A 263,166-nucleotide genomic window follows, 5' to 3' on the forward strand; every position below is an offset into this window, starting at 1 on the left:
AAAGAGCCAGGGATTACTTACACAAATTCAATTTGACTTTGCACTTAAAGAGAAATAAAGATAATGCAATTTTTGGAGAATCTAAAAAATAGTCTGAAATGTACTGTTTTTTTTTAATACAACAGGTCTTTCTTCGGCCTCTTGTGAAACTTTCCATTGGTGGACGAAAAAATTTGAAAAGTGGCCAAACTATGTCTAAAATTGATTAATATTAACTTTTTGGTAACACACTTTACAATAAGGTTTAATATTAATTACATTAATTATCATGAACTAACGATAACCAATACTTATACAGCATTTATTAATCTTAGTTAATGTTAATTTCTACATTTACAAATACATTATTAAAATCAAAAGTTGTATTTGTAAACATTAGTTAATGCACTGTGAACTGATATGAACAGACAATGAACAATTGTATTTTTTACTAACTAATGTTAACAAATGAGACCTTTTTTTGTAAAGTGTTACCAACTTATTTATACAACTGTTATAAAAGCAATTTCAAAAATAACACCAGTCATGATATTTCTTACATATGTGAAACTAGATGATAAAAGGAAGAAAGCAAGAGCGAAAGTAAGAAAAAAAGCCAAATATTTAAAATAAATAAATAAATAAATAAACACTCACTTTTTTAGCAAGAGTGGTAAAGTCTTGTTGTGCAAATCGGATCACATCACCAACTTTGAATATTGGACAATACATGTTACTCTCAAAGTCAAAGTTGCATTGCTTTATATAGGAACTATTGATGTTGGGCAAAAAGTTTCCCCTGAAAGGAAAAGAGAAATATTTGATGAAAATCATCATTTATAGAAAAGCAGATCTAATTATGAAACAATGAGGGTCATTTTTTAAAGGATGAATGATATGAATGATACGATTTTTCATTGTTTGTGTTTGATTGACATTACTTTGTGAAGTTAAAACGTGGGAAGCGAATGCTGTTCTTGATAAAGATGGTAAAGTTCTGCACCTCCATCATGGGGTCTCTGAATAAGAAAAAAAGTCCATCAGTCCTTTTATTCAACATTCACACATCTATTCATTTGTTCATTTAAAAGTGGACTCACGGTTGAATTTCATCAATCTCTGCAGGACACCATCCTTTGATCTCACAGGTTTTGTGGGTAGTATTGAAGTTCACACATCGTCCTGTCAGCAACCCTTCGAGACACAACTAATGGATCAGAACATAACATATAGACTGTACAATTTGTTATAATGTTAGTAGGTTTAATAGGTTTTTCCTCGAACATTTCAGGATAACAAAACAATCCACAATGTCCCTCTGCAGTCAATAATTTTATCCCTTAAAATTCATATTTGATAATCACAATGATATGACAAAAATCTTACAAAGAACATTTTTTTACCATTGCTAGATGGTTTTGACATCTGCCTCTTACAAGTACCGTCATTGTCACATTTGAATTTCATCTCACTCTGAAGAGTTACATAGACAAACACGTGAACACACACACAGAAAAGAATCAATTTAATTTGTGTACATTAATCTTGACAGATTTCAATACTTCGAGAAACACACTAATTTAAAGCAGTGTCCTCACTCACCTCTGGACAGTTTCCTTGAACTTGGTTCTCTGTCGTGATGAGCTTTGTGATGATGCAGAAAACTGACGCCCCCTGATGGACACATACACACACGTGTACACACAGACATTTACTTGTGTAAAAAAGACATTATAAACTGCTATTGTTTTTATTTATAATTACTATAAACTATCTCACACCCTGAATGAGGTGTTTTTTTATTTATTTAAAATAGTATAAAGTATTTACAGTATTTATTAGGGATGTGACGATATCAAAATCTCACGATACGATAATACCTCGATATCCTCAATATTTATTGCGATATTTATAAAAAAAAAAAAAAAAGACAAATGAAGACTCGGAAAAAAGTGCCATGAGTGTTAAACAATGATTGAATATTACAATGATGTACAAATTAACCATGTCATATCCTGTCCTCTTTTCTTTATCCTCTAATCATAAATGCTGCTTAGAAGTATGAGGTATAGTATGAGATTAGTTAAATCACCAAAAACTAATTGCACCAGCTGGACCTTGACAAAGGTAACATCTATTATTTTTTCTAACACTCTCAAGAGTTGTATTTGTTAACATTAGTTAATGCACTCTGAAGTAACATGAACAAACTAGGAACAGCTGTATTTTTATGAACTAACATTAACAAAGATTAACAAAGACAGTAACAAATATATTCTCTCTCTGCATTGATATCTGACGTATATGAGTAGCGCGAGCCGCGAGGGCTTTTCAGTGCATTCATTGTTATAATATTTATGAGGTGAGATGTGTTTATTAAAGGATACGCTCCTCGCAATTCGCACCCATAACACCAGAACCGTTTTCGGAAAGAAAAAAAAAAAACTACACTTTTTGCCTGGAAGACATATCGTTTCATACAGTCATGTGACCACGATAATATCGAGACAATTTTGCTATCGCGATACCACGATATTGATAATATCGTTACATCCCTAGTATTTATGAATGTATTTTCCAAATAAAAAGCATCCCCAGCTAACAAGAAACATTCTTAGAACTTTGTCTAACTTTCTGCCAAGGTTCTCTCAAAGTTATGAGCAAGCATTCTTTCAGTAGTTAATGTTAAACGGTTAGTTCACCCAAAAATGAAAATTATGTCATTAATTACTCACCCTCGTATCGTTCCACACCCATAAGACCTTCATTCATCTTCAGAACACAAATTAAGATATTTTTCTTAAAATCCAATGGCTCAGTGAGGCCTGCATTGCCAGCAAGACATTTAACAATTTCAATACCCAGAAAGCTACTAAAGACATATTTAAAACAGTTCATGTGACTACAGTGGTTCAAACTTAATGTTATTAAGCGACGAGAATACTTTTTGTGCACCAAAAAATCCTCCAAAATAACGACTTTATTCACCAATATCTAGTGATGGGCGATTTCAAAACACTGCTTCATGAAGCTTTGAAGCTTTACGAATCTTTTGTGTCGAATCAGAGATTTGGAGCGTGTATCAAACTGTTTGTTTTTTTGGCGCATAAAAAGTATTCTCGTCGCTTCATAACATTAAGTTTGAACCACTGTAGTCACATGAACTGATTTAAATATGTCTTTAGTAGCTTTCTGGGCATTGAAAGTGTTAAAGGTGCTAAAGAGGTTCTTTTTGTCGACTGAGTTTTTGAAATGAGCGCATGGGTAAGAACAACCCCCCTCCTTCACAGCTCATTTAGAGGGAACGCCTCCCAAAACTCATGCACGAGAGTGTTTAACACCGGCATTCGCTGTGTTATTAAGCCGGGCACACATTTAACGACTAGCTAAAACATTCTGACTATGCTCAACACACAGTGATTGTTTCCTGCACCTGAAGCATATTTATATACTTTCACATGGAATTTGAACACCGACTGTAATTGCAGACTGAACGCAACTGGCTCTGACTGGACGCGTTTGAGCGCAATCAGTCATAAGTATCAATTTACATTCATAATAGGCCTTACAATCGTTAGGTGTGTGCGCGACTTAAAGCTGTGGATTCGTTATGTCGGACTCACCGCAGGTAACTCATAATCTGCAGTTGTTACTCCTGTCTCCTGACAAAAACATTGCATGCAGCGCCTGTGGAGTGTGGAAAGTTACTGGAGAGCGCAGCCACGCGTCTGTCACATGGATCGTCATGGCAGTGATTGACAAGCCAGAGGGCCAATGTTGGCTGATGTTTTTAAGGCCCTACCTCGTGCACAGATGATGTATATTAATATTATTCCTTTCAGTGCACCTAATAAATAGTCTTTTATCAGTTAGTAAAGACAGTTTCAAGTAATATTGCAAAAATGTATAAAACAAAACATCTTCTTTAGCACCTTTAATTGTCTTGCTGGCAAAGCAGGCCTCACTGAGCCTTTTTTTAAATTTTTAACTTTTTTTTTTTTTTTAAATTTGTGTTCTGAAGATGAACAAAGGTCTTACGGGTGTGGAATGACATGAGGGTGAGTAATTAATGACAGAATTTTTATTTTTGGGTGAACTAACCCTGTAAGAGAATGTCCATTCAGTGTTATCTTTTCGGGGTAGTACACCCTAAAACGAAAATTAAGTCATCATTTACTCACCCTGGTGTTGTTCTAATGCAGTATGCACTTCTTTCTTTTTCAGACCACAAAAGGAAATTAAAAAAAAAAATGACCCACTCGGGCTCGTCCATATAATGGCAGTGAATAGCGACCAGGATCAAGCTTTTAAAAAAAGAAGCAAATGTATCACAGAATGGTCCCATGTGTAATGTGTCATATATTGCAAGTGTTCTGGAGGTATACAACAACATGACATGACGTGACGTGTGGCCAAGTATAGTGACCATTACGCCTCAACTGCCCCAGTTGGTGAAAAACAAACCAAAATGTAATGACATGGCCATTGGTTCATGAAACTCTATTAGTGCTGCAGTTCACTTTGACTCGGCAAGAAAAAAAGGCACAAGTTGTGAGAAATCAAAACTAATCAAGACCAAACCTTATCGTATACCCCGAGAACACTTGGAATACACGACACATTTTCACATTTCTGTTATGTTTGGACTTTTAGGGTGTACTCACACTAGGCACGGTTGCCTTGAACCGAGCCCGAGCGCGAGTGTTGGGTTGTCCGGTCTCATCTATGAAAAGTCAATGCAACTCTGAGTTTACCTGTCTACTCTGTTTGGATGTTATTTAAGGTGCCCTAGATTCAAAAATTGAATTTACCTTGTCATAGTTAAATAACAAGAGTTCAGTACATGGAAAAGACATACAGTGAGTCTCAAACTCCATTGTTTCCTCCTACTTATATAAATCTCATTTGTTTAAAAGACCTCAGAAGAACAGGCGAATCTCAACATAACACCGACTGTTACGTAACAGTAATTAGCCGTTAGCCACGAAGCACAGCCTCAAACTCATTCAGGATCATGTAAACATCCAAATAAACACTGTACTTACGCGATTAGACATGCTGCATGACGAACACTTTGTAAAGATCCATTTTGAGGGTTATATTAGCTGTTTGAACTTTTTTTATGTTGTTTAAGGCAAGCGCAAGCTCCGTGGGCGGGGAGCATCAGCATTTAAAGGGCCACACACCCTGAATCGGCTCATTTATAATGATGCCCCAAAATAGGCAGTTAAAAAAATTAATTAAAAAAAATCTATGGGGTATTTTGAGTTGAAACTTCACAGACACATTCAGGGGACACCTTAGACTTATATTACATCTTGTAAAAAAAAGTTCTAGGGCACCTTTAAAGACCATTTTGAATCTTCATTTTCCTCGCTGTGTGTTCTACCACACACGTTGTGTTATACGGTACCACTCTGTGATACTTTTGCATCTTTTTTAAAGCTTAATGCTGGTCAAGAGGTGCAAGGATGATGTCAAAACCTGGAAGACAAATTTGACACTGGTTCCCTCAAGATTTTCCTATGGGGTCTTATTATGTTTTTTTTTTTCAATTCATGAGTAAAATGAAGCCTGCATAATAAACATAACTTAATGATACTTTTGCCATTTTGTTCTACAATGTAAACTGAAAAACACCTATTAAAAACACAAGTTTTGAAGCAGTTATGTTTATTTTTTAAATAAGTAACAGTTTGGGGTGTGAGTGCATGCAGTTTACGTAGTAGAACAAAACGTCAAAGTATCGTCAAGTTATGTATTTTTCCACAGGAATTTTTTTACTCATAAACTGTAAAATCCAATAATAAAACTCCATGGGAAAATCTTAAGGGAACCTTGGTCTTTAGTAATTTTGTCTGAAGGGACTTTTATTTTAATTTCTTGTTTTGTGGTCTGAAAAAGAAAGAAGAGCATATGGCATTAGAACAGGTTGGGTTAGTAAATGATGATTTAATTTTCATTTTAGGGTAAACTATCCTTTTAATAATGTTCTCAAAACATAAGCACAAAAACATTATACATCATTCATGGAACTTTTTTTTTTAAACATTTTAGTTGGACATTGTATATTGTTTTTAAAATCTTAGTACTTGTTTTAGAATGTTCAGAAAACATTCAATAATGTTCGAACATTCACATAAAAAAGAAAAATGTTTTTAAAATGTTTTTGAAATGTTTGAACACTCAGAGAACATTCAGAAATAACGTTTTTATAGCTTAAAAGGAACATTATCAAAACGATCTTAGAACATATTTTTGTTAGCTGGGTCCTCACATGTCCCTAAAGCAGCGTTTCTCAAAGTGTGGGGCGCGCCCCACTGGTGGGGAACAGAGACATAGCAAGTGGGGCGCGACAAACATGAGGAAATTTAGTCATTTTTGTGCCCATCTCTATTAACCTTTTGAGTGGTACGTCCCCACATATAGGAATGTTTTTTTTTTAATTTATTTATAAAATTTTTCAAAGTATTAACAGAAAGCTTCATACAATTAAAGTTACTTTATTCCCCCCTCTTCTCCATAACTCTTTCCGCCAAAATAATAAAAATAAATTACAACATTAATAAAAATAACGATAAAAAAAAAATAAATTAAATGAATTTTTTTTAAAAAATGTATAAAAATAAATTACAAAATAAACTTTGAATAGCATGTACTTTAACAAAGGAACAATATTATTGTAAGAAAAGATAAATTACAAATAATAAATAAATAAAAGTACATAGTAATACTCATAAGGCAATGACAGCGCAACTACTTTGAATATTAGGATTTTTGGCATAAATGTGCGAATTACATACAAATGATTGTAAGTAAAAAAATGGCACAGAATAGTGACTAAAATATTATGTTCATTCTGATCTTATTCATCGCGTCTCACACTGCAGCGTCGCGATAACTAGTAGAGGGTTGACACCCTGTGGTGAAAGAATCACGCTTATGTTGGATTAAAACTTAAAGGGAAAGTTCACCCAAAAATGAAAATTTGATGTTTATCTGCTTACCCCCAGAGCATCCAAGATGTAGGTGACTTTGTTTCTTCAGTACAACACAAATGATTATTTTTAACTCCAACCGTTGCCGTCTGTTAGTGGTATAATGCAAGTCAGCGGGAACTTGGACTATAAGAGTAAATAAAACACGACAGACAAATCCAAATTAAACCCTGCGGCTCGTGACGACACATTGATGTCCTTAGACACGAAACGATCGGTTTGTGCGAGAAACCGAACAGTATTTATATCATTTTTTACATTGAAGTATTTGCGCGAGACATCACTGCCGTTGTCAGAGCGCGATCAGACCTCACGAATCGAGTGCTGAATGCAGTTGGACATAGTGGTGTATTAGAGGTAAAAAATGATATAAATACTGTTCGGTTTCTTGCACAAACCGATCGTTTCATGTCTTAAGACATCACTGTGTCGTCACAAGCCGCAGGGTTTAATTTGGACTTGTCTGTGCATGTTTATGTGACTCTTATAGATGGTGTTACCGTTTCAATGCATTATTTGACTGACGGTTGGAGTTAAAAATCATCAATTGTGTTCTACTGAAGAAACAAAGTCACCTACATCTTGGATGCGCTGGGGGTAAGCAGATAAACATCAAATTTTCATTTTTGGGTGAACTATCCCTTTAACGTTCCGTTGAGTTTGGAAAGGTCAGTACATGGTAATCATCAGAATATCTCTTCTCCTGTCTCTGTATATGTCTGGAATTTAAAATCATTCCAAAGACTCTGATTTTAAGAGGGGTTTAGTTAGCTATGTGATAACTGTGCATTGAAAACATATATAACCGGAAACAACTGAGCCGTAACATTTCAAACCGGATGTGCGTCACGAGGCTCAGTGCAAATAGTCCATTCAACTGAATTATTATTTTTACATATTTTTGAACAAAGTCTTTTCACACAAAGTGATAACATAATTGCACGTTTATTTTCTCTATTTGAAAGTTTTTAATGCTGTTATTTGAAGTAATATTTTTAAAAATGTGATGTTAATAAACAACATTTTAGCCTAGTTTATTACCATTTTGTTGGGGCAATTGGGGACAGGTGGGGCTCGGAACCCTTCCTACCGCCAAAGTGGGGAATGGCAGAAAAAGTTTGAGAAACACTGCCCTAAAGGGAGATTTTGTTAGATTTAATTTTGGTGACAATTTTGACATCAAACTATATGTTACGTACACACACATAGATTAACATATACACACACTTGCAATAAAAATCGGTCACAAAAGTATATATATTCTTTTAAATATTCTAAAACTTGAGATCTACTTGAGTAGGTGTGACATAATCGGCAACATCCATGATCCGGTTGTTATATTCTCCAAAACCTTTCACTTTAGTCATCACTGATGACTCGATAGCTGTGTCTCGCACTTGATATGCTTTCTCATACAAAAACACCCAGCTGAGGGAGGTGGGGGGAGGGTGGAAAGAGAGAGAGAGAGAGAAAACACAAAATACAGAGCAATTAATAGGCTTCTTTTTTACTTTCTTTAATGTAAAATGCTCACAAATATTACAAAATGCTACATGTAAAAAAGATTTTCATGCACTTATTTACTGAGAACTCTCATAAATAAGTACTTCGTACTTTACATAAAATTTGTCACCACAAAGACTAAACAACAAGTCTTGAATAACAAAGTTTCTTTGTTATCACTTTACAATAAGGTCCCATTATTTCTTTTTTTTTTTTTTTTTACTTTTTTTTTTTTTTTTTTAATATATATGTATTTTTTTTTCTCCAAAAACAAACAGTCTTTGTTAACAATACAAACACAGGGATTGAACAAACGAAACCAAAGACACAGCTGAAGCTGATGGGCATAGAAACAAACAATGACATAATCCGTAGCCAAAGAAAATTTCCCATATAAAACTTGTATACTTAAATGTTTATCTATTTTTTTTTTATAAATGAATGGGTTAAACTGTTTCAAAAACCAAAGCCATTGGGGAAAAAAAAAGTATGATGACTGTTGCTTTTTTCCTAAATATCTTTTTTAAAATTATTCTGCTATAAAACAAAATCTGATAAGGTCCCATTATTTCATGTTAGTTAATGCATTAACTAACATTAACTAACAATAAGCAGTACGTTTGTTACAGTCTTTATTAATCTTTATCAATCTTAGTTAATAATAATACAACTGTTCATATTTAGTAAAAAACGATGAGTCAAAACACTCACCCAATGAAGTATGTTATGATGAGGAGCTGGACGACACGGTTGATGATGCCAATGGTCCAGCTCTTCACCACCACGGACTTGGTCGTCTCATAGGTAAAGAAATTTGTTATACAGTTCCACATTTTTCCAGAACACACTGGATTCACAAAAATTACACTCCGAGCGTATCAACGGATTTGCAAGAATGTTTACTTAAGAATAAGTTAATGCTGGTGATGAATCTGTCCAAATGCTTTATCCTGTGTTTTGTCAGTAAAAGTCAAAAAATCTCTTCAGTAATCTTCCTTATTTGTTTCCCTGATTAGAAGTCTCCACATCTTGAGATGCTTTCACAGAAGACCCCCTCTCTTCCTCCCAGTCCCTCCCTCTCTCCTCCCTCTTTTCTTATTCTCTAATCCTCCTTCAGTAATTCTGTCCATTCTCCAGATATAAAATTTACATTTGACACTCTTAGCAGATGCTCTCTTACCAAGCAAATTATAAAAATGCACAAATCATATTACTGGCAAAGTTAAGGCTTAGTCCCAAAGAAGCATACATACAGTGTCCATAACAAAACAACAGAATCAGACACAGGGTGCTAGCAGTGCAGTTATAGGCTAGATGTTATGTGTGTGAGACGTCTAGAATAGTTGAATCTTGATGACTGGCACGCACATTATATCATGACCACCAAGACAACGCCATAAATGTAAAGAGCTTTTTCACACAGAAAGCCTCATAGGTGTGGCATTAAAGATTTAAACTAGATTACATCTATGCGATATTTCTCATGAGCTGATGGACTGTATATAGTCATTTGCAATATCAGTTAGTTATCTAAAGCCGCATGTTCCGATAAGATTAACTGCATGTTTTTTACATTTATGCATTTGACAGACATTTTTACGCTTGGAGCCCAGAATGCATAGGGCCTATACCTTTTAATTTTTAGTTTAGCAACAACAAAGTCATGGGTTTGATTGCAGGGAATAAATAGCCTTATAAACTAGACTATAACTTGAATTTGCTGTAAATTATTTGGATAAACGTGCCTGCCAAATCAATAAATGTAATTTAAATATAATTAGAATCTTTGACGAGACACATCCCTGCTTCGGTAGTTTTAGTGACAGCGCCATGCAATAGTAAAAAGCTTTTTCACACAGGAAGCCTCATTAAGTGTGGGGCTCATTAGTTAAAGATTACATCTATGCGATATTTTCTAATGAGGTGATCGACTGTATATAGCCATTTGCAATATCAGTTAGTTATCTAAAGCCGCATGTTCCGATAAGATTAACTGCATGCTTTTAACATTTATGCATTTGACCAATTTTTTTTAATGCTTGGAAGCCCAGAATCTCTAAATTTGTTTGTGAAAAAATTAATTTAAATAATATTTCTTATATTGGTATTTTTTTACTAATATTATATAAATGTTTTTTATTAATATTTTCTCTTTTACAATTCAAAACTTTGAGGTCAGTAAGATTTTTTCTTTCTTTTTTAAAGAAGTCTCTTATGCTCACATAGGTTGCATTCCTATTTCATCAAAGTAACAACAAAAACAGCAATGACAATTAATAATATTTATTTAAAAAAAAAAAAAAAAATGTTATTTTAAAATGTAATTTATTCAGAATTTTTACTCCAGTGTCACATGATCTTTCAGAACTTATTAATATCAGTGTTGAAAACAGATGTGCTGCTTAATATTTTTTGTAAACTATGATAAATTTTTTTTCCAGAAAACTTTGATGAATAGAAAGTTCAAAAGAACAGCATTTACAGCATAAAAGAACAGCATATAACATCATAAAAGTCACTTCAATTTAATATGCCTTTGCTGAATAAAAGTATTAATTTCTTTCCAAACAAACAAACAAAAATAAAATCTTTAAATGGTATTGTATTTCATAATTAAAAGACAGCAGACAGATATATCGACTTCGATGGAAAATTTTAAAACATGCCAACAAGCTGAAATTTCTATTTCTATTTTATATATCATTTCTTATAAGAAGATCAAAGACCTTCTAACACTGAAACATCGAGCTTTTCTTTTACAAAGGACTGGACGAGAGTACCAGACTATCATCTATCATTAACTCTGATGATTTCAATTATGCAAATGGAAAAACAGTAAGGCAATTTAGAATGGATCCCACAACCAGCACTAACACATACACACACTTCAACCACAACTGAGAGGCAACATTTCTTGACATGGCCAAGAGTGGAACCATTAACCTGTGGTTTTCTCTCTCTCTCTATAAGTTCAATACATCTGGGACTTGCTTCCCCACAAAAACAGACACAATGCAGGAGTAACGCATGACAGAGGACCAAATCAAATGAGAGGCCACAGAGTGAGGCTACGCTCAAGCACTGCTGGAGTATATGAAGATGTCTATCAGTCAAGGATAATGTTAAGTGTTAGATGTCTCTAGCTGATTTGATTGTCTTGAAACAGGATCTCAAGATGAAGGGAGGGTACAGAGTGAAAAGGGGGAAGAGAGAAAGAGACTGAGGAAATGGATGGGACTCAATACAAATTGGTGAACAAAGTCATCAATGCGCCAAATGCAATAATGAGCAAAGTGGTTTGAGAGCCGTGATGAGAGAGACAAAACCACAGAAACGTAACAGATATGAATAGGGGGAGTGATGCAAAAAAGCAGACTAAAGGAAAATGATCGCACCAGGAAAGAGGAGGGGAGATATAGGAATTTACGTTACATGCATATACCAGAAACAAGATCAAATTAATTGGATAAGTAACACAAAAGAAAGAAGTAGAGCCTGAAGAAATGTTTTATAGAATATTTCTCACATATGAACAGCATAGACATTAAAGGGTTAGTTCACACAAAGTACTTACTCTCATGTCGTCCCAAACCCGTAAGACCTTTGTTCAGCTTCGGAACACAAATTAAGGTAACATAGGCAGCAACGTCATTGCACCTTTTGAGGTCCAGAAAGCTAATAAAGACATTGTTAAAATAGTCAATGTCGTTCAAACTTAATGTTATGAAGTAACGAGAATACTTTTTGTGCACAAAAACAAAACAAAATTAACGACTTTATTTGACAATTTGAACTGCTGTCATACGCAGTTAGTGAACGCAGTGCAGGCGAACGACATGAGGGTGAGTACTTAATGACAGAAATTTAATTTTGGGGTAAACTAACCCTTTAAATAGGTGGTCCCCCAATACAGGATCGTCCTCAAAATTTTGGCTAACTTTGTCAAAGTTCTCTCTAAGTTATGAACAAATGCTCAAAGTAATGTTTGTTCAAAGATATCAGCTCTTTAATAGGGCTCTCAAAATAGTAGGACAAAAATGTTATTTAGCCTACAGCTACATTAATGTATTGTTGTTTTATTGTTGTTTATCTGAAACGTTTCAGTTTTTTTTCGAATGTTACTCCTTTCAGAATATTCAGAGAACATTAAAAATCAATGTTCCAAAAATGTCTACAGAATGATAAATTGGAATGTTTCCTGAACGATTGCATAACCAAGAAAAACGTTAATAAAACATTTTTTAAAACGGTACATTTAGAAAACATTCAGAAATATGTTCATAACATAATAACATTAGCAAAGCATTCTTATGATATATTTTTTGTCGGTGGGCCTGGGAATCTACATTCTAAGGAAAAGGCTAATAATGGTAATATATATATATATATATATATATATATATATTTAGCTCAGGTTTAGCAGCACCAAAATCATGGGTTTGATTCCCAGGGAACACAAAAACCCCACTTATAAACGGAATTGCGCTACAAGTTATTTGGATTTAAACGTGTCTGCCAAATCAGTATATATATGTAACGTTAATATAAACAGAATCCTTGACGAGACGCATCCCTAACGTTACTTCTTTAGTTTTAGTGTTTTCATGTTTTGACACGGATTCGGAAAGTGTCTTTACCTGCTGTCGAGTCGTTCTCAAGCCGTGCGTAGGTGTGTTTTTACTGTATTTTCATATTCACTTTGTTCAGCGTTTTATTTTTGTTTTGTGCTGTTACCAGTGAGAAACCGCTCTAAACGATTCACTGTGCGAGTGAGTACTCAGAGCTTTTGACCAATTCATGGAAAGAACCGACTCAAGTGATTCATTCAAGAATCAGGATCCAGTTAGAAGTAGTCTGAACAAACAGCAGTTAGCCAAGATATAATAATAATAGTCTTACTTTTCGTTCTCAAAGAAGATAAAACTCAAGTTTTTATTCAACTTATTAAAAAAAAGTTATACAACTCTTTATTTTTAATAAAAAATTAGATGTGTAGCTTTTAATAGCTATTAATTAAACCAATGAAACAGGCCCCAGACAGCACTTGATTATAGATACATTCTAAACAACAGAAAATATGATACATGTGTCATATTTGTAGAAACTTTGTGAGAAAATTTTTTGAAAAAAAGCAATGTTTTAATGGGGGTCTTGGCTTGTGTCCCAAGTAAAATTGGCTTGGAAAATTTGTGCCTAGTACAAAAAGATGGTGCCCTTGGTTTGCCTAATGGGTTAACGGACTATTAATCAATGTGTTGTAACATCACAAAACATACATGTGAACATGATAATGTGGTGATGTTGGTATTCACATAGTAATTCTTAAGCTTTACAACTGAAAGTGAAAGGACGATACACTTTCCAGAATGTTTTATATCCATTAGCAGGCTGTCAGTTGTTGGGCTTGTTGGCTTTTACTACTCTTAAATTCTTTTAATGCCTCAATGCTTCAAGCGCATTATCTTAAAAACCACACAATATTTCCGCTTACATTCCAGAATATTGATGAGCATGCAGGTGAATGAGAAAATGGTTGTTTTCATGATATATGTCATAATATGATTACTTTTAATTATTCAAAATAATTCTTAAGAACAATAAAACATTTTTAAAATGTATTATTTAATGCATCAACAAACATGTACAATTAGTAATGTGTGCGCAAAACAACATTTCATAATACTGTATAAAATAAACATCGAGCTCGGATGGAAATCAAAGTTTAAGGTGAATACAAATGTAAAAAAATTATTGTTTTGTGTTTCATAACTGTCATTCAATGCGAATACACAGAGCAAGCTCAATAGATGTGTCAAAGATGCAGTTTCGATTCTGTTTAGAAAGCAGCACTGTAAAGTATCTCTGTACAAACAGATAAACATAGTGATCTGAACAAGTACAGGACGACATTAAATGAATACACACTGATTTAGAGGAATAGTTTAGCCTCATGTTGTTCCAAACCTGTATGAATTACTGTTTCTGATTTATGAAAAACATTTAAACCTATTTGAGAACTGGATCAGCCCATAAAAAGATCCATCTCAAAAGAATGTTTTGTTCACAAATCACATTCCTTCTTTTCTTCTGAATTGAGCCAAATGTCATGTCAGTGAACAATAATTTCGTTGTTCCTCACACAAAACTACTGTGTAACTCGGCAAAACTTGGAATATAATGTTCTAGTTGTATGTGCTAATTTTATTAGACATTTATGGTGCCTTTGCATCATTGAAAGCTTCAGTCCTCATTCAGAAAGAAAAAGTCATACAGGATTGAAATGACATACTGTAAGGGTCAGTAAATAATGACAGAATTTTCATTTTTTGGTGAGCTATTCCATTAAAAGTCAACACTACCAAAGGTATAAACACAAGTGTTTATGAGTGTATGTACTATCAGGATTTCATCAGGTCATGTACACTGAAATGATGAAAGTTATAAGAAAGGGTTTTCTTTCACTCCTCCCTGTTTATGTCTCTCATTAGTGTCTTTCAGTCTGAGCCCGACTCAGAGCTTGGCGGTGTGCTGACCACTTCCTCTTCATCATCAGACCCCTGTATAAAAAGTAGCAGGAATAGAGAATGACAGGGAGACAATGAATACAGTGAATACATTTTTCCCAAATACCCACTGAGTATACCTACCAAAAAAAGGAAAATAAAATCTATACAATTATCAATTCAAAAAAGGACGCATAAACCAAGCACAGCATAAATCAGAATACAGATGGGCCCAAATTTATAATTTATAATAGCAGAGTGCATCAAAGCTATCATCAAAAGCAAAAAAAAAATCAATGTCACAGATAAGAAGTCACAACAAATTGCACAATTGGACACAGACACACAGATATATGTGTCATATTAAGACTATAAAACCAGATTTAATGATTAAATTGTTATGGTTATGCTTAGTTTCTTGTGTTTTAGGTTGGTAGTATTTTATATTTCGAATGCATGTAAATTAAATACTGCCCATCCCTGTTAATGTATGCCTGTACTATTTTAGAAACATTCAAATGTACTTTTATTTATTTAGCTTTCAGTCTCTCTTTGTTTTTCACTTATAATTGGCACATTTGTGGCTGTAATGAAGTGCACGGCGAAAGAAATATCCACAAAAACAGTCTTTAATCAAAATCCAACTAGGAAACACTCAATCAAAAGGAGTAAAGATATACAACCACATAAACAAAAACATAAAGGAACAGAATGAAAGTCAGAGCTTAAATACATCATCTGAAAAGAGGAATGTATGAGGGGCTAGTTAACAACCAAGGAAACTAACTAGGAACTCAGGCAGGTAAAACAGGAACAGAACACAGAAAACAAAACCTGAACTGAACATACACGATACAATGAGGTTGTTTATGTGTGTGTTCAACAATTTTGTCAAAAGATCAACCACATTAACATGAACTATGATAAACATCTAAATAACATGAAGCCATTCACTGACTTATAAACTGGCATATGATTTGCCAATAAGTTAGTATAATTAAAGATATTGGATTAACTGAAGTCATGCTAAGGCCTGGTTTCACAGACATTGCAATTAGGATTAGGCTTTAATTCAATTAGGGCATTTAAGTATCTTATAAACGTGCCTAAAACAAAACATTACTGGTGTACATCCTGAGACAAAACAATGGCACTGACATATTTTAAGACGTGTCAGTGCAAGTTGCCTTCAGTTAAAACAGTTTAAACATGCTTTTTAGTCTAGGACTAGGCTTAAGCCTTGTCTGTGAAAACAGGGGTAAGAGATTTTGAAAGAAGACTAATTTATTTATACTGTCATTTGTGAACAAAACATTATCATTTAAATGGCCTGCTTAGTGTTTCAAAAGACACACCTATATTTCTATGTTTACATGTATATATCGTCAATAATGTTCATGACAAAAGATATTTGCTTTTTTCCTTCTGTCATCAGAATTGTCAATGTTGGTTGCTTAATGTCTGTGATGTGGCAAAGGGGTGGAACTGGTTATGCAAAATAAAGAAAAAGGTTTGACTCGCAATACCTCACACACACACACACACACACACACACACACACACACACACACACACACACACACACACACACACACACACACACACACACACACACACACACACACACACACACACACACACACCCTGAACGGTTGTCATGGCATGCAAGTTCTTAACAATGCCTCTGAAATTCTAGTAACAGCAGAAATATGGTGCAACGCCGTAAACAACGATGGTAAAGTACCAGTGCAACATTATTAGCTTGATATGTTTAATTGGTCTTTTCTGTTTTAATCTGTGTATTGAATTGTGAAGGCATAAAATAATTTGAGTTATAATCTGTACTGTAGAAAATGTACTGTATAGTTAACAATGATTCAATGTGCGAAAATACGAAATCTTTTCAGAAGTGATGGTTTGGTGCTTTTATTGGAACTGTTGTAACTCTAATTGTTGCACGTTATCAGGAATAACAAATACAAATGCATCGCTGTGTGTATTAATGACAAGAAACCTTTATTTATCTGAATGCGACATTACAAAGACATGCCAAAAGACATGTCAAAACATGTTTTCTCTTTTTAGTCAATGGAAATCAAATGGTGGATGCAGATCTCTTCGTTCATGTATCGTATTCATCATTTTGCCAATCCTGTTCCTGTGTTACTACATTCTCGGCAAAGAAATCTCAGAAACCTGGATGTCAACTGTTGGACTATTTCTTCCAGACCCTTTTACCAATAAGTCATATTATGTGGCTTACCCACACAAGTATAGTTTTATTATGAATGAGCCAGAGAAGTGCCAGAAAGAAAAAGCTTTTGTGGTATTGATGATACCAGTAGCTCCAAGCAATACGGCTGCTCGGGAAGCCGTCCGTTCAACGTGGGGTACAGAGAGGATAGTGGGGGACAAGAGAGTGATTGCATTATTTCTGTTAGGTCTGCCCATTTCACAAGACAATAGAAAGCTTCAAGAAGATTTGTTGCAGGAAAGCGAGAAGTATCATGACCTTTTACAAAGTGATTTCTGGGACAGTTACTACAATCTCACCATTAAGACAATTGTAATGCTAGAATGGTTGTCTACTTATTGTCAGAATGCAACCTACGCAATGAAGGTAGACTCGGATGTGTTTCTCAATGTGAAAAACTTAGTGAATATGCTTCTGTCGGCACCAAAGCAGAACTATATGACTGGATGTGTGTCCAGGACTGCACTGGTAACGAGAAACCCCCGTTCTAAGTGGTATCTTCCAAAAAGTGTTTATTCCTCATTTCTATATCCACCCTATGCGTTGGGCTTTGGATATGTGTTCTCTTTAGACCTGGCTAGAAAACTTGTTGAAGCAGCCCAACTTGTCAAACCGGTTTACATAGAGGATGTGTTTTTAGGTCTTTGCATGAAGCATTTAGGAACCGCTCTGACGGACCCACCCGAAAAAGGCCTATTCAATATCTTCCCTGTCAAATACAACCTCTGTCGCTATTCAAAACTCATTGTCACAACGACACAAAGCTTGAAAGACCAAGTTGAGTTTTGGAGGGATTTACAGACACCTGGTCCATATTGCTAACATCAAAAAGCTGATTTTTTTTTTATTTTACAGTATTTTTTTGTTACTGTGCTGTTAACTATGTATTTGTGTATAATAACTGTTAATGGTTAATATAATCAGTTTTTATTAAAATACATTTTTCAATATTTTGGCATAAACAATGGCTCATCAGTCAACTTATTTCAGAATCAAGGGCCAGGTCAGGTCATGCAAAATAAATAAATAATAATTAAAAAAATCAATATATACTGTATGCAAAGAAGAGGCCATAGATAGGCTAAGACATTTGTTAAAATATATTGCTATGGTTTTGAAAAGAGAGTAATGGAATTTATAAAGCTCCCCCTGTAGTGAAAATCAAGGTTTTAATGTTTTTTATACGTCTAATGTGCTTTAAGACAAACCATGTGCAAATTCATCAGTCAACACCATTGCTGAGTATTTACTCCTTAAATGTATAGTTCACCCAAAAATGAAAATTTGATGTTTATCTGCTTACCCCCAGGGCATTCAAGATGTAGGTGACTTTGTTTCTTCAGTAGAACACAAATGATGATTTTTAACTGCAACCGCTGCCGTCTGTCAGTCAAATAATGGGAGTGAATGGGAACTTCTACTATAAGAGTAATAAAAACACGCACAGACAAATACAAATTAAACCCTGTGGCTCATGACGACACATTGATGTCTTAAGACACGAAACGATTGGTTTGTGCGAGAAACCGAACAGTATTTATATACTTTTTTACCTCTAATGCACCACTATGTCCAACTGCGTTCAGCACTCGCTTAGTGAGGTCTGATCGTGCTCTGACAACGGCAGTGATGTCTCGCGCATATACTTCAATGAGTGCTAGACATTACTTCAGTTGTCAGACCGCGATCAGACCTCACTAAGCAAGTGCTGAACGCAGTTGGACATAGTGGTGCAATAGAGGTAAAAAATTATATAAATACTGTTCGTTTCTCGCACAAACCAATCGTTTCGTGTCTAAGGACATCAATGTGTCGTCACGAGCCACAGGGTTTAATTTGGATTTGTCTAAGCAAGTTTTATTTACTCTTATAGTAGAAGTTCCCATTCACTCCCATTATTAGACTGACAGACGGCAGCGGTTGCAGTTAAAAATCATCATTTGTGTTCTACTGAAGAAACAAAGTCACCTACATCTTGGATGCCCTGGGGGTAAGCAGATAAACATCAAATTTTCATTTTTGGGTGAACTATCCCTTTAAAACTGCAGTGAACCAAAGACAGTCTCAAAAACGCGGTTTGAAATCACTGGTGTTTCTGACGTCACAAACTACCTTGTAGCCAATCACGTCAACGTGTGATCATCAAAGAGTGGATCTCTGAGCTGGTGCGAGTGAGTGGAGGCGGGGCTAATTAGCATATTCATAGAACCACATATACTAAATGAGGCAAGGGTGTAGAGTTACATTCAAGCTATTTTAAAGCATGAAGATTGGTGATCAAAGATGAGTTTTAAGGGATAAAATTATTGACTACAGGGGGACTTTAAAGGTAATAATGGCTCTGTTCTTGAAGCAGATAAACATACAGTTTTCATCACAAATCACTGTACCACCCATGGTACAAATACTATTGAAAAGAGACATTTGCGCCGTTGTCTTAATTCACCCGCATGAGGGGAAGTGGTTTAGTTTCTCCATCAGTTCAATTTAACATTTTTTGACATCTGAGTGAGTCATAAGGGGATGATCAAACAAAGCGTTTTTGCTTTTAAAAAATATTATATGACCGCAGAGCCGCAGCACTGATGAATGGAAAAGAAGGCAGGGTCTCGAGCGCAACATGCCGAAAAAGCTGCGAGATGTGGCGCAACGGTCAAAGATGTCCATCTAGTGCATATTTAAAAGCAGCAGAGCTTACTGTAAACAGCACGGAGTCATCACGTCATCTCCATAAGAATGTTATGATTGGCCCAAAGCACAATCACAGCGGTAATTTACAGCAGTTATTTAATTTACTGATAATGTTACAACTTCCCAGAAAGCAGTTTATGCGACACCTTTACAGATAAGCAGAGTTGGGGTACTCAAACTCGGACTTGGAATTGTCACGGACTCGGATGCATTTGTACTCGGACTCCAGCGTTTGGGACTCTAAAAATGTTCCTGAGTCCAACCGAGTCCAAGGATTCAGTGTACTCGGGACAATAAAAAAACCCATAAAAGTCAGTAATTTGCATGTGTTTATAAGTCATGCCTGTTTATACAATCAATTCGATAGTTGCAAGCTGTCTAAGATGGATGACCACGAGGAGAGGACAGTGTTCAAACAGGTATAATATTTTTTAACCAATTAACTCTACCAATTTTCATGTTTAGTTTAGATTTCTCAACATTGAGAATTGTACTATTGTACTAACATTATTTCCGTTTAGACCACCGACAGGAGCCACTAGCAAGGGTGGAGCCCAGAAGCCACCCCCTCACTCCACCCCTGGCGTGCATGAAGATTTCAGCTTGCGCTTATGGTCAGTTCTGCGCATGAGAGACCTGTCAGGACTCGCATTCAGTGAAGAGCAGTGAATGTTTCTCTTGTTTTCTTTTGTTGTTTTATTAACAATAAATCAAAGACAGCAGTAGGATGAGCTCATAGCATGAAAGCTTGTAGTGGCTTGTTAAAAACAGTCTGTAATGTTATGTCTCCTCTTTTATACAACAAAAACAAAGACTGACTATGGTCAAGATTTTGTTTTTTAACTAAATTTTAGACTCGTCTTTTTTCACCAAGATGTTAATATAGTCACAGTTATTGTTTAATGCAGTTGGTGTTGTGTTGTCTCGTCTTGGTCATGGAAAAAAAAAAATCACTGTGCTTGACAGCTGGTATGAGGAGTTTTTGCTGATATGTTGTGTTTGGTTTTCGCCAAATGTGGCATTGTGCATTATAGCCAAACATCTACACTTTGGTATCGTCTACTCTGTCTGTGCAAAGGACTTTGTTCTCTAAGATCTCTGCTGATGTCTTTCCTTCTTTCCTTCGTCTTTCCCACTTGCTGATGATCAGTTAATCAAGGGCATTTGATTAGCAGTGCCTGACTGCTACTCACCCTCTTAATTCCTAAGGAAACAGTAAGGGTGTACTTAGATTGTCACACATGGCTTCTCCATTTGGCCTAGTTTTTGTTAAATAAACCATCACTTAGTGTAATATGTACTGTGTTACAAATTAAAAAAAGTGTTTGAATTTAGTATTTTTTTCCCACATAATTACATTGTTTAGAGCATAAGGAAAAAATTTTAAAATAACATTTTTGAAAATTTTTATTTTATTCATATTTTATACTAGGCTCTCTGTAGTGGACACCAGGAGAAAGTTGTTTAAAAAATAAAATGACATTAAATTACATATATAGGCAAAAACAATGGATTTTTTTAATTTACCAATCAATTTTTAGGTTTCAGGATTTTTTTCTACTAAATTTTGTTTAAAGATGATTCTCAACTATGTTATTAAAGATAGAACAGAATGAATCGATATACCATTTTACTTTATGTAATATGAGGGTAAAATGGCCATACATGGATTTTCCCATTCAATAAAATACATCTATACACTGTATCTAATTTGCATATTAATGTGTTCTTGGAGCAACATGTAATGAAAAAAGAAGTGTAATAATGGGAGTAAAAAATTGGCAACATTTTCATAATAATATCTAATAATTAATAGGAATACTGATATATTATTTATTTCGCTATTCACTTGTTGTGTCTCTCATAATGCCTGATAAACATGATTTATGTCCCGGTGTCCTCTACAGAGGTCATGTATGAAATCAATGCCCTGTTTCGTAACAGAAAGTCACATTTTGATTTGAAACCCCATAACATTTTCCTGAGATGTTGATTTATAACAAACAATTTGAAAATGAATCTGATTTAAATGATAATTACAAAATATTATCATATTTCCATAAGAGTGTTACATTTAATCACTAAATTAATGTCAGTCAAAAAAAAAAAAAAAAATTAAGAAAATTAGATTTAAACAATAAGACTAAACGTGTTGAGCTATATAAAAACAATATGTTTTCTGTCTATAAATATATCAAAACAGTTGTTCCCTTGTCTATTAAAACGTGTAATATATTAAAAAAAATAATAATAATGTCAGTCATATTTAAAGACCAAGGTGAAGTTGTTGTCATGGTGAAACTTCCAAACATTTGGTATCACTGAAAAGCCTTGAATGAGCTCTTTACAGGACATCCAGACTTAAAACGGTGGCATGCTTGATGTCAGAGAAATACACTAAAATATAATGTCCACTACAGAGGACAAAATTCTATTCCTGGGTCCCAGGAGGATGTAGTTTTAATGTTTTAAAGGTCCCGTTTTTCGTGGTTTTTTGAAGCTTTGATTGTGTTTATAGTGTGCAATATAACATGTGTTCATGTTTCGCGTGTAAAAAAACACAGTATTTTTCACATAATTTACTTATCTGTATACCACTGTTTCCACTGTCATAAAAACGGGCCGATGACTTCCTTGTTCTATGAAGTCCCTCCTTCAGAAATACGTAACGAGTTCTGATTGTGCCAGCGGTTCCTGTGTTGTGATTCGACAGCAGCTTAGCGAACCTTGCCCGGAAAGGTCACGCCTCTTACCATAACGTGGAGATGCACGCGCTCAGTGTTATTGTAAACATGTCTTTAATTTTACCCTATCAATTTGAGCCGGAATCAGACCCGGTGATTGGACTGCGGGATGAAAATAACAGCGTTTCGACGACATGGCGACAAACACACTCTACAAACGCAACTCTTGTGTATTCCTGTGGGCGGAGGTTAGTCAAAAAACTGTTTTAGTGACGTCATTAAAGAAGGAAGTAGAGGGATGTAGTCCAAACTGGCCGTTCGATGTAGGCGACTTCTGTTAAATAAAATATCTCGCTTGGCATTGAACTTTGAGCTTTAAAATTTTACAGATTTTATTTATACTCTAACAACAACATTACACACTAACTAAAGTTTGAAACATGGGATCACGAAGAACGGGACCTTTAATGTAATTTCTGAAAACCCAACTATAAAGTTACCAACCTTCTAAACCAGGGGTCGGCAACCTCTCTCTCATGAAGGGCCATTTTTAAGTTTTTGAGTTAAAACTGTACCCCCCCATATGTATAAATAGTAAAAATGCAATGCATAAACATATTTTAAATATAGCTGCGAGCAGCGATGGCGGGCCCAAGCCCGGTGGCACCGCCACCCCGGTGGCTTCAGGGCAACTGTGCACAGCGGGCAATAGGCACTTAAAACGGTTAAACATCAAAGGACTATGTCAAATTCACTCCACATTTACTGCACTACAAGGTGCCACTATAGAGCCCCTCCTCCCTGCCCATTTTCAAAGGATTACATGTGCCAAGTTTTAACATTATTCTGATGAATTTTGAAGCAAATCAGGTAAAAATAAGAGGGTGATCTCAATGTATGCTGAAAGTGACACATTTTCTGCTTCCAGTTGGTGGCGCTATGACTTTGAATCACAATAGTCACATCCATGTGATCAGCCTTGTACAACGAAGACTAAGCCGAAGTTTCATCAAAATCAATTAATGTATGCAGAAGTTATAACACTTTGTTTCCCTTTTCTTGCCATAAATTCGTTGCCTCGCCACGGCCAAACCGTTTGAGATATCCAAAATCCGTTTGCAATTAAACAACTTCAATGTGTTAGCAACAAGTTAAAAAAAGCTTGGTGTAAATTGGATAAACCCTGTAGGAGTAGTAGTATAAAATTCATAGCCTGTTTTTTCAAAAAATTAACATTCAAACCAAAATAGCTGACTTCCTGTTGGTCGGAGCTAATGAATGTAAATTAGAAAATTGTCCGGCTTGATGAGAACAATATGTGTACCAAGTTTGGTGACTGTAGGAAAAACAAACCCCCCCACTTTTGTCAAAAGGTGGCGCTACTGAGCCCCTCCACCACGCCCATTTCTATGGCTTTGTCCATGTCTACTGGTTGACAATATTGATGTGTGTGTCGAGTTTCATGCAATTTGAAGCATGTTAAGAGCCTCAAAAACACTCAAGAATATTATTACAGTTTGACCTGTTGCCATGGCAACAATATTTCAAATATCAAAAATCCTGTCATAGGTCTACATCTGCTGTGTATTGACATTACACTGATGAAGTTTGAAGCAAATCAGGTAAAAATAAGAGGGTGATCTCAAAACATTTCAAAAAGTGATACACTTCCTGCTGCCAGTTGGTGGCGCTATAACTTTGACTCACAATAGTCACATACATGTGATCAGACTCCTATAACGAACACACTTGTGAAGTTTCATAAAGATCAATATATGTATGCAGACGTTATAACACATTTCCTGTTTCCTTTTTCTCGCCATAAATTCGTTGCCTCGCCACGGACAAACCGTTCGAGATATCAAAAATCCCCTGGCAATTTTTAATCATCAGTGTCTTGACTTCATGCTGACCGAGTTTGGTGGCGATCGGATTAATCGTCTAGGAGGAGTATATCAAATTCCAGAGCATGCGTTTTTCAAACAACCCTTAATAGCTGACTTCCTGTTGGCGTGACGTTTAACTTAGAGCACGAAAGTTGTTTGGCCCGATGAGGTCTATATGTGTACCGAGTTTCAGACTAATACGTGCAAGCGTGTTTAATATATGGACCAAATTTTCAGACCTTTTTCAAGGGGGCGCTGTTGAGCCCCCCTGCCACGCCCGGGTACCAGCTTCTGCCCGGCCCTGTTGGCCGCGGATTCCAATGTGTGTGCCAATTTTCAAGAGTTTTTGAGCATGTTAAGGCCCCCAAAAAGCCCCGGAAGACGGAAAAAAAAAAAAAAAAAAAAAAAAAAAAAAAAAAAAATAAATATAGCTGCGAGCAGCGATGGCGGGCCCAAGCCCGGTGGCACCGCCACCCCGGTGGCTTCAGGGCAACTGTGCACAGCGGGCAATAGGCACTTAAAACGGTTAAACATCAAAGGACTATGTCAAATTCACTCCACATTTACTGCACTACAAGGTGCCACTATAGAGCCCCTCCTCCCTGCCCATTTTCAAAGGATTACATGTGCCAAGTTTTAACATTATTCTGATGAATTTTGAAGCAAATCAGGTAAAAATAAGAGGGTGATCTCAATGTATGCTGAAAGTGACACATTTTCTGCTTCCAGTTGGTGGCGCTATTACTTTGAATCACAATAGTCACATCCATGTGATCAGCCTTGTACAACGAAGACTAAGCCGAAGTTTCATCAAAATCAATTAATGTATGCAGAAGTTATAACACTTTGTTTCCCTTTTCTTGCCATAAATTCGTTGCCTCGCCACGGCCAAACCGTTTGAGATATCCAAAATCCGTTTGCAATTAAACAACTTCAATGTGTTAGCAACAAGTTAAAAAAAGTTTGGTGTAAATTGGATAAACCCTGTAGGAGCAGTAGTATAAAATTCATAGCCTGTTTTTTCAAAAAATTAACATTCAAACCAAAATAGCTGACTTCCTGTTGGTCGGAGCTAATGAATGTAAATTAGAAAATTGTCCGGCTTGATGAGAACAATATGTGTACCGAGTTTGGTGATTGTAGGAAAAACTAACCCCCCACTTTTGTCAAAAGGTGGCGCTACTGAGCCCCTCCACCACGCCCATTTCTATGGCTTTGTCCATGTCTACTGGTTGACAATATTGATGTGTGTGTCGAGTTTCATGCAATTTGAAGCATGTTAAGAGCCTCAAAAACACTCAAGAATATTATTACAGTTTGACCTGTTGCCATGGCAACAATATTTCAAATATCAAAAATCCTGTCATAGGTCTACATCTGCTGTGTATTGACATTACACTGATGAAGTTTGAAGCAAATCAGGTAAAAATAAGAGGGTGATCTCAAAACATTTCAAAAAGTGATACACTTCCTGCTGCCAGTTGGTGGCGCTATAACTTTGACTCACAATAGTCACATCCATGTGATCAGACTCCTATAACGAACACACTCGTGAAGTTTCATAAAGATCAATATATGTATGCAGACGTTATAACACATTTCCTGTTTCCTTTTTCTCGCCATAAATTCGTTGCCTCGCCACGGCCAAACCGTTCGAGATATCAAAAATCCCCTGGCAATTTTTAATCATCAGTGTCTTGACTTCATGCTGACCGAGTTTGGTGGCGATCGGATTAATCGTCTAGGAGGAGTATATCAAATTCCAGAGCATGCGTTTTTCAAACAACCCTTAATAGCTGACTTCCTGTTGGCGTGGTGTTTAACTTAGAGCACGAAAGTTGTTCGGCCCGATGAGGTCTATATGTGTACTGAGTTTCATACTAATACGTGCAAGCGTGTTTAATATATGGACCAAATTTTCAGACTTTTTTCAAGGGGGCGCTGTCGAGCCCCCCTGCCACGCCCGGGTACCAGCCTCTCCGGCGTCCTAATGGCCGCGGATTCCAATGTGTGTGCCAATTTTCAAGAGTTTTTGAGCATGTTAAGGCCCCCAAAAAGCCCCGGAAGACGGAAAAAAAATAAAAAAAAAAAAAAAAAAAAAAATAATAAATATAGCTGCGAGCAGCGATGGCGGGCCCAAGCCCGGTGGCACCGCCACCCCGGTGGCTTCAGGGCAACTGTGCACAGCGGGCAATAGGCATTTAAAACGGTTAAACATCAAAGGACTATGTCAAATTCGCTCCACATTTACTGCACTACAAGGTGCTGCTATAGAGCCCCTCCTCCCTGCCCATTTTCAAAGTATTACATGTGCCAAGTTTTAACATTATTCTGATGAATTTTGAAGCAAATCAGGTAAAAATAAGAGGGTGATCTCAATGTATGCTAAAAGTGACACATTTTCTGCTTCCAGTTGGTGGCGCTATTACTTTGAATCACAATAGTCACATCCATGTGATCAGCCTTGTACAACGAAGACTAAGCCGAAGTTTCATCAAAATCAATTAATGTATGCAGAAGTTATAACACTTTGTTTCCCTTTTCTTGCCATAAATTCGTTGCCTCGCCACGGCCAAACCGTTTGAGATATCCAAAATCCGTTTGCAATTAAACAACTTCAATGTGTTAGCAACAAGTTAAAAAAAGTTTGGTGTAAATTGGATAAACCCTGTAGGAGCAGTAGTATAAAATTCATAGCCTGTTTTTTCAAAAAATTAACATTCAAACCAAAATAGCTGACTTCCTGTTGGTCGGAGCTAATGAATGTAAATTAGAAAATTGTCCGGCTTGATGAGAACAATATGTGTACCGAGTTTGGTGATTGTAGGAAAAACTAACCCCCCCACTTTTGTCAAAAGGTGGCGCTACTGAGCCCCTCCACCACGCCCATTTCTATGGCTTTGTCCATGTCTACTGGTTGACAATATTGATGTGTGTGTCGAGTTTCATGCAATTTGAAGCATGTTAAGAGCCTCAAAAACACTCAAGAATATTATTACAGTTTGACCTGTTGCCATGGCAACAATATTTCAAATATCAAAAATCCTGTCATAGGTCTACATCTGCTGTGTATTGACATTACACTGATGAAGTTTGAAGCAAATCAGGTAAAAATAAGAGGGTGATCTCAAAACATTTCAAAAAGTGATACACTTCCTGCTGCCAGTTGGTGGCGCTATAACTTTGACTCACAATAGTCACATCCATGTGATCAGACTCCTATAACGAACACACTCGTGAAGTTTCATAAAGATCAATATATGTATGCAGACGTTATAACACATTTCCTGTTTCCTTTTTCTCGCCATAAATTCGTTGCCTCGCCACGGCCAAACCGTTCGAGATATCAAAAATCCCCTGGCAATTTTTAATCATCAGTGTCTTGACTTCATGCTGACCGAGTTTGGTGGCGATCGGATTAATCGTCTAGGAGGAGTATATCAAATTCCAGAGCATGCGTTTTTCAAACAACCCTTAATAGCTGACTTCCTGTTGGCGTGGTGTTTAACTTAGAGCACGAAAGTTGTTCGGCCCGATGAGGTCTATATGTGTACTGAGTTTCATACTAATACGTGCAAGCGTGTTTAATATATGGACCAAATTTTCAGACTTTTTTCAAGGGGGCGCTGTCGAGCCCCCTGCCACGCCCGGGTACCAGCCTCTCCGGCGTCCTAATGGCCGCGGATTCCAATGTGTGTGCCAATTTTCAAGAGTTTTTGAGCATGTTAAGGCCCCCAAAAAGCCCCGGAAGACGGAAAAAAAAAAAAAAAAAAAAAAAAAAAAAAATAAATATAGCTGCGAGCAGCGATGGCGGGCCCAAGCCCGGTGGCACCGCCACCCCGGTGGCTTCAGGGCAACTGTGCACAGCGGGCAATAGGCACTTAAAACGGTTAAACATCAAAGGACTATGTCAAATTCACTCCACATTTACTGCACTACAAGGTGCCACTATAGAGCCCCTCCTCCCTGCCCATTTTCAAAGGATTACATGTGCCAAGTTTTAACATTATTCTGATGAATTTTGAAGCAAATCAGGTAAAAATAAGAGGGTGATCTCAATGTATGCTGAAAGTGACACATTTTCTGCTTCCAGTTGGTGGCGCTATTACTTTGAATCACAATAGTCACATCCATGTGATCAGCCTTGTACAACGAAGACTAAGCCGAAGTTTCATCAAAATCAATTAATGTATGCAGAAGTTATAACACTTTGTTTCCCTTTTCTTGCCATAAATTCGTTGCCTCGCCACGGCCAAACCGTTTGAGATATCCAAAATCCGTTTGCAATTAAACAACTTCAATGTGTTAGCAACAAGTTAAAAAAAGTTTGGTGTAAATTGGATAAACCCTGTAGGAGCAGTAGTATAAAATTCATAGCCTGTTTTTTCAAAAAATTAACATTCAAACCAAAATAGCTGACTTCCTGTTGGTCGGAGCTAATGAATGTAAATTAGAAAATTGTCCGGCTTGATGAGAACAATATGTGTACCGAGTTTGGTGATTGTAGGAAAAACTAACCCCCCCACTTTTGTCAAAAGGTGGCGCTACTGAGCCCCTCCACCACGCCCATTTCTATGGCTTTGTCCATGTCTACTGGTTGACAATATTGATGTGTGTGTCGAGTTTCATGCAATTTGAAGCATGTTAAGAGCCTCAAAAACACTCAAGAATATTATTACAGTTTGACCTGTTGCCATGGCAACAATATTTCAAATATCAAAAATCCTGTCATAGGTCTACATCTGCTGTGTATTGACATTACACTGATGAAGTTTGAAGCAAATCAGGTAAAAATAAGAGGGTGATCTCAAAACATTTCAAAAAGTGATACACTTCCTGCTGCCAGTTGGTGGCGCTATAACTTTGACTCACAATAGTCACATCCATGTGATCAGACTCCTATAACGAACACACTCGTGAAGTTTCATAAAGATCAATATATGTATGCAGACGTTATAACACATTTCCTGTTTCCTTTTTCTCGCCATAAATTCGTTGCCTCGCCACGGCCAAACCGTTCGAGATATCAAAAATCCCCTGGCAATTTTTAATCATCAGTGTCTTGACTTCATGCTGACCGAGTTTGGTGGCGATCGGATTAATCGTCTAGGAGGAGTATATCAAATTCCAGAGCATGCGTTTTTCAAACAACCCTTAATAGCTGACTTCCTGTTGGCGTGGTGTTTAACTTAGAGCACGAAAGTTGTTCGGCCCGATGAGGTCTATATGTGTACTGAGTTTCATACTAATACGTGCAAGCGTGTTTAATATATGGACCAAATTTTCAGACTTTTTTCAAGGGGGCGCTGTCGAGCCCCCCTGCCACGCCCGGGTACCAGCCTCTCCGGCGTCCTAATGGCCGCGGATTCCAATGTGTGTGCCAATTTTCAAGAGTTTTTGAGCATGTTAAGGCCCCCAAAAAGCCCCGGAAGACGGAAAAAAAATAAAAAAAAAAAAAAAAAAAAATAATAATAATCCTTAGAAGAACAAGAGGGCCCTGCGCGAATTTTCGCTTGGGCCCTAATAATAATCCTTAGAAGAACAAGAGGGCCCTGCGCGAATTTTCGCTTGGGCCCTAATAATCCTTAGAAGAACAAGAGGGCCCTGCGCGAATTTTCGCTTGGGCCCTAATAATAATCCTTAGAAAAACAAGAGGGCCCTGCGCGAATTTTCGCTTGGGCCCTAAATATAGACACAGAACATAGAAACAGTGCAGAACCTTAAATATTTCTGAAGCAATTTTTCATAAAATTTGTTTTACATTTGTAAAGTTCACATCAAAGAAAGCAAGATATTAGCTTCATTTTATTTATCATCAGCAAATTTCAAGATCAAAGACCTCAATTGGAGAGGGAACGGCATCAGCAGTGATAAGATAATTTATTGTCTGCAGTAGCGCTGTTATATCTGGCTACCGGGAGCCATTATTATAACACGCTCTCACATGTTTAGTTTACCATTTTAGGAGGAGTAAAATTTACATCTGTGGCTTCAACAACCAGATGCAATCTGTCCAGTTTTATCTGGAATGCGAAAAAAATGCCCTCTCTTTTGATCTTTTCACGATTAGATAGCTATCCAGTCAGAGAAAACACATGACCAGGTACGCATGAACTGAATTTCCACATGCATCACGGTCATTTTGATGTGTGTGGAATGTTTAATAGGACTCAATATACTTGATGAATATAACAAGCTATGTTACTATGAGGAATGATTACCTCAAAATGTAGATCTGTATGCAGGTACAAGGTACTTTACCTGAAAGAAATACATAGACCTCTCTCGCTTTTGCTCACGTGTCAGCGATTACCCCTCCAGGCATGCGTGCCATAGGTTGTCAACCCTTGTTCTAAACTATGTACTATGTAAAACACTTGTGCTGTAACTATGTTGCTGAATGAAACTGTTTCCACTGCATAAGCAATTTTGTTAAGTGTGTGTCAGTGGGTTACCTTGCGCTTCCGTCCCTTGCCTTTTTCTGACTCTGATGAGCTCTCTTCACTGGATATGAACTCTCGACTTTTAAAGCTGTCGTTGCCTGTTGCTCGCTCCTTCTCTTTCTCCCTCCCACCACCTGACTTCCTTTTCTTCTTTTCTTCATTCTTCCCTCCTTTCTTTTTCATCTCCCTTCAGGAATGAAATGTGGGAAAAAAGAGTGAGAAATGGCCAATTATTAATGATGATCTAGTAAGATGCAGCACTAGGCTATTTGAATATTTGGAGTACTTTTTTGAGCTGCCTGAAGATCCTCCACCACTCTCCTTGTACTCTCTCATCGCTCGTTCATACTCTTTCTTTGCTTCCTCTGCTTTTCCTTCCCACTCCTGGTGGAAAGAACAAGACACAAGTATCAGTTCAAGTTTAAAGTGTACCAAGACCGTTAGATGGAGAAAACAATCTGAGGCATTAACATTGTGGAAGGTCCAGTGAATATGATAGAGAGTGTACGTCACCTCTTTCTTGTCTTTGCCAATTTGTTTCCACATTTCTCCAGCTTTTTTTGAGATCTCTGTGACAGAGATGCCTGGGTGCTCTGATTTAATGCGGTCTCTGCTAGCGTTCAGCCAGAGCATGTAGGCACTCATTGGTCTCTTGGGGGCACTGCTATCCTTTGCCTTTTTCTACACACAAGATTACACAAAGTAGCACTGAATTTTTAAGTACTTGTACTAAGTAAACAGCTTATAGAAACCCTAACAGTCACTGGCGGTTCACTCTTCTCTCTTTCTCACCTCTTTCTTGCGTGGTTTTCTTTCTTTTACAAATTTTGCTTTCTTGGCTGGTTTCTTCTTGCGGTCTTCATCACTGTCCCCACCCTCAGCGCTGCTTTCACTGGCAGAGGCCTTACTGTCGTACCTGACACATACAAATATGACTTTATTAGGTATCAGATTTTTTTCATTTTCTGAAGAATGTGTAATTGTGCTTGACGCCACAACACTAGGGTGTCATTGATAGAGTGTTCTGTGTTTATAGGTGCTTTTTGCAACTTTGTTAAAGGTGCCCTAGAATCAAAATTTGAATTTACGTCGGCATAGTTAAATAACAAGAGTTCAGTACATGGAAAAGACATACATTGAGTTTCAAACCCCATTGCTTCCTCCTTCTTATGTAAATCTCATTTGACTTCCGGAAAACACGTGGATCTCAACATAACACCGACTGTTACGTAACAGTCGGGATCATTAATATGTATGACCCCAATATTTGCATATATGCCAGCCCATGTTCAAGGCATTAGACAAGGAAAGGCAGTATTAACGTCTGGACCTGTGCACAGACAAGGTAAGCCAGCAAGAACAACAGCGAAAAATGGCAGATGGAGCAATAATAACTGACATGATTCATGATAGCATGATATTTTTAGTGATATTTGTAAATTGTCTTTCTAAATGTTTCATTAGCATGTTGCTAATGTACTGTTAAATGTGGTTAAAGTTACCATCGTTTCTTACTGTATTCACGGAGACGAGCCGTCGCTATTTTCATTTTTAAACACTTGCAGTCTGTATAATGCATAAACACAACTTCATTCTTTATAAATCTCTCCAACAGTGTAGCATTAGCCGTTAGCCACAGAGCATAGCCTCAAACTCATACAGAATCAAACGTAAACATCAAAATAAATACTTTACTCACATAATTCGAAGCATGCATACAGCATGCATGACGAACATCTTGTAAAGATCCATTTGAGGGTTATATTAGCTGTGTGAACTTTGTAAATGCACTGTAATATAGTCGAGAGCTCGTGTAGCAGGGAGCAGGCGAATTAAAGGGGCGGTGCGCTGCCAAAATCAGTGTATAGTTAATGATGCCCCAAAATAGGGAGTTAAAAAAATTAATTAAAAAAAATCTATGGGGTATTTTGAGCTGAAACTTCACAGACATATTCAGGGGACACCTTAGACTTATATTACATCTTGTGAAAAAGCATTCTTGGGCACCTTTAATACTTATGGTTAGGAGTATGTTCAAGTATGAACAATAGTAATAGTGATGTTTTTCTTAGCAAGAACCACTAATTTAAGCTGTCGCAAACAAATCAACACAAAGCCTCTTACTCCTCCGCAATTTCATCATCTTCTTCTCCAGGATTAAAAGATTCATCTGAGAAAAAAAAGGTCAATTCAAATGTTAATTTGTCTCACACAAAATGTATTCTGTTCAGCCAAGCCAGTTGTAATTTATGACACACAAATTTAGTTGCACCTAGGGGTGGGTGATATAAACAAACTTATCACATTATGAGTAATTTTATTTCATGATAACAATATATATATATATATATATATATATATATATATATATATATATATATATATATTGCAATATAGTTATTTTACCTGGAAATAAAGTTGTTAAGTTACCAACATTTTAGATAATATTAACATTTCACAATTCTCTACACCAATTACAATATCACAGCAAAAACCAATTCAAGCCTAACTAGCATAAGTAAAAAAGTCCTCAAGCTTATAGAAAACATGTAAATAGTTATTAATAAAATAAGAACAAATAATCTAATTAAAAGCAATAGGACAAATAAATGCAGTAGTACGAATGTACAAAAAATGCCACATGAGTGTTACCGTGATAGAGATGATAATCCAAAATCTCTACAGGTTGACAAATCATTTTCTATTATGGTGTGCATGTGTCTACCGGTATATCACCCACCCCTAGTTGCTCCAGTTATCTAAACACAAGATCAGAGAGCCGCCACTCACCACTCTCGCCCTCTGAGTCGTCACTGTCATTGGCCTCCTCACGGATCTTGCCCTCTTCTTTCATGCGCTCCAGGTATGCATCATGCTGGTCGTCGTCTGAGTCGCTGTACATGTTGTCATTACCTTTCATACCCTGATTGAGTACAAACCAAAATAATATCAATGCAATATCAACATCATGTCAGTGCAAAGTTAGTACTTGTAACAAAGCGGACACAGGAAAGCCCTCTCCAAGCAAAGATTTTAAACCCATTCATGTTCCCTTCCTCACCGGCCTTTCTCTCTGTCTCTCACACACACACACACACACACACACACACACACACACACACACACACACACACACACACACACATACGTTTCATATAAGCAATCAGTGTTAACTCATTCAAAAGCACACCCTTGAGCAACGCTGTGTTCATCGCACACAGAATTGTCTAGAACACAATGTTTTCTGACCATAAAATTCTATACAGATTTCAGACGAAATACTGTTGCAGTCTTATAATGAAAGTCTGAGTGATCTGAACACAGCGTTCACCTGGTCAAATCATAACCAGTGAGCCTTGCCACCTTTTGGTGGATGAGACATCTGCTTTAAGCCTTCAAAGATAAGAGAGAACGCTTTTGACACTCGGGTTGTGATTGAGACACGCAAACAAATACCATGCAAGCAAGTTATAGGAGCACCGACACCAGACCAAATCGCAGGGCAATACCAACCTTTTTCTACATGAACACAATACAGACATACAGCACAAACACAAAGAGTAGAATAAGTGTCCGTCCACTGTGTGAGGGGTCTATGGACATGTCTATGCAGATGAAAATTATGTGCTGCTTGATAGGACAGAAGAAGGATTGTAGGTGTACCTCTTTAAAGCCTCTGTTCTTGATGCTTAACTTCTTAGCATTGACAAAGTCAAAGAGTTTACCATATTCCTCCCTGAAGAAGAAGGTAGAGACAGATTGAACATATAAAATAAACAGAGGATAAAGACTCTATTAGTGAATTAAGGCCCGTTCACACCAAGAATGAGAACTATATTAGTGTCCACAACAATTTGCAGTAAGCAATTTCTGAGAAACTCTGTTGAAATTTTAAATCAACACCCAAACAAACAATTTTGTGAATATTTGCTAAATGTCTGTTCTGTGTGTGCTGTGTGTGTACACAGCAAAATCTCCAGAGTTAAATCAACTCTGCTCAGAGTACATATGGTCCCTCTCTAAATAGTGTTAAAATAACACTAAAGCAGAGTTAAAGTTAATGAGATAATTAAGCAATTAATTAAGTGATGATTGTGCATTAGTGATGAACACCTGCTGTTAACAAGCAGACTCACTGAAGAAAAGAGAGACACAAGAACTACAACTGACTTCAGTCACAGCCTTATTAATTGCTTAATTATCTTAACTTTAACTCTGCTTAAGTGTTACTTTAACATTATTTAGAGAGGGACCATATGTACTCTGAGCAGAGTTGATTTAACTCTGGGGATTTTACTGTGTGTACATAGTCCTGGCTGTGTAAATAGGAGATAGAAGTGGATCAGACCAATCAGACGGAGCACCACAACACAACTCAACACAACCGATCAGCAGTAGGGGGATTATACGCTCATTATGGGGGATGAGAGAGAGTGAGCAAGTGGGACATTTGTAGAAAGACTGTAGAAAGAGAGATGGCTGAGATATTACCAAGGAAAAAGGCAGAGGAATATAATTGGAAGAAGAAAGGTTATGTTCAGGCAGGAGCTAGGACCCATGTTAATATTGACAAGGCTTTCCAGTGCTGGTGTTAAGTTAGAGAGATTGGGAAGGCTTGAAAATAGACACAGAGGTCACTTTGTTTCTCCTGGATATGTGAGTAACGTTGGTTTTGTGTGTTATGTTTCACAGAACCAAGATATGCTGTTGTTGTAACATTAGCTATAGTAACGGGACAATCTGATGCACCAGCTGTTAGTCACCGCATGTGATGCATAGCATGTTAGTTATTTTGGGGGTGGAGCAATGAGGGGAGGGGTGTCTTTGTTTGGATGTCGATTTCAAATATCAACAGTGTTTCTCAGAAATTGCTTACTGCACCTTTAAATGCTCAAGCTCTTTAAAGTTGGGCGATTCTGATTGGCTGCCAATGTTATATCATTAATCAGCTGGAAATAGTTGCTTTGTGTCATTATCCTTATAGCTATGGTGTGGACTTCCCTATTTATATAAAATTAGATTGAAAATTTAAACTTTATAGTTACAGTTGTCGTTGGTGTAAATGGGTCAGGTTTTGAATGACATGAGGATGAGTAAAAACTCTTTTGTTTCTGCCACATTAATGTGATGTGATCAACTGATGCCTTAATGTATTGACTCAGTCATAATGTGCATCAAACTGAAAATACTGTAATGTGCATTAAGTAGCTTTGTTTTTTCCCTTCAACATCTAATGTAGAAGGGGTCAGGTCACTAAAAGAGAGGTTTTTTTTACACCAGTATAAGACAAAAGCAGAAAGAATAACCACAAAGAGAAAGCATAGACTTTCTATGGCAGATGGGGGTTAAGTGCTCAAGGACATAATGGCAGGAAGTGCCTTAAAGGGATAGTTCACCCAAAAATGAAAATTTGATGTTTATCTGCTTACCCCCAGCGCATCCAAGATGTAGGTGACTTTGTTTCTTCAGTAGAACACAAATGATGATTTTTAACTGCAACCGCTGCCGTCTGTCAGTGGTATAATGCAAGTCAGCGGGAACTTGGACTATAAGAGTAAATAAAACACGACAGACAAATCCAAATTAATCCCTGCGGCTCGTGACGACACATTGATGTCTTAAGACACGAAACGATCGGTTTGTGCGAAAAACCGAACAGTATTTATATAATTTTTTACCTCTAATACACCACTATGTCCAACTGTGTTCATCACTCGACTCGTGAGGTCTGATCGCGCTCTGACAGCGGCAGTGATGTCTAGCGCATATACTTCAATGAGCGCGAGACATCACTGCCGTTGTCAGAGCGCGATCAGACCAAACGAATCGAGTGATGAATGCCGTTGGACATAGTGGTGTATTAGAGGTAAAAAATGATATAAATACTGTTCGGTTTCTCGCACAAACCGATCATTCCTTGACTTAGGACATCAATGTGTCGTCACGAGCTGCAGGGTTTCATTTGGACTTGTCTAAGCAAGTTTTATTTACTCTTATTGTAGAAGTTCCCATCCACTAGCATTATTTGCCTGACAGACAGCAACGGTTGGAGTTAAAAATCATCATTTGTGTTCTACTGAAGAAACAAAGACACCTACATCTTGGATGCTCTGGGGGTAAGCAGATAAACATCAAATTTTCATTTTTGGGCGAACTATCCCTTTAAAGAGGATACTGGACAATGGTCTTTTCATTACTGGTAAGGTCTAGTTCCCACAAAGTTATGCTCCTGACAATTGAACAAGAAAAACATTTGGCTTATGGGTACCTCTCGATGCTGCTGAAGGTGTACTGATTGCCCTGCTTGGTCTCAATCTCGAAATCGAAGGAGCGGGTGGTGGTGGTTCCACGGGCAAAGTTCACGCAGGCGATCTCTTCAAAGCGCAGATGCACCGGAGGCTTGTGTACATAGATAAAACCTCTTTCCAAAGGATACAACAGCCCTGAAGTGGCCTTATATGAACATGTTATACATTGAGCTCCTGAGTGACTACAGGGAAGAAAGGGAGAGATAATGACACTGGAAGTGATCCGGGTATGGAAGTGATCAAATATACAGACCTCACAAAATTTGTAAAGACATTATGTTGTACTATATAATGGCAGATTAGACACTAATGTTCAAAACGGGGTCAGTAAGATTTTTTTTTTTTTGTTTGTTTTTTTAATTCATACTTTTATGCAGCAAGGATGCATTAAATTGACCAAGGGTGACAGCAAAGACATTTTTAATGTTACAAAAGATTTCTATTTTAAAATAGTTTTTGAAAGCTATTTTTTTCATCAGCATGAATGATTTCTTAAGGATTATGTGACACTGAACATTGGCATAATGGCTGCAAAAAAAAATCAGCTTTGCATCACAGAAATAAATTAAGTCTTAAAATGTATTAAAATAGAAATCAGATATATATATTTTTTTAATTTTAATAATATTTCACAATATTGCTGTTTTTAACCGTATTTTGATCAAATTACTGTTTGGTGTATATTTCATTACATTTATGCATTTTCTATACTCTAATGTTTAAAAACATAATATTAAGAAAAAATGTAAAAGAAGCTATATATTGTTTTGTTAGATAAAATAAAATTGTCAACATTTACTGTAGCATTTTTTTGGTATATTATTTATGTATTTTGTATACGTGTTTTACCCTTGGAAATTTCCAGGCACTGTGATCTTCCTGTTGACCAGGGCCTTCATGACTCTGCTGACCATCTCATAAAGAGAGCCAGACATGTTTTTATTAAGTTTTCCTTCAAAACGTCTCTCCACCTCATCCCTGCAGAACACAAGAGAGAAAAATGATACTGCTGGATGGCAACACAGGGTAAGTGGATCAGCAAACGACAGCAGAGTTTTCATTTTTAAGTGAACAATTCCTGTAACTCCAGGTTGCTCCAAGGTTACAGTCCCTGTAATAAGTGTACTGTAAGTTGCCAAGGATAAAGCATCTGCTAAATGAAATAGCGACCTTGATGAAGTGAAACACCTGTTCAGGAATAGTTTTTCAGACATAACACTTAACAAAATACAGCTAAACATAACTGCAAACAGTTAAACAGTTTATTTCTCACACCCATCACAACCTTCACCGGTGTTACTCATTCTGTCTCTCTCGCTCTCACTCACTCGTTCATGTTGAGAGTGAGGCTGATGTCCTCTTCCTTGGAGAACAGAAGAATGAGAAAATGATAGCGGGTCTGACCCTGTTTAATGGGCGGGTCCAGACTGATCTGAAACAGAAGGGAGGTTGCAGCTATTAACAAATAATGACAGACAATCAGACACACAACAAAGAATAGATTAATGGAATAGATAAAGCCCTCTAAAACTAGCCCAATAGATGGATCAGAGATTGTTTAACAAACTATGATGCTCCACTCACCACAAAGAACATCTGCCGCTGGTCTTTGTGAGGCAACAGGAAAAGGCGGAGCACTGTGGTGTATGGGATCTTGTAGTCAAATGTTTTACCATGCAGATGGAGGAATGTTGGATAAATACGGATATCGTACCTACAAAGAGCAAAAAATCATCATATGCTGCTGCTTCACACTTTTTTATTTTAAACGAATAAATTGTCAGGTAAATATCCGGGTGTGAATGTGTATGTACCTGCCCCTAGGTGTGAGGCACTGCAACTCTCTGAAGATACACACAGCATCTCCTGTAGCCTGGATGACATCTGCCTTAGACAGAACGTTCTGAGCAAATGCCTAAAACAACAGAGAGGAGTGCTGCAACCTCATTTTATATTTCAGTTTAAGTGGGGTTTATGTGGGAAATGTAGTACTTTAGGCCAGGGGTTTTGAAACTGGGGTTTGGGGACCCCCAGGGGGCTGCAAGGGAGGGATAGAGAGTCTGTGGAAAAGTTTATAGAAAAACCCATGTAAAATGCAAAAAAACAAAATAAATAAACAATAAAATAATTAAAATAAATAATATTTAAATAAATACATTCTACATTATAAATGATCTAACAATAGTATGAATTTGAATTTTCTCTATACTGCAATCATTATGATCACAACCAACCATCATTGTTTCTGCCCAGATTAATACATAACATTAGCTGCATGATTTATAACATAACATTAGCTAACTGCATGATTTGTATTATCTTAGAATTGTACATTTTTGACATATGGACATTACTCTAAATTGTAATGTAGAAACATGCATGTTTCTGTGAAGCTGCTTTGAAACGATATGTATTGTGAAAAGTGCTGTACAAATAACAAATGTGAATTGAATAGTACTATAGTGTGTAGAAAAAAAAAGGTTTTTCTAATAAAAGAAACAAAATATTTTCCAAATAATATTTTACATATTTATAATATTAATTTTTCACAGTATAAATTGAGTCTTTATACACAAAAATGTATAGCTGCCTTTTAAATTTTAGGATGGGGGTCCCTTGCATTAGGAAGATCATATCTGGGGGTCCATAGCATCTAAAAGATTGAAAACCCCTTCTTTAGGGGCATGTTATGATTGTTGCTTGGTAAACTACGCCATCTGCTGGTCAATGTTAGGTAGGTGTGGACACACACACACAAACACACTCACCTCCACAGGGTCTGAACCCTCGTCTCCTGTGGTGGGTGGGACGTAGAAGCGCACCTCCATGAGGGATACCTCTGTGTCATCATTCTGATGAAACTCCACAGTGACCTCATTCTTTCCCGTAGCACACTGGGATACACTGGAGAGTGGAATCTCAAATGCAGGACTGTCATTCACCTCAAATGAAAGCAATGGCCCTGAAAAGCCACAAAGGGGCAAAAAGTTTAATACCTAGATACGGCAGTGAAAAGACATTTTCAAGCTAAGTGTATTAAAATGTAAAGCTGGAATATGCAATTGGTTTAGTTATTAACAGTTTTCCATTGTTTATATTATTTATTTATTTATTAATTATAGTAGTCAACTGATATAGATTTTCTGATATATGATATCACTGAATTTTATTTAAAGATTGTAAAAAACACATGTAAAACAATTATTGTAATGAAATTTATATATTTTCTTTTACATAATATTTACTAAATTAGAAATAAAACATTTGGAAATTAATCAATATGAAAAATAATCTGTAAAATAAAAATATTTATACTTAGCTAGTGCATGATTCTGTAATCCTATTATATTATTTTTCACAAATAAAGAAATTGTTAAAAAAATAAATAAAAAGGAAGTAAACGCTGTAACCAACAGTTTACTCTGCAATATTAAAGTACAGTGACAGTGAATAGCATAAAGTAGCTAAATGAATATTGCACAGCATATTTTGAAATCAAGGATTTTTAAGTTGGTATATGAGGAAGCATTATATAGTGCCTTCCAATAATATTGGCACCCTTGGTAAATAATAATAAAATAACTTCTTAACCAAAAGTTGCTTTGGAGGGTTTCAAGAAAAATCCTCTGCTCTCATCCAAAAACAAACTCCAGCATATTCAGTTGTCAGACACGACTGGAACTTCAAACGGGACCGGCTTCTATGGTCAGATGAAACTAATGAGTGGAGTGAACTGAAGAGAAGAAGCACCAACATGGAGCTGGGAATCTGAAGGATCTGGAGAGATTCTATATGAAGGAATGGTCTCTGATCTCTTGTCAGGTGTTCTCCAAACTCAGGCATTATAGGAGAACTCTCAGAGCTATTATCTTGGGAAAAGGACATGGCAATAATTGGGTGCCAATAATTGTGGCCAACGTGAACTAAAGAAAAAACATTTATTTCATAATATGATTTTCCCCCCACTTTCAATTGTTTTTCTTCAATGAAAGGTTCGAATATTGTTAATTTTTTTAAATCAAATATCAAAAGGATAAACAATGCAGATTTATTCTCACATTTATTGCTCATATTTACCAAGGGTGCCAATATTAGTGGAGGGAACTGCACTGCAGTATTTGCCTTTCTATTATAACTAAATACTAATAATACTTTAATAACACTATAATATTATGTACCATTTATGTACCAATTATGTACCATTTACTTTCTTTGTTTAACAGTTCTACTAATCTATTAGACAGAACTGTTAAACAAAGAAAGTAAACTAATGAAAGTCCCGCTTCCAACACTTATTGGTCATAAAGGAAAACTTATCAGCCGATGCCGAAAATTAAAAAATATCTGCCTATATATCATATACTACTAATTATTTCTATTATTTATTATACAGCATAAAAAGTCCTTCCTCTAATACTGTACCATTTATCTGACAGACCATAGAAACTTCACTCTTAAAAATTAAAGGTGCCCTAGAACCAGGTTTTACAAGATGTAATATAAGTCTAAGGTGTCCCCTGAATGTGTCTGTGAAGTTTCAGCTCAAAATACCCCATAGATTTTTTTTAATAAATTTTTTTAACTGCCTATTTTGGGGCATCATTAACTATGCACCGATTCAGCGCGCAGCCCCTTTAAATTGTGCTCTCCCTGCCCCCCGAGCTCTCGACTATAATACAGTGCATTTACAAAATTCACACAGCTAATATAACCCTCAAATGGATCTTTACAAGATGTTCGTCATGCATACTGCATGTATGCGTCGGATCATGTGAGTATAGTATTTATTTGGATGTTTACATTTGATTCTGAATGAGTTTGAGGCTGTGCTTCGTGGCTGATGGGCTAAAGCTAACATTACACACTGTTGGAGAGATTTATAAAGATTCAAGTTGTGTTTATGAATTATACAGACTGCAAGTGTTTAATAATGAAAATAGCGATGGCTCTCTTGTCTTCGTGAATACAGTAATAAACGATGGTAACTTTAACCACATTTAACAGTACATTAGCAACATGCTAACGAAACATTTATAAAGACAATTTACAAATATCACTAAAAATATCATGATATCATGGATCATGTCAGTTATTATCGCTCCATCTGACATTTTTCGCTATTGTCCTTGCTTGCTTACCTAGTCTGATGATTCAGCTGTGCACAGATCCACTGGCTGCCCTCGTGTAATGCCTTGAACATGGGCTGGCATATGCAAATATTGGGGTCATACATATTAATGATCCCGACTGTTATGTAACAGTCAGTGTTATGTTGAGATTCGCCTGTTCTTCGGAGGTCTTTTAAACAAATGAGATTTACAAGAAGGAGGAAGCAATGGAGTTTGAGACTCAATGTATGTCATTTCCATGTACTGAACTCTTGTTATTCAACTATGCCAAGGTAAATTCAATTTTTGATTCTAGGGCACCATTAAAAGTTCTCTATTGGTATCCATAAAGAACATTTATCATCCATGGAACTTTATCATGGCACAAAAGGTTCTTTATATTGTTAAAATGTTTTTCAACCTAAGAAAAACATGGTTCTGTTCTCTGAGAGGTTCTTTTGGGAATCACACAATGTTCTTCTATGGCATTGTTGCAAAATCCCCTACTTGGAATCTTTATTTTTAAGAGTGTTGAATTAAGGTCACTATTCAAGATGCTATACTGAACATATCTCAGAAATAGTGTTGCATCAAAACTGCACTGACCATTAAATTTAGCAGTGCCCCAATTCCAGCCCTTCACACTCATATCTTTCTCCATCAGCTCCACTTTGTAGTTGGCTTTGAAGTACTCTGAGATCTTCTCAAGGTCCTGTACATAAAGAGATGGATGCACATTTAAGGCATGGAATGAAAGGATGGGAGGGATCTATTTTGATTGATTGAATTTGGTATCTCTGACTCACAGTGTCTTTGAAGCCATCATATTTGTAGATGTGGCCAGTGCTGGAGCACAGTTTGATGCCGTGACCCAGACAGACTCTCCTCCACTGGGCCTGAGTGAGCTCAGAGACCGAAATGCTGTCCACCTTCCCGGTCTTACTGTTTTTAAACACCACTGTCTGCTTACTGAAGCGCAGACGGCCATCATTCTACAGAGAGAGGTCAGTCAGTCGTTTTTTTTAGAATAACATCTCAGATTGCACACCAGACTGTTGCAGCCTCTACTCACCCAGGTGCCCTTGACCTCCTGATAAATTTCATTGAATTCCAGAGTGTCACTCATGTCAGCCACTCCAGCTTAGACAGAGTGGGCCTGTGACGTTCAAAAGCTGCGACAGCAGGGGTAAAATCATAAATACACATCATACAGTATTCATATACTGTAGCTTCTTTATTTTTTCACTGCATGAAGCATTATGAATTTGGCAACATTTCGAGTGTTATCAAAGAAGGAAAGCTCCTAAATGGCATTGAGCGGCACACTTTTTATTGCAGGTTGATTTGGATGTAAACACTTAGATTTGTGCTGTGAAATAAAACTGCGAATCTAAATATTTTGCAGATGCACTGTAAATTGTCTTCTAACTATAAACAAATAACTAGAGCTAGCAAAGCTACCATATTCGGCATTCATGTGACGGACGACTTATTTTAAATTTACAGTAAATTTCTAACTGTACTAGTTTATTTCCAACAATTTTATTGCACAGAAAACGAAACATGTGAGATATTTGAATCAGTATTACTGTTATTCGGCGAGAGGATCAAGGCCGAGTCCTGTGTGTGCGTAGATGAGCGGAGCGCAGAGCTTCACGTAACGCGTTCGTCATGACGCAGTCACGCTCTGTGCGTGGCCCCGCCCTTCCTATTGAATGTCAGTCTGTTTTGTAAACGATCGAACCACAAAGCGAAAGTTAAAAGGATTTGATAAAGACTACTGTCAACAACATTTGCAAATATTTTATCATCTGTTAACGTTATAGCAGCATTCAGGTATGTCGTGAATTTTCAATATAAGGGGATGCAAATGCAATGTTTCAGATGCTTTATACTCTAAATGGAAGCATTGTTGTTCAGTCAATCGATCGATTAATAGACATCTTCTTTAATGCAGTTTATTTTGAATCGAAAATGGGAATGCTACACAAAAATGTATGTTTATACTTTGTTATAATAGTTTCTTTGTCTAACGCTTGACAGAATCTGACCAAAGATCTGCGCGCTGCTGCAATATTTTTTTTAAATAAAATGTTTAAATCCCGAATGTTGTTTACATTTTACACATAGGCTACTTATTTACTTGTTGAAATTAATTTCATATCATGCCAATTATCTTGCTCAATGAGCACTGTGCTCCCAAACATGAAGAATCATTGACTCACCACCTCATGTTGGAAACCTGAATGACTTCCTTACATTATTAAAATCAAAAGACCTAATCAAAATGACCTAACATGAACGTACAATGAACAGTTGGTGTTTTTTCATTAACTAAACTTAACAAAGATTAATACATACTGTAACAAATGTATTTCTCATTGTTAATGTTAGTTAATATGCAACGTAAATAATGGGACCTTACTGTAAAATGTTACCAGCTATCTTTTCATTTTAGATATGACACCTAAGCGTGGCCTCATCACCGACACCTTTAAGGTTGTAAAGAAGGCAAGGAGAGGGGGCAAGAGAAACAAGTCTCCTTCCCCGCCAAAAGCAGGTGCGACAGTTTGTTTCGGTGTGTATATGTGCATATTTATATGAAAGCAGAAATCTGCAATATGCCACTGTATTTCTAAATTGTGCATATTATTTAAAAGACCATGTAAATGCACCAGTTGTGTAACAGCATTTATTAACATGTTATTACTGATCAGAGCCTGAACCCCCACAACTGAGTGAAAGAGAAAAAGATCTACAAGAACTGAAGAAGTTTGATCTGGACTGTAGGTTCGGACCATGCACAGGTACATCATCAATTTAATTAACGAAAATCTTTGTGCCGGTTCACATAATGCTGTTTATGTCTGAATTTGTCATGTGGCTTCTGAAGCACAATAATATAAAACGCTGAAAACTGTCGGCTTTATCACTTTGAGGTCTTGAATTCTTTTGTCGCAAGCTTTGTCTGTATCTGTATTTGGAAGAGTGTTTTACCCAAATGTGTGTGTAATTGGGTAATAACAAGGTAGGTACTAGCCCTGAACCTACCCCTAATCCTAATCTTAAAGGGTTAGTTCACCCAAAAATGAAATTTCTGTAATTAATTATTCACACTCATGTTGTTCCACACCTGTAAGACCTTTGTTCATCTTCGGAGCACAAATTAAGATATTTTTGATGAAATCGAAGAGATTTTATATTTCCCCCATTGAAAGCAACGTAATTACCATTATTCAAGGTCCAGAAAGGTATTAAAGACATTGTTAAAATAGTCAACGTGACTACAGTGGTTCAACCTTAATGTTATGAAGCGCCTTTTGTGCGCAAAAACAAAAATAACGACTTTATTTAACAATTTCTTCTCTACCCTGTCAGTCTCCGCAGTTGACGTTGTAAACATAGGGCAGCACTTCCGGGTTCTGCATCAGAACACTGGCTCACTATTGGACGATGCTGTTCACGTGAGCACCACGACGCATGTGTGTGATGCTGACACAGTAGCCGGCCAATAATGGGCCGGTGTTCGTATGTAAACGCAGAAGCGCTGCAATGTGTCTTCAACATCAACTGCGTAGGAGAATGACAGCAGAGAGAAGAAATTGTTGAATAAAGTTATTTTTGTTTTGCTTTTGCGCACAAAAAGTATTCTCATTGCTTCATAACATTAAAGGGATAGTTCACCCAAAAATGAAAATTTTATGTTTATCTGCTTACCCCCAGGGCATCCAAGATGTAGGTAACTTTGTTTCTTTAGTAGAACACAAATGATGATTTTTAACTCAAACCGCTGCCGTCTGTCAGTCTTATAATGCGAGTGAATGGGAACTCGATCTATAAGAGTCAATAAACATGCACAGACAAATCCAAATGAAACCCTGCGGCTCGTGACGGCACATTGATGCCCTAAGACACGAAACAATCTGTTTTTGTGAGAAACCGAACGTTTCTGCATGTTTATTGACTCTTATAAATTGTGTTACCATTGACTTGCATTATAAGACTGACAGACGGCAACGGTTGCAGTTAAAAATCATCATTTGTGTTCTACTGAAGAAACAAAGTCACCTACATCTTGGATGCCCTGGGGGTAAGCAGATAAACATCAAATTTTCATTTTTGGGTGAACTATCCCTTCAAGGTTGAACCACTGTAGTCACGTTGACTATTTTAACGATGTCTTTAATACCTTTATGGATGTTGAATGACGGTAATTATGTTGCTTTCTATGGGGGATGTAAAAAACCTCTCGGATTTCATCAAAAATATCTTAATTTGTCTTCCGAAGATGAACGAAGGTCTTACGGGTGTAGAACGACATGAGAGTGAGTAATTAATGACAGAAATTTCATTTTTAGGTGAACTTTAACCCATGTAGTTACCTTATATCACTCAAGTACTTTCTTGGTTAAATACATTGTAAGTACATTAAAAGTGCACATACTGTACTGTAAAATAAAGTGCAACTAAAAAACCCTCTCTGTATGTGTTTGTGTGTGTTAGGGATCAGTCGACTGCAGAGATGGGAGAGGGCAGCGCTGCATGGGTTGAATCCCCCGCAGGAGATTAAAGACATTGTTCTGAAAGAGAACACTGACCCAGAGTACACACAGAGGTATTACTGACATATTCTCTCTCTTCCTTTTACACATACAGATAGTCACAAACCACACAAACCACAGCCTTTATCACTATAACGCTCAGTTTTTCCCTTCTATTTCAGTCTCTGGCGTGACTATCCCCTCTGAAAAACTGACAGAAAAGACAGAGAAGGGGTAGAAAAGAAGAAAATACTTTTGCAGTGTTTGATATGTTCTACTATGTTTGCTTTGCTGTTTATCACACTACATTTTATTAAACATTTTTCTACGCAAATGCTTTTATTGTTGAGTCTCATACATTTATAAAACAGTTATGATTTACAGCGCACCTGCTACATATGCATAAACTTATCAATCCCCTATACCCTTCCTTATATCCTTAATTTTTTTTATATTTAATTAATTAATAGTATATTCTTTATATATTTTTGCATTACATTTAAAAGTATTTTATAAGCTTAAACCAAAAAAGTGAAAGTTAAAATGCCTGTTGATGAAGACTGCTGTCAACATTAACAAATTATTTATCATCTGACAACATTTTAGCAGCTTTCAGGTATGCAGTGGAGATCAAAGATATGTACAGGGATGCATATACTTCACAATTTTGCAGAAGTTTATACTCGAGTTGGAAGCGTTACTTATTGATTGTTTAATTGCCCACCTTTACTGTTGACTTTAAAGGGTTAGTTCACCCAAAAATGAAAGTAATGTCATTAATTACTCACCCTCATGTCGTTCTACACCCGTAAGACCTTCGTTCGTCTTCTGAACACAGATTAAGATATCTTTGATGAAATCTGATGGCTCAGTGAGGCCTCTATTGAGATCAAAGCCATTCAAACTCTCAAGGTCCATAAAGGTACTAAACACATATTTGAAACAGTTTGTGTGAGTTCAGTGGTTCTACCTTAATATCATAAAGCAACAAGAATACTTTTTGTGCACTAAAAAAAAACAAAATAACGACTTTTCAACAATATCTATATGGGCCGATTTCAAAACACTGCTTCAGAGCTTTACGAATCGAATCAGTGGATCGGAGCGCCAAAGTCACGTGATTTCGGCAGTTTAGCCGTTTGATAGGAGATCCGAATCACTGATTCAAAACAAAAGATTCATAAAGCTCAGAAGCTTCATGAAGCAGTGTTTTGAAATCGGCCCATATAGATATTGTTGAAAAGTCGTTATTTAGTTTTTTTGGCGTACAAAAAGTATTCTTGTGACTTTATCTTGTGATATTAAGGTAGAACCACTGTAGTCACATGAACTGTTTTAAATATGTTTTTATTACCTTTATGGACCTTGAGAGTTTGAATGGCTTTGCTCTCAATAGAGGCCTCACTGAAACATCGGATTTCATCAAAAATATCTTAATCTGTGTTCAGAAGATGAACAAAGGTCTTACGGCTGTAGAATGACATGAGGGTGAGTAATAAATGACATTATTTTCATTTTTGGGTGAACTAACCCTTTAATGTAATTTATTTTCAATTGAAAATGGGCATGCTACGCAAATGCATTGTTTACGCTTTATTATAATACATATTCACTTGTTTGTGCAATGCTTGGAAAGCATCTTTTTTGGCTAAAGTTCTCCCTTTGCTATGAGCTGCAATATTTCCTAATTTGATTTCCCTTAAATGGTACACATTAGTGAGCACTCAATAGACAACTGCAATTTAAAGGATTAGTCCACTTTTAAATAAACTTTTGCTGATAATTTACTCACCCCCATGTCATCCAAGATGTTCATGTCTTTCTTTCTTCAGTCGAAAAGAAATTAAGGCTTTTGATGAAAACATTCCAGGATTTTTCTCCATATAGTGGACTTTAATGGCCTCCAAACAGTTGAAGGTCAAAATAACAGTTTCAGTGCAGCTTCCAAGTGCTTCTGCCAAAACCGCATTTCCATATTCTTCAAAAAGAATACGCTTAGTGTCCTACACCTTCCCTATTTTACTTACGGAAAAAATGTATCTGGCACTGTGTTCGTTCCGTAAGTAGAATAGGGAAGGCGTAGGACATACAGCGTAAACTTTTTGAAGAATACGGAAATGCGGTTTTGGCAGAAGCACTTAGAATGTGATCATCCGTTTATATAAAGCATATACATTTACATTTTTTCGGAAATGGCCTATCGTTTTGCTAGATAAGACCCTTATTCCTCGTCTGGTATCGTTTAAAGCCCTTTGAAGCTGCACTGAAACTGTAATTTTGACCTTCAACTGTTTGGAGGCCATTAAAGTCCACTATAAGGAGAAAAATCCTGAAATGTTTTCATCAAAAACCTTAATTTCTTTGAAGAAAGAAAGACATGGACATCTTGGATGACATGGTGGTGAGTAAATTATCAGGAAAAGTTTATTTGAAAGTGGACTAATCCTTTAAAGTCTGCACAGAAATAATTGAGATTAATAACTTTAAGCATTTCTAGCTGTTAAAATGGGTTTTACAGTAAGGCATATGTGGATGTAAAATATATCCATACAGGAATTACAGCAGCTCCTCTTGAGAATGATATTAATTAGGGGCAGATAATTATGGCAACAATTGAAATAGGTCAGATCCCTTTCTATCCTGCATCAGCCTTCATGTTTGACTGGAATTCCCTTCTAATATCTTCAAGTCGATGTGGATTATGAGTTTGAACAAATTTGCAGGTGCGGCATATCGACCTCGCACACTTGTGGCCCCACCAGAGCCTGGGCCCCACTATCCATTAGTGCGTCATGACGCTACAATAAACCTCCCTTTGAGTGACAGATGGTTGCGGGGGAGGGGCTGGGATTATTGACCAGAACGACATTGTCCCGCCTCTTCAGCTAGAGTTGTTTCTCATTGGCTCCCAAATGCGTCACTCAACATTTACGCATTCTGACTGGTTTATGTAATTGTAAATTGAATGACGTATACTGTCGCACGCAACGGTCACTGGTTAAACAGAAGCCACAATGCGGGTGGAAGCCCCGCCCTCCTGCAGCAAGAACGAGAAGGCGGGATTATCAGTGGAGGAATAAAGATGATTTGTCCAGGCCACCGGTCAGGATGATGTTCTGATTGCTCATTGGCTGCAGCGCTGCCCATCGAAGTCTGCGACTGGAAGCACCTACGGTAATAATGTCGCTCAGTGACCTAGTATTAAATAAAGCGACGGTTATAGCTAGGAGGTAGCGAGGATTATAGCATCGGCTTTGCCATTTTAAATACTACCGGCACATTCAGCAAGAATCGACAGCGTCGAAAATCCATTTAAGCAGTCAATCATTCATCGTGCAGTAGATTTTTTTGTATAATTTTCCGGATCATGCTGAAGTCAGAAGGAAAACGCATAGCAGAAAATCATCATTTGCCTTGAGCCGCGCTGCAGTGCCATCACTCTGCCTCTGTCCTGTTGGATTTCATCGGCAGATCGATCTACAAAACCACACCGCATTGGGTTTGAACTGGGATATTCTCTCTTTTGTCGCGGTTAAGTGTAACGGTTTAGTGTAACTGAAGTTAGTGGTTTGCAGAGGACTGAATTACAGTTAAACTGGTGAGTAAGGTGTTGTCGGCATCATGCTGTGTCTGACAATACAGTAGATTGAGGGAATATCGATCACTGAGCCTGCAGGATCAGTCATTTAGACGGAATTTTGTTCAGTCAGCTAAAAGCCAAACTTGACCGAAAGATAAACAATTCACAGCTTTTAATGAGTCGCTGTTATTTACATTTGCATTGACATTTGCTAGGGCATCAAATCAACTACGCAGCTGAAACGTTTAGACTCGGCTATGTGATAAATGATAATGTGTGACATTTTTCTGAAATGTTTTCTTATAGTGTTCTTGAATAAAATTATTTTGAATTGTTTTCTTCAAAAGTCAGCAAAATAACCGAACTTGCAGGTACAGTAACAGGTGCGCCATAGAAATTTTTCTTAAAAGGTGTCCGTGTTACTGTGTAATAATGCTATTAAGTACCGAATAATATTAATTAACAACTTGTACTTACCATAAAGTTGGGATTAGGATTATGTTTAAGGTTAGCTGCTTGTAATTATGCATAATTTACTGTTATTATTATAGTAAGTACGCTGTAAAATAAAGTGTTACCCCGGTTCTTTTTCCATACGTAACCATAGATACACAACACGTGCACACATATTTTAGCTTACGTTTACTTTAGGATACGTTTTTTTATCATATTTTTCTCTCTCTCTGTGTGTGTGTGTGAATATTGAAAGTTCCCTCTAGTACTTGAAAATGAAAGGGATTGTCATTATTTATCTCTCATGTTGGTCCAAACTTGTAGAAGATGTTAGACATTCACTTTCATTGCGTCTTTTGTCCGTACATTGAAAGTGAGAGGTGATTGAGACTGTCTTGCACTTGTGTTTTTCTCATAAGAAAGAAAGTCATACTTGATATTGTAACAACATACATGAGGTTGAGTAAATGATGACAGAAATTTAATTTGATGGGTGCATTAAAGGGTTAGTTCGCCCAAAAATGAAAATTATGTCATTAATGACTCACCCTCATGTCGTTCCACACCCGTAAGACCTCCTTTCATCTTCGGAACACAGTTTAAGATATTTTAGGTTTAGCCCCAGAGCTTTCTGCCCCTCCATTGAAAATGTATGTACGGTAGACTGTCCATGTCCAGAAAGGTAATAAAAACATCATCAAATTAGTCCATGTGACATCAGTGGGTTAGTTAGAATTTTTTGAAGCATCGAAAATACATTTTGGTCCAAAAATAACAAAAACTACGACTTTATTCAGCATTGTATTCTCTTCTGGGTCTGTTGTCAATCCGGATTCACGACTCTGCAGTGACGCTGCTGACGTAAGACGCTGCTGACGTGTTATCTGGTGCGCCCGAGCTTCGTTTACAGTCTGAGGGAGACGCACGCTGTATTCAAGCTATTCTACATTGTTTGTATTATGGTATTGCTATATTTTTTTTAAATGGTGCGTAAGTGTGCATGTCGCGGATGTCCTAATTGCCAAAAACAATGACGTAAAAGTGCATTACCAACGCCGAAAGTTGAAAGGATTCAATGGAATCAGTTCAATGGAATCAATTCAATGGAATCAATTCAATGGAAAGGATTCTGGAAGAGAATACAATGCTGAATAAAGGCGTAGTTTTTGTTATTTTTGGACCAAAATGTATTTTCGATGCTTCAAAAACTTCTAACTAACCCACTGATGTCACATGGACTACTTTGATGATGTTTTTATTACCTTTCTGGACATGGACAGTATAACATACATACATTTTCAATGGAGGGACAGAAAGCTCTCGGACTAAATCTAAAATATCTTAAACTGTGTTCCGAAGATGAACGGAGGTCTTACGGGTGTGGAACGACATGAGGGTGAGTCATTAATGACATACTTTTCATTTTTGGGTGAACTTACCCTTTAAAGATAAATTTTCCTCTTGCAGGGATGGACAATGCCCATACAAAGACGGTTGAGGAGGTGCTGGGATACTTCGGTGTCAATGAGACAACAGGACTGAGCTCTGAGCAATTAAGGAAAAGCAGGGAAAGATGGGGCACCAATGGTACTGCATTACTTGCAAATATAATGCAGTAATACAATAATAAGTAATTTCATGATGACATGTTATTTAACCTTATATCTTTTTTTTTTTCTTCTGCCCATTTTTGTTTTATTTTTCTGTAACCTGTGCCACAGAGTTACCTGCAGAAGAAGGTGAGCTCTTCCCTTGGGTTTGTGTAATTATTAGCAGATCTTTCATCATATTCTTTGTTGCATGGGAGATGCTGGTTGTGTCGTTAATTAGAGTTATTATTGGATTCCCTTGAGGAGGTTGGATGAGGTTTGCACTCTCTTTGTAGCTGAATAGTTCTTGAATGAATGTGTCTTAGAGATGTTGTATGTGTAAATGTTTTCAGTTGTTTACATGTTACACATTTTCTGAGAGTTATTTGACACTTAATGGAAAGTGATCTTGAAACTTTGTGACTGCCTGTCTATATAATCTTTGTTTGTGCATGTGTTTACAGGGAAGTCACTATGGGAACTTGTTCTGGAGCAGTTTGAAGATCTGCTTGTTCGGATACTCCTTCTTGCGGCCTGTATTTCCTTTGTAAGTATAAATCAAAGACCGTGTTTACTCTTATACTGTAATCAAGAGTAGTGCTGGCACAAGACAATAGCACAAGCTTTTCACACAAATATTTTCCAAATACACATGCGTCAATGCTATAAAACTCTAGCCACAGTGACCAATCAAAGAATCCCAAATCTCCATTCATGCGCAAATACGGTTACACTTTAGTTTAGGGTCCAATTCTCATTATCAACCATTATTAACTCATTATTAACTACCTTATTAACTATTAATGTTCAGTTATTAGTTTATTTAGGCAAAAGTTGTTAATAGTTATTTAATAGTGAGAATTGAACCCTAAACTAAATTGTGGCCACAATTACTATGACAAATGTAGTTATTTTGTTAAAAAAGCATTCAAGAAAATACATATTTATAAAATATATACAAAAAAGTGTGTGTGTGTGTGTGTGTGTGTGTATGTATATATATATATATATATATATATATATATATATATATATATATATATATATATATATATATATATTTATACTTTACTATGTACTAACATTTAAATTAATAATTTGATGCAGTGCACTTATTGTGTATATTTTTACATCATATTTATATTTAAAAAAACTGCATGTAATTACAGCTGTAATTATTTTCTGTAATTATACATCTTTAATAACACTTTTGACCCTTCCCTTACCCCTTAACCAACCCTGAACCCACCAAACCTGTCCCTAACTTTACCCGTATCCCACAAATATCCCATTAGTGTTTTGCAATACAACATGAAAATAATAAGTACACTGTACCTAACAATTCTTTTCTTTTCTTTTCTTTTATATCTTTTAACTACTTCCAACTACTTAATAATTAAATAAACCTAATATAAAGTGTGACCCATATTTGTGCTTAAATCCTGCATACAAACATTGTCACACAGAAATCATGATTCATAAATATGTTTGCACCCAATTTAATCTAAAATTTAGAACCAACTCAAAGCTTCATTTAGAATAATTTGGATCTTTATGTGGAAATGTATGTCTATGCAGCTTTTGTGAATCTGGTGGACATTTTGCATGGTTACCTTTTCCACGTTTTCTATGATTAGCTTTTCCACATAAGAAAGTACGCTTGTACACAGCTCTTAATGAATGGAAAATCAAAAGAGTTACATACCAAAGCTTTGACAAACATTTGCACTGACCATATTTTGCATCATTCTCTCTCTTTTCAGACTCTAGCCTGGTTTGAGGAAGGTGAAGGAACCATCACAGCCTTCGTAGAGCCATTTGTCATCCTCCTCATTCTTATTGCCAATGCTATTGTAGGAGTGTGGCAGGTACAGCCTGGGAAATTGTTAAATATGTTTTAAATAAGTTAAAGCTGCAGTCCGCGATTTATTTTTTTTTTGGCCCTCTAGCGGTTAATAAACAGAACTGCACGCGTCTTGCGGAAGATATTTGTAGCCGGAGCTACTTTTCTCAGTGTATGTCTATGGCGAGTCACGCAGTTACTGTGATAGTCTGCGGCGGGTCCTACCAGTCCGGTCTGAAATAGTAAGAATATAAACACTTATTATTATAAGTGTACCATAATGATTCAGGGTGAGACAAAAACACGGTTTGGAAAATGGATTCATGTTGTACATTCTCATTATATAATTTTTGTAAATTTTGAACACAAAAAAAGTTACGGACAGCAGCTTTAATATAATATAACTTAAATTATTTTAAGCCTGTGGATAAGGCAGTCATTCAGTATGTTGTTGTACTAGAAATTACGACTCACTGTGCGTATGTTTCTTTGCGCCGTAGGAGCGTAATGCGGAAAATGCCATCGAAGCCCTAAAACAGTATGAGCCGGAGATGGGGAAAGTGTACAGACAGGACAGAAAGAGTGTACAGAGGGTCAGAGCCAGGGACATTGTGCCTGGAGACATTGTGGAGGTGGCTGGTAAGAATGACAATTAGATTTCTCTTTTTTGTGCCACAACAAAACGCATTTAACGAGAGATTTCTGTAGTTTGTACATCTGTGCACTGATGTATTTAATTTATGTCCCAGTTGCATATTATAATTTGTGTGCAACTAATTAGTTTCTCAGAGGCTGGAGCTGTCAAAAATAAATTGGTGGCAGTGTTTCCGGAAAGAAAAAAAAGAGGTCCACTCTCAAAGGATATGTCTGGAGATAATTTTAGGACATTGCTGAATAGAGATGGCTATGGTCTGATTGTTTGTATAAGCCAATCAAAACTGCCTAAAACAGTCTGCTGCAGATGCAGTAAGGATGTTTCTCAAGAAAATAGCTGACTGTTCCCACAGTTAAGCAAAGTATTGTCAAATACATTTTTGGCATAGTTTGATTCTTTCCAAAAACCATGCAAAGTGATTATCTGAAGTAATGACTCCCGTGAGATTGCCGTCCAAAACATCACCATGTTTAAAATTTGGCAAGACCATGTGGTAAAGTTTGGTTTTTTAAGTTGAAAAATTACTCATCAGATTGTTTAACTTTTTTCATTGATCAAGGGTTCAAATTGTTGTAGCTGTTTATGCTTCCTTTCTGCATTAATGAAACTGATTGAAAGCACTGCCACAAACGTACAGAGTTTGTGTTGATTAAATAAAAAAAATTGTGCTTGGGCTTTAGGCCAGTTATGCAGTGAGCTGTCCTACCATTATAGTTGAAGAGCTGAGACTTACTTTCACTGTTCAAGAAGTTTTACTTGGGAATGCTATTATTTGCAGACTATTTCCCTGAACACATTAAATTGTGTTGCGTTTGGTTTAACTGATGCACCTGTAATTGGGATGTCTTTGGAACTCTGTTGCTTTGAAAACTCACATCAAAGTCCTTCTTGTCTGACCCCATTTATAGCTGATACTTGCTGCTAATTGGCAATCAACCTAATTTGGCTCTCCTTTGCAGCTGCATTTGTAATTATGATTTTGTCACTTCAAAGTAAATTTATTATTAATTTAAATATATGTACATACACATGGACAGCCAAAAGTCTGAGATCACATTGAAAATCTGGGATTCGAAAACATCCATCCATCCATTCTCCAAAGCTCTTATCCTTTGTAGGGTTGCAGAGATTTTAACCAGTTTAAAGGTGCCCTAGATTCAAAAATTGAATTTACCTCAGCATAGTTAAATAACAAGAGTTCAGTACATGGAAATGACATACAGTGAGTCTCAAACTCCATTGTTTCCTCCTTCTTATATAAATCTCATTTGTTTAAACGACCTCCGAAAAACAGGCGAATCTCAACATAACACCGACTGTTACGTAACAGTCGGGGTGTACGCCCCCAATATTTGCATATGCCAGCCCATGTTTAAGGGATTACACAAGCCAGTAACGTCTGGATCTGTGCACAGATGAAGCATCAGACTAGGTAAGCAAGCAAGGACAATAGAGAAAAATGGCAGATGGAGCAATAATAACTGACATGATCCATGATAACATGATATTTTTAGTGATATTTGTAAATTGTCTTTCTAAATGTTTCGTTAGCATGTTGCTAATGTACTGTTAAATGTGGTTAAAGTCACCATCGTTTATTACTGTATTCACGGAGACAAGAGCCGTCGCTATTTTCATTTTTAAACACTTGTAGTCTGTATAATGCATAAACACAACTTCATTCTTTATAAATCTCTCCAACAGTGTAGCATTAGCCGTTAGCCACGGAGCATAGCCTCAAACTCATACAGAATCAAACGTAAACATCAAAATAAATACTTTACTCACATAATTCGAAGCATGCATACAGCATGCATGACGAACATCTTGTAAAGATCCATTTGAGGGTTATATTAGCTGTGTGAACTTTGTAAATGCGCTGTAATATAGTCGAGAGCTCGTTTGGCAGGGAGCGTGAGCATTTAAAGGGGCGGCGTCGAGTGTAAATCAGTGCATAGTTAATGATGCCCCAAAATAGGCAGTTAAAAAAATTTATTTAAAAAAAATCTATGGGGTATTTTGAGCTGAAACTTAACAGACACATTCATGAGACACCTTAGACTTATATTACATCTTGTGAAAAAGCATTCTTGGGCACCTGTAAAATAAAATGTCAATAATCAAATAAGCAAATTTGTGACATTGAAAATGTGAACTCCTTTCAGTTCAGTCACTCACTCGATTGGTTATGCTGATAGTATGATTTGAACTGGGCAAACAAATACTAAATTAAAAAAATAGGAGCATTTTCACTAGGGTTCTAGTCTTCTCTAGACTTTTGATCCCATTTCTGATTTCTGAGAACTTTAATATCAGATTTGACAGAAAGGGTTAAGACCCAGTCTCAGAATTTTTTTGGCCTGCCACTCAAAGTTCTATTCTAAGAATCCCAAAGCTAATGAATAGAAATAAGGTTGAGGTCCTTTTGTGCGTCAATCTGAATCTTTACTGACGTTGGTTTCTAAAGATGGATTGTAAATTATGAGGAGCTAATCAGCAGTATTGTAGTTTAAACCTCAGAGCCCCACACTAGCAAAATCACAGTAATTATTTGAAGCAATTAATACATAATACATTTTTTTTTTAAATTCCCTGCATTTAGAGATAGAAAAATGGCAACACCCCAAGAATATCAGCTTTCCCAAATATGAGACAAAGCTTTTCTGAATATTGCAAATATGCTACCTTTTATACACCAATTTTCTATGTAATTCACACAACAAAGCCCATTAATTATTAGATAAATATTCCAAATATATTTTGATGCAGTGTAATAAAATAATGAAATTGTTATTTTGTGACCTTTTTAAGTATTATTGCAACATTTTCCCCAAAACAAAATATACATAAATATAATAATATTACACTCAGTCGCACCAAAAAAGGAAACATTACTAAAGATAAAAAAGTGAAATCTCAAGGTCTGTCTGTTGCTAAATATAACTAAATATGTTTTAATTCATCATATTGTTTTTATACATTTTCTAAGTATGTTTTGATTACACATTAGTTGCGTTTCTGTAAAATATGTGCATCTTTTATGCTTTTGCTGCATTACACCTATAACAATAATGACAAGATTACCTCTTTTTTCCTTTTTTTTCCACTTCCTTTTCTCCAGTTGGTGATAAAGTCCCAGCAGATATCCGACTGACCTCCATACGCTCTACTACTCTGAGAGTAGACCAGTCCATCCTGACAGGGGAGTCTGTATCTGTAATAAAACACACAGACCCAGTGCCTGACCCCCGTGCCGTCAACCAGGATAAGAAAAACATGCTCTTTTCTGTAAGATTATCTGGAGTGATAATATTTGTCATCTGTCAACCTGTGGCCGTTCTTTATGAATTTCAGGTTTGGTTTTTGTCACCTGACATGATTAGGCATCAGATAAAACGCCGCAAGACGTATATTGTTGTTTGTGTAGTGGATTATGTCCAGCAGTGGCGAGCCTGTGTGTTGAATAAAACATCACTCATATTGTTTGCTCCCACATGGCTATGGACTGAGTCATCACATCACACAGGCTTTGAGCTCTCAGATGGATAATGACCAGAGAGTACCAGCCTCAAAGACTCCACCCCCACACCCACACTCGCACGCTAAAGCCTCCATTACTTTTTTTCCCACTGAGAAAGTCTAATGCAGGGGGTTTTCAACTCTGGCCCTCGAGGTCCACTTTCCTGCAGAGTTTAGTCTCTGGGATTACTAGAAACCTACAGACAGGTGAGTTTAATCAAGGTTGCCACTAAACTCTGTAGGAAAGTGGACCTCGAGGGCCGGAGTTGAGAATGCCTGGTCTAATGGATGTCTGGCCATATAAGGACAGGAACATAAACAGTGACCTGAAGCCTCTAGCAAAAATGAGAAGCAAAGCAATAAATGAAATGACTTTAAATGTCATATATCCAGCCTCCAAAATTACCTTTTTGCCTCAGCTGCCATTGGTGGGTGTGTACCAGCAATACATTTTTCTTGCCCACTATGAAACTGTATTTTTTATATTTAAAATGCAGATTTGTTCCTTCAACAAGGAAAATAATTAACATATTTTTGTATCCTGTATATGCGTATCCATTGTGACATTCATATATGGCATGTGAAATGCCATCTGCTACAAAATTTCTTGGAATATGTTGCCAGTTATGACAGTATAGTTTCAACTCAAGTAAAAGTTGAGGTAAAAAGAGAATTCTCTTCTGTACTGCTTTGATCTGCATTACATCAACTGAAAATTCTCTCATTTATAAATTGCAGTTTATATAATTTATGATGTCACGATTCTTCTAGCTGGCCATTAACTATGTTTTATTCATTTGCCAAAGGCAGTTTGGCACTTGAGGAGTGTTTTATTTTGGGACCTAGTTAAAATATTAAGCTTGTTATACTGTAACTATTGTAGGTGATCTTACTCCACACAGGAATCAATGGAAATATAATCATGTAAACGTTTGTTTATGTAGGGGACGAATATCGCAGCAGGACGAGCGATAGGTGTTGTAGTGGCGACAGGTGTACACACAGAGATCGGGAAGATCAGAGATGAGATGGCGGCCACCGATCCAGAGAGAACCCCTCTGCAGCAGAAACTAGACCAGTTTGGAGAGCAACTCTCTAAGGTAGGACACTGGTTTTTCTGTGCTCTCTCTTTTTATTTGAACTTCATTTGTTTGGTGAGTAACTATATTCCTTGTCTACCCTACTGCATTTGCAAAATGTGCAGTATACAGCAGAGCAATGTGCTTGACATGATTCTCCATTTCTGATCTGATGAATGAACCAGAAGTAGGATATTAAACATGATTTATTATTGAATTTGATTGCCAAACTACATTTTAACACAAAATGTGATTAAAATACAAAATAATTATATTTATTTCTGAAATATGCCACATAATAAGGTCAACAATTTAGCATACATTTATTCTTGTATGTTACGTACAACTTTTTAAAAATAGTTTGGCAGTATTTAAAGGGTTAGTTCACCCAAAAATGAAAATTCTGTCATTTATTACTCACCCTCATGTCGTTCCACACCCGTAAAACCTTCGTTAATCTTCGGAATGCAAATTAAGATATTTTTGTTGAAATCCGATGGCTCCCTGTGGCCTGCATAGCCAGCAATGACATTTCCTCTCTCAAGATCCATAAAGGTACTAAAAACATATTTAAATCAGTTCATGTGAGTTCAGTGGTTCAATATTAATATTATAAAGCGACGAGAATATTTTTGGTGTGCCAAAAAAACAAAATAACAACTTACATAGTGATGGCCGATTTCAAAACACTGCTTCAGGAAGCTTCGGAGCATTATGAATCAGCGTGTCGAATCAGCGGTTCGGAGCGCCAAAGTCATGTGATTTCAGCAGTTTGGCGGTTTGACACGCGATCCGAATCAGGATTTGATACGCTGATTCATAACGCTCTGAAGCTTCCTGAAGCAGTGTTTTGAAATCGGTCATCACTATATAAGTCGTTATTTTGTTTTTTTGGCGCACCAAAAATATTCTTGTTTCTTTATAACATTAATATTGAACCACTGTACTCACATGAACTGATTTAAATATGTTTTTAGCACATTAATGGATTTTGAGAGAGGAAATGTCATTGCTGGCTTTGGAGGCCTCACTAAGCCATCAGATTTCAACAAAAATATCTTAATTTGTGTACCGATGATTAACAAAATGTCTTACGAGTGTGAGGGTGAGTAATAAATGACTTTTTTTTTTTTTTTTTTTTTTTTTTGGGTGAACTAACTTTTAAAGTCATGACATGGATTTTTTTTTTAATTATTTTAATATGTTCCTTGAGGTTCACTTATAATGTTAATAATGTTTTTGGCACAAAAAAAGCAATATATATGTGGAAATATGATTATTTTCAAACTTCATTCTGACCCGCTGTCTGAAATGATCCGTTTTTAAGGGGCGGGTCCTTTAAGGCTTGTCAGTAAACGGCCACTGTTATGATTGGCTAACGTCATTGCATAGGAAACATTGTCAACGCCCACTCGCTAATGCACATGAGTAAGTATTTTGAAAACATTATCCTTATAAAACCGTCATTTACAGATGCATTTAAAGTGTTTGTGATGTAGCTGCCGTCTGCTTCATCTACAAGACAATCTGCAATCAAATGCTCTGAACAAACATATAATCCTCCAAGATGATCCATGACGACAAATAAACCATCCACTTGTTCTTGACGCTGGTAATCTTCTGAAGTCTCTAGAGAAATGAGCAAATGAGTTGTTTAAACACGACACATCAAAGCGAATGTTCCTTTACGCTTCGATTTACTCTTCCTGTTGTCAGCAGACTCAAGTGCGAGAAGTATGTCACAAAGTGAATGAGCATCTGTATACTGTATCCAGTGTAGATAGCAAAAGTGATTATAATGGGTTCTATTAGCTTTTCACGCGACGCTCGCATCCATTGTTGGCAATTGTCAGCCAATAAGTGACTGAACGCCAGTGGGCGGGGCCTATGGTGTGATGATGTAAAACTATTTCTTGATGTCTTGCTCTAGAGGCAGTCATATGAAAATTAATTTGCCCGTGTGACGTCACAAATCACACAAACGAGCCATTTTTGGAGCTTGATTAAATAAATGCTTTGTTTGCAATTAGGAAGACGTTTTAAATTTAAACTAGGACATGTTTTAATGGTACAAAGACCTCTTATATGTCAAAAGATCAAGGTAAATTTGATTTCTCTTGTCATGACCCTTTTAATATATACTGTGTAGCATGTAGAAATAGAAATACCTTGTTCCTTTCAACTGTCCGTCCACTGAACTTTAAACAAAACCCTTCCAACCAATTAAAAAATACCATATTAAAAAACATGTATTATATTTTTGCATAAATTTGCTATTTCCTGTTATACATGAACTCAGCGCACCTTGTGTTTTTGTCAGTCGTACTGCAATGGTAATTTGCCATTTTTATACCTCATTATTGTACCTTATTATTTTTACTATTTCAGTCCTTTTTGCACATTTTTACTATTCATGAATTCAGTGCACCTTTTCCATTATACATAATGTCATTTGCACTATAATTGTCATCTGCCATTTATACCTCATCATTATCACTGTACATTGCACCCTCTCTATTTTTATTCCTAGTAATTTGCATTGAACTGATCTCCTGCCATCTATACCTCATACTATTTGCACTTACACTATTATTGAATAATATATAACTGTTTTATTGGCTGTGCACTTGTACTTTGCCCACCGTCAATAAGTTAATGTTATCTAATCTAATCTAATGTCTAGTATTCCACTACAAAAAATCTTTTGTTATTAATGAATGAACATTAAAATACATTTACAAGAAAATGAAAGCAGGTTAATTTCTGTTTTTTACTGCAGCATTTTATTGACAGACCCTCTCATCTGCTACACAACAGTCAGCATTCACTCTGTAACTTGTCAGCATTATTGAGTTTCAGAGGTTGAGTTTGAAGTAGCTGTTTTGCATGAGTCATTCTTTCTTTCTGTCTCTCTCTGTCTGAAGGTGATCACATTGATCTGTGTGGCGGTGTGGGGCATTAACATCGGTCACTTTAGTGACCCAGTGCACGGAGGCAGCTGGCTGCGTGGAGCTGTGTACTACTTTAAGATCGCCGTGGCTCTGGCTGTAGCCGCCATCCCTGAGGGTGTGCAAATCTAACCTATTTCTTTTTTTTTACAATAGCCAACTATTAATATCTTCTTTGCTCAGGAGCGCTTGTCATCCAACTATATGTTGGGGTCCAGAAGTCTGAGAGCACATTGGAAATGTGGGATTCAAAATTTGAATTTAGAAAAGAACAAAATTTTTAGGATTTTGAAAAAAAAAAAAAAAAAAAAAAGAAAAAATGTAATGTTATGACAAATCATGTATCATGAGCTAAGCTGATCGTAGAGACCATTGATGTCAATGGTCCTATGATTTACTTAGGCTTACGATGATTTTGAGAAACACACCGCTGTTCCTTTCTCTATGAAGCTCCTCCTACCGAAGAGCTTCAAGTGCGCTCTTATTGGTTAGCTGGACCAGTGTGTTGTGATTAGTCAACTGCTTTGAGCATGCGTCCGAAATGTCACACCCTTTACCATAACCGCAAGTTTCAACACACTACTAACGCATCTCAACCTGGCCTCGCCCCCTTCTTTTTTGCGTATGCAGCTTGAGTGCTGCTGTCATCCAAACAAAAGATATGATACCCAGCCAAAAAAAGTCACTGTTTGGATTTAGGCAATTTCTTAATGAGTGTGTAGCTTTTAATTTCTTAACCATGTAGGAAGACACATCATGGCCATATTCCAGAATGACAATGTTAAGATTCATCAGGCTCAAACTGTATAGTACATTTTGCCCCCTCTGTGCTTCTCTCCTCTCCTCTCTCTTTTCTCATAACTTTTGTTTTTGCTCAAAGGTCTTCCTGCCGTCATCACCACGTGCCTGGCACTTGGAACACGCCGCATGGCCCGCAAAAATGCTATAGTCCGTTCCCTCCCATCTGTAGAGACCCTTGGCTGCACCTCTGTCATCTGCTCTGACAAAACAGGCACTCTTACCACCAACCAGATGTCTGTCTGCAGGGTGAGAGAGACTTGTGTCCACTCTGATTCAAACAGATGCATCGTGGGATTGTATTGTTGTATGATTAGCTAGGAGATTTATAACATGGAATGATGTTTGAAAACCACTAATCAAATCTTACTAAGTGTGTGCGTGTGTATGTGTGTGTACGTGTGTGCATGCGTTTTCTCTGCGTGCAGATGTCTATTGTGGACATCGTCGCAGGTGAGAGGTGTTTACTGAACGAGTTTACAATAACTGGATCTACTTACGCCCCTGAAGGAGAAGTGTGAGTTTATTTCACATCTAACTACACTCACATACACACACTTCTCACAGGAATCTCTTCTGAACTAACATGCAGTTTGCTTAAACATTCATGCATCTCCTTCTCTCACTTTACCAATTATTGTCTCCTTAATTCATGCAGTCCTCCTACAATTCCTTCCACTCTCTTCTCTCTGTTTCAGGTATAAGGACGGTGTACCGGTACGCTGCAGTCAGTATGAAGGGCTGGTGGAAATGGCCTCTATCTGTGCCCTGTGTAACGACTCTTCGCTGGATTACAATGAGGTACATATGCACATGCGTACACACTCTTTTTATGTTATCATGAAGCTGTAGAGACTTTATTTTCTCTGTATTTCCTCTATCTCTCTGAAAAACACAGAGTAAAGGGGTATATGAGAAAGTAGGAGAAGCGACTGAGACGGCACTCTGTTGTCTGGTGGAGAAGATGAACGTGTTTGACACAGACCTGAAGGGCCTCGCACCTGCCGAAAGAGCCACTGCCTGCTGTTCAGTGAGTGCTCATATAGTAATATGTTGGCCCACATAAAATCTGCAATGTGTTACAGCAATAGGAAATTGTATATTGCATGTAAAAAAAAATTTAAACAGTATTTTTCTAATTGTATAAATTATGTGTATAGTTTAATATCATTATTATTCTAAATTATGATATATGTAAATGTGTATATATACATTTAGAGCTACACGATTACTCGCTAAAAGACTGTGATCTCGATTCAAACACTCATGCAATCTTATTCCTAAATGACAGTGATTAATGTATTTCTAATCTAAATGAAAATATATTTCTCATTGAATCATTCATTCAAGAGATTCGTTCAAAAACGCTGATTCATCCAGTAATGAAAAAAGTGAAGTCTTTATGAGTGAGTCATTGAATCATTCATTCAAACTGGTTAAAAAAAATCAAATCAATTAAAGATTTTTTAATAGACTGCAGCAATTAATATTAAGAACCTTTAGTAAATTACACGTTATTTTGTTTAGTTGTCTATTCAAAATCGTGGGAGAATCCTGATCTCTGTTTTAAACAAAAAATCGTGATTCTCGATTTATCCAGAATTGTGCAGCTCTAATATGTTTATATTATGTATTTGTATATGTGCATGCATGTATAATTATACTGTTATTCTTATGTTTTTCATTATATGTTATTTGTCAACTGCTCTGGCAGAACTCTCGATTTCTAAAAAAAAAAAAAAACTCAAATTCGCTTTGTTTAAAATATTCTCTTTACTCTAGTGTTATATAGTGTGTAAAAAATGAAAGATTAGCTTTTTTGTATGATATAGAAAAGTTTCTTTTTAAATGTTTGTAAAATTTTACCCCCAAGGAGCTGAAAAACAACACCATATTTCTTTCCCCATCAGCAAAGATAAAAGTAAAAGAAAATGTGCAGATTCTTTGTGGGTCTGTTAAATGGCTTATTGGGTGGCTTTTTGGCTTGCGGGATGTTTTTGTGATCTACTGCTTGTGAAACTTACAGTCACTAAAGGTAGTGAGTTAAAGAAACCATTAAAAATTGTTACATTCTATTTCTCTCTCTCAGGTCATAAAGCAGTTAATGAGGAAAGAGCTGACTCTGGAGTTTTCTCGAGACAGGAAGTCCATGTCTGTTTTCTGCTCTCCAAACAAACTCACTCGCTCTGCTTCAGGTGCCAAGATGTTTGTCAAGGTCTGGCTTTCATCCTTCCTTAAAGCTTTTTCTTTTTTTTCTCATTCTTTTCTTTTTGCATTTTTATTGGAGAGTCACTGAGTCACCATAATAATCTTTGAATAAAATAGACTAATAAAGAACAACTTATTTTAGCAAGAACAGATGTTTTAAAAAGATTATGTAACAAGTTGGCATTACTACATCCAACATTTAAAATGCCATTGTGCCTTTTAAAATGATGTGTTAGCACAAAATTAAGAATGGGAATCTTTAGGAATGTGATTTTGATTCCAGTTCCACTTTACTTGGACATCCATATATATATATATATATATGAAGAGCTCTTTTCCAAAACGTGATAAACACCAAATAAAAAAAAAATGAGTTTGTCATGCCATTTTGCTGTGTACTGAACCTATTCTCTGCTCCATCAATGTTTCATGCCAAATCGCTATATTTCCTTGTTTATAATATACTGCAAGATGCAGTTTCTTTCCAAACCGCTATAAGCGCCGAACCTGTTTTTAGCCTAAATGCGATATGTCCTCACGACCAATCAGAATTCGGCAAGCGTTCGATGCAATCTAACATTGCGGTTCTTTGAAGCGAGGGAGTTTGTTTTTGCTCGGTCTTCAAAATGAGTGCTTTAAACTCTATTAACAGTTTTGATGGTCTGGATGAGCCAGTGAGACCTACACCTGGGGGCCGGAGTCCGGAGCGCCAACTCCGCTCGGTTGCCGAGATAGGGTCGTTTGAATATAAGGGTGTCTCGGCTCACCTCGCCTCGTATGTGTGTGTGCGCAAGTGTGTGACATCGTATCAGGCGATCAACCTGTTCAGTAAACTGTTTAAAACATATAGTTACTCGATCAATACTGAGATTCTAGATGTTTTTATATAAAAAGGCTAAGAAGAGGCGCTCAACTTGCAGCTGCTTTAAGAGGCTCGCCTCGTGTGTGTGTGCAAGTGTGTGACATCGTATCAGGTGATCAAGCTGTTCAGTAAACTGTTTAAAACATATAGTCAACCTTTCAATACTGAGATTCTAGATGTTTTTATATAAAAAGGCTTAAAAAAAGGATGGATTTGTAGCGTTTTGAAACAACAAAAAAAAAACTTTTTATTTATAATCAACAAAATTGTTGTTTCATTTAACAATCATTGTTTAACATGCTCAGACTGAGCCAACAGACCATTTTAACAGGATAAATTGAATATTAACAAAATGTATAGGTCTAGGTAAACTATATATATATATAAAATATGTAAAATTAATTATTTGTTTATATATTATTATCAGTGTTGAAAACAGTTGTGCTGTTTACTATTTTTGTGGAAACCATGATATATATTTTTTCAGGATTCTTTGATGAATAGAAAGTTGAAAAGAACATATTCCCTTCCCATAGTCCCTTCTGAATATTTATTGGTTGTCGATTTTTGAAATTTGTCCAACCATCTACAAATCTACATGCATTTTTCTCTTGTTTCTCTTGATCCTGACCTCACAGGGGGCACCAGAGAGTGTACTGGAGCGTTGCCGCTGGATACGGGTAGGAGGTGGTACACGTGTGCCAATGAGCTCTGACCTAAGAGAGCAGCTCTTAAGCACAGTAAGAGAGTGGGGCTCGGGACGTGATACACTACGCTGCCTCGCCATGGCAACCAGGGATTCACCTCCTGACCCTCGAACCCTGAATTTAGAGAACTCTGCAACCTTTGCAGATTATGAGGTGAGCAAGTTAGAAGAGATGAATGATTTGAAATCATGGGAATAAGTTTGAAATTAATTGACATAAAAGCATTTAAAAATGCATATTTTAGTGCTATAACTAACACTATCCTTTGTGCTTCTCTCAGTCTGACTTGACATTCGTGGGCTGTGTGGGAATGTTAGATCCACCCAGGAAGGAAGTCCTGAGTGCAGTGCGTATGTGCAGACAGGCTGGCATACGGGTCATTATGATCACAGGTGGGTTAAAAACATACATAGAGGTGATTTTAAAGAGATAATGGAAATTCTGTCATCATTTACTCACCCTCATGTTGTTCCAAACCCCCAAGACTTTGGTTAGTCTCCAAAACACAAATTAAGATATTTTATTAAGAAACCTGAGAGGTTTCTGTCCCTCCAAGTCCAAAGGTAACCAAAGCTTAAAGCGATAGTTCACCCAAAAATGAAAATTATCCCATGATTTACTCACCCTCAAGCCATCCTAGGTGTATATGACTTCTTGTATATGTGTACAAGTGGTGGAAATTTTGATTCTTTCAAGAGACACATTCATTTTCAGTTTGTTCACAAAATGATTCATTCAGATTTGTTCACTGATTTGTTCAGTGACCATTTCTTCATATTACATAAATACACCAGCAGGTGGTGAAAAAGAGTGTCTTGTGTGTTATGTCTTAAAGGGATAGTTCACCCAAAAATGAAAATTCTGTCATTTACACACCCTCAAGTTGTTCCAAACATGTATACATTTCTTTCTTCTGCTGAACATAAAGGAAGATATTTTGAAGAATATAGGAAACTGAACAGTTTTGGGGCACCTTTGACTTCCATAGTATTTTTTTTCCTACTATGGAAGTCAGTGGTGCCCCAAAGCAGCCCGGTTACAAACTTTCTTCAGAATATCTTCCTTTATGTTCAGCAGAAGAAATAAGTTCATACAGGTTTGGAACAACTTGAGGGTGTGTAAATGATGACAGAATTTTCATTTTTGGGTGAATTATCCCTTTAATTTGTAATTTAAGTTAACAATTTTTTTATTAAAATGTGTGCCTAATCTAGACCCAACTCATTAAAGAAATAAAATAAGTTTAAATAAGTGGTTTAGATCAGTGGTTCCCAACCTTTTGTCCCTGAAGCCCCCCCTCCATACATATAAGAAACCTTGAGGACCCCCCCCCCAAAAACAAAAACAAAAACATGCAAATTCACTCTCTACCAGAAGGTGGTGCTTATGGAACAGCAGCAATACACTACAAAAAAATGCTTTTCTTACTTTGTATTTAAATATCTAAAAAAAATCTTAAATCAAGATGCTTTTACTAGATAAGTAAAATGACATTAGATATTTTTTCTTGTTTTCTGGGAAAAAAATCTAAATGATATGAGTTTTTACTTAAAACAAGCTAAATTATCTGCCAGTGGGGTAATAAAATAATCTTGTTTCCGTTTGGGACAGTAACAAGAAACAAGATTGTTTGATTATTAAACAAGATTATTACATCCTTTCAGCATTCTGAAAAGTTGAGATGTTTTCATCTCGATGCACCTGGAAAACGCACCGCATGCACGTTGCGACCGCATCGCTTCCATTATGAGCGCGCCTGCCCCGCATCTACATTTGAAATAACTGACTTGCGTGTGGAAAAGACGCGTTATGTGAACGGCCCTAAAAGAAAATGACATCGAAACTTTTGTAAAGTAAATCAGTTCCTTCAGAAATGTATTCATATAAGCCCCCACCCCAATTTAATGTGTAGAATTGTCTTCCGATATTCTGAGCATCGCAACAGTGAGCTTGTTCTGCCCGGTACAGTATTTTCTCTGCTCTTCTCTTTGCGTCCGTCTTCAGCGTGTCCCATCTCTGGCCTCTGTTAACGGCCACACAAATTACATTTTGGGAAATTATTGCAATGCATTTTGTGTGCAAGTCCGGGACAAAAAATGGAACTAGCCGGTTCTGATTGATGGTGGATAGACCGGTGCATCTCTACTACTGGCAACAAAAATAAAGTGGTTTGAACTATGCACACGTTTACACTCTCATTCATTTCATCCATGAATGAGATGTACCATTTCGTTCATGAACTAGATGTACCAGTTTGTTCAATTCATTCACAAATGAGATCTCTCTCTCGTTCAGACTCAAAACAGCGACTCAGTCAGTGATGGGCATATTCGTTCAGTAAATCACACCAATTACACAGCCCGAACTGGAATGCTATTTGCTGACGAGACGCAAATGAGATCTACCAATACCGCAAAGTCCCTTTAAGACAAGTAATTTCACTCGGCGGCCATCTTTGAAATGCCTCTCGGGCATCCTGGGCATCCATGCAGCTCCTATCTCTTTGAATGGGGAAACATCAAATTCTCTAAAGCTGTTTGCCAAGCTTTCGATTAAATTTCATATTTGAAATCACCAATGAAATCTGACAACAACTGTCTCATAATTTTTTTTTCCAAACGCTCGAATCATGACAAAAAAAAAAAAAATAAAAAAAAAATAAAAACTCAAGCTAATGCGCATGCGCAGACCTAAATGCGCGTCTCTTGTGCCTCATTTCGGAGGTGCGCGTCTAACTGTTTCTATAGAAACCAGTGCTTCTAACGGCCGCTGCAGTGACGCGATAACTTTACCAGTCAGCGATTGGCTCTTATTTTGAAGGCGGGACTTATTCCGCCATATTGCGCGTTACACTTTCTCCCATTCAAAACAATACGAGTGACATGTCTTGTGTTATTCTATAGTCTTTGCAATACTGTCACATTTGTTAGTTTTACAGTTCTTAGAGTAGTGCATGACTTGACTCAAACGTAATGAAGTCATTTTATTTAAAAGAAGAAAACTGTTAAAACATAAAACTACGATAATAATAAAAATAAATAGCCTACAAAATGCACACAAAACCAGTGCTTACAGTACTCTGTACAGTAAACATTTAACCATCAGCTTGCGTTATTACACCGTTTTCATAACAATGGTAAAGTGTGAATTTCTTTCTTTGCTGCAAATATGCCAAACTACGCGTGCCGAGCTCTACCTGTTCGCCATCAGTATCGTTCAACAACTGGTTCGTTTCGTTCACGAACGACATGTACCAGTTCGTTCAATTCGTTCACGTACTATTCGTTCAACTCGTTCACGAATGAGATCTCTCTCGTTCAGACTCAAATGCATCTCGATCAGTGAATTTGTTCAGTGAAGGGCGTATTCGTTCACTGAATTCAACAAATCACATGCTCCGTCACATCTCATTCTCGTAGGCTATTGGCTCGAGGTTTAGTCGTTCTTTGACAGAATGACACAGTCCACAGAGCTGTGCATGCGCTCGCTGCTAATAGCGCCACGCTGCTGTGGAGGGAGGAATTTCAGTGAACGAGAAATATGAGAGAACAATTCACCTAAAAGATTTGTTCGAAAAGAACGATTTGTTCATGAATGTAACATCACTAATGTGTACGTCTTTTCTTTCAGACTAGCACAATCGGAGATACTATATTTAAAAAATATTCTGGCTCTTCCAAGCTTTATTATGGTACTGAATAGGGGGCCAGATTTTGAAGCCCAAAAAAATAATAATCCATATGGCTCCAGGGTGTTAATAAAGACCTTCTGAAGTGAAGCGATGGGTTTTTGTAAGAAAAATATCCATTTTTAAAACTTTATAAACTAAAATAACTTGCTACTGGCAGACGACCGTACGCATACTGTGCAAGTCGACTTGCCACAAGAGTAACTTCTGACGCGATGTATGACGTAGGATGTAGGAGTATCGTAAGCTTAGATGCCTCTCGTGGTTCAAACAAATAGGGCTGGGCAACAAACTCAAGCTCCTAAGAAGGATCATCTTCTCTTATATCAAAATCCTATGACATTTATCTTTAAAATTTCTTGTTTTAGCCTTTTAATTTGTGACCAATGTTTTGTTTTGCTCCATCCTTAGTGCTTCTGTGTTCATCAATACGTCATGCGTCAGGTCAGGGGTAACTCTTCCGCCACAAATTTGTTACAAAAACCCGTTGCTTCGCTTTAGAAAGCCTTTATTAACCCCCTGGAGCCGTATGGATTATTTTTATGATGGATGGATCGGATGCATTTTTTTGGGCTTCAAAATCTCACCCACCATTCACTACCATTTTAAAGCTTGGAATTTTTAAATATACCTCTGATTGTGTTCATCTGAAAGAATCATGGGATAATTTTCATTTTTGGGTGAACTATCCCTTTAGAACATCCAAAAAGGACATAAAAGCATGATCAAATTAATCCTAATGCATCAAGCTGTTTAATCAAAGTTATGAAGATATACGATCACTTTATATGATGAACAGATTTAATTTAGGCTTTTGTTCAAACACATACATAGAGCGAATCACATATGGTAAACACGGAAGCCCATGCGTGTCATATACATGCATCACGCTCTAGAACAAACCTCATTGGTTCTCGTGCATGACACACACATGTTTGAGCTTTACCATATGTGATGTGCTCTATGTATGTGCGTCGATCATTGTTTAGATGTAAATAAAAGCCTGAATTAAATCTGTTCATCATTCAAAGTGATCATATCTCCTCACAAGACTTGGAGTAAGCTGCTTGATTCATATGGAATCGTTTCATATGAATGTCTCAAAGTGCAACCTCAGTGACAAATATAAGGCCAAATACAAGACTGTCTGTTATCTAACAGTACCCAGCCACGGTAAGCACAAACAAATATGTATATAACAGAAGTCAATTTGAGGTCTTCTTCCTGTGTTGGTTTGTGTAGGTGACAATAAGGGCACTGCCCTGTCTATCTGTCGTCGAGTGGGCATCATCACTGAGCAGGAGGAAGAGGAGGCTGAAGGTGGGCCGTATGGCAGCGGCCTCACAGGACGTGAGTTTGACGAGCTGCCTCCCCACCTGCAGCGGGAGGCCTGCCGCACCGCCCGCTGTTTCGCCCGCGTCGAGCCGACTCACAAGAGCCGCATTGTAGAATATTTGCAAAGCCTAAACGATATCACAGCTATGGTAGGTTTTCTAGATATGATTGAGTGCAAAAGTGCAAAAAAAAAAAAAAAAAAAATGAATGAACTGTGTTGCTTTGTTTTTTTCTGTCCAGACGGGTGATGGTGTAAATGATGCTCCTGCTTTGAAGAAGGCTGAGATTGGCATTGCTATGGGCTCAGGCACGGCTGTGGCTAAATCTGCTTCAGAGATGATCTTGGCAGACGATAACTTTTCAACCATCGTGGCCGCAGTGGAGGAGGGCCGAGCCATTTACAACAACATGAAACAGTTCATCCGTTACCTCATTTCTTCTAACATCGGAGAGGTGGTCTGGTAAGTACAGACGGAAATACAGACTCGTATATATCACTCTTACTCTTAATATATTTACAGCTAAGTTCTTTTTCATTCTTGACATAGTGATAAAATGAAATTCAAAATACCTTTGTAGCGTTATAATGTCAGCGAACATCCTGAGGGTGCGCAAGCTGCTGAAAGTGGAATTTAGATGAAATATGTAAATATGTGCTGGGTGCTTTCCTCTCAATAACAAAATAAACGCACAACAAAAATGACAGCAGTGAGAAAACGGCAATAAACGAAAGCATTTGTTTATAGTGAATGTCAGACCTGCCAACATGTACGCATTTTGCGTACCAGGTACGCATTTTGACCTCAAAGTACGCTGGTACGATTTGTCATTCTATACTACGCAAAAACCCGGTGACTCCTCTGTGCACGCCTAGTACTCAAATCCAGCAAAAGAGTTCGACCAATCTGAGCGCTGGGTTCATTTCCCTAAATAGCAAGAGGGGATGATTGACAAATGCGTACAGCCTATCAATAAAAAGAGACTGCAAATCGACAGCAATACAAAATCCCGCTCGATCCCTCCTTCCACTCCCGCCGTCTGTGACTGAATTCTCAAGCGAGGACAATACAGCAGTCATGGTACTTCTGACACCTTAAGGTAAACGAGTATAAAATGTACAAGTAATGTTGAACAACAAATCTAAATAAAATCGAAATCGCTGATTATGAAAATGTTGTGATGTGTGACTGACTGACAAGCGCGAGTCTGGAGAAACAGGCGTTTATTTATTTATTCTCAGTGTTGAGAAACATATATAGCCTACATGTGTTGCGTTATTATGTTAATACTAACTAAAGTAACTAATTATGTTACATAGCCTACTTATTTTGTATGAAAACTAGCACATTAGTTACTTATGCATTTAACATGACCGTTGTCTCAATGCTGCGTGAGCCCTCTCTCATAAACACAAACTCGTGCGCGCACAGAGAGGTAAAATGAAAATTGCCGTGTTTGGTTTAAAATTTATTCTTGCTTGTGTTATTTTTTTTTGTCAGAAAAGATTTTTAACTATCCACCTTTGTTTTTAAGATTCGGTAAATGACGGACGCTTTAGTTAACACAACCCCTCGTTATATGACTAACTTCTTGATATTCTTGAATACTCTTATTGGTCCTTTCTATTCATTGTCAACTGTTTTCTATAAATATGTTTGTATTGGCTAACCTTTTATTCAGCGAATGTTTGTCTTGTTTATAATTCAAAGACAGCACGCTACAAATAGAAACCCTTTTTTCTGTGGGATTTAGTATCATATTTTGATATTGGAATAATAAATTAAGTATTTTAAATGAATCACATGTAAACTCCATGTTTACTATTTTCTAAGGGTTTCTTAATTGTAGACTAGTTTTCATTACAAAACCTGTATGAACGACTCAACTGTCAGGTTAGTTGTATGTAAATATAGCCTTCTTGAAATTGCAAACAAAAAATTTTGTCCATATTAAATATATGAATGTGATTTACTTGTGGTTTGTATAAGCACACATTATGCAATGCAAGAATAATCATGAATTAAAAAAATGCTTTTGAGCAGGTGTAGTAACATTTTTAATTGTGTCAAATAAAAAAAAAACTTTAACAGTCAAAATTAGATTAAAGAAGATGGGTTTGTGTGCTTTGTGTATTGTATTATCAAAAATGTAAAAAATTACCCCCCCCCCGTCCAGTCACACTGGTACTCGAAAAAATTTTCCAAGGTTGGCAGGTCTGGAATGTTTGCACAAGCTCTGTAATTTGGCACTCCAAACAAGTCACGTTTTTTTATATAGCACTTTATACAACAGATTGCTTTACAGTATTAAACATGAAAAAAATAGTGTCAGTGTCTCTTTCAATTACAATTACAACCTCATTTTCCACTATAAAGCAGCTCTAGAGTGTGTTCATGTTTTTACTCGCGGACGTCTGACCTCGAGGGAGTGAACAGGAGAAATTAACTGAAGAAGATTTCCACATCAGAGAAGGCAGAGCCTTAAGGCAGGAACACATCAAGCCGATGCTGACGAACTAGTGGCGACGAAAGCAGACTGCGGGGTTGGCTCATGTCGGTAGCGTCTGGGTCCAAAGTTGCCCTGACACACTAAACCAACGTTCGACAGCTGACGGCCAAGTAGCACGTCTGTTCTGCGCCTGCGTAAGATGAAATGCCTTTCCGTACCAGCAGGTGGCAGTAGCTGAACAGCCAATCAGAATGATCAGATGGCCTGATGGATCGACGAGCTACGACGCCGTTTCAACATGTCAAATTGGCCAGAAAAAGGCCAACGAGGACCGACTTCAGCCGACTGTGTGGAACACACACACTGAGAAAACTTAGTCGGCCGACGAACAAAGACTGCCCGACTGCCGACCGTCGGCTTGTTGTGTTCCTGCCTTTAGAGCCACACCTACCTTTTGTATAATCACCACGGACCAATGGTAGTTTGAAGGATTTTACCAGTCGGAGCGAACTATTCTGTAAAGTTCTCTTTGGCACGCTGTTTCAAAATCCTGAAATGAACTCGAAACAAACTTCATTTTTGCCTGATTTTGTTCAAATTGATGTCTCACCAGTTCGTTCTTTGATTTCACTTGAATTATATCAGGGCCTTTAGGTGGTATCCCGAAGGCAGTGAAACAAAAAGCATGTAATAATGTTTTGTGACGGTCTGTCTTGTAGCGATTCAGTTAATCTGTTTCAGTTAAAAGTGATTAGGTTGGGTGTTCACACAGAACGAACTGCAGTGAGCTGAATAAACACAGGGGCCGTTTACACAAGATGCTTTTTGCTGTTAAAAATGTGAGACAGTGCAGCAAAATGGAAATTGCATAATGCATAATGTCTCGAGACGCATTTAAGAAGTACACCATTTTAAAAACTCAAACCTTAAGCACAAGACACTGAAAAAGCTGTGAAATACAGCACAATGGTCAAAGACATCCGTCTAGTGCAAGTTTTTATAGGATAACAATTTAAAAGCAGCACTGGAATGCAAAAACACATTTTATGTGGTTAATTATATAGTCTGCTTAATAACTTTGCACAGTTTACAGTGTGACAGTTTTAATTAAGACAGATAAATGTAAACAAACCTTGACTACTGTAAAAAAAAATTCTTCTTCTGCATACCATGAATAAGAATCATATGGCTGCACATTGTATCTCTCTCTCTCTGTCTCTCAGTATTTTCCTCACAGCTGCTTTGGGAATGCCTGAGGCTCTGATCCCAGTCCAGTTGCTGTGGGTCAATCTGGTGACTGATGGCTTCCCAGCTACTGCTCTTGGCTTCAACCCCCCTGACCTGGACATCATGTCCCGTCCCCCACGCTCCCCTAAAGAACCACTAATTTCTGGTTGGCTCTTCTGCAGATACCTCATCATTGGCTGTGAGTCATTTACACACATCACTTCTTGTTATGGAGATTAAACCTATCATTAGTATATATAAAATAATATTGTTAAAATGAAGGATTGGTCTGGTTAGATCAGATGCTATAATACACAAATGCAGTCAGTATTTTTGCAATTTACTGACACACTTGGTCATAATATATTAACATCCACTAGAGTGCAGGGTTTTCTTTGTGACATTCCTAGTTACAGAGTTGAACATGCTTTTAAAAAATGAACAGTTATAACACACAAGCAGTGCCAATGTGGTATAAATGTGGAATATTTCCATTTTTTACTCATGTGTCTAACATACAGCTTTGTGTTAGGTGTGCAGCAAGGATAAGATTTGGCCTGAGCCATCTGGCCCATTCCAATCCAGACATAATCAGCGATCACACCTATATTTGTGTCATCTTTCACAGTTTGTTTTGTTCAAAACTCTATCCGACTTCAGTATACTAAACCGCATGTTAAGAATTAACAAAAAGACCAACTCAACAACAAATAAAAAGTCAAAATTTGGATATATATCAAATACAGCATGTCAGTTTTTCCTTAAGGAAAACAATCTCTCAAATTAACTATACAGAAAACCTGTCAGTTGGTACATTACTATTGTATTAAAAGTTAATATTAACAACAGAGTCCAAATTCAATGGATTTTTAGACATAATAATCAACATTCAAATTAAAAACATTTAAATTTCACATAAGGCAGTTTTTATATAAACTTTTGAGTGATTTATTAATCTTCTCCAAGATAAATCTTCAAAATGTAATGGTGATTGTTTTAACTTGTTTTAACGACAGATTTGACAGATGAAGCAATTACAGCAATCTGTTACGCCACATTAAAGAGCGTCAAAACAGTATTTATTGTTTGAATTTCATGATAAAACAGAATTTGAAAGCTGAGACTGTGTTTCATATCAAAAGCTTATTGGATGGAAGGTACACTACAAGCAATAGTGAAGTTTTGATCACACATCAACAGAAAACAGCACAGACCAAACGATCGAAATATTGAAATTTAAGGATCGATATTGGTTCATCAGTATGAAGATCAATTTAAAAAAAAATTTAATAGATTTAATCAATATTGTCAACCCAGCCATGGTAAACACTAGTCGAGAGAACTGTCAACAGGCTAAATTACAACAATCTATGCATGACCTTTCACACACTCTCTTGGTAACCATGAATTAAAGTTAAAGAACCAATGAATTGACTCATTGGTAAAGTTGCATTTCAATCCCTTTATCTCTCTCTGTTTTGCAGGTTATGTAGGGGCTGCAACAGTTGGAGCTGCTGCCTGGTGGTTCATGGCAGCTCATGATGGACCAAAGCTCAACTACTACCAACTGGTAATAAAAAATAAAACCCCCAAAACACAATCACACACTGCAGTTTCTCTGAGTACCTCTTTGAAAAGGAGTTCTGAAGACTTGATGTATTAAATATAATTTTTGACCAAGTAAGCCAGTTCTGTAAATACATCTTCTCTTTTTTGTTTTTTTCTATAGTCTCACTATCTGCAGTGCAGTGAAGGTCATGCTGAGTTTGCAGGAGTGCAGTGCTCAGTGTTCGAATCTCCATACCCAATGACTATGGCCCTGTCCGTGCTGGTCACTATAGAGATGTGCAATGCCCTCAACAGGTATGAGATTTTTAAGAAATGCTGTCATTACATAAAACCACCACTGGATGTTTTTATGGGGAGAATAGCACATAGCACATGGTATATTCATGTTAAAGCTACAATCCTAAAATATTCTTTGCATCCTTTTCATTATTCCAACACGAGAAAATTTGTAATCAGTAATAATAGATTACACATTTTTGGTAATGTAATGATTACTCTTGGATTACATTTAGATTACTTTTGTGCAAACTCTAATTTGATGTCACATATATTGTAGGATAATCTTGTACTATTTTACATATACAAAGAAAAATTAAAGCTGCAAGCAGCATTTATGCGGCCAAGCACAAAGAAGGCACAACAAGCCAGCCAACATGGCTGTGAGCATCAGACCATCTGCAACAGTGAGCAATTAAAGACATATTAAGATCATTTTAGGCAAAAGAGCTGAAAATCACCAATACAGTCAAAAATAAAGATTTACTGGTTTATCACTTTCAAGCAATAGGTGGCGCTGCGACCAAATTAATGTGGTATGGTCAAAGTTTGGTGTCAATATGTCTATATAAGTATTGCAGAAATACAGCCTCAAATTCACTTGATTTTGACTTGTATGGCAGACATGAAGTTTGGCTGACAATGGCAAAATTGGCTTCAGAGTTCTCAGCATGACCCATGGAATCTATTAAGACCAGTCTCATTAAAAACGGGCCACATTTACATAAACCTAATAGCGTTTTTACAAAATATCATTACAACTTTTTACCACAAGGTGGCGCTGTCTCGAAACCATTTGAGAACCTTCAGAGGATGGTGCCGATGGCGCATACAGAGTTTTGTAATGGTACACCAATGAATTCATATAATATAGCATTTTATATCATAATACTGTATTGTAGTTAATGGTAATCTCGTGTTTTGTTCAATTATAGCACCACCAAGAGGCACAATCCCACCAATTTTTTTTATGCGTCCTCAGAGTGAGCCCATACATGTCAAATTTGGTGAAAATATCTTGTTTCGTTTCAGAGTTATAGACATTTATATGTATTTTGATTTTTTTTTTTTTTTTTTTTTTTTTTTTGCCACTTCCTATCAAAATTTGGACATTTGGGCATTAGTGTATAGTTAACCAGCTAAGGTTCCGTGTTTCTTACGCTGGTTTCGTCTCGATCGGACTAACAGTTTCGCATAGATATTCGCAATTGTTTTTTAAGCGCTAAATCACCACATCGCACAAACCATAAAGCAAAACCTATCATGTTTGGTATTGTTGCACTCGGCAAGGAGATGACTCCCATGAAAATAAGTCAACCTCATCCAAAGTTAAAAGCATTTAAATAATTTTTTTCTCCACTAGGTGGCGCTGGTCTGAAATTTCTCAGGCTCCTTCAGGGCATCGTGCTGATGATTCAAAACAAGTTTCGTAACGATATGCTAATGCGTTCATATAATACAGCATTTTCATACAAAATTCAAAATGGCCGATATGGAAAAATTGACCACATTTATGATTTTTGGACAAACCTATCAGAAGTTATAAGCAAAAATAGCCATTTTTTGTATCTCCGGACCAGTAGGTGGCACTGCTCTGAAACGCTGCATGTTGCCTCAGGTCATGCTTGTGATGTACCAGGTTTGGTCTGAATATGATAAAGTGTTCTGGAGATATAGCCTCAAGTCTGATTTGGCAAGCTTTTCATTGAATTCATTTGTGCAGTTTTCGAGAATGGATGGTTCTATCCAAAAGCTTTTGATAACTTTTTGTCAGCATGGTCTCAAGATGATTTGGTTCCATTTTCGTGAAAATCAGAGTAACAGCCTAGGAGGAGTTTGAAAAAGTAGTTTTTTTCAGAAAAATCAAAATGGCGGGAAATTTTTTATGATGGAAAATGACGTCATAGGGTGTTATCAAATCGTCTTGAGCCAAGGAATTAGAGGGAAAAAAATTTGTTTCTAGCCCTTATGGTTCAAAAGTTATTAGCTTAAACATGAGTGAAACTTTGGACAGGTGATGGTGCTAGAGGGATTGAGTTAGAGACTCCAAATTTGCTATGGGCTTAGTTGAGACGGTCCTCTATCAGTGTGCCAAATTTCACAAATTTTTTTACCATACGGTTCTATGGGCTGCCAAAGACTCAAGAGCAGAAGAATAAGAAGAAGAAAGAAAAAAAAAAAAGAGTGCCAACGGATACAATAGGCGCCTTCGGTGCTTGGCCCCTAAATATATTCCAAAAAATATATTGTTCACCAACAAGAGCCTCAACAGATTATTTTTAGTGCAATGTAGGGACAGTTAATACTTCAAAATACTAACACTAATGTACCTGTTAGTGTTTGCTGATAGTAACACTGAATAAAACAAAATCACATCTTATGATTTTAAAACATATTTACTTAAAATTAATTTAGAAAACAGCAACATTACAAAAACAAATATTCTTGTTGTTGCTGATTTCTGTGCAGGATTCCACAGCCCTCCCCCTCACCACCGGAAAAACTCAAAGAACAGGTTTATTATGAAAAAAATATAAACATTAAAAAAATGAAAAATTAGGAGAATCAATGAATTGTGAACAACTTACTGCCATTGTGTAAATAATATATAAGCATGTAATCCATAAAAAAGTAACTGTAGTCTTATTACGAGTATTTTAAAAAGTAGTTTATTCTAATTACAAGTATTTTTTTAATCTGATTACGTAATCCAGATTACATGTAATCCGTTACTACCCAGCTCTGTATATACAGTGCACAGCATAAATGAGTACACCCCCTCTAAACAAATACAAATATGTATTTTCTTTATGATCACTAACACAATTCATGGAAAGATGGCAAAACTAAAATGTAGTAAACGTATACATTATAAAAACTGATTAAACTGTCATTAATAGCCATAAAATAAGTAAATTAGCCAATTCTGTTTCAATTAAGGATTGCAGAAATGAGTACACCCTAGATTTAATTCAACAAATGTATAATATTCTAGTACATATGCCCTCCATAATTTTGAATATACTGCTCTGACCCTTCTTGGCACTGAGTGTACAAGTTCATGACAAATTGTCAAATCTGTCCTGTTTAACTCCTGGATGATGAGCTCCTTAAATGCCCCGATCTTTAATGGGAAGTGTTGCTCAACTTGTCTCTACAGAATCCCCCACAGGCGCTCAAGAATATTAAAAGTGAGTGCAATACATGTCCACAGAAGGTTTCTCACCTTGGGAGAATGCATTTCCTCATTGTCATTTTGCAAAAATGCCCAACAATGCAGGGAATGAGGAAAGGGTAGCATCCTCTGTTTCAAATTTGTGTATTAAATTACACAGTGGTGTAGGAATTCATGACAGCATTGATAAAGCACAACTCCCTCACACCTTCAGCACTCATTCATCCCTATGTAAGAGCTTTACTACCACTGAACTTTACTGTGGGAACCAGGTACTTCTTACTGTACTCCTCCTCTAGCAATATCATAACATTTTGGATCCTGTTAGATCCAAAATGATTGGTTTGGTCTCATGAGACCAGAGTATTGATTCCCAGAATCTATATTTTGTATATATGGGCTTTGGAAATGGCTAACTGACTTTATTGTGCTTTGGCTACAGTAGGTAGTCCCAGTGAGAACAACAACCATGCATGTCATTTCTGCAGGCTGCATCTTACTCTGTGAGATAAACAGTCACTCTTTCCATAGCTTTTGCTGGCTCTGAGACTCTCGCTTGGTATTTCTCCTGCTCTTTGTCTAGCAAAAAATTCCCTCATCATTAAATGAAAGCTTAAAATGCAGGCCTGATTATTTCACGGGCCTTGTCACAAGTCCATTGTTTTTGAATTTCTGTGTTACTTTTGCTATATTTTCACACTTAAAACAATGATTTGGTAATCCTCTTGTACCACTGTCCTCTTTTGTGCTAAGAAATAAGTCTCCTGACAGTTCTCTCCCAAGTGGTTCCATTGTTGTCAGCATTAAGTCTGAGAATGATTCAGTGGGCTATAAAACACTTTTAATTGTCAAGAAATTACTTCCCTTTAAATGTTTTGGTTCAGCATACTTACCTGTTGACCAAACATTGCCTTAAAGGATTGGTTCACCCAAAAATTATGTCATTAATGACTCACCCTCATGTCGTTCCAAACCCGTAAGACCTCCATTCATCTTCGGAACACAGTTTAAGATTTAGTCCGAGAGCTTTCTGTCCCTCCATTGAAAGTGTATGTACGGTAGACTGTCCATGTCCAGAAAGGTAATAAAAACATCATCAAATTAGTCCATGTGACATCAGTGGGTTAGTTAGAATTTTTTGAAGCATCGAAAATACATTTTGGTCCAAAAATTAACAAAAACTACGACTTTATTCAGCATTGTATTCTCTTCTGGGTCTGTTGTCAATCCGCGTTCACGACTCCGCAGTGACGCTGCTGACGTAAGACGCTGCTGACGTGTTATCTGGTGCGCCCGAGCTTCGTTTACAGTCTGAGGGAGATGCATGCTGTATTTAAGCTATTCTACATTGTTTGTATTATGGTATTGCCATATTTTTTTAAAATGGTGCGTTTTGGCATTGTTTCGCCAAAAACAACGACGTAAAAGTGCATTACCAACGTCGACAGATGAAAGGATTCAATGGAATCAGTTCAATGGAAAGGATTCCAGAAGAGAAGACAATGCTGAATAAAGTCGTAGTTTTTGGACCAAAATGTATTTTTGATGTTTCAAAAACTTCTAACTAACCCACTGATGTCACATGGACTACTTTGATGATGTTTTTATTACCTTTCTGGACATGGACAGTGCACCGTACATACATTTTAATTGGAGGGACAGAAAGCTCTCGGACTAAATCTAAAATATCTTAAACTGTGTTCCGAAGATGAACGGAGGTCTTACGGGTTTGGAACGACATGAGGGTGAGTCATTAATGACATAATTTTCATTTTTGGGTGAACAAACCCTTTAAACTTACACCAGAAAATGTTTATTTAGTAACTTTTAGGAGGGTGTATTCATTTTTGCTACACAACATTTTATCACCTTGATAAGAAAATCATATTTTCATGAATAATTTTGACATGCTTCTTTGGTAATTGATTAAGCAGACTTGCTGGAACATTATATCTCTAAACAACACTGTGTGTGTGTGTGTGTGTGTGTGTGTGTGTGTGTGTGTGTGTGTGTGTGTGTGTGTGTGTGTGTGTGTGTGTGTGTGTGTGTATATATATATACACACACTACCATTCAAAAGTTTGGGGTCAGTAAGTTTTTTTTTTTTTTTTTTTAAGAAATTAATACTTTTATTCAGCAAGGACACATTAAATTAATCAAACATGACAGTAAAGATATTTATATTGTTACTATATATATATATATATATATATATATATATATATATATATATATATATATATATATATATCATGGTTTCCAAAAAATATAAAGCAGCACAATTGTTTTCAAGATTAATAATAATAAGAAATGTTAGAAAATAGTTCTTTCACAATATTATTGTTTTTACTGTATTTTGATCCAATAAATGCAGCCTTCAAAAACATAAAAAAATCTTACTGACCCCAAACTTTTGAATGGTAGTGTATTTGACACATTATTTTTGTAGCTAAAGCCAGGAATTTTTTTTTCTGAGAACATGGGAGAAACAGGGAACTGAACAGATTAATAAAAAAATAATTTCTTGTTACCAAAACTTTTTTCTCTGTCTGAATTAGTACTAAAGAATCAGTGTAAATATGTATGATATTTTTATATGTGTGTGTCTAATACATAAAACATTAAACTAAATGTCATAAATATAATTTATATTTCTTTCTGAACAGTAATAATACTGAAAATGGCAGATCGTTCTACCTATGTTCGGTATTAAGACAGTTCGACAGGAGAGCATGGACTGCTCTTATTGTCTTTGTGTGTATGTGTGTTTCAGTTTGTCAGAAAATCAGTCTCTACTCAAGATGCCACCATGGTCAAACCCCTGGCTAGTGGGAGCCATTTGTCTCTCCATGGCCCTACATTTCCTCATCTTATATGTGGACCCTCTTCCTGTGAGTAAGAATCTGTGTGCCAGATATTTGAAAAAATGATGCAGGAGTATCTTAGAAAAATGCCTGGGCATAATTAAATAGGAATGTGTGAGTTTAAGAGGTTTGGCTTGTGCATGCCTGTTTGTCGGTAAATTACAAAAAAAGTGGTTGCCTAATGAATCGAGGAAATGATTTCGCTGCTTATTTCACTGATGATGAAAGGCTTCCCTAAGAAATAAGGGATATGATGGATGATAATACAGTAAATCATACCCCCCTCAGATTTTGTGGAATATTTGTGACTTTATCAATAGAATTATGCAATGCTACGGTACTTATGTCATCTTTAAGTATGGAAAATACGGTTTTCTGTCATTTACAATACCGTATAAAAAAGTTTGGGCTTGGTAAGTTTTTTTTTAGTTTTTTTATTTGATCATAAAAACAGTAAAACCGTAATATTAGAATTATTATTACTATTATTACTATTATAACTTTATTCCTGTGATGGTAAAGCTGAATTTTCAGAAGCCATTACTCCAGTCTTCATGATCCTTCAGAAATCAGTCTTATATTCTGATGTCAAGTAAAATTTCTTATATTTTTTTCAGGATTCTTTGATGAATAGAAAGTTAAAAAGAAAAAAAAAAAAAAGCTTTTTTTTGAAATAGAATAAATCTTACTGACCCTGAACATTAGGCTTCTACATGACTTTCTTTCTTTGGTGGGACACAAAAGGTGAAGTTTTTTTGTTGTTGTTTATCTTTTTAATGCCGGGTTCAGACTACACAATATTTTGATCACTGTGTCAGATTTTACAATTTTTACTTTTTTAATGAATCCAATACCCTGCTTCAGTTCTCAATAATGATTTGTTCACTAAATCAAACTGATCTGTTTTCTGAAGTTCAGCTCATACAATAATCTGGTTGTAGTGGTTAACTGTCCACTGAAGTTATGTAACTGTTTATTACTCAAAGCTATTGTTTGGCTTTATTGGCATTTAACAGCATAAAAACAACTTCTCACACATTTAAAATGTTGCCTATTGTGTTCCATGGAAGATAGAAAGTCAGACAGTTTGGAATGACATGAGGATGAGTAAATGATGACAGAACATGTTTTTAATTTTTATGTGAACTGTTCTTGTAAGTTACAGCCGTTTCTGTTACTGTTTATCTCTGTAGGTCATATTTCAGATCAGGCCGTTGTCTTGGCCTCAGTGGGTGACTGTTCTGAAGATGTCTCTGCCTGTTATTTTGATGGATGAAGCCCTGAAGTTCTTGGCCAGAAACTACATTGAGCCTGGCAACGAGTTGCTGCTGGACGAGGACGGAAATGCTACCAGGGGAGTGATTGGCAAACTGCAGCGGGCATTTAGGGGTGTGTCCTGGTCATTTGTGCTCATCTCTGCCCCATTGCTGGTCTGGATCTTCAGCCTGGACTCAGACATAACCAATATTTTCTGGGATTAGAAAGGAGGAGTATGTGTGAAAGTCTATGTGTGTGTGTGTGTGTGTGTGTGTGTATGTCTGAGTCAGAGAGGCAGACAGAAAAGCGGCTGATGTACAGAAGCAGTGTATGCATCTAAAGTAGAACGAATTTTGTGCTCAACCTGATAAACAGTACGAATGAAAAGTTGCGGAGCCACTAAAGGGATATGGTGAAGGAAAAAAATATGATGGGAGGAAAAATTATATGTCAGTTCTTTTGCTTTCTCTCGCAAAATGTTTGCGTTCCCCTGAGAAACTTTGCATTCGTTCGCAAAAGTTTTGCGAGTGAACACAAAGTTCCCCAGGGAACAGAGTTGTCAAAAGTACCAACTTTGGTACCAATCGGTACTGAAATTTTAAAAATGTGATGCTTTGAGTGCTGTGGAGCGGATTCGTAAACACCTCTGATTGGCCATTGTGTCGACACGCTCATCGGATATGTCTGTGATTGGCTACAGTGATCAACGCACGGGAGCGTTTGAAAGCACACGGAAGTGTTTGAATTTGAAAGCATTTTGAAAGCGCGATCAGGAGTGTTTGAAAGCAGGCGTCTATCAGTGGACTGATACCTGCTTTCAAATGCTCCCGTGTGTATCTGTAAGCGCTCGGTGAAGAGCATCATTGATGAATATTTACAGCTTTTTTAGAGTTGATCATTGAAGCCAATCACAGACATATCCAATGAGCGCGTCGACACAATGGCCAATCAGAGGTGTTTACGAATCCGCTCAACGGCGCTCAAAGCGTCACATTTTTAAAATGTCAGTACCGACTAGGTACCGAAGTCGGTACTTTTGACAACACTACATGGGAACGCAAAACATCATTTTTCCATCACCATGTAAAGGAGCTCCGTAAAAGTTAGAGCAGGACCAGGACAATCACAGATAAATGAATGCTGGGAAAAGCTAGGGACAGAGGGAGAAAAATTAAATTCAGTCTTATAAAATGGCAAGTGATGTGCTTATGACCAACTACTTCAGCCTTCCCCATGTGTCACTGGTTTTGCATTGTTCTTTTAGTTTTTTTTTTTTAATTATTTATTTTTTGAAAATGAGTTGAAAATGCACATATGTCTGTATTACTTTAGGCCTGAAATTTTAATACAATTATAATTTTAGTTATTTTTATTTATTTATTTTTTAATTAGTTGCCTTTTAAAGGTTATACTTGTGTCATTTTTGTATTACTAACGACACCAAACGGAAATGTCATATGTTTGCTTAATCAGCCTGACCGGGTGAGACATAACAACATTGGCTCAACTATTAGCATGAATTTAGCAGCGCTATCCCTTTGACTGACCTATCAAAGACAGTGGAAACTTTGTTTGGTGCTGCTATTGCCTTTCCCTAAAGAAATATGGCTAAAACACCCCACAACCATTGCAGTTATCTGTCAAAGGCTCATTTTTCATGATAAATGACATTTTAACCACATTCTGCCACATACATTAAAATATTTGTTGGGCCTTAGCCATTTTTATTAAGTGTTTAGGGATTATTTTTTAAGTCAAAGCAAATTGAAAAAGTAAATATCCCAGGAAGAGATTTCAAAAATGATTTTTATTTTTTTTTAAATGCCAAGTTCCATAAGTTATTTGTTTAACATTACTTCAGCCTCCTGCTTGGGGTAAAATACACTTTTTTAGCAGCATACAATACTCTTATGTTTCTGGTGTTTTATATTTACTACTTGTTTGGTACCATTTTTTTTTTTTATTAAGTCACAATGTCAGTCATCTCTATTTTGGCATGCCATTCATTTTAATTTCCTCAAATTCCCACACTCCAAGGGATGTGACAAAACAAACAAACAAACAAACCTTTAAGTATCTTACCCAGAACATTTCCTTGTCATTTTTGAAGATTTTTTTATTTGGATATACCATGAGTAATTTAAACTGGTCATACAAGTCCCATAGCATACGGTGTCACATTTCATTCCCTTTTTTAGGGGGTTGGGGTTTTGGAACTTTCACGCTCACATTGAATCATTACTTTCAAAATGACAGTGGGGATTTTTACAGATATTTTCATTGTGACTGTTTTGTTTTTTATTCATGCTTGTATGGCAGGGAATGTTGTTTTGACTGCCTTCATCCTTTAATATGACTCTCGTTTCCCATCAGTCTGACCAGCTACTATTCACTGGGGGCAATTTATTGCTTATTAAGACCAAACATCATTATCAGGTGTCCAGTTATCATACTACGCTTATCAGATGGATGCTGAAAACGTTTGGCAATAACATCTGTAATTGATCAGAGCCCAAAAAAGAAAGTTTCAGGATCGGTTGTGGATCAGTTGTTGTTAAGAACAGAGCGATTAAGGTTTCCATTTCCATACTAAGGTGTCAAGTTCTCGGGGGGTTCAAGTTCATAACCTGTTTATTTCACGTCTTTATCCTTTTGGTCTTTGTTTCAATCATCTATCTGAGTCTTATTTTAATGTTTGCTTTTCTCCATTGAAAATCATTCCACAAAAAGGAGCTTTATACAAGAATGAAAATCCTGTTCTTTCTATTTGTCATTTAGATTCTATTTATTTCCTACTTCTTGAAAAAGACATTTTGAATTTTGTAGTATTTTGTTATTCATGCAGTTGATACCATAATTGTCATTTAATCGCTGTTCCATTGACAGGGAAATGGAAACTGCTTCATGAAATGGAAAATAAACTCTTGATTTAAAATTCTTTAGCTGTGTTTGTGTCTTGTAGCATTTTGAAACATTTGATGAAACAGATTGGATAAATACTACTGTACATAATAAAATGTAAAACATGATTATTATTTTTTTCAAAAACTTTTTATTGAAATATATATATATATATATATATAATTTATCACAATAATAACATATTTTCAATTTGTACCAGAGTTAAGGTGCACAAACAATGTGTAAAACATCATATAAAAACATATTAAATGATAAATAAAAATATATAAATATAAAAGTGACAGGATTTTCCCAGTACTCTTTAAGACACTTAAGGACACACATGTTGCATTATTTGAAAACACACCCCCATGACCTGCTTCTCAAAAGTTTTTGTAAAAGTTTTGTCCCACAAAGACAGTTCCAAGGGGCATGAGAGTTCTGATACATTGCACACGTTGCACGTTTTTTCGTCGTCTGAGCATGTGAGCATCTGCAAATACAAAAACACATTGCAACTCATCTTGTGTAATACTTGCATATACACTGCATTTATCTATAACACTTTTCATTACCTTTAAGTTATCAATTAGGCCTTTAATTTCATTCTCGACGTGTTGGATCGCCACCTCACAGTTAGAGTAATCAACAAGTTTCTGTAAAACTGCACACTTTGAGAAAAGAACAAATGCATATATTGTCAGAGACAGTACAGTGGATAAACACTTTAAATGAATCAAACTGTACCGGATAGCTAAAAGAAACAATGTCAGCCACACTAACTTACCTCTTTAAAGTCTTTTTCAGTAGAGATGTCACTGCTTGCACTTGGAGTAGGTGTGAACTAAATATACAAATGGAATTATCATTACATTAAAATGAACTAAAAATAGACCAAAAAAATCAATGGCATGCATACTTACATTTTCTGTGGTGAACATTTCTCTTATCCTGTCAACCTGCCCCCTTATATTTGAGCAGGTGTTTAAACTGTATGGTGCAAAGCTGCCAGACTTCACACACAGCATCATAAGGAAGGCATAAATCATAGAATGCACTGTAAAACAAAACCCATGCATGTTAATCAACAGAAAGCTCATACTCTGAGAAGCAATGATATTCCAAGTAATTCATTCATTTACTCAGTCATATAAAGTCTTACTTGTATCTCCTTGGTGTCAAACACAAATTCTGTGCTGGTAGTGTTTTAGAGTTGGGTACCCTGTCAGAGGTCAACGTCTTGTGCCACGGCTTCTGCAAATGTTCCTGACTCTCCATCTTATATATCTTGAGGTTCTATCCCCTTTCATCACATACTTCCAGGATGGATGTAAAACTTTCGGAGAAAACTCCTGAAGAGTCATCAGTTTTCTCACCAGCCTAGAAAGTGTATGTGAATCTTGTGTGGGTGTATTCTGGGATTGATTGGACATGTCTCAACGTTATTGTTAATTCGTTAGAATTTCTTTTTAACTGATTCCTCCGGTATGCTCACCGCTTGTCACTTCCTCCTGGGAAACTATTGGAAATGATGTAATTCTGCATAGTATTCCAAGAACATTTAACCACTTTAGTTTGTCTACTGCTCAAACAGGTCAGTGGATGACGCCACAAATCTCTGGCACGCAAACTTTTGGATGATTGGTCAACTTAAAATTTGTGTTATTGATTCTTCAATTAAAACTTTTATTTTTTCTTTTCTTTTTGCAGTAGAGCAGGAAATTGGGCTTAATGTTATAGATTCTAAGTTTCTTGACTGGCAGATCTCAGGTGGAAAAAATTTACAACAGGACATTCAGGTTCCTTTCAGATCATTCTTCTGGAACAGCCGTGTTAATAGCACTGTAACCTTTCTGAAAAAGCATGAACATGGCTGTCCTTTAAGAAATGCTTGAAGAAATTCAGGTGCACAGCACAATAGAAATTGTTTTGACATCACTATTTGGTACGGCAATACACTTGTACATTTGTATAATGCACATTATTCAATTTACTATTCATTTAAACATGCATTACACTTCATATTTTGTCTGTTATGATATTCATACATCCATATGGGGATATGGATCATCTCCACCAATATTCAGATTAACGGTCAACAAATATGCTAGTTCTCAATCTTTTTCCACCAGTAAGGTTACAGCCTAGCAAAGTAACATTACTCACTTATTATTACCAACCCCAAGCCTATAATCATTAAAAAATACACTATTTCAACCCTGTCATCAGTTAAGTTTATAAATTATATGTTTTGTATACATATAATATGGAATAATTATGGTAATAGTAACGCTTATTTGTGATGTACTTTGTAATAGCAACACATTATAATTATATATAATTATATTTTATACACTATAATATAATTTTTATATTATGATATTTATCACAAATTAAAATAAATGTAATAAATTAAAAATTAATAAAATAATTTTGTATATTTATATATAATATACATTTTAAATATTTTAGGTTACAATATTGTGCGCCAAAAAAAAACAAAACAATAATATCTAGTGATGGGTGATTTCAAAACACTGCTTCATGAAGCTTTACGAATCTTTTGTTTCGAATCAGTGGTTCAGAGCGTGTATCAAACTGCCAAAGTCATGTGAACCATTGAAATTTTGAAACACTTATGACATAACGAAGCCTCATTTACTGAAATCACGTGATTTTGGCGCTCCGAACCACTGATTCAAAACAAAAGATTCGTAAAGCTTTGAAGCTTCATGAAGCAGTGTTTTGAAATCGCCCATCACTAGATATTGTGGGATAAAGTCATTATTTTGTTTGTCTGGTGATACAAAAAGTATTCTCGTTGCTTTATAATATTAAGGTTGAACCACTGTAAATATGTTTTGTAACTTTTTGGGCATTAAAAAAGGAAATAATCTTGCTGCCAATGCAGGCCTCACTGAGCCATCAGATTTCATCAAAAATATCTTAATTTGTAGTCTGAAGATGAACGAAGGTCTTATTTTTGGGTGAACTAACCCTTTAAAAGGTTGTCAGGCACTTCCTACAGAAACTTTTAGGGGTTCTAATTTTTAATTGTAATTACATTTTCTGAATTAAACAGCTCATGAACATACTTTATCACAAAAAAATGTAAATAACCTATTGTCACGATCACAGTCTGTTCCTGTTCACTCCGGACTCCATTTCCCATAATCCTCCCTGTCAGTCACATGCACTCACTCCACCAATCACCTGTTGCCACATACAGCCATGCACACTCCACACTAATCACCACACCCAGCTGATACTCATTACCAGGACTATAAAGGACTCACACACACACCACTTCACCGCGAAGTCTTGATTACCCAGTGTATCATCTCCGAGCGTTTATATTCCTGTCTGCCTGTCTGTTACCGTTACTGCCTGTTCCTGTTTCTTGACCCGTTGCTGCCTGTCCTGACCCTTGCCTGGTATACCGTTCTGTGTGTGATATCCGCCTGCCTCGATCTACTGCCTGTACCCTGACTACGATTCTGCCTGTTCCTTACTGTTCCTGTTTGTTCCTGTTTTGACCCTGCCTGTACGACCACTCTCACTTGTAAATAAATGCTGCACTTGGATCTCCCGCCTGAGTCTCCATTCGTTACACCTATCAAACATGAAAGCATTATGCAATCATAAGACATTTCCCCTTTTTGGCATAAAATTTTGTCAAGAACCTTATGGGATCCATAAAATCCCATTGAACCTTATTTTCTGAGTGTAAGATATGAAAATGAAAGGCTATTCTATATTATTTATATATTTATACAGTAGTAGTTGCCTATTATACATGGTGAATATACAGATATAAGATAAAACAGTTAAGTTAAAGATGTTAAGGACACAAGTTTATTCACAAATGTAAAGCTGTTGAACAACAAACTTTTTTTTTAATTCTGTATTCTCAAAAATCTCTTCAAATATGACTAAGTTCAGTAGCCTTTGTTTTTCCTGTAAATGATATTAACAATAGCTAGTCACAGGTATACAATGCAGACGTACAGCGCTGCCAGCTGTCACGCAAGTTTAGCGTAAGGCGCCTCTGGCTTTAGTTTCAGTTTCTGCATAATGCTCTCATCTCATGAAATATTACTCCAAGTAACAAGATAGCGCAATTACCTTAGGGCTTGATTTTTTTAAAAACATTCTCAGTTGAACTAGACCAAAGCAGCACAACCCTGCCCAATCAATGATGTCACCAACAGTAAGAAAAAAAAGAAAAGAAAAGGCGCCACAGACCAGGATGCATGGTCCAGACAGACTGTCACCCAGCCAAAACTGAATACATAAAACAAAACTGAATATAAATAATCTGGTATATTTATTTGGTAAATTATGATTTTACAAAAACATACTTTTGTTCATTTTCAGAACACAAATGAAGAAATATGAATAGAGATCAGTGGGAAAAATAATAATCTAGATAAGGTTTGTCCAAGAAGTTGCGGGATGTGTGGCAGCAAACAAACATGCCAAATATTAAAAATAAAAGGATTACAATGTAAAAGATTATTATTGTGTACATAAAGATAAAAATGACTACATGTCATAATGAATAGTCATTGCATGTATCAGAATTACCTATTTGCAGTAGGCCTGATGACGAGAGAAATCGGCTAATTATTTGACCAATCGTGGCAATACACACATGTATTTAAAGGTTGGGGTGCCATCAACGCATCGCTTCTCTTCAGAAAGCCTTTATTAACCCTCCGGAGCCGTATGGAATATGTTTATGATGGATGGATGTAGATGGAGACATTTTCTTCAGCTCATACTCGGTTCTAATAAACTGGGTAAACCCAGCAACTTACCCCCCACAAACTACGCCCCTGTATGCAGGTATATGCCTTATATCCACTAGGAAAGGTCAAGGATTTCCGTATATAAACTTAAAAAAGCGCGAGAACACGGATTTGGTGCTCTTTAATGTAACGCAACAGATCGCAGTGTCTCAGTTAAAGGGGACCTATTATGCCCTATTTAACAAGATGTAAAAATTAGTCTCTGATGTTCCCAGAGTGTGTATGTGAAGTTTTAGCTCAAAATACCCCACAGATAATTTTTTATAGCATGTTAAAATTGCTACTTTTAGTGGTTGAGCAAAAACGAGCCGTTTTAGTGCTGTCCCTTTAAATGCAAATGAGCTGCCTAAGAGGGCGGAGCTTCACGAGCTGATTCTCCGGTGACAGGAATCAGTCGGGACGTGCTATAATGTCAGAAAGTGCGAATATATGCTGCATGCCATGGAGATAGAACAGGTATAGTTTAGTTAAATTACGGTTCTAACTTATATTGCCTTGTTTTTAATCTGCTATATTAGTACAGGGCTGTTGAACAGTTCGAATGATGGCCAAAACTATACAGATGAGTTTTATGACGTTTATTCTACTTCACACAAAAGATGAAGCGTCTGTTTTCACTCTAGAAAATCACTGTAAAAGCTTAAAGGTGCTAAAGAGGATGTTTTGTTTTATAAATTTTTGCAATATTACTTGAAACTGTCTTTACTAACTGATAAAAGACTATTTATTAGGTGCACTGAAAGTAATAATATTAATATACATCATCTGTGCATGAGGTAGGGCCTTAAAAACATCAGCCAATCGTTTACGTGATGATCGCGTAAACGATTGGCCCTCTGGCTTGTCAATCACTGCCGTGATGTTCCTTGTGAGAGACGAGCGCGGCTGCGCGCTCCAGTAACTTTCCACACTACAGGCGCCGCATGCAATGTTTTTGTCCAGAGACAGGAGTAACAACTGCAGATTATGAGTTACCTGCGGTGAGTCCGACATAATGAATCCACTAACACAGTGGTTCTCAACCTTTTTTGGGCCAGCGCCCCCTATCCATTATTCAGGTCCTTTACCGCCCCCAAATACCGACAACCCCCGCCAACACACACGCACGCGCGCACACACACACACACACACACACACACACACACACACACACACACACACACACACACACAAAAGGATAAATGTCTTTATTGAAAGTATGCTGATTATTATTCTGTATTAATAATAACAATATGTATAATTCACATCTGTGTTTTCTTCTTCTTATTATTATTATTATTCTTATTATTATTATTAAATCCGTAACTTTTTTGTATTTAAAATGTAGGCTACCAAATTGAATCAGTGAGTAGCCTACATCATGAATCCATTTTCCAAACCGTGTTTTTGTCTTATCGTGAATCACTACGACACACCTATAATAAGTGTTTATATTGGGACTATTAGACTGGTTTGAGTCGACACCGCTGCGGAGTACAGTACCTGCAGTACCAAGACGCCTGCAGTTTAGTTTATTTACCGCTAGAGCTCCAAAAGTTACGGACTGCAGCTTTCATAATTAAAAAGCATGTCACTGAAAGCCAAATAACAGATTTGATTTGACTGAACAGTGGCAGGAAGCCCTTAATTTGAGCAAGGACATGCTGGAACCGGAACCTCCGAAATCTGATCCGGCACCTCATTTGGGGATCCCCCTCTCATATAACACCAAAAGTGGTCCATGCTGTGTTTTGTGTTTTCCGACACATAAGCAACATATAAAGCAGTGGCTGTCAAACTTTTTTTAAAGAACGACTTTTCTTTTTTTTTTAATTGAAGCGACCAAACCAAGTCAAGCCAAGCATAAGAGTACTAAAATATATAATATACATGTACAGAAGAAGAATAAAAACTTATAAGTAGCTTATAAACAAGCCCAAACAAATTAATTTGAAGCGAGACTGAAAGTAAAAACCGGTCTTCTTAAGCAGCCTCTCTTCGGCACGAATTCAAATGTTTCCATATTAGCAATGTATTTGGATGCTGAACTTTTATTTATTATGTCAAATAGGATTTGTACTTCACTCCCGTTTCAATATCAACGAAAACAATCATCCTCTTCACATGAGCAAAAATGTGTTTGGCAGGACCAGTTTCAGCGGTGGTCACGCTGAACGGCACAGATAGGATACTACGGAGTATGTAAAATGAGCAGTGTAATTTTTTATATGTTTGGCTGACCGTATTTTGTGTTGATAATAAACAGGCTGCGATGTCAAGTTTGCAATGAATATGTTGAGTGCGCACGCGAGGCGCCGGCGCGATCACTTCAACTGTTTCCTTATACCAGCAGAAACAAAAATACTCCGTAATTATAGATATGAATAAGACATTATTCGATACTGCGAAGTTTACTTTTATACACTCACACTAAAAACAGAACATTATGCTTTTGCAAAATAAAGAAAACAGGATGCGCTTTTTGCCATCTCAGTTTCCTTTCCTTGAACTTGTTTGTGGAGCGCCGCGCCTCACAAAAATGAATCAAACTCAGCAGTATATAGGCTAGGCTACTATTGGGCACAGTTTTTTTTCTTTCGCTTTGTTAATCAATTAAGTCAAATATATTTTGTTTATTTATTCATTTCAGACTATGCTTTTTATGAAAATGCCAACCCATTTTTAAGTCTCGTGACACAGGGTTTGAAAACCTGTGATATAAAGAATACATATAAATTATATAATTACATAAATTATAGACATATAAACTTCAATGACGATGTTTTCTGAAACTTAAGCGTGCTTAAGCGGAACTTGTGACTACAGAGAGAGCTATTTGTGTTGTTGGATATCGTTTTATTGAAGTGCTGTGAGGAGACGCAGAAGAACTGATGAAATACTGGTTAAACGCCTATATGCCCATGCACTGGCAGTCTCCACATGAACGCGCTCGCGCACAAAATACGAGTTTAAACATCTGATTTCTATGTCGAGGGCTGTTTGTCAGACTTTGTTGGGCCTAATGCATAATGCCATGGTGTTTTACGCACAAATGGTCACTACACACCATGAGTATGCCAATAAATGGTTTCCATCACCTTAACGCGCATTTGAACTAACGCAAAACTCAAGATAATCTGCGTCTGCCTATTGAATTTCTTTGATAATTCTGACATTATTATGACTATTATATTATGAATGGAAGAATAGGAATGCAAGATTTGTTGTGACACCTTATAAACCGAAAGAATAAGGAATAGCATAAGTCAATTTAATTAAAACATAAAAATGTAAATTAATAAATTATTTTAAAAAGGACAAATGAGTAGACATTTAAAATGGTTGTGCAATACTTGTTTTATGTTAAATGTTTGATTATTCATGTTAAATGTAAAAATGCTAAATAAAATAGAACAATAAATTAATAAATATAGTAGGCCTATATTAAAAATAAATAGACATATGAGACTGTTTATTGACATCTTTAATACATAGTTTAATAAAGCCAGCATTTAAAAACAATTTGACAGTTTTTTTATCCATTTGAAAATATAGTTAAAATATGCTATTATGAACTCGTAGGGGCAACAAATCAACTTCCGACTCTCTCCCATGCCACTCAGAGTATGGCCTGTAATTGGACAGTAAAAACGACCATACGGTCATTTCAGCGCTAATGTGTGCATTAGGTTTTATTACGCATTTAGGAGAGTATTGCAAGAAGCTGCTTACATTAATCTTACTTTCGAAAAAGATAAATAGCCTAAATACAATCATGATTTTTCATGAAAAATTATGTTAGGCTTAAATACCTTGGTATCAGCTTGTTATCATCAATGGTATAATTTATTTGGTTTGTCATGATTAATTTGTGTCCATAATCAGTAAAATAAAAAATAAATAAAAAAAATCTTCTAACAAGAATAAACACATATGAACAATTAGATTAAATTATTATTGTATTATTAGTTATTTTTAACTAGCTAGCCTATCTTGAAATTATCCAAGCAGCGTTTTGCGCTCAGATGTGACGGCGAAATTACCTAAATGTGATTACAGAATTTTAAATTAATTATCCATCAAATTGTCATTTTCTCCTTACAGTCTTGCAAGTTAACAATAATGCCCAGTGTGGTTCAGCGCTGGATTCTAGCCACCACCGGATTTTTTTCAGCGCGAAACACATTTTTGTGCACGTGAATTCTTGTCAGCGCTTGAGCGCTGGTCTATGACTGGAAAAATAATCGCTGTAAAAGAAACCATACATAGCCTAGCTTACATGTTGCGTGAAACTGGCAGATTTTAGAATGTTGTAGGCAATTCTTTTGCAAGTAATTACACGTTTAATCTTGTCTTGCCTGGATCTTTGGTGTAAACTCGTGAACGCCCCCCAAGAACACCAAAACGCCCCCCTTCTAAAAATCTTGCTTCCAACGCCCCCCTTGTTCTCTGAACTCCCCCGTTGAGAAACACTACACTAACACAACACAGCGAATGCCGGTGGTAAACACTCGTGTTCCAATACGAATGTTTACGAGATTTGGGAGGCGTTCCCTCGAAAGGAGGGGGGTTGTTCTTACGCATGCGCTCATTTCAAAAACTCAGTAACAGTCTTTGGTTTGTCAGTCAACGAAAAGATCCTCTTTATCACCTTTAATAAAACACTGCAAGCGTGCATTAAAATATTATCCATAAACTCTCTCTCTTTCCCTTGTATTATCACCAACACACATAGCGAATTACACAGAAACACTTGTTACAACTATGTTACCAGTAAACAAATATATAAAGACTTTATGCCTTTCCGGTGGTGCTTAATAAACTTTATACCCGTAAATAAGCTCAGATGAACTGTAATAAAGTGCCCTCACCTTCATTACTGCCGTATTTAGTGTCACTGAGACTGTAAGATTGATCACGAACAGTTTTAACTTGTATATCCTCCTTGAGTAACACATTTTTAGCACAGTCTCTGTTTTATATTGTCTTTTTGTATTGATATACGTTCACAAAGCAGTCCGGTGTGAAATGATTCGCGCAGACAATTTCGGCAGAACTATGGGAGCATTTTCCTGGAAAACCAAGTTAATACACCTCGTCTTCAGCAGCTCAGATTTAGGTTGTACATGTTATGTGGATTAATCCATCTAGCTACAGAACACTTAAAACACTTTCGAGACATTCTCGTCAGTGCAGCAATGGCGGACTCGCTGTAAACAACGGCTCAGGGCGGTTCTATGTTCAAACTTAAGTGTCAGTCAACGCTGTGGGCGGAGCCTGTGGCTTTTGTGACGTCACACTGCCAGGGATCTGGAAACGGCTTGTTCTGAGACACTGCTTATGATTTATGGGGATTAAAAAAAAGGAGTGGGTGGATTTTTATCACTATAGGGTGGTTGTGTACACACACTGCCAACACACATTTATGTCCAAACACCAGGCAAAAGTGAATTTTGCATAATAGGTCCCCTTTAAAAAGAATCGGCAGCCTGACACGCACGTGAACTGATCCTCTCCTCCGCTTTAATACCAGTTACAGCGCTAAATAAACATGAATGAACATCTAAAGGTATGTTAAAAGATACAGAACAACTTACCAACATCCATATCATGTCTTGGGTAATAAGACGGTTATAAAAAAGTTAGTAAACAAACAAACAAACATAACGTCACATTTACCTCAGAACAAACATATTCAGTGACCATAAACTCGTTAGTCAGCTAGAAAAAATAACTCTAGAGAGAGGTATTTAGCTAAATATATGCACCATATTACATATTATCATTTTTAATGTTCTTCAATAGCCTATATAATGCATGTTTGAATAAATCTGTCAAGTTGACAGCCACCATTTTAAATGTTTATTTAAAAAACGAATTGGAGTATATATAATTTTAAAGTTAGTAAGCCTGTTATAACTTTATTATTATAAAAAATTCTTTAAGTGTAATTTAAGTTTGCATACAAATTGGTTAATTTAACCTTCAATAGTAATGTAGTACCAACTGATTCCCATTATACAGCATTAGTTTTTTTTTTCTTGAGAAAAATTTGCCATGTACTGTATTTGATAAACATATCCAAAATAACTGATATTGACTTGAATTGCAAGCTTGTGAATCCAAATGCATAACTATGATGACAGATTGGCAGGAAATGGTGCAAAACAGGGAGATATTGTGACATACTGATAAGCCTCATCTTTCCATTGTTAATAATAGTTGCAACTTGCACTTTTAAATGTGCATTGAAAATTGCCATCTGATAAACATATGATGCAGGGACCATATAACATCTAAGGCTATGTAGATATTAAATGGATGAGTTGGATGGTGATTGACACTAAACAGTAGGAAATCAGTCCAGAGTCTCTTCAGCTGTAAATGTCATTGGCTTTTAAAGTCTTGTGTTGTTTATAATAAATTGAATGTTGATAACACACACATAAGCAGTCTTTCAGAATGCTCTCAATTACATGTAGCCTATCAGATGCATATGCATTAGTGAGTATGGTGGTGTTTATGGAGTGTCGCTCTGGGATGGGTGAGTATGAGGCTGGGTGGGAAAACCCCCCGGAACACGCTCGCTGGGGCCCCCTCCCCTCACGGAGATTTGCCTAGGGCCCCCAATAACCCAAACACGCCACTGGTAATTTCATTTAGAAGACTCACCACAGCCAACTAACCAAAGTTTCGGCGGTCATGGCCACACGAGGGCGCCGCTGACACTGTGAGTGATCTTACAGGCGTCTACACTAACAATCAGTCTAGTGTGCTCTCTCGGAAACATCCATAAATTGAGTTTTCGTTTTGAAAGGTGGGGAGGAGGGTCAATGCCGGGAGCCATTTATAGAAAAAAAGAGCAGGGAGAGAGAAAGAGCATACAAAACTTGACATATCCTTTTTAGTTTGTACAAACGTGCAAGTACAACCTGGAGTGCACGAAGAGAAAAACGCAAAATTATAGCACCACGGTTGGGAAAGGATAGCAACACTGAAGAAAACCAGACACATGCCATTGCTATAAATAACAGTACATAAGACATTGGTAAGTTTACTCTCTCTAAGCTTCCAAGATTTTGGAAACTTGTTTTAAGAGCCAAGTTGATAAATCAATGCTCAGTTTTTGCAAACCACTTAAAAAAAAATAATTGTAAATACATTACTGACAACATTTTTTTCTCATTGTCAGTTAATTTTCCTAAGATGTGCGTACTTTTGTGGGATAAAACACGTACTTTGTAAATGTCAAAATTGACTGTTATCTTATTGCTTTTTGATCTTGAATTGTGCATTTATATTTTAGTAATCAGATTGTTTTGTGTCGTGCGTATTCTCATTTTATTATATTTATTGTAAATAGCATGTTACACAATCCAGTGCAAGAATGAAAAATACAGTATAGTGTATTAATGATGACCTATTACAACTGATATAGGTAATTATCAGTCTCAAGTGCGCGCGTTGTTTTTTCCTTTAGGAAACTGAAGTGCGCACGCGGCACTTCCAGTGAGCTGCTGAGCACGCGGTAGCAACTGTAGCCAGTGTGAAGGAAACAGCTGTTTGTGTGTGTGTTTGTGTGTGTGTGTGTGTGTGTGTGTGTGTGTGTGTTGAGTTGAGTTGAGCGTCATTATTTTGTGTGGTCCTGAACTAGTAAACCCATTATAAAGTTTTTTGTAAGTTTTCTGTAATTGGTAGGTTTGGAGGTAGGGTGGGGGATAGAATATACAGTTTGTACAGTATAAAAACTCTATGGTTCTATGAAAAGAATAACAGTCTATGAAAAGTCCCCATAAAAGAAACCCAACGTGTGTGTGTGTGTGTGTGTGTTGAGTTGAGCTTCATTACTTACTTTGGAAATCTGCTTTTGACCTTTTGAAACTCAGTTCATCTTGTCTTCTTGAGTGGAAGTATTTCATCATAGATCATCCCTTAACAAAAATATGTTTTAAGAATTACGTTATGAAAACAGTATTTCTGAATGTTCTCTAAACGTTTAAGAAGTCCAAAAGAGGATTTTTTAATGTTTTAAATCTTTTTTTTCTTGGTTATGCAAAGTTAAGGGAACATTTCATTTGATCATTGTGCAAACATTATGGAAACATAAAATGTTACTTTAAAACGTTCTCTGAACATTCTGAAACAAGCTGTAACATTTAAAAAATATTAGATGAACATCCAACTAAAAGAATTCAGAAAACTTTCCATATATAAATAATGTTTTTGTGCTAATGTTTTGAGAACATTATTAAAGACCAGATAACTTTGAATGAACATTGTTAACTTTACTTGGAAGAACATTTGTTCATAACTGAGAGAACGTTGACACAATGTTATTTAAAGTTCTGAGAACAATCCCTGCTGGGGTTGCATAATTAGTTAAACTTTTTAATTGTCAATTAGGTAAACACTTTTGTATGGAGCCCCTAAAAGGACATGGTGATGGAAAAATATGAGATGGGAGGCAAAATATACGTCAATGCTTTTGCATTTGCTCGCAAAGAATTAAAAGTTTTGCGAGTGGACGCAAAGTTTCTCATATTTTATAGTTAGCATTGCTGTCCTGTACAAAAACGTTGTGTTTCATATTTTTAGAAATCCCAGAGCAAGCATGGAAAATCTGAGAAAGCATGGAAAAATTTGGTCTTGGGGTTAAGTTGCACCAGGGAAATAAAAGATTTGTGTTCAAGGTTACAAATTACAAGAATACAGATAAAGTTGTGCTTTTCATCAACACAGTAAGCGAGTCATATGTTGATTCAGTAGCTGATCTGATAGATTCGGTGTGTTTATTCAGTGAAGGATTTGTCAGGCTGATTCAAACCGGTAACTCCTGTGGCCTGTTGCAGTTTGAGATTAGTTTGAGATCTGGATCAGTTTGAGATCGGTGGCCTGTTGCATGAAACTAGTTGAACAAACTCTGAGTTTCAGAGAAGGTTTAGAGTTGACAAATCCAGATAAATCCAGATCAGGATCAGCTGTTGCACAATGCTCGGTGTAAACTTTCTCTGTCAACTCAGGTTTAATCCAGAGTTTGCGATGAACTCTGAAGTGTGTGCACCTGAAAGTGTGACACATGCGGCAAACAGTCAATCACACAGAACGTGCAGAGCGTCCGTTTGATTTACTTCTCGCGAGAGAGCCGCACAATTCTATATTCTTAATTAATTCTAAATTATATGAATGTACTATTATATGAATTATACATAATTAATTCATATAATATAAATATAATAATTAATTAAAGCTGCAAGCAGCGATGAAAGGGCCCTCACACCCGGGCTCACCACCACCCGTTGGCTTTAGGAAAACAGTGAACAGTGGGCGACATGCCTGTAAGCGAGAAAATACAGGAGAATTATGGCAAAGTCATTTCAAAGTGCCACACTTCCTGCTACTAACAGGTGGTGCTTTGACTGTAACTAAATATTGCCATGTTGATGTCTTCAGGCCAGGACTAGTATTGAACGTGAAGTTTGGAGCAGATCGGACATTGTATGCCTGAGTTACAACAACTTCCTGTTTTGTGGCATTAATCGCAAACATTAGCACTCAGCCAAGTGTTGCATGATTTAACGTGTTTCTAGTATGTTTGGTACTTCGTGGCATAATGAAATGTGTTTCTGTGAATGAATTACAGTGTAAAGCATGCCATTTCCTGTTGCCAGCAGGTGGCGCTATGACTAACTGAGGACATATAGATGTCTTTATGCCAGGACCTTTATCACACATGTGAAGTTTGGGGCTGATCAGACACTGTATGCTTGAGTTACAACAACTTTCTGTTTCGTGGCGAAACATCAGACTTTGTCAGGGCGCCATGGACACGCCCTTCAACGTAAAACTCAAGATCTTTGACATTTAACATCTCTAAGGGCTTAAGATTAGACTGACCAAATATGATGTTGATCTGATTAAATCTCTACGAGGAGTTAATCACAGTGTAACTATGACTGTAACTGAATATTGGAATGTAAATGTCTTAAGGTCAGGACTCTAATAAAACATGTGAAGTTTGGGGCAGATCAGACATTGCATACCAGAGTTACAACAACTTCCTGTTTCATGGCGAAACAACGAACTTTGTCAGGCTGCCACGGACACGCCCTTCAGTGAAAAGTCAAGATCTTCGCAATTTAACGTCACAAAGGCCTTTAGATTAGACTGACCAAATATGATGTTGATCTGATTAAAGCTCTAGGAGGAGTTCGTTAAAGTACAACATCTGGAAATGGCAAAAACTGCAAAAATTTTGCAGAGAAAATTCATAATATCTCACTTCCTGTTGGGTTTACAGATTTTGGGCTCTAACATGTGTCTACCGAATTTCATACCTGTACGTGAAACGTAGCGCGAAGGCTGCTTAATTGAAATTTTGTAGGTGGCGCTATCGAGCCATTTTGCCACACTTGATTCTGAAACCCATATAAAGTCGCGCACACACTTAACGATTGTAAGGCCGATTATGAATGTAAATTGATACTTATGACTGATCGCGCTCAAACGCGTCCAGTCAGAGCCAGTTGCTTTCAGTCTGCGATTACAGTCGGTGTTCAAATTCCATGTGTGAGTATATAAATCTGCTTCAGTCGCAGGAAACAATCACTGCGTGTTGAGCATAGTCTTAGAATGTTTTAGCTAGTTGTTACATGTGTGCCCGGCTTAAGCTGTATATTTTCACCACTTCTGACGTGTTTGCAAAGTTTCATGTGTTTTCGAGCACCATCAGTGCTCAGGCCCTAATTAGCAGCAAAAAATGAGCAATTTTCTCTCTAAATGTTTTCAGTATAAACTGATTTAATTTGGAGCGAGAGATACAGGGGGAGTGGCTTTATTGCATCAGATACATGTCACTTTAATCACAGCTGATTGGTCCAGTTTGGGTTTGATCTCTAACTCAGAATAAACCTGCTCCGGAGCAGGTTAGCCGTATAGCACCATGTTACCATAGCAATGAACACCGCTAAAAACCAATCCACCTTCATGAGCCTGAAAAAACAGAGTTTTCTCAAACTAATCTTGAACTTACCTGGGTAGAATCTGAAACCGGCTTTGCGCAACAGGCCACTGGATCAAACCTGAGTTGACTGGGAATGTTTATACCGAGCGTTGTGAGTAGGGCTGGGCGATATATCGCATGCGATTGTCACGCACATTTCGTCAGTAAAGCCGGTTCCCTGATTACCGCTAAATCGCCATCACCTGCTTTCAAATGGAGTGGCATTTAATAGACAGAACCGTATATCACTGACAAGCTACGCAATGTCGTGTTCATTATCGAAGGCGATTCATCTGCGATAATGAACGCGATATTGCATGGCTTGTCAGTGAACTACGGCTCTGTCTATTAAATGCCGCTCCATTTGAAAGCAGGTGATGGCGATTTAGCGGTAATCAGGGAACCGGCTTTACTGACGAAATGCGCGTGACAATCTCATGCAATATATCGCCCAGCCCTAGTTGTGAGACCACTGAACCGGATCTAAACCAGGTTGGATTTATGTGGATTTGTCAATTCTAAACCTACTCTGAAACTCAGAGTTTGTTCAGCTAGCTTCATGCAACAGGCCTCTCAGTTTGTGCACTTGGTGAAGTTCACAAACGTGATTTCGGGAGGAGTGAACCCATCTAATCTTTTAAATAACTGCCAGAGCAAATAAGCAGCTGCTCACCTTGCTCTGACATCAGCTGTTTTGGCATCCCTCCACCTCCCCAACTCCACCAATGTAATTTAGGCATCTCGTTACCATACTCCTCTTCCAAGCACTAGTAGTCCCACTGGGGGGTATATCTAAGCTCGAGTTGAAGCTGCTTCCTCGAGCCCCTTATTAACTTGTGCCCCAAATGAACTCGTGAATTGAATTCAGAACCGCATACTAGCATATTACTACTCTTACTATTTCTGCCATAGAAAGATTTGGTAAACGTAGTACGAGTTGTATAGGCTACTAGTATGCAGTTCCAAATTTAGCAACCGACTCATACTAATAGTCTGAATCAGACTAAACAGGTCACACTTTATGTAGAGAGGTGCCGTAATCACTGCTTGGTTCTGCATTTGTGGTGTTTCATGTCAGAAATATATAGATGCAAATTATGCCATCAGTGAACTTGTTCAGAATTTACTTGACTCATTTTTTTTTTTTTTTTTTTTTACTAAATCAATTGAAATTGCAACTTTTTTGTTTGTAGATACACTATATATCAGTAAAAAGTGCATGTTTGGTTGAGTTATTTTAAAAGTTGCTTTTTCTGTTTGAATGGAACTCAATGGAGGATATATTTTAGTACGCTGAATAAACATTTGTACAGAAACAGTTCATTACTTCAACTGCCTATTCTTCGATATGTCTGCCAATAAATATTCCTTTTGATGTTAACATTTATCACACACACACACACACACACACACACACACACACACACACACAAAAATTGTTTTATAAGATGAATTATAGCATTTCTTTCTTTTTTTTTTCTTTCTTTTTTTTATTGGGTTTTCCAAAATAATCAGCGTAGACAAAAGTGGATAATTGAAACATTAACAGTATACAATATATAGCATTTATTTCTGACATTACTGTTAAAATGATCTGGTTTGGATTTAATGTACAACAGGATCCAAGTTCATAGGAGTGTTACCGCAATGTTTATTCTATGTGTTGGTGAAATCAGATAAGATACTCATGGTGTACCATGAAGGTCTGTGACTATTTCTGGTGTCAGCAGGTCAGGGGGTGTGTGGACATGTGCTCTATGGATAATAAAAATACTTCAGCCTCTTTTATCCATGTGACGAGGACAATTATTAAAAGCTGAGTTCAGAACATAAACAAATATAAATCACATGTAAACTCACAGATTGCAGTGATTTGTGTGACAGACGCTTGAACATCGTCCTAAATCACAATCTGGAAAAAAAAAAAATCCTAAATCTCGTTCCATTTCATTTTGCAATATAGATGTGTGCTGTTCAAGAATGTGCTGAACAAAGAGGGCAAGTACTGACATAAACTTGTAACAGATCTGTTTCTAATGGGCTTCCCCCCCTGAATTCTTCTCATTTCTGCTGTTCACATTCAAGTACTGTATAGTGAATTAACCTTGCTATCCTGAATGAGTGCCGGTTCTTGGTGCGAAAATGTGTCTATTCATACTTGCTTACATTTACATTTGTGGTCTTTAGTACACATTCAGGCATGAATGAGTCTCAGATGCAGGCTGTTTATTTTCATGAATGTTTTGTGTATAAAACTTTGGGCAAGGAGGGTGTAAAAGTGCAGATAACTAAAGACTTGGGCAAAAGTATAAAATGTTTTTGTAAAGTAAATTTGTTCGTCTTGTACAGTATGGTCAAATTCATTTTGTTATGTCTGCTATATGCAAAAATGAAAAGTTTTTACAAATTTAAACTTATGGTATATAATGAAATATTATCTGCTGTCATTTTGTATTTATGAATTAAGAATAATCCTGTTCTGAATGTACTGTATTGAATTGTTGTATTAAAATCATGTAAACTTGATCCTTATTTGTGGTTTCTTTCATTCTGCAGTGCAATGGCTCCGCCACTCTCGCAGGCCTACAGGAGGCGCTGGTGGATGGCTGTCACATCAATCATAGAAAATCTGCTCTTTTCTGCCGTATTGTTGGGTTGGGGTTCCCTCCTTATCATGCTGAAGAACGAGGGCTTCTACTCACACCTGTGTTCAGGTACATGATTAGAACACAGGCAAAGTCTTACTTAAAGTTGCTACTAGCAGTTTTAGGAAACAGCAACATGTAAAGTATTTGACTACCTGATTCTTCTTCTGATACTATTAGGGAATGTCACAGAGGGACACACTAACACGAGTTTAACGGAGCGGGCGGTTTGGCCGAGCTGTATTGAACAGGAGGAGATTCTAAATTTGGGCTTCACGATTGGATCGTTCATCATCAGCGCAGCCACTCTGCCACTAGGTGTCCTGATGGACAAGTTTGGGCCACGTCCAATCAGATTGTTTGGCAGGTAAGAGACATACAGCTATCAGTATAAAACTTGAAAAGTTCCTCAGAACTAATGCTGAATGTTGGCTTGACAAGTCTGGCCTGAAAGATTTTAATGAAGACTTTAAAGGGTTAGTTCACCCAAAAATGAAATTTCTGTCATTAATGACTCACCCTCATGTCGTCCCAAACCCGTAAGACCTTCGTTCATCTTTGGAACACAAATTAAGATATTTTTGTTGAAATCCGAGGGTATCTGAGCCACACATAGGCAGCAACGACATTGCACCTTTTGAGGTCCAGAAAGGTAGTAAAAACATTGTTAAAACCGGCGACGTGACTACAGTGGTTCAACCTTAGGGCCCTATTTTAACGATCTAAACGCAAAGTGTAAAGCGCACGGCGCAGGTGCACTCAGGGCGTGTCCAAATCCACTTTTGCTATTTTAACGATGGAAAAACGGTCCGTGCGCCGGGGCGCATTTTTGAAATGGGTTGTCCCTATTCTCTTAATGAGTAATGGGCGTAACGTTCAATAAACCAATCAGAGTGTCATCTCCCATTCCCTTTAAGAGCGAGATGCGCTCGCGCCATGGCGGATTGCTATTTACATGGCGGAATTTGTTGGCGGAAAAGCTGAACGGTTTTATATTTATGTAGCCTACACAATAATATTCTTTTACACTGTTATCCTTTTGTTTTTAATATTTGGCATGTTTGTGTGATGCGCATCCCTGTGTGTAATAAGCAAAGTCAACGCGCACTGTGGACGCGCCCAGAGGCGCAGTTTCTACCAACGCGCTCTAACAAAAAAATATTGCGCCATCGACTTCAGACTTTAGACCAGGTTTGAGTTGGTCTATGGCGCAGTCTATTTTCAGCTCCTTAAAATAGCAATGCGCCGACAATGCGCCTGAACACACCTCTTTTTAGACCAGCACGCCCATGGGCGCACTAACTGGCGCAAATGCATTTACTAATTTAAGGACGTGGCGCTGAACGGGAAAACGCGAACGGCGCCGGACGCAAACTAGCAAACACACTTGCGCTGCGCCTTGCGTCACATTGCGCCGGGTGTATTATAAGGCCCTTAATGTTATGAAGCGACGAGAATACATTTTGTGCGCAAAAACAAAACAAAAATAACTACTTTATTCAACAAATTCGTCTGTCCTCTGTCATACTGCTACTCTATTTTCATTGCAGAGCTTCAGTGTTTACGTCCGAACGGTGGCTCAGTATTGATGCTGACGCAGGAGCCGGCCAATACTGAGCCTGATGTTTTTGGTACTTTTCTGGACCTCAAAAGGTGCAATGTCATTGCTGCATATGTGTAGATCAGAAATTCATCAGATTTCATCAAAAATATCTTAATTTGTGTTCAGAAGATGAATAAAGGTCTTACGGGTTTGGGACGACATGAGGGTGAGTAATTAATGACAGAAATTTCATTTTTGGGTGAACTAACCCTTTAAGTTTGAAGGTGTTCATCTGTAGCGCATCTGCTGCATATGAACATGATATTTTATGAATATTCATCACTACTCATGCCCTGTAACCCACATCATGGTCACTTCCTCCAATTCTCTTTTTTAATGACTCTTGTAGTTCGTGTTTTGCATTCTCCATGGCTTTGATTGCAGTCGCATCTTATAATACAAAAGGTCAGTAGTACTGCTTATTTATGCACATTTTATTGTTAAATGAACATTTATAACTTTGAATGAACTATGCAGATTAAAAAAAAAACATACATAGATATATTAAATAAATTATATATATGTGCATTGCATAGTGTATATATTTATATATTTATTTATTGTTAATTAATTAATTCCATGTGTCTATAATTAGTGAATCTGCATTTTTAATGTAAGCATTGTTTCTGCTTACAGTGTTATCAGCTCTAATATTTATTGCTGTCTCCATGAATGGGTTTGGAGGAATCTGTCTAACCTTCACTTCACTAACAGTAAGACACAAATCTTCACACAAATATAAAATACACCATAAAAATAGTCTCATCAACATTTTCACTCAGCTATATAGTGCTTACGTCAGTTCAATTCTTATACTGTATATACCCAAGATATCTATCATAAATAACTATGCAAAGTTGCCATTTGACCTGTTCTATATTCTGAGGTCCTCTTGAATTTTCATATTCTTATTGCCTGAACACTGTTTGTTAGTGGGTGGTGGTCATGTTGACACTTGACTTGTATTGCTTTTAAGTGTGTGTGTGTGTATGTGTGTGTGTGTGTGTGTGTCTATATATACACTACCAGTCAAAAGTTTGAAATAATTAAGACTTTTTAATGTTCTTGTGCTCACCAAAGCTGCATTTATTTGATAAAAAAGTACAGTAAAAACAGCAATATTGTGAAATACTGTATTATTACAATTTAAAATGTTCTATATCTTAATATTTTAATAAAGTTGAATTTTCAGCAGTTAGAACTCCCACATGATGCTTCAGAAATCATTTTAATATGCTGATTTAGTTTTACTGATTAATATTTTTGTGTAAACCCTGATACATTTTTTTTCAGGATTCTTTGATGAATAGAAAGTTCAAAAGAACAGCGTTTATTTGAAATAGAAACCTTTGTAACATTATGTGTCTTTACTGTCACTTTTGATCAATTTAATGTATCCTTGCTGAATAAAAGTTTCCACAAAAACTTTTATCACAGTTTCCACAAAAATATTAAGCAGCACAACTGTTTCAGCATATTAGACTGACTGACTGAAGGATCATTCAAAAAATCAAAATCATGTGACACTGAATACTGAAATAATGATGCTGAAAATTCAGCTTTGCCATTACAGGAATAAATGACATTTAAACTATTTTCAGTAAATTGTAATATTTCACAATATTACTCTTTTACTGTATTTTCAAATAATCAGAAAATAGTTGGTAAGCATAAGAGACTGTGTAAGTGGAAGTATGAAGCTTTTTTGACTACACTTACTTTAAATGGCTGTTAAACATATGAATACTGCTCCTCATAACACGCAATCAAAACACATATTTGTTATATTTCTTGTTCTGCATGTAAGATCTGCCCTTGCATATCTTTTGCTGATCGCTTCAGTGCTGCACATGTTTTCCATCCCCTCTTTCTACATTTTGGCATGCTGGTCAGCCAATCACAGCACAGATCAGCCTTCACGCCCTCAACTCCGCCAAGCCCACCTTCTCCCAGCACCGCACACATTAACATGCACTGTCCTTGCTTTCTCTCACGTGTCCGTTTCTCTCTCACGCATTTGTGTCCCTTTATTTTTACACTACCTAAAACAACTGTGCAAAACAAATCTTCTGTTATCTACCATATATAAATGGACCATAAATTTATTATTAGAATGAATCTAGATTATATTTCGTAATTCACCTAATGTATGTGGGTATTTGTACTTAATGTCAACCCAAAATTCACAACCCATTTCCATAATCCAATATAGTTCCAAGTACAACAGCATATTCAACAAAGCAATAATTGATTTAATTCACCTGGATTGGAGAATGAAAAGAGTTTGTTTCTTGATAGTTTTGTAAAACTGTGCTTGACTTGTAAATGTGCCAGATGATTTGCCAATTAGATCATTTTGTCTTATAGACATGCAAACATTGCCACAATGTTCCCTTTTTAGCTTATCAACTGCACTGAACTATTCCACCCACCTCTTTTTGTCCCATATCTTCTCTCTGTGTGTGTCTGTGATCTTTGTGTATTTACTGCTGGAATGTCCTGGCTGTCAAATTTTATAGTTCCATGCTGACACACACACACACACACACACACACACACACACACACACACACACACACACACGCGCATCCTGAATTTAACTGAATCATGTTCAATTAATATGAGGTCATATGTATAATATAAACAATCTAGCAAAATGCTGTTTAAATAGTTTTAGATGGAGTATAGCGAGCCACACTGAAGGACATGTCAGCTTCCTGAAAGAATTTCATTTCAACGGCCTATTTATATGCTAAAATTTAAGAGCTGGTAATGAACTGTTTCTCATTGACAGCCTCTTGCCATACCACTTGTTTGTGTTTGTGTCACTTTGAATAGGGTTATTTGACTCTGTGTTTGTGTTCTGTTTGTGTGTGTGTGTTTATGTGATTGGAGTGCTAGAGCTTTGTTGGCACAGGAGCACAGGAATATACTTGGGTCAGCAATTTATTATGGCTGTTGCTACCTGTTCTTCATAATACCCACAATGCTTAGCGAGTCAAAAAATTTAGAGAAGTTTTGATTTAAATTAAGAAAGAAAGAAAGATGGACAGAATGGTTGATAAATAACAAATGGCTGCAACATGTGCAGAAACATATATGCCAGATATTTTATTTAATCATTCTTGTGTACACATGTATTTATTTATTTATAATTACATATTAAATAATTATATTATAATAATAATAATAAATACAATAATATAAAAATATGTATTTACTAAATTTACTACATATAATTATATACATACATACATATGTTGTATAATATATGTACCAATTATATTTAACTATTAAATACATAAAATAAGATACATTTATTTATTTAATGTACTACATATAATAATATATTAAATATATTTACATACAATAAGTTTCTTTAAATAATAGGATAAATTGCAAAGCATATAAATAATTTTTTATGTATTTGTCATCATCAAATTTTTGTATTACTTGTATAAACAGTAGCAAACACCCACATAAATATTTGAAATCTTGAGAAGGTACAGAGAGGTGCTGTTCTGTGTCTGAAAGGCTGTAACTGTCTTTACATGTGTAGCTGCAGGCTATTTCAAACTTCTAGCTCATAATGCTCTCTAGTGGCAATAGACAAACATTACAGTTTGAACACATTCATTTATGATTCTCTCTTCTTGATTGATTTTCTCAGTTGCCAAATATGTTTGGAAATGTGCGCTCGACGATTCTTTCTCTCATGATTGGCTCGTATGCGTCCTCTGCTGTCACCTTCCCAGGAGTCAAGGTAGAGTTTTTTTTGTTTTGTTTTTTAATGAACAAAAACACCAACACTTTAAACAACAGAAATACAAAGTATCGAGGCATTATGCTCAAAGACTTATCTCCTGCAACACAGCATTTGAACCAACATTTCCTCTCTCTGTCTTGTCCTTTAGCTGATCTATGATATGGAAGTACCGTTTTCTGTGATCTTCTGGGTATGGGCAGGGCTTGCCGGCCTCGTCTTCCTCAACTGCTTTTTTAATTGGCCAGGAGAATCTTTTCCTGCCCCTGAGGACATCAGATACATGTCAGTACTTGTCAAATACATACACTATATGGCTAAATTATTTTAACAGTTTAATTTCATTTATATTAGGGGTGTAACAATACCCTCATGTCCCAACCCTTTAACGCGTACGATCACACCGGTGTGATTAGAACGTTCAGCGCATCACGTGATCAACTGCCAAATTCAAATGTGCGTGCGCGCTTTGGCTGGCGCTAAACCAGAGACGGACGCGCGCAGCGCTTTTCATATATTACATGCAGTGTTTTCAACCAAATACTGTTTATTTTAGGTTTCATACATTTAAATACACATGAGTACTAACAAAACAATATATTAAGAGTTTGTAAAATACACAATGATGTCTATAGAAGCGGAAATAACAACCCTTTCCATTATAATTAGACGACACGTTTAATTCATATCAGATACACATTGTGAAAGTAACTTTAAAGCTTACTCTATTCTTCCACAGTTCACTGGCTCACTTACTTTCATGTATTTCGGGAGAAGTGGATAAATTCACGGGTTGTAAATCCAACAGATCCGACTCTCTGTGCGGCGAAAACTAACATGGCGGCGTCCATAGCGCATATGGCTCAAATAACGCGATCATTATAAAGGTGTAAAACACATCCACTTGCACATATTTGGCAATCGGAATATTAGATATTTCATGCTATAGTTAACAAATTTGTGAATATTTTGGATAAAAAAGGAAAAATTAAATGAATGCAGATCATCATTCATACAGTGCTGCGGTGTGTCACGTAACAAGCGATGACACGTCACCATGGAAACCATAAAGTGATACGTTCTAAATAACGGTCGCCTTAAAAAACTCACGCTGGGGGGTCAGCCAGAATATTTTAAATTTACGTGCGAAAGGGTTAAAATAATGTAGGCCATTTTTTACTGGCAACATGAGACATTTGGCATTATCAGGACCACAAATATTACCCATTGCATTATTATACATTACATTCAACATTATATATATAGTGTAGTATTGACACTAAAACTCTGTAGACCTTTTGAATTTTTTTCCTCACACAGTAATTTTCATTTTAGCTGAACTATACACAATACATATTGTCATATTGTCGAATTAAGCATCACAACCGTTTTCAACATTGATAAGAAATGTTTCTTAAAGACCAAATCAGTAAATTAGAATGAGAACAGAAGAATATCTATATGTTACACAAGATATACACCAATTATTGTGTCTATTATTGTAAAATTCTCTGTTTCTTTTAATTTCATAGTACAATGGACAAGTTGAGAGGTGAAGCAGAGGACCATAAGATGACTGACACTCATGTGACTCTTAAAGAGCAAGAGCTGACCAAAAAACAACCTTCTACTGATGAAGCACCCAGCGATGGAACCGTAGAAGAGAACCAGGGTAAGTCCACAAACACACCATCTACAAAAATGACAAAGAATTATGAAATTGATAATAATCCTTATGTGATCAATGTTTGTGAGACAGCAGGATCCCCTCCCTTTCGTCGTTCTGTGTGCTCACCTATTTTCCTGTGGAGTATCATCACCATGGCGATGACCCAGCTCCGTATCATTTTTTTCATGGGTGCCATGAACAAGATGGTGGAGTTCCTGGTTACCCATGGTGACCCTAACCGTGAGCATCAGCTAAATATCTAAATCATTTGTTTTCATGAAATTGAAAAATGTGAAATAAAAAAAATATGCTCATTTAAATGTGTTTATGCAACTTTGCTCAAGAACAGATGGGTAAATGTAATTAGCAAAAGCTTACAGACTTTATGCTATAGTTTTGCAGAAGCATGTGGTTTGTGGGTGGGTGTTTGTAAGTGGGTAGTAAACATAGTTTTATATTGCACTATTTTCCACCGCCTGTTTGTGTCTGTTTTAGCCTCTGAGGAGTTGGAGAAGGAGGCAGAGGACCAAGGTAAGAAAAATCATGCTATTTTCACCTAACCAATGTATGTTTCTTTTGGTTTTGGAACAAACAGTGGCCCTACAAAGTATTTGGACACTTACGAAGTTACGACACACTTATTGTTTGAGTGATATTACACTAGATAACAAAATATCAAACCAGATAGCAGTTATTTTTGAAGGACACTTTTTAAGTGAGACATTTCACACACAAAAAAATGTTTTTTGACCTTGATACCAGTTGGTTAAAGTTCTGAGAGAAGATCTAGTATCATTTATTTGGTTTAATACATTGATATAATGCAATGTATCAGTAAAAGTATCAGAGTACAGAGAGAGTAAAGTGAGGACATTTTGGCCGGTCCTCAATTTCTGAGAGCACTTTAAAGGCCTGTTTGAGGGTCAAGACTTGGTTTTAGGGATAAGGTTTTAGTTAGGTTAAGTGTAGGTTTAGGGTAATGGCTCAGTTTACGCACTTTGTTGTGAGGAGTTGGGTTAAGGTAAAGAGCTAGAGATTGCATTGTGTCAATGAATGTCCTCACAAAGATGTGTGTGTGTGGGGGTAAAATGTCCCCACAAAGAATGCAATATCTGAAATCCTTGTTCTTGCAGGGACATTTTTGGGCCCCATGAGGAAAACAGCTTTTAAATCATACTAAGTAAGGTTTTTTGAAAATGTAAAAATGCAGAAAGTTTTCTGTGATGGGTAGGTTTAGGGGTAGGTGGTAGAATATACAGTTTGTACAGTATAAAAAACATTATGTCTACAGAAAGTCCCCATAAAATATGAAAACTCAATGTGTGTGTATGTTATAGTGAGTCTCTACTCGTCCATCTTTGGCACTCTTCAGCTGCTCTGCCTGATGTCCTGTCCTCTGATTGGCTACATCATGGACTGGAGAATGAAGGAGTGTGAGGACGTGGTGAATTCAGCCGAGGGAGAAAAAAGGTGAAGGTGGAGAAAGAGTGAAATATTGAATTACTGTGATATGTCAGTGATATGGTTACATTTTCCCTTTCATCGTATTTTTCAGTCCATCTGGGCCTCCAAAGAGGGACAGAAAGATCCAAAAACTCACCAACGCCATCAGAGCTTTCATCTTTACTAATATACTGCTAGTCGTCTTCGGCATCATCTCCCTCATAGACAATCTACCCATACAGGTTAGATACAATGTCACAAATGCACTTATTTGTTTAGAAATGTTATTTATTTTATATTAATATTATGTAATTACTTTATTTAATTATTTTATACATGTTGTTTAATTATTTTATATAATTTATATAACCAGAAGAATGTTATTTAATTATATTTTTGTTAGATCAAAATCTCAATAATAGGTAGAATATTTGTAGTCAATGGAAAAATCCCAAAACACAGAGAAAGTCAAAAAGTGAAGCCCAAGAAATAAGAAATTATTTATAATTATTTTATTTATAATATATAATTTATATAATCATATCTAATTTAATTTTTATATTCATATAGAACTTTACACTCATATATTATATATAGTTTTATTTTGGACCCCGGATTTTCAGTGTGGTCTATGATTTTCTTGACCTTGCTGTGTTTATGCTGCAAAACAAACATTTTCATCAGCTTCTCAATGTGGTAACTACGGAAGAGGATTAGGGTCAAGCAATAATAAAAAAATAAAACAATCTCAAGATTAAAGTTGTTAAATTTCGAGAAAAATCTCGTTAAATTTCAAGTAAAAAGTCGAGATAAAATGTTGAGAATAAAGTCATTAAATTACAAGAACAAATTCGTTAAATTATGAGAAAAATGTCGTTAAATTTCGAGAAAAAAGTCGAGATAAAATGTTGAGAATAAACTCATTAAATTACGAGAAAAAAGTCGAGATAAAATGTTGAGAATAAACTCATTAAATTACGAGAAAAAAGTCGAGATAAAATGTTGAGAATAAACTCATTAAATTACGAGAACAAATTCGTTAAATTATGAGAAAATGTCGTTAAATTTTGAGAAAAAAGTCGAGATAAAATGTTGAGAATAAACTCATTAAATTTCGAGAAAAAAGTTGAGATAAAATGTTGAGAATAAACTCATTAAATTACGAGAACAAATTCGTTAAATTATGAGAAAAATGTCGTTAAATTTCGAGAAAAAAGTCGAGATAAAATGTTGAGAATAAACTCATTAAATTACGAGAAAAAAGTCGAGATAAAATGTTGAGAATAAACTCATTAAATTACGAGAAAAAAGTCGAGATAAAATGTTGAGAATAAACTCATTAAATTTCGAGAAAAAAGTCGAGATAAATTGTTGAGAATAAACTCATTAAATTACGAGAACAAATTCGTTAAATTATGAGAAAATGTCGTTAAATTTTGAGAAAAAAGTCTAGATAAAATGTTGAGAATAAACTCATTACATTTCGAGAAAAAAGTTGAGATAAAATGTTGAGAATAAACTCATTAAATTACGAGAACAAATTCGTTAAATTATGAGAAAAATGTCGTTAAATTTCAAGAAAAAAGTTGAGATAAAATGTTGAGAATAAAGTCATTAAATTACGAGAAAAAAGTCGTTAAATTACGAGAAAAAAGTCGAGATAAAATGTTGAGAATAAACTCATTAAATTACGAGAATAAAGTCGTTAAATTATGAGAACAAATTCGTAATTTAACGACTTTATTCTCATAATTTAACGGCTTTATTTTATCTTGACTTTTTTCTCGAAATTTAACAAGTTTTTTCTCAAAATTTAACAACTTTACTCTCGAGATGGTTTTATTTTTTTATTATTGCTTGGCCCTAATCCTCTTCCGTAGATAACGGTATTTGTCTTTTTTCTTTCTGTTTCAGGTGGTGTCTTTTGTTCTTCACACTGCAGTTCGAGGTTTTATTCACTCCTGCTGTGGTGGGCTCTATGCTGCTGTGTGAGTTTTACTTATCAAAATCCACTTGATTTTATGTTTATTTATTTATTTATTTATTTTTGAGCTGCTTAAAAGGTGAAACTACATGAACACAGCAAGCAACAATGAAGATTTGGCTAATAATTCCAGCTAAAAAGCAGAAATGAAGGAAATTAATCATTTGAATCAGTGTTAATTTAGTATCACTGATATACTAGTATAATAGTTTTTGTTAAAATTTTGAATTAGATTTATTTATTTTCATTTTAATTTGTTCATTTTTTTGTAATTTTGTTATTTTTAGGTTTATTTTATTTTATTTCTAGTACTTGAACTTAAGCTAAACGAAAATTAGAAATGCTGCCTTGGCGACTAGCTGAAATGGCTCAGTACTTTGGATATTTGCTGTTTTATCTTCAAGCTGTTTATTTGTGTATTTAGATACCCAACCAATCACTTTGGCACTCTGACGGGCATGCAGTCCATGATCAGTGCTGTGTTTGCCCTCCTACAACAACCACTCTTCATGTGGATGGTGGGACCATTGAAGGGTGATCCTTACTGGGTGAGACAAACATTGTTGAGTGTAATAAACCATTCATGTGCATGGTAAATGTGTGTGTGTGTGTATATATAAATATATATAGGAGTTTCACAGCATTAAGATTTTGGACAAAGTACCAAACATGACACTTTTTGAATCAACAGATCAACTTGGGCCTGCTTCTGTTCTCATTGGTTGGATTCTTGCTGCCAGGATACCTCTTCTACCATCGGAGACAACTTATAAAGGAGAAGGCAGCGCGTGATAGTCTGTCGATGAGGCAGTCAGCGCAGGAGAGCGTCAGCCTCAACCAAACAAATGATTCTTCATATAAAACCAACGGGAACGCCTGAGCTGGAGAACATTTATTATTGAGATGAATGTGAATTATAGACCTGATTTATGACAGTTATTGTTCCATTGCACTTTAGAAACTGAATTATCGGGCTTCCTGTTCAGTCCCTGTAGAGGCTTGACAAATATAAAATAGTGTTACAAAAATCAAGCGAACGTGCTATTTAAATTATCAGTCAAGGCTTTGACTGTGTGACTGAGCAGGATGTATTTTCAAGGCTTTTATTATCACTTGCTCTACGTTGTTGACTTGTAGAGCAAACTGACAGACAAAACGAAAGGATGCCACACCGATTGTTAACATTAAAAGATATTCATCTATCTTAAAAGTCTCACCATCACAACCACATTTACAGTGTTTTTGTGGTTGTACCAGAGATAAAAAACATTATGCTAGGGCATAAAATATGTAGTGTGGCTGTTTCATTATTATTACATTGACACTTTGAAATGTCCAGTAAAATGGTAGTAAAACAAGGAGGGGTTAAATGTCACCAAAAGCACCTAAACTTCCTTCCACGAAGCACTTCCTGCCTCACCAATTTTGTTCAAAATTCAAAATCTGCTTTTTAATATTTGTTCACAGTGTTATTGTGCATAATCTATCAGTGCATGTTATACCAAAGACAATCATTTAGTTTAATAATCTTTCTGAAAAACTTGATCCAACTTGCTGAGATACTTTTGAAGGGAAACTCGACCTTCAGTCTCCACGTCTCGTTCAAAAAGCCTCCTCGAACGTCTGTCAGAGGTTTCACAATTGACTGTAAACTCATATTCTACAATGATATGATCATCAGTATGTATGTGCAGGTCACAGACATATTCAAACTCACTAGTATGAATAGTCACTATTTTTTAAATGATGTTTGTCATTTAGTGGAATTTTGCTGTACTTCATCTCCCATCAAGACTCAGGGCAGGTAAATGAAGCAGGGTTTCATGTAACACTCACTTTACCTTGACATGGATCATTTTAACTTTAAGCCTGTGGTCTCAAGTAGATCTTTTCATTGTAGGTTCTCAATAGATTTTTTTGCCTTCCCACTTTGACTAAACGTGACGGACATTCTGCTTTATGTGACGACTGGTAAATACACACGAGTATTTTTATTGCAGATGGTGGTTTTGCACTATGTTATTTGTTTCAAAAGTACTGTTCTGTATGTTACGGAGCTGTAATCATGTTCTCAAAGTTTCAGTGATTCTAGTGATTTTTCAACATAATGGTGCTTGCATTGATTGTGCTCATGACTGTAAATATGCCTGAAGTTGGGGAAAAAAATCAAATAAATACAAAGATTTTGTCACAAATCAGCCAGTTTCTTGGCTGACTGTGTTTTATTTGTAAAAAAGGTTTTTAAAAAAGTTGAATGAAAAATGTTCCATTATTCATCACTCTCATAAATAGATACAGAGGCACTTAGACACTTACAAATGTAACATTTGATGGGTACCAGGTGTTCTGGTACCCAGTACATTACGTAACGATATACTCTGACACATATATACACACAAATCTGTAACTGCAACATTAAATCTGTGACATACCATAAAGGCCCAGTTTTCCAGCTTGTGCTTCACTTTAACGCCTTTAATTCCTGGGTTTTCTGCCACTGAGGCAGTTCTTATCTCAAACTGCTGCTGCTGCTGGGCTGAGCTCCAGTCATGCCTGGGTGATCAGGACTATGGCGATTCTGAAAACAGACAAACATCATAATTATAATATATTATTATTACAAATAATAATAATAGAAATTATATTGTATACAATTTTTGTATTTATTTGAAGATAGCAGGTGTACTATTGATCATAATTAAATGAGTGTATTAACAAATCAAAAACTTACAAAAGTTGAGGCTCTTAATTTATTTATTTTATTTTTTTCAAAGAATTTAATACTTTGATTCAGGAAGAACTCATTTGATCAAAAGTGACAGTAAAGTCATTTTTAATGTTAAAAAAGATTTCTATTTCAAATAAATGCCATTCTGGTGAACATTCTATTGATCAAAATTTATCATGCTTTCCACAAAAAAAAAAAAAAAAAAAAAAAAATTAAGAATCTGTTTTCAACATTTATAATAATAAGAAATGTTTCTTGAGCATCAAATCAGCATATCAGAATGATTTCTGAAGGATCATGTGACACTGAAGACTGGAGTAATGAAGCTGAAAATTTAGCTTTGTCATTAAAAAAATGTTAATATATTTAAATGGAAAGCAGTTATTCAAAACTAATAATATTTCACAATATTACTGTATTTTTTATCAATTAAATGCAGCCTTGAAGACCTCAAAATTCAAAAACCCCTAAACTTTTGAATGTAAAACTCCTATAAAAAAGGTCCATTTGTAATGTGTTTTCATGTAAAGATTATAACAACTCCAACAAACCTTCTTTTTCTTCTTATCTTTCTTCTTTTTCTTTCTGTCTGGGTCATCGTCCTTCTTTTTCTTCTTCTTCTTATGGTCTGAATCTGATGGAGTTTCTGTAGTAAAGTGAGATTGACAGTCAAAATGTAACATGTTCATGTTCATCTCATCTTGTTTGTGTGTTTGTTTGTGACAGTCACCTGGTGGTAAAGGATCCTGAGGCCGATGATGTTTATGTTTGTGTTTGTTCTTCTTCTTCGGCGGTTGAATGTGCATCAGTCTGTATTGCTCTGGCAACTTTGGCAGGAGAGAGAGAGTCACATAAATCATGCATGCAAACAAACAGCAATATATGACTGACCCACAATAATGCCCCCCTAAATGCAAAGGGAGTCCTTCTTTTGTCTCTCTCATACACACACACACACACACACACACTTACAGGGCCAGTGTGTAGCCTGAAGCCGGTGAGCATGACCCCGGTTAGAGGACTGAAAGAGTTGTTGCACACTGGCGGCTTCTCAATGAGAGAGCGCAGAGAGCTGTTGTCCTGAATGCCTGGGCTGTCAATCATACCTGGAGAACAGAAGGATAAAAAAAAAAACTATGTAAGCTTAACCCAGGCCCAGAGTTGTTATAGGTAAAGTCAAGTGTATACTGTTTATTTTTCCTCACTGGAATATTTTCCTAGAACTGCTCTAGAATCGTGAAAGTATGCATACGCACCAGGAAGCTCTGGAAGAAAATTACTGAGTTTCTCCTTCACCTTCTTTCCACAGAACTTGTTGTAAGCGTGCTCCAGGTTGTAGTGTGTGATGAGATTAGTGTGTCCCGTCAGTTCATTCTCCACTGTCAAAAAGATATGAGGGGGTTAAGAGGTTCAAAAATGCAATCAAAACTCTGTTGACTTTAAATTTTCCCATTGCCATTACAGAATTTACTCTGGTAACTGGTAACAAAATACCCTAGATCAGTAGTTCTCGACTTTTTTGTCTTCAAAGCTGATTCTCTGGTACATCTGCTGTAATGACAAAGTTTTGTTTTCAAAATAGATTAAGTGCCTAAAACAATCATAATTAAAATAATTCCAGAAGTTTTAAGTGCTGAATGTTCTTCGGGGTTCTACGGAGCCCCTAAAGGGACATAGTCATGGAAAAAATGAGATGGGAGGAAAATTATATATTTCAAAGTTTTGCATTCTTTGCAAGCAAATGTTCTCTGGGAAACGCAAAAAAATTGTGAGAGAATGCAAAAGCTCTGACAAATAATTTTTCCTCCCATCTCATTTTTTTCATTCATCATGTCCCTTTAGGGGCTCCGCAGGGTTCCAACACTTTTAACCAATGAATTTACATGACTTTTCCAGTCGTTTGAGATTGACTGGATAAGGGATTTTAAGGAAAATGATTTTTAAAAATATTTTTACCTACAATTTCTACTTGATAAAATATTCTACAACTTTTAACTAAGGAATGGTAACTTTTAACTAGGAATGGTACATAATGTATATTCACTATAAAAATGGCATTTTAGATTATATTAATTTACATGACTTTTACTTTTAAAGGATTAGTTCACTTTCAAATTAAATTATCCAAACAGTTGAAGGTCAAAATTAGTTTCAGTGCAGCTTCTAAGCGTTCTACATGATACCAGACAAGGAATAAGGGTCTTATCTAGAGAAACCATCACTCATTTCCAATTTTTTTTTTTAAATTTGATACATTTTAACCATAAATGCTCATCTTGAATTAGCTAACTAACTGTTATATACTTGCACTAGCATATTGTATATGAGGGCAGTAATACACTTAGCAGTGTCTACACTGCTGGAATTCTAATAGAAAAGAAGAAGAGAGCTAGTTCAAGATGAGCATTTATGGTTAAAATGTATCAAATTTTAATAAAAATTTTTTTTTAAAAAAATGGGATCGTGTAGAACGCTTTGAAGCTGCACTGAAACTGTAATTTTGACCTTCAGCCGTTTGGAGGCCACTGAAGTCCACTATAAGGAGAATAATCCTGGAATGTTTTCATCAAAAACCTTAATTTCTTTTCGACTGATGAAAGAAAGACATGAACATCTTGGATGACATGGGGGTGAGTAAATTATCAGGAAATTTCAATTTGAAAGTGAACTAATCCTTCAAAATGAGGCTTCCTCATATATTCAGTTTTTTCATGTTTTTCGAGGGAATCCTGGTTCTTTGTAGAAAAAACAAAGAGTTGTTCAAGGCTTAATTATAATAAGAAATATATTGATTTTTGTTGTTTTAAAGCTTGCTTTGTCTTATTTGAAGTCATCTTGAGGCCCTCTAGTGGGCCTCAGACCCCTGGTTGAGAACCACTGATCTAGACACAGTGACTAATGCTACTACAACAAAACCATAACAAATTAATATGTTATATATGTGAATTCTCTCAGCTGCTAACTATTGTTATCAGGATGTTTTTAGTAAGGGTCTAACATGACATGTCAAACATAAGTACTGTATGGTATTTTCATAATTCATATCATCACTGTGCATACTTGTTGACGGTATTAATAACAGTGAAGGTATTATTCGCACACAGGTAACTATAGTACTATAATGGTACAGTACCTAAACGTACCACCAATGTTATTTGGTACCAAGATGTTCTTTGAAGTACTTTGTGAATACCCTGACACACGAATACGATAGTCATTCAGTACTGGTAATCATACAATCACTGACACAGTACTTTAAATATTACTACGAAATCAATACATTAAAAACACAAAAGAGGCGCTCACTGGGTAGTTCTCGCAGCAGGTAGAAGGGCTCGTTCATCGCGGAGGGTTTTCTGATCTGACCCCCTTCATCCACCATCTGATGCGAGAAGCACATCGGGCCCATGTTTTGGGGTACCTGAGGTTTCCCAGATCCAAAGCCCAGCGCAGACGCTCCTACTGGACCCTGGGAATCAGGCTGACCATACAGCGAGGAGAAGATTTCTGTCATGTTGACAAAACTACCCCAACGACGTTATTACTGTGTGGACGTTTGAATGAGTTTTACTATTGCTGTGAACGTCCCTGACGTTCTGTTGACAATTACTTCCGGTTGTTCTTGTACCTTGGGGAAATTTACCGTAATTTATCAAGTACGTACATTGTCGTATTATGTCCAGTTCATACATTCGACTAGATAAACTCATAATTTGTCCTAAAATGCATTATAGTGTTTAATACTGCACTTTAATTGCATAAATAATTATGAACGAGGAGATAAACAATTAACGTGTGTGTCAGTGACGCATGTTAAAATAGTCGTTCGACGATTGTTTATTACGGTAAACGCCACATATACTTCCGCTTGTCCTTCCCTTTATGTGACATCACGACCAATAAGCGACGTCGCTTCAGTGAAGTGACCAATCAACGGGCCTTCTTTAAAGAGGAGGGGCGATTTTTTCCTTCGTCCGCAGTGACCTCTGTCCCTTTAAATCGTTTAATTCATTTGCCGACGAATATTGTCTCGCATTGATAGATAGCGGTATTGATGCGGACCCTGTCGTCTCGGATCTCCGCAGCAATCGTTTTCTGAAAGAAAAGAAAAATGGCATTGTTAACACCTCTGTTAGCGTTTCTGTATCATTTGCCGCAGGTTTACAAATGGCTGCTAAAACCATACTACATAGCCTCGTTATTTATGTCTAGTGCGTTCCTGCTTATCCGCAAAACGCCTGGGATCTGTGAACATCTTTCGACGCAGCGCGAGGATGGCAACCCATGCGATTTTGATTGGGTATGTATAAGGCAGACATTCGGGGTTTCATGCTGAATGATAACGGATACACAGCTAACCTGCTTCGTAACAAGGGAACTGGGCAGTGGCCATCAGATGGTGGGCTATAGAATAGATCAATGTGGGGGTCGCTATTCAGCTGGCACGGGAACGAGCCTAAATCATGGGAAAAGAGTTTGGAATACCATAATGATGCATGTGAGGGGGAAATAAACTTTGCATCCTGTCCCACGTGTGGTGCATATGTGTCACTGAATGATCACATTGTTGTGTTGATGCTTCGACTTTTTATTTATTATATTGTATTTATTATAGTGAATGGAACTGGAAACACTAACCTTATTAAATCCTTGTTACTAGTTAATGAATTTAAAATAGTGCCTCCTCAAAAAACAGGATGAGAAAATAATCCATATTACATATAAAACAACACAAATATTACAAAGAGCGCAAGTCACTTGTATTTCTTAAGAAACACTGTCCAACAGCGACACCTGCAGGTAAAGTTAAACAGGAGTCATGCCTCCCTTTGCTCTCATAGGAAACCATAGAAAATCATCAGACCTCCGGCGTTCGTGGGTTTTGACTTGGGTAAAGTTGGTTTTATATTCGCACATTCGGACTTCTGATAAATTCAGACTTTCCAATAAATGTGCAATAAATTAATGTTTGCGAATTTTAAGCAGCGACATGATATTGTCAACCAACGATTGTCAACTTACAACATTTTTCACAGTCGATCAAAATAGGCAAGTATTGTTTTAATGGCATATTTACTTGAATGTCCACTGAATGTCCAATGTAGTGTGATTAACAAGGCTATTGAATACGGATGTCCGAATGTGCGAATATAAAACCAACTTTACCCAAGTTGGGTTTTGTGGGGGGTAATTGAGAATGAATGGGGGAAAGTCACGTGAGAGGAGGCAATGTCTCCATCGCGCTATGATTGGATGTAATTGGTTATGATTGGTTTGTGCGATAAATCCCGCCACGTGTGCGTTCTGCGCGTCAGTTTGAATTAACAAATGATGGCGTCAATGGGAAGACTAATCGAAAAGTGAGTAAACAGTTAGATATCACCGCTTTTTCACGTCAAAATCAAACTTGAAATGGACTGAAAGCATGATGACGGTGTTTACGGAGCATGACTGATGATCCAAAATAGCCTAAGTTGACTTAAAAAGAAAAACCGCAATACACAAATAAAATATATTGTTTAAATTGTTACTGCCTTTAGTTATTATTTTGGAATGAATGTAGAAATGCTTAAAACACTAACTTGATGAGACTGACTTGGTTTTGATAAATAGAACTTTACATTGTTAATGTAAAATTACAAAATAGAATTGTCTTTGGTTTCTTTTTTGATGTAATGTTCATTTAACAAGGAAGATGTGTCAACGTTAAGAGTAATGCATGAATTTACATTGATTCATAAATAAATAAAAAATGTGCCTCCTCATACACAATTGACCTCTGTACGAAGTGTCAGATTTTTTTGAGACTCACAAGATGCTGTTTGGAATCATTTCTGTAATAATTCAACATTTCACTCAAATTGTTATGCTAATATTATAATTTATAATATATGTATTTTGGGTATATATTATATAGGACCCACTTTATATTGAGTGTCTTTAACTATAATGTACATTTAAATTAATTTCAGCCATTGTTGTGTTGATTTTTCAGAGAGAGGTGGAAATACTGATGTTCCTGAGTGCTATAGTCATGATGAAAAACAGAAGAGCAAGTAAGAGTTTCTCTACAGCTTTATTTATTGACATTCAACTTTCAGAAAATAATCTCCATCCATACTCAATGTGATGTCAATAAGCAGAGGTTGAGGTTGTGTTTATACACTAAACGTTTAGGCAGCTGTGTTCTCAGTGACGGTTGTCCTTGTGCTTGTTGTTAAATCAATGTCCTTTGTCATTCACTGTTTCTGTTATTCTCTCCCCCTCCTCCTGTTAAACTCGCCCCCTTTCACTATTCATTTTTGTACGATGAAACAGTGCAATATAATAATATGTGTTGTCGCTCCACAGTTACCGTTGAGCAGCACGTGGGCAACATCATCCTCTTTTGTAAAGTGGCCAATGTGATTCTGTTCTTCAGACTGGACATCCGTTTGGGGCTTCTCTACTTGACCTTGTGTATTGGTCAGTATTTTTAATCTGTGTCACTCTCAGTCAGTGGAAGCGGGTGTCCTATATGGTCCTATAGACCAAGCCAAATATTAGATGAATGTTGTATGGCTGTCAATCATTTCTATGCATGCTGATATCCTCTTATCGCTGATGCAGTTTTCTTGATGGTCTGCAAACCTCCTCTGTACATGGGCCCTGAATACATCAAGTACTTCAGTGATAAAACCATTGACGTGAGTATGATTTCAAATCAGTCAGATTGATTTAGAAACAAGCTTCAGTTGTAGTCACACTACTTAACATGCAAAATATTTCTGCTGTAGTTAGGACAAAGCAGCTTGTTTTGAAAGTGTATTATCAGAAACTGGGAGTATAGATACATGAAATGAATTAACCTCGATTCATTTTGTGATTCCAGAAGTTTTAAGAACTGCATATTATTCAATAAAACAATAGGTATTGAGTGGAAAGTCATTTTTTTGAGTTTGCATCTTGAATTATTGTTTAGCATTTTTAATTTAGAGTATTTAGAGATTATTTTAATATATCAATAATAATGTTATTGGAGTTTACCCATTTACGTTCCTCTGCGTCATCCATCAAGTTTGCTCCGTGGGATTTTTGTGGCTTTATCTGTAGCTGGCATCACATACTCAAACACTTATACGAATGTAGCTTTGATTCCTGCTCTGGCTGATAAATTATATATATTTAAGATATAATATAAATTTTATATATATATATATATATAGATATATATAATTATAATTATAATGCAGTTAGAGCGGGAATTAAGGCTTCGTCAGGACAGCATTCTTGCAATGCACGGAGAAGAGCTGCAATATCTAGCTGCTTTTTATATAACGCATTTCCTGTTATAAATTATGATACCGCTTGTGTCATTGGTCCGTTGGGTCGGCTTACCAAACCATTCCAGAGTTTTTCAATTGGGCTGAGACCAGCTCGTTCAGGCGATCTCTGAGTGATTGTTTTGGTACGAATCCAAGCGTGATTGCCATGTTCATATATGCCTGTTTGTTTCCAAAACAAACACTCTAATCGAGCCATGTGTGAAAACGCCCTTAAAGGGGGTTAGTTAATCCAAAAATGAAAATTTTGTCATCATTTACTCACCCTCATGTTGTTCCAAACCTGTATTAGTTTCTTTCTTCTGTTGAACATAAAAGAAGATATTTTAAAGAATGCTGGTAATCAAACAGTTGACGGTGGCCATTGACTTCCATTGTATATTTTCCAACTATGAAAATCAATGGCTACCGTCAACTGTTTGATTACCAACTTGAGGGTGAGTAAATTATGACAAAATTTTCATTTTTGGGTGAACTATCCCTTTATATAATCCTGTAGCCCTCTTGGAAATTTGCTGAGGCCCCCAGTGGGCCCTGGCTCTTGGTTGAGAACCACTCATTTATATATATATATTTATTAATTCTTTATGTATTTTGTTTCTTCATTTTTAGTTTCTGCTTTCCTATACTTCGTTCATAGTCTCTCTCACAAGTGTGCACACTGTACTCTACGACTTCTCATTGCATACTAGTTGCCGACTTAAAAAAATCAAATGGGAATAAGCTTGAGTGTACTCATGAATTCAAAGCCCATAAATGTTTACTACCTTTGCAGCCCAATAGTCTTTGCAAATAAGCCATTGGGTGTTCAAAAGCAAAAATCCAAGCTATCAAGATTTAACCCAATGTTAAATGGTCTATACGCTTAAATTTTAGCCACATTCATAGTTGAACTTTAACTTCAGCAGCCTGAGGGATATAGTGTGCAAATACATGCTGTTTGAAACGGTTCGGTTTATGCTAGTGAGTATAGATGTTCATGCTTCTTTTGCCTTTAGGAGGAGTTGGAGAAGGACCACCGAGTGACCTGGATTGTTGAGTTTTTTGCTAACTGGTCACCAGAATGTCAGTCTTTCGCCTCCGTCTATGCTGATCTGTCCTTGAAGTAAGAACATTGCTCTTGATACACTACCATTCAAAGGTTTGAGGTCTGTACTTTTTATTTATTTTTTAAAAGAAATCATTACATTTATTGAGGGTAAAGTTTGCATTCAATTGATCAAAAGTGACAGTAAAGACATTTTATAATTACAGTTACAAAAGATTTCTATTTCAAATAAAGGCTCTTCTTTTGAACGTCCTAGTCATCAAAGAATTCTGAAAAAAATCTATCAAAGTTTCCACAAAAATATTAAACAGCACAACGGTTTTTAACATAATAATAAGAAATGTTTTTTGAGCAGCAAATCAGCATATTAGAATGATTTCTGAAGGGTCATGTGACACTGAAGACTGGAGTAATGATGCTGAAAATTCAGCTTTGCATCACAGGAATAAATTACATTTTAATATATATTTAAATAGAAAACAGTTACTTTAAATTGTAATAATATTTCATAATTTTACTGTATTTTTGATCAACTAAATTCAGCCTTTGTGAGCATAAGAGACTTGTTTTAAAAACATTAAAATTTTTACCCCAAACTTTTGAATGGTACTGTATGTCCTGCTGCTCATCAGTTTACTGTGAATTTAAATATTATGAACGGAGACAATTAACTTTATGTCGCTCAGGTACAACTGTGCAGGGCTGAAATTTGGCAAAGTGGACATTGGTCGTTACAGCGAAGTATCCAAGAAGTAAGTTGCCCTGTTGTGTCTCAGTGTTTCTCGTCATGCTTTGGTACACAAACTGTGACAAAATCCTGTTTCTGTTTCCCCCTCAGGTACAGGGTCAGCACTTCTCCTCTCTCAAAGCAGCTGCCTTCTCTGGTGCTCTTCCAGGGGGGAAAGGAAGTTATGAGGCGCCCTCAGGTGGACAAGAAGGGACGCGCAGTATCTTGGTCCTTCACAGAGGTGAGGCTTAAAGTCAGCATGAAACGGAAGCTGCGATAGTTTCTCCTTCCCTATTGTGACGTATATCCGTGTGAGCATATCTCAGGGTTCCCACGGGTCATGGAAATTCTGGAATATCATGGAATTTTAAAAGGTCTATTCCAGACATTGAAAGTCAGGGAATTCTAAACTTTTTTTTGTCCAAGTCATGGAATATCAGGGATTTTTGTTTGTCGCTTTAAATTTTAGTTTCCATTTATCAAAATGTAATTTTTTGGTTTTTTTTGCGTTGTTTCACACATTTTGTGTATTGTTATGGTTAGGTTATTTTTCAGCTCCATTTTATTCCATTCCCGCTCGTCAACTCAAGTCAAATGCAGTCACCTGTACCTGTTAACTAAGGCAAACATGCCAGGAAAATGTACATTTCAAAAGCTTTGGCAACAAAATGACCACTTCAAAGACTGTCCTAACCAACCGCGACATGACAAAGTATTCTATTTTTGAAATGGTTTCTACGTTTCTGGGATTTTGCAGCTAATAGTTCAGGTCATAGAGAGGGAACAAGGACATAAATGCACAAAGAAAAGTATTTATTACTTACAGTTCGAACGTTCTTGTTTCCTTTTGTTTATTTTTCAAATTCTGAGGTAAATTATCCATTGTTGCTCTCATAGTGGCTATTAAAGTCACGTAAAAAAGATATTCAAGACTTCCCCGTTTTTGGTGATCTGTCCACGGAAATGTCCCCGTTTTACAGCTCATTCAAAACAACCCGCAAATACATCGAAAAAAAGCCAGACTAAGATATAGCAGTCTATTGGTTATCAGAGCAGTAGTGTAGTGATTCTCTGTTCACCAACAGAGGGGGCTGTGCAGCTACACTTGATCGCGCGCTACTTCAGAAGAATGTAATCTGCACAAGAGAAGAGAGCCATTATCGTCAATTATGAAAATAAACATCATTATCGGTTTCAAGGTAGTAACATACTAACTATTCATGTTAAATTAAAGTAATAGGCCTGCTGTTAGTATGTGTTTTAGAATAAGGCCTCAGTAGGGGGCGGGATTGTTTTCCACAATTTTAAATGTCCCCAAAAGTTCCACAGTCACAGCGCATCTATTTACGCAGACACACACACACAGACACACACACAGACAAACACACAGGTTTGTTTTTGTGAATTGTGGGGACATTCCATAGGCATAATGGTTTTTATACTGTACAAACTGTATTTTCTATCCCCCTACACCTAAACCTACCCATCACAGGAAACTGTGCACATTTTTACTTTCTCAAATAAATCATTCTGTTTGATTTATAAGCCTTTTGAAAAATGGGGACATGGGGTAATGTCCTCATAAGTCACCCTCTCCTTGTAATACCTATGTCATACTCATGTCATTATACACATTTGTGTCCTGATATGTCACAAAAACACGCACACAGACCTTAACTAGCCTCAGGGGTTGAAGGTACACTCATATGAATAAAAAAATAAATAAATAATACACTTGCAACTTACTTTTTGCTTTAAACGTCTCTAAAATGCAAAATAATAGTTGAGTAGTTCAGTTTAAAAATTTGTAATAAAATGGCATTTAACTAATATTTTTAACATTTATTATAGAATTTAATGTTTTTCAAGTAAATGAAAAACATTAAATTCTATAATAAATGTTAAAAATATTAGTTAAATGCCATTTTTTTTATCTTATATTTATGTTGTTTTATTTTTGTAATGTGCTTATATGTGTTTTATAACGTCATACTTCGGTTATAACAGGCTAGGCATGTTGTTTTGAACTGCTTTTACAATGGTTAGGTTACTATTAATAGTGTAATCATTTTTTGGTGAATTGTATTAAAACCAGATCAAAAATCCTAATAATCAACCTAAATCATAATAATTAGGCCTATTAATGTAATAATATAAAAAAAAAAAAAAAACCATTCAAAAATGTATTGTCCCCGTTTTTTAATTAATTATTAATAAAAAAAATTTGACCACTCAAATAGGAAATGTTCCCGGTTTCCATTTCACATTTACATTTACATTTATTCATTTGGCAGACGCTTTTATCCAAAGCGACTTACAAGTGAGGAATACAACAAGTGAGTCGTCATGATGAGGCAAATAGACAAGAAGTGCTCATAATACAAGTTATAGGCAGTGCTCAGATTGTCCTAAAATACAATAGAGAGGGATTAGAGGAAGTGAAAGGATAGGAATAAGAAGTTTTTTTTTTTTTTTTTTTTTTTTTTTTTTAAAGATGAGGTTAAGTGCTCACGAAAGAGATGGGTTTTCAGCTGTCTTTCAGAAATCTGGTCACCTTAATTCAAGCTCAACCATTTTAATATTAAGCAAAGCTCAAACAAGTGTATTTCATGACAAAGATTGTATCAGTCACTGAATATGTATTTTGAATAACATTTTATGGTTTAATTTTGTTTAGTTTAATTTTGTTTGGTTTTCGGGTTTATCTGCGAACAGAGCCCGCCCACACATTTTTATGATTGGCTGTGATTTATGATTGATTTTGTTATCTTGTAGCTTTGTCAAGTCTGCTTAGGATATGGTAAGCTTAAAAAAAAAAGAAAAAAAAAAAAAAGGACACTGCAAGCTGCCTTTTCACTGCACACGACATTAGGATACAATTGTCGCATTTCGCCCCCTAGTGGCAATCGCACAGAATTTTCAAATTGGTGGTGCGTAGCCGTTTCCTTCGTTTATTCACCATGGTAGAATGAATAAATATGAATAAATTAATGTATGCACACTGGACAAACTACCAACGTTACTTCTGAAGGAAAAATATTATGGGTTTTCCAGGACTTTATTATTTATAATTATTATTTATTTCAGACTTGAATAATCTTAACAACCATTTTACAGAAATAACCTAGTGTCAAACAGTCTAAGATGGTCTGTAAAAACTAAATGTGAAGAAATCAAAAGACTGATGAACTTGATGAGAAACAGAAAATCATCTAGAGCAGTGGTTCCCAAACCTGTCCTGGAGGACCCCCAGCCCTGCACATTTTCCATGTCTCCCTATTTCTGACACACCCATTCCAGGTCTTGCTGTCTACTAATGAGCACATGAGTTAAATCAGGTGTGATAAATGAGGGAAACATACAAAATGTGCAAGGCTGGGGGTCCTCCAGGACAGGTTTGGGAACCACTGATCTAGAGCATTTAACCCCTAAAATCATAAAAACTATAAATTAATTTCTGCAGAAATACCCCGTTTCACAGGCAAGGCTTAAGCTAGTCCTAGACTAAAATGCATGTTTCAGCTGGTTTATACTGACATATCTTAAAATATGTCAGTGCCATTGTTTTGTCTCAAGATGTACACTCAAGTAATGTTTTTTTCCAAGTGTACATTTATAAAAGATACTTAAATATCCTAATTGAACTAAGGCCTAATCCTGACTTTGGCTAAGCGCTGTCTGTGAAACCGGGCCTTAGTACAGAAAATTTTCAAAGTGCACTTAACGGGTAAAAGTGCCAAAATGTAGTGTGTATGAGTGTTTAACTTAGTTTTGTACTAAAAACTTCTGTGAACAAGTAAATAAAGCTTGCAAATTGATGGTTTTAAAATACTATCTGTGGCGGATTTTGCTCAGTGCTCAGCACAACAGCGGCCTGTTTTCTGTTAATTATAGGTCATGGAAATTAAGCTTTTTAGTCAGTAAAAGTCAGGGAAAAGTCATGGAATTTGACATTTGGCTTAGGGTGGGAACCCTGATATCTTCTCGAAAAGAGAAAAAATGTAGGCCGGGATTTAATTTTGTCAATCGGGAATTGATTGGATGATTGTGGTTTGCTATTGCTGTGATCTCATATGTGTAACAAAGCGGAAAGATGTGGTTGCAAGTGGGAGGTAGAAGATATAATTAATTAAAAATCAGCATAAATTATTAAATTAAGTACACAGTAAAAATCATTTATAAATATAGCTGTGAGCAGCAATTATCGGGGTTCAAGCACTTTAAGGCCCATAAAGCATATGCGTAAAAAGGTATTCCGTTTAAATTAGCAAGTCTGTAACCATTTTTGGATTCTGACCAAATTAAAAGGTAAATAATAATAATAATAAAACCTTTGTGTGACCCTGAGTATAAATAGGCGCTATAAAAAGTGTTAAAAAGGTGCAATGGAGTATAAAAAGTGCAGTATTTTCGTCTTACTGACAAATTGCCTCATTAGCCAGTGAACAACAGCCAGACCTGAATTACTTGTGAAAACAATGCAGACATTTCACCATGAATAAGGACTTCTTTTCATCAGTTCTTGTTTTTCTTACAGCAATACAAGCTATTAATCCTTTTTTTAAATGCCATTTTTCATGTTCAGTGACACTTTAAATAGGGCCACCATTAAAGTACTAGTAAGACTTGGCTTTAGGTAATAAACTGCACTTGTAAATACTCAGTAAAGCTACAAATATTGTCTTAAGTAGGCCTAAATAAAAGTCTTACGATCCAAGTTATAATTTGTGGCCCTTTGCATTTCATGTGGTTAAAATGCGTCCGTCTTGGCCTCCGAACTTGAGTACCCCTGCTCTATGACTTCCGTTTGGTCTGCCCGATCACTTTTAGGTGACGATGCTGATCCTTGGAAATTCGAACAATTAGAATAGGGTTTCAGCACAATGCGTTTGAACCCCTACTAAACACCGTAATATTCCAAAAATAAAAATGTCAATTTGGATTTCATGGTGACTTGACTGAAAAACAACTTCAGAAAATGAAAAACTTTGTCAGAAACATCCTTTAAACATCTCAAGCCTTTTAATCTCTGTACTACATAGAGAAATGTGATGTGACTGTAGTTTCTCTTTTGTTGTTCGTTCCTAGGAAAACATCATCCGAGAGTTCAACCTCAATGAGTTGTATCAGAAGTCGAAGAAGCTTGGTAAAACCAAAGGAGAGAAATTTGAGAGGCCCAATGAATCTGTGTTTTCACCTGTGCCTGAAGAGGAGGAACCGGAGACCGAGACCATCACTGCGATGGACACAGAGAGCAAGAAGGACAAATAGAAAGTGCACGTTGATGACGAGCACTATCAACCACTTTGGGACTGGACCAGATTGTGCTAATGTTCAGTATGCAGAGAGAGAGAGAGAGAGAGAGAGAGAGAGAGTTTGTATGTAGTTATAAGCAGAATGATTGTGGTGTTCTTTTCCTTTTGTATAACGTATTAGTAAATTGCAAAATCAGTCAAATAATATAGTAAGTCCTAATATTAATACATATTTAAATTTCATAATCATTGATATACTGGACACAGTATACACAGGCATCCAAACTATGGCATTTTGGGACATTGACATTTGTTCTCTGTCAGCTGTGTTATTTTAATCAAGTTAGACATGATTAAACATAGGACGTCTACCTCTAATATGGTTGATAATTGTGAAGTGATCATTAGTAAGGGGTTATTTTGTTGCATATGCATCACTATTGGGGAACAAACTTTATATCAGTTTTTTTTTACTGTATTGTTAATCCTCATTCTTTTGTCACTCCTTGTATTCTTATTTTCTGTTTTTGTTTTTTACTACTTTTCTGAGATGTATGGTACTGACTACTAGACTGAATACAGTGATCTAAAGAGGGAGGGTCTTTTATGCCCACAGTTCGTCATTTTACAAATTACAAAAACTAAGAGTGAGATCTTTTTCTGCGAAATTTGGTTACCTTTGTCATTGAGACCCAGTTACACATTTATTTTCAGACTGAATACTGCTGTTTAAGTCTTAAATATGTTAAGTTAATATTTTTTTGTGCTGAATGATTAAAATATTTTTTTTTTTATTAATACTTTAAACTGACAGGCACCGAAGAAAGCTGCAGGCAGTCCTCATGTTTTAACCTTTTCCAGTCTGTCACTGTTAGAAACTGTTATTTCAATTTATGTAGAATTTTATCATCAGTTTCTCCACAAAAAGGAGCAATATTGTTTTAGTGCCCTATTGAATGAACGATTGCTTTTCACTAATCTTTAATTAATTGATTTTTGAAAGATGACTAAGTGCTTTGAGTGGTAGTGGATGGAAGTTTTGTCATTCCAATAAAACATTTTTGTTCTTTACATCCTATTTTGTGTAGCTTGTAAATTTGATCCAGTTGCTCCAAATTCTTAACAACCAGGGAGATGTTTGGACAATTTGTCCAAAAGCTGAACCAAGCGCGTGAAAATCACTCAATTTGAGATGGAATTTAAACATTGCATGACATCCTCCGTGATGACTGCAACAATGTGCAGTGGCTACCAAAAATATACATCTGCAAACAAATAATGCTTCTTTCAGAACTAATTTCCTAGCAGACTAACCACAGGTGTCATTCGTCACATTAATGGGATGTTTCAACTTGGAAGTGTCCAAATTCCTAATTTTGAACAGTATATGCATTTACTGAGGGCTCTTAGTCCATGTTCGTATAATATGATCTCAACAACAACAAACATTCTGTCAGCTGAGATTCATGACACAAATAAGAGCACATCCACTAACGCGTTCGGTATTTTTAGCTACGCCCGAGTCGATTTTTTTCCCAATGCAATTGTAGCCCTTTTTTTTTCTTTCACAGATTTGAGACCGGACAGAAAAAACATTCATGGATCAATGTACATTTCCAAAGTTTATGTATTAAAAAAAAAAAAAGGAACACTGCATGAAGGGTGAATTAAAGCCAAAAGGCACAATTGATTTATAAAGAGTTTATTACCAATGCTCACACACACACACACACGCATACACATATTCACAACCATGCTCACTCACACTGAGCTATACAGTACACGTTCTTTTCTTTCTTTCCCTCCTTTTCCTCAGTCCATCTTTTGATCTAAAATATTCCTATAAGTGTATTCATTGGCTTTTGCATCAGCCAGCAGATACCTTCTGTGCCCTGATTGGCCAGCCCTGATCTAAATGTTGATCAATACCCCGGACAAGACAGACGATGATTGAAATGAGTCAAAATGTCACAATCTTTTCGAATGTAATAGGTAAGAATTAAATCATTCAAAATAAAAGGCTTTCACTGATTCATAATGGCAGCTAACTTCCACTGATTGGCTCAACTGCCGTCCAATCAGAGGGCACTGATATGGTTACCCAGCATGTTCTGTGGCATCGTGAGCAGAAAGCTTTAAATCCTACATGGCTGGCTAGTTAAGGCCACCAGTGAGATTTGCCTCTAATGTATTAAAAAAACAACAACAACAACAACAACAACAAAAAATCATACCTAAGAGGCAGACAATCAATGTTTACAAGATAAAATTTGAAATATGTCCCACAGATCGCAGTGTCAAATGCATTTTTATGCTACGAGCAACCCTCTGATCTCTCGCCACTAGTGTGCCACCAGCTCTTCAACCGTCTATATGATTAGATAAAAGTCCATAGAGAACAAATATCAGCCTTTGTAGAAAAAAAAAAAAAAAAACATTTTGATCTTATCAATAACCATTTATAAAGTCATATAAAATAACACTTTAAAAATTAAATAAAAACATTTCTTCCTTGAATTTCCAAGGCCATAACTCTGAAAACACTAATTTGAAAAGGCTGCTGTCATTTAAATAATGCATTAGTCCATTTCTTTATCTTTTCTACCATTTTGCTTCCCTGGTGCTGATTGGATACAGACGCAACATTGTCGCATGCCAATCACAGTGGTCTGAAATGGCTACTGAATGCCACAGGTCCCCTTTCGTAAAAATCAAATTCCACTCTGTGAAAAAAAACAAAAACAAAACAGTGACCATTTTTCTCTATACAGAACAATTTACACATTTATGTCGGATAAAAATCTTTTTTTTTTTTTTAACATTTTGAAGGCAATCCGGTCCTTTTCCGTCACACCAATTAAGTTTTAAAGCTCCTTACTGGTGAGGAGTCTTAAAGTCCCACTATGTCACGGCTTGAATGACCCCCCCCATGCTCCTCCTCCTCCTCCTCCTCCTCCTACATGTCACATCCAACCAAAACCTGCTGGTCAGCATTGATTTCCTTTTCGAAAAATTTTCAGATTTTTCCCATGGGCACCAATAAATGTCTGCCACACGTGATTTTTTCTGCTATGTTGGTGAAGAACATGAGTCCCTGGCTCTATTCTTGACAACACCAGTGAACACAGCCGCTCTTTCACACCGATATCTCGTAAGTGGTCCCTCCGACGCCCGTCACCTTCTTCACGCCACCTCCAGGCTTGTGAGCGGGGCTCTGCGAAGAGCCAGCACTGGAATATGCCTGACCTGGGCGAGTCGACACGCTGACGGGATGAGAGGGGGACGAGGGGTTGGAAGGTGGTTTCGGCTGCCCGTTTGTCCGGCTATATGACTTCATCTGAATCTCGTCCCTAAACCAAAGAAACAGAGAGAAACTGAGAAATTAGAGAAGGATTTACATTAGTATGTACATTTGTCTAGTAATTACGCTACTGTTCAAATGTTTGGGATCATAAAGGTTTTTTATTTTTAAAAAGAAATTCAAACTTTTATTCAGCAAGGATGCATTAAATTGATCAAAAGTGACAGTAAAGACTATGGAAGTTTGTTTCCGGCACAGAATAAAAAAAATTGACAAGAAAAATTATGACAATTTATCTCACAAGTCTGACAATTGTGAGTTATAAAGTCAGACTTGTGGGATATAAAGACAATTGCGAGATATATCTCAGACTTTTTTTTCCTCGCAATTCATTTTCTCAGAATTGCGAGTTTATATCTCGAAATTCTGATTTCTTTTCTCAGAATTGTGACATATAAACACAATTGCGAGTTATAAAGTCCAATTCTGACTTTTTTTTTACTCACAATTGCATTTATATCTCACCAGAATTGTATAATTTGCAACTATATAGAACAGAACTTTATAATTTGCAATTCTGACATTTTTTAACTGGCAATTCTGAGAAAAAAAATCTCAATTCTGACTATATAACATGCAATTGCGACTTTATATCACTCAACTCTGAGAGAGAAAGTAAGAATTGCAAGATAAAAAGCATAAAATTACCTTTTTTTTTTTTAAACAAAATTCCATAAAAGAGACAATGTTACAAAAGATTTCTAAAAAAAAAAAAAATGTATCACGGTTTCCACACAAAAAAAAAGAAACCGTTTTCAACATTGGTAATAAAAGATGTTTCTTGAGCAGCAAATCAGCATATTACACTGATTTCTGAAGCTTTGCCATCACAGGAATAAATTACATTTTAAAATATATTCAAACCATTATTTTAAATTGTAATAATATTTCACAATATTACCATTTTTACTGTGTTTTTGGTCAAATAAATGCAGCCTTGGTGAGCAGAAGAGGCTTCTTACCGACCCCAGACATTTGAACAGTAGTGTATGACAATGTCCTGTAGCGCGCATTCAAATAAAGAATCTTGCTGTGAAATATGCTGTTTTAGAGTGATGTCTTATTAAAGTTTCACTGCCACAGTCAAATAATAATAATAAAAAAAAAGATTAAAGCATTACAATATATAATCAAAAGTAAATCAAAACACATAAGAAAGAATCGGCAAAGAAATGCATCACAGGATGCTAGTTATTTCATATTCCTGTGGCTATGACAAAAAAATGTATGATACAGAGGTCAGTTAAAAAGCCTCCCAGAATAGGTATCAGTTCAGAAAACAAATAGTGTGAAACAGCAGTAAAATCGTTTAGCTGAAATGGTTTAGCTGCAGTGAATTTCAATTTCTCTGCCACACAAACTGGAAAGGAAACATTCTCTCAAGCACTAAAGCACTGCAGGTTTAGTATAACCATCAGCTCTGCTGTCAGGATACAACTGAAATGTCTGTTAACGATGAGGGCCCATTGTCTGGCCCTTGGTTTGTTTCCAAATAACTATGCATACATTCAGCTTTAAATATAAAATTCCTACGATGAAATATGGTAATTTTGTTCTCTCCTTCATTCTGAACAACAATGTTTCCCGTAAAAAAGATTAATTCTCTGCTTTTTATTCTCTGGAGACTAGGTCAAATTTGTTGCCTTTAAAATGTTGACTAATAACTCTAAGCAAAGCATGCTTTCCAGACCTCTATAATGAGCACAGTAATGAAGCTTTCTGTCCGTCACTAATCTATCCATTTAATCATTTTGCCAGTGAAGAAATTGGGCCTGATTATTCTAGTGTAGACAATATCCAGTGTATCTTTATAAGTGGCAGCATAACATCAGGAGACTTTAAAATCCAGTTTTCTATCCTCTTTTCACATAGACGTGCTTTATTTGTTTCTGCTCATGTTTACCATGACATCTTGCCATGGCACTGAACTTAAGGTACATGAGACAAACAGAGGCATTACTGTATTTTATACATTCATACATTAGTCTGAACCGGCTCAATCGTTCATGACGTTAGTCACATTCTGTCAGTCCAAATCTGATTATTTGTGTATCCGATTGGAATCTGAGCTAAATTATTGTCCACACTATGTATTGCGACTGTTCGGTACTGATTTGCGTGTCGTGCGGCGCTCTTTCATTTTCCAGGATATCTGCATTGATTTCTAAGGCAATGACGTTAGTAGGTATATGCCAAAAATACCCTAACCCTAATCCTAACAACAGCAACATGGAGGTGTTTGCAATACAGATGTTGTCTTATTTACAACATGACAATGTATAGCCGCCATCCTGGACTACTACATCTTCTGAGGCAGCGGCAAAAATGTAGGAGGTTGGTACGCGTGGCTTTTTTCCGTGTTGTCGTCTCCGTCTCAAAATTCAATATGTCTCTCTTAAATTGTAATTTGCTGCTCGACTGGCACTTTGCAACAACACAACCTTGTTTCTGCAACAACTTTCAGCATGTGTCCTATAACAAAGTCGGAAATGTTTACATTTTACATGGCGTGAGACCACACAAAATCCGATTAGAGCAGTCAGACTGAAACTGATTTCCAGAAATGCGATTTGAATAGGATTTAAAACAATATATAAATGTGGCTCAAAACGGATTAAAAAAAAAAAAAAAAAACAATTTCACATCTAATGTGACTTTTGCTGTTCACACTTGCTAAATATGATCGGATTCCAATCGGACATGCACAAAAATTGGATTTGGACTGACAGTCTGAACGAAGCAATGATGTCCTGAATGGCAAAAAAAAAAAAAAAAAAACCTACCTGAAATTCGACATGATTGTTCAGGTTAAATCAAAACTGTTAGTTTAATTACCTGCTTTTTATCATTCAAAGTACAACCAACTAAACACACAATTCATTAATTACAAAAAATATAAATAAATAACAATAATAATAATGACAATGGAATTTAAAAACTGCACTGATTAATTGGATATTTAAAAATAAATGGTTAAAGGGTGTTTTAAAATAATTCCTTTAATATTATCTACAATTTCAAATTTTGATTGTTGTTTTTATTTTTATTGTTTTTTCCAATGTTATAAATAATAAAAAATTACAATATAAAAATGTAATAATACATTTAAAAACTCCCTTAAAAGGTGCAGTATGTAATAATTCTGTCCACTAGAGGTCGCTATAGGCCTATTCAAAACAAAGGCGTAGCTTGTTGAGGCCAAGTTTGAGAGCGGAATCTTGGGACATGTGGTCTTCACCTCAACGGACGGTGCAAAAGAATAGGGATAGGACTCGGGAAGAAATCACGTTCATGGATGCGATTATTAACGTTACTTTAGTATGAAGCAGAGCAGGACCGAGTGTTGTGGGAGCTGAATGAGGCCGCTGGAGCGATTACGCAACACACGCCTCACGAGCAGGGGAACTTTTATTATGTCACAGTCGCTGGCGTCGCTTCCGCTATTCCGGTCATGAGTATGAGGTAACGCAGCTCTGTTTATCATATTAGATACATTTGAGAGTGCTGAAAATGTTATAACGTTACTCTGTGCGTTCACTTGGTGGCTGCTGTGAGACACTTGTTTGAGACACACTGCAGTAAGATTTTAGACCGATTTTAGAATATCATCTTAAATGCTGGATGGCTTGTATGGCATGCAGTTCATTTTAAAATGTATAGTATAATGGAGGAAATTCTGTATTTATGTTACTAAAAATAAAGCTGCTTCTGATTATGCTATGTTAGCTACTTCACAAAATGGTGTTTTTCTCTGAGGCATGGTACTCGCAAAAAAAAAAAAAAACAAGAAAATTAGATTTATACAATAAGACTAAACATGTTGAGCTATATAACAACAATTCGTTTTCTGTCTATAAATATATCAAAACAGTTGTTCCCTTGTCTATTAAAACGTGTAATATATCAAAGCATCTTTGGTGTTTCCATGGTTTCTACAAAATAAAACCGGAAACCGAGGGTAACGCGGGTATGACGCAATTGACAGGCGACTCCTCACACGTCCCGGAGCCTTGGTTAAAATTGCAATTTTCTCACGATTTACAAATAGTAGGAAACATTTGAGATATTGTAAGTACTCAAGTGAACAAAATATATAACACTGGCCTAGTGGTTTTTGGATATTTTACTGCAAAAATATTACATATTGCACCTTTAACCATTTAATTACCAATTAACAATTAAAAATAACAGATTGTAATACTTTGACAATTATAATTTACATGCGTTCAACACATTCACCAAGCAGCAGAAAGCAACATTTGAACACCAATGAGAGCGTAAATTTACTGACGAGCTGCCTAGACAATGAGTTTAGACCAGTGGGAAAAAGATGAAGGAAGAAAGAAGTGAAAGAGATACACTCACAGGAGTCTGGGAGGAGGAGGAGGAAGAGTAGGAGGAAGGAGGCAGTAGGCTGCGCAGAGCGTCGTAAGGTTGTGGGGGAGTTACTCACTTTGGCGCCTGTATGCCCCCTCCCCCGACCGAGGCTGAGGCTTTGCGGACCAGGCGGTACTGCATCTCTGCAGCGGCAGCGCTAGAGTAAGACAGGGACTTCCCCAGTGGCGGGGGGTGTGGCGAGCGTGGAGGGTGGGTGGTGGGCGGCAGGGGTGTGTCAGTGGAGCGAGTGCGGTATGGATACGAGGGCTGAGAGGGGCCCGAGTCAGAGAGCAGCGGAGGTCGAGAAAAGCGAGGCGGCCGGTGGTGATGGTGATGATGGTGGTGGTGGTGATGGTGGTGCGGTTGCGAGTCGTGCAGCAGGCGTTCTCGCTCACGTTCAGGCGGAGCGGGCGGGGAGGCGGTGGAGCCACGTAGATAGGCGGCATGATGCGGGGAGGCGAGGAGGGCGGTGCTGGAGGCAGATGGCTGGTGGAGTTCCGCCTCCCGTTGCTGGGCGATCTGTGCTGACAGGAATGGTGAACTGTATCCAACTACAGGTGTGCGTGGTCGCCCTGGTGACATCTCTGGTGCCGCCGATTCAAAATCTGGGCTTTCGGAAGGTGTGAGCAGACTATCGTATGACAGACTGCCGTTCCGAGGAGCCGGTGGTGGCGTCTGGTTGGCTAAGCTTTTGTAGCTGGTGGAGGTGGTAGCCTCAGATGGTGGGGCATTGTGGGAAGAGCGAACACTGGAGGACCGTGAGGCCCCTCCGGCAAGCACCGTAGGATCAGAGAAGGAGGGGTACGAGCGCCCTCCTAGGGAGTATCCTGGGATCCCTGAGCCTGGAGGTACTCCAGGGCCTCCACCTGTTCGCTCGGCACCGCTTCGCTCCACTCCGCCCCCCTCACGCCCGTCCAGACTGGGCTCAGAGCGATAGCCTGGCTGCTGACTGGACTGGAGGAGAGAGGAAGAGGACTCTTTAAGACTGTCCCCACGACTCATCTACAGAGAGAGCGAGAGAGAGACAGCAAGCAGAAGTGTTTATAAAGTTACAAGAGAAATTCAAGCCAAATTCAAAGGGACGCTAAGGACAAACTCCATGGTAAGGATCATGTGGGCCACTGGGGACAGATGATTTGGGTAAGGGTTTTCTATAGCTATAATAAAGAGCCAGCATTACAGGATATGACAGACAGAGAGGCTAAGCTTGAAAAGGCAGGGAACACTGAAGTATTGGCAACGAACTTGGAAGCACTAAGGGCAGAGCACTGTCATTTCTCACAGGAGTTTGAATGCATGTCATTGTTTGCCTTTTGTTTCAACAAGGCACACCACATGAGCAACCTTAAAAAGTATTTTCTTGCCTTGTGTTCTTTGCTGGCAGGGGAAAAAGCCCTGTGGCCTCATGTATAAAAGTAAGATATAAGCAAGCTTGACATTGGCCCTGTTGGCTTTTTATCATAAAATTGTAGATTTGATTGTAGTCAACCTGAGTAACTGTGGATATTTTTTATCCATTTAACTTGCAGGTACATATTTCAAAGAACAGAATGTAGCTCTGCAAATGAATATCTAGTTTGTTTTGCAACTAAATGCTCAAAACAAGATGGAATCTTGGAAATGTGATTTTTCTTCCCAGCAGACCCTAACCCGTATTCACAAAACATCTTAAGGCTAAAAGTAGCTCCTAACTTGCCGATTTAGGAGAAACTCGTGTCAGTCCCAAATTTTTGCTCACAGAGTATTTCACAAAGCATTTTAGTGCTAAAACTAGGGATGGAGTAGGGATGGGCGATATATCGCATGCGATTCTCACGCGCATTTCGTCAGTAAAGCCGGTTCCCTGATTACCGCTAAATCGCCATCACCTGCTTTCAAATGGAGCGCCATTTAATAGACAGAGCCGTAGATCACTGACAAGCCACGCAATATCACGTTCATATCGCAGATTAATCGTCTTCGATAATGAACACGATATTTGCGTGGCTTATCAGTGAACTACGGCTCTGTCTGTTAAATGGCGCTCCATTTGAAAGCGGGTGATGGCGATTTAGCGGTAATCAGGGAACCGGCTTTACTGACGAAATGCGCGTGACAATCTCATGCGATATATCGCCCATCCCTAGGATGGAGGGATGCAGAAAACTGTCAAAGTAACTATAGGCGGGTCGGCTCTCGTCTGTGTATATATTCCTCCTCTCGAGCTAATTAGAATGGAAACTGTTTGAATGTGTTTCTCTCAAACTTTGTTTATAACACGTAATTTGTCGCTTGAATTCTGCATTCTCTTGAGATGCAGACATCCAAGAGGTGGACACTTAACTGTATATACTAGTTTAATTAGTGACACTTAGCCTACATTTTAAAATCTTTATGGCAACAATATGGCAAAATTTTATTTTGACTTTGGCAACATTTTTATTAAAAAAATATTTATTTGAATAGGACAACATTTGTATTTTAAAACCATTATTTTAATATGGAAACATGACACATCATTCTACAATATTTCTATGATTAAATCGCTGGCTTCAGCTAATCACTGTGTGTTTACTCCATAGCAACGAGGTCAACCCCGCCCTTACTCTTAGCTTAAGACTTCAGTCTATTCCTTAGTAAAAGTTTGTCTCAGCAGCTTTGTGAATAGGTTAAGAGAAAACTCTTAGCTAAGAACTTTTACTGCTATTTAGGAGTACTCTTAGTGGTAAGATAAAATGTTTTGTGAATACGGCCCCTGGCAAATAACCTTATAAACTTTGTTTTATTTGTTTTCTATCTTTTTTAGTCAATTAACTGCAAGAGTAAGGAGGCAGAGAGAGAGTTTGTAAACATACAAAAGCGTAGAAAAACTGTTAATCAGCAGTTCCGGCAGATGAAGGTGTCTAACATCCTGTCTTTTTTTTTTTTTTTTCTTACAGAATCCAAAAAAACCCAGGACTTTCCTTGAGTGCGGGTGTTGCGCTGCTACAGTATATTGGATTGTCAACCAGTTACTGCCACTGGATTATTTACGATATTACTGTACGTGTTGTATTAACACAGTATCAATATTTAATTTTTATATGCATCACGCTTATCATCAATTCCGGTATACTGCCACCCACCTAATTCCAACTCATGAATTGAAAGGAAGCCAATTCTAAAATTCTGACTTTAGCCCAACCCTGACCAGCATAGAACAGCATGAATACTATTTTATAAATCTAAACCAACTTTTAGAATGGAAGCTCAGTCAAGTTTTATTCATGAGGCCTCTGGTCTTTCAGAATCAATCAAATTCACATCATGTGGTGTGTTGATCTAATCTATCTTAATCCAGCACCATAGAGCCAAAACTGACACACCCCCACAGCTAAACCAGCAAAATGTTTTGCACAGCCACTCTGTGAGGACAGATGGGTTGTTTGTGTTGGCTTCATTAACACTACAAGAGTTTAATCACACAAATGGGACAGATTATATTTATTCTTTTGTCTCAGAATGGCCATATTTGTCTGTGCCAAATATTTTGTATACGCTGTGGGCTTTTGAGAAAGACATTTTTGTAAAGACAACATCTTTATATAATATAACCCCCTTTGATATCAAAGTAAAGATATGAAATCACTACAATGATGATAAAGAGAATCAAAATACAGTAACAATTAAATAGAAAATTAGCCACACTAACAAGCTGCATTTACAAAATTAATGCATATCTACATAAAAAAAAAAGACAAGTATTAGAGAAAGGAGAGGAACATTAACAATAACACACACAGACACACAAACAATGAAGTACAGTGTAAACTTACTGATACTGTTCAACTGAAAGCCACTGAGTCAATCAAATTGAAGGGGGAAAAACAATATAATGAATTGAATAAAATGTTAGAGGAAAAAGAAAGGCTTAAAATATGTGGTATAAAGGAAATAATAACAGTCATGCAAAAGAATGTGAATGACGTCACAGCAACAAATTGAATGCAGTGAATCACCACCAAAGACTGTGAACACACTTTGGATAAACAACACATACAGCGACACAGAAAAGTTACCTGGTTGGCATATGCATGTGTAAGGGCAGTGTGGTTCTTGCCCGGGCTGCTGTAGGTGGGTCTGTACTTGAACATTGTGGGTGTGGGTGGAGCTTTATTCAACAGACTGCTCTCTGCAAACAAAGAAAGTCCATGAGAAATCAGACGCAGTAAAAACACAAAGTAAAATAAGTTATTGCAATCTTATACATTGCAATTTTATACATTATATTATTATATACTGAATGAACACTACTGAAAGCAAATCAAATGGTGAAAATTTAATCTGAAGTATAAAAAGTTTGCTAAAAGAATTGCACAAATAAGGCAGAAATGATCCATAAATGTTTATCAGAATGATATTATGTCATGCTGGTTGGCTCTAACCCTCAGAGTGTCCGGCAGGTCCTCGTGACAGCCCAGGGTATCTGAGCTCTGGTTTAGGTGGAGGCGGAGGCTCTGCGTCAGCAGATTGACTCTCCATCATCTCCAAACTGCTCTTAGACTGAAAGATTGCAAGAGAGGATAAAACATCAGTGGTTAATTAAATAAAAGAAACAGACACAACAACAGACAACACACTAAATGTAGAAGCAAGGACTCAGATACAGCATCCAAACATTGATTTAAAGCATGACTCCTTCCTCCTTAACTCCAAAGTCACTGAAAAAATGGTTATTGAGGTTATATCTAAATCTAATATAAAAAAATGGAAATGTGAAGCAGAACCAATGTAGTCTGCAATGCTTTTTATCATGCTGAAGAAAAAGGTTCAAGATTAGGAGGATTTTAGAGCACTAAGTCCTGTATGAACCACATTACTTTTTAGGCTGAGGCAATTCATTTGGCTCTAGGGTCAGATTAATACCAAAAGTTTGGGACAATATCACCTTCTAGTACTTCACTACTGCCAAAAATAATAAAGAATAAAAATTTCATCGAGTGATTTTGCAATTAATGTTTGTGTAATACAAGTTTTCATACTAGTTTTGATAAGATTAAAGTAAAGTTTAAAATAAATATATATATATATACACACTTGGCATAAGCCATCATGTTGCTGGGTGTGAAAACATGAACACACTTTAGGCTCTTTCTCAGGCTCTGAACCATTTGGCATGCCAACTTTCCATGAGTAACTAGTTGCAGCAGACACGCCTTCAAAAGATTCAGCAGACTTATCAGAGGAATAAGACCAGGACTTCTGAAGATAATGGTTGAAAAGTGAATGAACATCGCTATTAATCTGTTCTTTCCATTTCTGCACAGTGGAGCAAATTTACTAAGCAGTTCTCTTTTGACACACTGTACCTTTTTCCTCCCTCTCGCTATCAGTGCTTACAACTCAGCAGGCTACAAGTTGAGCCTCTCATTTTAGAAATCATTAATGCAGAAATCCATGTATTGCCAAAAATGAATAAATTCTCCTCATAACTCCAGGTTGCAATGTTAAAAAATGTCAAAAACATGTAATAAAGTGCTCCAAACAGATAGAATGTTCCTGTAGTTCTTAAAGAACATAAATCAAGAGACATTTCAGAACATAACCTTTCATTATGGAACAAGAAAGTATTTTTGACAGTTTAAAAGCCGGTCTACATTTCAGCCATATTAATGCAAGCCTGTCTGTGTCAGCCTTCCTCAATCACATGGTAAATGGCACAAACATATTTTTTGGCTTCATCTGCCAGAGAGGGGGAATTAGAGTTAGTTGCTTGCAAAATAGTCTAGTGCACTCTCTGACCTAGGGATTTTGGCAGCAACAGGAACATCACCTCAAAGGCAGTGGTAATGCTAATGGCCTCGTACAAGGATTTCAAACATTTTAAATCATGAATTTCCATGTAGCCGGTACGTTTTTTTTTTTTTTTTTTTTATTAAATCATTCAAATATTCAGACCGATTTCCTAATGAATCATTTAGAACAATTTGGGATTCTGTTAGACAAATGTAATACAAAAGAACAACTTTGGACAAAATTGCATATCATTATAGATTACAAGCAGCTTTTTGCCCTATACAACAGTAATATTTATAATTTCATAAGTTTCCATGGCTTTTTCAGGCCTGGAAAATTCAATTTAAAAATTCATAAGGTTAAAAGGTAGGGTAGGCAATTTCAGAGAGGCAGGGAATAGCAAGCTAACTTTGAAAGAATAAGATTCAACTCTCCCTTTACAGCGTTCTCCAGAACCACGCCTACTCCATAACATTAACGTGCATAGCCAAAGCATAGTCTGCAATGCGTCACCAGAGACAGCGTTAAATTACCTCATGTCTCAAAGCTCATAACATTACAATAATAATGAATGTAAACAACTTAAAGCTCTGACTGCTGCAGATTCATTTTGGTGTTGATAGTTTTGCCATAGAAACACATAATTTCGAGTCAGGGGATGTGAACAGCTCAGAGTAGAATGTCACGAGTTGCTATTTCTTAATTACGGTAAATACGACATGGCGTGAATGCAGCATAAGATCGTTGTTTTGGTTCAGAAGGAACTGTAAAAGGTGGCTGCTGTTTGTTTGTGGCACTCTGTGACTGTCTGTTTACAACTGTGCATGGCCTCGTGAAACACTAATGACGTGTGATGTCATGATAAGCGCAATATTGTAATACCGCAACCGCAACGTTCTCTCTTTTTTCATAAGGCTATGCTCTTTTAGTTTTACATTTCATGCATATGTACTGAATGTTATAGTTAATAATGATTAAAAAAAAGTGAATGATGTTTTTTTTTTTTTTTTTAACTTAAGATTCAGTGTACATTGTGATTTGTACAGAGGCTCTGTAGATTTGCACTAAACAAGCAGCGAGTGACAGAGGTCGACTGAGTGTGTGCGATTACCTGCGTCTGTCCTTCTTCAGATTAACTCATATATTCGTGAAAAAAAAGTTTGCCGAAGAGGAAAGCGATATCTTTTTCATAGCATCATTTCAACATTTAAGGATATTTCCCATAAATGGCGTCAGCGCTGCATTGAATCAATGCCATTGGTCTTTATGAAGTGAAGCAACAGCTTCAGCGTTACCCCGGCAACACATTGCTGGTCAGTTGAGCAGTGTAAAGTGGCACCTTAACTTTTTGTAACCTCCACTGACTGACGGTCTGTCTAGAACGTGCAGAGACGTGATCCTGTTTCCCCTGTCTGTTTAGTTTTGGTTTCATTGTTTATTGAATATGTCCTCATGTGCTTCTATAGTTAAGTGTTAGTTTCACTTGTCTAGTTTACTTTCCTTGGTTCTACCCTTGTTTATGTAGCCTTGTATCAAAGTCCCTTTAAGACAAGTCATTTCACTCGGCGGCCATCTTTGAAACGCCTCTCGGGCATCCAAGTGCAGCTCCTATCTCTTTGAATGGGGAAACATCAAATTCTCCAAAGCTGTTTACCAAGCTTTCGATTAAATTTAATATTTGAAATCACCAATGAAATCTGACAACAACTGCCTCATAATTTTTTTTCCAAACGCTGGAATCATGACAAAAAAACTGTACTTTTTAGACTGGATCAAGCTTCATTTCGGAGGCGCGCGTCTGACTGTTTCTATAGAAACCGGTGCTTCTAACGGCCGCTGCAGTGACACAATGACTTTATCAGTCAGCGATTGGCTCTTATTTAGAAGGCGGGACTTATTCCGCCATTTTGCGCGTTTCACTTTCTCCCATTCAAAACAATACGAGTGACACGTCTTGTGTTATTCTATAGTCTTTGCTTGTATTTCAGTTGTTCTTGGTCAGTTCTTGTTTATGGATTGTGTGGTTTGCATTCAGGAATGATTGGACGAACATTTTTTGGTCCTGAGACTTCCACAGAAGATATATATACACATTTTTTAATATTTAGACCACTTCTATTATTGATTACTATCAGGATGTGAAGAGAGTTTCAACCAGTATATCAAGAAGTGGTTATGAAAAACATTGCCTATCCCACCTTTAATGTTGGAGAGAAGCAGCGAAAACAATGAAGGAGTAAAACGGGATTATGTCCTTACCCGGTGTAGGTCTCCTTGGATTCCGTTGTCGAGCACCTTGGCTGCCAGTTGAGCCTCTGTAAGATGCGGTCGGAGGAAAGGAGGCTGAATAGACACTGTCTGAGCCTTCTTCTTTCTACCCAGATACCTGAATACAGCACGGAGTTAAAACCTCAATCAGAAAATACTACATACAGCTCAAAGTTATGAATGTAGCTGAAGACATACCTGGGTGCCTGTGAGCTGCACAGAACGTGCGAGACGTTCCTCAAGCAGCCATTTGTGAAGGGGTTCACACCTCCCCTGAACTTCCCTGTCACCTACAAACAGGGAGTTGAACATTAAACAATAACATTAAAAGTTACTTTACCAGATATTTGTCAGTTATTTTATCAGGCTTTATTTATTTATTTATTTATTTATTTATTATTTAAAGTAACATTTTAACAATAAAAATGGATGAAAAAGAGAGGCACTAGAGAAAAATAGTGAGACAACAAAATACAAAAGCGTGCACATGTGGTCCACACAAAGAGGTGGGCAGAAAGAAACAAAATGATTTGGGAAGAGGATTATGATGAGATTACAATCTAAAGGAGGAGGGTTGAGAGAAGGTCATATTTTGTAGGATTATAAAACTGCTTAATAGGGATTTTAAACCCAGTTCACCACCACCAACATGATTAATGACAGGAAAACAAAAACAAACATGGCAGCATAAGATTATGATTGCGCATGTCACAACCTGCTCATTGGTGGTCCTGCCTCTTGCCACCAGAACGACATGGAAACCAGTGAGACCTGCTACTGGGATGAAGAAAAGCCCAGCGACACACATGACAGCCATACTGATAAAAAGTCAAGGAGGAAAATGTGAGGCACAATACAAACTGTAACAAGTAAAGCTCTCAATCTAAAGACACTGCACAGAGTGAGATTACTGCTCTGAATTTCTCCTCAAATGTTTGCCATGAGCATACATAAAAATCAAACAACTGTTTGAGGATACGTGACAGCCGAATGCACTCTGTCTAGCTGCTGGGTGTGGTAGAGAATGAAGAGCAGGCCGAAGCCAAACACGCCCATTATGTGAGCTGTCAAGGACAGCAGGAACAGGAAAAAGTAACGGTAGTTCCTTCGGCCGATACAGTTGTTAACCCACGGACAGTGATGATCAAAATCCTGCAGGAAGAAAGGAGCAAGTTGTGTGTGTGAATTATAATGGTAAAAGAGAAAAAAAGAGAGAGAGAGAGAGAGAGAGAGAGAGAGAGAGAGAGAGAGAAGCTTAAGGCTGTCCAAAGCATGCACACTTCTCTACTTAATTAACACAAATCGATTGGTTTAGTCTGCAAAGCATTAGAGCAATCGTGGACAGACTGATTAATGACAAAGACTGACCCTTTGAGAAAAAGAAATAAGATAGTAAAAATAAATGCAAAGTCACATTTACATGTAAATGGAATTGCTATGTATTGTAATGTTGTGTGTTTATTCACTGCACATATTGGGGTCATGGCTGAACTCAATCACTAGAAATAAAGTGTGTGTGTGTACCTCCACACAGTTGTCGCACACGGAGCAATGTGAGCAACGTGGGGGTCTGTAGAAACGGCAGGTGGAGCACCACTTCATCCGCACTTGAATGCCTCGAATCTCCACAGTCTTATAGAGAGGAGCCCGGAAATCATCCTCTTTATCTTCATCTTCCTCAGCTACAACACACAGACAAACACACACAGAGTTTAACATACCTTTTTCGGTGGATACAATTACACTTGTATTTTATTAATTTTCAGCTTTAAAGTCAGCAGGTAATCAAATTGCCCTGTTTACTTTATGACACTACTGTTTTCCTTGTATTTTGCAAAATTCATCAGTACATGTTACTCCAAAAAGGAATAAAAATTGTCTTTATAATTTAATAAAACGTAATGAAATAGAACACATTTTTTTCAGTTTTAGTAATTTTATTATTTCAACTTCAAATAATTTTTTCAGTTAGTTTCCAGAGAAACTTTTAATTTTTATTTAAGATTTTTATCTAATATTTATATTTTATTTTAAGTTTATTTAAATTAATAAAAACTATTTTAAATACTTTTCGTTTTACTTACTACTAGCAACACTGCTTTAAGGTTGCTTTAGCTGAAGTTTAGTACACCAAGATCAGTTCATTAAAAAAACTATTCTTTTCACTGACTTAAAAAAAGCATATTAATGAAGAAAAAAAAAGTACTTCAATTCAGTTCAATTCCTGAATTGTCCGCTCTCAAACAGTACTCACTGAACAGATGAGTTTAAAGTGGTTTGTTTTTCCAATAAGGCAGCCACCAAGACCACATTCTACTACAGCTGTACTGTATACTTAAGCACACAGACATATCATATCAAAGATTGTTTAACTACCTCTGGGGAAGATGCCAGGATCCATAAATGTGGCCATACAGAAGTTGGCCAGAACAAACAGAAACATAATGCCATTGTATATCGGCACAGCAACAGAAAACTGCTCCGAAAGCCAAGGGCACCTGAAAGAAAAAAGGCATGAATGGGACACAGGATGAGACTGAAATCACACACATCATGTATGCTTCAAAATATTGTACAGTGCTTCCCACACATAGACTTTACTTGGGCGTGCCGCCCAGGTATATCAACGGCTGCCCAAGTATATTTAAAGACACATTTTTGCTTTTATTATTTTATCCTCAAACTTTTTTATCTGTCCAAGATAATGAAACCATCTGCGATCGAATAACTAGTGGAAAATCTCTCCTCGCTCCATGTGTTTTGTATGTGCTAGTTCTGTGTGCACGAGAACTGTTTACTCCCACTGACATTCTCACGTGCGCTGCAGAGACGCGGTGGATATTTCTTCAGACTGCTTCAGAGTGATTACCAATCAATGAATAGCACACATTTATGCCAAGCGATTGATAATGAACTCGAGTTGATGAATTATGACAATGTCTAATTTATGGCCTTTATATAATATGTTTTAGAAACGATTGTAAGAACGCATATTTTATCACTTTCATCTGAAGGATCAGCACGCAATAGTATAGATATTTCAAAATAAGAGTCTCTGTGTATTTCGGGCTTGTTTATATTTAAAAGTGTATTTAATTTGATTTCCATTTAATTCATAGTAAACTAGTCTCTGGCTGGGATGCTCCCCCAGAGGAAAACAAGACTACGAACATTTCACACATATTATTCAATATATAAATTTTACTAATATCAGTAAAATCCGTGTCCCATTCACTGAGAGAAACACTGTATGACAAAGCAAGGAGAACTCTACCATTTAAATGCTGTAATTTTGCATAATTTACAATGCATAATAATGCATAATATTAGTATGTAATTAAATGTAACAGTAGCCTATGTAATTAAAATGAATTTCAATAAATAAAAATATTGTTGAAAATAACACATTATTTGTTGTTTGTCACATGAAGTAGACCATTTTTTGTGCCGTGGGTAATATGAGGATTTTTCACCTGGCTACCTCCGCAAGTATATTTCAAACCTGTGGGAAGCACTGTTGTATGTAATTTGTTTTTCTTAATGCAGAGTAGCATGTTTTACTATTATACAAGCGATACAGACAAATGCAGATAGCCACAAAATTTCACAAGGTTATCACAAAACCGACAGTGTAGAAAGACAAAGGGAGAAGAGAGAAATTAACGGAAAAAAATAAGAGAGAGGATGGTGGCACTTCATGACAGATGTTGGCCTATTTTCTTTGCCTTTCGATGTTTAATCTGAGGGGTTGGTGAGAAAAGAAAGATCAGAAGGGGCAAATGACAAGGATGAACAGACGTGACACAGCATCTGACTAAAGCCCTCCATATTTCCTCTTGTGTGCCAACTTGAAGGACTGTTTTTTTGACATGATGACTATGATTCTGTTGTATTTACAGGTCACGACGACTTACAAAATCCAAGGCACAAGAAGTCAACAGGAAGTTAATGTGATTTCTCAACTTCATCAAAAGAAAACAGCTCTGACTGTGCTTTAAATGCTGATGCTGCATAAACACTCTGACCTTATCAGTTTATGTGTGCCCAAGCCATTCAGTGTATCATTAAGGAGCTTATTATTAAGACCTTGTGTTTATGTAAATCAAGCAAGATTTACATAAACATAAAAATCATGTTCATTTCAGTGTCAATAGGTCAATCTATTAACTCCTAGCAGAGGACTTTGGTATTTTCTTGTAACTTTGTACACTAAATTTTAAGTCTCATTGGTAGGAAATTGACTTCTAAGACCAGGAATGCTGTATTAGATTGTTAACTATGTGCTTTTCAAATGTATAAATCCTGACTAGAAAAAAAAAAAAAAAAAAAAAAAAAAAAAAAAAACTTTCATATTGCCTCATCCAAGACATGAATTAGGATGCAAAGACTTCCAATGAGGATATTATTAGAAGCGTATTCAGCTGTCAACAATTAAAAAAGAAAAAGAAAGAAAAAACTACTACAGTTATTTTAATACTGAGACTATTAGATTCTCAGATGTGGCTCGTTTAATGTTAAAAAGGCTGAAAAGTGACAGTAGTGACATTCACTATACTGCTACTACAGTTCTGCTTTGCAACTGCAATGTCATCATCATATGACAAGCTTTTGCTATTTTCTAAAGTAAATTTATGGAACCACTGTTAGGTTAGTTTTAGAAAGAAATTTATAGAAACTAACATGTATAATATTGTTGTTGGTTATAGCAGTGATAAAAGATACCCAGAGAAAAATACAAATGGTATTTATTATTTCATGGTATCAAGAGAAGTGCATTTTGTGTCACCCCTCATTACCCAATGAACATGAATAACATCAGTAAGAAGCCACAGTATGGCGGTACTAAGGTAGTATCGCAACACTAAAGCTTCAAAATACTGCCGATGCCACTGAATTTTTTAAACGGTACAGTATCGTCAATACAGTAGCAACATAAGTAATGTTGTATGTGCTGCAGGTACACTATTTAAAACGTTCAATTGAACATGTATGTATGCATTTACCTCAGAAAAAACATTCAGTGACCATAAACTCATTAGTCAGCTAGAAAAATGAACTCTAGAGAGCAGCATTCTGATAAATATATGCACCGTTACACCGTTATACCGTTACATTTTTAATGTTCTTAAATCAAAATTATTAATAAATCAGTTATGACAGCCACGATTTAAATGTTTATATTAAAAAAAAATGAATTGGAGTAGAAATATGATTATGTAATTCTAAACTTTATTTTTTACTATAAAAACATCATTGAGTGTAATTTAAGTGTTATAATAAGTGTTACATAAGTTAATTTTAATCTTCAATATTATAGTAATGTAGTACCAACTGACCCCTATGTGAAGTTTACAGCATTAGTTGAGAGATTTTTTTCCTCTAGAAAATTTGCCATGTACTGTATCTGATATACTACATCCAAAATAATCCATACTGAATAGAAATCGTAATTGAATCGCAAGCATGTGAATAGAAATCAAATCGAATCGTGAAAATTGTGTCAATACCCATCCCTAATCCTTATTATGTGATTTTAACATTATAAATGAATATGTTTTAATACACACACAGCCCTTCAGTCAGAGTTTAAGATATGGGCGCAAAAAATGCTGTTGTATGAGTTCTTGTTTTTTTAATATTTATAATACAATAGTTCAGCAATGACACAAGCAAAGAGCGCTGTTTTTACCTAATATCAGCACAACTGCAAATGTGATTGATTTTATACATCAGTTGAATAAGCAAAAATATCATATTAAATGATATTTTAGAAACAACATTGTCAATATTGATGTTTTCGCTCTATTTCGCCAATGAAAATAGTTCTAATCAAAGCAGAACTGTTGCGCTTCTGAGCATGAAAATTTGGTTCATTTTGTAGATTTGAATTGTGAATTAACACAATACTGCATGGTATCGTGATACTACTTGGTATCACGATACTTCAGCTGGTATAATATTTTAAAATATGTTTATGATATAGTGACAACCCTAGTTCACACAAAATACATTTTCCATTCCACTGCCCTACTTTTCCATTAATTTTTAATGTAAACATGTGGTAGATGCGCTCACGTCTTTTGCATTTGCTTTTGTCTTGCGCATGACACAGTATTTTAAAAATGTGGCGTTGTGTGAACCGGCCCAAAGAACACCTACATCTGTTCAAACTTAATGTTACTCCATTTCAGTATTGATTCAGGTCAGAGACATACTCATACAGAAACACATACGCAAACTCACAATACCAAGCATTTACAATATTGACAATATTTTACAGTTTGCAAATAAACAGTGATCTACAGGGTAACCTTGATGTTTACTCTCTCACACTAATATGCAAAAAGACAGACATTTAAATGTTATAACCGTGTTATAACAGTAGTCCATTGTAGTTTTCATCCAGCTTATGTGTGCTGCTGTCATACTACTAGCAAGAGAAGACAATGCTGTGTTGTAGAATCAGGGCTCCAGACTAACTTTTTTTACTAGGTGCACTGAAGAACCTTACTGAAAATTTTAGGAACACAAGCAGAAAATTTAGGGGCACAACTTAAATCGACCTGCAATGCTATTATTCATATTTAGAGCATTGAAGTGCAGGAAAAAGTTGCGTGAAGCACTTGAAAGTCCTTCAAAAGTGCTTGAATTTTACTCCCACTCTTCCTTGTTAGTCCAATAAAAGCTTTTATTGACACCAGGCACAGCGAACGACTCATCCCAGAATGTGCTTATCTATGACATAAATAGTTGAAACGCCGTCCCTGCAGAAGTAATCAATACCTACTTCATCATTGCAATGTTAGCCCCGCCCACTGGCATGTTAGTGAGATGACAAGGAGAGAAGAGCGATACAGGACTAAAAATAACATTTGTATTCGGTACAATTCACAATTCTTTGGTAATTCAATTGTGTTTAGGCACAGGCTTTGCAAACAGCCTTTTACGGTATGGACTCGACAGTAACAACAAGTAAGTAACTGTGTTTATTTTAATGCCTGATCTGATATTTAGTGATTCATGTGCAGTCAGATGTTCTTTGTCTATGTGTCAGTTAATCAAACCAGTGACTAAAAGGTCAACTTCACGTTGTTTCTCTTAGTAGGATGAAAATAATCTATTTAAACGGTGATTAAATTACATATAGAAAGCAATCAAAAAACGCTCCCTTTACAATCACTGGAGCTGTCAATCAAACTGTGCGCACTAGAGCTGTCAAACAGCGCAAGTTCATCAGTGACTAAGTTCTGAACTCGTGCTAAAACTCCCGTTTTATTCAACGAATCTCTTAGTTACATCGCATTTGCACTGTTAATTATGATGAAAGGTGCCATTGAACGTTTTTTTACAAGATGTAATATAAGTCTAAGGTGTCCCCTGAATGTGTCTGTGAAGTTTCAGCTCAAAATACCCCATAGATTTGTTTTAATTAATTTTTTTAACTGCCTATTTTGGGGCATAATTAGAAATGTGCTGATTCAGGCTGCTGCCCCTTTAATTGCTTGCACTCTTCGCCCCCTCCCGAGCTCTCAACTCTATCTAAACTCTTTCTAAACTCTTTCTAAACAAACTTCACACAGCTAATATAACCCTCAAAATGGATCTTTACAAAGTGTTCGTCATGCATGCTGCTTGCATACATCCGATTATGTGAGTAAAGTATTTATTTTGATGTTTATATTTGATTCTCTATGAGTTTGAGGCTATGCTCTGTGACTAACGGCTAATGCTACACTGTTGGAGAGATTTATAAAGAATGAAGTTGTGTTTATGAATTATACAGACTACAAGTGTTTAATAATGAAAATAACGACGGCTCTTGTCTCTGTGAATACAGTAAGAAACGATGGTAACTTTAACGACATTTAACAGTACATTAGCAACATGCTAACAAAACATTTAGAAAGACAATTTACAAATATCACTAAAAATATCATGTTATCATGGATCATGTCAGTTATTATTGTTCCATCTGCCATTTTTCGCTGTTGTTCTTGCTTGCTTACCTAGTCTGATGATTCAGCTGTGCACAGATCCAGACGTTAATACTGGCTGCCCTTGTCTAATGCGTTGAACATGAGCTCGGATATGCAAATATTGGGGGCGTACATATTAATGATCCTGACTGTTACGTAACAGTCGGTGTTATGTTGAGATTCGCCTGTTCTTCTGAGGTCTTTTAAACAAATGTGATTGATATAAGAAGGAGGAAACAATGGAGTTTGAGATTCACTGTATGTCATTTCCATGTACTGAACTCTTGTTATTCAACTATGCCAAGGTAAATTCAATTTTTAATTCTAGGGCACCTTGAAAGCATTTGTTAGTGTGCAGAAATTGAGTTGCAATGACGAGATCACTGCTTTCATGCGCTTAACATCAAGTCTGTGATTGGCTACAATGTTCATCACTGCAATCTTTCATGCCACAATCTAAATATAATCAGGGTACCCCCAGGATCCTCCAAATGAAATTCAAGGCTTTTTAAGACCTTTTTAATACCATTTTAAATGAAATTCAATGCCAACTTCGTACCCATTCTGACAGAAGTATGAGGGGAAAATGTCAAATCTGTATAAATTTTGAACCCTAGAAAATAATTAATTCGGCATATATTTTTATACCTACTATAAATATTTTATTTACCATAGGCCTACTAAATGTAAACAGCAGTGTCTCTCTCATTGTTACAGAGTGTAATATAATTATATAGGCTAATACTATGATGTAATTGATGTAATACTACTAATGTAATTGATGTAATACTACTAATATACTAATATAATACTACTAATATAATACTATTAATTGCAATAGTCTCGTGCAACTTCTTACATCCAACAAGGTGCATGGAATAAAAAAATTAGTAATTTAGGAACAAAACCAGCAACACTCATAGATGCCATGGAGGGGTCAGAAATAAACAAAAAAACTGAAGCTATATATATCAACTTTTGCCAAAAAATAAAAATCTCTCATTGTTATTAGTTTTTAACATTTAGTGGAAGTAGGCTGTTTTCCTTTACTTCATGCTAGCTTAAATAAAATTAAAATCTTGCACTGAACAACACTGTACAGAACAAATACAACCCTTAAATACATTTGTACACTCTTCTGTTTCTTGACATGGTAGCATCGGACGCGTTTCGGTGATTTAAAACGACGCTCGTGACTTAAAGTCGAGTGCTTTTACTGTAATTTAGGCAAGCGCGCTCATAATAGAAGCGACGCGGTTGAGAGCGCGGCTCATGGTTGCATAGCAACGACAGACGCCACGGGAGCGAAAGCGCATTGAAAAGAAGGAGAATGCCGGCGCGGCCGCGTATGTGACGCGTACTAGAGAATAATTATTATAATAATAATAATAATTTAGCGGGCCGGATTATGTTTTATTTTTGAGATCAGTTGCGGGCCGTAAATGGCCCGCGGGCCGGCAGTTTGAGACCACTGGACTAGACTATCGCAGAACGCTGACACAATCAGCTACCCAATGATGATTTTCATTCAATCCGAGCACAGATATTGACTCGTATTACTCGTATAATACTCGTACTCGGCAGAAGTGCTTTATCCGTACCGGATACTCGTTTCAGCCGAGTATCCGGCTCATCTCTAGTAATTTACCTCACTTGCCTAGTAACCATAGTAACGGGTGCGCGAGCTTTCGCGCTTACTGCTATGACGTGGAGCGCGAGGTGCACTCAACATTACGCTGCATGAATTTTTAATTAGCCTACACTAGTAACAGTTCATTTTGTTACGGTATGAACTTAATCCTAGGAAAAGTTAAAAAATAAAAAAAATAAAAATAAGACCTTTGTAACGAAATCCAAGACTTTGTATACCAAATTCAAGGCTATTAAGGCCTTAATTTTAGATTATCAAATTTAAGACTTTTTCAATGCTTTTAAGACCCCGCGGGTACCCTGATAATGCCATAGATCTAAATGTAATGCTATAAGAAACACTTTTCATGATTAGTTAACCCTGAGAGCTGTAATAGTAAAAACGTGCTAAAAGTTTTTGAGAGAGGAATACTTGGCTATTTCATATGCAAAGATGTTAGCCAATCACAGCAGTAGGCGTTTACACTGAAGTCTCACAGAGACACGCCCCTTAAAACAGAACGTTCAAATCAAAGGGCTAAAATCAGGGTAGGAAAAATACCTTTCATTTCTTAATTATGACAATTTTTGATATAAAAAGCATACTAACATTATAAGTGCACCCCAGGAAATATTATAAAACAATAAGACAACACAGTTCATGACCCCTTTAAAACAATGGTGAATGTTGCTGATTTGTTTAGAGGAATTCCTTATTTAACCATTTTTTTCCATGGTACAATGTTTCTCCTGGTTTCCACGTCCGAGCTGTTTGATCTGATTTGGTTTATAACAGATTTCTGCACCGAATTTGAATGCTTCTCACTAGATCACATGGCGATGTTATTAATTCTGTGGTGAATCCAAACACTTTTTCACTGGATCTCCCAGTGCTTTGTAGTAACGGTGTTGCGTGATTGGCCTGCGAGTACCTGTTCTGAGCACTGCTGGGTTGTCTATTATTGATCCGAACTGATAAACTGCCTGCACTGCGCAGCTCAAAAGAGTAGCGCAGTTTCATTCTGCTTTCGTTTCGTTTGCTGTTTGATGTTTCTTGTATGCAACAGAAACAGCAGCTCTTATCAGTGGTGGTCTCACCAATGGGACCTCCAACAAAACTTAGTCGCGCCAACAGGAAAAGGGTTGCAAAATGCGACCATTTGGTCTCAGTTGAGGGCCCTGAGAATATAAGAATATCTTAGTTTTCTGTGCCTGTGAAAATCAGTTCAAGGTAGGTTAATTTGGTACTTCTGAGTGAGTTCTAGGCAAAAACATGCCATTATTCACTCCATAGTGCAGCAACACACTGTTATTCACCAGTACATGTTGACTCATCCATCATAAATGATTGCAGCAATCTGTGTTAGTAAATGTGTTTGTGTACTCACGTAAAGCAGAAGAAGAGTGTGGTTGCTCCAACCAAGAAGGCCGTTGCCGCAGAGACCGGCACGTAGCGACTAGGCCGGAGAGGTCTGGATGGAACGGTGGGGTGGGGTGGGGAAGTGGGTCCAGACACGCCCCCACTCATGCTGCCGCTCGGCATCACCCAGGGGGCAGGATGACAGCGTGCCCCGGAAAATTATCCGTTTGTGAGTGCGTTTGTGTTGTTAAGACAGCACAAATGAAAAAGAAAAACTAAGGGAGAAGTTGTTGTCCTTTTGGCATTATAGAAAAAGGCCACAAGATGAGCATTGTTTCAAAAGTACAAAACAGAAATGGAGAAGTAAAAAAAAAAATTTTTAAAAAAAAGGATTTAAAAAAAAAAAAAAAAAATCAAACTTTGGGTTTTAGCAAATTCTTGAATTAAAGTTTCAGATTTTTAGACACTTATAAATTAATAAATGTATAAAGCCAATCACTGAACAAAAATTGCTCAAAACGTCTGTAGTTTGTCAAGTCTAAATATTACTTATTTGGTCATGTAGAAAAAAAAAAAAAAAATGAAAACAAACTTAAAAGGCTTAGGAAAAAATGTCTATAAAATGCCAAGAAAAAAAATGACTGGAACAAAAAACAAACAAAAAAATGAAAACAAAAAAAACTATTTTAAAAACTCCTAATGTCTCACCACTTTAACTGTCAAGGCCTAAATCTTCAGTGGTGCTTTAAAAATGTAACCAAAAATGTGAAAATTGTTTACTTTATGAGAAATATTTGGTGTTACTGTATAAAATAAGAGGTAAAGGAAAGTAATGTTTATGATTTTTTTTTTCTAACAAATATTTTAAAAATAGATTATTTGAGTTTGGTGTTTTGATAAGCAGCACTGTAGTCAGTTTAAGGATTTCAAAAGTTGCCAATTTTGTTTTCTTCTGCTGTGAATGGGAGTTGAATAATTCACCAAAATATATATAAAAAAATGAAATGGCGAGAGACAAAGAGAGGGACAGGAGGATTTTTGGTGTAGTTCAGTTTTGAAGGGAGCAACGACAATGAAGGAATCAGGCGGCAGCCACAACCGCTAACAGTTTCCCCCCACCATCCACACTATCAGAAGATATAAAAATGTCTCTCCTTCATTTCAACCAACGTGTGCTACACTGCACCTTAAGAAATGGAGCCTTGTGTGTCTCTCTCCTGAGTCGAAGCATTGCTGATCCAACAGGTTAGTTTTAAAGAACAGGCCAGTATCTTCACAAGTAAACAGGCTTACACCTGCATGGCTGATTAGATCAAATTCTCGCTCTTTGCAATGAGTGGAATGGTTCGGCAAAAACACCTTTTTTGCACAGAGACAAAAACAGGTGAAAAGAGCAGCTCTTCACTCGCACACACCTCAACACTCCTGGGAATTGATCCAGGTCAGTGGAGCAATTCTGAAATGAAAACGTTGGAGCTCGGAGGAATCCCAGGATGCACAGGTGCTTATGTGGGGATTGAGGGAGGAGAGGTCAAAGAGAAAACAATGGACAAGAGTTCAACTTCTCGCTTGGGACAGTTCAGGGACTTCCTTATGCGTGTTTGTATGAGTGTATCAGGCCCAGCTGATGTCTATTTGCAGATGAGGAGGCATTACATAAGGATCTCAGGGGGACGCGGCCTCAAGGGAGTGCCTCGAGCCATGCCTACACTTCCTTTTCTGACTCTGGAGTTATCTCCTCTTTCTGCGGACCATATGCACACTCAGTTAGCATGCACTCATTCAACGATGGGCTTCCGGTGGTTGCGCTGGGGAGACTGGAAATAAACTCCACCTGAAAAGAACAAATGAGAAAATAAATGTGAATTCTGAGCCAAAAAAGATTTTTAGCAGCAAATTTTAAATAGAGCTGACATACTCGATAATATCAGATCATTAAATCAACAATTACGATATCATAGACGATATATAACGCACACCCTACAGCACTGGCCCGATCGGGCAAGTGACCGTTCAGTCTACTGTCCCGAGCATCATTCACACTGGCCCCGGGCCATCGGGCGGTCCTTATTGTCGAGCCCTGTTAGCCCAGCCCGGCCCATTGAAAGCCCTGGCTCGCGCTGGCCCGACAGTGGAAAAGCGACTAATGTAGTCTAATTCATGAGCCAATGACTTATGAACCAATTATTTTAATTGTTTGTTTATTAATTTTTTACACCATGTTAGCATCATGGCTATTTACATGGCAAACACAAAGGTCAATATCAAAATTCATAAAAGTTACATTATTATATAAAACATTTCAACTTAACCTAAGACAGAAAATCTAAAATACATTCGGGTGATGCATTTTGAAATATTCCATGCAAACGTTTCTAAATAAAAGCCTTTTCTAGCAGTATCATAAAAATGTCAATTTAACAGAATATGCTTAACAGTCAAAGGAACTGTCAAAGGAACAAGAGACATAAAGGAGAAACTTCGCCTATTAATAAAAAACCCATGGGTAAGTCTTGAGTGACCCAGTCTGCACTTAGTGAAGATGATTTGGTCATGTCTCGACCAGTCTGAATCAACATATGACTCACTTTCTGAGCTGAAAGTTACAATTACCTTCAAAAATGTGTTTCAAAATACAAGTTTTATGTACGTAAATCATTATCATTACTGACTGATTGTTCATTTCAATGTGCAGTTAAAGATAAACTTGAATCCTTTATCTTAATTGCTACATATATGATTGGATTTAATTATGTTAATTAAAAACCTACATTTGACATGAATGTTGTTTTGATCAAAATGCTATCTTGCTTCCTTTCTCTTACGCATTCCATTTTACTGGCATGCATAAAATCTTCTTGAAGCATTTAATATAAAGTGATCTCATGCTTCTGATGTTGAAGTTTTTGAAGTTTTTGTTTTCATAGAAATTCAGTTTTTAACAAGTGCAGAGTTGATGTGTACAGAGAACCTTCATCTGTGATATTACGAAGACTAAATTAAGACTAAACTTAGCTATGATGTAATTCATTGCTGACAATTTTCATTTATTTTATCAATGAGCTGCTGCAGACCTAGAATATACACATCAAGCCACATTCAAATGAATGTCCAAACATTCAAAGTGGTGACATTACAAACCATGTTCACTGACATTAAACTAAAAAAAGAAAAACCCTGGCCTCACCTTAATTACAGAGACATCTGTAGGGTAACCCTTAACAGTTTCTGTTTGTGAACCAAACACACTTTTGTTGTTGAGATGACATCACATAAGCTTTCACTATCAAATGTTATGCAAACAAAGGTGATGTCTGGATGTTTGCAAAGCTGGGTATTGCCAACTACATCATGAAACCACACATCACAAAACAAGCGTGTACATAGTGATACTATCACAACTGAACTGTGCACCTGTACACATTTTAATCTGATAAAAGCCGACTTTTAGGAGTAACATATAGATGCCCTACACTCTTAAAAAAAAATAATAAAAAAAATAGTTCTGTGGCTTAGTAAATATCACAGTAATAATTAAATTTATTAACTTAATAAAATCTCAGAATATCATTTACTTGATGGTTTGAATTGAACATACCAAAATAACTGACTAAAAATTCAGTTAATTTTGTCTAAAATTTACAGATAAATGTAATTTTTTGTTCACTAAAAGAATTTAGTATTTGACTAACCGATTAGTTTTTTTTTTTTTTTTTTAAATATACTTAATATATTTGTGAAATTTCTATGAAAATATTTGAGAATGGAGAATTAAACTGATCTGTTTCAAGAACCACAAATATACATTTAAAAAAATGTTTCACCAAAAATGTAGTAAATAAGTAGATGGAGTAAATAATAGTAAATGTTTTTTTTAGAGTGAAAAACCTTTGATGTCATGGGGCTTTATTATACATACAACTGAACTTAGTCTGACAATGACATTGTTCATTTTTAACTACACAATCACAACAGAGAGATGACACTGCAAATGGAGATGGGTGAAAATAAAGGAGGAGGATGTTAAAGTAACAGCAGTTAGGTGGTGGTTGACAGATGTCCTCATCAATTAATGAATAAAGGGGTGAAGGTGCAATTCAGAATAGCAATTCAATACAGTAACTAACACCTCCAGGAAGAGACTACTGTTACTGTGTCTAATCTTAAAGGGACAGCAAAACAACAACAACAACAACAACAAAAAAAATACTTGTAAGATATCATGTGATATGTTTTTTTTTTTAGGGTGAACTATTCTTTTAAAATGCTATATTAATCATAGACTACCATAACTATAGGTGAAAGGAGACAGACTAACTATAACCTTGAAATGCTAAAGCATTCTAGAAAGCAACTAAATAACATGATTTGATCTTTCAGTATAATTACTTTACTAGTATTATGGCCAAACCTACATTTTATGACTCATTAGAAGTGCTATGACCAAATTAACTTTCAACACAGGATTGTGATATTTGTTCTCACAACACAATTTAAGAAACCAAACCCAAATTACAGTTCTGTCAAGTCTTAAAGCATTCAGTTCTAATGTTATTCCACTGCTATTACGTTGAAACACATATTCTCCTCTTTGAAAGTGTCATTGGCTCCTATAGGGGGAAAAAACAGGCACCAAATAATTGTTTTAAGAGCCACACAACAATGAACATAAAATTTTAAATCACTTACTTTTAGTCATCCTGTTGTTTATATATGTCCCCTTTACAGTTTCAGCTTTTTCATCTTGTGACTTTTCTGGGAAATGAATGTCACCATTTTCACTTAATACTATTATAGTTTTTGTTAATATTCTGAATTCGAATAGATTTTTATATTTTCTGCTTTCATTTTGTTTTTAAACATGTCTGTTTAGTTTGTATAGATTTTTATTTTAGTATTAACATTTATTTCAAGCAATAAAAAATGTTTTAATGGTTTTAGTTAACTATAATAACCCTGATGCTAGTAAAATCTTACTATTGAATAATATGTGTCAAATAATGTTCTTAGTCCTTCCTTTCTAAAGCTACAACAGTTTACTTTGAATCAAATGAAAATAAATATAAATGTATGGAAATAATATAAATATATAAATATATTGAATTTGGTTTGTGTAACCAAATAACAAACAGGGGCAACTGATATACATACTGCTTGACTTGAATTACTTTGAAATACAGCGGGACTCTTATTTTGAAATGTCTGTGCTTTACTTTTTGCTGCTTAAGTTCAGATGAGGATTTAAAAATTACGTTGCTACAACCGTTTACAACACAATATAATATAAATAATTTGAAGTAAACTTTGTGATAATTGATTAGCATTAGTTTATAAGCAATCGGTTGACAAATGCGCACTAATCATTGAATGCGAGCTGCTCTGAAGAACGCGCAACTGCGCCATCTTGACTTTAAAACATGCAGCGCTCACATTTATTTAATGAAATTAATAATAATCACATTAGAGAGTATCGCAATTTGTTTTTCCATCCACAAAATATAAGATGCCTTGAAATTATCGTTTATACTCTTGTTATACTGTTTAAGGTACTGAAGACTTTTAATGACCTTAAATTTATCTGATGAACATGAGTGGAGTGGAATAATGAAAGTGATCAGCATGATTGATATTCGAAAAGGTAAGCACGTGCTGCATTGTGTGTGTATCTGCAGTCTGTAGAGCCGATTTCCCCTTTTGAATGACGAATAAAGACGAATTTATATGAAGAAATAGGCAGTTGTCTCCTGTACGCAGGAGCAGAATGGTGTGTTCAAATGCAGCCGTTTTGCATCGACACAGGCGACGTGAGGCAACAACACAGTCAGCTTTCATCAGCTCTAGATCTTTGGCATCTGTTTGGTGTGTGAAATTTTTCCCTACCTGTTCATATTTTGGCACTCTAATTTAGCATCTCATTTAATTACGTCAACACAGCAAATTATGTGATAGGCTACTGGTCACAGAACATGCAAATAACATTCAAATTTTACAGTCATAACGTGTGAATTTGTAAGGTCGACAATGGTGACCTAAGCAAAATTATCACTCGCAAATTAATATTTTTAATTGCAACCGTTTTAGGCGCAGTCTGAAACCCTGCCCTATTATGCTATTTTAATACACACATGGCACATTACCTCATATCTCAAAGAGTCTGAAAAAGGTTCATTCGAAAATTCTGTTCTGATTGGTCAGACGGCCCAGTCTGTTGTGATTGGTCTACCGCTTTGCCCTAACCCCGGGGTTCCCAAACACATTCCTGGAGCCTCCTCTGCACTGCACATTTTGCTTGTCTCCTTTGTCTGACACACCCATTTAAAGTCTTGGAGCAGAGATTGTATATTATAGGGAGATGAGAGGGTCTGTATCTCTTACCACTGGAGAAAGCGTAATGGCTAACCTAACCTAACCTATTGTGTAATGGCAGTGACATCAGTGCCCGCCATTCAAAACCTCTTCCCTGCGTACCGCCTATGCATACCACCAGAGCCGGAGCGTTAGCATTAGCCGTTATGCTTTTTTGGCTAAAGGTTGCAGGCTTGCCTTCCAGTGGCTTTCCTTGTCTCGACTAAAGAGCTGATGATCTGAATCAGGTGTGTTTGATTAAGGAGACATGGAAAACACGCAGTGTTGAGGAGGCTCCAGGAATGTGTTTGGGAACCCCTGCCCTAACCAATTCCGATGCGATAAGATTGCAGTGAGAAACAATTTGTCTGTCCACACCAGACGTGAGCGACTATGAGACGTGATAAAGTCAATCAAAAATCACAACCAATCAGAAGAGGGTGTGGGCGGGCTCTCTCGGCAAGCTTCCGGCATTCGGAACAAAATGGGTAAGTACATAATCAAATTCATGAATATTACACCATTTTAACATTATGAAAAAAACATTTTTTGTTATAGAAAACACTTGTCTGTTCACAATGAGTTGACAGTTTGAACATTCTGGTGTCCTTTAATTTATTTTGAAGATCTGAGGTGAATTATCCTTTATCAATACGGCTATAAAAGACACAAAATGATATTCAAACTCACATTAGATGCTTTTAACATTAAATAAAGCACATAAACAGTACCTGAGATTATCATTGCCATACTTTGTGTTGTTGTCGCGGCTAGTTAGGACAAAAACTCTGATTAACACGGAAAAGATAACTTTTAATCGCGTGTCACATTGCATCTGGTTAGGACACGATGTTACAGCGGGTGTTGGAAATGAAATGCCTATTACTATATCTGAATTTCAGCTCTGGACGTTTCCTCAGCGCTTGATACACAGTGATACAAAAGACGATGTCAGTTTTTTCCATATCAATTCCAGCGCAAGTCCTCATCCTTTGGAAGTGCATGCGAAGTGAATTCACAGTGCTGAAAACAGCGCCTCCTCGACATGTAGACATTGCTCGCGGATAGCCAGTGAAGACCACAGGCTGGCATTATGCAAATGTGTTACAAATGCAAAAGTATAGAGCAGTCTATGGTCAACAACAACAACATTTTTATTTATTTAAACACAATATAAATTGATCCAAAGTGCTACAGCGTGCATAAGCAAGTCTACACAATAAAAACAACAGCTACAGACATCCAAAAGCTAAAGAATAAAAATAAGATTTAAGAGTAGACTTAAAAATGTCCAATGAAGGAGCAGACCTTACATGATAGGGGAGACTATTCCAACGCTTGGGCCAAACCACAGAAAAGGCCCGATCACCATTTGATTTATAGCACAGTTAAAAGCAAGTGATTCGAAGATCTAAGTGCCCTAGCAGGACAGTATGGCACAAGGAGATCACTAATATACCTTGTAGGGATGGCTCGATACCACAATTTTGGGTATGGCATGGTACCAAAATCTAATACCGTAGTATCAATATTAAATTGATACCATACAGGGGCAGAATTTTGGTGCGGTATTACACATTATTTTACTAATTCTTGCAGATTTCGCATTTATAAAGCGGGAAATTACTGCAAATGTTTATTAGCAAATTAAATCAACAATTATCACATCAAATCAGTAATTTGAAAACCTTCTTGTGAGAAGTAATTTCAGCAATACTGTGTCTCCCCTCTATATCTCTCAAAAAGAGCAAATTGCTTTTGGCTTCAAAAGACATCGCGTGTATAAGTGAGCTGCGCGCTGCGATACAACACTTCGCTTGCGTTTCGGGACAGCTGACAGAAATCACTTGCCCACGTCTTTTTAAACCTTGCCAGTTAGAGCATTCAAGAGATTTTATATCACTCAGGAGTAGGCTACTTGCAGGAGCTCTTTAAGAGATGGTTTTCTTTGCGCTCATACCAACAACGCACACATAAGCCACCTGTAAGTAGCTTGCGTATTCCAAATTGAGTTGTTTTTCAAATACACACCAAATTATGTCAAATGTCTTGATGAGTATTCACATTAACACAGTCAGTTATGTCTTATGTGTATGTAAATAGTAGCGATGGGCATTTTTCCAAAATATTGTATTCGAATATTTTGGCTAGTAAAAAATGAATATTCAAATATTTGTTTATTTAAATTATGTTAAATGAGAAAGACGTTATCTTTTTATATTCATCAAGATTTTGTAACCATTTTTGAATAAGCTTACGATTAGGCAATATACACAACACGCTTAAATTATCTTAAGGTTTTATTTTAGTTGAAAGCATTGAATATATGCAAAGAAAAATTTAAAAAATGTAAAGAACAAAAGTATTTAAGCTCAAGCAGCGTGAACGGGAAAACACTAATAAAGCAGACGGCGCCAGTTATCGTACAAAATGTAACATACATAATACACTCCAGTCAGTATATGGTTATCGTGTTTATTTCACATGTTCTTGTTGAGAAAAACAATAATACCCACAATCTCGGGTGAGAAAATGAGCTGCAGACGTTGCAGAGACACAAAGATAACGTTAATGCTAAGCTAAGTTTTTAACAGCAGCACTTTGTGTTTTCTGTTAGTAAATACATCTCCCTCGACAAAACTTAGAGTAAGCATAAGTCTCAAAATCATTTTGCTATCAGATAAGTTATCATCTCGGCTCACCCGGGGATAACTTACAGCTGCTTACCTGTCGTGAATGCAGTAATGGACAGCTGTCTTTCCTCATTCGATGGGTGTTTAGATTTCATGTGCTTTCTCAATATGGTGGTGATATTATCAGTGTTGGGCACGTTACTTTAAAAAAGTAATTAGTTATAGTTACTAGTTACTTCTCACAAATAGTAACGGAGTTTGTAACTGAGTTACATCATTATAAAAGTAACTAATTACCAGGGAAAGTAACTACTGCGTTACTTTAAAAAAATTAAAATGTCAAATAACTTGAAGGCCCCCATTATTAAATATAATTCTAAGAATAAATAATTCTTGATCCGACTTGTGACTCATGATCCACTCTTGCTTATGAAATTTCTCTGTACTGTACAATACGTGTTGGTAGCCATTAAAGAAAATGTAGTTTCATATATATGTTTAAATAGTCCTATGTAATGTTTTAAATTCATTTACTTGATTATGAAAAGTGAACACCATGAGTAAGATGCATCATAAGATGCGCAATATATCGGGAGTCATGGAGTGGGTCAGACATGATTTTGACCATTTCATTAAGTTTTGTTTGGTTTTATAGAGAGCCTCTCTTTAAAAGGGAATTTCATTTTGTAAAAATTGTATCTTCATTTTAATCAATGTTTCATCAACCAATTGCCTGGATTTAATAAATAAGAAGCAAATAAAGCAGACAATATAATCATGGATGCGCGGGCGCGATCACTGGCGCGTGAAACTGGAGCGCGTCTTATAGGCTAAATGAACCGAAACTCGGCGTATAGGCTGCTTGCCTCGCAGACATGAGAAATATATCTATAGAAAGCTCGAAATATCTAAAAACGAAAAGAAATAGGCTACTATGATTATGTAGCCTAATCCGAATGAAATGTACATTCTCTCTCTAGGCGTGTCCAGTATATGCGGAGATGATGAGAGTCAGCAATGTCAACTTCATCTTTGCAGCCGACACTGATTCAGAAAATATTACTTTATTAATAAACAATTAAAATGTCTCCTTGCTGTTTGTCATATTCATAATCTTTACTTTTGCCAGTTCTTTATGGCAAGTGTTATGTGTGCGCTTGAGTGCATAGCCTATATTAGACCAACTTAAACAGTGCAAATATTATGAGATCTAAACATCATTAGTTCTAGCGTGTCAAGCGCACAATAGAGCTTTCATGTTATTTAAACAATATGATCTTGTGTATGTGCATTGATCAGTGTTATAAGAAAACAAGGCCCTGTTTACACTAGTGTGGAACTGTATGCTTTGCTGACATTGTGGTTCTTTTTAGCAGCTATTGTGCAGTTAAACTGGATTTTTTTAGCTACCTACATACAAGAGGCAATGGTTTATACTTGTACGCACATGCCCAGTGTGCATGAACGGTCATGTGACATGCATTTTTGGTCATGTAGTGTAGACGGAGATTGTTTCTGAAATGCATTGGAAACGCCAGTATAAACATTAGTTTTGAGTGTTGACTGAGATTCAAGTGCTTTTTCCATTTTATTCCTCTATGTTGTCACATTTGCCGGTTTCATGTCCATTTGGGTAGCACAATGCCATCTAATGGTGAACTTTGGAGCATAAGCAGTAGGGCTGCACGATTAATCGCATGCTATTCTCACGTGCATTTCGTCAGTAAAGCCGGTTCCCTGATTACCGCTAAATCACCATCACCTGTTTTTAAACGGAGCGCCTTTTAACAGACGGAGCCGTAGTTCACGGACAAGCCACGCAATATCGCGTTCATTATCGCAGGCGATTCATCTGCGATATGAACGCGATATTGCGTGGCTTTTCAGTGACCTACGGCTCTGTCTATTAAATGCCGCTTCATTTGAAAGCAGGTGATGGCGATTTAGCGGTAATCAGGGAACCGGCTTTACTGAAGAAATGCGCGTGAGAATAGCATGCGATTAATCGTGCAGCCCTAATAAGCAGCATAAGTACCGAAATTAGCGAAATCAAGAAATCATACCATTTGAAAAAAAAATATACAGTACAGTCCAAAAGTTTGGAACCACTAAGATTTTTAATGTTTTTAAAAGAAGTTTTGTCTGCTCACCAAGGCTACATTTATTTAATTAAAAATACAGTAAAAAATTATATTGTAAAAAATTAAAATTATAAATAATATTGTGAAATATTATTACAATTTAAAATAACTGTGTACTATTTAAATATATTTGACAAAGTAATTTATTCCTGTGATGCAAAGCTGAATTTTCAGCATCGTTACTCCAGTCTTCAGTGTCACATGATCCTTCAGAAATCATTCTAATATGCTGATTTGCTGCTCAATAAACATTTATGATTATTTTCAATGTTGAAAACAGTTGTGTACTTTTTTTTTCAGGATTCCTTGATGAATAGAAAGTTCAAAAGAACAGCATTTATCTGAAATACAAAGCTTCTGTAGCATTATACACTACCGTTCAAAAGTTTGGGGTCAGTAAGAATTTTTATTTTTATTTTTTTGAAAAGAAATGAAAGAAATTAATACTTTTATTCAGCAAGGATGCATTAAATCAATCAAAAGTGGCAGTAAAGACATTTATAATGTTACAAAAGATTAGATTTCAGATAAACACTGTTCTTTTGAACTTTCTATTCATCAAATAATCCTGTAAAAAAATATTGTACACAAATATTTTGTACAATTGTACACATTAAATGTTTCTTGAGCAGCAGATCAGCATATTAGAATGATTTCTGAATGATCATGTGACACTGAAGACTGGAGTAATGATGCTGAAAATTCAGCTTTGCCATCACAGGAATAAATTACTTTGTGAAATATATTCAAATAGAAAACAGTTATTTTAAATTGTAATAATATTTCACAATATTACTGTTTTTACTGTATTTTTAATTAAATAAATGTAGCCTTGGTGAGCAGACGAAACTTCTTTTAAAAACATTAAAAATCTTAGTGGTTCCAAACTTTTGGACTGTACTGTATATACCTGCATTTTCCCAGTACCTGTATACCACGCAACCCTAATACCTTGGTGCACGGCCATATAAGTTTTGGGAAACCTTTGGTTTAAGATTTGCAGAATTAAGCCTGTTCAGCCAAGCAGTTTAAACCAATTTCAGGAAGCCTTGTTATCAGTTTAGCTATGCCTGACATTTGGTAACCTGACCCAGGGTTTGGTCTAAAATTGCCATAGTTGTGTAACCCTGCATAAGGTCCAAGGGACAACACTCCAAAGCATTTCAATGTGGAGCTGAATATCTGAACAGCTTTGTTTTGTAGACACAACATAAGATCATAGCTTTGGGAAAGTCTGATCTTAGATCGGCATGCAATGGAGCAATGCATCCTACAGGTAGCTGAGTCAGCAACAGACAGGAAATAGTCTGGCTGATATTTTGACCAATATTTAGGAAAGGCATGGAATGGATTATGTTAAGTGAAAGAGAAAAAGGAAAAACAATGAGTCCACAAGACAAGAACGCCCTAGATTAATCATCAACCAGTCTCTTGGTTTTACTTTCATTATTGTCACTATGACATACTCATGTGGCTTATAAATTGTAGTGCACCCATTAATGGACAGAGAAACATTTGCGTAGCCACACTGCCTACAGTAGTCTATTTGGAAATAAGAAAAATTATTTTTTTTTTAAAAATCAATATATAAACTACTTAACTATTAGCATTAGAAGTCAACTGATTATTCGGATATTAGTGGAGAACAGTGTTTGCCATCGAGGCTGAGAGGATGCAAACATTAGTACCTCAAGCGGTTAAAACTATGTAAAAAAAAAAAAAAAAAAAAAAAAAACATGCTCTTGCTTGTAGTTTGATTAGTGGTCAACCAGTGCTTCCCATACATAGACTTTACATTTAATTCATAGTAAATTATTGTAGTCTCCCCCACAGGAAGAAAAGACTAAGAACATTATTTGACACATATATTATTCATTATATAATTTTAGCAGTAAAATCTGTGTCCCACTGAGAGAGACACTATATGACAGCAAGGAGAACATAGGAAAAGGAGAACCATTTAAATGCTGTAATTTTGCATAATTTACAATGCATAATAATGCATAATATTAGTATGTAATTAAATGCAATAGTATGCTATGTAATTAAAATTAATTTCAATAAATAAAAATACTGTTAAAAATCACACATTATTTGTTTGTCACATGTAGACCATTTTTGTGCTGTGGGTAATAGGAGGATTTTTCACCCGGCTACCACCGCAAGTATATTTCAAACCTGTGGGAAGCATTGGGTCAACCAATATATCGCCAAGGCTGATATATATCCTTTTTATTCATATATTCATATCCTTTTAAACAATTACTTTGTTTGTGAAAAATACTGTAATAGGATTGCCATATAAAGTATAAGCATGTTTATTTTAAAGATTTATTTATTATTTTTATTTATTTTAATATTTATTTCTAATTAATTAAATATTAATTAAAATAAATATAAATTATATATCGTATATATCGGCTTTATATCAGCCACCCTGCTTTCTAAGATATTGGTATCGGCCATCAAAAAAACAATATTGGCCAACTACCAAGTTTGATTATTTGTTCTTATTTTATTACATGACTGTTTACTTAACTTTACAAAGGTTTGAAATTTATATTTTATAGTATATTTATGTAGAATTTTTCATTTGCATTGTTCTTGCATTCAATGTAAAAAGCCTAGAGAGTAAAATAAAAAAATGTACTAGCCAATGGCGATTCAAGCTTCAGTGTGTCCATAGAGGGTTGCAACGTAAATGTTTGTTACCATCTAGTTGTCAGTTAATTAGTTATTTATATACAGCTGTTCACTTTTATGTATTCGCTATCCAGCAAATTTGCCTATTTAAAACTAGTGATGTGAGAAACCAAATTGATAAGTTCATGCAGTCAACAGAAACATATAAACAAATCAGAAAAAAAGTCCAATTTCAGTTCTTTCAAATTTGAACACATTGTATTGTGTACACACACCAGCGGCACCCAGCACCGACTCAGCAGGCTGTTCAAAATATTACTATTGTAATAACTTTCATTATTAAAATTAAAAAACAGATATTTAATGATAAATAAAAAAAAAAAAAAAAATTAGATAAAAAAATAATGATAAACATAACTATAATAATTAGAAAATAATATTTAAATTTTTATTTTATAGAAAACTTGTATGAAAAAATGTGGGAGAACCGGGATCGCACACTGTCCGAGAGGCAGCTTTCTGTGCATACGATTCGGGTGTGTGTCTGACAGCGCTCTAATAATGCCGGTTTCACGCATACTTTTACGCATACATTTGCAGTGTGTATGCAGTGCATGTTTTGCAGTAAGTATGTGATGCAGGGGCAGCACACGCTCTTGTGCTTTCACATATGCTGCGAACAATGCGCTGTCGCCTTAATTCAGCATGGTAGAGAATTGTAAGATGGCCGCTCAAACATTTCTATTGGCTTCACTGCCTGCTGGAAGTTTAGAAAGCAATGAGCAATCCAGTCATTTACTCAGATCAGTGGTGAGCACACATCCGAAGCATGCACACAGAAAGTTGCCTCTCAGACAGCGTGTGAATATTAAATTGAGTTTGCTTTCAAGTCTTCTTAAGCTTAAACAGACAAATTCAGTGGAGAAAGACAACACACGCATACAGTATATTGGATCCGTGCATTATGTGTTACAGTGACAGCGACAGCAGCCTAATATTCCTGCTCTGTCTGTTGTTTTTAATGTTAATCAAACAACAAAAAGACAAAAATCACTCACTGATGTTGACTGAATTACTTTTTATAACCTCAATAAGGATTACTCTTTATTTAATTTATACAGCAAGGATTATATGCAGGGTTATTTTAAATCTGATTACTTCAATTTCTGTACCTTAGTACAGAAGTACTGTTAGACCTACTTAAAAACCCGAAGAGCAACATTTCTTTTATTGGTGTCTTTTCTCTATTGAATTTATTTATGCTATAGCTTGTAGTAACCATACCTAAACCATGACCCTAAAACTGTGATACAAACCGAACCGTGAGTAATCTGAACCGTTACACCCCTAATATATAGTGACAATTTGACATTTTATAACAGTCAAACAAGTGTTCTAGTATACATGTATAAAAATATATATTGATTTTGTATGGGTTGCATCGATACAGCATATTGTTTGTCATTTGATTGATTCATCAATCCATTCTGATGTATTTTTACACCCATAGAAAAGAAAACTTTTATCATGTGCCGCATTTAGTTAGGAAACAGTGTTACAGAGTAGACAATCTGGTGGCATATTCAATGTGCGCATATCTGTCAACCATTGTGACATCAAAAACACAATGAAGATAATAATAATATTATTATCTTAATAATATAATAATAATAATAATAATATAAATAATAATAATAATAATAATTTAATCCTTTAAATAAAATTTTAGAGCTTTGCCTGTATTGCCTAAGACAATTTTCCCTTAACAGGGACAAATAAAGTATAAAGTAAAGTATTATCAACATGGTTATGTTGCAATGTCTTATTTTTAGAACGAGCTGATTTTTGTAAACATTTAAAAGTTTAAGAATGAGAATGGATTTAGATTTGAACCACCCTAAGAATTAGGTTGCATTAGGCATGACATTTCAAAATGCAACAGCTCAAAATCATGCTTACACAGCTATAGTAGTATGCATTTATGTAAAAGTATGTTTCAGGCCTAAGTCACACACAAATTGTACCGATTCTTCCACTTCATTAAACCCTTTTTATGCGAATTCCCTCTCTACTCCTCCTCACTGTCCACTAACACAACAGAATGACTGAAACCTAAAGCCATGTGGCATTACACTCCCTGCCAACTGAGGCAACCTGCATTTCCCACAATCCACTATATGCCTGCCAATTTCACATGGTGAGAGTGAAGCAAAGCCACTCTTTGATTCAATAAGGAGAGAGAGAGAGAGAGAGAGAGATCTGTCACATACCCTTTTGAACTTTTTCATTTTCCAGTCTTCCCTGACACACCCCTCTGCACTCCAATTAGAAATAAAGATAAACACCAGATCCAAGCTGGTACAGCTAGTTATACGATCTAACACTAGTAAATCACACTGGTACACATCCAGAAAACGTTTGATTTTCACGTGCACAGCTCATGATCTCAAGTTCAGCACGTTTTCATTCATACGTGAGTATGTAAGCTGGTTATAATTTCATTTGACTGGTATTCTTCACTCGTTGTTAACTGAAATTACACGAAGGCATTAATAAGCAGGTGATCTGATGAAAATGAATGACTCCCATTTGACTAAAACACAAAACATGCAGAAGTGATAAACATGATTTCATTATGCTCAGGTGACACGATTAAATGACTAAAAGGAATCAAAAAGCAGTGAGGCGCGTTGTCTTACTTTGAGGCGGTGAGTGTGTCTTTTGGGTGTGTTTCGCTGCAGCTGCACTGTTTAGGCCCTAACATGAATCCTCGCGACGCCAATACTGAGCGTGCGGTCAAGGCTTTGGCGTCGCGCGGAGCATAACGGGGCCTCGATCGATTACCTCAGTGAAACTGCATCGAAAATGGTATTTAATACGCACATTCCATGCTTTTATCTGAACACTGCAGCCGGGTACATGTCAATGCAAAGTCAGTCTGTAGTCACCCCCTTGAAAACACGACTTATTTTGCTACATGAGGAATGACAGCAAAGACATGCCCAGAATAAATGACTCACACGTTAAAAGAAATCAATACATTATTAACATGAAAGCATTAGATTGATATATAACCATAACTAGTTGTAGCACAGCTGGGCAGGACTATTAGCATGACAGCTAGCATTATATTTTCAAAACAGTGTTTAGGTTGAAATAAAATAACACCACTGACGACCTACCTGTCAGTTCATTGGCGTCGCTGCTTTAGAGGATTGGTGTGTGTGACATTGGTTATCCTCTTTAATAGATTAGATGATGGCTTTAATCTCCGTTTCAATCTTTGGGTGGTGGGGTCTTGCCGACGGCTCACTTAGCCAGTTAGCCTGCGTCCAAACTATAAATCTTTCGCCTTATTTTTTTTACACACTCGAGCTTCTAAAATCTCATTCAAGTTTTTGGGTCCTCTCAATAACCGTTTAAATCCATTCTGTCGCGTATGACTTGATAAAGCTCGCCTAGCTTAAAGCTAACGGCAGGTTTAACGTATTTTCACCCAGCTCAGCGCAGCGGCACGAGCTCCAGTCCACATCCACGAGCCTCCCAGAACAGTCTGACGTCCCCGCCCTCCTGTGCGCTCATTGGTCGAGAGTTGCTGTCGATCAACTGGCAGCTACCAATGATAAGACGCAAGAAAGCGTTTGACGGGACTTGTCAAACTCATTCGAATCTCAGGTGGTGATGAAAGAGCGTAACGGACACCTAAACGCTCGTGTACGGGACCGCGAGAACGAGCAGTGGTAGGACTTCCAAATTGTTCATATGTTAATACTTTTTTTAGCCTGTAATGAACTGACAGACATAAACAGCTTAATGAAGGATAAAAAGTGACACAGTGACATATTAAATACGTGTGTCTGAGAGGGAGGCAGACAAACAAGACGCTTGTGTTGCTCTGAGGATTAAAGGGACAGCAGGAGTTTTACAGATAAGCGTCTCCCCCACCCACTCTAATATCCCCACAAATCTGACCAACATCTGTCACACCACCTCTTTTAGACCAAATAACACAAATCTACTGCTCACACATAAAACACAAGCACCCTGACAGATGCCTGGGTTAAACCAGACTGTAATTTCCTGGGAAATATAGCCTACAACAGGAAAGCATCAGCTCTCTGAAATGCCTAGATATGGTCAAAATGACAATAAGTGTAAAAATAGAGTAGCCAACTAATACAGTAGTTATGTCTGGCAATGGGATATGCGCATCATATCCTACATGATGCGTGACCTCCTTCCAAACAAGTTCATCATAACAAATGCTAATCCAAGATCAGTAGGCGCTCATGTATTCATGTAAACTCTGAATTTGGGCATTCAATCAATTTTATTTTATAATCCCTAATCTGAACATCAGGAAACCTCTCAGAATCAGAAATGTTGACACATTCTGGACATACAGATAAAGAAATGATAAATTCATCATTACTTTCAAAACCAACAAGGGAATTGTATTCTATTGTTAATGAGATATTTAAACGCATATAATAACTCTGAGCTATTTTAATGCTGAGGTGAGCACAGTGGACTAGAGACGAATACTAAAGACAATCTGAATATAGATTCCAGGTGTGATTTATTTTAGTAATTGCAAATCCAGTGTTGAAGTGAAAAGTAACAGGTCAATTATAGATAATGAGGATAATCAAAATTTGGTGACTAGATCGAAATGCAGGTGACTAGAATGTTGATAACAGAATGTATAAAAAATAAAAAAGACAAGATTTCACAATAACAAACAACCACATTATTTTTAAACAATACATGAGACATGCAATAAAAACAAATAGGACACGGATTAAAGTAATGACAAAGTGAGGTACAAATCATCTATAGTGCAGCATTAAATGGCTATGTTAATAGTGCTTAATATACTCTTTTGTGTCTTTCATTCTGTATATAAATATGCAAAAAAAAAAATAAAATAAAAAAAAATAAATATATATATATATATATATTAGGCCCAGGATTAATGATTATTAATGTGAGATGTACATGTGTCAAAAGCACCACTATCTTCCTTAAAATGGGATCAAATACTCTGTTAGTTTTATATTTAAAAGGGGTTTCCTTATTTTCTCATCTGCTCTCATGTCATGTGTGTATTTGTCTATTTATACTGTGTCCATAGTATAAATGTCAAATGAAGGCTTAAATTGAGACTCTTCCAAAAATGTTTGATATGTTTAAAGCTGCAGTCCGGCATTTTTCCTCTTTGTCGCCATCTCTGTTTGAAACCTGCAATTGCAGTTATATGCGGGATTATTATCTGTACGTGCGTTGTGCGTCGGCACAGCTCGTCAGCGCGGATGAATCTAATGTTTGCTGTCAGTCACCATATCAGAATCACAGATTGTAGTTTTGAAGTATGACCAATGTAGGAATTTTCACCGGAAAATGTCATCTAAACAAGTAAGTAACATATCTGCCACTTTTGTTCTGACCAACTGAGGGGAAAAGCATTAGCTTACAATAAATCACGCTGCCAATGGTGATTAAATCTAACGATCGCTTAGCTCAGATCACGCCAAACCATGCAAATTATTATTGTTGTTATACTTTGTTCTCAAATTGTTAATGTTAACAACATCAGCATTGCGTGACTATGTGTATTTAGTGTATAGGTAATTAGCATTACCTGTTGATTTCAATTTCTGTAACCACTCTGCTGTCTAGAGTCTTTTGCTTTTTGACTATGGGTGAATCTCCAGTTGTCACTGATGACTGTCATTTTTTGGATCTTTCTGGATTACAATCCGCCATCAAAATGATTTCAGCTGCTGTGAGAAAAGCAGCATCCTCACGTGATAAAACCGACTAGCCTGGACTCCTTCCTTTCTGACGTGACGTAATGATGCAAAGACGAACTGCTGTATGCTCGAATTCCCCGCGGAAATCCACCAGGTCGCTTTTATTATAAAACATTATTTCAAGCTTACCGTTGTGAATCGAGCTAAGATAAGGAGATAGTTTTGAACACTGGCTGGATATGTACTTGCTCAAAAATTGATTTTGGATAATTTTTTACCAAAAAAAGTTACGGACTGCAGCTTTAAATGAAAGCTCCAAAAAGGATAAAATCACCACAAAAGTGATCCATATGACTCGTGCGCCCATATTCAAAGTGTTCTGTCATTATATTAAGTCATACTAGCTAATTATTCACTGAAAATCTTTGGTGGCATTATATGCAGACTAAAGAATAAAGTTTAAGTTATAGATCTGTGGAGGAGATAGGAATGATTTTCAGTGAACTTTTGGTCTGTTTCCCATGCAAAGCTATTGTTTGATATCAGAAGACTTTAAATTCAGTGCACAAATCATACGGACCACTGTTAAGGTGTTGTTAGTCCTTTTTGGAGCATGACTGCTTTGTTCACAAAGTTCTCGCTTTATGTTCCACAGACAAAACCATATACTGGGTATAGGAACCACATGATGGTGAGTAAATAATGATAGCATTTTAATTTAACTATTAAAAGCACACAGTTTATCAGTTCATACATTCCTTGATAATCAAAGCCATGACTTTTGGCACACTTTTACAGAACTGAAATTTAAGTGGTTATATCTGAATAATACTTTTTATTTTCTTATTTGTATTCATTGCTTCTTGCATAACAAGTCATGTTCATAGATGTTTTTTACTCTACACAAACTCATTTCTGTTTCTGTAATTTTCAAAAACAATGCATTTGCTTTAAACCTAAAGCTGAAACCATGCAGTGTGACACAGTTTTAATTCATTTCTGTTTTTTAGTTTAACCTACAAGATCAGCTGATTAATTCAGATATATCTTTCTTAATATATGCTTTGTTTAAATATAATTATTTTGTAATCACATAATCTTTTTTTTTCTTTGTTCAAATACTGTAAAAAAAACTTTAGAAATAATTTGATGATATTTGTACAATGCTGCCCCCTCGTGTCCAGAATTTGTATGTCATTTTGTGGGCAGGAGTACCACAGATTTGTGGGCAGAAGAAAGCAGCCCAGTATTTCAAGATGTCCTCACTGAAGCCTGTAGTGCAGTGACGTACACTCTCAGAAAAAAAAACTTTTTACAGAAAAAATTGTACCTTTAGGGGTACAACAGCTACAAAGATGTCCTTTTAAGGGTACTGCACCAATGACAATCTTTTGTATCCCTAAAGGTACAATTTTTACACATTTTTTTTTTTCTGAGAGTGTACTGCATTAAATCCAATACATAGTGGATGTGTGAGCCCCCCCCCCCCCCCCCCCCCCCCCCCAAAAAAAAAAAAAAAAAAGTTTAAGGTTGTCAGGTAGGTTTAAGTGTTAGTATCTCTTGTAGCATTATGTAGGTGATCGGCACTGTGATTGACACAATCTTCAGAATCGACTGCGGGGCGGAGTTTGTGCTAAACAGGTTTTGGAAATAAAAAGCATGCATCCACTATGTGTTGATTTAATGCAGTACGTCTTCGCAGTATAAAAAAAGCAATTGAACAATTAATCCGAAACATAAAAAACATGCTTTTATTGCTAAAACCATCACTGATCTGTATAAATATATAGGAGTTTGTACACATCAGCCATCAGAATTTGAGTATTTTTATTTGTAATTATTATTGTTGTTATTATTATTCTCGGTTATGAAATGAACAGACAGATTATAAATAGACAAAGCATTCCCACTGACCTAATCAATGGATTTCTTATATTAATCAAACCATACTGAGCAGCAGAGGTAAATCTGGGTCATTGGATAACACTGTTGCAAACTTTCACCTCTTGAGGGCATCGGAAACCCATGAAAACTACAAATGATAATCAGGCTCAAATGGTGAAGCAAAAACAGCTTAAAAGTCTTTAAAGTAAAACACAGTACATTCCAGGTGCCTTCATCTCCTGCCTCAAACAATTGGGTGATAATTTATATTTTCTGGTTGAATATATGCTTCACAAAAACAATCACATGATGGCCCCACTGACACAATCAATCAATCAATCAATCAATCTATCTATCTATCTATCTATCTATCTATCTATCTATCTATCTATCTATCTATCTATCTATCTATCTATCTATCTATCGTCTATCTTCTGTCTGTCTGTCTGTCTGTCTCTGTCCGTGTAGGAAGAAGAGAGTTTTTTTTCTTTGAGAGTGCACAGTCTGCCAGGCAGATGAATGGAGAGGCAGAGGATGACTCATTATCGTCGGCCATCTTGAGAGGGATGATAGGGGATCCATGAGTGTCCCAGGGCACAACTCTGCATCTGTCCTGGTTTATTTTTGACTCACTGAGATCCTTCTACGCACTGCCGAGACAAGCAGGAGCAAAAATAGGCTTAGGCGTGAAGTAGAACAAAGAGCGAAAGAGTTTGTAGAGGAGACATGAGAAAGGGTGTAGAAGGAGAAGAGGCAGGAATTTAAACAAAAGAGAATAGAATGACGAAAACAGCAGCAGGGAGGACGTAGACAAGATGATGCGGAGAGAGAGACCGTGTGCGTGCAGTGGAAGATGAGGGACAGAAAATTTAAAAGACTTGATAAGGAACGCAGGAAGGAAGACATAAATATGGGCATAGACATATGATGAATTAAAAAGCTCTTTTAATAAAAATAGTATTAACTCTGTAAAACCTGATATATGAAATAGTCAGATTTTTTTAATGAAACCATTAATTGAACCTTTAATCAAAATATTTTAAAAATTGTATGTTTTTGTTTGTTTGTTTAGTATCATATTTGATAAATCAGGCTTTTGTGGCTTACTGTGAAATAGGAGGAGCTCATAAGCGGGGAAAAACACCTCAATTTTACCCCAAACTGAGCAAAAATATGCAATTTGCGGCAGTTGCTGATATTTATATGGCCAATAAGTAAGAAGAAATTCTGATAGCTTGTAATGTAAATCAATGAGATCTTTATAACAGTAGCAGACTACTTACATAAAATGAATATATAAAATATCAGATGTCAGTCTATGGAGCAGTTTCCAAGACAGAGATTAAGCATAGTCCTATAGGCTAAAATGGCCCTTTAAACCAGATTAACAGAAATCTGCTTTCTCTGTCATGGTTTTAAATAGACTTTTTCTAGTCCAGAGTTTAATAAACTGAGACTAAATTTTTTATTAGTTATTCCCTTGAAATTGTAATTGCGATTATTAATTACGATTATCAAAATTTACATTGAATGATGTTTTGAATAGCTTTATGCCATTGTTTGAAAAGACTGCATGCCATATTGTACTATCAAAATAAACAAGCTGAAAACACTCTTCCTGAAAAACTTTTATTCCTTTTCTATAGCATTACGCCTCAAATGTTAACTATACATTGGTTTGGTTTCTTCTTTAAATACAAAAAAAAAAAAAAAATGATAGTGTTATAATGTTACAGTATCCTAAAACTAATTAAAACTATGGAAAAACCCTTAAAATAACCTGTAAAAAGAAAGAAAAAACATCTTAAGCACACACAATAATGTAAGACTTTTTTTGTAATTGTGCCTTTGAATGATTACATAATTGTGGGATCCGTAATTGTAATCACGATCACAAATTCGATTAATTGTGCAGCCCTATCATTCCTCCATACATATCATTCCAGATCCTTCAGTTTCCCAAATCCATGTTGAAACACTTTCCTCTTAAGTTTTCTGAAGGGTTCAGGTAATGGGACTGGGGTGGCCATGGCAGGACCTTAATTTTGTACTCAATTACCCTTTTGTTGTTGTTGATTTTGATGTTTGTTTTGGATCACTGTCCTGATGGAAGATCCAAACAAGTCCCATTATAACATTTGTAGCAGATGCAGTCAGGTTTTGAATTTTTTTATCTGTTGCTATTTGATTTCATGATGGCATGTATCTGAACAAGATTTCCTGGATCTCTGGCAGAAAAATAGACCCACAACATTAAAGATCCAGCAGTATATTTAATTGTACACATGGGGTACTTTTTTAAAAAAAAATTTAAATCCATCTTGAGTGTTTGCTGCCTTTATTTATATATGTATGTATATATGTGTGTGTAATATATAATCTTGCATTAAGACATTATAGACACACGTCCTCTTCCAGGCAGATTTGTAACATTTCCTGTTCATTGGAACTTCTTAATTATTGCCCTGATGGTGGAAATGGAATTTTTCATGCTATTTTCTTACATTTCTTTACTTTCTGTTTTGTGCTATTTTCACTCAAAAAAATGAATTGTTGGATTTACTTAAAAAACAAGTGTCAAGTGGTTCCAAGCAGCAATATTGAGTAATTTGTACAAAAAACTATTTAGTTGAATGAACAAAAGAAATTCAAGTAAAGCTGAAAAAATTTCTTTGAGTAAATACAAATCATTTGAATGTCACTATTACATAATATTTATATGTGCAGTTTACGTAATCAACATAACATTATTAAGTAAGGTCATTTTTTTTTTTTTTTTTTTTGAATAATCATTTAAATAAAAAGGATACAACATATCAGAATGCAGCCCCTCACCCCATTGCACTCAAAAAATAACTAATTGAACAAACTCAATTGAATTGAGAGCAGGAATTTCATCCTATAATCATGCGTATATGAGTGCGCACAGCCTAAACACAGGCGACACTCTTCTGCATGATGGTAACCACAAAATTCAAAAACATTACAGAAACTACTCTAAATGTCCATCATAACTGAACATTAAACACTAACATAAACTAACAACATCTTTCCCTTTACTGAAAAACACATAAAATAACACTTTAATCCCTAAATTTACTCTCCTAATGCAGTCCCTTGCAAAGCATGCTGGGAACTATATGGACCACTGCACAGTTAGTTATGTCAACAATAATTTGTGCGTTTCACTCAGCAATGTTAAGTTGATTGAACAAACACTTACTAAGTATAGCTGACAATACTCAATTTTAGTAGAAACAATGCAGTTAAATTACGTTCATGTAGTTACATGAGTTTTTTAAGTTATGTGAACAAGGGTGGTTTGAGTGAAACTAACAACAGTGAAAGTTCTTTTTTTTTGAGTGTTTTTGACTTTCTAGTTTGTGAAGGTCAACAACTTTTTGCTGCACAGCAGAACTAAATTCTTTGGATTTACTCATTGTGATGGATGATAAAATGAAATTTGACCTTGTTGTTCGCTTATATTAATAGTCCTGTGAAACAGGAAGCCATGGCTGGACATTTTCACCCTGGTGTGCGGAAAATTGTACTCATAACAATTTATATGGGTACCATTAATTGTGGCCAATGTATATTAGAGAAAAACATTTATTTCATAATGTGATCCGCCCAACGTACTATGACGTAATAATGTGACAAAATGCGAAACAAGTTGTTTTCTGAGCTTGGTTTCAATAAAATCTGTTTTTGGACTAACAAGGAAGTTTTGAGTTCTGAAACTTAATAGATATTTTTATATTACAATGACCTCTTATTCAATTCAGTTCAATTCACATTTATTTGTATAGCGCTTTTCACGATACATATCATTTCAAAGCAGCTTTACAGAGAATGCATGTCAACATTACAATTTAAAGAATGCAGATTAGCAAATAATGTAATAATTTAGGCAATTAATTTACAATCACTGTTAGCAGTTTAACTGAACGTAGAAGCAATGAGCTCCTGAAAAATGAATTACATTAACAATAATTAGGATATAGAAATTGTGTAATGTGCATGTTGATCCAGATGATTGCGTCTTCTGAAGTCCTCGCAGGAGTTGGCGCCGTCTCTTCATAGGTGTTGGTCATCTGAAGAGGCTGGATCCAAACTGAAGCTGAAGTCCTCTCTAGTCACAAAACAGAAAAGCAAATGGAGAATAATTAGCGTAGCTGCTGTTCATAACATTAAGCAAAGATAGTCATGTGCAATTGATCTGATATGAGATGCATTATGTGAATGCTTGGCTAAAGAGATGCGTCTTTAATCTAGATTTAAACTGGGTGAGCGAGTCTGAGCCCCGAACATTATTAGGAAGGCTATTCCAGAGTTTCGGAGCCAAATGTGCAAACGCTCTCCCTCCTTTAGTGGACTTAGCTATAGGTACAACCAGAGGTCCAGAGTTTTGTGATCTTAAAGAGCGTGAAGGATTGTAGGGCAATAGAAGATCAGTTAAGTACACGGGAGCTAAACCATTTAGAGCCTTATAGGTCATTAGCAATACTTTATAATCGACACGGAACTTAATAGGTAACCAGTGTAGAGATGATAAAATTGGTGTTATATGATCATATTTTCTTGACCTGGTAAGAACTCTAGCAGCTGCATTTTGTACTAATTGTAGCTTGTATATTGATGAAGCAGGACAACCAGCTAATAATGCATTACAGTAATCTAGTCGAGATGTCATGAAAGCATGAACTAACTTTTCTGCATCAGAAATAGATAACATATTCCGTATCTTAGTAATGTTTCTGTGGTGGAAGAAGGCTGTTTTTGTAACATATGAAATATGATTTTCAAAGGACAGTTGCTGTCTAATATAACACCCAGGTCTTTAACTGTCGAGGATGGAGTAACAGTACATCCTTCTAAATGCAGATTGTAGTCTGAGAGATTTTGTGTACAGGTTTTTGGTCCAATAAGTAATACTTCAGTCTTATCTGAATTTAATAGAAGAAAATTACTAGTCATCCAAAGTTTTACTTCTTTAATACATTCTGTCAGATTGGATAATTATATGTCAAAAGTTCAAGGAAAATTTGATTTCTCAATTCATGACCCCTTTAACTATTGACTGTGAATCTGTGACGTGAGTCAGTGTTGCAGGTTGCTGCAGATTGCTCAAATTTGGACATTGAACAAAAGTGGAAAATGAGTGAGTCTGTGACTATAGCTTCATCACAAAAAACTCTAAGCATTCAAAGCACAATAAGAAAGAAAAAATGCTGGGTGGATGTTCATGTAATTCATATGTGGGTGCCAGGGTCTGACTGATTATAACTCTGGATGCAGAATCAAAGGATTGCCAGGAGAAGGAAAAAATGAATGACGCTTAATTTGTTCATCTGTTTCGTCATCAACTGTCTGGCGAAAATGTATTAATAGTGTAGTGTGGGTCGATGGGAAACAAAACTGAAATTGTCCTCACAAGTCTTTTCTTCTCACCTGATAGAGTGTGACAGAAATGTGACGCTATTAAGAAGAACAAAAGTTAGAATCACTGTCAATGATCAGAAACAGCTCTTTACACATTCACAAGAAGTCAAGCTCATTGTTGGGCTTGTTACTTAAAAAATGTAACATATTACTCGCTACTAGTTACTCCTTTCAAAAGTAATATTTGTGTATCTTCCTAATAAAATACTAAAATGTTCTGCCTCATCATTAGACCAAAATCCACATTGGATCGTAGTCAGAAATTATTACAAACACTCATGGTGATTGATAGTGACTTTTAAGTAAAAGTGTTGTATTAATCTCATTAATTGTCATGTGTAGCTTGAAGCTAATTGTAGCTGTTACCAATATATGATTATATTTCATGATAAAATAATGCCACAACTTACACAACGGTGTTCATATCATCATTTTTCCTGACAAAATCAATGTAATGGCAATATTTCCATCTGCTGAATGTAAGAATTTCCATATTCCTAGCTTGCCTGCTGCACTGGTGACTTCACAAGCCTGTGCAAGTCATGAAAATTATGAAAATAAATCTAGAAATTATTGGATTGTTGGATTTCAAATCAGTAGGGGTTGAGGCATCAAAAGTAACTAAGTAATGAGCTGTTTATGGATTGTAACTGTAATATTATTTCTGAAATCTTATTAGTAATTACAACCTGAATTCCGGAAATGTTGGGATGTTTTTTTAAATTTGAATAAAATGAAAACTAAAAGACTTTCAAATCACATGAGCCAATATTTTATTCACAATAGAACATAGATAACATAAATGTTTAAATGGAGAAATATTACAATTTTATGCACAAAATGAGCTCATTTCAAATTTGATGCTACAGGTCTCAAAATAGTTGGGACGGGGGCATGTTTACTATGGTGTAGCATCTCCTCTTATTTTCAAAACAGTTTGAAGATGTCTGGGCATCGAGGTTATGAGTTTCTAGAGTTTTGGTGTTGAAATTTGGTCCCATTCTTGCCTGATATAGGTTTCCAGCTGCTGAAGAGTTTGTGGTCGTCTTTTGAAGTATTTTTCTCTATAGGTGAAAGATCCGGACTGCAGGCAGGCTAATTCAGCACCCGGACTCTTCTACGACGAAGCCATGCTGTTGTAATAGCTGCAGTATGTGGTTTTGCATTGTCCTGCTGTCCTGATACACAAGGCCTTCTCTGAAATAGTCGTCGTCTGGAGGGGAGCATATGTTGCTCTAAAACCTTATACGTTTCAGCATTCATAGTACCTTCCAAAACATGCAAGGTGCCCATACTGTATGCACCCCCATACCATCAGAGATGCTAGCTTTTGAACTGAATGCTGATGACACGCTGGAAGGTCTCCCTTTTCTTTAGCCCGAAAATTTGGACTCGTCTGACCATAGAACACTTTTCCACTTTGAAACAGTCCATTTTAAATGATCCTTGCCCCACAGGACATGACGGCTTCTGGACCATGTTCACATATGGCTTCCTTTTTGCATGAGAGCTTTAGTTGGCATCTGCAGATGGCACGGCGGATTGTGCTTACCAACAGTGGTTTCTGGAAGTATTCCTGGGCCCATTTAGTAATGTCATTGACACGATCATGCAGATGAGTGATGCAGTGTCGTCTGACGGCCCAAAGACCACGTGCATCCAATAAAGGTCTTCGGCCTTGTCCCTTACACACAGAGATTTCTCCAGTTTCTCTGAATCTTTTGATGATGTTATGCACTGTAGATGATGAGATTTGCAAAGCCTTTGCAATTTGACGTTGAGGAACATTGTTTTTAAAGTATTCAACATTCTTTTTATGCACTCTTTCACAACTCTGCCCATCTTTACTTCTGAGAGACTCTGCCTCTCTAAGACATCCCTTTTATAGCTAATCATGTTACAGACCTGATATAATTTAACTTAATTAGTTGCTAGATGTTCTTCCAGCTGAATCTTTTCAAAATGTCTTGCTTTTTCAGCCATTTGTTCCCCCTGAGCCAACTTTTTTGAGACCTGTAGCAGGCATCGTATTTGAAATGTGCTCATTTAGTAGATAAAAGTGTACAATTTCTCCGTTTGAACATTTGTTATGCTATCTGTTCTATTGTGAATAAAATATTGGCTCATGTCATTTGAATGTCTTTTAATTTTCATTTTATTCAAATTTAAAAAACATCCCAACATTTCTGGAATTCGGGTTGTAGTTGCAAAAAGTAATATTATTAACTGTAACTAGTTATAAGTAACTAGTTACTGCCCAACACTGTTTTCCCAATAGCAGACAGTAAAGAAATAAATAGCAATTTGAGAAGTAACATGGGTATTCTTTTCTTTTTATTTTTTTTTTCCCATCAAAATCTTAGGTTACAATTTATATGTAAATAACAAAGTGCATATTTTAGGTGCTGGGACCCGTCAGGATATTGCGTCTTCTGCCATAAGTGATGCGTTTTTAAGATGTCATGTCAAGTTAAAAATAGTCCAGCATTTAAGGACATCTGGAGACTGTCTCCTGGGTTCTGCTCTGTCTGACTGTTTTGAATGCAAGAGCACATCCTGTGTGAACGGCCCCTTAGAGATGAAAGTGTGCATTTCATCTCCACCATTCCAACTTGGATCCTGATTTGGTTGTTAATGCAAACAAGTGTCTAGCTTTGCAGAAATAAGTGCAAGCAGATGGTACTAGCAGTTTTAAAACATCTATTCTAGCCTGAACTTCACATAATATTTCAAGCATGATAAGGTGTCACTACTTGACATGTCATGTCAACTACCCAAAAACCCTAAAACCAAATGCAGTCAAAAGTTCCAGATGATGGAGCTGTGTAACGGTGCATTTCAGTGCACTCACAAAAAAGACACTCACATACACACCTTGTGTCCAAATATGCATGCCTCCTAGATAATATGCAAAAAGCAGTATGCTTTTTATGTTGATGTCACACTGGAAAGGTTAAAAAACAAAAATGGCAAAGATCTGTAAATTATAAGTGGGTGTTTCTTCAACTTTGGTTTCTATAATTTCGCTACTAATTAAGTTAATGTACCTGGTTGCCAAGGAGACAACAGTGTCAGTGAAAAACATGCTTTAAAAAAAAAAACAATAAAAAACAGAACTATCAAGGTAAATGGAGAATATTTTATTGTATGTCATTTTAAATTGAGCTGTAATTTTGTTAAATCATGCAAGAAGTGCAAAATGTATTGTTTAATTGTATGTATTTAGGATACATGAGATGCTAGTTAGGAAATTAGCCCTAGCAAAACAAAGTAGTCTGTCATTTTATTCCAAAAATGTTAAAAATGTCATTTTCACCATTCTACAGAGCCCTGGGCATGATATGCAGGAAAAAAAAATAGTAGGCTAAATTGTGCACACAATTTATTAATTCGTTCCCTCGATTTATAAATCATGCACATTAAATCATGATTTATAAATCGAGGGAACGAAATATTAAATCGTGCACACGATTTAGTAAGTTGAGGGAACGAATTAGTAAATCATGCGCATGTCATGTGCGGGGCTCCGTACCATTGTCATTTCCACAAAAGAAATCGATTAAACACAACGCATAATTTGGTATGTGTTGGAAATGACAGAATTCTCCTTTGATGCAATAATTTTCATTGTTTTTATTTGGACTACTTAAATTAACTAGTACGAGTGTGAAAAGTATTAAATTTATGTTTTAAATGTCCTCAGAGCCAAAAGTTACCATTGAAGAATCACCCAAGTCCTGTTGGTACCAAGAAATTTGTTCATTGTGGTATAATTGTTCTTCAGTGGAGTAAATTATTTTAGTATTTTTTGTCGCATCGTATATCAAGGAACACAGTCACAATGGCGGATGTTGTATGTAGTATGGGAAACAAATTTCTGAAACAAACAAATTTCTTGGCCCCAATAAACCCTAAATTCCACTCTCACACTTACAGTACCCTAACCTTAACCATATTGGTCTGCTGTTTGGCTTGCTTTTGCACCGACCAGTCAGGTAGAGTTTTCGTTATGCATTTTAACGTAAATTTGGCAATTTGTAACTATTTTATGTTTTGGTGAATTGATGGCTAATTCATATGAATTCATATAATCTCATTTGTACGATCTGCTTATGCCCCAGTGACAGTTATGTTTAGGGGTTGGGTTCACATTGTTTGAATTCATACTAAATTGGCGCCTCGCAGTATAGTGTTTTCCCTTGAGACTGGGTTGTGTTGCCTTTGAAGGCAGCTCATTAGGTTTTGGTAAAGAGACACACACACACACACACACACACACACACACAAATACATGCAACCACCCAAGTACACATCTAAAGGGCTTTCTTAACTGACAGCTTTAATCAGACTTATATGGATGCAGTGAATATGGAAGATTTGGATTAAGGTCTTTGCTTTAAGTTTCACATGAAAGCAGTATTGTCAGACAGTTGAGTTGCAGGTATGTGTGTGAGATTGATATGCAGGCAGTGGAGGCACGTGAAACCTCTAAGGTCCAGTGATGAGAGCGATGACGCACTCTATTTGAAAACCGTCTGCCTCACTGCGGGAAGAGTGCCGCGCTCTGCAAAAGTGTGATTAGGGCTAAATGGTTGTGTATGTGTGCACCCGCGCAAGTGTGCGACTTTGCATACGCAATTCATAAACTCTCCAAATGTCTGCGGCGCCGGAATCTGCCAAGAATGTGACTCAAATATCTCACATCTCCTCTCACTCCTCCCTGCATTTTATTCACCGCTTCACACACTATTTCAGCCATGCTGATGTCTCTTGCAGTCTGTCTGTCTTTCTCTCTCTGTCTCCCTTTTGGTTCTCTTTCAAGTTTTAACGTCAGCCACTGTCTCTTTCTTCCATTTGCACAGAGGGATATGAGTTTTTCGGCACTCGTACTTTAAAAGCACATCAAAGCATAGAAGAAGAAAACCTGTCAGTGTGTTTAAGGGATAAATGGGAGTTGACGCATCAAATCAGCACCTTCTCCACTCTGTATTTTCATCACGTTACAGATAGTCTCAATGGTAATGAGGACAACATTAAATGCTGGGCATCAATCACAAATCGATACTTGGGTTCATTATTTAACAAAGCACCGGTCTCTGAACACCTATAATTAAACCCAAAAGACGGAGAATCGAGGAGAGTGTCAGGGGAGATGGGTGATGGGAAGATAAAGGTGACATGCACTTGTCAAAAAGAGCTGGAGAAAGTAAGGAAGCAGAGGGAGTGAATTGGAAAACGTTGGTGAGGGAGGGGTGAGAGAGGAGCTGATGACGACAAACAGAGCGGAAAGACCGAAAGAAGAGAGATTGTGAAAAAAAAAGAAACCAACGTGTAACAAAGAAAGAGAGCTTTGAGCTGTGCTGAACTGCATGCTAGACAGAGATGTGGGAATGTATTAAAATTATTGCTAATTTATACTGAATGAAACCCCAGCAGCAGCTACAAATGAGAAATTTGTGATTATGTAATTTGTAATCATGTTTGTTAGAGAGAAAATGCAATTTCAGCTCTGCAAATGTGTGCACCTCTCTGCATAAATGAACTGAACAACACACCAAAGGTGTGTTTGCTTGTATATGTCGATATGACATTTCTTTCTCATGGGGGCGATTATCAACACTTCCAAACACTCACTGTGATGAGCAACTTCCGGTAAACTCACTGTCACACAAACACACACACTCACACACGCACAAACACACAAAGTAAGTCGTTGCCCCTCCCATTTCTGTCTTCCTCACACATATCCCCCATTCATGCGATTCAATGACTCATTCTTCACCTAATATTCAGTGATATTGGCATGGTCGGCACCCCTTTATTGCTAGCCAACTCATTGTGTCTCATTATTAAATAGCGTGGCTGACAGCCAATGGGAACGCAGATGGTGGGTGGGATGATGAAGGGACTATTTGCGTAACTGCACTCCGTCCAATGGGGCATCGAGATGCAGATATCAAAGGCCTGATTCAAAAAATAGCATCATAATTGGCCATAAACAGTTTACTAAATTTGTTGGCTAATTAACTAGTTAAATAATATAATCATAGTCTGGCAGAGTCTACAAAATTTTGACAAAAGCGTAATTCACATGACATTAATATATTTAATCTACAATAAGTGCAAGATGTAACTCAAACAGGCTGAAGATTATAGCATTGGATGAAAAATGAAACAGCCTGTTGGCAGTAGTTTTCATGGACATTTACTGTGGAATTGAGAGAAAAAGCACTTGAGCCTCTCACCGGGACCCTGTGTGTATGTGTATGTGTATGTGTGTGTGTGTGTGTGTGTGTGCATGCTCACGTTTGTGTTAAGCACAGCCTGCCTTTGCACATGGTGGGAGACTGAAGCAGGCTCTCTGCATCTTGCTGCTCTTTCAGTGAAACCCATCTGCTAAAGACAGTACAGCTTTAGAAAGAAAGAAAGAAAGGCTTTCTGAATCTGAATTGACAAAAACCAATTCAATACCACAGCTGGAATGCTTTGTGAATACCTTTTCCAATAACATCATCCTTTTGCATCTTTTTGTCAGATAAGGGGTGTGTTTAGTTGTGTTGGCCGGTGTGCGCACGTCTTGCATACTTTGCAACTCTGAATGGTGGCCAGTGCGTTGCATGGTAACTGCATGTTATAGTGAATGATGTTGCCTTCAAAGAACTTTCAAACAGTGAGGTGTAGATGTGTGTGTGTGTGTGCACCAGTGTGTCTGTCTATTTGTCTGTCTGTCTGTATGTGTCAAGGGAGGTCAGACTGAAAGATGCGAGGGAGAGAAGGCACATGTGAGATTATACTGTAGAGTCGTAGCCGTTGGATGAAGATATAAAGAAAGTACGCCCACACCAAAGATGTTTCGTATCCACAGATAAGCATTTATTCTTTTGTCATGCTTTCTGTCCGTCAATGTGTTATAGTGAAAAGATTCAGCAGCTCATTCTTTCATATTCTTACATTCAAATGCATACATTCTGGGTAAAAAGGTATAACTAATGCTTTGGTCATCTGTGAGCGACCTCACAAACATGGTCACTCGAGAGCACCTCAAGGCAGTTTGACCTTACCCGTCCGGCTGAGATATGTACATTCGCACATCATAAAAACAATTACAGACATACATTTGTCATGGAAACATCTGTCGGACAAAAAGTATTATTTGCGTCTCTGGGTAAACACAAAACAGGATATTGCTAGAATTAACAGTTGACCAAAAAAACCTTTCTGATTGTTACATATTGGAACTTTAGATTACATTTTTCCTTCTTTATCAGCATGTCCATCCTTTATCATCCATCTCTTCGCCTCTTCCGCCCACATCCACCCCTGCTCTCTGTGCTTTTTCTTTTTCTCTCCCTTTTCTTTTCCTTTTCTCTCTCCTCTTGTCCTTGCTCTATCTGTTTGTTTTCCCTAAAGCATTTCCATTCTTTATTGCAAAGAGGAGGAAAAGGGAATAGGCAAGGACCACCAAAGAAAGCCATTGGCTTCAGCATGCCCACAAAGAGCAGACTAAACAGTCTGTATTAGCACCTGCTTTCATCACAGCATGTGACCAATGGTCGACATTATTCTGAATGTCCACCAATCTGTCAGTAAGCACATTTTACTTATATTCCAATTGGCTTTGCCAAAATAGTCAATTGATATCAAGAAACAGTCTTGCCACAGTGTCCTCAGCCTTGTATTCAGTCCTAGTTTTAGCATTTTGCCATTTTTTTTTTTTTTAAACTAGCTGCTAGTTGTTGATTGACTGGTTTGATACTTTAAATGAGAAAGGATGGAATTTGCTGTTATTTGCAACGAAGAATAAAAGAACAAAAGTCTTGGAAACAATGTAGGTTGTGTATTTTACAGTAATAACATAACATGTTAACAGTATTTTGACAAATATACAAAAAAAAACCAACAACATTCGCACACTCTTGTGCCATTGATTGATCTTTCCATGCACTGACCATTCATATAATATCACAGACATTACTCACAGTGACATTCTTGGCCATTCAGAACAGTGACAAACATAAGGCCTTTCTTAGCACTATTTACAGCTCCCTCTGCCAAGATGTCGTATTTACACAAGTGATAATTGCTGTCATAGCTGGTGGGTGATGTAATGAAATCTTTCGCCTTCTCTTGTGCGTACTCTCTGTCTCTCTTTCTCTTGCGCGTGCTTTCTCTCTCTCTCATTATGTATCTTTTCTTGATTTAGCTGTATTGCAACACTTTCAAACTCCTCTCTCCATTGTGCTTTGTCTATCTTGCTTTGTTGCGGCACGCTGTTCCTTTGTGCTTTTCAAGCACGGAATAATTTTTAGACCCTTCTGTTATAATAGATGAAATATTACATTCGATCTCTTCAAAGGGAATAAAAAGATTTGCTCATTATGCTATTGTTACCAGTAACTACTGACAAAATGGAGCTGTAGTGTTGTTGGACAGAGGGTGTCATAGTGACATCACAAGCTATAATTACAACTATCATAGAAGCACTTAGAATGGCTGAAAAGTCTAAAAGCATACAAATATTGTACGTAAACCTAAGATGGAAATTTCTATCCTCTGTCTGCACTGACTGTGACAGAAATGGCTTAGAATACACTTGTCCTCAAAAAAGAAGGACCGAGTATCTGCTTAACTAGCCAAGCCCTGTGAACAGCTTTCATTAGTTTCCATTAAGGGCCTGTACTGCCCAACGTTCCCTGCTTACCCACTGTATCCTAAATCAGTGTAGTGCCCTCTAGATACCAAGAACTAGAGGCTCAAACTGAACAGAACAAAGATACAGGTGAGGCTGATGGTAAACAGGAATCAAGGCATTGAAGAGTTAAATTGAGCAAACAGGGTTTTCCCTCCTCCAGAGAGGAGAAAAATGAGGGGGAAAAGAGTTCGTCTGAGATAGACAGATTCAGCCAAACAGAAGATGGATGCAGAGAGTCAAGACAGACATGGAGAGCAGCAAGAGAACAGAAGACGAGGAGCGAGAAGAAGAGGAAGATGGAGGCAGAGAGTCAAATTCGGGAGGGCACTCAAGCTCGAAGCAGCGCAGGGAGGTGATGCCTGCATCTTCATTGCCGTAGTTGGCCCAATACTCTTCTGGGTCAAGCTTGGGCAGCAGAGCCTCTTCCTCCCCAAGCTCATACTTTGTGGATGTAGATGTGATAGAGGGATGTTGGGATTTTCCTCCAGTGTAGGGGTACGCCTTGGTCTCGGAACTCTTCTCAAAGATGCCCTTGGAAGTGCTGACGGGCTTGTGCTTGGAGAACCACCAGCGGGTCTTGGTGCTGAAGGTGGTGGTGGTGGTTCCAGCAAGGGAGCCGGGGTCGGGAAGTGGGCACAGAGCGAAATCCATCTCCCTCAGGAAGCGCAGGTCCTGTCCACGACGAGGAGCTGGGGAAGCGCACAGAACCTCGGAGCTGGACACACGGGCACTCCTGAAGAACTCCCACAGGGGACGAGCCTCACAGCCGCACGCCCAGGGGTTGTTGTTCAGCCGCAGGAACTCAATTGAGGAGATGTCACGCATGGCTTGACCGGGCAGCTCTGCCAGGGAGTTGTTGAAGAGAAAGAGCATGGTCAGCCGGCCCAGGTCGCGGAAAGCGCGGCGATTGACCTGACGGACTCTGTTGTCGTGCAGCAGCAGACGGTCGAGGTTGACCAGGCCACGGAACACATTCTCGGACAGAGTGCGGATGCGGTTGCCGTGCAGGAATAGCTGGCTGAGGTTGATCAAGTCGGCGAAGAGATCATCCTGGATGAAGTGGAGCTGGTTTTCCTGCAGGTAGAGGAACTGCAGGCTGTAGAGCTTGTGGAAGATGTCGTGGGGAAGGGCGGCCAGCCGGCAGCGGTGCATGTGCAGGCTCTGAAGCTTCTCCAGGCCGCGGAAAGCTCCACCCTCAAGGCGGTGCAGGTGAGGGTTGTCGCCCAGGTCGAGCTCCTCCAGATCCCGTAGCTCGCTGAATGCACCAGCCTCAATCCAGGTGATGTTGTTGGCGAAGAGCCACAAAACCTGGTATGTGATGAATTGATGGAGTAAAAGGGTAGAGGGAGGAAAAGATAATGAGGTGAAGATGTTGAGAAAGAACACAAAATTAGTAAATGACGCAACCAAAATGACTGATATCTTTCAAATATATATTTACAAATGTAAATATTAAATGTTCTATTAAATGTTCCTACAAACCTGTGTGCCAAAAGCAAAAGACCCCACTCTCAGTTCAGTGATGCGGTTGTTCTGCAGAAAAACGCGCTGGGATTCGTAGGGCATGCCGTGGGGTACAATGGTGAAGTTCTGCGCCTGGCAGCTCACAGTCATGGGGGTCGGGTAACACACACACCGGTGAGGGCAGTTCTGCGCAGGCACCGGTTTTACCACGACCAGCCAGACAACCAGCCAGAGCGAGAGCGCGCCTGATGGAAAGAGAGGAGCGCGTCACATCACAAAGTCTTAATAGCGCGTTCAAGTGCATGTTTCCTCTAGAGGGGAGTTCTTCATAATGGTCCGTAAGTCTCATCTTATATACATTCATTTATGAAAATAAAATCCAAAAGATAGTAATGACTAGTGATTTTTGAAAAATGTCACTGAAAAACGAATTTCTACAGATGCACTAAAACGTTTTCTTCATTATAACAGTGTATTTGTTTCCATCCGTGTAAGTTGTGACAATAATTTCTCTCATTACTACACGATATTACAAGTTTACAGAGCTTAAACTAATAAGTTTAAAGTTGTCATAAAAAATGCGACTAAACTTATAACTGAAGATTGTAACTTACAAATTTTGCATTTATAACCAACTACTCCAAATATTATTATCTCTATCTATTTGAATCTAAATCTAATTCCAAGTTCCGAAAACTTTAAATTTTTAAATACATGCGTACACTTGAATAAAATATTAATTTGAAGGACTAAAACATTAATGCAAACATCATACACGCAAGAGACCAAATTAATTCAAACCAACAGTCCCTGCGTAAAACCAAGCACATTTACAACAGCCAATTTGATCATATTCTAAATTCTTAATTATTTTAAATGCATTAATTTCTAATACTTAGAACAGTTAAGAAACTTAAGCATTTAAAAGCACATTCAGACTAAAGATGAAAATTGAAAAAGCAGAAACTTACTCTTAAAGTTGTGCGCAAAGGAGCGTTGGCTCCGCGTAAAAGTTGATGTTTCCATTCCGAACCAAAGCCGAGAGCGAGTTAGCCTGAGGAGTTTAGCCACTGATTCCCTGCTATCTCCGCTGATGCTCTGGTTCTCGAGTCGGAGCGACTGAGAGAGTGCCGAATGATGGGTCCCGGGCCCATTTTATACCCGAGCGCAGCGCGCGCCTACGGCTGTGGGCACCACGGAATCTCTCCTACGTCACCAGTCGGGTCAAGCCCAAGCGAGGGTGGCAAACGGAAAAGGCGGGACGGAGAGAGGAGGGGAGGGCTCTCGCGTACCAGTTTGGACCGAGGGAAGTTCGACGTCTTAGCTCTTAGTTACGATTGTGGAGACGTAGTTTGGAAAGGGCGGGGGAGCGCAGGCACGGCGCCCGGTAATGACTGAGCAGAGAGCATGCGAGCAAGCGCGCACGAGGCACATGAAAGAGGCACACAGCTCGTTTCTTGGCTTTGCAACTACGTCTCTTTGGATTATGTTGTCCTCCGCATTATTAATGAGACGCCTGAATGAAACAAACGCATTGTTTGCAGGGGAGACTTTATGCTCTAGAGACATAAGAGTCATGACTTCAAATATAGAATATAAAGCTTTAACACTTAGATAATCGTTAAGGGATTTGATAACGGGAGACTATAGCAATTACTGTAACTTACTGCTGAAAGACAAACCAATACCAAATTTGGTCATGGCAACATGTGGCCAGCTTCCTGGACTCAGCTAAACCTTAAGCCTTATATATGTATTTATATATCACATAAAGACTTATTAAAAGTGTATATGTGAAGAGTGCTTAATCATTTATTCTATTCCTGGAATGGGATAATCTAAAGTCAAATGTTCATTAGTCTAGGTAATCAGGACACTGACGCAAATGAAACAAATAGATGGACACGAAATATTGATTTGAGTTGAAGTTATTATATGTGAAAATAAAATATGTGTAGGAAAACTGAATTCAATCAGTATTGATCAGTCTGACTTCTTAGTTTTCTTGTAGAGACCATTTAGAGAGGAAACACAAGCATAGCTATGTAGGAAACATGTTTTCAGGGTGAGTGGTCAGTTATACTGCGCTGCCCTGGACGTTAGTCATTATTCAGAAGTATTTGCCTCGTCAATGCCACGACTGACCAACCAGAATCAAGTATTCCAGAGAGCCTGGTAATAAACGGACAGACAAACCGAAAGACAACGGTAGACCCGAGGATGTCCATGTTGTTGTTTAGCACCTCCTCCATTCGCTCATGTTCTGGACACCTCTCTCTTTTCCTCCCTCCCTCTCCACCTCCACAAAAACTCAAGATGACTGGACGAACAGGCTTTCCCCGCTCCACCTACACCTACCAGCTGGACGTGTGAGTGTGTGTGAGGGTTTTCATGTCTCATGTATATTACCCTATCGCCAACAAACAAACAAGTGAATGCCATGACTGACAGCATCTGGGTCGTGGTACAGTTGTCTAAGAAAATGAATGAAAAAGCGACAACAAAAAGACCGTGACGGGGGAAGAATAGGAAAAGGAGGAAGTACTGAGTGTGGTTGGAAAGGAGGAGTTCATGGAATTAAAAACATGGGAGAGAAGCGACACATGACTCATAGATAGTGGCACAAGAGTGATATGGGACTGCACTTAGAGGGATGTTGCGCATAAGGCTTGATTAGTGTGCGGGCCAGCAGCCTAATGCATGAAAGCTGTATCCCCTGTAGTGTTCCAAGAGTGGCTTTGTAGTGCCCTAAGGGAGTGCTCTACAGTGGCAGCCCACATACAATCACAGATTTGCTTTGCCCTGTTGCATAGAGATAGCAGAATAAAATCAGCACTGATAACTTTAGAGACTTGCGTCATGACCCTCATTGGTTTCCTGCGTGGTACAGAAGCGAATTGAGGGCGAAAGGGTGGTTTGGAGGAGTCTGATCCCTAATTTAAGGGGGAAAATTTACCCCAAAATAAAAATTCTGCATTATTTACTAACTCTCATGTCGTTCCAAACCTGTATGACTTTCTTTCTTCTGTGAAGTACAAATGGGGTTAAATGTTGTTTGCATTCTTTAAAAAAGTATGTTTGTGTGTGTTTGCAGAAGATGTAAAGTCATACAGGTTAGGAACAACATACTTTTTTTACTTTGTATTAACATACTTTTTTAAGAATTAAAGGAATCAAATGAAAAGGTTTTGGAGTCTTAAAAAGTACATTTACTAAACAACATAAGTAAATTAAATGTTTTATATTTTATATAATTATAATTCATTAATGTGTTTCATTTTTAATCTTTCATAACTTTAATTACATTTTCTGGTGAAACAAAAGACTTTCACTCGAATGTGTGTCACGATATGAAGAAAAGATCTGTCACTATTTCCATTTCATTGTGACTTAAAAATTACCGGCATCTCAATATTAAATTAATTTCATTGTTGACTAAACAAAAAAGACACACACAGGAATAAAACATAATTGGGGGGGGGGGCAATTTACTCCCTTCCAAACACAGACGATAGATGGATATATCCATTTTAGTATCCAAATATCTTTCAAACTCAAATTGTATTTTGGCAGCTCGCTGTGTCTAGAGAAATATAGTGAGCTGCCAAAATGCAATTTGGATGTGATATACTAACATAAGTGGATCATACCCCGAAATTATTTATAAAAAATATTCTTTATTAAGTATTTCTTGCACACTGGAAATGTAAATGTATGAGAATGAGGACAAAGTAAAAAAAAAACAACAACAAAAAAACTAATTTCAGCCAATTAAAGAAATTAATGTCCCATTTGTCAATATCAAGTAAATGGAGGCGCAGTGAGAAATGTTAAAAAATAATCAGAGAATAGCACCAAGTCAGTTAAACTCCTGGGATATTGATCTGGTCAGTTAATGAAATTAACAACAGGTGCACTAGATGGACAACAATGAGAAGACCCCCAAAACAGGAATGGTTTTACAGCTGGAGGCCACTGACATTTTTTTCCCTATTCATCTTTTCTGACTGTTTTTCACTAGTTTTGCATTTGGCTAGGGTCAGTGTCACTACTGGTAGCATGAAGCGATACCTGGACCCTACCGAGGTTGCACAGGCAGTCCAACTCCTCCAGGATGGCACATCAATACGTGCCGTTGCCAGAAGGTTTGCTCTGTCTCCTAGCACAGTCTCAAGAGCATGGAGGAGATTCCAGGAGACAGGCAGTTACTATAGGAGAGCTGGACAGGGCCGTAGAAGGTCCTTAACCCATCAGCAGGACCAGTATCTGCTCCTTTGTGCAAGGAGGAACAAGATGAGCACTGCCAGAGCCCTACCCAATTGACCTCCAGCAGACTCCTGGTGTGAATTTCTCTGACCAAACAATCAGAAACAGACTTCATGAGGGTGACGTCTGATGTCCTCTAGAGGGCCTTGTGCTCAGCACTGTGGAGCTCGATTGCCATTTGCCATTGAACACCAGAATTGGCAGGTCCACCACTGGTGCCCTGTGCTTTTCACAGATGAGAGCAGGTTCACCCTGAGCATGTGACAGACATGAAAGGGTCTGGAGAACCTGTGGAGAACGTTATGCTGCCTTTAACATCGTTCAGCATGAGCGGTTTGGTGGTGGGTCGGTGATGGTCTGGGGAGGCATATCCATGGAGGGACGCACAGACCTGTTCAGGCTAGACAATGGCACCCTTACTGCCATTAGGTATCGAGATGAAATCCTTGGACCCATTGTCAGACTCTACGCTGGTACAGTGGATCCTGGGTTCCTCCTGGTGCACGACAATGCCCGGCCTCATGTGGCGAGAGTATGCAGGCAGTTCCTGGAGGATGAAGGAATTGATACCATTGAATGGCCACCACGCTCACCTGACCTAAATCCAATAGAACACCTCTGAGACATTATGTTTCGGTCCACCCGACACCGCCCGGTTGCACCTCAGACTGTCCAGGAGCTCAGTGATGCCCTGGTTCAGATCTGCGAGAAAATACCCCAGGACACCATCTGTCGTCTCATTACAAGCACGTGGAGGCCATACAAACTACTGAGTACCATTATGAGTTGCTGCAATGAAATTTCAGCAAAATGGACTAGTCTGCTGCATCATTTTTTTTCTATTTGATTTTCGGGGTGTCTTTGAATTCAGTTCTCTGTAGGTTGATAATTTTCATTTCCATCAAACGATGTGGCATCCTTTTGTTCCTAACACATTACCCAGTCCATATCAGTATACTGTAGATATCCAGCATGATATTTTTCTCCATTGAGATCTGATGTGTTTTCAAAGTGTTCCTTTATTTTTTTGAGCAGTGTATGTATGTACTACATTATTGACGTGACCTCATATGCTGAGGCCGTCACTGTTCTGTTCCCGTCTACAGTAACTCCCTCAGCATAGGTACAAGAATAGTTACAATAAAGCCAAGAGCACTGTAATCAGATTTCAGGAGAATCTAATGATGTACAACCACAATCAAATGTTAAAATCCCCTGAGGTACCTTTACTCTCGCTCTTTCTCTTTATTTCTTTTTCCCTCACTTGCTCATTATTTTTTCCTTCCTAAACTCTTTATGTCATGCTGCTTTTGTCACCAGTGCCGGTAGTGTTTTAATGACTCTTCCTCTTCCTGTGTGCATCATTTGTAGGTTATATCTTTATTATCAATATTTGGCTATTTATTGTGTTTTATGACCTTAATCCATGTATAAATTCACATATTTGAATTCTGATGTCGTAGTATCAGGAGCCTCCCATGCTAATGTAAACTGTCATCACACCTCACACTCATCAATTAATTCCATGAATATTTATGCATATTTGCAGTCTATAGGTGTAAATAACTTCTAAATGTGTTATATATGTGTTTTAGAATGTCTATGGCAGAAAAAAATGTGGATGATGTCTTTATTAGATTGGCTTATATGACTAGAGCATCTGCTCCAATAGCCCCTCTGAAAATGTGCATTGATTGCTCTGATTAGATGAAATCCATCTTAGACACAGTTGCTGGGTTATTCAAAACAAAGTGTCCACTAGAGATTCGGCAGAAAATTGATACTGCTTTTGTCTAAAGCATTAAGGTTGGCTCAAGTGGCTCATCTTGAAGATTGTAAAATATAATGATAATGCTGCCATGATTACATAAGAAACAAGGAGTTATCCAGGGCTTTACAACAATCCCAGTTGGATCATGGGGCTAAAATAATGTAAGATAATTGTTCAATAGAGTCACAGAAAGACCCAAACCTTAAATTCAACAGAGTTAAAAGAGTTTTAAAAACTTTTACAACACTTTTCAAACACACTAACATTTTTCGGTAACACTTTACAATAAGGTTTATTAGTTAAACAATAGTTAATGTATAAACTAACATGAACTAACCATGAGCAATACATTTGTTACTGCACTAATGTTCATTAACGTTAGTTAATGAAAATACAGTTGTTCATTGTTTGTTCATGTTAGGTCACAGTGCATTAACTAATGTTAACAAGATTTTAATAATTTATTAGTAAATGTTGAAATTAACATTAACAAAGATTAATAAATCCTGTATGAGTGCAGTTTATTATTAGTTCATGTTAACTAAGGTAGTAAACTAATGAACCTTATTGTAAAGTGTTACCCATTTTACTAATATTAATGTCCAGCAGTGAAAATTCTGTAATTTTCCCCCCTAACCTGTTATGAACAAATTGCATTTCCATCTTAAACCACTATTTTAGATCTTAAATACACAATTAAAATATATATATATATATATATATATATATATATATATATATATATATATATATATATAATATTTATTTATTTATTTATTTTTTTATTTTTTAACAAAGTTATAGCTTTATTTATGACTCGCAATGAAAATATTCTATTCACAAGTGATATTTCCCTTGAGATTTACTTCTCAGATCACATATTTCATATTTCTCATACCATATTTTCTTCAAGTCTCATATTTCATCATATTCTTTCTCTTCACCAGCACTGTTGGGTCCTTGGTAAACAAGTGCAATTGTAATCTTTATTAGTAGCAAGAAATCTTTGCTATCACACCATAACTGAGGGACAGTCATAATCTGTGTAACCGATAAAATCATTTTCACACAATTAAGTTTACGTCTAATGATTCTACATTGAATAATTAATATTTTTAGGAGGATCACATTGAAAAAATTAAAACAAGATTGTTTAATGTGAACTAATACAAATAAATTAAAAAAACGTTGTAATGGACGTAAAAGTGCCCGTAGTTAAAGAAACACCCATTTGCATCTGGAAAGTTCTTCAGCCTTATACATCACTGCCTGCTATGACAACACAAGTTTATAATTAGTTAAAGACGTCAAGTCACGCTTCAGACAAAAAGAGAGCGACAAGCTGTCAGACTTTTCCTGTCTGTCTTGACAGAAGCATTGTATTTAGTTAATTGTTGTCTTTCTTTCTCCTCTGCCTACTTATAGACCCACTTCCTCTCCATGTTTCTCATACTTATTCACGCTGTCTTTAAAACAGCTGTCATGCACTCTGCACTGGCCATCCTTTACTGATTTCATCAATTTCTGTAACAATGCAACAATTTGAACACTTAAATGACACTTAGAAATGTATGGATGTTGCCTTAAAGGGTTAGTTCATCCAAAAAAAATGAAAGTTTTGTCATTAATTACTCACCCTCATGTCATTCCACAGCTTTAAGACCTTCGTTCATCTTCGGAACACAAATTAAGATATTTTTGATGAAATCCGATGAGGTATATGACTTGTCCATAGACAGCAACAAAATCACCACTTTCAAGGCCCAGAAAGGTACTAAAGACATGGTTAAAATAGTCAATGTGACTGCAGTGGTTCAACCTTAATTTTATGAAGCGACGAGAATACTCACAAAAAAAAAAAAAAAAAAAGACTTTATTCAACAACATATTTTCTTCTGTGTTCTTCTCATACGCTGTTTACGTTCAGTGCCTTATTCTACATCAGGTATTATGGGTTTGGAATAACATGCACTCTATATATATATACTGTGTGCAGAATTATTAGGCAATTTGATTTTCTGATCATATTTTTTTTCCAAGCACATTTTACCAATTCCAATTCCAATCCACATCAATCTTAATAACTACTATTAATATTGTTTTTAATCATTTATAAGTGATATATAATTGTTCATGAAGGCTGGAAATGAAAAATGCCTTATATTCAGGTAGGGCTGACCGATATATCGCATGCGATTGTCAGTAAAGCCGGTTCCCTGATTACCGCTAAATCGCCATCACCTGCTTTCAAATGGAGCGCCATTTAATAGACAGAGCCGTAGTTCACTGACAAGCTACGCAATGTCGCGTTCATTATCGAAGGCGATTCATCTGCGATATAAACGCAATATTGCGTGGCTTGTCAGTGATCTACGGCTCTGTCTATTAAATGGCGCTCCATTTGAAAGCAGGTGATGGCGATTTAGCGGTAATCAGGGAACCGGCTTTACTGATGAAATGCGCGTGACAATCGCATGCGATATATCGGTCAGCCTTATATTCAGGTGTGCAGAATTATTAGGCAGGTTTGCTTTTACAGACAAAATGAGCCAAAAAAGAGATTTAACTCAGACTGAAAAGTCAAAAATTATTAAATACTCATGAGAAGGACGCGATACTAATGCAGTACTAGAAATTGCAAAGTTAAAGCATGACCAAGGAACAGCAAAATGCTCATTGGGTCAGCGAGGTCATACAAAAACAGCTGGAAAAGAGAAGACACATGTTAACTGCAAAATAATTAAGAATTAAGGTGAAGAATTAAGTGTGAAACCATCAGGATCCCTTTAGTCTCCAGCGCCACCATTTTCCAGAACTGCAACCTACCTGGAGTCTCCAGAAGTGTGAGGTGTCAGGATCTCAGAGATTTAGGTTAGGTAAAGAATCCTTAAAAAATGACCCGCTCTTAATAAGAATCACAAGCCGAAGTGTTATAAAATACATGAAGACTGGGTTTTTATAGGCCTTATAGACAGACAGCTTGAGAGTGACTCCTGAAGGACCAGCACCACATCCACTTGTACCACTGTTTGAAGAATTTTTCTTCCAGAATCTGGCAGTAAGGTGTGGGAGTTCACTTTTAGTCCATCTCTTATCCTGAAATGTCCGTCTTGCAGAGATGGACTAAAAATGATCTTCCAAAACTTATTGCCAGATTCTGGAAGATAAGTTACTTTTCGACTTACACTGTAAAAAAAATCCCAGTAAAATTTACGGTAAAAAAACAGCAGCTGTGGTTGCCAGAACTTTACCATAAAAAATACAGTAGCAACGTAAAAAAAAATCTGTTAAATTTACGGTAAAATAACGTATTTCATTAACTGATATAATGTTAATTTACCAATCTAATGAAGTACTAATATCTGTTTTGTACCTTTATAATACACTGACAGTCACCAAACACAGTGGTGATAAGAGTTACATGATGAATCAAAGTTCATCACAAGCAGATTTTCCACAAGCTGAGAAGTACAACACTAACATATAGAAGGTGCACACAGTGTCATTCACACACACACTAAACACCATCATGGTAACATGCATGAAATTTTACAAATGCAATAAACATTAATTTAACAACATTAGATGTAACATAAAACCCTAATGTACATAACTGATTAGAAAAAAATGATAAAAACTAAGAAGAATCAGAGTTATTTCAACGAAAATATATCAAATGTGAAGTGTCACGAAGGGAATTGTGGGAATGTCAATTTACGTTTTTTCACTGTAAATTTTACAATGAATTGTTATTTTTCACTTCCAAAAACTGTGAATTTAACGGTATTTTACCGTAAAATTACATTAAATGTACCGTTAGATCTATTACAGTTATTCACCGTATATAGTACGGAAACTTTCTGTAAACCAATTGACAGTTTTTCACCGGAGCATTTTTACAGTCTTTTACTGTTAAAATCACGGTCATTTTTTACAGTGTAGCTTGATGTTTTCATTTTGAAATAATATGTTTCAATCAAGTAACCCAGTCAAACAGGACTTTCTGCTTTGTAAATGGGCTGAATTGGGAGGGTAAATGTCGAAAAATGTTCATGTCATGAGCCGGGTTTGATTATCTTGTTTTTTCCTCTGCTCTCATTGTCTATTGAACTCAGCTGCTTGTCATTGCTATCGGCATTCGCGCTGATTGCTGTTACACCTGTTGCTCTTTCCCTCTGATTTTCTCTGCTATTTTCTCCTTGTTTTCCACGTCTTTGTCAGATGATTAAATACCTGATGTTGCCGTTGTCTCTCCATCAACAACCCGAGATGCCTCCAGATCCAAGATCGAGCAACTGTTCTCTGCCAACCATCGCCTAGGACTTTTTCTTGTTTTTTCCCCTTTGTGACGCCGCTTGACAGTCTGCCTCAGTTATTCAGTTTGGACTGGTGATTAAACTCTGTGAACCTGCATTTTCGCCTCTGGGTCGCCTCTGGGTCTTCTGTTTCACAACAGTTTAATATTCTGTCTTGTTGGTATTTAAAAGTTTCTGTTTCAGTTATGTTTGTGTTTTGGGGGTTACCAAAGTTACCAAAGGTTACCAGTCGTGGCCTAATGGATAGAGAGTTGGACTTGTAACCCAAAAGGTCATGGGTTCGAGTCTCAGGTCCGGCAGGGATTGTCGGTGAGGGGAGTGAATATCCAGCGCTCTCTCCACCCTCAATACCACGACTGAGGTGAGACTCTTGAGCAAGGCACGGTACCCCCAACTGCTCCCCGAGCGCCGCAGCAATGGCTGCCCACTGCTCCGGGTGTGTGTTCACGGTGTGTGTGTTCATGCTGTGTGTGTGCACTTGGATGGGTTAAATGCAGAGCACAAATTCCGAGTATGGGTCACCATACTTGGCCACATGTTACTTCACTTGATTGTGGTAAAGTGTGGAGCTTGTGATTGGGTTGAGGACCTGCTAACAAAAATTCAAATTGCTTTAATAATAAAGTCACCACTGGGTGAAACCAGTATCACTTTTGGACTGCCAACACCTGCCAACACATTGTACGTGTAAAGAAATTTATATTTAGTTTATGTAAAACAGGACTAAACGGGAATCATTATTTGAATGTCAATTTAAATGAAAACCATTCATTCAAGTTAAACTAAAACCATTCATTCAAGTTAAATGAACACAATTGATTCTAGTTAGTTATGCGTGGTTTATTCTATTTGGTTTTACTTGTTTCGGTCACTGTCCATGATTGAATCATGTTCAGCCAAAGAGCTATTTTTTTGAGTGTGACGGTGAGTTCCTGAATGACAGAATTTTTGGGTGAACTAACCCTTTAAAAAAACATAAATATCAAATTAGATGCAGTTTATTTTAAAGGTGCCCAAGAATGCTTTTTCACAAGATGTAATATAAGTCTAAGGTGTCTCCTGAATGTGTCTGTGAAGTTTCAGCTCAAAATACCCCATAGATTTTTTTAAATACATTTTTTTAACTGCCTATTTTGGGGCATCATTAACTACGCACCCCTTTAATTCGCGTGCTCCCTGCCACATGAGCTCTCGATTATATTACAGCACATTTACAAAGTTCACACAGCTAATATAACCCTCAAATGGATCTTTACAAGATGTTCGTCATGCATGCTGTATGCATGCTTCGAATTATGTGAGTAAAGTATTTATTTTGATGTTTATATTTGATTCTCTATGAGTTTGAGGCTGTGCTCCGTGGCTAAAGCTAACATTACACACTGTTGGAGAGATTTATAAAGAATGAAGTTGTGTTTATGAATTATACAGACTGCAAGTGTTTAAAAATGAAAATAGCGACGGCTCTTGTCTCCGTGAATACAGTAAGAAACGATGGTAACTTTAACCACATTTAACAGTACATTAGCAACATGCTAACGAAACATTTAGAAAGACAATTTACAAATATCACTAAAAATATCATGCTATCATGGATCATGTCAGTTATTATTGCTCCATCTGCCATTTTCGCTGTTGTTCTTGCTTGTTTACCTAGTCTGATGATTCAGCTGTGCAGATCCAGACGTTACTGGCTGCCCTTGTCTAATCCCTTTCATAATGTTGGGAACATGAGCTGGCATATGCAAATATTGGGGTCATACATATTAATGATCCCGACTGTTATGTAACAGTCGGTGTTATGTTGAGATCCGCGTGTTTTCCGGAAGTCTTTTAAACAAATGAGATTTACATAAGAAAGAGAAAGCAATAGAGTTTGAAACTCAATGTATGTCTTTTCCATGTACTGAACTCTTGTTATTCAACTATGCCAAGGTAAATTCAAATTTTGAATCTAGGGCACCTTTAAGGAAAGATAACATGAGCATCCTTTTTTCAACAAAAGAAAAATCATAAGAAGTTTATCGGTTATGATTCCTCCACACTTTTGGGGTGCCACACGTACATAGTAATAATGAAGAACTACATATGAAGTGTAAAATATTGATAAATATAATAAATTTAACTGGACATTTCATGTAATTTTGAAGTGAAATACTGTTAAATTTACTGTTAAATACAGAGCAAGTCATCTTATAATTTACACTGAAAATCCATAATTGACATTCCCAGAATTCCCTGTTTTATGTATACTTATACTACTGTTTTGGGGGCCAGAGTAAATCAAATGGTAAAGGTACAGGATTAAGCTGACTGTACACATACACTGACTGTGTCACAATACTAAAATCAACACTACTGCTTTCTTTTAGTGTATGTGATGACATCAACCAAGCAAAAAACAAAACAAAAGCAGCCTATAGTGGCGCATTCAGATGCTTTGTAGTCAAAATGATTGATGTGACTTTGCTTTCATTTGAAAAGCTTTTTTTCCCACGTAGCGTACTCTGGTTTGTGTCACCGTCGTACACCATGCTGAGAATAATACAAGCATGAAAAGACCTCCATGCGATTCAGTGCGTGAATAAAAGAGGCTGAAATGTTCATCTGGCACTCTCAGATCTCTGTCCAGGGCGAGACGGTTTATTAATTATGTATTTCAAAGTGCAAAATGCGCATCTACACTAAGAAGCTGAACGTCACTGATGTTTTTATAAAGCATATCTTTTAAAAGGTTGCGTCACTGTGCTGCGGTTTTCATCCTCAGTATTTCATCATGGTATAACAAAATTGTTTATATACTCAAGCTATCTAAAATGATTAACTGCAGCTTTAAGTTGTTACCACTGTTGTCTTTGTAAAAGTAAACAAATATGTCTTTATTAATATTATACACCGTGAAATCAAAATTGACAATTCTCGTTTTTTTTTTTTTAACTGAATACTGCAGTATTTATTATAAATGATATATCAATGCACATCATAATTTTATTTAAATTCACGTGCCTTCGTAGTCTTAAATCAAAATAATTTCCCCTCCCTCTTGCAATGACATCTCTTCTCTGTTTACCGGCACAAAGGCAGAACAACCTGTCACTCACAAGCGATCGCACCAATAGCAAATCACAATGATCTAATGAAGTCCCGCCCTACAGTTTTTCTTGTTGAATAAGCCTTATCACTTGAATATGTCACAAAAGGGAAGAAATGGTTGTTTCCATTTAGATTTCTGACTTTAAATTTTAAATGGGAAGTGTTTTGTTTTCTCTATTTATTTTGCTATTCTAAATAAGCTTGATTATATAGTTAAAGGATTAGTTCACCCAAAAATGAAAATTCTGTCATTTATTACTTACCCTCATGCCGCTCCCATAGGGAGCAATGACATTTCCTCTCTCAAGATCCATAAAGGTACTAAAAACATATTTAAATCGGTTCATGTGAGTACAGTGGTTCAATATTAATATTATAAAGTGACGAGAATATTTTTGGAGCGCCCAAAAAAACGAAATAACGACTTATTTAGTGATGGCCGATTTCAAGACACTGCTTCAGGAAGATTCGGAGCATAAATGAATCAGTGTGTCGAATCTGCTGTTCGGAGCGCCAAAGTCACGTGATTTCAGCCGTTGGCAGTTTGACACGCGATCTGAATCATGATTCGACACACTGATTCATTTATGCTCCGATGCTTCCTGAAGCAGTGTTTTGAAATCGGCCATCACTAAATAAGTCGTTATTTTGTTTTTTTGGTGCTCCAAAAATATTCTCGCCACTTTATAATATTAATATTGAACCACTGTACTCACATGAACTGATTTAAATATGTTTTTAGTACATTAATGGATCTTGAGAGAGGAAATGCCATTGCTCCCTATGGAGGCCTCACGGAGCCATCGGATTTCAACTAAAATATGTTAATTTGTGTTCTGAAGATTAACAAAGGTCTTACGGGTGTGGAACGGCATGAGGGTGAGTAATAAATGACAGAATTTTCATTTTTGGGTGAACTAACCCTTTAATTGCATTTGCTAAAGACCTGTGACCCAGTTGGGTACCACTTCTCTATAGGCTGTATATCTATCTATCTTTCTGTAAATCTATAGGCATCTTTATCCACAGTATCCATATCTTTATCAATCAGTAGTTATTTTTGATGTCTCCCATATCTAACACATCTGATTCAACTCTTCAGCTCATTAGTAGAGACTGCAAGACTTCAGCTGAATCTGAAATCGCCCCCTAAACCTTCAATCACTATTCCCTACGTTAGTCCACTAATCAAGTTAATTTTAAAAGGAATGAATGAAAACGTATAAGTGAATTCGGACAGCTGTTAATTGTACATCGGTTGTACACTTGTTAATGCGGTGCAATGTGGGATGGAATGAGTGCACTCAATAATGTCCACTATGGTTTCAGAAACCACTACAAATGGCTGTCCCCTCAAATAATGCCCTTTATAGGGGCGATTTTGGATTTGGGTGAGGTCCCCAAGACAGGTTTGAGAAGCACTGGTCTATAGGCATCTATCTGTAATACATCTCTATCTACAGCTTCATCTATGTGTAACAAACTCTTCCCTTCTTTAGTTCTTTTTGCAGTTGTTGCATAACCCTGACCCACATCTTTCAGTCCATTTCTCTGTTATTTTCTCACTCATCTGTTTGATGATCCACAGTCACTGCAGAGTGCCTTCATTTTCCTCCAAATAAAACTCTCTCAATGCACAGTAGACTACACAAAAGCAGGCTCTCTCACTCTCTACGTTTCCCTCTTTCTGTTTTTCTTGCAGGCACATTTCTTCTCTCTGGCTTTTTCTGACAAGTCTCTTTGTGATTCTTCCTAACTCCCTTTCTGCCTCATTCTTTCTCTCTTTTTCTGTTTTGCGGTGACATCTTCACTTTCCTGCTGTTTTTCTCTCTCACTCCTTCTTTTCTTCCTCACCTTCTTTTCTGCACTGACTCTTTGTCAGACTCAAAGAGAGGGATGCAAGTGTTAGTTTGCTCACTGCCTTCTGTGTGTGTGATCCATGTGTGGGCAAGTGTTCTGTGGTCAAACCGTGTGATGTTTGTGTTTTTGTGTACAGACACAGCTAGAACTGTACGACCTTGTGTGTGTGTGTGTGTGTGTGTGTGTGTGTGAGAACAGCTAACATTGTGGAATTGTGTGTCACTGAGCTTGAACCACTACACTGTGTTTATGTGTCTCAGTGAATGTGACATTGTGATCATAGCACTGTCAAACAGAGGTGTCATATTCCTGTTTTTTATACAACAGTCAGTCCCAGTCCTCTAATTTGATTGGCCGAGTCATGTTCTAAGCGTGATATGAAAGACCTAAGGAGGTAACAGACATAGAAAAAATGATTGGAGGAATCGTAATGCTCAATAGCCATTTTCAGACTGTCAGGTTAAATCCGATCGCAAAAATGAAAGATAGCAAATGAAATCTGATTTTTATAAACCCGCTTAAAGCTATATTCATAAGTAGTTTGAAATCCTACTCAAATCTCATTTCTGGAAATCCGTTTCAGTCTGACTGCTCTGATCGGATTTGCATAGATTTTTGCTTATGTCACATTCTCACACCACATAAAATGTGAATATGTTCACCAGGCTCAACAGCAGTGACTGGTGGACTTGTGTGGTACCCAACTTTGATGAAGGGATGAAGCTATCAAACTTTAGAATGCACACATTCACAATGATTTGTAACAAAAATAGTTTGAATGCTACACATCATGATGTAAGACAACATTTGTTTTGCAAACCCCTCTATGTTGCTGTTGGGTCATTCCATTTCAACTCAACCAAAGGTCCCTGGCTAAAAAATTTGATTTTTTATTTTTATTTATGAAAATATTGTATTTTTAGCAATCTTTGTTGCATTATATGCCAACAGTGAAAGACACTTTTGTTTTTTGCCCCAAGTTTGCATGACTTTAACTCAAGAAGTATTAAAGATATCTTAATATCCTTTTAGATTCTGTTTTTTCTTTTTTCTTTTGTTTTCTTCATTTTAAAGGCCCTATATGGTTCAGTCGCATGTATAGGGATCCCAATGTGACTCCATGTCCAAAATGTTGAATTTTACACATTTTCAATGAAAATTATTAAAATTCAACAAATTGAACGTGGAGCCGCATTGAGGTCTCCATATCTATAGGGTTGAACCATATAGAACCTTGAAAATGAAGATTTCAAAAGAAATGTTTGTTAATAACCAGCCTCTATATTGAGATACACAGTGTGGACAGTCAATCATTTAGATCAGATTCCAATCAGATGGACAGATGTTTGGATTTAGACTGTGAACGTATATGGTGGCTATATAAGTTGAAGTCCCACATTTTAGACAAAAAAATTGGTTTCTAGAACAGGGTTTCATTAAGGGAATGTGCCCTCATATTCTTTAATCAAAATAACTTCCCCTCCCAATAAAATCAAGTCCCGTCCTACATTTTATCTTGTTCAAGAAGCCATTTCACTCATATATACATCACAATAGGGAACAAAAAACTATCGCAACTTTTGTTTCATGCCGATTTTAAGGGAGGGGGGGTATCACATAAAGTTTCTGCCAATCTCATGTTAATCTTGAGTACCTATAGAGTAGTATAGCATCCTTCATGTCTCCAAAAAAAGTCTTTAGTTTTATCATATTTATAAAAGATACATATGCTGTACCGAGTCTTTCCGAAAACAGCCGAGCGCCTGGAGGCATGCCGTGTGAGCGGAGCTAAAGAGTGACGAGCACGCAAAGCTTTTGCGTAGAGATCGTCTGCAAGCTATCAATGGACAGCTAAACAGATGTATTTAAACACACACAATACACCATCGCATTATCCCTGGATAACTTTTGAATCACTATAATGAATATAGCGTATAGTGAATGATGAATAATGAATTTATGAATTCACTACATTTGTGTTGTTTACATTATATGCACTTAAGCACCTATTGCAAACAAAACAAACATTTGAAGCAGTTTTACTCCGTATTCTCCGTTCATTTTAACCAATTAAAGAGTGATTGTAACTATCAGTTTCTATGGTTATTTTAATAACAAATATCGAGAGCGCATCAACGTAATGCGTGAGCAAAACTCTCAGCTCCACTTAATGCTGGGTTCTTTGTGAAGCAAGGTTATCTTTCTCTCACAACCAAAACACACTTCTTTGGTGACATTGTTGATTTTGTGAAGTCCTGTGACCTGTACAGCGCTTCCGACAACTTCCGTCATACGTCCAACTCAGGGACTTTTATGACAATCAGTTAAACAACTCTGTATACGTCACTCTTTGTAGCCTATCACTGTCATGCTATTTGGCTTGAAGAAAGGAGCAGGTTCTTTGAATGTCAGAATGTCTGTGTTTTTTCTCTCTCCAGAGAAGGATTGGAAGGTAAACATGCTGTGTAAATGTCAAGATTAGCTTACTAATACAATGCAGTGAATCTGCTATTTTATTAATCGTTTCTCCTAGTCAGAGTTTCTCTAAAATATTTAGTGGTGTGTAAGCTGTAAATTTGTGCCCCTTTACTATAAGTGCCCAGTTAAATTAGTACTCTGAAGGATCATGTAAAGAGCTAAGTTGTAACTTATGCACAGCTTGTGCATCTGACCCCAGGATCGGAAAACCAGGAGTGGAGTTTCTCAGTCTGTACATCACTTAGCGACATGCAAAGCTTGACACTTTGGCTTATTTTGGAAGTAAAAAATATACATATTATTGGCCAACAAAATGTACTGAATGTTAACTTTTACTGAAACTTTAATTGAACTGTTGTATAAGGCTGTCTCTGAAAGCTGAGAAATGTTGCCTCCGCAGGCAGCAAATGAAGGTAGAACGGCAGCAAGGTATGTCCAAATCCAATGATCATGTAAAATCCTGTCTACTGATTGATTTTTGTAGGCAGCATGTATCCTTCACCGTTTATGATGTCCATATCCTGTGCATGCAATTCCGTGACATTTGAGCGTAAGGAAAACATTGGGATCTGAAAGTTGCGGCTGGCAGTCACAGTTTTTTGACATTTTCTTTTTAACTTTTGACTTTTTTTATTGAAGAAATTAGTATAGTGATTAAATATTTGCTTGGTTATCACCAAAGCTCTCTCTATTTAGTTTAGATCAGTGGTTCCCAAACCTGTCCTGGAGGACCCCCAGCCCTGCACATTTTCCATGTCTCCCTATTTCTGACACACCCATTCCAGGTCTTGCTGTCTCTACTAATGAGCACATGAGTTAAATCAGGTGTGATAAATGAGGGAAACATACAAAATGTGCGGGGCTGGGGGTCCTCCAGGACAGGTTTGGGAACCACTGGTTTAGATCATTTGACCATTATGCTGCCTCAGAAGTCTCAGTTTCAGGATGTGCCTTCAAATGCAAACTTTGCCTGAGAAGTCAGTGGCTAATAGGGCAGGAAGACTGCAAGTCAGCTGCCTAAGCTTTTGGATGCAGCCTAAACCAGTGAAAACACACCTCTTCCAGGAGCACATGATAAGCCTTTTTGCACAAAATGTTTCTACACTACACTGTCCTACTCTGGTGCTTGCTGGAATTTGGGTTATTTCTTCTGCTTGCATTTCAAATGTGTAATTCTGCTAAAACTGCCAAATGTTTAAATGTTAATCCAATATCACACTTGCAATCATGTTATATTGTACTGAACACGCAACAAAATTAATAAAATATTCAGAACACTTCCACATCTACCAGCTCATGGCACTTTTTTTAAAATCCCAACAGATTAAAACTGTTTTACCAAAGTAGAGGTTATGAATATCATATATCTTCCTGTTTCCACTGTTTCTCTTATCTAACACTAACTCATTTTCTCCTGCTAAAAATACCCTCTATCTATTCACATATGGCTCTTCCCCCAGATTCCTCAGACTTGCCCCAGCATCCCAACGCAGTTTCTGGCCTCTCAGCCTCATGCACTCACTCACGCACACACTCTCACCCCTCTCTGCACTTTATTTTTAACCCAGTCAATCAGACACTGCTCACCGATGACGCAGATCCACATGCAGCACTGACACCATCAGCCAGAGAATGAGAAAGATAGAGGGAGGCTGGCAAAACGGGGACAAGCTGTGGCAAAGACAGGAGATGGAGGGAGAACAAAGTGCTTGAAAATGATCAAACATAGAAAGATCCTCATAATTTACACCTGAATTCAGCAGATACGTGACTGACAAGTTGTTAAAGAGTGTACTGTTAAAATATTTTGTCAGATAACATTTAAACCTACTACTTTTATTCAATATATAACCTAATATATTCAGCAAACACCATTTCAAGTCCTTTTTAAGAGTCATAGCAGAAAGAAACAGCTCTTTCAGGTAACACTTTTTCTACCTTCTTTTTTTTTTTACAGTGTATCTATGATAAATATGCAGCTTTGTAGGTGTCTTTGCCTATTCTCCACTATCTCTCTGTCACTTTCTCTCTAACTCTCTCTATCTCACTGATAGGTTCACACCCACTCGTTTGTTAAACATTGAGACAAATAGCTTACATCACTCTCGGCGGAAAGACTTTTTAGGAAGTTCCATAAAAAGAACCGCTTCTCCCCCGGCTAACTCACAACACAGCCGTGACGCAAGAAAGAGACCTGCCGCACACACTCTAACACACACATAGCTCTTGCAGGCTCTCTGTATGCTTGCGGTTCAGAAGGAGAGAGATGAAATGGCAAAGGACGTGTCTGTAGATTTTCTGTGTGTGTATTTAAATGGCATACAGAAAATCCATTAGTTAAATAGGATATTGCACTCTAAAAGGGTTTTGTCAGGTAAACTAATGTGCTAATCTGATGATTTTAAATTACTGAATCAACCTGACTATATTAGGTCACACTAGGTATTTGTAAAAGACAGATCAGGTAGAAAGAGTTTCTTAAGGTAACAATTGCACATCTGCACTGTATGTGTGTGTAGATGTGAAGCCATGGTGTTGTTGACGTCATCTTGACGTATTTCCCAACTGGTGCGAATAGCAAGCAACTTCAATTATTTTCAATAGAAAAGTACAGAAAAATGTGTGAAACAAGCAAAAGAGGACTGACAATGCACAATGCACAAGCTTTTTTTGACAATCTAATTGTTTTAGTACCTTCTTGTGGTGGCTGTGTAGTACTACAAGAGTGAGATATAATTAACTCAGAATCCCACTGAGCCGTGTGATAACTAGTTTCCCTCTAAATCATTGCAGCCTCTGCCCCAAATCATCCTCTATCTTCTCTTCATTACCTCTTGGAGTGTTTAGAGGAAAAATGTGTGAGGGACAGGCTGGTCAGACACTTAGGATATGGAGTTACTAGATTTCCCATGGTGCCTGGAGTGTGTGTGTGTGTGTCTGTGTAGATGTTTACTGACGTCAATGAAAGGGCTGGATTTTGTGTGGAGCTGAGGTGAATCTTAATTGTGTCTGTGTATTTGTTTGGCCTTGTGGGAAGGATGATGTCAATTTCAAATAAATTATTAATTCATTCAGGAAGATTTAGAAATGGAGAATTTGGTCAAGTGTTGTATAAACCCACAATCATTCTGTTCATGATGATGTTTATGTAGCCTATATCTGTCTTATTATTTTCTAATTTCTAGATGCTGTTAAATTATATTCCAATTCAAAGAACCGACAGACAAAATAAACACTGATTTTTATTCAGTGCACGCACAGCACATGCTCCAAAAGTGTTAATAATAATCAGCTTGCATAATTATCCTACACAAAAAAATGCTGGGTTAAAAAAAACCCAAGTGGGGTTGAATATGGACAAACACAGCGATTGGGTTTTAACCCAGCGTTTGGGTTAAATGTTTGCCCAACCTGCTGGGTAAAAAAAATGAACATTTATTAATAAGTTTAAAGGTGCCCTAGAATTAAAAATTGAATTTATATTGGCATAGTTAAATAACAAGAGTTCAGTACATGGAAATGACATACAGTGAGTCTCAAACTCCATTGTTTCCTCCTTCTTATATAAATCTCATTTGTTTAAAAGACCTCCGGAAAACAGGCGAATCTCAACATAACACCGACTGTTACGTAACAGTCGGGATCATTAATATGTACGCCGCAAATATTTGCATATGCCAGCTCATGTTCAAGGTATTAGACAAGGGCAGCCAGTATTATCGTCTGGATGTGCACAGCTGAATCATCAGACTAGGTAAGCAAGCAAGGACAATAGCGAAAAATGGCAGATGGAGCGATAATAACTGACATGATCCATGATATCATGATATTTTTAGTGATATTTGTAAATTGTCTTTCTAAATGTTTCGTTAGCATGTTGCTAATGTACTGTTAAATGTGGTTAAAGTTACCATTGTTTCTTACTGTATTCACGGAGACAAGAGCCGTCGCTATTTTCATTTTTAAAAGTGCCCAAGAACGTTCTTTCACAAGATGTAATATAAGTCTAAGGTGTCTCCTGAATGTGTCTGTGAAGTTTCAGCTCAAAATACCCCATAGATTTTTTTAAATTAATTTTTTTAACTGCCTATTTTGGGGCATCATTAACAATGCACTGATTTACACTCGGCGCCGCTCCCTTAAATCGCGTGCTCCCTGCCACACCAGCTGTCGACTATAATACAGTGCATTTACAAAGTTCACACAGCTAATATAACCCTCAAATGGATCTTTACAAGATGTTCGTCATGCATGCTGTATGCATGCTTCGAATTATGTGAGTAAAGTATTTATTTTGATGTTTACGTTTGATTCTGTATGAGTTTGAGGCTATGCTCTGTGGCTAACGGCTAATGCTACACTGTTGGAGAGATTTATAAAGAATGAAGTTGTGTTTATGAATTATACAGACTGCAAGTGTTTAAAAAATGAAAATAGCGACGGCTCTTGTCTCCGTGAATACAGTAAGAAACGATGGTAACTTTAACCTCATTTAACAGTACATTAGCAAAATGCTAACGAAACTTTTAGAAAGACAATTTACAAATATCAGTAAAAATATCATGATATCATGAATCATGTCAGTTATTATCGCTCCATCTGCCATTTTTCGCTGTTGTTCTTGCTTACCTAGTCTGATGATTCGGCTGTGTGCAGCTCCAGACGTTAATACTGGCTGCCCTTGTCTAATGCCTTTTATAATGTTGGGAACATCATGGGCTGGCATTATGCAAATATTGGGGCGTACACCCCGACTGTTACGTAACAGTCGGTGTTATGTTGAGATTCGCCTGTTCTTCGGAGGTCTTTTAAACAAATGAGATTTATATAAGAAGGAGGAAACAATGGGGTTTGAGACTCACTGTATGTCTTTTCCATGTACTGAACTCTTGTTATTTAACTATGCCAAGGTAAATTCAATTTTTGAATCAAGGGCACCTTTAAACACTTGCAGTCTGTATAATTCATAAACACAACTTCATTCTTTATAAATCTCTCCAACAGTGTAGCATTAGCCGTTAGCCACGGAGCATAGCCTCAAATTCATTCAGAATCAAATGTAAACATCCAAATAAATACAATACTCACATAATCCGACGCATGCATACAGCATGCATGACGAACATCTTGTAAAGATCCATTTGAGGGTTATATTAGCTGTGTGAACTTTGTTTATGCTGTTTAAGGTAAGCGCGAGCTCCGGGGGTGGGGAGCGTGAGGAATTAAAGGGGCCGCAGCCTGAATCGGTGCATAGTTAATGATGCCCCAAAATAGGCAGTTAAAAAAATTAATTAAAAAAAATCTATGGGGTATTTTGAGCTGAAACTTCACAGACATATTCAGGGGACACCTTAGACTTATATTACATCTTGTAAAAAAACGTTCGATGGCACCTTTAAAGGGGATGTCTAATGCCATTTCATGCATTATTATTATTATTATGACTTATTTACATTGTTAAAGAGTTGGATTCTCATGCTAAACATGGCCAAAGTTTCAAAAAACGAGTTGGACATATTTCTGTGCCAAATACACTCCTTCAGGGTTCATATAAGGGGCTGTTTACACGAAACTAAACTAAAAATGGAAAACTTTGTGTCATGTTGTCATGTGTCATGGTGGACAAACACTCAGGATTGCAGAGGAGGATGACAAGAGGAGGATTGCAGATCGGATGACTTTAATAAACAGTCCGGGAAACACCATCAACATAAACATATAAACTGAAGTAAAACATTGACGACAACTGACAAAGACTGAGGGAGAACACAGGGAATATATAGGCCTACATGACAAACAAAGGGGCAAACAAGCTAATAAACGAGAGACGGCTGGGACTAATAAACTTAATTCAGGGTAACCAAGGAAACAAACTAGTGGTGGGAAAACTGAACGAAAGAACACGTGACTAAAGACAAACCAACTAATACATGAACAGAACAGGGAAACGGATCAAAAACAAACTCAAAACATGTAACACAACAGAAAATAGACACAGAACCCTGACATATATCCCCTTTAATGAATAATAATTAAATAATAAACATGTATTAAATTGCTTATTAATAAAAGTTCACTTTTTGATTATTATTGTTGCCTCTAGTAATTGTGTGTCTGATTTTTAATTTCCAACCACCAATTTTGGATTTATTTTAAGCCAGCCATATAATTTTTAAACAATAGTTGGGTTAAATCAAACTTCCCAGCACATTGGGCAAAACTTTAACCCAACCGCTGGGTTAAAACAACCAAGTCACTGTGTTTGTCCATATTCAACCCAACTTGGGTTGTTTTTAACCCAGCATTTTTTAGAGTGTAGATTATTTGACTTACCGCTGACTCAGAATCTTTATTTTAAAAGAGTAATCCTAGACTGCTGTATTTAAACAATTTAAAGGGGTCATATCATAATTATCTTTTAATATTTAATATTTTTTATTTCATTTATTGTTTAATGTACACTTTTTTTTTTTTTGCATTTAAAGAGTCATAATTTTTTATGACCATATTCTCTAGGATCACATTTTATATTTACACACATTAATGTATTTTTGCTGTATTTACTTTCTTTGTAACCTTTCTCTAAAAAAAGATTCATCTGAAAGCTAGGAGCCCTGACATATAGGTTACATCCGAATATGCACTTATGTGTATGTGAAATCAATAGTATGTCTGAATTCACAGTTTTCATAAAAACAGTATAGACGAAAAGTTACTATTTACCATGAGATTCTGAAGTGCACATCCAGTGGACACTTTACTATCCCATGAATTCATAGGATTTGTGAATGCCGACGCAACTGACAGTGTAGGTCACATGACAATGACAACATGACAATGTATTATGTCCAGATTACATTCATACATTTCATTCTATATGGAATGTAGTTTTTAACGGTCGCTGCTTCAAAAGAAGTATGCAATTTCGGACAGAGTCAGAGTTTCCTGTACTAGTGTTGGGGAGTAATTAGTTACTGAATTACGCAACTTAATTACAAATTACACGTAACTAATCTGTTACAGTTACTGAGAAAAAAAAGTGTAATTAAATTAGTTACTTAGTTACTAAATTAGTTACAAAAGTTAACGATTACAAGGGGGCTACATCTGAATATTTTCGCACAGATACAGATTTGATTGATTTCTTTCCCAAATTGCATTGCCTGCTCAAAAATAGGCAAAAATAGAGGCATTTCAGGAAGTTAGGACACATAATAGGACACATGCTTATTTGATAACTGTTTTATTTCTTATTTTGGATTCATGTATATGCTTTATTTTTTTTAAGATGAACTGTTTTTTCCCAAGGCATTTAGATGCCAGTGTTTCCTGTCATAGCTATGCAAAGATTTGATTTCAAAAACAGTATCACAGCTATTAAACTATATCTTATGATTTTAAATCAATTTTAAGTAAAAAGAGGCATTAAAGCCTGATTTTGTGGTGGCTGTGCTTTAAAATTAAATGATTATAATCTTAATTCAACTGATGAAGGATTTTGAGAAGTCTGACAGTAATCAGTGTTGAGGTTAACCCTGCCTGGTTTAAATGTTTGAAAATGATTAACAGTTGAAAACATTAGTTAGAAATTTAGAAAAGTAATCAAAAAGTAATCAAATGTAATCTCATTACTTTAATAGAGTAAATTGGAATCGTTACACTACTTATTTCATTTTAAATAGGGTAACTTGTAATCTGTAACCTATTACATTTCCAAAGTAACCTTCCCAACTCTGCTAGCGCTGCATCACTTTTGCTAAATCTAAAGCGCAACCAGTGTCGTCTGTTTCCCGTATGAATGACTCTTATGATTCTGTTTTTTTGTTTTGTTTTGTTTTTTTAATGAGCCAGACACACAGCTTCATGGTTACTGGTTGTTCATATGACAACAGTGTATAAAGATATTTATTATGTGATTTGTCAGTAGCCTATTTAAATAGATATTAGGGGTTTAAATATGTTATTTGTTTGTTGATGTTTGTTATTAAAGCCAGTTATTGGATTGCATTTATGCCCCCTCTGCATGGACAGAGACAATCAGCAGTGATAACAGAGAACAATGTTCACAGGTGTCACTTTTATTACCGTTCCAAAAGGATGTGGAGGTTTTACATGGCCTCCAAAGGCCAAAACACCCCTCCCCCTGCCACCCAGTGCCCCGCCCCCAACCCACCCTTGTCAATCATCATCCCTGACCCACACGAGTCAGACATCAGTTAAGGCTCGTTGTGATGGACTGATTTCCTCAGGGGAAAAGTGAATGGAGGATGAGGAAGAGGAGGAAGAGGGAAGAAAGAAGAAGATGGGAGAAAAGGTGAAGAGTAGAGAGAGAATAAAGAGGGTTGGGAAAGAAAAAGCCAAGCAGCCATCTGATATCAACAACCACATTTTCTATTGTCACTTTTTTTTTTTTTTTTGCTAAGCTGTTGGCCATACTTGACTAACCTCTATCCCTCTCTCCTTCTTTCCCTTCTCAGGATGACTCATACGGGTGGTACGCTCCTCCTCTCCTTCTTGACCCTCCCCCTTCCCCCTCCTTCATCTTCTCCTCCTCCTCTCTTTCTCTCTCCCCTGTTCCCTCTCTTTCTCGTCCTCCCTAGCCCTCACTTGGTGGCCATAGTGTAGCAGCCGTCTGGGTGCCACTGCATGTCACGGATGCGCCTGACGGACTGGAACTGGGGATGACGAGCGCCATACTCGTTAAAGTGACGGTAGTCGCCCTTCTCCAGCAGGTACTGGCTGCCACGGTAACCAGGATACTGGTAACCCACCCAACTAAGACAAGAGGTGAGAGGAGAGACAAACAGACACCACAAACAGAGAGAATAAATAAAAGTGAAGAACAGAATTGAGATATATCACTTATATATTGTAAAAACACATTAGATTTTTTTCATATTTTAATATTTGAATTATTAGAAGTATTAATACTGTTAGATTATCTAGGTGGCATAACTATAATGAAAATTCTGTCATCATTTACTCCCCCTCAAGTGGTTCCAAACCTGTATAAATTTCTTTGTTCTGCTGAACACAAAGGAAGATATTTGGAAGAATGATTGTAACCAAGCAAATCTTGCCCCACATTAACTAACATATAAGAAAAAAATACTATGGTAGTCAATGGGGGGCGAGATTTGCTTGTTTACAATCATTCTTCCAAATATCTTCCTTTAAGTAAATGATGACAGAAGTTTCATTTTTGGGTGAACTATCCCTTTAAAGCTGATGTGTGTAATGCAAGGCGATAGTAATGACTATTTTCAAACAGGTTTCCGGAAAGCCTGCTACTAGTTGGACAAACAGATATTCCCGCCAAACATAATCTCATTGCAGTTAGTAACTATTTTATGTTTTGGCAAACTGCTGGCTAATTCATATGATCTGCTTACACCCCAGTGACAGTTATGTATTTTTTTCATAGGAAATCACCATCTCGTAAAATAATTACACTTTCAAGTGATTTCGGGTTGGTCCCGCCAAAAGATGTTTTGATAGTGCCACATGTTGTACACATTTTTGGGGCTAGGAGAAAGTGTTTTAACATAAAAAAATACAAACTTCTGCTTTAAGCTCAGTGGATTTAGGAAGTGAGTGCATGACTTATAGATCACAGACCAAATTTCTCTTATCAGATCTATTTTTTATGTTCAGATATCACAGTCTACTTGCATTTCTTTGATGCAAGACCACTTACGTGCCACAGCTGACCATGATGCTGCCAACGCGGTCGGTAAAGCCGAAGGTGTACATACTGGGCACATCATCATCGATAATCTCCATTTTACGGCCCTTGAACTCACCAACTTCATACAGACAGATCTTATGCTTTTCTGGGTCCTGTGAGGAGCAAGAAAACCAAGATATAATATTTATTAATAAATGAATATGGATTCAACTTTTTTTTTTAAGTTTTACTTTTTTTTTTTTAGTTTAAATTTGATGTATATAGTGAGTGATAGGACAGGAAATGATGGGAGAAGAGTGGGAAGAGATTAGGAAATGTGGGGAGCCAGATTCAAACTTGCATTGCCTGCAAAAGCAAGCACCATTGCTCAGTGTGTTAGTGAATACATCAATAAATATGGATTTATATATTTTTGGCAGTTTTGGATTCAGCGAGTGCGAGATTGAACAGGAAATGGTAGGAGAAGAGTGTGATGGAATTAGGAAATGTTGGGAGCCAGATTCGAGATTCAAATTTGCATTGCTTGCATGACTCAGTGTGGCAATGAATACATCCATGAATATGGATTTAAAAATTATTTTTTCTTTTTCAGCCACTTTTATGGAACTCAATAGGAATGGGATTCAAATTTGCATTGCCCAAATGAGCACCATGGCTCAATGAACCAAACGGAATAATATTTTGATTATTTTGCAAAAAAAGGAAAAGATTCCAAACATATGTATAATGAATATAAGGGATGAATACCATTCTGACAGGTCTGAAGGACAGCAGGTAGTCATTCCTGTGGCAGTTGCTCCAGCAGTCCCAACGGGGGTACTCACCCTTCTCCAAGATATACATCTCTCCACAGAAGTTCATCTGTTCCCAACCCACCCAACTAAATAGGAGAAAGAAGGACAAAGAGAATGGAGGAAGTGTTGAATAACAGAACAATTGGCAAGTCACTCGTATATATATCATAGAAAGACTTACGGGCCACACTCCACACGGAGGGAACGCACTCTATCCATGCCCATTTCACACACATTCATGCACTCGTTGGAGATCTCGATCATGCGGCCCTGAAAGTTCTCCTGATCAAACACATACATCTGAAAGAGAAGAAAAAGAGGAGACAATAAGTTCATTTTTGCTTGTTATGCAACTATAAATTAAAGCTGTCAGTTTTAGTTGAGCTTAGCTTAAAAATACTGCATGCATGCACACCTACATCTATTTCTATGGAAACTGAGTTTTGCTTAGATGTTTGTCATCATACATATTTGTAATTTAATCATTTAATCATGCAACTTTAAAGGGTTAGTTCACCCAAAAATGAAATTTTGGCCAGTAAGTACTCTCCCTCATGTCGTTCCACACCCGCAAGACCTTCGTTCATCTTCGGAACACAAATAAAGGCATTTTTGATGAAATCCAAGAGTTTCTCCCATAGAAAGCAACAAAATGACCACATTCAAGGTCCACAGAAGTAGTAAAGAAACATTGTTAAAATAGTCAACGAGACTACAGTGGTTCAACCTTAATGTTATGAAGTGATGAGAATACTTTTTGTGCGCAAAAACAAAACAAAAATAACGACTTTATTCAACAATTTTTCCTCTTCCAGGCGTCGTGGAGCTCTTCATGTGAGCACCACGATGCACGCGTGTGATGCTGACGCAGGAGCGGCCAATACAGATTCGGCGTTCTAACGCGAACACGGAAACCTGCACTGCGTTCACTGCGTCATCTGCATAGAAGACTGACAAGGAAAGGGGAAAATTTGTTGAATAAAGTCGTTATTTTTGTTTTGTTTTTGCGCACAAAAAGTATTCTCGTTGCCTCATAACATTAAGGTTGAACCACTGTAGTCACATGAACTGTTTTAACAATGTCTTTACTTCTCTGGACCTTGAATGTGGTCATTTCGTTGCTTTCTATGGGAGATTAAAAAAACCTCTTGGATTTTATCAGAAATTTCTTAATTTGTGTTCAGAAGATGAACGAAGGACTTGCGGGTGTGGAACGACATGAGGCTGAGTAATTAATGACAGAAATTTCATTTTTGGGTGAACTAACCCTTTAAATCTGTAAATATGGTACTGGTACATACCTTGTAGTTTCCCATGCCCATCTCAGTTCTCTTTTGAGTCTGAGCAGCCTTCCCATCAGGCTGAGAGGCGGGCTTGGACTTCTCTCCACCAGTGGACATGATGACTACAATAAGAGAGCATATGTATGAGTGGAGAAACGTGCATAATTTGCAGCCTCCTTGCTGGAAAAATCTATTGTTGGACATGTAGTGATGTCAAGTGCTAAATATAGCAATTAGTGAATCCCATTCTTTCAAATCAAGTACATTTATAGCCCATGGATGAATTCTTCACCCACTCACTTTGAAACAATTTCACAATAGTCTTATAGATGTGCAATGCTCATACGTCACATGATTTGCCCGAGATTACTAATTTAGAAATATTTGACTAAATGGTACATTATAATGCAGTTCAAGCTGAATATTAAAACTGAAACATGGAACAGGACCTCTAAGGTATCTGATGGAATACCTTTGAAATATTGTCAAAATGCCAATATAATTCTTGCCTTTTTAACAAAATATTTGTGTAAGATATTTAATTAGCCTGGCCCCAGATTTTCACAAGGCTGTTTAACTAAAATAACAGCCACCCCACTAGCAATTAACGATCATTTTTAAATGCGCACTCAGTCTTTAATAAATATATAAAACTCATCACTTGGTACTGCTTTTTTAATATTTTATAAACTACCTTTTAATTTATTTTCACCTTATGTCTCTCTCACTCTTTTCATATCCACAGCATAGACACAGCTTTTTTCTTTTTTGTATTAATTTTTCAGTTATGACTAAAAGGTTACAGTTCACCCTGTCGATGTATAAAGTATTATGCTCAAAAAAGTATAACATTTTAATTGCTTTCTACTGGTGACTAATGTGTCAAAGCTGTTAGAGTTATTCTTACACAAGCCATTGCTGGAGTTTCTTTGCTGTAGACTATTCAACCAAATGAAATGTGGGAATGAATTGCTCCAAGTTTGTTTTTGCTCACAGACCCCAGTCTCTTACCTGAGTGTTAGTCAGTAGCCGCTGTCTGTCTCAATCAGTGTGTCAGTGTGTGTACTGAAAGCAAACATGTGTCCCTTTTATAGGCTGGCGCTTAGCATGGGGGGATTAGGCCCACAGAAACAAACTCGCTGAGCTCACCAACCCACACACAGAAAAGAAATCACCCCATCATCAAACAGAGAGGGAGAGAGACAGACAGACAGAAAGAAGAGAGAGGAGTACACTTCTTTCTCAAACACAAGAAGTCTTTTTCATAATTGTGGAAGCTTACCTTGTGTCAGTGTGTGTCCAGTTCTGAAACTTTACAAGGTGACAACAAAATTAAGCTGTTAGACAAATTCCAGACTGTGAAATGAAGGACATAAAACCTGATGAAAGATAAAATCACATTTGATGAACACCAAGCCAAACTCTCACATACCAGGCTTGAAAGCTTAGATTGGCATATTTTCCACTATTTTTCATTGGATAATGCTATGATATTTTTCATAAAAGACAGTAGAAGTTCGTTACGTTTTCACTGTACACTTATGTTGTGTTAAAATTGACAGAACAAAATCGCATTTGTTAATGTCATTTAACACCAAAGCCAAACCTGGCACCAAATTGAAGACTTGGCGAATTTCCAAACATACACTGCATTTATATATTTTTTTCATTAAATGCAAGTTAATTTGATGCCAACAGAAGTTTGTTTTTTCACAAGTGCTTATGCAGTCCATACGCTGTGTTAAAACTCTGGCAACCGTGCTGCAAACTTTTTTTTCTTTTCTTTTTTTTAATAATATGCCAGCAAAACTGTACCAATTAAAATTGAAGTTACATGGTTGAGTGATACTGTTAGTCTAATAATTGTAGCTTAAAAAAATTCCTACGTGGAATACATACTTTTACAAAACATGTCAATATCTGCATTTCCAAGTTGATAACTTGCTGAATTATGTAACAATGTGAGGTCCATAAAGGCCTACTGTTTCAATTGCTATTTTTATTTATTTTATTTTTTTAATAATAGCTATTATAAACTGTGTTATGAATGACATCTCACCTTAACACTTCTGTGGGTCATATAAGGTGAGGACAAGCAGCCACAATGTGCCACATGTTACCAACACTATACACTATACTATACAGTCTGGATAGAGAAGTTCTTTTGAACTTAGACTAAAGTAAACTTGATTATAAGTGGATTTGTCTGTATTACAGAAACTTCCTATCTTAATTTTCACTTAAGATTTGAAAAAGTTCTATTTCTGAAAGTGAATTACTATGGTTACTAAACAGTATGATGTCTTTGTAATACAGACAAAACTTACAATAGGGCCTACAAAGCCTCATAAATCAGTATTTTGGGTATATGACTATTCCCAAATATAGTTGCATCTGTTATATTATGAATTTGCCAAAACTGAGCTTTCTGAAGATTTCTAAGCCGTCGTGACCTTAAGACAGCAGACAAACTACAGATATGTTTCTGGGAGGTTTGAAAGAGAGGACGTCCACCCATGCAGTGGGTCAAATCCCTGTATTCTCCACCTATAGGCCGCTCATTGTGTACCATACGATGCACAGTGCTGACCGATAGGAATACAGCCGCTTGAGCTCCATTGTGCGGTTCAATGTGTCTGCATTCACACGCAGCGCGGGCGCGCGCGCGCGCTCACGGCTCCATCAAATCCAATGCGCTGACGGTGCAAAATACTGCACTATCCTGGACTCACAATAAAGAGAATGATCTCACAAACACACCCAAACACGCACACACACTCCATTACAGGTCCTTCTATCAGTTTCAGCGTCGCGACGTGCACCCAGCTGTGATGGTCGCTATAAAATAGAAGCGCCAAATAATCAAAAAACTCCTCGCAAAACGGGACTGACGAGCACCACTGTAAAATAGGACAGGTGGAGATTCAGGTAAGATAAAGTTATAGTTATAGATTGTATCAGAGTTTTATGGAAATTAAAAGAAAAATTGTCAAATAATAAGTCAAACTTGGTAAGCTATACTGTTGCGTTTGGGATATTGACTAGAATAAAATAGCCTAAAAGGCCGACATCAAATGAGTTGTCATTTGAAGTTCTTTATACACACATATAGGCCTATGATATAAATTTCATATAGCCTATTATTTAAATAAAAGGCTATAATTACTCTTCCAATCGAGTACAATCCAAGTTACATTTTCTATGGACAAGTTCACTAAAATATTGCGCTATAATGTAACATGTCTTCTCTCTCACATAAATCAAATTAGTGTCTCTAATTGTCTTCTTGTTTCTTTCCTGGGAACTGCTGAGCATCTAGCAATATATTGCCAAATTTTCACTGCAAAGGTTGCTCAAAAGTGATTCAAAAGTGAAGGTTCATTAGTTAACATTAGTTTACTACATTAGTTAACATGAACTAATAATGAACTGCACTTATACAGCATTTGTTAATCTTTGTTAATGTTAATTTCAACATTTACTAATACATTATTAAAATCTTGTCAACATTAGTTAATGCACTGTGAACTAACACGAACAAACAATGAACAACTGTATTTTCATTAACTAACATTAACAAAGATTAGTAAATACAGTAGCGAATGTATTGCTCATGGTTAGTTCATGTTAGTTAATACATTAACTATTGTTTAAGTAATGAATCTTATTGTAAAGTGTTACCCAGACATGAAATCATTATCAGAATCAAGTATTCTGGAGAGCTGTGTAATTTCATCAATGTAAAATTACACATAAATATTATAAAAATTATAAATAATTTAGTTCAATAGGGATTTGTGTTATTATAAAAAATGCCATTAGCAATCTTTATAGGAATTGTCTAAAATGCCCAAATGTACGTCATATGAAACAGAACTGTGCATGTTCCAAAGTTTGTTCTGTAGTAAAATACATTTGAAGAAGTTTTCAGCTTTCCCTCTTGTGCAGGAAAGAAGATGAACAAAGTTACCAAGATCCAAACAAACCCTACAACGTCTGGCTTAGACATGGCTCCTTGCTTTAAGGTAAAAACCTTTCCATTCTTTCTCTCATGTGAGAAGCACAATGAAAGAGTGAGAAACAAAGTATTGATTCGTTGTCTGAAAGTGAGAAACAAGGCGCTAAACCATCAATGATTTAACAAAGGCTTCTGCTTAGGTATTGATTTTGAGACTTTATAGATGAATGCTCTGTGGACGGTTACTGCTGCTTCTTCTTGTCCAAGAAGTGCAGAATTCTGTATTATTTAACAGATACGGGACATAATGAAAGGATAGGAGGCCTCTGGTTGTGTGTGTATAGGAGAGAGATTTCAAGCTGTACCAAATTAGAATATGGAACTGTGGCATGTGCATGTGTGTGTTTGTCAGGTGACCGTGTTCGAGCAGGAGCATTTCCAAGGCAAGTGTCAGGAACTCACCTCAGAGTGCCGCAACATCCAGGAGCGTGGGTTTGACAACATCCGCTCTATCCGTGTGGAGAGCGGCGCGTGAGTCGCCCACTCTGTGTTAATGATTGCAAAATCTTGCCAGTTAGTAAGATGTGTTTGTTTAAATGTGTTTTAAAGCTTTTAAGTGTTTCATCCGGAGATGATTTGTAAAATGTGATGATGATTTGGGAAATAATAAATTATGAGAAGGACTGAGCTGCCATAACTCAACATTACTTGTGTAGTTATAGAATTGTCTTTGTCATGCTTCCTTGGAGAGAAGAAAAACTAGATAACCTTAAAAATTTAATTTAATATAATGGCTAGTTAACAAAGCAAAAAATACCAGCAATATGGACGGAATGCTTATTAGAATACCATCCTACACCAAAATGTATTTTTTAATGAAAACAAAACATCATATATTCCTCCAAACCTATTATAAGTACTTTATACACATCCAGTCAAAAATTATTTATTTGTATTTACTTTTAATATATTATATTAAGCAGCAAAAACTGTTACATGTTTCTTGAGCACCAAATCAGCATATTAGGATGATTTCTGAAGGATCATGTGACTGAAGACTGGAGTAATGACTGCTGAAAATGTTTTAATCCTCTTTAAATCTGTGCAGCTGGGTGGGATACGAGCACCACGACTTCCAAGGGCAGCAGTTTGTCCTGGAAAAAGGAGAATATCCCCATTGGGATGCCTACACCGGCAGTCTGGGCTACCATGTGGAAAGGATGATGTCCCTGCGCCCCATCTGCAGCGCTGTGAGTGTGTGAGCACATACTGATGCCTTGAAAGCCTTTTATTCTCAAACTTTTCTAAGCAATTTGACTGAGTTTTGCATGACTGACAATAAAACGAGAAGAGAAAGTCTCACAGTGAAAGACAGAGCTGAGCCACATCTCGGGACTATGTGGACTTTTTTGGATAAGCAACCACGTAGCAACAGGCAAAAACAACTTAGCAACTGCATATCAATGCAGCGAAACCAATCAGAACATGTTAGAAACCGTATATAAACCCCTGTACAACATGCAAACCACGAAATTAGCATTGAGATTAATGATGTTTTAGATGGTTTTGAAGTGCTCGACTTGTTCAAGCAAACAAGTGTCTCTCATTAAAGCTTTCCCCCATTTCCTTCCAATCTCTCCCTCCATTTTGTAGGCCCACCAGAGCAGTCTCATGGTCATCTATGAGAAGGAGAACTTCATGGGCCGCAGTGTAGAGCTGTCTGACGATTACCCGTCTCTGCAGGCCATGGGCTGGTGCGACAAGCAAGTGGGCTCCATGCATGTGCAGTGTGGCGCGTGAGTAACGCTCGACAAAACACCATTAGTGCCAAACTACTGTTCTCCTGAACATTTCTCATGCTCAACAGCTGCGCTGACAATACACATACACACAACACAGATGAGACCAGCGTCATTAGCTCACATTTCATAGTATCCAGTCCTTGTACTTGTGAAGTGTTAATGATTTTGCTTTCACAAAACAGTGGAGTGCAGCATACTGTCAGATAAAAGATCTTTGTTTGACTGCATCAACAGTCACACACAAATTATGCGTCACATAACAGCAATACTGTACCTGTGACCGCCGCATCTGTTATGTAATGACGTTTTATCAACATTTCAGTGCACATCATCACAGAAACTGATAATTTAACACAGTGATAATTTATAAGCGTTTTTATATGGCAGATGAAATAAAATTCCATACATTGCGTGGAAAAACTTGTCACTAACAAGAACAACTCATTTTTACTTAAGAAAATATGAGAATTCTGTAGTTATTACAAGCAAACTGTTGTTAATTATAATGATTTCTGAAGCAATCTGACTTTCGATTTTCATCTGTCAGATGATAAAAAAGGAGATAAATACTGTATCAGACAGTGAGGGAGGAGCTTATTGACTTGGACCAGACCAGTAGCAATCACCAAGAAACCACAAAGAATACCTGAGGGGATTTTTGCAACCACCTAGCAATGTCCTAGTAGCAACTACCCAAAACTCCCAAGCAAAAGTTTAATTGATTATTTTTACATATTGCAAAGGGCTGGGTAAAAAAGGTTGATTTTTCAGTTTGAATCGATTCTCGTTTTAAAGAACCAATTCGATTCTTAAGGGGTTAGTTCACCCAAAAATGAAATTTCTGTCATCAATTACTCACCCTCATATCTTTCCACACCCGTAAAAACTTTGTTCAGCTTCAAAAAACAAATTAAGATATTTTTGACGAAATCCAAGAGGTATATGACTCGTCCATAGACGAGTTATGGAATTTAACCAGCACTTTAGAGGTCCAGAAAAGTACTAAAGACATTGTTAAAAAGGTCGACGTGACTACAGTGTTTTATGAAGCAACGAGAATTCTTTTAGTGTGCAAAACAAAACAAAATAATGAATTTATTCAACATTATCACATGCATGCATCGTGCTGCTCACGTGAACAGTGTCGGCCGATACTGAGTCGGCATTCTGACCTACAACCTGGAAGCGCTGAACGTAAACAGCATATGAGAATGACATAGAAGAGAAGATATTATTGAATAAAGTCATTATTTTTGTTTTGCTTTTGCACACAAAAAGTATTCTCGTCGTCACATAGACTGTTTTAACAATGTCTTTCGTGTCTTGAAAGTGGTGGTTAAATTGCTGTCTATGGATGAGTCATATACCGCTCAGATTTCATCAAAAAATATCTTAATTTGTGTTCCGAAGATGAACGAAGGTCTTACGGGTGTAGAACGACTGAGGGTGAGTAATTAATGACAGGATTTTCATTTTTGGTTAAAATAACCCTTTAAATCCCAAGAAAAGATCTTTCAGTCTATGTTGTTTTCAGTTGATGAAAGAACAAGACTTTGTACCTCCCACCTAATAAATGCAATAAAAGCTTTGTGCTTTGTTACTTCTGATATGAAACGTCTCAGCTTTAAAATTTTGTTAATTTTATTATGGAATTCAAACAATGACTACAGTTTTAGTGCATTTTCATGTGCCACGACAGATCATATATCGCCTGAAGCAGAAAGTATAGAGAACGCGAACCTACGTCATGCACCCCGTTGCATGCCGGGGCGGCGCCACCATTATAGCAGGATCTTTTTACCGTGTCGCACGCTGGGTGCTTCAGCCATCATATGGTAGAATATCCAAGAATCAGAGATTATGGGTCACATTCGGTGGACAGACAGACATGAACACACTGTGTTTTTATATTTATTTCAACAAATGACAACCAAAATGAAAACCATAGGAGCTTGTGAAGAGTTTAGTAGTGTCTCCCTTCAAGGGGACATTTTAAAACGCTGGCTTAATGTACTAAGACGGTAAGACGGTAAGTGGTATTAAAGGATCAGTTCACTTTCAAATTAAAATTTCCTGATAATTTATTCACCCCCATGTCATCCAAGATGTCCATGTCCTTCTTTCTTCAGTCGAAAAGAAATTAAAGGTCCCGTTTTTCGTGGTTTTTTTGAAGCTTTGATTGTGTTTATAGTGTGCAATATAACATGTGTTCATGTTTCGCGTGTAAAAAAACACAGTATTTTTCACATAATTTACTTATCTGTATACCGCTGTTTCCACTGTCCTAAAAACGGGCTGATGACTTCCTTGTTCTATGAAGTCCCTCCTTCAGAAATACGTAACGAGTTCTGATTGTGCCAGCGGTTCCTGTGTTGTGATTCGACAGCTCTGAGCGCACCATGCCCGGAAAAGTCACGCCTCTTACCATAACGTGGAGATGCACGCGCTCAGTGTTATTGTAAACATGTCTTTAATTTTACCCTATCAATTTGAGCCGGAATCAGACCCGGTGATTGGACTGCGGGATGAAAATAACAGCGTTTCGACGACATGGCGACAAACACACTCTACAAACGCAACTCTTGTGTATTCCTGTGGGTGGAGGTTAGTCAAAAAACTGTTTTAGTGACGTCATTAAAGAAGGAAGTAGAGGGATGTAGTCCAAACTGGCCGTTCGATGTAGGCGACTTCTGTTAAATAAAATATCTCGCTTGGCATTGAACTTTGAGCTTTAAAATTTTACAGATTTTATTTATACTCTAACAACAACATTACACACTAACTAAAGTTTGAAACATGGGATCACGAAGAACGGGACCTTTAAGGTTTTTGATGAAAACATTCCAGGATTATTCTCCATATAGTGGACTTCAATGGACTCCACTGTTGAATGTCAAAATTACAGTTTCAGTGCAGCTTCAAAGTCTTATCTAGAGAAACCAAGTTCTGCTAATTCACAAGCGGAGTGAAAGTCAGACTTGCAAAGGTAATGTTAATCATTTAACCAAACAAAATACTTTCAAAAACACTTAACAATGTGATTCTTTTATTGAGTGATAAGCAGTGGGTTTAATCAGTGCCATTATTAAAAGATTTGCTATCCGGCGTCTTCTGGTCACCTCTTCGACCTGCTTCCCTTAGTGTTTTTACACGTAGAAAAGGCAAAAAAACGTTTTTCATTGTCCAGTTTTCTCTCAGAACGATGATCTGAGTTAGGCTACTATCGCCATTATTGATGCAGGATTGATGACATTCAATGGTGACATTTTTCACAATCTTGACAGAAAACAAATTACTGCACTAAACTCAATGACGGAAAGGCTGTGCGATCCTTACAGCAGCAGATAAACAAAGAAGTTACCCAGAACTCAATGCGGCGTGACGTCAGATTCACATTCTCTATGACTGATTCTCAATATGCGTTCTCGTCTGTACTTGTGTTCTTGTGGACTTGTGAAACGCCCATAAGTATTTTTCCAATTCAAAGTTCACATCTAGCCAAGTACAGTTAAAATCCCCGGATGTGTTCTTGATCCGCCCCTTTTATCGTGGATGCATTGAGAGGTGACTTGTGCGGACTTGAGACAGCCAGGTATCCCAGAATGCATCTCGCACTAACCAGAAAGTGTCAATATTAAAGGAGAAAACCTGTGTAATTTAAACATTCTATTGTTATTTTGTCATGATATGTAGTTTTAAGCGTTTTCAGGCGAGAATATACTGGTTTAAAGCTCAAATTTGTGATTTATTGATAAAGATGGTGCCTATTTGAAAATTTGATCTGACGTTGTCGGAGTTGTGAGATCCAAGCAATCACCGGGCGCTCAGCGCTCATGTACCCAGCTGAAAACAGCCTTACCTTGGCTAGTCCTTCTGACGTTTGCCGCTGGCTCTGATGTCTCTGTAGTTGTTAAACATGAGATGATTCATCTTTTGTATATCTAACGGGTGATCTTTGGTCTCATGAATCTATAATTTGTTCCCTGGCAAATCGTTTTGGCTGAGGGCAAAGTGAAGTTTCATAACTTTATATAATTATGCTATTTAACTTCACTGTTGTAGACTACCAGAGCCCTGACTTTGTATGTTTGACTGAATTGTTTGCTTTATTTCTTATTGTCTAGCTTCTTATACCTATTACTTATGCTTTTGTAATTTCTATTATTGATCATTAAAACTGACATTTAACAAAAAGAGACAGTGTTGTGTTTTAAGTTATATTTCATTTTATTACAGTGAAGATAATCAGAATATGCACATATATTAATATGTTTATATTTTTAAAATGTAAATGAAAAGAGTCAGGGTTATGTTTTATATGTCATTTTGTTATAAATTAGGGGTTGACCGATTATCGGCCTGGCCGATATTAAGCATTTTTAAGGTTATCGGTATTGGTCATTTTCAAAACCGATTTGCTGATAAAATAATTTAATTTTGAAAGGCGATATTTGGCTCTGATGCAGCCACCTCTGTCCGAACCATAGACGGGTCCGAACGCACCACTCTGTGGCCTAGAGCAAGCTTCGCCCACCGCCCATCTGATTTGTTGGAAGTCGCGAGTCCGGCCAATCTGCGCGGAAAGCTGAAGGCACGGAAAGTTTTGCACTCTCACCCCGAAAACACTTGCTAACTGGAGCTGCTTGTCTCTCAAATGTAAGGCAGCAGCAGCAGACGTTGCTGAAGTTAAATCGCAATCCATTACACTGAAGTTGCAAAACACCTCAGTATAATCAGGACCTGAATATGGCACGGGATTGCGGGTATTGCGCATAATTCTACACATTCCCCCAGGTTTTGTGATTATTAAGCGGGAAATTCCCGCAAACATTTATGCACTATAGCATATTGAATCCAGACAGATTAGAGCAGATCAGTTATTTTAAAACTTTATGTAAGATGTAGTTTCACAAGCAGTTTGAGTGATTCAGCGTTGCCGAGTCTCCCTCTCTCTCAAAATGCGCAAATGGTTTCACATCCATAGTATCCACATAGTATCCACATCCACGCGTTTCGGACAGTTGACGGAATTGGCACTTGCATGTCATTTTAACTCATGGCAGTTCAAAAATACAAGCCATTTTAAAGCATAAACTACTCGCGCGCTCTTAAGAGACGGTCTTCAGTCAGCTGAGAGTCAGTCTCTCAGCCAATGCACACGCACACAGGACACAGCCGCCTCTCAAACTGCTCGCAACAAATGTCAGTTATTTTTCACGACTTATTACACATAAAAGTTTAGATACACACACACACAGTTATGTTAAAATGCCCGTCTTGGCGAGTATACACGAAAGCACAGTAGGTTGTCTTCAGTGAATGTGAACAGCATGTGTAACAATATACTGCTTTAGATCTTAAAGAGACAGCAGCCCTTAAACCTGCTACTGTCTACTATTGCCTGTCAAAATCAAACAACAAAAGAAATATTTAATTTATAGAGTTAAGGCTATGTAGAATTAATTTATATTGGATTATTATTATTATTAATGTTATTATTAACAGTTCTCAGAGTTAAATATGTTTTAAAGCATGTTTTGTTTTTTTCCAGAGCCCTTGTTATTCTTAATTTTGACATTAATTTTCATTTTTACACCAAACATATACAGTGGGTATGGAAAGTATTCAGACCCCCTTAAATTTTTCACTCTTTGTTATATTACAGCCATTTGCTAAAATCATTTAAGTTCATTTTTTTCCCTCATTAATGTACACACAGCACCCCATATTGACAGAAAAACACACAATTGTTGACATTTTTGCAGATTTATTAAAAAAGAAAAACTGAAATATCACATGGTCCTAAGTATTCAGACCCTTTGCTGTGACACTTATATATTTAACTCAGGTGCTGTCCATTTCTTCTGATCATCCTTGAGATGGTTCTACACCTTCATTTGAGTCCAGCTGTGTTTGATTATACTGATTGGACTTGATTAGGAAAGCCACACACCTGTCTATATAAGACCTTACAGCTCACAGTGCATGTCAGAGCAAATGAGAATCATGAGGTCAAAGGAACTGCCTGAAGAGCTCAGAGACAGAATTGTGGCAAGGCACAGATCTGGCCAAGGTTACAAAAAAAATTCTGCTGCACTTAAGGTTCCTAAGAGCACAGTGGCCTCCATAATCCTTAAATGGAAGACGTTTGGGATGACCAGAACCCTTCCTAGAGCTGGCTGTCCGGCCAAACTGAGCTATCGGGGGAGAAGAGCCTTGGTGAGAGAGGTAAAGAAGAACCCAAAGATCACTGTGGCTGAGCTCCAGAGATGCAGTTGGGAGATGGGAGAAAGTTGTAGAAAGTCAACCATCACTGCAGCCCTCCACCAGTCAGGGTTTTATGGCACAGTGGCCCGACGGAAGCCTCTCCTCAGTGCAAGACACATGAAAGCCCGCATGGAGTTTGCTTAAAAAACACCTGAAGGACTCCAAGATGGTGAGAAATAAGATTCTCTGGTCTGATGAGACCAAGATAGAACTTTTTGGCCTTAATTCTAAGCGGTTTGTGTGGAGAAAACCAGGCACTGCTCATCACCTGTCCAATACAGTCCCAACAGTGAAGCATGGTGGTGGCAGCATCATGCTGTGGGGGTGTTTTCAGCTGCAGGGACAGGACGACTGGTTGCAATCAAGGGAAAGACAAATGTGGCCAAGTACAGGGATATCCTGGACGAAAACCTTCTCCAGAGTGCTCAGGACCTCAGACTGGGCTGAAGGTTTACCTTCCAACAAGACAATGACCCTAAGCACACAGCTAAAATAACGAAGGAGTGGCTTCACAACAACTCCGTGACTGTTCCTGAATGGCCCAGCCAGAGCCCTGACTTAAACCCAATTGAGCATCTCTGGAGAGACCTAAAAATGGCTGTTCACCAACGTTTACCATCCAGAACTGGAGAGGATCTGCAAGGAGGAATGTCAGAGGATCCCCAAATCCAAGTGTGAAAAACTTGTTGCATCTTTCCCAAAAAGACTCATGGCTGTATTAGCTCAAAAGGGTGCTTCTACTAAATACTGAGCAAAGGGTCTGAATACTTAGGACCATGTGATATTTCAGTTTTTCTTTTTTAATAAATCTGCAAAAATGTCAACAATTCTGTGTTTTTCTGTCAATATGGGGTGCTGTGTGTACATTAATGAGGAAAAAATAATGAACTTAAATGATTTTAGCAAATGGCTGCAATATAACAAAGAGTGAAAAATTTAAGGGGGTCTGAATACTTTCCGTACCCAATGTATATCGGTTCAAAATATCGGTTATCAGTCTACTTCATCTGTAATAATCGGTATCGGCATCGGCCCTGAAAAACACATATCGGTCGACCCCTATTATAAATACTATACATTCAGTGACGATAATGAAGGAACGTGTTGCAAGTACGTGCTGTGCCATCCTCCCGTCCTCGGGAGTCTGTTCTCCTGAGTCGAACTTGCCAAGTCCGAACTTCGCGTACTTGGTATTGAGAAACACCTTATACTTTATGGCAAGCCGTTTTGACTTTTATTTATTCTCAGAATGGATAAAAGTCAAACCGGCTTGCCATAATACTTTTTTTACGTGTACACACAGCCGAATGCTCAGCCTTGCAAAGTATACTTCACTCAACTCATACGTGTACACAGGTGTTCAACGCATGTGCATTCCGACAAATTGCAATACCTCTATGAGTTACAACCCATATAAACATCTTTGTATTCTTCTGTACAAATTAGGTACCTTCTAACCACTTCGCACAATCTCTCATTTATGTAGGCCTCCGTTGTCGTAATGTTACATTTACCTCAGAAAAGCCATTCATTGTACTAAAACTTGTTATAGTCTGCTAGAAAAATTGACTTGGAGAGAATTTTTTATAAACATATGGGTAACACTTTACAATAAGGGAGCGCGCGATTTAAAGGGGCCGCAGCCTGAATCGGTGCATAGTTAATGATGCCCTAAAATAGGCAGTTAAAAAAATTAATTAAAAAAAATATATGGGGTATTTTGAGCTGAAACTTCACATACACATTCAGGGGACACCTTATATTACATATAGATATTACATCTTGTAAAAACTGGTTCTAGGGCACCTTTAATTAATATTATAGTGATATACCAACTGTGGTTCCCTGTATAGTTTACAGCATCAGTTTTTTTTTTTTTTTTTTTGGCCATGTACTGGGCCTGATAGTTAATTGAAATTAAATCGAATTGAATCATGAAATTTGTGTCAATGCCCACCCCTAATATTAAATTTCTAATGGACATTAGAATCCAGCTGAATTTGATACAAGATACTCTTCTTCTATTAAAATGCTTTTTTTACATTCCCTTCCAAACAGCTTGTCATATTTTCGCTACATCTCATTTCCTTGCTCGTTCTTTCTTCTTTTTTGACCTCTCCATCTGCCTCACACTCCTGGCATCCTCTGTTTCCCTGCAGCTTTGTGTGTTACGAGTACCCTGGCTATCGAGGACAGCAGTACGTTATGGAATGTGACAGGCACAGCGGAGACTACCAGCACTGGAAGGACTGGGGCTCCCACTGCCAGACCCCTCAGATCCAGTCCATCCGCAGAATCCAACATTAATGCCTAAGGGAAAAATGGAAGGAAATGGAAGGTGTGGAGAGTGAGGAAGCAGAGGAGCCGCATCAATCATTCTAGCAGCAGTCACTTTATGAGGTGCAGTGTGGCAAATTGTAAAACCTTCACTGGTTGCAAGTAGTTTCCACTTGTGGTGCTCTGGTACAACACAAACAAAAAAAAATTCTAATGGCATGCATATACAGACACACATCAATGCTCTTTTGTGAAAAGGCACCAACCCATATTTGTAAGTGCACATCCCCACACATGATCCAAGGTAAAGCAGTAGCAGATATATACAATACATATACAATATTCTATTCAACAGAAGCACAGTGGAGGACACCGGGGAGTGAAGATCAGTAAATCAAAGCAAGATGTATATCTTTATATGCAAACATGTCATGCTGTGTGACGTTTGAGTGCCATATGGGGACAGATGGGAGTGTGTGTTAGACCGTTTGGAAGAGAGGAGGATGATGGGTGACTAATAAATGCATACTCACCTCAAACTAGCATATTTGGCCTTTTTGTCTGTTTGTGTGTAATCTGAGGGCATGTAAGTGGACACTAACCAACTGTAAATGATTGTGATTGTCTTCAGTATAATTTTTTTTTAAATTCAGAAAAATGATTATATACATATTATATAGTCTTATTATAAAATGGATACAATACATGCTAAAAACACAATATTGTAAAAGCTGTGACATCAAATCAATGCAGGCTTTTCAATATTTTCAATTATTTTATTATATTCCATATATATAATATCTAGTAAATGCTTTATAAACACAATAATGCTGGGGGCGAGGGAAAAATATGTCAAAGTACTGTAAAAATGTTATTTTGGGAAAAAATAGGGTGTTCACCACAATTCAGAGCATGTCTGTGAGCATCAGCTTGATTATTTCTATTTGTACAAGATCCTAACTAAGAACACGCAAAGGGGCCATTCACACAGAACGTGTTTTTGAAACCCAATGTGCTCCTTTTCCATTGTTGTTGTTTTTTTTTTTTAAACATTCGCAAAACGGATTTGTTTGACTGTTGTACTCGCATCTGCTGTCTTTTGCATTTAAAGGTGAAGTCACAAACTAGGTGAAGTGAAGAATACTCTACTATACTCAGAATTTGTCCTCTGCATTTAACCCATCCAAGTTAGAAGCAGTGAGTAGTGAACACACACACACTGCAAACACGCATTCAGAGCAGTGGGCAGCCATTCACTGTGGTGCCCGGGGAGTGATTGGAGGTTAGGTGCCTTGCTCAAGGGCATCTCAGTTGTTTCCTACAAGTATTGATCGAACCCGCAAATATCTGAAACGCTTCCAATACTCATTTTCTGCAGAATAGATGCACAATACCAGCTGCTCTTTCTCGTTCTTTCAGCTCTCCGACAAGGAGTTGACACACAAAATGTATTGGATATAATTTTACTTATTCCCACAGATTATAAAGCCACCTCTCAGTATTAAATTGAGTTCTTTTTTACTAGTTATTGCTCTTAAACAGTAAAATACACACAAAATAATGTCGATCTTGGCGAGTATTCATGTAAACGCAGTCAGTTATGTTTTAAGGGAATGGAAACAGTTAAGGAAGAAAATGCATGTGTAACAGTATAATGCAGTGGTTCCCAAACTTTTTAGAGTGGAGTACCCCCTGAGGCATTTACCATCCTTCTGCGTACCTCCTCTCTTCCGCTTAGACTGCACCCTTTCCATTAAGACACAATATTTGCCTCCTAAATTGACTTTCCAGTGCATCTTTATAAATATCTTTTACAACATTAATAATGTTTTAAATAAAAAAGTTCAATAGAGACATGTGCAATGACAAAAACGTGAAAAGTTATTATTTTAAATACTAAAACTGCCAGTAGATGGCGGTAAGTCACTGTCTTAATGCGTGAGTCATAGAGTGCCCCAGGGATGACGCGTTTTTGTAGGCAAAACCCGGAAGCGAGTTAGCATTTTAGGACTTCCGGTTCCAACGCTGTAAAGTCTATGGGTTTTTTGAATGGGTTTTTGCTAAATCGTCTGAAATAAGGTCTGTGGTTAACAAAGCCTCTAAATACTTTCACGTTTTGATCTATGACATAAAACACACCAGTTATATCTAGGGCTGTGTATCACCAACAATGTCACGATACGATACGCATCACGATACTAAAGCCACGATACGATACGTATCACGATATGGTTCAATTTAGAATTTAAATTTATTTTGAGCAGAGTTTAGTAACAGTAATATGTGTTTATTGAATAACCAGTGTTATAACAGTCGTGATAACTGAAAAACTATTTTGTTTTTGTCATTAAAAAAAAACAATGATTTAAATTAAATATAAAAAAATTGTCACAAAAAAGCTTCTTTTAAAAGCTTGCTTTTAAAGTCACTCCCTCAGTAACTGAATTGACAATTATAGTGACACTGAAGCATATCAACAAAGCTCAATGACTAATTTCACTTGCAACAGTAAGTTGACTGTTAGAAAACTAAGTTGGTTAATTATATTGGCTATAATATTATAATAATGTCTATACTGCCTGTTTTTTTTTTCCATCTGTAAAAATGATTTTTTTTGGATATCAACTCAAAATATGTTCTAGAACAACATTTTTTTTATTAACGTGGTCTACAAAATATGGGCTACATAAGTTTACAATACACACTTAACAATAAGGTTCATTTATTAAACATCAGATAATGTATTAACATGAACTAACCATGAGCAATACATACTGTATTAGTTCATCTTTGTTAATGTTAGTTATTAAAAAATACAGTTGTTGATTGTTTGTTCATGTTGGTTTACAGTGCATTAACTAATGTTAACAAGATTTAAATGATGCGATGTGACCGCAAAGGACACTTTCACTTTCACGATCAAAGTGCACGCCACTTATAAGCATTGTAAATGCAGTATTACAGCATACACATACCAATTAAATGCGCAGGTCTCCTCTCGTGCGTCCTCCCCACTGGACGAGGCCAATATCACTTTCGTTTCACTTTCAGATATCTCTATTATATATGTCATCACTGCTTTTACCTTTCTAGATGTAATTACCGAAATCAAAACAGTCCATAAACTATATCCTCACGAAAACTTAAGTCAAGCCAGCTCGCGCGTCAACCTGAGAGATCGGCCTCCAAATTTCTCGGTTTCTAAATGGACGGTTTGGCTTGATTGACAAACGCTAACGTTCGGGCATGATTTATATACCATCGACCTGTCCTAAAACGTTAGCACGCTTTGATCGATGACTTGGAGATCGCGTGTTTCTCCGTTCGAGAGCGCATTTCCTGTTCACATTCGCGATAAAACAGCTGATTATTTACGAATGAAAGCTCAGAGAAACGTGAATGTCTGCTTGCATTGCTTGCTAGCGTCAATTGACATCACGTGATTGGCTAGATTTAAATGCAAGACAGACTCGATACGGCAGCTGCTGTATCGATACGCGCATCGTCAGGAGTTCATGACGATGTATCGTTGTATCGATATTCTGAGCACAGCCCTAGTTATATCCCACTTGTGATTTTTTAAACTTTTACTGCGTCTTCAAATCGGCAGTTGCTAACAAATTGCTAAAAGGGACTACTTCCTTTGGCGGGGACTTTAGACGTCATCATGACAAACAGGACATTTGGACAGCATTTCTCATGAAAAAGTGGATAAGTATTCATACACAGCGCAGATCATAACCAGTGAGCATGTTTTTAAATAAAGTTGTTTTCTAAATAAAGTTTGAGGATGCTTGGTGGTGACGACGTTGATCCGCAACCATGGTGTGCTGTAGTCAGTTTATAGCCTACTGTTAGCCTTTTATATCTGACGACTTTATTTAGGCTTCAAAATCTATAAATGTTGTGTTAACTTGTAAAGATTATCTTGATAGACAAAATGTGTAAGTGTCATAACCCTTTGTTGAACACAGAGCTTATTTTCTGCGATTTTCCAAAAGTCTATGGGAAAAATGAATAGGCTTTCAGTCGAGGGAACCCGTGCGCCGCTAACTTCCGGGTTAGCCTACAAAAACACGTCATCCCTGGGGCACTCAATTGAGTCATTTGTTCCACAAACCAAGTGGCTGTATTTATGAATGAATCATTTATGAATGACTTTCAATAATGATTCGTTCAAAGCTGCAGATTCGTTCACGAATTACCGCTGTGTTGTAGTTCTGCTGTGGATTTCATTGCACAATAGAGCATGCTTTAGTTTCATTAGTATATCACGCATTTGGCAAATAATTTAAGCTGTGTTATAGTTTTTCTGACAGCTAGATAGTTCCAGAGCATTACTTTTAGCATTTATTTAGCTGTCATCATTTGGATTTAATTTTTCTTAAAGGGATAGTTCACCCATCATTTACTCACCCTTAAGTTAATTCCAAACCTGTATGAATTTCTTTCTTCTGATGAACACAAAAGAAGAATATTTTGAAGAAAATGGGTAACCAAACAGTTGATGGGCCCCACTGACTTCCATATTATGGAAGTCAATGGCCCATTAACGTTTTATAAAGACAGCTCAAGTTTTGTTCAGCTTCTAAAAAAACACATCTCTAGGCCCTTTAAAAAAAATTTCATTCCGCAGCCTTGCGTTTCGTGTTTTTAAATGCAAAACAAATGTGTTTTATTGAACTTCTTTTAATTTGAGTGTAATGTGCGAGACACGAGACAAAAGAGCAACGGCCAAAATCTAGCCCATGTTTACATGAAACACAATGGAAAAGCAGCAGTGAAATGCTAAAATATGTTTTCTGTTAACAGCTGCTAAGAATATATCTGCATAAAGTACCTACATCTAATGCAAATGAAAGAGAAACATACTGAAAGACTGCAAAAAATTTCACACGTGAATAACTGTACACTAAATTAAGTATTATCATTCACATTATAGCTTATCATACCTTGCGTAAAACATAAACGCAGCATTTTAAATCACATAGAATCTCTCTCTGTCATCTTTATTACAGTATTACAGTTTTATAACATCATATTTGAGAATGAAATGTAACACTTTTTTTAATGGAGAGCTATTTGTTTATCTTTTACAATGAAGAAAATAGCTATGAAATGGATAAAGAATCACTGTACACACACAAAAAAGGGAATTAGAAAGAAATACACAACTCAAGCACATCACCATGACCAAAGGCCAAAATGGAGAATAATCCATTTCTATGGCAACAAACCACCTAACCTTACAAGGTATCAGCAGTTTCCTCTTTTCACTTCCCATTTCAATGAAACACTTGTTTTCACTTTTTTTTTTTACCGTGGACTATTTTCTGACCTTAATTTTTTTCATCGGTGACCCACCCTTTTCCTTTTTCTAAAGAAAAAAAAACATTATTTAATAAAAAAGTGAGTACACGATTCCAAGACTTCTCTTTCATTCTGGCTATTCAGTATTTTACAACTTCCCGTCATCTTTCACCTCTCCTTTTCTAGTCCCTCATATGTTGGACATAGTCCTCTCTCTCTCCTGCCTGCTCGTAGGCAGCGTTGTCATGTCTCCTCCTGCGGTCCCTAACCCCGCTCCTCTCTGGTCCCGGTGAACCCTGGGAATCGCCGTCTGTATTTTTGTCCTCCTCAACCAACATTCTCTCATTCTCTTCTTTCTCATCATCATCATCAGCATCACTCAGGTCCGTGTCTGATTCATCGGAATTTTCTTCCTCAAGGTATCGGTAACCTTTGACCTTTGAGGAACAGGATAGTAATGGAAGACATTAGCGATGAGAGCGATATGGAAGTATAATAATGACAAAAGCAGAAGTTTATCCATCTGGAACAGTAGTCAAGCCACTAAAAGGACAGTTTAGTCAGTTTAGTTTATAATTATAAGTTTCTAAACTGTCCTTTTAGTGGCTTGAACATTGTTCCAGTTGGATAAACTTCTGCTTATGAATTCTGCTTTTGTCATTATTATACTTCCAAATTCCTCTCATTGCAAATGTCTCTAATAACACATTTTTGTAAAAAAAAATAAATAAATTCATAAGTGCATCAACAAAAGTAAACTTAGAAAGTATATTTTTTTAAACAAATTAAGGATGAGCCAAAATTATTGTTTGGTTTAATACAGGTGCTGTCAAGTTGTTTTGAACCTGGAAACTTACAGTATTTTACAAAATAAATTAATTCAACTTCTTACAATTAGGGGTGGGACAAAATATAGATAGGGCAATATATCGTTGTCCTTCTCCGTGCGATACGAGAATCGATATGCTGGCGTCAAATATTGATATTTTAATTAATAAAATAAGGCGCTCTAAAAACCTGCACATCAAGCAACTTATTGATTATCGCAGAATTGCTGACTGTATTGTGATCTTATCGCAATCGTGAGCCATGTATTGTGTATCGTGAGGTACGATTCCCACCCCTACTAACAATGTGTACTACGCAAAAGTTGTTTCTTTAATAAACTCTATAAAGCTCCTCTGAACTCACTGTAGTGACACATTAAAGTCACCATGAAATCAAAATGGGAAATTCTTATTTTTTTACAGAATGTTGCAGTGTTTATTATAAATGATTTATCCATGCACATCATTATTTTTTTTAATTCATTCATATGCCCTTGTTATCTTTAATCAAAAATGTTAACCTCCCCTCCCCCTCGCCATCCACTCATTTCATTTTGTGTATCTCGGCAGAGGGTGGGACTAAATATCCACATCTGACTGCAAACTGGCATTCATATCTGCCTTTATTTAGTTAGCAACGGCCAACTTCTTATGATCCATTCAATTCCCAAATACGAAATCAAGTCCCACCCTACATATTTTTTCACTTGGATATATGTCACAATAGGAAAGACACTAGTATCATAACTTCCGTTTCATGCCTTCTTCAATAGCTGAATTACCTTGTGTCGTGGACGCGGAATCCGTGGCAACCTAAATGGAATTTTCTTTGCCAGGCGACGCTCCATCTGCACGTAGCAGAACGATGCTACTATGAGAGCAAACAACAGGAGTCCAAGCTTGGCCTTAGAAAGGGACCAGACAGAGAAAATGAGCAGCTGACTTAATCGTTATTTTAAACACTGATTTTTAATTCTGTGTTAATATGTAAATAAGAAATCTCCACATATGTGACCCTGGACCACAAAACCAGTCATAAGTCGCACGGGTATATTTGTAGCAATAGCCAACAATACATTGTATGGGTCAAAATTATCGATTTTTCTTTTATGCCAAAAATCATTAGGATATTAAGTAAAGATCATGTTCCATGAAGATATTTTGTAAACTTCCTACCGTAAATATATCAAAAATGTATTTTTGTAAGTAATATGCATTGCTAAGGAGTTCGTTTGGACAACTTTAAAGGCGATTTTCTCTATATGTAGAATTTTTTGTACCCTTAGATTCCAGATTTTCAAATAGTTGTATCTCAGCCAAATACTGTCATATCAGCTTTCAGATGATGTATAAATCTCAGTTTCAAAAAAATTGACCCTTATGGTCCAGGATCACATATTAAGATGACGAAATCCAGTCATTTCATAGGAATCTGCGCAATCAGGAGTGTTGCATAAAGGCAAAAAGTTTCCCCGGGCAGAGTTTACTCATGTTCATGTTGGTCATGCGAATGACCAACAGAAAGCTTCTTGGTTTGAAAGTAGCTTCTGTGTGAGTTGTGCTTCATACATTTCTACACGGCTGACAATAGACTTTTAGCCTATGAAATTTTGCTTAAATATTGTTAATGTGACCGTGCCTTAGACAGGACTCCAGACTCAAATGGACAGCAAAATGCAAAAAAGTGTGACAATAGTTTAATGCCGTTTCATCAAATATCAGAGTGCATGCCAGTGTTTTCTGTATGCAATAACACAGCCTGATGTACGATTCACAAACTAAAAACTTTGGTGCACTGATCCCATTCACAACCCTTGGAGGAGCAAGGATATTTTAAAATATGTCTCCGGATGGCTTGAGGGTGAGTAAATAATAACATTTTTGGGTGAACTCTCCCTTTAAGCTGTGGTCTGGTCACATTAGCGAAATTTCATGGAAAAAAAAATGTTCATTATCTATTATCAATAGTGTAGAGGTGTATGAAGTACAACTAACACAGAAGTTATTTTCAAAGCAAGCAGCTTTCTGTTGGTCAGTGTTGCGAATTCGTATGACTGACTGAACCTGATGTGCAAATCTGCAGAAGGAAATCTTTTACACTTGCGCGAAATTCCTGATTGTGGACGTGGATTACTATTGAAATGACTAGACAATGTCAAACAGCAGTAAATGTGACTGTGCCTTAAGTCAGAAAGTTTCAGGAAATGGCTTTGAACTTGTTTCTTGAATCAGACTCAGTGAACCATTCAGAATCAAGTGACTTCCTCACTAAACTGCTAAGTTACTTATATCTCATTTGAAATGAACCGGGAACTGTAATGTGTAGGGTAAGTGATCAATTTAAAATAGTATTTAAAAAAAACAAGACTTTTTTTTCCAAACAGGCAGAACTATTTTTTTCACAGAGTGATATTTAACGGCACAAAAACAACCAGGATCATAAAAGTAACAGCATTAATTTGGACTAATTTATACTAAATACACTGAACTAAATCACTTCTGAACAGCCACCTTCATCAAGTGATTCTGTAAATTAAACAAGTCATTTGTCCCCCTATTATTTTTGTTTGCCTGGCACCCTATTACAGTAAATGCAATCAAAACCTAAAGAAATAAAGGCCTTACCCGCATAGGCAATGCAGACCAAAGGTAGACGATGAAGATGGCAATGGCCTGGCACCAGTGATAGATTGTATAAACAAAATCTAGTCGCTCCTTGTCTTCATACAGCATCCCCAGCAGAGCTACAAACAATGTTATGTCATATCATTGATGTGACTGCAATCTAACCTCTCCCAGAATCAGTCTAGATGGCTACTTGCTGTATATTTTTCTACGTACTGTATGTTTTATATGTATAAATGCCATTTGTACTCACTGCTCAGTCCAGTCTTGTTGAAAGCAGTGCCCATACCCCAGAGGGCAGAGAGCACCAACAGATATGGAAGATAGTTAGGTGTTCTGGGTTGGGGCGACCAGCACATAAGGGTTATGATTAGCACAAAGTGCACGCAAGCTCCCACCAGAAGAATGACCGGCCTGGGCAAACGCAGCAGCGTCAGGGCCAGGGCCGAACAGATGGAGGATGACAAACCATACACCATAACCAACAACCACAGCTTCTCCATCCCGACTGCACATACTCCATATGACTGAGAAAGACAGAGATAGAAAAGGAGAAAATCTGTTTAGGTAATGAGTGATTGTGCGCTGTTATTTTAATAGCATAATTAACCTAAATACCAGGCAAATTGGTTTACTTGCTTCTTCGCAGTTGCTTAAAGGGATAGTTCACTCAAAAATGAAAATTCTGTCATTGGTTAATCTTTGAAACACAAATTAAGATATTTTTGATGAAACCTGCGTGGTTTCTGTCCCTCCATTGATGGTCCAGAGATCCAAAAAGGTCATAAAGGCGTCATAAAATGAATCCATATAAATCGAGTGGTTTAAGTCTTGTGAAGATATATGATCAACCGATTTAATTTAGGCTTTTATTTACATCTAAACAATGATTGACGCATACATATACATACGGTAAATGTGGAAGATTGTGTGTGTGTGCGTCAAAATTTCCAAGTTAACCAAATGTGATTTGCTCTATGTGTGTATTTATATGTGAATAAAAGCCTAAATTAAATCTGTTCATCATATAAAGTGATCATATCTCTTCAAGACTTCGATTAAACAGCTTGATTCATTAGGATTCATTTAATTATGCTGTGTGACCTTTTTGAATCTTTTACCTTTTGTTAGCTGGACATTCAATGGAGGGACAGAAACCTCCCAAATCATCTTGATTTGTGTTTTGAAGATTAACCAAAGTCTTACAAGTTTGGAACGACATGAAGATATAAATAATGACAGAATTTTCATTTTTGTGTGAACTAACCCTATAATATTGTAGCATGGTAACACAAAAAGCTAAAAAATATTCAGTGCTGAGAGCTGACACTGTGTGACTTTTGGTATTCAGATTTTACCTGTACATTTGATTAATGTTCAGATACACAGTCTAGTTTCTCTCACCAGTACGATTCCCTGCACGGCGAAGAGCACTTCAAAGCCAGAGTAGATGAAGAAAGGACAGAGCAGACGGAGACGGTAGTCACGTAAGTGCTTGAAGGGCAACTGAAAGATGTTCCCCCAGCCGATACTGCGAAGGTCAATTTCCTCTGTGGGCCGATATGCAGCTCCACACAACACCAGGAACTATTAGGGGAACATTGGCAGCTCACTGTTAAAAGAGATAGTTCACTCAAAAATAAAAAAAATCTTCTTTGACGTGGAACACTCGTGCAAGTCTTCTGAAACCATATGATAACTTTGTGTGAGGAACATACCAAAATACTGTATATTTTGCTGATATCAAATGAGGGCATGATTTTTTTACTTAATTCAGGGTTATTATAGTTAACGAAAACTGTAAAAAAAAAAAAAAAAAAAAAAGCTAATTGCCAAGGCAATGTTTCTCATTTTCATTTAGCTTAACCTGATGTACAAAAATAACTATTATTAAAACTATATCAAAGTCCCTTTAAGACAAGTCATTTCACTCGGCGGCCATCTTTGAAACGCCTCTCTGGCATCCTGGGCATCATGCAATCTCTTTGAATGGGGAAACATCAACTTCTCCAAAACTGTTCGCCAACCTTACGATTAAATTTCATATTTGAAATCACCAATGAAATCTAACAACAACCGGCTCATAAATTTAGTTTCTAAACGCTCGAATCATGACAAAAAAAACTGTATTTTTCAGGCTGGATCAAGCTAATGCGCATGCGCAGACCTAAATGCGCGTCTCTTCTGAGGCGCGCGTCTGACTGTTTCTATAGAAACCGATGATTCTAACGGCCGCTGAAGTGACGCGATGACTTTACCAGTCGGCGATTGGCTCTTATTTAGAAGGCGAGAACACTTTCTCCCATTCAAAACAATACGAGTGACACGTCTTGTGTTATTTTATAGTCTTTGACTATATAGACATTTAAAAAAACGTATAAAAATGACAAAAACTAAAAAAAAACCTCTAAATGTCACTATCGCCATCTGGAGTGCCCTTGATAGTCACCGGAGGGCACTCTACCACAGACCACTGCCACTCAGTCATGGACTTCATCCCCCATAATCCTTTGCCTGGACTCATCATCAATGATCATATCCACCTGTGCATCATTACATTGTTAACCTGGCCTATATAAGCTTGTGTCTTTCCAATCAGTCTTTGTCTTTGTGAGGATGTAGCGTGTTTTGCCCTGTGCTTTCCAGATTTCTTGTTCATGTTTGGATTAGCTCTCGTTTTATTACATTTCTGCTTGTATTTGGATCCAGCCTCTCCTTATCCCTGCATTTGACACGTTACACTAAAACTTTAACAAAAAATGAAAATGCAAAACATAAAAATAAAAACAAATTAAAAATATTAATGAAAAATAGAATAGCATCTCAATGATACTAAAATGACTTAATTTTAATTATGTCAAAAGGTAATTCAAAAGCGAACATAATTGATGTCAAACCTGCATCTAATGCTAGTGTATTTGATTTGAAAGCTACGGCTTTTAAGTGAACAATGATCAAATTTCATCCCACATTAGTCATATGGACCATTTTATGATTTTTTTTTTTTTTTTAATCAATTTGGAGCTTGATAGTCATTGACTCATTCACTTTCACTACATGTCTTGTTACAGTGTAATTACACAAATAAGTACTTTATGTTTAGGGTCAGGATTTGGTTGGTATTGTGTAAGTTGCTAGTAATTATGCATAATTTACTATTATGTTACTAGATGGATTCAGAATAACTTGAGGCTAAATAAAAGATTTTAAAACAACTAAGTGAATATTCTACAGTAATAACAGAATTTCTAAGTGAAATATTTGAGTGATTTTTTTCTTTTAATTATTACTCAATTAAAAAAAGGCCTTAATCTACTTTGGCTCAATATGATATGTCTGTGTGAGAGGACTATCAAGGTCAAATTGCTGTTGGTTATAAAAACTGTTTCTAGTGTTTAGTCACTGATTTATTGCTAATTTTGGGGGTATTTAAGATGATGTGGGAAATAGAGATGTCATAACAGTGATGATAATGAAAATGATAGTCTTACAATAAGCATGGCGAGGAAGGCTGCTCCCATGAGCACACTCTCCACCTCGATGAGCAGCAGAGAGCGAGGCAAAGAACGCAAAACTGTCTTATTGAAATTCTCTATCACTCCTTTACCACCAGCTCCTGAGGGAGAGAGAGAGAGGGGATGAGATGAGAAAAGAGAAAATAATGTTTCTAACAAGACTGCACATGTTTTAAATTAGAGTTTGATCTGGTTGCATAAAGTTGCATAGAATTCAGGCTGCTTCTTTCATGTTTTACACTATACAATATGGCAAGTGGGTGACTTTCCACGTTAACCAGTGATGCTGGAAGCAGTGATGCATGTTAAACAGTGATGCTGGTGATTTGGTGCGATTGCCTATTTTGCAATTTCAAATACTGGTATAAAAAAAGTCTTATCGTCATCTCTGCTGAGAGCCAGGAAGAGCCAGACACAGCAGAGCATTGAAGAGCAGATGTGCTGACGCCCTGGTTTGCAGCAAGTCAGAAGTGTGAAGTTTCTAATTGCCAATTTTTTTTCCATCAGAGCCAACTGGCTGTAAATATTCTTGACACATTCGATTTTATTTTGCAAGATATGTTCTCATTATTAACACATGGAACTAACAAGCTTTCAAGATGGTTTTGATAAGTTTTTTAAAATTATTTTCTTTAGTGTTAATTGGATTCACTTTGAGTTTACTCACTTTATTTATAGTATTTGGACACTTTTAGGCCATACTTAACATAATATATTAATTTAATTGATTTAAAAAAAAAAAAAAAAATCAAACCAAGTGGCATCTGTAAACAAATTATTATAAAGAACTTGTTTTGTGAAATGTTTTACTTCGCTACATACACTACCATTCAAAAGTTTGGGGTTAGTAAGATTAGTCAGTCAAAGTTTATATATATATATATATATATATATATATATATATATATATATATATATATATATATATATATATATATATGGGTTAGGGGTTATATGTCCTATATTTAGGGAAATATATATATATATATAATATATATAATATATATTTCAAACAAATGCTGGTTGTATAAACAATGCTGATTTTTTTTTTATCATGGTTTCCACAAAAATATTAAGAAGCACCAAATCAGCATTTTAGAATGATTTCTGAAGGATCATGTGACACTGAACACTGGAGTAATGATGCTTACGAAATTACGTTTACAAATATATTCAAATAGAGAAGAGTTTTTTTAAAAATTCTAAAAATATTTCACAATATTACTATTTTTTGATCAAATACATGCATAAATTTGACAAACTTTTGAATGGCATTGTATAAATAAATACCATTTGGTATGATATTTTGTTAAGTAATGCAACATTTTCATACATTTAAAAGAGTGGCTGATGTGTCAGTTCTTTTTGGGGCCACCGCACATGGAGATTGTTCTTTTTCTGTCATTAAGTTACTCATTTTCCTAGCAAGTCAAGTAGAGTTGGTGTTCAAGCAACAGCTGTTGAGGTGAGATACTGTTTTTCAAGTGTCAAAGTTCTTGTTTTTAAGTTTTCTTGCTCCCTTGTAAATATATATACCCATGTATACCTTATGTTTGGTGTGGTAGTTTCATAGCTATTTTTATAGTTGTTATAACCTCCAGAAATATCCAACAAAACAAATAAGTGAACACTTTTTTTAAAAGTCTCTCCAGACAAACCAGCATCAGCACTTCAGTTTTGAAAGTCTTGGGTACTTTATAAAGTTCTTTTTGACTGTTCTAATTCTACATGACAGATTCTACATGAATCGAGCATGTCAAAACTTCACAAAAGGATGTGAGAACTAATACTACGCAAATGTCATACTGAGCACCTGCTCACGAGCCTTTAAAATGTCAGCGTGTAAAGCTAAAAAGGAGGACAAGATTGAGAGAGAGGATTTTACCACACTGAGTGACTTTGTAGAGAGTGTGATTGTAATCATTCAGATAGTTATTGAGGAACAGCACCATGGGGAACTCGGCAAACACGAAACTCAGCTGCAGAGAGAGAAGAGAGACAGAGAGTGAACACTATAAATAGCCGCATGTTAATGCACAAACCCACATGCAGCCGACATCTGACACATACACACACACACAGCTGTGAATACATATAAATACTTCAGTTATGATGGCAAAGGGGAGAAAACAACTAATCACAGGTTAACTATTACTGCTTACAGCCTTTCACACATTTTAAGAGTGCCTTGAAACTGATTATCTTAACTCACATGGAAAAAAATGTAGAAGACGGACTGAAAAATGATGATGTACGAATGGAAGGCTCCTTTGGGGGGCTTCTTCTGCTCCTGGACATGTTCATCTTTATAGTTCACATACTCATAGTACTGCTGGGCCATTCTGACAAGCACACAAGTGGGAAGTTATATATGAAAAGACTCAAAAGAAAATAGCTGTATAAAACTGAGTAGTGAGATTTTGGTCACGCTAAGACAATGCGAGGAGAATTACTAGCTAAATAATCTAAAAAATAATGACCAAGCAGCTTTCCCAAATACTTCCTGTCTACCAACTCACAGATTTGATTGGCTGAGTTGATGTTGCACTATTGGAAATCAACCTACAAAATGGCTTACACTATCTGCAGAAACAAAACTAGGATCATTTTTTCTTAACGATACCAATAAACAAATACCGGTAGTTATTTTCATGTTATGGCCAGTAACTGCAAAACATATATACTCAATATCAAATGATAGAGAAACACTACCAGTCAAACGTTTTTGAACAGTTTCTCTTTTTTTAAAAGTCTCATCTGCTCACCAAGGCTTGATTTATTTAATCCAAAATACAGCAAAAATATTAAAGTAACTGTTTTCTATTTGAATATATTTTGAATATGCAATTTATTTCTGTGTTGGCAAATCTGAATTTTCAGCATCGTTACTCCAGTCTTCAGTGTCACATGATCCTCAATGAAACACCAATATACTTAAAATGATTGACATAAAGTACCATTCAAAAGTTTGGGGTTGATAGAGTTTAATGTTTTTGAAAGAAGTCTCTTATGCTCACCAAATTTATTAGATCAAAAATACAATAAAAACAGTAATATTGTGAAATATTTTTACAATTGAAAAAAAACTGCTTGATATTTTAATATATTTTAAAATGTTTTCCTGTGATGGCAAAGCTGAATTTCCAGCATCATTACTTCAGTCTTCAGTGTCACATGATCCTCCAGAAATCATTCGAATATGATGATTTGGTGCTCAAGAAACATTTCTTAATATTATTATCAATGTTGACGTTGTTCTTTTTAATATAGAATTTTCTTTCGAGATTCTTTGATTAATAGAAAGTTCAAAAGAACAGCATTTATTTTAAGTAGAAATCTTTTGTAACATTATAAATGTCTTTACTGTCACTTTAGGGTTGTCAAAAGTACCGACTTCGATACCAAGTCGGTACTGAAATATTAAAAATGTGACGCTTTGAGCGCTGTTGAGCGGATTCGTAAACACCTCTGATTGGCCATTGTGTTCACGCACGTATCAGATATGTCTGTGATTGGCTACAATGATCAACATTACAAAATGTTGTAAAAAGTCGCTCTTCACCGAGTGCTTACACAGATACACACGGGAGTGTTTGAAAGCAAGAGTCTATCAGCACACCGGTCCACTAATAGATCATTGTGTTGATCACTGTAGCTAATCACAGACGTCATGCGTGTGAACACAATAAGCAATCAGATGCATTTACAAATCCACTCAACAGCTCTCAAAGTGTCATATTTTTAAAATTTCTGTACCAAATTGGTATCGAAGTCAGTTCTTTTGACAACACTAGGTCAATTTAAAGCATCCTTTCTAAATAAAAGTATTACTTTCTGCCCCCCCAAAAATCTTTCTGAGCCCAAACATTTGAACAATGGTGTGATGCTTTTGAACACGCTCACCTGGTAATGTAATTTCCCAAGGATGCCCACAGCGGAACAATGACAACACCAATGGCCACAGCTGATGGTACAAGGGTGTAGTATCGCTCCCAGTAATTGGTTGAAACAAACAGAGCATAGATGCCTGAAGCCAGGAACATCATCCATTTAGTCCCCAGAAATCTGAGGAAGAAATTGAGAAATACACTTAAATTGGAAAACTAATGGTGAAAGAGCAGCCGTACTGGACTGTAATTATCACTGTAAGTCATTTTTATTTTACACCATGGGTGTGAGAAGACCTTTAGTGCCAAAACTGCTCAAGCATTAAGTGGACAGTAGATGAAGAAGTGCTGCTAATAACTGTGTTGGTGGGTGACAAAAAACATCCAAAGAACAAGAACAAAACAGAAATGCGAGGAAATACATTGACAACAGTTCGTATGCTACCTAATGAGCACCGGTGTGTAGAGCAGGCCGACAATAGGCGTAACGTTGATGCCCATCAGCATTTTGTTGTCGATATCCTCCAGCCCTAAGGAGCTATACTTGACCTCTCGGTATGTCTCATCGTAGTGCAGAATTAACTGCATCTGTAACAGACCTGCAGAGAAACAATCTGTGAAAAAGCAGGCACAACGCTCCCAAAACCCTCTTTTACTTTTGGCATGCGACACGAGATTTGTCAGCTGTTGCTCGATTTCACAGTCTCAGACCAAATGAGACATCTTTGAGTGTGTGCATGCCAATGAACTTGCTAAAAATGACCAGATGAGTGAAGAGTCAGTCAAGTATGCCATCCACAAAGCATGTCATATTCATTGGCAGTGCATGGGAGCAGACAGTGCATAATGAAATCTCACTGAGACAACAGTGTGACACAAGTAGAGTCCTACTCAATGTCGTATTTACAGTAGGATCTTTTTATAAAACAGCGCGCGCAGACTTTGAAGAGTATGAGGTCATTGCTGGACTGAATCATATTATGTGCCTGTGGTGTGTGTTGCGCAATGGCTGACCCATGTAAACACTGTAGATGATCATTCCTCCGCAACTGGCCCCCACCACATTCTTCACTACTCCCAGCCTCTTCCGTCTGTAGTACTTGCGCTCCTCCTCCTCCTCGTCGTAGTCAGGATGTGGGCCCAGAAACTCCTCCACCTGTTAGTACAAGAAAGGTCCGAAAGTCTGAGACCACATTGAAAACTCTCCTTTTCATTTATACTTGGAAATAAAGTGTCAGGGTTTTGTAAAAATTTAAACAAAGAAAAGATGGAATAATTGAGATTCTGCAGTATTAAGCACATTTATGACATTGAACATGTGACCCCCAACCCCAACTTTTCACTCAAGTTGTTTCTGATAATATATAGTACTGCTCAAAGGTTTGGGCTCAGTAAGTGTTTTTTAATTATTATTTTTTAATGATTTCTGAAGGATCATGTGACACTGAAGACTGGAGTAATGGTGCTGAAAATTCAGTTTTACCATCACATAAATAAATTGCATTTTAAAATATGTTCAAATAGAAAACAGTTATTTTAAATTGTAATAATATTAAACAGTATTACGGTTTTTATTGCATTTAAAAAAAAAAAAAAAATTATTCCAAACTTTTGACCGGTAGTGTAAAAGTTGTAATTCTCTTTGATTCAGCCATTTATAAAGAAAAATATTGTAATATTGTAAATATATAAGAATAATTTCCACTATGTTAGACTTTTGCACATTCACTATATATCAATATATTTGATTCATGTATACAAATATTGAGTAGACCCATTTAAACAAAAAAAACAAAACAAAAAAAAACAAAACAAGGAGGCTGCAAGAAGACTTAATATTATATTGAAATAATCTGACTCAATTAAAAGACATAAAGCATATTTCATATTCTATTATCCTGTAAACCAGGGATGTCCAAACTCGATCCTAGAGGGCCACTGTCCCGCAGAGTTTAGCTCCAACTTGCCTCAACACACACGCACGCACGCACGCACGCACACGTCTGGAAGTTTCTAGTATGCCTAATTAGCCCTTAATTAGCTGGTTCAGGTGTGTTTAATTGGGGTTAAGGCTAAACTCTGCAGGACAGTGGCCCTCCAGGATCGAGTTTGGAGACCCCTGCTTTAAACAACTGTTGTTTTTATTAAAAAACACGGTTCTAGAAACTTCTATCAACAGTGGTTATATATTTACTCTGTAGTTTATTCCGTTAACATACATTTCAAGCAGTTCTGTGGTCATTACGGTACCAGAAATATCCTAGCCTACAGGCTTTGGTAGAGGCTACCTGTCCCTGTATGTTTCCTTCAGGACCGGGCAGCTGCACTTGATCATCTCCACCAGCAGGGGGCGCGTCGTTCACTTCAGCCTCGCTGTACACGTTATCTTCAGTGATCACTGCTGCCATCTGGCGGCCGCAATGCTCGCTAGACAAAAGACTGGGTAAAGCAGGACAGGTAGATCGCTGTGTGTGAGAGGTAAACATGACGATTTCAAAAATAAAATATAAAAAAAATCAAAATAAATGTAAGTGAAGCAAAGAAGGATAAGAACATGAAAATATGGCAACTATATGGCTGTAATGTTACATAAAATAATACATACATTTGTTCTTGTAGTTAATAAAACACAAGGTTTGTGTAAACAAATGTACAAAACCAATTAATTCGATGTCCACACCGAGACATTTTAATACATTTATAGGTAATGTTCTATATGTAATGAAGCTTGACGATGCCGCAGGACGAAGCAATCATTAAACATTAACTAGAGCAAATATAACTCACCAAAGTGGTAACGATGAACTTCGCTATAGCGACAAACTCTACAAAATATTATAAATGATTAAAACTCAACGTTAAGAAACTTATATCGAGCCTCTACTGAAACTCTCGCCTTATAAATAGTTGTGTGGGGGTTTTATTAAGAGAACAGAGAAGGAAATGAAAGTTTTCTCCCTAGTTCCCCATTTTCTTAAAGGGACAGTGCCTCGTTGGCTAAGCACATACAGTATATGACACGAACAAGCCAATTGGAAGACGGCCTGCTTGGCTTCTCTTGCTCAATGTTTGTGAAAGGAAATTATTGAGGAAAAGCAAACATTATATCAACATACCAAACTCTTTTACATGCTGTTTCATTTTAATATACAATGAGAAAGCCTGAAATATATGTGCCTTTGGAAGTAGGACAATTACCATAAGAGTATAATTAGAAAAAGACTGGACAAGTATGGCTTGTTTGGAAGAGTGGCCAGGAGAAAGCCTCTTCTCTGTAAAAAGAATATGGCAGCACAACTTAGGTTTGCAAAGTTGCATCTGAACAAACCACAAGACTTCTGGAAAAGTTTTTTTTTTGGACAAACGAGACCAGAGTGGAGATGTTTGGCCATGATGCACAGAGCCAAGTTTGGTGAAAACTAAACATAGCATATCAGCACAAACTCCTCATACCAGCTGTCAAGCAGGCTGGTGGAGGGGTGATGATTTGGGCTTGTTTTGCACCCACAGGACCTGGGCACCTTACAGTCTTTGAGTCAACCATGAACTCAAAAAGGCTGAAAAAGAAAATAATCAAGGTGTTGCACTGGCCCAGTCAAAGTCCAGACCTCAACCCGATAGAAATGCTGTTGCAGGACCTTAAAGAATTAGTTCACTTTCAAATGAAAATCAGCCCAAGCTTTACTCACCCTCAAGCCATCCCAGGTGTATTTGACTTTCTTCTCTCTGATGAACACAATCAGAGAAATATTAATAAATATCCTGACACATCCAAGCTTTATAATTGCATTGAGCAGGATCAACGAGGATGAGCTGAAGAAAGTGTTTCCATCCATAATAAAGTTGTACTCCACATGGGGGGTTAATAAAGGCCTCTGAAGCAAAGCGATGCGTTTGTGTAAAAAAATAAATAAAAAAAATCCATATTTAACAAGTTATTAAGTAAAATATATAGCTTTCGCCAGACATAGCCCTTTATATACAAATAACGGAAAAACAGAACTGGCATTGAACTTGCGAAAGCTAGATATTTTACTTCATAACTTGTTAAATATGGATTTTTTTTTTCTTTACACAAATGCATCTCTTTACTTCAGAAGGGCTTCATTAACCCCCTGGAGCAGTGTGGAATATGTTTATGATGGATAGATGTGGATGGAAGCACTTTCTTCAGCTCATCTGCCATTATAAAGCTTGGATGTGTCAGGATATTTATTAATATATCTCTATTGTGTTCATCAGAATGAAGAAAGTCATATACACCCATGATGGCTTGAGGGTGGGTCACCGTGATTTTGCCAAGTAAGACATGTTCCTGGATCAACATATTTGTTGATCCTGGAACAACATTCCAATCAACCAATCAGATTTGAGGGACAAGTTTACCGTTTATGTCAAGTTTAGGCTTGCAACCAGGGTTAGGTGCTTCTACATCAATGTTATTCACCTATCTTTTCCCTCTGATTTTAGGGACAAGTTATGGGTAGGATTAGGTTTAGGGGTAGGAATAGGGTTAAGACTAAATTTTCAGACTGGAATGTTGTTCCAATGTTCCAGGAACGTGTCTTACTTAGCAATATCACGGTGACCCTTGAGGGTGAGTAAAGCTTGGGCTAATTTTCATTTTAGAGTGAACTAATCCTTTAAGTAAGCTGTGCATAAACAACAATCTGCATAAAGCAACATTGTAAAGAAGAGAAAATTGTCACACATGGCTTCTCCATTTTGGCTTTATTTTTGTTAAATAATGACATGGTGTAATAATATGTATTCCATGTGTTGTTGTTCATGAGGTTGCATTTACTTAATTTTAAGACCTGTTAAAGGTCAAATTTATTTTTATATTTACAAATTTATACTTTAATTTTTTTTTATTATGTCCTGATATGTAAAACCATAGAATTAAAAAGGGTGTACTTTCTTTGTCACATGACTGTATATGGTAGGGAAGTATGCAATTTCGGATGAAGCCCATGTCTGTCAAAATCCAAAAATTAACAGGAAATGTCTCGTTGAAAACTGAAGATTTGTTAGATAAGTGGTGCTTTAAGAAGATGAATTCAGTGACATCTCCCTGAAAAGACTTTTTAGCGTACTGACAGTCCAACAGTTAGTGTTAACATGCTGTCAGCACACTAAAACTGTCTCTGGGGAGACAAGACTCAAAATGAATCCTCTTAAAACTTAAAAAGAAAAAATACAATCTCAACCGTCAAGTAACCACCCTGACCTTCTTTTCTGTTTTTCTTTTTTTTGTTGATAATTTTAAATAAAGGGTCAGAAGATAAAAACCGATTGGTAAACATTTTAATTTTGTTACACAATAAAGGTACATTTTGTAAAATGACTCAGAGAATGTAAGAAATTACAATGACCAGTGTCAACATAAAAAAAAGCCAACAACAATTTCACAAGGACACGATTTCACAACACTCCACAAATCCCCCCAACCAGATAACGTTTAATTCCTGTGATGTCGATAATGTTCATGCCAACAAACTATTCACAACTCCTGGGACAAACTGTATCCCACCTCCTTTCAAAAGTCTGAACCTTTTGGCATGTCAAACAG

General features: G+C 36.8%; 13 protein-coding genes and 1 long non-coding RNA gene across 31 annotated transcripts in view; 7 read left to right on the forward strand and 7 right to left on the reverse strand.

Annotated features, from left to right (window-relative positions):
• Positions 1-10,562, reverse strand: part of p2rx3b (purinergic receptor P2X, ligand-gated ion channel, 3b) — an 18,719-nt gene extending 8,157 nt beyond the window's left edge. The window contains exons 1-7 of the mRNA XM_048196879.1: positions 9,192-10,562; positions 8,270-8,405; positions 1,582-1,653; positions 1,383-1,452; positions 1,080-1,173; positions 921-998; positions 637-778 (exon numbers count right to left, since the gene is read on the reverse strand). Coding sequence (XP_048052836.1) covers positions 637-778; positions 921-998; positions 1,080-1,173; positions 1,383-1,452; positions 1,582-1,653; positions 8,270-8,405; positions 9,192-9,313 — 714 coding nt within the window. The 5' untranslated portion in view covers positions 9,314-10,562. The remainder of the gene's footprint in view (positions 1-636; positions 779-920; positions 999-1,079; positions 1,174-1,382; positions 1,453-1,581; positions 1,654-8,269; positions 8,406-9,191) is intronic.
• A 3,521-nt stretch (positions 10,563-14,083) lies between these two features.
• Positions 14,084-44,051, reverse strand: ssrp1b (structure specific recognition protein 1b). 2 transcript variants are annotated; one of them, XM_048196854.1, is made up of 19 exons: positions 43,947-44,051; positions 43,430-43,529; positions 43,164-43,349; positions 42,964-43,069; positions 40,018-40,211; positions 39,064-39,164; positions 38,834-38,963; positions 38,578-38,681; positions 38,099-38,227; positions 37,210-37,431; positions 34,605-34,677; positions 34,455-34,460; positions 33,732-33,864; positions 33,066-33,111; positions 31,734-31,857; positions 31,455-31,622; positions 31,228-31,325; positions 30,954-31,128; positions 14,084-15,037 (listed from the first exon to the last, which is right to left on the reverse strand). In XM_048196854.1, the coding sequence occupies exons 2-19, from the start codon at positions 43,481-43,483 to the stop codon at positions 14,975-14,977; spliced, it is 2,112 nt and encodes a 703-aa protein (XP_048052811.1). In that variant the 5' UTR covers positions 43,484-43,529; positions 43,947-44,051; the 3' UTR covers positions 14,084-14,974. The 2 variants fall into 2 exon arrangements, with proteins under 2 accessions (XP_048052811.1, XP_048052812.1); XM_048196855.1 differs by lacking the exon at positions 34,455-34,460.
• On the forward strand, positions 16,588-18,199 carry LOC125272198 (beta-1,3-galactosyltransferase 2-like). Its single transcript, XM_048196880.1, has 2 exons — positions 16,588-16,718; positions 17,069-18,199. Exons 1-2 carry the CDS (start codon positions 16,693-16,695, stop codon positions 18,057-18,059), a joined length of 1,017 nt encoding a protein of 338 aa, XP_048052837.1. The 5' UTR covers positions 16,588-16,692; the 3' UTR covers positions 18,060-18,199.
• Positions 44,038-47,232, forward strand: pold4 (DNA polymerase delta 4, accessory subunit). 2 transcript variants are annotated; one of them, XM_048196915.1, is made up of 5 exons: positions 44,038-44,193; positions 44,816-44,917; positions 45,075-45,164; positions 46,861-46,972; positions 47,081-47,232. In XM_048196915.1, exons 2-5 carry the CDS (start codon positions 44,818-44,820, stop codon positions 47,103-47,105), a joined length of 327 nt encoding a protein of 108 aa, XP_048052872.1. In that variant the 5' UTR covers positions 44,038-44,193; positions 44,816-44,817; the 3' UTR covers positions 47,106-47,232. The 2 variants fall into 2 exon arrangements, with proteins under 2 accessions (XP_048052872.1, XP_048052871.1); XM_048196914.1 differs by having other exon boundaries at positions 44,042-44,193; positions 44,816-44,935.
• A 2,684-nt stretch (positions 47,233-49,916) lies between these two features.
• Positions 49,917-85,612, forward strand: si:dkey-28b4.8 (sarcoplasmic/endoplasmic reticulum calcium ATPase 2). Of its 2 annotated transcripts, none has more exons than XM_048196831.1 (23): positions 49,917-50,072; positions 52,399-52,518; positions 52,653-52,670; positions 52,985-53,067; positions 54,284-54,388; positions 54,864-55,002; positions 58,140-58,306; positions 59,482-59,637; positions 62,541-62,682; positions 63,445-63,611; positions 63,791-63,879; positions 64,061-64,163; positions 64,261-64,392; positions 65,452-65,577; positions 67,071-67,292; positions 67,420-67,531; positions 72,070-72,311; positions 72,403-72,623; positions 75,834-76,036; positions 77,322-77,407; positions 77,567-77,700; positions 83,631-83,748; positions 84,915-85,612. In XM_048196831.1, the coding sequence occupies exons 2-23, from the start codon at positions 52,401-52,403 to the stop codon at positions 85,200-85,202; spliced, it is 3,171 nt and encodes a 1,056-aa protein (XP_048052788.1). In that variant the 5' UTR covers positions 49,917-50,072; positions 52,399-52,400; the 3' UTR covers positions 85,203-85,612. The 2 variants fall into 2 exon arrangements, with proteins under 2 accessions (XP_048052788.1, XP_048052787.1); XM_048196830.1 differs by lacking the exon at positions 49,917-50,072 and adding an exon at positions 50,079-50,496 and having other exon boundaries at positions 84,915-85,611.
• A 13,841-nt stretch (positions 85,613-99,453) lies between these two features.
• Positions 99,454-118,977, forward strand: slc43a1b (solute carrier family 43 member 1b). 2 transcript variants are annotated; one of them, XM_048196865.1, is made up of 15 exons: positions 99,454-99,717; positions 106,225-106,382; positions 106,494-106,680; positions 108,266-108,321; positions 108,553-108,629; positions 111,587-111,679; positions 111,831-111,964; positions 113,212-113,351; positions 113,442-113,588; positions 113,844-113,879; positions 114,686-114,818; positions 114,904-115,033; positions 116,706-116,779; positions 117,200-117,323; positions 117,467-118,977. In XM_048196865.1, the coding sequence occupies exons 2-15, from the start codon at positions 106,229-106,231 to the stop codon at positions 117,653-117,655; spliced, it is 1,674 nt and encodes a 557-aa protein (XP_048052822.1). In that variant the 5' UTR covers positions 99,454-99,717; positions 106,225-106,228; the 3' UTR covers positions 117,656-118,977. The 2 variants fall into 2 exon arrangements, with proteins under 2 accessions (XP_048052822.1, XP_048052821.1); XM_048196864.1 differs by having other exon boundaries at positions 99,455-99,717; positions 113,439-113,588.
• Positions 118,959-123,295, reverse strand: med19b (mediator complex subunit 19b). The gene is made up of 6 exons (XM_048196895.1): positions 122,810-123,295; positions 120,760-120,882; positions 120,476-120,609; positions 120,234-120,330; positions 120,055-120,149; positions 118,959-119,353 (listed from the first exon to the last, which is right to left on the reverse strand). Exons 1-6 carry the CDS (start codon positions 123,015-123,017, stop codon positions 119,285-119,287), a joined length of 726 nt encoding a protein of 241 aa, XP_048052852.1. The 5' UTR covers positions 123,018-123,295; the 3' UTR covers positions 118,959-119,284.
• Positions 123,296-123,447: 152 nt separating this feature from the next.
• tmx2b (thioredoxin-related transmembrane protein 2b) lies at positions 123,448-134,933 on the forward strand. The gene is made up of 8 exons (XM_048196885.1): positions 123,448-123,803; positions 125,499-125,559; positions 125,855-125,968; positions 126,113-126,189; positions 127,824-127,930; positions 128,560-128,625; positions 128,712-128,841; positions 133,689-134,933. Exons 1-8 carry the CDS (start codon positions 123,615-123,617, stop codon positions 133,869-133,871), a joined length of 927 nt encoding a protein of 308 aa, XP_048052842.1. The 5' UTR covers positions 123,448-123,614; the 3' UTR covers positions 133,872-134,933.
• Positions 134,934-135,541: 608 nt separating this feature from the next.
• Positions 135,542-177,884, reverse strand: zdhhc5a (zinc finger DHHC-type palmitoyltransferase 5a). Of its 3 annotated transcripts, XR_007185785.1 has the most exons (13): positions 177,525-177,882; positions 160,609-162,414; positions 151,992-152,113; positions 151,140-151,297; positions 150,595-150,767; positions 150,331-150,433; positions 149,814-149,905; positions 149,607-149,733; positions 145,997-146,114; positions 145,631-145,743; positions 141,670-142,595; positions 136,676-137,205; positions 135,542-136,578 (listed from the first exon to the last, which is right to left on the reverse strand). XR_007185785.1 is itself a non-coding variant. In XM_048196853.1 (12 exons), exons 2-12 carry the CDS (start codon positions 160,761-160,763, stop codon positions 136,992-136,994), a joined length of 2,301 nt encoding a protein of 766 aa, XP_048052810.1. In that variant the 5' UTR covers positions 160,764-162,414; positions 177,525-177,882; the 3' UTR covers positions 135,542-136,991. The 3 variants fall into 3 exon arrangements, 1 of the variants encoding a protein (XP_048052810.1); XM_048196853.1 differs by having other exon boundaries at positions 135,542-137,205; XR_007185786.1 differs by lacking the exon at positions 135,542-136,578 and having other exon boundaries at positions 137,074-137,205; positions 141,582-142,595; positions 177,525-177,884.
• Positions 177,885-177,948: 64 nt separating this feature from the next.
• LOC125272228 lies at positions 177,949-223,538 on the forward strand. The gene is made up of 3 exons (XR_007185792.1): positions 177,949-178,082; positions 180,751-180,786; positions 223,431-223,538. It is a non-coding gene; the product is annotated as an uncharacterized LOC125272228 (long non-coding RNA).
• On the reverse strand, positions 194,273-198,791 carry rtn4rl2a (reticulon 4 receptor-like 2 a). The gene is made up of 3 exons (XM_048196876.1): positions 198,549-198,791; positions 197,596-197,822; positions 194,273-197,421 (listed from the first exon to the last, which is right to left on the reverse strand). The coding sequence occupies exons 1-3, from the start codon at positions 198,601-198,603 to the stop codon at positions 196,321-196,323; spliced, it is 1,383 nt and encodes a 460-aa protein (XP_048052833.1). The 5' UTR covers positions 198,604-198,791; the 3' UTR covers positions 194,273-196,320.
• Positions 223,539-223,843: 305 nt separating the features above from the next.
• cryba1l2 (crystallin, beta A1, like 2) lies at positions 223,844-241,969 on the forward strand. Of its 4 annotated transcripts, XR_007185789.1 has the most exons (7): positions 223,844-224,148; positions 231,075-231,151; positions 231,497-231,615; positions 232,193-232,334; positions 232,738-232,880; positions 241,313-241,553; positions 241,786-241,969. XR_007185789.1 is itself a non-coding variant. In XM_048196892.1 (6 exons), exons 1-6 carry the CDS (start codon positions 224,043-224,045, stop codon positions 241,458-241,460), a joined length of 735 nt encoding a protein of 244 aa, XP_048052849.1. In that variant the 5' UTR covers positions 223,844-224,042; the 3' UTR covers positions 241,461-241,969. The 4 variants fall into 4 exon arrangements, 3 of the variants coding, with proteins under 3 accessions (XP_048052849.1, XP_048052851.1, XP_048052850.1); XM_048196892.1 differs by having other exon boundaries at positions 241,313-241,969; XM_048196894.1 differs by lacking the exon at positions 223,844-224,148 and adding an exon at positions 228,182-228,446 and having other exon boundaries at positions 241,313-241,969.
• A 4,134-nt stretch (positions 241,970-246,103) lies between these two features.
• Positions 246,104-260,542, reverse strand: unc93b1 (unc-93 homolog B1, TLR signaling regulator). 2 transcript variants are annotated; one of them, XM_048196856.1, is made up of 13 exons: positions 260,382-260,542; positions 259,883-260,059; positions 258,609-258,750; positions 258,040-258,193; positions 257,611-257,772; positions 255,920-256,049; positions 255,593-255,686; positions 253,684-253,808; positions 251,597-251,779; positions 250,446-250,719; positions 250,193-250,311; positions 248,350-248,472; positions 246,104-247,177 (listed from the first exon to the last, which is right to left on the reverse strand). In XM_048196856.1, exons 2-13 carry the CDS (start codon positions 260,000-260,002, stop codon positions 246,923-246,925), a joined length of 1,881 nt encoding a protein of 626 aa, XP_048052813.1. In that variant the 5' UTR covers positions 260,003-260,059; positions 260,382-260,542; the 3' UTR covers positions 246,104-246,922. The 2 variants fall into 2 exon arrangements, with proteins under 2 accessions (XP_048052813.1, XP_048052814.1); XM_048196857.1 differs by having other exon boundaries at positions 259,883-260,033; positions 260,382-260,541.
• A 2,343-nt stretch (positions 260,543-262,885) lies between these two features.
• Positions 262,886-263,166, reverse strand: part of timm10 (translocase of inner mitochondrial membrane 10 homolog (yeast)) — a 15,757-nt gene continuing 15,476 nt past the window's right edge. For all 8 annotated transcript variants that reach the window (XM_048196817.1, XM_048196811.1, XM_048196816.1 and 5 more), the window contains one exon: positions 262,886-263,166. This exon is cut by the window's right edge and continues 346 nt beyond it. The gene's annotated coding sequence lies outside the window, so the exon portion shown is untranslated.

The sequence above is a fragment of the Megalobrama amblycephala genome, linkage group LG7 (assembly GCF_018812025.1).
Source record: "Megalobrama amblycephala isolate DHTTF-2021 linkage group LG7, ASM1881202v1, whole genome shotgun sequence".
Lineage (NCBI taxonomy): Eukaryota > Metazoa > Chordata > Actinopteri > Cypriniformes > Xenocyprididae > Megalobrama > Megalobrama amblycephala.

What these genes read in the sequence shown, in the direction of transcription:
- zdhhc5a (XM_048196853.1), bottom strand. Translation starts at nt 160,763, where the DNA reads ATGCCGAGCGGCAGCATGAGTGGGGGCGTGTCTGGACCCACTTCCCCA. An exon ending in TGCAGCTCACAGGCACCCAG is followed by an intron (nt 149,734 to 149,813) that starts GTATGTCTTCAG and finishes TGCTGTATTCAG; the next exon opens with GTATCTGGGTAGAAAGAAGA. An exon ending in GGGGGCATACAGGCGCCAAA is followed by an intron (nt 137,206 to 141,669) that starts GTGAGTAACTCC and finishes TCTTTGGTTTAG; the next exon opens with GGACGAGATTCAGATGAAGT.
- med19b (XM_048196895.1), bottom strand. Translation starts at nt 123,017, where the DNA reads ATGACAGAAATCTTCTCCTCGCTGTATGGTCAGCCTGATTCCCAGGGT. An exon ending in CCTGCTGCGAGAACTACCCA is followed by an intron (nt 120,883 to 122,809) that starts GTGAGCGCCTCT and finishes TCTTTTTGACAG; the next exon opens with TGGAGAATGAACTGACGGGA. An exon ending in TCAGGCTACACACTGGCCCT is followed by an intron (nt 120,331 to 120,475) that starts GTAAGTGTGTGT and finishes CTCCTGCCAAAG; the next exon opens with TTGCCAGAGCAATACAGACT.
- pold4 (XM_048196914.1), top strand. Translation starts at nt 44,818, where the DNA reads ATGACACCTAAGCGTGGCCTCATCACCGACACCTTTAAGGTTGTAAAG. An exon ending in AGGTGCGACAGTTTGTTTCG is followed by an intron (nt 44,936 to 45,074) that starts GTGTGTATATGT and finishes ATTACTGATCAG; the next exon opens with AGCCTGAACCCCCACAACTG. An exon ending in TAGGTTCGGACCATGCACAG is followed by an intron (nt 45,165 to 46,860) that starts GTACATCATCAA and finishes TGTGTGTGTTAG; the next exon opens with GGATCAGTCGACTGCAGAGA.
- LOC125272198 (XM_048196880.1), top strand. Translation starts at nt 16,693, where the DNA reads ATGGTGCAACGCCGTAAACAACGATG. An exon ending in CAACGCCGTAAACAACGATG is followed by an intron (nt 16,719 to 17,068) that starts GTAAAGTACCAG and finishes TTCTCTTTTTAG; the next exon opens with TCAATGGAAATCAAATGGTG.
- ssrp1b (XM_048196854.1), bottom strand. Translation starts at nt 43,483, where the DNA reads ATGAGTGACACTCTGGAATTCAATGAAATTTATCAGGAGGTCAAGGGC. An exon ending in GGGCACTGCTAAATTTAATG is followed by an intron (nt 40,212 to 42,963) that starts GTCAGTGCAGTT and finishes GTGGCTTTTCAG; the next exon opens with GGCCATTGCTTTCATTTGAG. An exon ending in CGACTCAGAGGGCGAGAGTG is followed by an intron (nt 33,112 to 33,731) that starts GTGAGTGGCGGC and finishes TTTTTTTCTCAG; the next exon opens with ATGAATCTTTTAATCCTGGA.
- tmx2b (XM_048196885.1), top strand. Translation starts at nt 123,615, where the DNA reads ATGGCATTGTTAACACCTCTGTTAGCGTTTCTGTATCATTTGCCGCAG. An exon ending in CTACTTGACCTTGTGTATTG is followed by an intron (nt 125,969 to 126,112) that starts GTCAGTATTTTT and finishes TCGCTGATGCAG; the next exon opens with TTTTCTTGATGGTCTGCAAA. An exon ending in TATCTTGGTCCTTCACAGAG is followed by an intron (nt 128,842 to 133,688) that starts GTGAGGCTTAAA and finishes GTTCGTTCCTAG; the next exon opens with GAAAACATCATCCGAGAGTT.
- slc43a1b (XM_048196864.1), top strand. Translation starts at nt 106,229, where the DNA reads ATGGCTCCGCCACTCTCGCAGGCCTACAGGAGGCGCTGGTGGATGGCT. An exon ending in CCAATCAGATTGTTTGGCAG is followed by an intron (nt 106,681 to 108,265) that starts GTAAGAGACATA and finishes TGACTCTTGTAG; the next exon opens with TTCGTGTTTTGCATTCTCCA. An exon ending in TAGACAATCTACCCATACAG is followed by an intron (nt 115,034 to 116,705) that starts GTTAGATACAAT and finishes TTTCTGTTTCAG; the next exon opens with GTGGTGTCTTTTGTTCTTCA.
- cryba1l2 (XM_048196892.1), top strand. Translation starts at nt 224,043, where the DNA reads ATGACGAGCGCCATACTCGTTAAAGTGACGGTAGTCGCCCTTCTCCAG. An exon ending in TGCGCCCCATCTGCAGCGCT is followed by an intron (nt 232,335 to 232,737) that starts GTGAGTGTGTGA and finishes TCCATTTTGTAG; the next exon opens with GCCCACCAGAGCAGTCTCAT. An exon ending in ATGCATGTGCAGTGTGGCGC is followed by an intron (nt 232,881 to 241,312) that starts GTGAGTAACGCT and finishes GTTTCCCTGCAG; the next exon opens with CTTTGTGTGTTACGAGTACC.
- unc93b1 (XM_048196856.1), bottom strand. Translation starts at nt 260,002, where the DNA reads ATGGCAGCAGTGATCACTGAAGATAACGTGTACAGCGAGGCTGAAGTG. An exon ending in TCTTCTACATTTTTTTCCAT is followed by an intron (nt 255,687 to 255,919) that starts GTGAGTTAAGAT and finishes CTCTCTCTGCAG; the next exon opens with CTGAGTTTCGTGTTTGCCGA. An exon ending in CTACAAAGTCACTCAGTGTG is followed by an intron (nt 253,809 to 255,592) that starts GTAAAATCCTCT and finishes TCTCTCCCTCAG; the next exon opens with GAGCTGGTGGTAAAGGAGTG.
- si:dkey-28b4.8 (XM_048196831.1), top strand. Translation starts at nt 52,401, where the DNA reads ATGGACAATGCCCATACAAAGACGGTTGAGGAGGTGCTGGGATACTTC. An exon ending in GAGCCACTGCCTGCTGTTCA is followed by an intron (nt 64,393 to 65,451) that starts GTGAGTGCTCAT and finishes TCTCTCTCTCAG; the next exon opens with GTCATAAAGCAGTTAATGAG. An exon ending in GTGCCAAGATGTTTGTCAAG is followed by an intron (nt 65,578 to 67,070) that starts GTCTGGCTTTCA and finishes CTGACCTCACAG; the next exon opens with GGGGCACCAGAGAGTGTACT.
- rtn4rl2a (XM_048196876.1), bottom strand. Translation starts at nt 198,603, where the DNA reads ATGGAAACATCAACTTTTACGCGGAGCCAACGCTCCTTTGCGCACAAC. An exon ending in CTTTGCGCACAACTTTAAGA is followed by an intron (nt 197,823 to 198,548) that starts GTAAGTTTCTGC and finishes TCTTTCCATCAG; the next exon opens with GCGCGCTCTCGCTCTGGCTG. An exon ending in CTTTTGCTTTTGGCACACAG is followed by an intron (nt 197,422 to 197,595) that starts GTTTGTAGGAAC and finishes ATCACATACCAG; the next exon opens with GTTTTGTGGCTCTTCGCCAA.